At 49.3% G+C, this 287,097-nt stretch overlaps 2 protein-coding genes and 1 pseudogene across 3 annotated transcripts; all 3 read right to left on the reverse strand.

The window, feature by feature from the left end:
* Nucleotides 1–72,196: 72,196 nt before the first annotated feature.
* Nucleotides 72,197–72,285, reverse strand: LOC122113058 (annotated as a pseudogene).
* An 8,200-nt stretch (nucleotides 72,286–80,485) lies between these two features.
* Nucleotides 80,486–85,606, reverse strand: Edn2 (endothelin 2). Of its 2 annotated transcripts, XM_042685086.1 has the most exons (5): nucleotides 85,543–85,606; nucleotides 85,009–85,165; nucleotides 83,379–83,501; nucleotides 82,401–82,499; nucleotides 80,486–80,708 (listed from the first exon to the last, which is right to left on the reverse strand). In XM_042685086.1, exons 1-5 carry the CDS (start codon nucleotides 85,604–85,606, stop codon nucleotides 80,615–80,617), a joined length of 537 nt encoding a protein of 178 aa, XP_042541020.1. In that variant the 3' UTR covers nucleotides 80,486–80,614. The 2 variants fall into 2 exon arrangements, with proteins under 2 accessions (XP_042541020.1, XP_042541022.1); XM_042685088.1 differs by lacking the exon at nucleotides 82,401–82,499.
* A 21,950-nt stretch (nucleotides 85,607–107,556) lies between these two features.
* Hivep3 (HIVEP zinc finger 3) lies at nucleotides 107,557–242,701 on the reverse strand. Its single transcript, XM_042684202.1, has 8 exons — nucleotides 242,622–242,701; nucleotides 181,288–181,481; nucleotides 146,550–152,170; nucleotides 143,541–143,686; nucleotides 122,916–123,091; nucleotides 117,258–117,344; nucleotides 112,679–113,598; nucleotides 107,557–111,393 (listed from the first exon to the last, which is right to left on the reverse strand). The coding sequence occupies exons 3-8, from the start codon at nucleotides 151,599–151,601 to the stop codon at nucleotides 110,596–110,598; spliced, it is 7,179 nt and encodes a 2,392-aa protein (XP_042540136.1). The 5' UTR covers nucleotides 151,602–152,170; nucleotides 181,288–181,481; nucleotides 242,622–242,701; the 3' UTR covers nucleotides 107,557–110,595.
* Nucleotides 242,702–287,097: the final 44,396 nt, after the last annotated feature.

A 287,097-nucleotide genomic window follows, 5' to 3' on the forward strand; every position in this document is an offset into this window, starting at 1 on the left:
CACCCTGCCCAGCTTCAGCGTGAACAAGCTGGGGCTGTCCTGCCGGATGAAGAGAGACACATGGCCTGGTCCCTCTCATCACTCAAATGACAGCCATGCAATCCTCCCAAGCAGAGCCACTTAACTGACTAGCAGCTGACTGCTGATGACTGAGCCTAGCCAAGAACAGAAGAATAGCCCAGGTGCATTGCTAAGCTGGAGAATCCTGAGCGGAACAAATAAGTGGTAGGCATTTTAAGCCATAAGCTTTAGGGCAACTTATTATGCAGCAAGAGCTCACTGATACACTGTCTCAGATCATTGCCATGTGAAGTAATGTAAGTAAACTGGAGAATGTAAATAAAGTAGCAGAGTGCCTGACACAGAGCAGGAGATCAGAAAGTAGAGCTCATATCACTCTTTCTTAGGGTAGAGTCCTGATTTATAAATTGAAGCCTCCTGCATTCAAGAATATTCTCTCATCGGTGCTCACAAGATCACCAGCTGGTGATGGGTATGGTGGTTCACCCCTGGGAGGAGGAGACTCAGAGGATTTGGTTTAAGATCAATCTGGGGAAAAAAAAGAGTCTATGAGACTTCCATCTCAACCAATAAAAAGCTGGGGTGGGGGGCTGGGATGTAGCTGCTGTTCCAGCTATACAGGAAGTGTAAGTAGGAGGATCATAGTCCAGGTTGTCTGGGACCAAAACAAGACCCTATTCAAAAAAAAAAAAAAGCTAAAAGGGCTGTGAGTGTGGCTCAAGTAATATAGCACTTTCCTAGTCAGTGCAAGATCATGAGTTCAGAACCAGTACTGCAACACAAACAATACAAAACAAAGCAAAACAAAACCCATATGTTCATCCAACTCTCCTTGACCCCATCCTCCTCATACCTCCCCTTAAGCTACTAAAGATAATAAGTGACATTGCTAGGTGCTTTTGTGTGTTGGCTCTGGTAGCAGGTATTTTATATGCTTTATCTCACCTAATCTTCACTTGACCTTGGGCATCATTTCAATGACCACATTCACTGCTTTAAGTCCAAGTAAAATGAGGCTTGGAAATTCAAAATCTGACTTGTTTGGTGTCACATAGCTAGTGAGTCTTGAGAGATTTGCCAGTTCTTCTGAAAGCTATTGATTATATTCTACTCTTGTCTGCTTTTCCAATTCAGCCCTGATAGCAGTCCCTGGCCTAGTAGCCCAGTTTCAGGAGATCTGGGTTTTCCTCAAGCTTATTTACCATATGATAGAGGTAGACTGGGTTAGACCCCCACTCCACCCCCTAACCTGGGACTTTTCTTCTAACTTCTCTCATACAGGCAAACTTTGAAGCCTTTTCTCCCTCATCCAGGATGAGGTTTTTATCCTCTGCTCTCACTACATCTTCTTTTAGGGTCCTTAGCACTTCTAGGGTCTTTTAAGGTCCTTGACACTCCACTTCAGCATCTGAATGACACCTGTGCAGTTTTCCAAGTTTTTGCAAATTTTTCCTTGCCTTCATGATTCCCTTCCATTTATTTCTCTGGTCAAGAATTTAATTGGAAAACTTCTTTACCCAGTGAAGAAAGTCAGCCCTTCCTGGGTGGATCTTGTTTCTTTTGTATGTTCTTCCCGCTATGGTATAACCCCAGTTATCACTGTATTTGATTCTGGTGCCCTGCATCTTGTATATACATTTTTCTAATTTGAGGAGGGGAAGGGAAATAACAAAATGCTAAAACAAGGATAGAGGTTGACCCATTGTAACAATGAGATGTACAAGACACTATGTTGAAAAGGAACTTTACAACTTGGGGGGGAGGAGGGAGGAATTGGGGAGGTAGGGAGGGAAAGGATAGTAGGGGAAAAGTAGGGGGAAGTGTATGGAGGGAAGGAATGGTAGGGGGAAAACAAAGGAGGAGGAGGCAACAATGCTTGATAAGAAATGTACTCACAACCTTGCTCATGTAACTGTAACCCCTCTGTACAGTATTTTCACAATAAAAAACTTAAAAAAAAAATAAAAAAGTAGGGGAAAAACAAAGGAGGGGGGTAACAATGCTGGATAAGAAAGGTACTCATGGGCTGGGAAAGTGGCTCAGTAGTAAGAATGCTTGCCTTGCATGCATGAGGCCCTGGGTTCGATTCCTCAGCACCACATAAGCAGAAAAAGCCGGAAGTGGCACTGTGTCTCAAGTGGTAGAACACTAACCTTGAGCTGGAGAGCTCAGGGATGGCGCCCAGACCCACAGTTCAGGCCCCACGACTGACCAAAAAAAAAAAGAAAAAGAAAAAGAAAGGTACTCATTACCTTACTCATGGAACTGTAACCCCTCTGTACAGTATCTTTACAATAAAAAAAGTAAATAAGTAAGCCCAATGGGTTCCATTGTGCAACTCCACATAGAGTATCACTTATTGAAATGGCCAAGGCAAAATTCAGCATTCTTGGTAACAGCTTGTAATTTTTCTCATTTTACTTCTCCTGAATCCATCTTATTATAGTCACAAAATAAACACAATATCATTTAAAAAAAAAGAGTTTAGGTGACCCTTATGCTATGTAAGGGGCACAGGGGCATTATGTGCTCATCTTCCTTCTTTCCCTTCTCATGAGAATCTACACTAGCCTCCATGTAACCAATGTGTTCTTACAGGCCTCCTGTCCCTGCTCAGAGGCCACTGGCCTAAGAGAGGCATACAATTCAAGCCTAGCCAATTAAATGTCTTCTCCGAAGTTTTGGACTGGTAATGGAAGAGAGCCCATTAGGAAGGCGCTCTTAGGCATGTTTTTGTTTGTTTTGATGGTACTGGGCTTGAATTAGGGCCCCATACTTGCCAGGCAGGTGCCTTATCAGTCACACCTTCAGCCCTTTCTTGCCCTGCTTATTTTGACATAAGGTCTTGCTTCTTGCCTGAGCAGGAACCTAGACCACTACTCTCTCAGTCTCAATCTCCTGCCTGGCTAAGATGACAGGTAGGCATGTGCCCAATGGCCATCGATTGGTTGAAAAGAGATCTTGAGACCTTGAACCTGTAAATCCTCCACATCAGCCTCCTAAGTACTTAGGATGACAGTCATAAGTCACTGTGCCTGTCTGGTTGGTTGATTTTGTTGAGACAGTATCTCATTTTATAGTCCAGGCTGTCCTTCATCTCTTAACCTTCCTGTGTCAGCCTCCCCAGTGTTGGGATTACAGGTGTGGGCCACTGTGTCTGGTGATGAATGTACTTTTTTCTTTTTCTTGTTTCAAATTACTTTCATAGATTTTGTATGTGAATAGCTTTTGGAATAATTCTTTTAAAAATGTGCTTCTGGGATAGTCTTTTCCTTCTTCACAAAGTGCGTATTAATCTCATATGTATTTATAAATTTTTTTTTTTTTGTCAGTCGTGGGGCTTGAACTCTGGGCCTGAGCACTGTCCCTCAGCTCTTCAGCTTAAGGCAAGCGATCTACCACTTGAGTCACAGCACCACTTCTGGTTTTCTGGTGGTTTATTGGAGATAAGAGTCTCACAGACTTTCCTGCCCAGGGTGGCTTTGAGCCATTATCCTCAGATCTCAGCCTCCTGAGTAGTTAGGATTACAGGTGTGAGCCACCAGCACCTGGCATATTTATAAAGTTTTAAAAATTTTTATTGCTATTATAAGGTGATGTACGGAGGGGTTACAGGTACACAAGTCAGATAAAAAGTACTTTTCTTTCTGGACAATGTCACCCCTTCCCAGCTTTTCCCTCTCCCATGGGTTTGTTTTTTGTTTTTGAGACAAAGTCTTGCTATGTAGCCAAGTTAGCCTTGAACTCTGGAGAACTTGATTACAGGTGTTCTCAGTTATCTTCGTATACTTAGAACCAAGGTGGCCAAGCAAGCCTTTTTGAAGAGAGACAGAAACAGAGAGACAGAAAGAGGGAGTAAGAGAGAGAGAGAGGGAGAGAGGGGAAAGAGGGGAGAGAGAGAGAGAGAGAGAGAGAGAGAGAGAGAGAGAGAGGTTTTACTTTCCCCAAAAGTCTGGGGAGCTTGGTGGGGAGAGGCCGCTGGCAGGTGGCACAGGTGACTGGCCTAGAGAGGACTCAGAGTGGAGCTGCTCTCGGACATTCGCTTGAGTCAGTGCCTTGGATTCATGAGCCAACAAATCCCTCTCTGTGCCTGCAGATGTCCCAGATATGTCTCTGTCACTTACTCTGTCGCCCAGGTTGCCTGCTAGGTGGCCTTGTCATGTACTTCTTCCAGAGCTGGGAAACCTCCTGGAGACAGTGGAGGGGAAGCTGAAGAGAAGTGCTCATCTTTTTAAAACCATTTTTTGAGGCAGGGTCTTACTATGTATCTCATCAGGTTTATGAGTGCTGGGATTGTAGACATGAACAACCATGCTTGGCTTCACTCTCATCTTTAGAGATGATCCACAGGCCACCTGGACTTCCTGCCGATCCTCTTCATACTAAAGCCAGAGGCCTTGCACTCTCTCCCCTTCCCCTCACCCCCATGTCAAGACGATGAATGAGTCCTAAATGGGCTTACTTCTGTCAGTCTTTATTGCATGCTGCTAGAGTTCAGTCTGCTCTGTACATTTGAATTGACTTCTGTCTGGGCTGGCCCAGAGGTACACACTCTATATGCCAGCTCTCTTCAACAGGCCAATGGTGATCAAGTTACAGTGCTTCCCTTCTTAACACCAAGTCCTCCCGCGTCCCATTGCATGGAGAAGAATCCACCAGCTCTCTCAAGCCCCATTGGCCCAGCTGCAGCCACAGGGGCTGTCCTCCTGCCCCTTCTTTCCTAGGATGCTTGCCCTGCCACCCTGGGGCCTGGAGCAGGACAGCCCAGCTCTTCTGAGGTCACAGCTAAGATGCCCTCTTCTCTCCTCTCTTCCTTCTGAAGTCAGCCCTCGCCCAGGTACTCCACATGCTGTCTCTCATTTGTAGCATCACAACCCCGGTCATTCTAATGGCCTGTGGTCCTGGCTTTTGAGTCTGCCCCTTGCTCTTGAAGGACAGCTGAGGGGTGGGACATTGTGTCCCTAGCACCTAGCCCAGGGGCTGGTATGCAGATGGGCCTGGGAAAGTTTTTATTACGTGACTAAAGTGGATCATTGAATGCAATCAGGGAGGCTGTTTTCTCCCCATCCAGAAAGTCAGGGTTGGCACGTGGCCAGCAGGAGGCAGAAAGGGGGCTGAAGCCCAAGTCAGGGTGATGACAGAGCCTTTGGGGTTTCCACAATAGCCACACTGGTGCCATGCTTCAATTCACAGAACAAGCCCTTGCCCATTCTTTATTGCATCTTTCCCACACAGTTTCTCCCAGTGGGCTAAATGAAGAGTGGGGGGCTTGGAAAGGACACATTCCAGGTCCAAGGGGTGGGAGCCTCTAGGGTCTCATCGGTTTCTGGGTCTTCTAAACCTGCCACAGCCAGAGGGATTCAGACTAAGTGTGCCTCCCTCCACCCCTCAACTCTACAACCCATGCCTGGTCATGATTCCTGCCCACAGGGGCACCACCTCCCTCCACCCCCATGCAGGCTGCCCGCCTGTGTCTGTCACATCAAGTTCAAGTGATTCATGTGGCAGCAGCTCCTGGTCTGCCTGTCGGCACGTCAGCTCATCAGCTCGCTCGTCCTGGTTGCCATGACAACAGGATGCAAGGCACCAGGGCATCAGTGGGCTGTGGCTCTTGGAGGGGCAGTGCCATAGGCAAGGGAGGGGACTTGTTTCTTCCTCCTGTGGGAAGCTTGGCAAGCTGCTGGGGGCTGGTGGCCCCTCCCTGCCTCTAAGTCTTGGCATTTCCTTCCTGCCATCTGTGCTGGGAGCTGGGGGAGGGGTGGAGTGCCATTCCTGGTGGGAGGGGTTTGGGAGCAGAGGAGTGGGAAGAACTGCCCTCCCTTCAAAGCTATGCCCCTCCCCCAGACCTTAGGGCTCTTCTAGGGCCCCTGGCACACCATAGCCCTCCTCTCGCTTCAGCCAGAAACTTGGTCTCTGACTTGGAGTAGAGCCCAGGGAGGGAGGAATTCTTCAGGAAAGGGAGTCCTAAGGGAACTGACCTGCTTTGCATCAGCTCTTGGTTAGGGCTTTGTCTCAATGAAACTTCCCAGCAACCCTATGGACTCGATGTTATCATACCCACTTTACAGGGGGAGAAATCATGGTCTAGAATGACAGCTAGAAAGCAATAGTCTCAGGAATCAAACACAGGCTCAGCTGGCTCCCAACCTTGTTCTTCTCAAAAGCCTTGTAGCTGCCTCTGTGGGAAACAGATTCTTCCTGCCGTAGCCCCTCATTGGCTCAGTTCAGAGAGTGGGGGGCTGGGACTGAGCCCTGGAAGGAGCACCAGTCTGTGAGTTGGGTGGCTTGGGTTGGGTGGGTCTTGGCTCAACAGTGCCATGAGAGCCTTGACCTCTGCCCTGCTTCAGGCCTTGGCCTCCTTGTCCAGGTGCTCAGGAGTGGCCTGAGGGAGGTGCTGTGGAGCAGGCCCAGGACAGGCAGAGGTGGGGCTGTGGCCAAAGGAGTCTAAATTAGCAGGAGGAGCATAACTAGTGTCCAAATGGGGTCTTGCTCCTTTGGGATTAGTTCTTATGCCAAGAGCCCCACTATCCTAAATTGAAACAGAGTTGTCTAGGCTTCGCACGATGATTCCTTCCCCACTGGGGTCATGTACTTTGTCCACCCACCTTTCGGCCACAATAAGGCAGGTGAGTACAGGGGGGTGGGACGGCGAGAGTAGGGAAACTGTAGTGTGAACCCTTTTGAGCAATACATTTTATGTGGGAGGGCAAGGTGCCTCTCATCCACCCGAACTTGGGCCTCAGTAGAACCTCTTGGGAAAACTGCATGCATCCTGTAGAATGCAAGCCTGCCTTGAGAAGGGTCAAGAAGGGCTGAATTGGTGCTGTCTATAGTGGAGGAGCTGCTCTAGCAGAGGTCAGCATACCTATTCCCAGGCTCACCGCACTAAGGGTCTACTTGAAAACCCAGGGAGCCTCTTGGAGTCTGAGTAGAGTGAAGCTTAGTAAGAGCTGAGCCCTAACAGCTGCCAGGCCCAACATCAGGGAAATACTGGGGAAGGGTCCCCGCCTTCCCCAACAATGCTCTGCAGAGAGAACCTCTTGGCCCCATCTTTCTGGTGGACTGGGCCTCACCCCCACCTTTCTCCCATTTCTCATCCAGAGCTAGGCCAAGCCAGAGCAGAAAAAGTCTGTTAAGACCAAATGAGAAGTTGGAGTTTTGATGCTAGATTAGATTGGTCATTTCAACTTATAAAAATGAGATGCATTGTGCCTTGGAGTGTCCAGAAAAATGATGGTCCAGCAGAGGAGGCTATAGAGCAACTTGGGCAAAGGAATCTCAGCTGAGCTGAGAAAGAATCACAGCAACTGCATGGGCCCTACCAGCCAGTGCTAGCCATTCCAGGAAACCGAACTCCTTGGATGGTGTTGGAAGGGGAGGGGTGTGGGACTTAACCCTATTTCTTGCCCCTCTCCCCCTCTGCCCCTGCAGGATTTCTCTCTGCTCCCACTTGGATCCACAGTCTAACTCCTAAAGTAGTGGCCACAGCCCTCTTCTACTGGCCCAGGATTTCTGATCTCTCTTTTCCCCACCCTTTTTGGAGCTGATTTTGGCTTCTTAGGTCTGAATTCACTATTGAATAGGGCTGGCTGTGTCCAGTAGCCTCAGGGGAATTGGTAGATATGTATGTCTCTTTTGCAGAGAGGAAAATTGAGATTCAAGAAGCAAGGGGGACACCTCAGGGCTATCCAGCAGCCCCTGGCAGAGCCAGATGAGGTTTTAGATTTTCAGCTCCTGGCCCAGGGCCTATTGAGTCTCTGGAGCCCCCATGGAGACATGGCTGGGCCAGGACCAGAGTCCCACTTGCCATCCTCAAAGGCTACAGAAGCCCATCTGCAGGGATCACAGAGGACAGGGGCTAGGAAGCACTTACAAATCCCAGAGGACTTGTGTCCCAACTTGGATCACCAGAGAATTCAGCATGTAGGAACCACCCAGCCCTCACACCGGCCCAGAGATTTAGTGGCCATGAAGACACTCAGGAAATGGCTATCAGAACAGCTCCTAGTGAGAACATGTACAATGCCCACTGCTGAAGACAGACTACAGCCAGGTGAGGTTGCAAAAATATAGGTTTTAGAGTTAGACACCTGAGTTCAAGTCCTATTTCTGTGAATCCTTGGGCAAATCATAGTGCCTCTCTGAGCCTCCTCTCTTATGTACAAAGGGAAGAAAGTTTTAGATTCAGCGTGAGGATGCTTTGGCACCCAAGACACGTATCCCAGTGTCTGGCCCTCCAGGCTGCCTCTGGCCCCCTACTGAGAGCTCTGTAATTTCAGATTTCCCTTGCAGCGATGTAGTCCAGGCCTGAGGTGACTAGCCACAGTCATCCATCCATCCATCTATCCATCCATGCATCCATGCATGCATGCATGCATCCATCCATCCATGCATCCATCCATCTTTCCCTCCCGCTCTGCTCGGCCTGCATGGAGCCCCAGGGTCACCCCATCTATTTTTAAACTCTTTTTCTTCCCTCCATCCTGCCGCTTCTATCCTTTCTCTCTTTCTCCCTCTCTTTTTTTTTTCTTTCAGAAATGACATAATTAGAGGGGTTTAATGTTCTGCTGCTGAAATCTTCATTTTCTTGGGTAATTTCCACTATTTCATCAAAGAATAATTAATTGCATTGTCTTTAATCAATTGTTTTACAAATCCAGCAGCGGGAGGAACTCTCCCACCATCTCCACAGCTGCTTTTCCCTCCTGGGTGAGGTGCCAGCTCATGCCAATGGGAAAACACGGCTGCCAGGGTTGGGTGGGGACTGCAAGTGTGGGACCCACGTTTTCCTGGCCTCCACAGGGAGGAGGGCACGGACGGCTGGGAATCCACCTGGCAGCTTTGCAGCGAGTACCACCTGCTGGGGCAGGCCCTAGGGAGGGCTGGTGTTCCCCCATGGGCTTAGGCTTCCCAGCCTGGGCAAGCACAACGGCTTTGGCCCAGGTATCTTAGGTAGAAGCTGAGGGTCAGGGAAGCGGAGAGAGAAGCGGTGGAAAGGTGGATCTCTGGGATGAAAGAGAGGGAGATGAGATCCAGAACTGAGATTTTGGGATATGGGCTTATGGTGACTGTCAGCAGGGGTGGGGGAAGGAGACTTCCCAAGCCAGAGACCCAGGATTAGAATACTAGCTCATGCAGCTATAGTAGTATGTATAGTAGTACCACCAGGCTTGGGACCTGCCTGAAGCACTTCATCATTATAATAATCCTGGGATATAATTACTTTCAACTTAACACACCAGGAAGCCCAGCCTCAGAGAGGTCAAGCGCCTTGTCCAAGGGCAATAGCTGGCTAGTGAGAAGTGAAGTGAGGAGTCTTTGGCCTCAGACAGTCTAGCTTTTGGGACTGTGCATTTATTCATGAGCTATACTACTTCCCTACAACCATCCTAGGACAGCAGACAAGTCCTAGCTCATTAAACAAAAAAGTCCAAGCCTGCTGAGGCCCAGCAAGTGCTCACTGAATGGTGGCTTCTTTGCTGAGTGCTTCTGTTTTTCTTACTCCTGGGTTACTGTTCCCCAGTAGTGGTCTCCATCTGCCCCAGGACATTTGTTCCTTCTGTCCTGCCCTTTCTATGGGATTGCTCCTTGACTTTGTTCACATCTCTGCTCCAATGACACCTTCGCAGAACCTTCTTACTGGGGCTCTGTCATCTAAGTAAGTGACACTTTTCCCTTCTGTGATATGATTGTTTTTCATACCTTCCTCCCCTTGCTTCTTTCCTTCTGGGTTCTAGGTGCCACTGAACTTCCCTGACCTGGTAGGGAGACAACGAGTGAGACCATGTGACTAGCCAGGAGTAGGTAGAATAAGACAAAGGGGTCATGTGTCACCTGCAGGGGTGCTGGGGGCGGATTTTGGAAGTTCTGTATGTGATTCCCTTCTTCCTTTTCCTGGAAGTTGGAGATGGAGTCCCTTTAGCCCAGGTCCCCAAATAAGGGCAACATAGACTTACTTTATTATTGTTGTTGTTGTTGTTATTATTATTATTTTATTCTTTGGTGCCTGTACTGTCCATTAGCTTTTTTACTCAATGTTGGCACTCTACCATTCGAGCCACAGCTCCACTTCTGGCTTTTTGCTGGTTAATTAGAGATAAGAGTCTCACAGATTTTCCCTCCTGGACAGGTTTCATGATCCTCAGATCTCAGCCTCCTTAGTAGCTAGCATTACAGGTGTGGGCCACCAGCACCCATCTTAGATCTGCTTTCTCTGGGTATGCCTCAGGGTCTTGTCTCTGGCTTGGGACTCCAGACCATCTTTATCCCCACTATAACACCATAATGGAGGGAATGCCCCCAGTACAGATTCTGGAACTGACACACAGAGGGGTTGTTGGCTACTCTTGTCATACAGTAGTTAGTGGAGGGCTGGGCCTGGAGTTCATGTCTCCTATCTCATTGCTCCCCTTTCTACCACTATACGTTTGTTCCTGATGCCGCTGCCTGAGCGGCTCCTCTCCCCCTGCCTTGGACCCCTCTTCCTTTGCCTTCCACACACTGGGTCTTTTGCCTCTGACAGGATATATGGAAAGGTAGATCACATACTTCTAGATCCACCCCTTTCTCCTTGCACGTAGATTTACTGGTCTCTGGCTGGCTGGGTCCTTCATGTTATATGGACATCTCACCCCACTAGAACTACGTTATACTTCCTTTTTGTCTAATCAACCTGGATCACTTACCTGGTAGTGGTGGCTCACACCTGAAATCCTAGCTACTCAGGAGGCTGAGATCTGAGACGCTTGGTTCAAAGCCAGTCCAGGCAGGAAAATCTGTTAGACTCTTATCTCCAGTTAACCACCAGAAAACCAGAAGTAGAGCTGTGGCTCAAAGTGGTAGAGTGCTAGCCTTGAGCAAAAAAGCTTAGTGCCCAGGCCCTGAGTTCAAACCCTATGATTGACAAAACAAACAAACAAACAAACAGACAAACAAAAAACCACAGGAAGAAAAACAACAAAAAACAACCCCTGTAGCCCAGCTGAGGGAGGGCAGGAAGTATTCCATGTCCCTATTGGCCAGGTGTTCCCCATTCCAGTCTGTAGTGCTGATCGTTCCTTTCCAGGATAAGAGAGGTACACTGCCAATGCACAGACATGAAAAGTATAAAAACAGACAAACACTCAAAGGACACAGACTCTGGGGCCACTTTAGTGCAGAGGCAAGGCAAGGATTCAAAACCCTTTGGGACAGCAATGAGTGCCACCACACTATAGCCCAGACAGTCATTAAAGTTTATCTCATAAGCTACTTACTTGACTTGAGCAAGTCATTCCAGCTCTCCAGACCTGGAGTCCTTTATCCCCTGGATGATCTCCAAGAAAAACTCTGTGTACGTATTGACACAAGTCTATAGTCAACAAGGTTAAAGCATGTCATATATAAAGGCCAGGGAGTCTATCATATCTTTTAGCAACATATCCAGCCAAAGTGGGTTTTAAGTGCATCAACTTGAACGGCCATGCTGAAGGTCTTCACTGGGAGAAGCTGGCTGGACTCAGGCAGAGCAAGAAACAGAGAGGGAAAGATGCATCTGCTTTTGAGCTCATCTACTTGGACACACAACATGGAAACTGACTGTTGCAATCCAACAAGGTGCCAGGGACCCAAAAGAGCCCAGCCTTTCATGGTCAGAGTGGCTGGGTTTTGACAGGTTAGAAGGAGTTTTCCAGGCAAAGAAGGGGAAGTGATTCCAACTAGAACCCTGTGAGCAGAGGTGCAGAGGCCTGAAACTATTGTGTTCAGAGAACTAGGAATAGCTCCTCCTCTGTGGAGTATTATAGTAGAGACAAAGAAAAGCTAGACAAGGAGGCTTGAGAGGTAACCAAGGGACAAGGATAAAAGGTCTGAAATGTCAGCCCACAGGATTTGGGCCTTATTCAAACAAGGGAGTCACAGAAGGTTATAGAGCAAGAGCACCATGATCAAATCTAAGTTGTGTAAATTCTTTGCCTTCAGTGCCAGCCTGAAGGATGGACTGGGGTGAGGATGGCAAGGATGGCAGCAAGGGCAGGATGCTGTAATAGGTGAGGGGGCGGGCCTGCTCTGGGGCCAGCATGTGGATGGATCAAGAGAAGGAGGAAATCAATTGTGGGCTGGGGATTGGACGGACAGGGCTTTGTTGGTGACTGGATGTGTGAGGTGGGTGAGGAAGGGGCTAAGGTACAGCCATGTTGTGTGTAGGGTTCTGGGGGAAGCAGGTGGCCATGGCCACGTGTGGAAATGGGCGGGTTTTGGCTTACTCCATTTTGTGCTGCTACAACGGAATATCAGGTACTGAGTAATGAATACACAACAAAGGTTTATTTGGCCTATGGTTCTGGAGGTAGGAAGTCCAAGATAGATCAGCGGCATCTGGTGAGGATTTTCTGGTTGTGTCATAACATGGCAGAGGCCACCATTTGGTGAGAAGGGACATGTGCTGGAGGGGAACAAGGGGGCTGAACTTGTCCCCTCCTGGGATAACTGGCTTTTCCTTGTGATAGTGGCCCTGACTCAGTCATAAGGGCCCTGCTGCATATCTTTTTTTTTTTTTTTTTTGTCGGTCGTGGGGCTTGAACTCTGGGCCTGGGCGCTGTCCCTCAGCTCTTCAGCTCAAGGCGAGCGCTCTACCACTTGAGCTACAGCGCCACTTCCGGTTTTCTGGTGGTTTATTGGAGATAGGAGTCTCACGGTCTTTCCTGCCTGGGCTGGCGATCCTCAGATCTCAGCCTCCTGAGTAGCTAGGATTACAGGCGTGAGCCACCGGCGCCCGGCCCTGCTGCATATCTTATAGGTCCCTTGGCAACACTTGCTTTGAGAAAGAAGGTTCCAATAGTAGGTGTATAGTTCAGTAGTAGAACTCTTGCCCGGCATGCCCAGGTCCATGGGTTTGATTCCCAGGGCTGCAAAAGCTGACCCTTGAACACATGAGCTTTGGAGAACTCATCGATGTAGTGTGGGCAGGGAGAGGCAACCTCTGAGTCTGAAAGACCCAATGGGTCAGGCAGGCTTTGGGGTGGACAGGAAGCGATGGATGATGAAAGATGCATCTGTTATATATTTCTGTATAATGTGTTATATATTTCTGTGTAATGTGTCACCCTAAACCTGTGTGTGCATTCACCTCACCAACCTGCCACTATGGATCTAGCTTGATTGACCTGGTGGTTTCAGGCTCAGGGTCTCTCACATAGCCACGACCTCATCCTGGGCTGTGGTTGGCTGTGGGGCTGAAGGACCAGCTCCTCAGGTGACTCACCACACACCCCTAGCTGTGGTGCAAGTTGTTGGCAGAAAATCTTGGTTTGTCTCCATCAGTTGCTAGAGCACCCGACAACATGGAAGCCAGTTCCCTAGAAGAAATGACTGTGTCTCAGGAACGGTTCTCTCATTTCACAACATCCCACAGTTCACACACAGCCCTATCCTGTGGTAACACTGGGCTGTGACTCTCAGGAAGTGATGAGCATTGGGGACCATCTAGGAAGCTGGTAACCATAGAAAGACAAAGACTAGCTTCTTCAGTTTTCTTGATTTTGGATGAAGAGTGAGACCCAGAGATGGCCAGGCACTGGTCCACAGCAAGTTTGGGCTAAGGCAGAAATATACAGTGGAGTCTGCATGGTCCTAGAGACAGAGCTTCTCCCCACATCCCCAGGACACCTAGCAGAAGGAAAAGGGACCCTCCAGAAGCTTTTACCAGGCCATCTGCACCACAGGACCTGGCAGTGGATGGCTGAGGGACTGGCCAGCCCCTCTAAGAGCTGCTCCTGCTAGATGCCAGCAGGGCCTCCACTTCATTCATACAGGGCGGTGGGAGATCCATGGGCTCCTTTATCTCTCCAGCCCTTGATCATTCACTTTTTCAACAAAGTTTTACCCAAAACCTACTATGTGCCTGCCATCTCTTTGGACAATCATGGAGCCATGTGTCTCTTGGCTTCATGCTGGGAACATTAGTAATCAGACCAGGGGGAGGTGGACAGCGCTATAAAGAAATAGAGCTGCATCAATGGTGACGCCTGCCTTGGAGGAGACGTGGAGGGACGATTCTCCAAGGCAGGGGGATTTAGGCTTAGAACTGAAGAGGCAACATTGACAGTGATGGACCAGGAGCATGGGGGTAGGGGATGGGGTGCATGGAGAAAATCCAATAGGAAAGCTTGGGTGGAGAAAGCTGCACTGTGAGAAGTGGATGCAGACTTCACCAGTGGGGAGAGGGTGGTGGTTAGGGCTCGGGCAGCCAGGCGGGCCTGGCATGCATGGATGCCTGAGAAGGTCTTCAAGGATGAACAGGTGGAATCTAGAAAGAATGAAGATAAGGCAGAGACTGTTTCTGGGGAGGCTTAGAGGGAAGGGGTTGGAGGCAACAAGCATAGGAAGGAGACCCATGGGTGGTTGGGGCCATGGGATCTGAGCAGAGCTCAGGCAGGGGGTTGAGGGTGGTGGGAGCAGAGTCCCAGGGTCCAAGGTTCCTCCAGGAAGCTTAGACACTTCCTGTTTTCTGTGGCTAGGCTGGCTCTGCCACTGACCTCCTGTGTAACTTTAGAGAGGCCCTATTTGTCTCTGAGCTTGGTGCCCTTGAGTGTCACAGGAAACTTTCAGGGGCAAAGGGATAATGGACAGGAAAGGGCCTTATTGATTGAGAATCCATCCCAATGCCCCACTAGGATTTAGGGGTCGTTGTTACTAATGAGCCTATTTGGGGACTGGCTTGGAAGGCCAGCTATGGTGCCGCATGTCAGCCGAGAGCAGGCAGGGGCTGCTTTGAGCAGAGCTATGGGTTTTGGTAGGCATGAAGAGGATTAGAGGGGCTTTTTGAGGGGCCATCGTGACCAGCTCCCATTCACCTTGCCTCCAGCCCAGGCTATCTGGGTTCTCAGCTGCTGGGCCCCAGAGTAGAGGAATAAAGAATGACAGAGGCTAAGAGGAGCGGGAAAGGTTTTCTGTGTCCTCCATGTTTGTGCATGTCCATGTGTGTGCCTGCATAAACACACTCACTACACAAAAGTGTCCACACATGTGCACATGGATACGAGTGCACATACACACTTGCACACGTGTCTCTCAAGCAGGCAGTATACACAGTGCACCCTTAAGCACACAGGCACATGCACACATGCACGTACAGTGTACGTGGACATGAACACACACAACTGGCCTGGTTCTACTCCCCAGTGTGTCCTGCAGGCTTCAGCCTTCCTGCCTCATGGGCTGTCACATGCCTCCGTGCTCCTTCAGTCTCCTGACACTTGTGGCCCCGGGACTCATGCAATGTCACTGGTGCTAGACAGTGCCTGAGCCAGGATTTGAATCATGTGGGAGGGTTCCTGGATGGCGGGGCGGGGAGAACAGAGGAAGGTGAGCCCACCAGGCCTCCAGGGTCACAGCCTTGGGAGTGGAAAGTCAGCCCCCACCTGGCACTGACTGCCCAGGCTCATGACAGCCACATGTCCCTTAGCTCACTCCGCTCCTGCCCTCTATTCTCCTTTCAGGCAGGCTTCTAGCAAGGGACAGATGACCTAGGAGAGATCTCAGAATGGCCCAGATCTGTGCCTAGTGTCCTGGGCAGGGCAAAGAAGCTGGCCACTGGAAGAGGATGCTTCTGAGTGTTCTCTGCCTTCTCAGTGCATGCATGCATGGGTGTGAGTGTGTGGTATAAAATATTTTAGAGGGGCTGGGAAGGTGGCTTAGCGGTAGAGTGCTTGCACAGCATGCATGAAGCCCTGGGTTTGATTCCTCAGTACCACAAGGGCAGAAAAAGCCGGAAGTGGTGCTGTGGCTCAAGTGGTAGAGTGCTAGCCTTGAGCAAAAGAAGCTCAGGGACAGTGCCCAGGCCCTGAGTTCAAGTCCCAAGACTGGCACAAAACAAAAAAAGAAAGAAAAATAATTGTTTTAGAGTAGTACTGGAGTTTGAACTCAGGACCTTGAGCCCTACCCTGTTGTTCCTTGAGTTTTTTTTTTTTTTGGGGGGGGGGGTTGTTGTTGTTGTTTTTGTGTTGTTTTGGTAAGGTCTTGTGCTTTTGCCTAAGACCAGCCTCCAAATTCAATGTCAATCCTAGGATTCCAGGCATGTACCCAGAACATTTTTAAGTAAAAGGCTGAGGGATGGCTGGGGTTCATCAGACCAGGGCAAGAAGAGGTTGGTCTTTCCTTCAGCATGTGTCTCCACACCGTCATGGGTCTGGCTTGGAAGGCACAGGTTTGAGTGGCCTGGCACAGCTGGCAGTAGCAGCTCCCACCCCATATACGTCTCTGTTGTCTCTGCGGAGGACCAGGAATGAGCAAATCGACACAAGGTCAGAGGTATTGGGCTCAATGCCCTACGCGTGGCCATGTGTCCTTGGGCTCCAGAAGATACTGGAGGCACCGGGCCTTAGCTTGGGAGGAGGGGGTTCTTAGATCTCCCAAAAGGGCCATGTTAGAGTAAGAGGAGGTTCTTCCCTGAATGCTATGCTCTGAAGATGCCCCCTGCCTCTGGCCTGGGGCCTGGCCGGCCTGCAACGAGAGATTTATGGTGTGCAGAGAGCACCGAATGCTGTGCACACCATAAATCTCATTCCAGCGCGGCCCTGGTTCCCCCTCTGCTTCGCTCAAGGTTCTCATCTCTCTGCGAAGCCAGGCCAAGGCTGGGCCTTGGGGAGGAGCCCTGGGCAACCCTGGCTTTTACTCCGCCTCCCTGTGGGTGTCTCTGGGTTTTATCAGATATGGGAGCTGGAGGTTAAGAGCTGCGGTCTCAAAACTTCCAGCCTCAGCCCAAGTGCCAGCTGCCCCATTCCTCGCATGAGGACCAGGATAGAGGCAGAGTGTGAGCGATGGCTGTCCCTGTGTCATGGGCCCTGTGAAGGTGCAGTGGGTTTGCTTAACATGGTTTGGAGGCAAATTCTCCTACCAGAGGCCCCCAAACAGCATTGAGGATCATGGAAAGCTAGAAATGGGTACCATGTTTGCCTCTCACTGGGTCTGTCTGTGTGTCTGGAGGGGAGGGGTCAGGGCAGGCCTACCCCAGAGATTGCTGTGAGTCAGCGGGCTCCAAGGGGGCTAGGGTAGGGCCACCCAGACAACTGGGGATAGGCAGGGGTGTTGCACCCATGCTTTCTGCGGACAGGGACAGAGTTTGAAGCCAGTCTGCCTTGGTCTCTCCCTCACCATGTCACAATTGTCCTGTTGGACAGCCTGATGTCACAGAGAGGGGACTGAGACTCAAGGGCACAGTGACTTGCCTAAGATCACAGGACTGGTAAAGGGCTGGGTAAGATTTGAACTGGGCCTCTATGCACCTGGAGCCAGGCCCAGAGAAGTTCAGAGATTCTCAAGAGTAGAACAGGCTACAAGGCCTGGGAGAGGACAGGCAAATGGTGGACACTTGTCCCACATGAATTGTCTCCTCCCTACAGAGGTCATGGGGTGCCCGGCAAGGGGCCTGCCTGGGCTGAAGGGCAGGAACTGGGTCCCTCAGATGAATCCCAAGGCCCACCTTGGGGGAGGCTCTGGAGATAGGCTCTGGCTCTGGGATGATATCTCTTAGCAACATGGCTCTAGGGACCATGTCTGTCTGCCTCAGGAGCCCCAGGGAGCTCTGTTCAACTGCCATCCCCAGAGAGGGTGTCTAGCTTGCTGGGGTGGGTGGTAGAACTGAGAGATAGGGGCAAAGCTAGGAAACAAAGCTAGGGCTAAGCACCTCTGCCCTACCCCTGGCTCTCTCCTCTGAGTGGGTCTCCATTCCTCTCTGACTCCCTCCTTCCCTCTTCTGAACCTTTCTTCCACAGTCTTGACTCTCCATCTCTAACCTGTCTCCGTCTTTCCTCCCTCAGATCTCCCTCAGGGTTCTGTTTCTCTGTCCTTCTGTCTGTCTCTTACATCACTCAGATTTCTCTCTCTTCCACGTTCTCCTCTTTTCCTGTGTTGCGTTGTCTCTATCTCTCTGCAAGCCCAGCCTCCTCTCCAGCCCTGTCTCCCCTCCTCCCCGTGGGAGGAGCATGAGCGGTGAGCACAGGAGCTGACTCCTCAGCCTTGCTTGGGAGACATACTATAGGAAGTCTAACGGGAAGTACAAGAAGTCAGTTGGTAGGTTATAGGGAGGCCAGCTTTCACCTCATGGCCTAGGATTGTTTTTTTCTCTTCAGCCTCAGTTTGCCCATCGGTTAATGGGCTTAATGGATCAAATGTAGGCAGGTGTCGTGGTATATGTCTGTAATCCCAGCTATTCAGGAAGCAGAGGATGATGAGGTCAGCCTAGGCAAAGTTACCAAGACTCTACTGGAACACACACACACACACACACACACACACACACACACACACACACTCAAATAGGAGCTCTGGGTGCAATCTCCAGTAGCACAGAAACAAAAGAAAAAAAGAACGAAAAAGAGATGAACAGAATGTCAGGCCAAGGTGTTCTTCTGGAGAAAGGGCTAGCCAGGTAGCTGGGTCTCTTGGTTCTTTGATAAGCTCATGGCTGGCAACTCCCTCTTTGCAGAAAGAGTCTCTGGCTAGGCTGAGTTAGGGAGCCCTTGGTGCCCTTCGGAGGCTTTGGCTGCATCCTGGCGCCCTCTGGTGGCAGCAGGTAAATACTACTGCCTCTTTGCTCTGCTCTCTTGCATTGACTCCAGGACTTTGCAAAGTGACAGTGGGCACCAGGAATGCCAATAGGCACTAAACTCAGCTGAGCCCCAGGTATGCCAGCTCTCTTCTAGGCATTCTTATGTTTGTGCTCACTCATCCTACTGTGATCTCAGGCATACAGCCGAGAGCGGTAAGAGCCAGGCATTGGCCTACGTGGTCATCCCCAGCCAGCATCTGACACCAGTGGGTTTGTGCTCAGGACACCTCAGCCAATGCCTGTGATCCTGTCATCAGTAACTATTCACTCTCTGGGTCTGGTTCTTCATCTAACATATACTGATTTACATTCACAGGAGCTGTCAGAGCTGAGGTGCCTGATTTACAGATGGGGAAGTTCACCTGTGTGTGTGTGTGTGTGTGTGTGTGTGTGTGTGTGTGTGTGTGTGTGTGGTAAAGGGAAGGTTGATCTTCTGGCTTCTTGCTCAATTCAGTATGTCACTGCAATCACTGTGCTGATTGTCAAAGAGCCAACGTCGGGGCAGCTGTGTCCAGACAGACACCCTAGGCAGCGCATGGTCAGCACAGCCTCTCAGTGTGAGGGTGGCCACCTTGGGCATCTGATCCTGAGTCTGAGTCCAGAAGGTGAAGGAAACCACCAGAGGAAGGGTATGGTGTAGGGGCACAGCAGGACGGAGTGGCATGGACCTGTGTATGTGGAAGTGGTAGGGCAGGTGGAATGTTGGAGGGGTTTGTGTGTGTGTGTATGCCTGCCAGGCCAAGGAGCCCAGGCCTCAGGGGAGGCTCTGAGAGCAGAGGCCCACCCTTTAGCCTTCTTGTCCCTCCTATAGGCTTCCCAGTAGCTGCTCTGTGCCAGGAGATGCTAGGGGCAAGATGGGTAAGCTGTCATTCCCATAGAGCTCATTGTGTGCAAAAGATCATCCAGAAATAGGCTCTTCATGTCTGGCCAGAGGTTGACAGAGGTCAGAGAGTAGGGGAGGAGTTGTCCCCAGGACTGTCTGTCCCCTGAGAATACCCTGGAGGAAGGAAGTGTTCTAGAGCTCATTTGGGGTGAGAGCTGCACCACTGAGCTGCTCTTTCCAATCAATGTGCTTCACTGTGTGTAAATTTCATCTCTATCTGAAAGAAGATAGTAGGAGCCAAGAGCCAGGAGCCAGGGTGTAGGGAGGGTGGGTGAGGAGGGAAGGCTGAAAGCCAGGTGCTGTGGCCTCTCCTGGACAGAGCCTTAGTGAGAAGCTGGCAGACAAGTCTGCACAGGATTTACTGATGAGACTGAAAGCTAGGACCAGGCCCTCAGCAGGGGTTCAGTGAAGAACTAGGGATGGAACCTCAAAGATTTGGGGATCCCTGGGCACCTCTGGATAGCAGGAGTGGCAGGAATGCAGAGCTCATTACATCTGCACATGCCCAGGTTCCCAGGCCACTGGGAGGAACCCTTAAATCTCCCTTGGACATATTTCCCGCCATTCTCAAATGGCTGCTGTGAACCAGTGTTAGGAAACTAGAGCCTGCCATTCTCTGGGTCAGGGACTGCTTTCCACTTGCCACCCACTGCCTCTTCTGGGGAGAAAGCCCCAACTAGAAAAACAGCCCCGGCCTCTGATGACTTTGTCATGCCCTAGGAATGCCCAGCTGTTGGCCTCTGCCTGGGGGGGGCGGGGCCTGTGGGCACTGCAGAGAGCCGACTGTGGGTGGCCCCCACCCAGGTGGGCACCACCCTGCCACTCAGGTTTCCTAGGGTTGGTTGAGGGCCATCCAGGGTTGTGGGCTTATGCTCATCTCCTGCATCTATGACCTAAGGAAGACTCAGCCCCTGCTGAAGTGGGAGGGGGGGCGTGTAGGGGGCACTGCTGACTGTGGGGTGGGAGGCAGACCCTGGCTTCACCTGGCCCCAGCAGAGGGAGGGAGGCCTTGCTGAGTGCTGTCACGTGGGAGAGCCTCCCCCTACCCTGTTGGCAGAGCCTCATTAGGATGCCAGTGGCTGTGTGGGCTGAGTGGAGGTCATGGAGAGCAGCGGGAAGGGGAGGGCGCCCACACCAGCCAGTGCTGCGCTCCCTGACCCGCTTGGCACTGGCTTCCTCCCAGGGCAAGCTGCCTGCACCCTGTGGCTGCACCTCTGATACCCATTCCGCCTGCAGCAGCCCTCCCCCTTCCCTTCCTCTCCTGTCTCTCCTCCTTTCTCTATCCTCGAGGCTCTGACTTATTACTCTCCATCCTGACCCCTCAGATTGGGTCTGAACCTTAGTCCTCCTGCTCTGTGGCCTTAGGCAGGTTGCTAAACCTCTCTGAGTCTCAATTTACTGACAGCAAAATGTGGCTAACAGAGCCTATCTCATGAATGGGTGTGAGGCTCTGAACTTCCTCAACTTTACTCAACAAGGTTAAGTACTCACTCTGGTCAGGCACCGTGTCTGTATTTTACATAATTATTTATTTACCCACCAGGGATCCACCCCCCCTTTTATAGCTAGACAAACGGAGACTCAGAGAGACAAGCTTGCTCCTTGTCCAGCTCTAGGCACAGAGCTGGGCTTGCTGGCTCCAGAATCTTTGTATTCTGCATGAAGTAGGGCACTGAGAGAGCTCGGAGGGACCGTGGGCAAGGCAGGGCCCTAGCTACATGTGAGTATAAAAGTTAAAACCCTAGGTCTTAGAGCCAGGTCTCAGTTTCCTCATCTGTACAATGATCCATCTAGTGAGTGTGGTTGTTCATGCCTGTAATTCCAGTACTTGAGAGGCAGAGGCTGGAGTAGCTTGAGGTAGAGGCGGACTTGAGCTATATGGGGAGACCCTATTTGAGAAGGATAGAAATGCTCAAAGGCAGGTGGGAATAGCCAAAAGGCTCCAGAAGTGGAACCCAACCTCTAGCCTGTCCAGAACTGGAAGGAGATCAGCTGCCTGGGGCATGGCGGGGCATGACGGCCTGGTGCAGACTTCACACACAGTGCTCCTCCAGCAGCCACTCTTACAAACCCTGGGCTCCATGCCAGAGTCTCTACCCGAGCACTTGGGCTTACCTGTCTGACTCAAGCATAGTAGCCCTGCCTCCAGATGAAGAGGCTGCAGCCCAAAGTGGGGTTTGAGCTTGCCAGCATCACACAGCCTGGAGAGGCTGCTCTGGTTTCCCGACCCCTCCCCAGGCGTGGGAAGGGCAGGGCTGGCTCTCCCATCCCCAGCTGCTGTTTCCTGAGCCTATCAAAGAGCACCTCCGTGTTGCCACTGGGTTGGGATCCTGGAGATTCAAATCAGTGATGCTAGCTAGCTGGGTGTTAGTGGCTCTCACCTGTAATCCTAGCTACTCAGGAGGCTGAGATCTGAGGATCACGGTTCAAAGCCAGCTCGGGCAGGAAAGTCCGTGAGACTCTTATCTCCAATAAACCATTTAGAAAAATGGAAGTGGCGCTGTGGCTCAAGTGATAGAGCACTCGCCTTGAGCTGAAGAGCTGAGGGACAGCTCCCAGGCCCAGAGTTCAAGCCCCACGACTGACCAAAAAAAAAAAAAAAAAAAAAAAAAAATCAGTGATGCTAATTCACTCTAATTGCCCCTGCAGGAATATTCCAACCCCCTAGGTCTTTAACTTCTGGAAGCTTTATTTTAGAGTTTGAAATGGTGCATTTATGCCAAACACACAAGGTTAAAAACCAAAGCTGTCTGAATGATAAGAGGTGCAGAAAGCCCAGCTGCTGAATGAGGGGCCAGACTGCTGTCCCCCAAACCCATCTTAGAAGTGAGGAAAGGGCAGATGTCTGTAACAAGTAGAAGCCGGTCTCATATTCACTGAGACACCTCCGTGGGATGAGTGCTTTGCTATGTACTACTCTATGTGGTTCATAAAGTTAACCAAGGCCAAGCCACTACTCATCAGCCAAGCCAAAGCTCACCTTGGCTAGGAATAAGTTCCAGGCAGAGCCAGGGGGCTTGTTTTGGTCATAGCAAGTTTGAGATTGTATGTGATATCCAGGAGAGAGAACTTAGCTTTAAGGCTTAGTCACTGTTCCACTTTGAACAAGTCAATCAACCACTCTGTACCACAGAGTCTCATGTCCACCTGCAACATGGGAATGCTTGCAGTACCTGCCTTGTGGGGCTGGGTAGGGGTGGGGAAAGGCTGCTGGAGTTAGCAAGGATCTGTCATATGTTGGGGGGCTAGGGGCTGGCTGCAATGGGTTGGGAAACAGCAGCCATTGAGGCAATAATTTACAACAAAGATTTGAAATGTCTCTGGGAAGGGGGGAGAATAGGTGGATGGCAGCCAGCATGGGCTGATGGGAGAGTTTTAAACCTGGCCTACAGACATAGACTCGTATATTGAGGGAGGGGAAGAAGGGAGAAGGGAGGGGAGGGCTGTCCCTTGATTGGCTCTTTGGAGAATGGGGAGGGACTTTTGAGGGGTCAGGCTGGGTGCCAAGGACATGGCTGCAGAAAGGCTGGACAGGGAAGGAAGAAAACCTATATGACAGATCAATGAAGACCAGGCCATTGGGCAGGGTGGAGGGGGCCAGACCGGAGCCAAGGCTGGAGGCAGGAAATGGGGCTCTGAGTGAGTATGTGTGGCCCAAGAGGAGCTAGTTGGACAGACTGCAGAGGGGGAGACTTATTGGAAATGAGGGACTGAGATGAAGGGTGGGGGGCTGTATGGAGAAGGGGTCCTGGGACGAAGGCGGATTGATTGGTGAGACCTAGGCCAGGCTTGGGGAGGGGGCGGGGCATGAGGAGGTTTGGATGGAGGAGAGGGTTGGGGGAGGAGGGACTAGGGATGGGGCTCCAGCAGAGGCATGTCCTAGCCCTCAGATTGGTGGACTGCTTTATTTCTAACTTCTGGAATCAAGGCTTTTGGGACGACGGCTGCTCAGCTCTTTGGGATCCTGTGTGTACAAGACCCTCACAGCCATGCCTACTCTAACTGGATCCTCTGTGGCCATGTCTGTCCCCATCCCCCAGAGGAAGTCCGGGGGTTGGGCCTGAGGCTAAGTCACCTGGCTGTCCAGGGGAGAGGGTGGGAGACCCCACTGGGTGGGCAGGAAGAGGAAAGTGGCCAGGAGTTTTTCTAAACAGAATGTTTGCCAGGAGCTCAGTAGGAGAGTGGGGGGGGGCGTGGATTGTGAGGCTAAACTGGTGTGACTGGATGCTGGGGCCTCCCTTACAGGGTACTGGGGTGCTAAAGGTGCATGCAGAACAACCCAGGGCTGGGTACACTGAAGGGCCTTGTGATTACTTATGATTATGGTCACACCTTTGTGCTGCTCAAAGCTGGGCTTTATCTCTTCCTAGGTGGTCCAGGATCAGAGCTTTGTCTCTGCTTGGAGGTGGGGGGTGGAGGAGGAATAACCCACACTGCTGACCAGCAGTGACTGGGCAAATCCCGGAGCCTCTCAGAGCTTACCTTCCTGTAAAATACCGACTAATACCGCTGCCTCTTTCCAGTCACTCATCCTGCTGTTTATGAAGCAGATATTTACCAAAACTAGGCAGTATAACCATCAGGAGAATTGGTGCTTTGCCTGGGGACAGGGACAGGTAGCCCCTCCCTTAACCCCCCTTCCCCCCAAGATGCAGCTCCAGCTTAGCCACAGCTGCCTTCCCAGCCCCACCTGGAGGCCCGGTGGCCTCTGTTCCCGGCAGGGTGAGGCTCGGATGCCCTCTTGTGGCCACAGCTCTTCCTGCCCACTCCGTGCTGAGTGCTCCACACCATGATGCCCAGGAACCACTGCCTGGCCACTGCCCCTTGGTTATGCAGAAGAGACCCCTGCCATCATGACCAGCCTGCAACTGGTCCAGAGTCACACTGCAATTTGGAGTGACTCTGCTCACCAGCCTGGTGTCCTCATGTGGAGAGAGGGATGGTGAAAGCTGGCCCTGCCACCCCCTTCTCCCACCCCCACCCCCACATCTCCCCCCAGACCACCCTCCCAGAGGCTGTCTCTTCCTGGCAGGACACTTTTAGGGCCACCTGGGCCCAGCATGCCCGCTAGCTCGTGGGCAGGCCCTGGAAACTAACGGCTGGTGCCAGTGGGCGTTTGGCGGCACTACCAGGCCCAGGCGCTCCCCAGTTGCCAGCTGGCAGCCAGCAGCCCACCACCAACCCTGAAGACCAGCCTCAGGGCTCAGGGCTTCCCCCTGCAGGCTGCTTGTCTGGGATCTGGACCTGACACACTCTTTTTGCCTCAGGTACAAGCTAAGGCAGACTGTGCCAGGGGACGTGGAGGGGACTCCTCAAAGAAGAGGGACCTGCGTTGGGGTTCCTGTCTGATCACCTGCTCGGGCCACCACCCACAGAAAAGGTTGTGTGTGTGTGTGTGTGTGTGTGTGTGTGTGTGTGTGTGTGTGTGTGTGTGTGTGTGTGTGTGTATGTGGTGGTAGGTCTGATTCCGCCTTTCAACCTTGTCCCTACTGATCCATTTGTGGGATTCACACATCATTCACTCATGCATGCACGCATGCATACATTCTTCAAGCACAATACAAGTCCCAGTCCCCATTTGTGAAATGCTACATAGATAAATATAGACATGGCTTCTGAGAACCCAGAAGAAGGACAGCTGGAGGCTGGGAAGGCTGTGGTGCGCAGGTGGCGGGGTTGCAGGGCGCTAGGAGCAGGCAGCCTGGGGGTGCTGGCAGTAAGCTGCACAGCGCCCCTCACTGAGGGCGACTGGCACTGTGTCCCCGTGAGGAAAGAGCCCAGAAGCTGCTGAAACTCCTCCACACACTCACCCAGCAGCCCGCACAGGTCTCAGCCTGTGCTCTGAGATGCTGCGCTCCTTTGGCCCAGTGAAGGGGACAGGTCAAGGCCAGGTGGCCTTTAGGGACAGGTTACTGAGGTTGCTCTGGGGATGGGAGGAAGGGTATAGCCAGGTGAGATTAGAGTTCTGAAAAAAAATCCCCTTTGTGCATACCCTGTGTGTGTATGTGTATATGGACGTGTGTGTGTGTGTGTGTGTGTGTGTGTGTGTGTGAGAGAGAGAGAGAGAGAGAGAGAGAGAGAGAGAGAGAGAGGGAGAGAGAACAGGGGCTATGAAGCAGGGGAACTGGTGGCAAGGACTTGGCAGCAGTCCCAAGGGATGATGACAGTGGCCTGGGCTGGGGAAGATCCATTGGATGGGGAGTTTGGGAGGGGATGTGGGCAGGCTGGGTGGAGGCAAGTATCTGGCATGAGAATGGGGTACAGGATGGTGGCAGTGGCCTGGGCTGGGAGGGCTGAGGAGAGCATGCAGGGAGAGCTGGGAGTTGGCCTTGGACTTGACAGTGCGGGGCAGAGCTTCTCCTTGCTGGGTGTTCCTTGAGCTTCAGAGTAACACACATGTGTGCGTGCACACTCACACAAACACCCCCCCATCTTCCCCCAGGGGAAGCACCCAGCTCAGCTGATGGAGAAGAGTAAGAAAGGACCTGGCAGGCACTGGCGTACCCTGTCCCACCGGAACTCCACCTGGACACCTCATCCCTAAGCCCTGGGCCAGGTCCAGTGTCCCTGGGGTGGCGGGGAGCAGGGGATCCTGACCACCACACCAGGCTTCCCATGTGATGATCTGAGTGTCCCCAACCCCAGCTGTCCTCCCAGCCCCACAGCTCCCAGCCCACAGCCCGACGTCCCTCCTGAGGTCCGGGTTGAGCCCTCTGGTAGGAGCGCTGGTTTCTGGCCTCTGATTTTCTTCCTGTCTGGTTTACTGGGCCCTCTTAGCCCCCTTCGTGGTTAGGTTTCCTCATCTGTAAAGTGGGGTTTGATCCGTGGTGGGGTGGGTCCCCACATTCCTCAGAAGGGGTGGGGGTCTCTTCTCCTATCAGGCTTCTTCCTGCAGTGTGGGGGGCCCGCCTGTTGGGAGGCTCTGGGGGCCCCTCCTCTGGGCCCCTCCCTGGCGGGCTGCCAGCAGCTCTTCCAGGCTAATTAAGTTATTTTGAAGCAGATGTGGAGGGTGGATTAGTGAGCAATTGGCTGTGGAGCTGTGATCTGTGCCAGGCCCCAGCCCCCACCCTGGCGCCGGGCAGCTCCAGAAATGCCAGTGAGCAGGAGCCTCCCTCCCCAGGCTGTGCAAGTACCTGGCCGGGGGCTGTCTGGTGAGGGGAGGCCTTCTGTCCTGACACCTGTCTCGTATCCTGGAGCCCACACCATAGCCCTCCTGGGCAGGCTGGCTGGTGGGGGAAGGGCAGTGGTGGCCTTCCTTGTCAGATCAAGGCTGGGGGCCAGCCTAGAGAGCCGCATGGGGGTCTGAGGCCCATCCTGCCCACCCTGGGTCTCTGCTGGGTGCCTTTCTAACATTCCTGTGAATTGTTAGCAGCAGTAAGAGCTCTGAGCCGTCGGCCGCCAGAGGGCCGTGCCGTGGGCTCTTCCCATTGAACAGATGAGGAACAGAAAGCCGGTCTCGCAGGGAGGTGAGGAAGATACACACCCAGGGGTCCCTTGCTACCCTGCTCCTGGAAGCTGGCTCACAGCCATAGCCATGGTCAGCCCTGCTGTGTGTTGCATCCCATGGCAGCAGAGACCAGCAGGGGCTTGCAAACACACTATGGGGCTCCTCCCCAAAGGGCCATGAGCTTGTTAACAGCAGTGCCCACGCAGCCCATCCCAACCCCTCAGCAGCGCCCGCACAGACCTGTTTTAGTCCCCAGCAGTCAGCTGGTCACAGGGCACTGACATGAGTGTATATGGTCCAGGATACCCAGAGCTCTGCCTCCCATCCCTGGCTTGCATGCCTCTGGCTATGGGCAGCGCACTCCTCCGTTTCCATTGTCACATGACTGGCCTTTTAGGGGGCTTCAAGCTGCCTCTCTGGAGCTGTTTTGTGAGCCACACAGGACAGCCCTGTGTTCACACAACACCCTGTCCATGAACCCATCACGGCTCCATGCTGCGGCTGAGAGTCGCAGATCTGGTTTCTACCCATCTGCCTGGGACCCACAGTCCAGCCTGTTGGCTTCTTACCTGTTCTTCACACACAGCGTGCTCCAGTGCCCTCCTGGCACCTGTGTACAGCCAGTTCCCTGTGCCCTGTCACCCCACCTCACCCCAGATCTATGCACCAGGGTTCCTTGCAGCTGTTCTGTCAAGCCCGGTGGATTTCCTTCACTCACTCAATCTCTGCTCAGTCATTACTTCTTGCATCTCTTCCTTCCTTCCTTCCTTCCTTCCTTCCTTCCTTCCTTCCTTCCTTCCTTCCTTCCTTCCTTCCTTCCTCCCTTCCTCCCTTCCTCCCTCCCTCCCTCCCTCCCTCCCTTCTTTCCTTCTTGCTTGCTTGCTTCTGTTTTTTGTGCCCATACTGGGCCTTGAGCTCAGTGCCTCATGTTCTCACTTGGCTTTTGTTTGCTCAAGCTTGGCACTGCCACTTGAACCATACCTCACATCTAGCTTTTTGCTGGTTAATTGGAGGAGAGTCTCACAAACTTTTCTGACTGGGCTGGCTTCAAACTTCTGAGATCCTCAGATCTCAGCCTCCTGAGTAGCTAAGATTATGAGCCATTGGTGCCAGGCTTCCATCTTCATTTTGAAAGGGTGGTGGTGGTGGTGGTAAACCTCTTGGAGCCTTAATGGGGCCTGGAAGGCAGGGCCTCGTATCTGTCTGCATCCTCATCACCACCACCATTCTCTTCATGCAGAGGCTGGGAGCATCCATAGGGTGGGATTTGACCAGCCCTTTTGCAGGATGGAAGTGGATAGCTCTGAGAACGTTGCTTCTCTTTGTTCCCCAGCATTCAGGACACTTCTCTTCCTTTCTCCATTAAATATAGACTCTCTCCCATCTACAGTTCTCTTCAGGATCTACAAGGGAAAAGAAATCTACATATAATGAGCACCTACTATGCACCGGGTGAATTCGCTGATTCTTTGCAGCAGTTCCCGCTTTAAGAATAATGAACTTCAGGCTCCTCAGAGAAGCCAGTGCACTTATCCAAGGACACACAGCTGGGGGAGAATTTTTTTTAATGCAACTAGCATTCCTTTGGGTGTTCATGACAGCCTAGTGTGGCACCTGGTGAGAACAGGCTTCCTTCTGGCAGCTGGATCCTGGAGAAGAGAAAGATGCTCAGTGACATAATGAGCCATTTCTGAGGGACACGGGACACCTTGGTTAGAAGTGATATACCAGCCTCGCCAACAATTATTTCCAAAGCACTTGAAATCTTTCCTCTGCTGGTGGTGGGAGTGGGCGGGTCTTGGCAGCTCATTGCATTTGTGATTCCTCTATATTCTCTCCACCATGCAAGGCCCTCCTCCATGGAGTGTGCTATTCCCGCAGAGCCTTCCTGCAGGCTGGGAAGGTGGGCTGGGAGCGTGGCCTTTTAGCCAATGCCCTTGCTCATGGGAAGGCCATTCAGTTTACCCAGTGGGCTTGACCAGAAAATAGAATGATCATTTGGGATTCAGGGCTAAGGCCCTTCTAGGATCAGCCTGTGCCTCTGATATTCCGCATGGACAGAGGGACCCAGATGTTTCAGAGAACAGTGAAGAAGCCAGAGCCGCTGGACAACTCCTGCCTCTGGAAGCCCTGTGCTGGGTTCCTTGTGCCTCCCCCTCACGGGCAGCTTGCCTGAGGTCCTGCCTGCAATGGGGCACATCAGGAAGAGGCCTCAGTTGGGCTCCTGGAACCTGAGCCAGACAGAGGCCACACCCTTGCAAGGTGGTGGACCCTCAGTGCACTGCCTTCCACCCGGCTTTGGGGCTCACCTTAGGGTATACTGGAGAGGGGAGCCTGGGCAGCGGCCTCTAGGATAGAATAGCTAGACATAAGGAACAAAAAGGAGCGGGAAATGCCCTATGTCCTATGTTGAAAAACAAACCCCACTTTTGTTTTAAAGAGGAGGGAAACTGAGGCAGGGATAAGAAACTTTCCCAAGAATATCTTGCTCTAAAGCAGAGTTAGAAACGTTACCCAGGCTTCCTGGGATGAGGCTAGCACCCCAGGAGGGTCCCTCACCACTGGGAGTTCCTGTCAAAGTGTTTCTAAAGGCTTTCTGTGATCCCAGATGGGCCAGTTGTAGAGAAAGAAAACCACTCTGCCCTGGGATAGGAAAGAATCACTGGAAAGAAATTTTGCTAGGGAGAGTGGGAGCTCTGCAGTCAGGTGGAGCTGATTTTTCACTGTGTGATCTTGGGCAGACCAGGCAGCCTCTCTGATCCTCTTTTTTTTTTTTTTTCTTTTTCTTCTGTAGTACCAAGGCTAACCTCACAGAGGTAGTTTGAGAGGAAAGGAGGGAAAGAGCCAATCTGTACTAACTCATGAAATCGTTCTTTGTGTTCTCTATTCCTTGGCTTCTCCAACCAGGCCTAAGGGGTTCACTTTCACTCAGGGGAGCCTGAGCCTGAGGGTGGACACGAGTTACCCAAGATCACCAGAGGCTAAATGGCAGCGCTGGCATGTGATGCTGTCTCTCTAGCTCCAGTCTCTCAGTGAGCAGTAGCCTTTGCAAAGGGGACACCAGAAAAATGGGAGCCAGCCTATACCTCCACCTACCAGCTCTGCAACTGTGGCCTTCAACTTGTTGAGTCCTTACCTGTTCGTCTTATCTGTGGCGCTGTTTGGGCCTGTGAGGCCACGTGCTGGGTCAGGCACCAGGAGGCACTCAATCAGTGCACACCTCAAACTGGTGGTGCCAGCCCTTCTCTCATGCAGCCTGCAGGAGACCCCCTGCTTGAGTCTGGAGGACAAGGCTGAGGACTCCTCTCCCAAAAGCCTCCATGCATGGCCCAAAGCCCAGCCTAAAGGCAGGAGTTCGGTGAGTTGTTTGCAGAGCAAATCTTGGCAGGTGGTTAAGGTCTCAGTCCCATTCCAGGGCCCTGTGGGCATCATGGCTATCTCCTTTGCTGAAGACTCGAATCTACCATTAGCCAGGCACCTGTTGTGTGCAAAGGTGGGAGACCCAGGCCAGTGAATGAGGGTGCGGACCTCCACTGTGCTGGTTCTGGCATCGGTGCTCCTCCTCTGACTCTCGTGAAGAACTTGGCCCGCATCTCACGCAGCCCACTACATACTGGGTGCCAACAATACTCCTTGGGACTGAATTGTGTCCCTCTGCCCCCAAGTTCACATGGTAAGGTCTTAATCCCAATGGGACTGCAGGTAAGGGGGGAGCAGTCTTTAGGAAGTAATGGAGGAATGAGGCCTAAGGGTGGGGCCCTAAACACACAGAACTGAGGTCTTATAGGAAAAGAAAAAAAAACCAGCCCTCTGTCTCTGCCTGCCAGCATGCAGCAAGAAGGTGGCTGTCTGCATGTCAGGAGAGGGCCCAGATATGGAACCTGCCAACCTGTCCAGCTCCAGAACTGTGAGAACATGGATTTCTGTTATGTAAACTGCCCAGTCTATGGTATTTTGTTATGATGGCCTGAGTTGACTAAGACTTACCCCAGGCCAAGTAGTAACAAGGATCCAAGCACAAGTGTAGCCTATGAAATGCCCAGCCCATGTTTTTTTTATACCACATGGGGTCTCTTGTGCCAGGCTGCCTTCTGCTCCACAGCATGAAGCCTTGGTAATCTTCACGCCCATCTCAGACTCCCTGCAGACTCCCCACAGGCTGAATATCTGCTGCACCAGCACCCCCTGCTGGCCCAGAACTCTTCTGCCTCCACCAGCTGCTCTCTGATCTCTAGGTCTTGGAGAGCAGATCTGAGATTCTGGATCTACAGTCACATGAGTCCTGTTCTGCACCTTGTGACCTCCCTCCCTCTGGGGCCTCGGACTATAAACTGGCATCCGCAGTACCCTTTCTTGGGTGTGAAGGGCCGCCCATCAGAGAGGACATAGCACAAAGCTGGCATCAGTGCACATTTTTGGACAGAAGGATGGGGTGGGAATCCTGCCCACCTCCCTCTGCCTTCCTTTGCCCCAGTGGGGATCCTGCAAGGAAGGTTCCCATCAAGTGCCCATCCTGACCCAACCGTGTCTGCTCTGGCTCCCTCTGTGGGGTGAGCTCCTGGCTGGGTACCCCTTCCAGATCAGGCCGAGGAGACCTGGGGGCCAGTGAGTGGGGGACATCTGGGTAAAGGGAGGCCAACCTGGTTCCTACCTCCATGGCATCCTTGCCCTAGAATACTAGTCAAACTATTCTTCATTGCCTGAGCCTCAGTTTCCTACTCTGAAGTTGGAATGGTGACACCTGGTCTTGAAAGGGCTCATTGCTTATGCCTGTAATCCAAGCTACTCAAGAGGCTGAGGATTGCAAGCTAAAAGCCAGCCTGGGCAGGAAAGTCCATGAGTCTCTTACCTCTAATTAGCCACCAGAAAACTGAAAGTTGAGATGTGGCTCAAAGTGGTAGAGCACTTAGCCTTGAGCAAAAAGCTCAGGGACAGTGCCCAGCTCCTGAGGTCAAGCCCTGTAACTGACCAGGAAACAACAACAGAAAAAAGGGATATGGAGAAGGTGCAGTTCAGTTAGAGCCTTATCACACAGGCCTGGGCTGCAGCTCACTGCCAATCTGTTCCCAGATCCTCTGAACTGCAGCATCTCAAAAGCTGTCAAAGATCAACTTATCCTTTCTCCCCAGTACCCCTTCATAGCGCCCACACCTAAGTACTTGCTTCCCCTTGCTCGGTGCACACCCCTGACTCCGCCTTGTCAGTTCCTGTCCCATTCCCAACCCTAACCCCATCCACCTCCCCCTTATGCAGACCAAGAGCCCCTGTGGGGGTGTGGCCTCACTGACTCCGCCCTCTTCCCCTCCCCAGTCCCTGCCCCCAATCTTTCCACCTTCCCCTCATTATACAAACCAACTACCTTCATGGGGGCGTGGCTTCTCTGACTGTCCTCTGTTGGCTCCTCACATAGTCCTTCCCCCCCCCCCCCCAGCTTCATACACTGGGTGTCTCCTTTGACAACCCACTAGGCAAGCACAGCAGCCTCCAGGCAGGTCCCACGCCCACCTGGTTCCTTTCCAACTCTTCCCCCCACTGCAGTCAGAGCGCTTAGCCAGACAGCATGCTGTTCCCCTGTGGGAAACCCCATGGTGGAGTCCCCTTGCTTTTAGGATGAAGTGCTGGAGGCCATGCATCTCCTGAGCCTGCAGACTCCCTGTCTGATTTCAAGACCCATTCCCTTCCTGGATCTCCTCGTCTGGCCTCTCCCTCTGCTGGAATGCCCTTCCCTTCTCCACTCATCATCTATTGTCCACCACACTGCGGACCCCAGTCCCAGCACCATGCCATGGTTTGGAAGCATCTCCCAAAGGCTGCTGGGTCCAGGCTGGGTCACCAGCCTGTGGCATGGTTGGGAAGAAGTGAGGTCATTGGAGCTTTACCCTTGAAAAGGATACGGGGACCCTGGCTGCTCCTTCCCCTTCCTCTGTATTTTCCAGCCATGCAGAGAGGAATAGACCTCTGCCTCACACTCCTGCCATGATGTATGTACTGGGCTGCAACAGAATGGAATGCTACCATGAGCTGAAATGTGAGTTCATTGTGAGCCCAAACAAACATTTCTTCCTTGTTAGTGGGTTTTCTACAGCATTTCATCACAGTAACAGAAAGCTGCCTAATGCAGCATGTCTAGAGAGGTCTGTCCTAGACTGAGTTAAATGCTTTTGCTACAAGTTTCTGCTAGACTGGGGGGGGGGGGGCTCTGCTTTGGGTCCTTTCTTGGTTTGTCACTGAACAAGTCTTTGGGTGATCCCATAGAGCGCTGTACCTCACAGACTACTTATTGCAAGCTCCCCAGAATGGGGCAGGACTTGCAGGCTGGCCAGCATCCCTCAGAACCTGCAGTGAAGTGGTGGCCCTTCAGAATACCACCATCTTTTGGGTGGCCTGCATCCTGGATTTTGTTCAAGATGCTCAGGAACTATAGTTCCTAAGGTCTTAGTATGCAAGGAGAGCTTTTGAGAGTCAGGAGCCTTAAGTTCTAATCCTGCCTCTACTGTGTGACCCTTCACAGTATGAAGGAGTTGTGCCGTGCAAAGGTCAGGGCAGCCCCTCCCCACAGGACTGGCCCAGGAAAACGTGGTGGATGAGACAGGGCCCTGCAGGGTCTTGAGGGAAGGGTGGACGAAGTGAGGGGCAGCAGGTGGGGGGAGCAGAGGTGGGGATGAGCATGGGCTGTGACGCGTGTGTGCGTGGGAAAGAGGAAAAGGAAGGGTTAACCACGGAAAAGGAAGGGACCAGTGTAGAGGGAAGGTGGAGGGGCAAGGACTGAACTCTCCCTCCAAAAAATCCTCTGGGGTCCCTACTGAGTAGGATCTTTGTCTCTTTCTTGGCCCCTGAGTCTCTTTGCAGGTCCCTTCATTCCTCTTGCCGCCCAGCTCTTGCTGGCACTGATTTCCAGCTCTTTGGAGCTGTCCTGTCAACAGTGTTGGCTCCTGAAGCTCACAGCTTCTTCTTCATCAGATAGCAGCCAGGACAAGCTCTCTGGGGGAGTCAGAGGCCCCTGCCAATGTCCTCCATGAGTGTGTGTGTGTGTGTGTGTGTGTGTGTGTGTGTGTGTGTGTGTGTGTGTGTGTGGCATCACCACCTAGGAATGCCACACCCGGCCCCTTCCCTGTTCTCAGCAGCTTACCGTGGGCCAAATCTTGTGTTTATCTAGGCCATCTCCTGCTGTGTGCCCTCCTCTGCCACAATGTGGTTCCCCCAGAGCTGTCTCCTTTTGTGTGGTTTGAGAATAATGGGCTTCTAAGATTCGGCCATTTAGGCCCAGGCTGGAAGTTGGTAATTGGGAGGGTTGGCAAGATTCTGCAGGGATGGCCATAGGCTGAGAACATGAACAAGGTGTGGCAGGCTGCAGTCAGAGCTGTGATTGGGGTGGGAGTGGGGGTGCACTTGCTGCCAGAGAGAACCAGGGTTCCTTAAACAGTAGGGCCTGGGGAATAAAGCTAGAGTCTTACCTTGAGCACTCAGCCTGCCTAGGAGCCCATCATCCAAGCACAGGGGTAGGTAAGACTAGCCACGTGAGTACAGAAGGGTGCTCATCTTCAACCTGACAGATACCTCTTTTCCCTTTCTCCCATGCTTCAGCTACTCTGGCGATTTTGTTTCCCTATAATTTTAAGTTTCTACCTCAGGGCCTTTGCAAAGATTGGCTGTTGCCATGGTCAGCTACCTTATTCTCTCAATTTCATAGCAAGCTTCTTTGCATCTCTCAGCTCTGGCTTATATATCAACTCCTTGGAATCCTAACACTGTCCCTTCCGCTCTCCATCAAGTGACCTGATTGACTTCATGTGTAGCCGGTGCACCTACATGAAATGACTGTGCTCACCCTGTGTTTCTTTCTGAGTTGTTTCCCCCACTGGATGGTGAGTTTTTCTTTCCTTTTCTTTTTTATTGGTTGGTTATGGGGCTTGAACTCAGGGCCTGGGTGCTGTCACCAAGCTCTTTTGTTCAAGGATAGTGCTCTGCTACTTTGAGCCACAGTGCCACTTCTGGTTTTCTGGGGTTTACTGGAAATAAGAGTCTCACAGGGTTTGGGAAGGTGGCTCAGTGGTAGAATGCTTGCCTTGCATGCATGACGCCCTGGGTTTGATTCCTCAGCACCACATAAGCAGAAAAAGCCAGAAGTGGCGCTGTGGCTCCAGTGGTAGAGCGCTAGCCTTAAGTTGAAGAACTGAGGAACAGTGCTCAGGCCCAGAGTTCAGGGAGAGTCTCACTGATTTTCTTGCCTGGGCTGGCTTCAAACCCTGATCTTTAGGTCTCAGACTCCTGAGAAGTTAGGATTACAGGCATAAGCCACTGGCAGCTGGCCTCAAACTGGTCACTTTTGTGTGAAGGATGTTTTCTCATTTTGAAGACAAACATTCACCCAGCCACCCAGTGACTCTTTTTCTAAGAGCTCTCAGTGTGCTGGGCCCTGGGGTTATAGGCTGGGGTTATAGGTTGGAAGGCTGTGGGGTAGGAGGGACCGCCCCAGAAGGTCATGGTGCTGTTGGTCAGCACTGAGATGGGTGTGCAGGTGGCAGGGCACCTTGGGCGGCTGAGTCCAGAAAGACTAGAGAACGTTGAACACAGAGAGGAGGGGAATACAAGAAAGGGAAAGAACATCTGAGAACAACAAGGGCGTAATTATTGGAGTAAAACTACCTCCAGCTGGATGAGGTGGCTCACACCTGTAATCACCGGTACTCAGGAGGCAGAGATTAATAGGAGAGAATTAAAGTAGTTAGAAAGTAAGATTCCCCATCTCCCCCAAGCAGCCTGGCATTGTGGTAGTTACTTGTCATCTCAGCTATGTGGGAAGCTGTAGGTTGGAAGATTATCTGAGGCTGGCCCCAGGCAAAAAAATGTGAGATCCTACCCAAAAAATAACTAATGCAAATACAAGCTGGGCTGTGGCTCAACGGTAGTGCCTAGGAAGTTCAAATCCCAAGTACTGCAGGGAAAAAAAATAGTGTCCATATTGTCCAAACATATGTAGTAATAGCAGTAGTTTCCACGGCTTGATTACCCCAACAGTCCTACTTTTACAGATGAGGAAACAGTCCCAGAGAAGGGAAGGCTGGGCCACAGTTGTAGCCTGTTAGGTGCTCTGGCTGCCTGCTCCAGCTCCTCCAAGGTTAGGCCTCTGTTGCCATCTGTCAGATGGGAGGTGGGATGGGGGGGGGGGGGGTTGTGGTCTGTTGGTCGTGAGGCCTGAACTCTGGGCCTGGATACTGTCCCTCAGCTCTTCAGCTCAAAGCTAGTAGTGCTCTACCACTAGAAACACAGTGCCACTTCCAGCATTTTCTGCTTATGTGGTGCTGAGGAATTGAACCCAGGGCCTCATGCATGCAAGGTAAGCACTCTACTACTGAGCCACCTTCCTATCACCGGGAGGTGGGGGGGGGGGGGGGTCTTGTCCCAAGTCAGTGCCCAAACAGTTTTTACTACCTAGAAAAAAGAATTTCATCCTTTATCAGAGCTAAAATGACCCAAACCCAGAGGTCTGGTTTGAGCTATCAGATTGCTTGACTAGATCATCTAGTTAGATTCACAATCTTTACAGGGTTTTTCTGGAAAACTCCAGGAATTATCTAGAAAAGGTAGCACTGAGAATGAGAATGAGCTCAAAAGGATGGTAGACCTAGGGATCTAGATGTCCACAGAGTCACAGTACCAGCCACACTGCTCCCCTCCCCCTGGCCTGTATGAGGCCTCATCCTGCCTGGGTTAAAGCTCCTGGGCTGAGAGGGGACATTTGCTAGGAAAGGAGAGCCTCTCATTGTCCCTCCAGGCTGACAAAAGGACCAAATTCCACCATGTTCCTGGGGACCAATTATGGAGTCAAATTTTGGGAAGAGATGCTTAACTTACTGACAGAATGACAAGACTTTACTAATTTATCTTGGCAAAGTTCTGGCACATACATGTGCAGATAAATTCTCAAGGGGCCCAGCACCAGTGGCTCATGCCTGTAATCCTAGCTACTCAGGAGGCTGAGATTTGAGGACTGGCTTTCAAAGCCAGCCCAGGCAGGAAAGTCTATAGAGACTCTTATCTCTAGTCAACCACCCAAAACAGGAAGGGGTATTGTGGCTCAAAGTGGTAGAGCACTAGTCTTGAATGCAAAAGCTCAGGGATAGCACCTAAGTCCTGGGTTCAAGCCCCAGGACCAGAAAAAAAAAATCTCAGAAGGAATTTCTGGCTTATCTGAGCTTTGATTCAGTGCTCTGGTTTGAGGAGTGGAAAGAGATCTCTTAGCGTAAGGAAACCAGAAGAAAGAAGAGGACCCTCACTTCAAACCCTGACACCTAAGACAGTGCAGGAAATACTCTCTCCACTCAGACTTTAAAAGATATGCTCCTTGACTTGGGTATGATGGCATACACCTGTAATCTCAGCTCCTTAACAGGCTGAGATCAGGGGATTGAAGCTCAAGGACAGCCCTAGATGAAAAGCTCATAGAACACGTTATCAACCAATAAAAAGCTGGGCACAATGAGACAGGCCACTCATCCTACTTATAAAGTATGAATGACGGTTTGCAGTATAGGCTTCTCTGGGAAAAAATGCAAGACCCTATTGGAGAAAAAAACCAAACTAAAGAAAACTAAAACTAGAGAAAACTGAGACCTGAGGACTTCCTTTCAAAGCCAGCCCAGGCAGGAAAGTCCACAAGATTCTTACCTCCAATTAACCAGCAAAAATCCAGACGTGAAGCTGTGGCTCAAGTGGTAGAGCTCCAGCCTTGAGCAAACAACAACAACAACAACAACTAATTAAATGCAGGCTCTGAATTTAATCCTCAGGATTGGCACAAAAGCGCCATTCTGGAGGGGTGGCTTGAGCAAGAGAGCACTTGTCTAACAATCTCAAGCCTCTGAGTTCAAACTCCACTACAGAAAAAACGAAATATCCTTGATGGAAAGAGTGCTTTCCAAAGACTCCTGTGGGGATTGTGCCAAGCAGGAGAGATGTGGGTTCTGAGCAGAGTCCTGATTTCAATGGGGATGGCAGGCTCCTGCGGTGACAGGAGCCATGTGGTAGCACTGAGAGGTCAGAGAGCAGGAGGTGCTGTGGATTGATTGTGGGCCAAGAATGTCCCCCATTGAAGACATGGCAAGGCCGTGGGACCTTTTAAGAGGTGATCTTAGAGGAGATCCCTGAGGAATCATCCTCAGAGGAATTGAAGGAGTTCCTGTGGGACCTGAGTTCTTCTCTTAGGAGAAGTTGGCATCAAAGAGCTAGTCAGGCTTCCCTGCATTCTGATTTCCTGTCCTGAAAGCTGATTTCTTCCTTTAGCATTGCCAGGACGTGATGCCACCATGGAGGTCTTTCCAGATCCTTTGCAGTGATATTCAAATCTTCTGCCTCCAAACTCAAAACTGTGAGTTAAAGAAACCCCTTTTCTTCATTGTTTCACATCCTCGGGCATTTTGTTATAGTAATAGGAAACTCATTAGGCTCCATGGGTATGATGACCATTAGAAGAAGCAGAAGCTCGAAATAACCAGAACAGTACAAACTTCAGAATTTTTTTTGGAATTGGCTAAGTATCATGAGATTAATTCCAGAAGAACTCACTATGATCCAATATTGATTTATGCAATAAAAAGGTGGGCATGCTATAATGGGAAAAATGACTCGAGCCATTACAATAAAAAATGTTTCAGATTCTTCACTCAGCCATAATCCTTTTCTTGAGGGAGGGGAGGGTACCCTTGAGGAAACATGAGACAATTACTATCACACTTCAGTTCCTTGGCATACCTCTTGTCCCTTCCCCAAGGGACCTATGGCTACACTTCAGGGTAATGGTGTATTGGTACAGATCCCAGATCTTTTAATTATTGGATCTTTAATTATTGGATCTAGGCTAGGTGCTGACGGTTCATGCCTATCATCCTAGCTTCCCAGGAGGCTGAGATCTGAGGACTGAAATGTAATCCTCAAATAGACAAATTAGACTTGTCCGGCATACAAATATATGAGACTCCTCCTTCCCTTAACCAGCAAAAAGCTGGAAGTGGACGTGTGGTGCAAACAGTAGAGTGCCAGCCTTAAGTGGAAAAAGCTAAGGAAAAGTGTGAGGCCCTGAGTTCAAGTCCTAGTACTGGGACAGGAAAAAGAAAAAGAGAAAAGAAAAGAAAGAATTACTGGACACTAACTTCAAATGAGTACAAATTCTGAGGAGCCAAATCTACTGCTTAGGGTGGGAGCTGACTTGTGCTGCCCCTGGACAGATGGCAGCATTATCTGTGGCCACTCCCCAGGCTCCCTCAGGATCTGCAGCTTTGTCACAAAGGTCCTCTGACCCCTGAAACAAAGACAAGTCAAAGACAGCTGCTGTATGTTCCAAAACCATATCAAAATTGCATGTCCAGAGAAACAATGCATCTTAGGCAGACCAACAAGATTAATGCTACTGTGGAAGAGAGAAGCAGGAGTGGGAATTCCATTTAACTTTCTGGTTTGAGTCTGAGAAATGAGAATGGATTATTACAATTAATCAGGTGGTGGTCCCAATTATGGTTCCATGTGTTCCAAATGTGGGCTCATGTTTGGAACAAATGAATGCAAACACATGGAATTATTTCCCTCTCCTATTTGCACCAGAGACCATTAGAAGTATTATTTTTGGTCTTTATTTCTTTGGTCCTACTGGGGTTTGAACTCAGAGATTTGAGCTTGCTAGACAAATTCTCTACCACTTGAGCCACACTCTTTACCCTTTTTGCTTTAGTTATTTTTCATATGGTCTAAAACATTTGCCTGGTCTGTGTTGGACTGAGCTCCACCCATTTACACCTCCTATATAGCTAGGATAACAGGCCCAGTTTACTGGTGGAGATGGGTTTTTAAGAAGGTTTTACCTGGACTGGCCTGAAACCACAATCCTCCCAAAGTCAGTCTCCTGCGTAGCTGGACTTATAGATACAAGCCACCATACCCATTCTAGAAGTAGTTGATCTTCATGAGAAGGAAAGCATTGTACCTTCCATCTTGCTCCTGAGCTGTCAACTCTCTAGCTCTATGCACAAGTAGCTCATAGAGACATTGGCCATTCATCATGGCACAAGGTACCATACTTGTATGGATCTGTGGAAATACTATGCATCTTGACAATGGGATAATGGCAAATATCTTGAAGTCAATTGTGTTTCAAAGGAAGGGAAAAAGAGTCTATGGAGAGGTCTGATGCCATCTACCCACCACCAGAAAACATATGTGGCCTTTACTTACCGACCATTTAGCAGGCTCAGGCAGGGAGGTAAGGACAGAAATTAATTGGCACCCACCGAGCAGAAGTTCCAGTTAAGTTTCTGGAGGCGATGGTTCAGGCAACCACCTGAGAAACTGAGCATACATCTTGCAAAGTAAAGAATGGGTTGTTTAACTTTGTTTAACTTTGCATACTAGAGCACTGAGAATGAGATAATACCAATTTGTAGGCTATTTATTTACTTACATTTAATGCTGGCACTGGGGCTTGAACTCAGTCTCATGCTTTTGCTATTTTTTTTTTTGTATGAATGAGGGTGATGCTCTACCACTTGAGAAACACCTCTACTTCTGGCATTTTGCTGGTCAACTGGAGACATGAGTCTTGTGGATGTCTGGCTGGACTGGGATTTAATCTGATCCTCAGATTTCAGTCTCTTGAATATCTAGGATTATAGACATGAGCCACCAATTCCAGGCTATGTGGGCTACTTTAGATTATAGGTGAAATGTGTCCTGTGTTTGTGCATACACCACGCCAAACCATTTCCTGGGTAATTGAAAAAGCTGCTGGCTTCTAATGGGTCATAGCTGGTTAAGACTTCAAGCCAAGTTCTTTTTTTTTTTTTTTTTTCAAGCCAAGTTCTTATGACCCATTAGATCCAACCACGCCTGCCGAGTCTGTGGCAGACGGCAGTACTACCTGCAGCCTTTGGCAAGGCCAGGTGAGAGGATCCCAGCAGAATCTCTTCAGTTTGGGAGCAAAGCCAAGCCTTCTTTGGCAAATAATTTGCCTTTTTAGAAACACTTCCTGGCTTTCTCTTTGGCACCATCACACCTGACCATGGACTATGGTACCTGCCATGTTGTCTGGTCCACCTGGACACTCCAGTGAGCATGCCTGACCCTCCTTCATCAGGTGGGGATGGTGTAGCAGTCTAGACCTGAGCAGCTTCTTGAAAACACAAGTACATTGCATAACAGGCAGCTCCACAGCCAGCCTGATTTATCTTTTTCAGCCTTCATTTGTATTCCCTATAGACATTGCCCAGAGCCAACTCATTGCAAGGAAAAATAATTCTGAGCCTGGCTTACAACTGACTTTTATGCAGAATACTCTGCATTTGGAAGTGACCAGATGTTGCAGTGGACAGCTCTGTGGAAGATCCCTGGAGAATAAACAGGGAAATCCTCCCTTTGGCCAGGGCTTCCAGTGTATCTCACTACCTTGGTCTGGAAGGAAAGGAGGAGGCTGATTCATGGTTAGTAGCTAATGGTCTGACCAGAATGACACTTTGGAATTGATGAGAAGACAGGATTGAGGAGATGGAACCACGAGGAAGAGCCATATGACTGGTGTCTTAGAATGGACCCAGTACTATAAGCTTATTTTGGTGAGAAGTACACTCACGGAAAGCTTGCGCTGTCTTAGAAGGATCTCAGTAAACAGGTGGACAAGATGTGTATGCCAATGTACGCTCTGTGTATGCCAATTAGTGTCTTTCCCTGGCCTCCCTGGGGCTGCTCAGTGGACTCAGTAAACAGAAGAGCTGTGGACGTCACCTAGTGGTAGACAAACATCATCAGATTTCCTGCTCTAGGTTAGGGGAAGTGATTCTGGATTTGGATTTTCTTCCACTACCCACCATGACCTGCAGAGGCAGTGCCATCCAGACAGTGGCAGCATCTGCAGGCTCCTTCGGGCACCGTCCACTGTCAGGGTATCTCGCATGACGTGGCTTTAGACCAAGGAGTTCATTTCTAAGATGTAAGTCAGTAGACTGACACCAATTAGATGCATGGATTTCTATCAGTTTCAGAAGCAGCTGAGAGTGTGGGGTTACAGAATGGCCTCATGACTGGCTAATTCCAGAAGTAGATGGAAAGGGAAGTCCTCTGTGAGATTGCAGGGCCATCCTTGACAACCTTATACACAAGCCATATACACAAACACACCAACTACTACTCCATAAGCAAGAGGAGCAGATCTGTGGTGCAGGGCACACTATCTCCTCTCATTTAGGCATGAATGTAAATGTATTTGAAACTGTGCGTCTCAATGTTTGGTGTGCATTTGGTGTGCAGGGGAGGCAGAGGAGTCTTGCCAAAATGAAGCTTCTGGCTGGATATAGTGGCTCAAGCCTGTAGTCTAATTACTTGGAAGGCTGAGCTGGGGAGGATCTTGTTTTGTGTAAGGGAAAAATAAATTCATGACACTTGATACCAATCAGTTCAGTGGATGGGTGGAGGGAAGAGAGAGAGAGAGAGAGAGAGAGGAGAGAGGAAAGAGAGAGAGAGAGGAGAGGAGAGAGGAGAAAGCATGCAGTTTCTGAGTTGGCAGGTTTGGGTGAGGCTGAGATTCTGTGTTAGCCAACATCCCCTCTTGACTTCCTTATGTGAAGCAGTCTTTCCCAAGCCACTGTCTCTAGCTTCTGCGTCCCTGCCAATAACCCTCCATCGCAGTGATCCTGTCTGAGTGCAGTCATTCATTCATTCACTCACATCCGCACAGTTATATAGTACCACTTATATTACATGTATGTCACTCAAGGACAGAGCCCTTTTATTTCTTCTCTCTCCTAGTATTCTCACATGTCCATAGTGGTCATTCAGTAAATATTTGTGGAATGACTGAACATATATAACTCATGGAATCAGTTGTGTTCACAAGTGTATTTAAAAATACACACATATACACACAGTGCAGGAGAGGTCCTTAAGCCAATTAGAGGGCTACTCAGGTGATTATTGAGAGTCACACGTGTAGAAGCACTCAGGTGTGTGAAGTACCTGTGTATCTACACACACAGACACACAGGCACAGGAGTGCATGCTTCCTCCAGGAAGTTTACACAGCAGAGTCTCAAGTGCCACCTGCCATCCATGCAGTGGCTCATGGAGCCCCTTTTTGTCACTTCTGTATTCTGTTCAGAGGATCAGGAAAAGGGCTTGGAAGTGGGTCTCTCCCATCCTCCCCAGAAGTAGTGTGCAGTGCTCCCTCCCCACAGACCAATAGCTCCTTGGTCTGGCATTGGTAGGGCATAGCTCAGACACAGAGCAGGTTCTCAGACCACGGACAGGAAGCCCGAGGCCTTGCCTATCATCCCTCAGAAATGTGTGGGGCACAGTCTTCTCAGCCACTCTGTACCAGCCTGGCTCCTTCCGTGACTCAGGGCCCTGGTGCCTGCTACTGTGCCCCACCCTGGCCCATCACTACACAAAGAGTTAGTAGCTGCTTCCCAGACACCCCCACCCCCTCCACCTTGTTTAGTTTGTTTGTAATTATTTAGCCAGGAAGCCAGGAAACTGCTCTGAGCAAGTTTTGGCAGACAGACCTAAGTCTCTGCCTAAAGATCCCTGCCCCTGATAATCCCCCAGGAAATCAGGGAGCCGCCTCCTCCTTCTCCTCCTCCTTGGAGCCCTTTCCCCTTCTTAGCTGCCCATTTGGAGCAGCCACTACCCAGGTCTGACAGGTGTTCTGTCCACCTCTAAAGGCCTGTGAATAGGCGTAGTGCAGCCAGAGCTTTTGGTGCCTGCAGGGCCAGGGTACGGAGCACCTGCGGAGCCAGGCATCATTTAGATCCCCCTCCCACTTGTGGGGAAGAGGGCAGGTACCTATTGTCTTTTCTAGACAATGGACCATTCCAACCAATAGGAGATACTATGGTTTTAAGTGACCGGGGGGCGTGTCCTCCAAGGGGATTATGGGTCCCTGGTTTCTTCCTTGCTCTTTGTTTCTCTGCTGCCATAAGGTGAGTGGCTTCTTCTCCCATATCAAGTGATGCCTTGCCACAGTCCCCAAACAGCAGAGTGGGCCAACCCTAGACCAAAACCTATAAAACTATGAGGCAGAATGTCCTTTTCCTCTTCATAAGTTGATTATCTCAGGTACTCCGTTATAGCAATGCAATAATTGAAAGACAGTGGATATGAAGATTCTCTGTGCCTAGTATATTTGCCCTGTGATACTCAGAGGCTGATTCTGAAAATCTAGGTTAGGGAGCCACCATCAGGCCACAACAAGCCCTGCCATAATCTTCCTGAGGACCACATGGGCCTCCTGGCTGTGTATTTGCAGAGCCAAAAGGAGCACGCTTCCCCCATTTTAGATGTACCTGGCAGCCTCTCCACGCCCTCTGACCCTGAGTTAAACTTCTCCTCTCCAGGTGTTTCATACAGGTGCATCTTCTCATTTCCTCCACCCTGGGAAGCAAGAGCTGCTGAGAGGAACGAACGGAATGAGGTGTGATTTGTGCCAAGAAGGCTGTGGCTGCTGGATAAGTGACAGGCGCTGTAGTGATTGTTTGGCTCAGGGCAGCTCCATCCTCCTTCCACACTTGGGCCCTTTTGAAGATTTCCTACGCCCTGCTTTTCTCCACACGGCCTTCTACCCTGTGTGAGGAAAAGAACATATCCTTTTCCTTCTTGAGCCATGATTAAGCCATCCAGGCCCTTCCCTGCAGCCCCCAGCCCCCAGAGCTTGCCCAGTCTCTCCAGATGGACCAACCAGGTTGTTTCCAGGCCCAGGGAGAGGAAAGGCAGCAGGCAGGATGCATCTGGGGTGGGAAGGAGGGCAGGAGCAGAAGCAGCCATCCATCTGGAAGACAGGTGGGCAGGCAGAGCCCCAGGGCTGGGTAAAAGAGAGGCCAGAGAGCTGAGCTGAGCTGGAGAAGGGGTGGCAGGCCTCATCTTGCCTCCCTGGCACTAAGACCTCATCCCCGCAAGGCCCAAGCTGTGTAGGCAGTGAATGTAGCCACAGTTGCCGCCTGCTGGATGGCTGCATGGGATTGTGGTCTGTCCTGCAGTTTTGGCATCAGTGATGGGCACTCCACCCCTGTGCTCTGATTCCCCTCCCCCCAACCCCTCCATGTCCACTTTCATTGTTGCTTCTCCAAGGCCAGCCTTCTGATGAGAACAAATCAGCCCTGCTTCTGGCTTTGTGCTTTGTGGCTTTCAATCACTTTTGCTCTCTTTGCACAGTAGTTTCGGGGAGAGACTGGCCAAGCTGGCTGGGAACTGCCAGCCAAGAGAGCACAGTGAGAATATGTCAAGCAGGATCTTGCCTAAGAAAGCAGATGTGCGTTTGGAGGGAGGGACGGCAGTAATTAGGGTAGCATCACTTTAGGGGGACTTGCCTCCTTAGAGGAGGATGGAGGGCCCATCTGTCAGTAAGTCCTCCTGGGCTCCTTCTCTGGGCAGGGCACTGTGGGGGGTAGAGGCGTGATGGGAGCTCAGAGCTCCTTCCCAGGTCTGGATGCTCCAGTGCACATACAGACACCCCTCCTTAGCCCTCCCCCATTCCCTAGAGCTCAGATCCTGGTAGGAGAGATAAGATTTACATAGACTAAAGTGAGGGAACAATGGGATGATTTGTGCCAAGTGTGTGGTCTATTAGCTCATTAATAAGCACTTATAGAGCCTTCTTGGGACCAGGCACCAGGCTAGGCAGGGAGGTACAGATAAAAAGACCAAGCCTTCCTTTCCTAACACAAGGCCAAAGGAAAGGCAGGCTTCCTAGCCCCTCAGGACCACAGGGAGGGGAAATGCTAGAGGACTTGGTGGCAACCCAGCAAGCACCCAAGCATGAGCTATACACTTCCTGTGGGTTTCTTTATTTAATTGTCAAACATTTACACAGTAAGGGATGTTACTGATCCCATTGTATATGTGAGGGAATGAAGGCTGACTAAGGGTGGTAATGTGTGTGTGTATGTGTGTGTATGTGTATGTGTGCTTACATACATGCCTGTGTGTGCATGTGTGCCAGTACTTAGGGCCTGGTGCTGTCCCTGAGCTTTTTCTGCTCAAAGCTGGCACTCTACCCCTTGAGCAGCACCTCTACTTCCAGCTTTTTGCTGGTTCCTTGGAGAGAAGAGTGTCAAAGATATTTCTGTTCAGGCTAGCTTTAAATCCTGATCCTCATATCTCAGTCTTCTGAGTAGCTAGGATTACAAGCATGAGCCATCAGGGCCTGGCTTGTCTAACTTGTGGCAGCAAAACAAAGACAAGATATGGATCCCAGAGCCATGGTTTATAAAGGCCAGGCTCTCATTCAGTGAACTCAGGAGAGGGCAAACCCCATTCCGGGGGCAAGGAAGGACTTCAGGAAAGAACCTACAGGCTAGTCATGAGGATAAGCCAGAGTGTGTCCAGGAGGCAGAAAGGAATCACATCATAGAGGATTGCACATCGTCAGAGGAGGTAGAAAGTGGTACTGCAAGCGCAGGGTGGAGTGCAATAGTGAAGTGCCCCCCAGCCCTGTGACTTCATCCTGGAGAGAGTGGGGAGTGCTTGCATTGAAGTCAGCAGATGCTCTGAAAATCCCACAGCTGTGAGTTCCAGGGACCAAGGCTTCATGGAGAATAATGTGCACATGTGAGCTGGCTTCTGTTGGGGGAATAGCATCAGAGAGAGGAGGGGTACCTAATGGGAGTAGAGGGAGCAGGTGGGAGGTTCCCCAGTCTAAGAGGAGATATAAAGATTAAAGCCAAGGAACACTGGGAAGGTGGGTAGAGTCCAATCATGGGGTCCTGGATACCAGACTACAGTGTGTCCCTGGGGCAGCCAGTCCTGGATGAAAGGATGGATGGTATTGGTCAGCCGTACCATAGAATAATGTCATATGTCAGACAGAGTGTGGCTGTTGAGTGAGCAAGACAGACATGGCCCCTGGCCTTTATGGAATTTGCAGTCCAGGAGCCCAGACAGACATGAATCAAGCAACCACAGGCACCATGGGTAACTACAGACGACCTGGCAGCTGACAGAACGCTGGGTGCCCTGGGGAAATGTGGGCAGGTAGGACATGTGGGAAGCAGCCCTTGGCCTGATCTCTCAGGGATGGATAAGCTGGGGGGATAAGGACAAGCATTCAAGGCAGAGGAATGAGCAAGAACAAAGCCTCAGAGACTAAGAAACTGGGAAGTTGAAAGCAAAGCCAAAAGACCACAGACGACAGGGAGGGTGGGCACAGATGACACTGAGGATTTGTTGAAGAAGAGTTGGGAGTGGTAAAGAGTTTTAGGCAGGGAAAATGACATAAGAAATATTGACATGTGTTCTAGAAAGACCCCCTCTGGCTTCTGTAAGGAGAAGGGAATGTGGGTAAGTGTGTTTGGGGGAGATCCCTAGGGAGGCTGCTATGGGCACCCAGGGAGAAATAAGGAGGCCTGCATGTGGGTGGTGGTATGCATGTAGGCTGCATGGATGGATCGAGCTGGTGTTGGGCTTGATGACTGGGTATGAGGGTGAGGAAGAAGGAGGAACCAGCTACTCTCAGGGCTTCAAATGGAAGCACACTGTGAATGGTGGGGCTGGTTACCAGGGTGGAAGCTTGGGAGAGGGAGCGGGCCTGGAGAGAATCATGAGCTGGTTCTAGACCTGCTTAAGGTTCCTGAGAGGCTTCTAGTGAATGACCTTAAGTGTCTAGGCCTGGGGCCCAGGATGCAGTCTAGGGAGAGTTCCAGAAATTCAACCCATGGGAATGCCTCTGAGAAAGCATGGGGAGAGGAGCCAGAGAGCTCAGGACAGAACAGAATGACCCTCGATGCTATGCTAGAGGGTGTGTGTGTGTGTGTGTGTGTGTGTGTTTGGGGTTGTAGAAAGGGCTGGTTGGAAGCCCCAGGAGAGAATGGCCAGAAGTGAGGGTGGGAGTGGGGAATGGATCAGACAGGCCAGACAGATTGAAGACTATAACATGCCATGCAGTTTAGCAAGATGGAAGCCATGAGGTCTTGAGTAGAAGCGGTTTGGGTGGAGGTAAAGAAGCTGAGACAGATTCTTGGGTCTGTCTGGAGATGACAGATCACGGCTAGAAATGGGGCTAAAGGAAGAACCGTGAGTTAAAGAGGAAAGGGTGGAAGACTCCATGTGTTTGTTCACTGGTTGGTTGGGAGGAATAGGTTTTGTAGAAGAGTGGGTAGGGTTGATATTCAGGAGGGAGAAGTTCTGATGTCCCTTCACTGGACAATTCTTGAAGAACAAAAATCTAGTAGGGCCCAGGGAGGAAAGGAATTAGCATTTTAGGAAGACAAGTGATTAATTGCCCTTTTGTTGGCCAGGGAAGGTCAGAGAAAGGCCTCCAAGGACAGGGAGGGGAAGGAAGCAGGTGGAGAAAGATCAGGGGGAATGAACTTTGACCAGGAAGAGAAAACACTCTCCAAAGGTACCTAGATCTAAAGAAGAGGAAAGTTAGGTGGGTTAACAGTTCTGGCTTCTGTCCTAGCTTAGTAGGACCTGGACCCTCATCTGTGAGGTGAGTGTCTTCTACGTTTTCATAGAAAGCTGTCGCATGGCCTCTTTGTTATATGACCGGGTGCTCAGGTAGCTTGCTGATTACAGGTACTGGAAGTGAGGGTAAAAATGGTAATTGAGTCACCCTTGGCACTGTGTCAAGAGCTTTGACCTCCCTAGGGAGGAACATTTACAAGGGAGATGATTAAGGCTCAATCTTCCAAACTCACATTGACAAGAAGTGGTAGGGCCAACATTTCCTCTATACAAAGGCACAGGGGACAAGTGCCACTGGCTACCTGTCCTTCAGAGGAAGGTATGTCTGCTGGCTTTGAATCCAAGGCTATGCATGGACAAGGCCTGCTACACTAAACCTAGACTGGGGTAAGCATGCAGGTGAGGAGGTTATTGCAAGACAGATCGGCTCTGGGGCCGTGGAGAGGGAACAGAAGGAATTGAAGTCAAAGATAGAATCATGGAGATGCCAAGTGTCAGGTCAAGGGGCCTGGACTGGACCCACTGCACATGGGGAGTTATGGAAGGTTTGGGAGAAAAGGTCAGCAAACCAATGGCTGGTTCTCCACCAGGCAGTGGGATGAGGCTGGCATCCATCAATGAAGGCAGAAAAGCAATGAACACAGAGAATTTATTGATGGGTTTTGGTTGTGGGAGAAATCAGAAGGATAAGCCAGAGGGAACCATTGGCCCCTCCACGGCAAAGGGTAAGTAGTAGCCTACTTACTTGGGAATGGGCAGGAAATCTGAGCAGGCCCGGCTTTGTGCCCATTGGAGAGATGTTGAGGCATGTCTGGGGGAGCTTGTCTCTGAGGGATTTTGTTATCTGTTTACTAAGTGATCTTCTGCCTTTGGCTGCAGTTGGGAGCTTGCGAAAGTCCTAACCCACAGCTGTCTTGTCCTAGCTGTCTCTCTCTGTCTCACCCTGCTGGGGTAGTTCAATGGGCCGCCTGTCCTCCCCTAACTCTGCTGGGCTTCCAATTCAAGAAGTTGCCTGCTTCCCTTCTACTTGTTCTCCAGACCTGAGGCTATTCAGATGCCATGGGGCTTGTTCTGGCCTCAGCCTTCCTGGATCCCCCAAAGTTACATCTGTGTGTTTCCCCTCTCATCTTCTGCACACCTATGAGACCCCCAGTCTCATTCCACCCTCATTCCTGAGACCCTACCCTCACTGGGAAAGCACCTGAGAATCAGGACACCTGGGTTCCAATTTGGGCTCTGATATTACTCTCACCCTGAACAAGCACTTTGTCCTCTTTGAGAAGGAGATGGGGGAACGCCATGCTTCTCGAGCAGAACCACTATAAGACTGGGCCAAATCATTCATGCAACAATATTCTCTGGCCCTTCCTGTGTACCAGCCTGTGCCAGGGATTGGGACCACGGAGGTAGATCTGACCTCAAGGCAGGTGTAATTGGATGAATGGTCTGGCCCTTGTTATCCAGTAATTGAGCATAGTGGAAGAGGCAGCAACTAGAAAGTCGGAAGCGTGAGTCAAGGGGATCGATCACTTGCCTGAGTCCACCAGTCTCCTCCAGTCTCTTTTTCTCCCCTCCTCAGTTCTCTCATATCCTGCTTGGTCCAGTTCCAAGTCTCTCTTTTCCCCTCCACTCTACCATGCTACAGAACTGTAACTGGTAGATTGATATCTTAGATGTTCCTTGGTTCTTGAGGTACAATGTCTAAGATCAGACCACTGCTCCAGGTGTAGAAAAAGAACCAGTAAGTATAGGAAGGTAGTAGGAGGCAATGCATTATCAAAGCAGAACTATACATTGAGTGATAAGTGGTGGGCAGTTGAATTAAGAGCCAATTTCATCAAAGTTGTTGGGGTTTTCTTATCCAATAGTGTGGGGTTACTAGGCATCAAGAAACTCTCTCCCTGTGGTCCCTCCCCACACGGCTTAGTGACTGCTCACTGGCTGGGTGTGGGAAATCACACACTTAGGCTTTTGAGAAGGTGAGTACAGGTGCTGGTACACTTGGTCCTTTGCCATTCCCAGTACTGTGCAGCCATTGGAAGGTCATTGAGCAGTTATGCCCTCAAAGTGCATGTGTGGCCTCCACTGGGGAGTGGGCTTCTGAAAGATATAGGGTCTTTATCTTAATCTTTGGTCCAGGGTGTAGGCCATCTGGTGTTTTATAATGGAATCTTGTAGCCCAGGGTATTTCTGCATCCTTATTCTTGGCTACCTTCCAACCTACTAACAACATCACTCTTTTAGCCTGGGTGTTTTTCTGTGTACACGATTGGCCAGTGTCTCAGTCTGTTTTCAGTAGCTCTAACAGGATACTGGAGACTGGAATAGTTATAAAGGAGAGAGGTTTATTTTGGCTTACAGTTCTGGAGGTTGGTAAGTCAAGAACATGGGACAGGGCTCTGCTTGGCCTCTGGTGAGGGTTTCATACTGTATCTGTTGGGGGGAGCCAAAACTAACTCCATTTTTAATATACCAGGAGTTTCCCCCTGAGAATCAAAATACTGGTTTCTCACAAGCCCCCAGGGTCAGGAAATATGCTGTTTGTAGAGACCTTAGGAAATATGGAAACTGTTTGGAAAGCCCTTATGATTGCTGTGATAAGGTTTGTGATGTATAGCCCTGTTTGGTTCTCAATAGCCCAGATAGGATCTCACTAGCCCAGACAGAATCTGAGCCCTGTTTAGTTATCAATAGTAAAATAGCCCACCACCTTTGCCCTTCCAGGAAGGAGCAGCCTTATCTCTGCCCTCACGAGTGAGAATATCCACCTGCTTTGTGTGGGGGACCCCCAAATTCACACGCCAATTCAAACCAGAATGGTAGGTTAGTTCAAACAGATACTATGAGACGGACTGTAACCTCCTTGGCCACTGACATAAATACTCAATCTTTGTGTTACAATTCCGTTGGCTACCTGCGTGTGGCCAGGCTTGACCACATGGATTTTGCCTTTAAAAACCTAAGCTTATGGGCCGTTCGGGGTTGCAGTTTCAGCTCCCCAGTTTGTGCTGCGTCCCTGGCAGGTCAACTCTCCAATAAAGTCATCTTTTTACACAAGGCTATCTCTGAGTGGTGGACTCTTCCCCATAACACATCATGGTGAACACAGAAGAGCAACAGCAGGGTGAGTGGGTGGGGGGGGTAAGGAAGAGAGAACTTCCACAATATCTAACCCATTCCTGAAAGAAAAGCATTAATCTAGCTATGGGGACTCCATTCCCATGATCTAACACCTCTCCCCCACCCCCCAACACAACCCAGGCTCCATCTCCCAACACTAAGTCCTGGGCCAACATGTAAATCCTGGGAGGTACACTCCAACCATGCTAGTTGGACATTCATCTAATTTTTTCTGACAACAACGAAGCCAACACACAGCATTCCCCTTGACCCAGATGAGAAACCAAGGCTTAGAGTGGCCAAGTGACTTCTTCAATATCCCAGCCCAATTGTGGCAGTTCTGAGAAGTGGTCTCAGATGTCACATGCCCTGAGTTTTTAACTTCCTTGTAGCTCACAGTTTCCCATTCCCACTTTGGGGTGTGTGGGTGAGAGGCTGTGAACAGGCCTGTCTCTGCTACCTAGTGCTGTGCCCTCTGCAACTCACGCAGCCTCTCTGAGCCTCACGACCTTGGTAAATCAATGCCAGTTTCCTTGGGGAAGGCTGGTTCCACTTCACAAGAGAGGACCGACAAAATTAGTGTTCAGTTTATCTGAAATTGCCTAACTTCTAAGACAAAGGCACATGGGTTGGGTAGAAGGGTAGCTCCAATTATCTACCCTGCTGTAAATATGGATGCAATGAATATCTTTTAGGCTTTCTGGGGTTTTTCCTGTAGATAAAATCTGGATTGATTGCTGCCTGGGGTCAAAGGGCATGGGCATTTCTGTAAGTCAGCAGTTTTTGTTTTTGTTCCAAGCTGGCTTCAGGAGTCAGAGCGGGGTGTGACCCTCCTGGGCCATTTCCTAGTGTGTGGCCTTGGGCAAGTGACTCCACCTCAGCCTCTCATTTCTTATCTGTAAATCAAAGATTATGATATTACCTGTCTCAAGGGATTGTTGCCTCCCAAGAAGAACGTGCACATAAACCTTGCCTTTTAATATGGCTCCCACTTGCTCTGTGGTCCTTCCTCAGTAAATCATGAGGGAAACAGAGGCTGAGAGAGGGGAGGAATCTGTCTGCCAAGGTCACACAGCCTGTATTTGTATTTGGCCTGCATTTGGTTGGGTCTCTCTTCTAAGAGGTCTCCTAGAACTCACCCTACCCCCTTTCTTCTGGGGCCAGAACTGAAGTGGGGTAGAAGTTCAGATGGCCTAAGGCCTCATCCCTGCTACAGAGGTTGGCAGTTTGGGGTGGGAGCAGAATCATGGCATGATTCATATCTTCAGGGGTGCTGGGCTGGCCCTTTGCCATTTTCCCTTTCCCTTTCCATCATCTACTTTTGCTATTCATTTCTAGAATGCTTTCCCTGGCCAGTCAGCCTTGAACTGGTGACCTTCTTACCCCTTGGGTTGGGAGGAGGCACACCCTCCCTCATCCACCTGCTTTGGGCCACAGAATGCCTTAAACAATGTTGATTGAGTAGAACCAACCTGGGAGTTTCAGATCTGGTCTGGAGCAGCTTAGTTTTCTAACAAAGATGGAGAAGCACCAGAGGAGGTGGACCTTGCTGAGGAGCACTCATGGTCTAACCTGTCTCGGCTCCCTGCAAGCCTACCAAGTGCCTAAGTGCTTGGGCTAAGCCCTTGACCGGTAAGGGAAGGGTGGGGCAGAAGGAACCTAGGCTTTGGGAGCAAATGCCCCTCTGCCCCTCCCTCACTGTGACCCTGGGCTTATGGTCTCTCCTTGGTCTCTTACTTGAGAAATAGGGAGGATCCACTCACCTACTTCTTGGGGCTCCTTTGTGTAGGGATTGGAGACACCAAGGAAAATGGGTTCCAACAGGGAAAGGGAGTATCCAGGAGACAGAGGAACAGTCATGTCTGAAGTCAGGAAGGCCAGGGACCAAAGCCCAGCTCCTTTGGTTACCAGCTGTGTGTCCTTGGACAAGTCAGTTCCCTATGCTGAACCTTAGTTTCTTCTCTGTGAACTGCTACCTCTTCTGACCACTTCCTCCAAAGCACCAGTCCTTCCTTCCTCCCCAGCTTAGGTCATCTATCTTGTTCTTTTCTGGTTCTCTCCCTTGAATATACGCTGCCTGAGGGCAGAGATCTGCCAGTTTTGTTTTCCGAAATATCCCCTGGATTTAGTAGATTCTTAATAAATATCTTATTAACGAATGAGTGGATTTATTTGTGAATGTGACCTCCAGAGGACCCTTAGAATGAGAGGAGAGATGTGTACCAGGCCCGGCCCAGCATACAGTAGGTCCAATCCCAGACAGCAGTTTTCCCCAGGAAGCCGGGCCCACGGTATAAGTAGCAAAGCCCAGCAGCTCATGGGGTGGCTTCTGCTTCCTGGCTCAGGCTGAGCTCTCTAATTGCTCCTGTCTCCTTGGCAGCCTCAGCAACTGTCTAATGAGTTTGCACCGGCTGGCCCCTGGGCTTGGCCACACAGCCCAGGCCTGCCTGCCCATCTGCAGGCAGACAAAGGCCCTCTGTCCCTGGGATCTGCTTCCTGTCCGCCCACCACATCTCTGTCAAGCTGAGATCCCTAGCTGTCAGGTGCCTTCTTTTCCCCATCTAGAGAAAGTAGAAAGGGCATTTTCCCTGGGGCATATCTTCAGGTCCAAGTCCCAGGTCTGTCCCAACTACTAGGTGCTTTGAGAGACCATGCCTTGACCAAGAGCTGGCAGGATCACCTGGGTTAGACTCAGGTCTCCACAGCGCCCCCTTGAGGCAAGTCACCTGCTTCTCAACCCTCGGTGCCCTCATCCACGCAGCAGGGAAGGGTATGTGAGCTTCTGGTGTAAAATGCTGGCACAGCTCCTGCCACACAGGAAGAACTGCAGTAATTGCCAGGGATCCTCTTTTGACTAGGGCTACTCAGACTGCTTGGTTCAGTACCACTGGCATTTGGCAGCGACTTTGCTTTGCTGGCGACTGTCTCATGACTGTCAGGATGTGTAATAGCCTCCTTAACATCAGCTTACTCAATTGAGAGGTTTCCTACCAGATTCTCAATTGGCTGATTCACTTTGGGGACCCCAAACCTTTCCTCTATGGTTTGAGTTACTGTAAACTAACCTATAACCATCCCAGAGTCACCCTTCTTCCTTTTGCCTGGGAGCCCCAAGCGCCTCAGCTTGAGGCATTAGGACCAGTCGGAAGATACTGGCTTTTCAGAGAGATGCCAGAGAGGGATCCTGCAGAAGCTATGTGAGAGACCCAGCCTTAGGCAGCTAGGGCCCCAATGGCTCTTTGAAGGGCTCCCTTTGAGCTTTCTTGGAGCCTCTACTGTTTTTGTTTTTTGGTAAGGTCATGGGGCTTGAACTTAGGGCCTGGGCACTGTCCCTGAGCTTTTACTGCTCAAAGCTGGCATTCTACCACTTGATCCACAGCTCTACTTCTGGCTTTTCAGTGGTTAATGGGAGAAAAGAGTCTTATGGACCTTTTCCTGCCTGGGTTTGGCTTTGAACTGTGATGCTCAGATCTTAGCCTCCTGAATGGTTAGGATTACAGGTATAACCCACCAGCAGCTGGCTTGGAGTCTGTGTTTTCCTCTTGAGCATATAGACTATGCCCATTATCCTTGTGTTCTACTCTTCCCTTACACCTCTGGTCACTATCCCAGGGTTGGCTAAGTCTAACTCCAGCACCCAGCATTCACTGCCTGTCCTCCTCCTCCAAACATCCCCTCCCACCACTTCTCTCCTGCAGAGCTCTTGCTGAGCTGCTGCTTCTATCTATGCATTGCTAGTGCTGCTCAGCTACCCCAGTGTCTTTTCTCCACTCTCCCCCTCATTCCAGCAACTGGTCCCCCTACCCTCATTCTCCCAGTGCCCTCCACTAGCATACCACTGCCTTGCTGCAGCTCCAGAGCCAACCCTGAGCTCACAGCACTGCTGGAACACATGTCTGCCCAGCATGGCATCCAGTTTATTTATGAGGCTGACTGTCTGCCCCTGGTCCCGGGAGCCCCAGGGCAGGGCCCTGTCTGATTCATTGCCTGGTGCTGGGTCTGGGCAGCATCAGAGACTGGGTGCTTTGCAGCAGTGATGGTTGCTGGCTCTGGGAGAAGACATGGCAAGGGTTGGCACAGAGCTTGGGCCCAGGGCTGCGGGTGGTGGGGCTGACTGATGCCAGGTTGCTGGAGAAGGCCTACCTTCCCCCTTCTTCCCCAGGCACTAACTGACTCACTCACTCAGCAAATCTCTGGCTCATTCATGTGTCTGCTTGCTGGTTCACATATCCATTCACTAATGGGCTCAGTCATTCATTTACTCCTTTCTTCATTTCTTCACTCCTCTATTCATCCCCCATACATTTCCTGAGCTCTGATCTTCTGCCCAGTCCCACCCTCCTAAGAAACCTTGGAGACATGGAGAAACTGCAACTCTGCCTCTGAAGATCTTCTTTTTAGCGCGGAAGGGCACTGGAGCAGGGCGGGAGTGGGAGTGGGCTCAGACATATAAGCAAGTAACTGCATCCAGAGGGCCAGGACCTGAGTAGGCTCCATCACTTGCAGTCAGATGAGAAAGCCTGGGATATTAAGTGATATTGAGCAAGGCCTGGAGAGGCTGGGAAGAGGAAAGACCACAGAGCTGGGACAGACAGCTTCTGAACCACTTTGTTGGGTGACTGGTGAGGGAGGGGAGGCACAAGAGCTGGTCTCAGCTGCCACCTTGCCTCCAGAAATCCCAAGTACACAGACAATGTCGTAGCGGCTGGGGATACCAGAACAATACAAATGAGACCCCCATCTTCAAAGAGCTTACATGTGAGTGTGGAATACAGACACAGAGGAAACAAGTATGCCTGCCAGAGAACCCTAAAGTTGGGATGGCTTGTTAAGCAGATAGGGGACTTCTCCACAAAGATAGCACCTACGGGTGATGAGCTAGCTCTCGAGGGTGTCCAGGCAAATCTCTGTGGGACTTGCTTCAGGACAGGGAATGATGTAATTCCATCAGCACTGAGTATCCAGACCCAGTGACATGGGCATCACACCCAGCTAGCCCATGGCAGCCATCAGCTGCTTTTATCTGAGCCTCTGTCCATTCCAGCAGGCTACCTTCTACTAGGGTCTCCATTTTTGAACTAAAACATGCTTAGCACAGGCACCTGTGGCCTCCCTGGGGACCAGAAGCAAATGGTGGGGCTGTAGACTGGGCAGTCACTGCCCATCTACGTAGGTGTGAGGGGTGGACAGTCCACTGGGGGGGGGTGTCTCCCAGTAAGGGACATGCTCATAGGAAACCATGAAATAGCACCCCCTCAGGCCTCTCCTTCTAACCTGTCCCACCCCCAAGGCCATGGCAGCACCCGTGGTGGAAGGAGATTGATTGAAGTCCGAGGCTAACCTTTTTGACAGTTGAGATTCTTCCTGTCTCCTCCTATGCTCAACTCTGAGCCCATGTTCTGTAACCCTCACCTGAGGTGTCCATCAGCCCTGGCATTTCTCCTGGGCGATGGCAAATGCTGCTTGCTTCTTCTGCTTAGGATTAGGTTGAGAAAGACCCTGGAGCCAGGGCCTGAGGGAGTCCTAGGGACCCTGGGCAGAGCAGGGTGCTAAGGGGCCCTGGTACCTGGGCCTGTGGCCTCTAGTCTCAGGATTGTGGATTCTTCTGGAGGTCCTAGAGCTCTGGATAAGGTAACAGGGCTCCCACAGGACTGTTAGCAGAGGCTGGGCATCTTTGTTAATGATCTTCAGACTTCACTAGGCAACCTTTAGATTTCAGCCCAGAAACTCTGGGATATGAAGGAAGGAGGAGGCAGGCATCAGACTCCAGAGCTGATCTCCAGGAGTCACTGAAGTTTTGGCACAGCTGTCATTTGGTACGGCTTTAACCAGAGTGACTTTGTTTTTGTTTTGAATTTGATTTTGTTTTCAGTGCTAGAGATGAAACCCAGAGCTATGTGTTTGAGTGAAGTACTCTGCTACCATCCTTATGCCCAGCACTGGAGAATTTTTGTGGCAGGGTATACATTTTTTGGACCAGCAAAGATCATGCCATTTTCAGCTGTTAAAAATCTGAATCCCAATTTTAAAGAAATACTGTTATTATTTTTAATCGTTTCTTTATCTAGCAGATAAACGACCTGGCAAACAAGCACCTGGGGAACTCTATTTGTCTTGGATTACTTTTTAATCCTCAGGATTTTATATTACAAGTGTAATTTATGCTAACAGAAACTTCAAACATGACAGCAAATATCCAACTAGAAAGGGAGATAGATTCCTTTTCCTCAAATTCTCTTCCCCAAAGATGACCACTGTAGTAAACAGTTTCAAAGTCCTTCCCACAGACTTTTATATGCATGTTGATATAACACCAACAACTTCTTTGAGATACAACAATTTATTTTTCCTCTCATATTCCTTGGATATGATTTTTCTTCTATGTAACCAGAGGCACACATTTGCCTCAAGGAGGATTAAAATAAATAGGACAGTAATATAAAAAAGGAATGCAGAAGAACACTTAGTTTAAAATGTGATCTCAGTCTTTTTTTTTTTTTTTGCTGGTTGTGGAGCTTGAACTCTGGGCCTGGGCACTGTTCTGAGTTCTTCAGCTCAAGGCTAGCACTCTACCACTTGAGCCATAGCACACACTTCCAGCTTTTTCTGTGTATGTGGTGCTAAGGAATTGAACCCAGGGCCTCATGCATGCAAGGCAAGAACTCTACCACTGAGCACCTTCCCAACCCCATCTCAAACAGTCTTTTAAAACCCATAATAAGACAACAGTCTAGAAAGGCTGTTTTTGTTGAGTAACATTGTTGGTCAAGATGCTTTGAACTGTAAGTAACACGAGTTGGCTTAGCAAGGGATATATTGACCCTGGGTAGGCTTCTGGACTGGCTTAATCCATTGACTCTGGCCCATCTCTTTATGGTTCCCAAGGCTATGCTTTCTTTTATCTTCATCCTTGGGTTGGTTCCTTTTGGAATTGCCAATGGCTGAGCTGCACATTCATCACCTCAACACTCAGGAAGGGAGAGTTTGGTTCTCTTAACAGCAAGGAAACAACTTTTCCTTAGTTCCCGAAAAACTTCCCTCTATTCCTTGCATCCTGATTAGGGTCAAAGGCCCATTCCCATATCCGTGGGTGCACTTTGTACCGGCGTTTAGGCCTGCATTTCTAGGTCAATCCGTAGGCGGGATAGAATTCCATGATATCAGTTAGAGCTGTCCCTGGACCTGAAGTTGGTCTCACCTTTCTCCGAAATAGATCAGGTAGGGTGGAATAAATTCCAGATTGAAAATTGGGATATTTTCATGAGGAACAGGAAATGAAATATATTAGAAAATCAACACTATGTACTGTAAGAGAGAGAAAGTGGGTTTCTCTGTTCTCAGAGCATTTCTGTAGGTATCAAAAGGCACTAGTGGCTACGCCTGTAAACCAAACTACTCAGGAGACTGAGATCTGAGGATAACAGCTAACCCAGGCAGGAAAATCTTGAGACTCTTGTTTCCAATTAACCAACAGAAAACCAGAAGCAGAGCTATGGCTCAAGTGGTAGAGCATTAGCCTTGAGCAAAATAGCTCAGAGACAGTGAGGCCTTGAGTTTAGGCTCCATTGGTGTATAGCTGTGTGTGTGCGCGCGCACACACACACACACATGCACACGCGCACATGCGCATACACACATGCAAAGCAAAGCAAAGCAAATGTGGAAACATCCATGTGAGTTTTGTCCTAAGCCCAAGATAGAAAGAGAATTTAGAGTATGATATAAGGGAAGTTCCTATTCAACCTAGGAGTAAATGGAGAGTCCTTCCACTTCTCAGTGGAGCACTAAAGATCTGGAAAAACAGAAATAAGGTGACCTAGTGCTACCCTCTTTCCTGTGAGCCCCAGCAACAGGGTGGTGGAAACATAGGAACTTTAGAGCAGGCTTCTAGAATGCTATGACTCTAGGATGCTGTCTTGAAGGGTGCATGGTCCATACCACAGTGGAGGAAGAAAGGCAGCATGGGGTATTTATCAGTTTCCCTGGGCTGCTTAACAAATGACCACATCTTTGTTGATCCAAAATCAGGGTCACTAGGACTGTGTTCTCTCCTAAGGCTCTAGAGGACAATTTGGTTTTTGCTGTTTCTAGCTTCTGGTGGCCTTTGGCTTTCCTCCAGGCCACATCATTCTAATCTCTACCTCAATCTCTCTCTCTCTTTCTCTCTCCTTCCCCCCTCTCTCTGTTGTTTTTTTGAGACAGGGTCCTACGAGATAGCCCAGACTAGCCTGGAACTCACGATCCTCTTGCCTTGAACTCTCAATTACTAGGATTATAGTTGTGAGCTACACGCTTAATTTTGCTTCCTTCACTTGACCTTTTCATTTTGAACTCATCTCCTCTGTGTCCAAATTCCCATTGATGTTCTCTGGTGGGAATACTTGTCACTGTGAGCATTGTGGCCCATTTGAATAATCCAAAACAATTTCATCTCAAGATCTGCAAGTTAACTGTGTACATAAAGACTCTTTTCCAAAATCACATTCACAGATTCCAGGAGTCAGAATGTGGATATACCTTCATTAGTAATATTGGTCTTGGGGACCAGTATTCAACCTCCTATGGAGTAATTAGACAGACAGAGAACCAGGGACAGAATCCTGGACATGCTTATCTCCTGTCTGGACCACAGGCGGTCCCTAAAGACCACTGAGTGTTCTGGCAGGACACTTTCCAGTCAGGACCCTGGACAGGGGCATCATGATCCTATAGTCCCAGGCCTACCTTAAAGAATCTGCCCTTGTAGATCCTGGCCAGCCCTGTAGCTTCTACTAGTTTTTGCTTAAGGAAGGACAAACCATGGCTTCCACCATGGCAAGGAGGACAGAATCTGGGGCTTGGAAGCTTGAATAGGAGGTGACATGAAGTCTAATGTTAGAATACCTGCCACGGTTTGCATATCCCCTCCAAAATGCATTTGAAATTTAATTGTCCTTATGATGATACTGTGGGATGATTAGGTCAGATATTTCTACTAGTGGAGTGATGCTATTATCATGGGACTGGGGTTAGTTATCATGTGTTAGCTGTATTACAAAATTGAGTTCTTCCTGCTGCATCGTCTCTTGCTTGTCTTGTCCTTCTGTGTTCTTTCCACGTGATGCCTTCCACCCCATACAACACAGCAAGGCGGCTTTCACCAGAGGTGGCCTGTGTTACAAGTCTTGTTGCAGTGACAAAATGCCTGCCATAAACAGCATAAGCAAAACTCTTGATTTCAGGGGATTCAATGTGTGGTCATTTGGTCCCCTGAATTTGGGCAGAAAATTGTGGTGGTTGTAATGTGTGGAGGATGAGCAGACAGGAAGCAAAAAGAAACAGACTGAGGACCAGGGATAGCCCTTAGAGCCATGCCTCCAGGGGCCTACTGCCTCCAGGTAAGCCTCAGATCCTGATGTATCCAGAACTTCATCCAAATAACGACACTAGCAAAGACCACACATTTAATGCATTTCAAGCTATAACATGGCCCTATGACCTTGGACTTCACAGAATCTAGAACTAGAGAAATTTATTTCCTTATAAGTTGTCCAATCTGTGAGATTCTCTTATGGCAGCAGCAAACAGACTTAAGACAGAAAATTGGTTCTGGAAAATGAGGCAGTTGATGTAACAAGCTCCCGAAGATGTGCAAGTGGCTTTGAAGCTGAGTGGTAGGGAGAGGATGGAAGAATTTGGAGGAAAAAGCTAGAAAAGGTCTAGATTTCTATGAATGGAACAATAAGGGTGATTCTGGTGAAGGCTCAAAACAAAGGATTAGAGGAAATCTAGAACTTTTTAGAAGTGATTTAAGTGGTCACAATAAGAACACTGGTGGAATATGGACACTAAGGCCATTCTGATGAAGGCTCAGATGGAAAAGAGGAGCATTGGAAACTGGACAAAAGGCTATCTTCATTATATAGTAACCTGTGTTGATTAGTTATTTCCCTCGCTCATCTAAGTGAATAAATAAGTCTCCTGGGTATCACAGGGCTTCCAGGTTTTATCTTTTGAAAATGGACATAGGCAATACCTACTACTTTATTCTGTACATTGCAGTAGTATATATTTCATACTTTACAAATTTTTGTATTGTCAGGATCCATTAGAGAGGCAGAACTAATAGAGTGCATATATAATTGTAAAAGAGGATTTATCAGCTCACACAGTCAGAGGTCCAATAGTCCCATATTGCCTATCTACAGCCTGGACAGCCAAGAAACTGGTAACAACTTATTCCTAGAGGCTTGAAGCCTTAACAGAAGGCCCTAGTGAAGCAGCCTTGCTCTAAAGCTGAAGTCCTGGAAACACCCTGGAGAGTTGCTGCAGTCTTAGGGTTTGATGTCTCTAGGCAAGCTTGACTTCAGAAATCCGTCAGTGCTTATATTCCCAGGTAGATTTCCCCCTTTGTCGGCTGTTTGGTCCATCCCCTGCCCTCAGCTCATTCCATGGTGCTGCCCATCTTTAGGGCAGGCCTTCGCTCTCTATTGCTGACTCACATGCCAATCATCTGGAACTGCCTTCCCCAGCATATGGAAAAAGGTGTTTTACCTATTTGTTAGGCATTTCTCAATCCAGTCAACTTGCCAACTATGATTAAACACCATGTATTTTTACAATAGATTTTAGTGCTACTTTCATTGAAAACCAAACCTTCACATACATACTATATTTAACCAGACCCTTATGGATGGACATGGGGGTTGTCTGTAGAATGTATTTGAATTAATAATTGAATAATGACTATTCATATTGGAGATGCAAAACATGTTTTCTCCTAAATCTATATAGCTCTGGTTTCACTTTTAAATAACCACAGAAATAATAGTTGGATCTGGGTACTGTGGAGCACACCTGTAATTCTAGCCACTGGGAAGCAAAGGCAGGAGTACCAAGAGATTGAGGCAGCCATGGAAACTTAAAAAGACTCTGACTAAAAAAAAAAAAAAGAGATGGTCACTTGTAGCTCACACCTATTATCTTAGCTATTCAGAAAGCTGAGTGATTTAAAGTCAGTCCAGGCAGACAAATCTGACAGACTCTTATTTCCAATTAACCAGCAAAAAGATGAAAGTAGAGGTGAGGTATGGTTCCAGTGGTAAAGCACTAGACTTGAGCTAAAAAGCCATGCAAAAGCATAAGGACCTGAGTTCAAGCCCTAGTACTTCCACACAAAAAAAGAGAGAGAAGAAAAAAAAGTGAGGTTAGGAATGTAGCTCAATTGTATAGCACTTGTTTGGCATGCATGAGGCTTGGGATGCAATCCTCAGCACTTCAAAAGCAAAAAAAAAAAAAAATTGTTGGTCAGAAAATGCACAAAGCCCACCCCACCTTCTAGAACACTCTGGGAAGTGAGGTAGGTGGAGGGCAGCTTGCCAGGGCTGGGCCCTTCTTGTGTGAGTAACATTCTGAACTCTTGAATATCAACTTCTGGCAGCCTTGTTCCACTTTGCATTCCTTCGTTGTACCTTCTCAGAGGGCGGCAGGACATGATCTTTGCCTTCCCACAGCATTCCAGTTGCAATGACCCTTTAAAAAGGAACTCCCTGCAATCTCTGTGCACCTGTGGGACAGGCAAGTGCAGAAAGGGTTTGGCAGGAGGTGTCCTCTTCTACTGCATTCATTCCAACCCTTTAAACTGCAAGGACACAACTGATCAAACACAGAGTAGATCTTCATTGGCTCATCACATAAACAGCAAGTGGAAAGTTCAGACATGACTGCATCCAGCTGTGCTAATAGTATCAATAAGACAACTTTCTCTCCATGTCTCAGCTCTGTCTGCCTGTTCTGGACTTTTATTTCTGGATAGATTTTCATCACATGATTTAAGATGACCACCCATTGCTATAGTCTTATCCTTACAACCGAGGATCTCAAAAGAGTTTCCAGGGACCTCTAGACTCCTATTGGCTAAACTCCAATTGGCCTGGCTTGGGTTACATGTTTACCCTTGGGCAGTGACTGGCCCAAAGGACAGGCGTTCAACTGGCTGGCCAAGCATAAATTGTGTGCATTTACCTGAGCAACCTGGACACAGTCAGGGAAAGGTTGGAAGTCACAGGTGTCCACTGTACCTAGCCCCTGTTGGGTCACACCTCTGTCTGGAGAGAAGGTGATTGTTACTTGGCTACTGAGCTGCATGTGGTTTGGCTCCAAACATAGCTATGTGGAAGCAGACAGACCCTGCTCAGACCTGTCTTAAGTTCTCACTTCCCAGTCTCCCCCAGGCCAAAACAGTGGTAGGAGGGGAATACTGCCCATCCGGGACCACACTCCTGGGCCCAGCCTTTCCCTGACCCTCAGCTCTCATGATGCAGGCTCAGGGATCAGGCCATACTCCATTAGAAATTGAATTAGAGGTTAGAAGGAACACTATCTGACCTAAGGTGGATAAAGCGACTAAATGGCCCCTTTGCAGTGTTTTAGGATGCTTCCTTAGCTTGAGGTTCTTTGGGTCCAGCCCTTGGGATCAGCCTTGACACTTCCCCACCCTACCTTGGCTTGGGCTCTGAGGGAGAGCATAGCGCTGGCTGCCTCTTTTCTTGGCTCTCTGCCAGGGCCTAGGCCTAGTGTAGAGCCCCTCTGCTGGAGAAAAGCTATGTCGCCCAGATGCAAGAGGCTCCTTGGACTTGGTCCTTGCTATACTGGGAGCTGGATGGGGGACTGTCAGAGGATGAAGGGGTCTTGGAAAACAACATTCTGAGATGGACTTAGGGGCAGAATCCTGCCTTGGTTGCTGAGCAGAGAAGCACATAAGTAGGTGCCCTGTCCAGAACCTTTTGACAGGTTGCCTTCACCCATCTGACCTTCACCATGGGGGAGAGGTGAGGCCTGCTTTGGTCTTATATCCATCCATTTTCTCTGTAGCCCCAGGCTAGATATCTGCTTCTTCACCCAGGGCCTTTATCTGACTTCTGGAATGCCCTGAATGCTTGCCACCCCCTACTCCCCACTCTAACAACCCGGATCCCCTTGCCTGGCCACTTCCTGACAGCCAGAAATAGCCACTGAAGAGCCACGAAGCTGGGCTGTAGTGGTGGTTCTGTCACAGCTAGGGCTCTAGCACCTTCTTGGGGTGCCTGTGGATCCTGGGAAGGCTTCACTGCTACAAGGGCCAAGGATTTAACATGACCACCTAACACACACACACGCACACGCACACATGCACACACATGCACAGACATAAATATACAAAAGATGATGCCAATGAAAGCCATAGTGCAATGCTATTTTACACCTTCCTGAATGGCAGAAGGAAAGCTGATCATGTCGCATCCGGTGGGCATATGATACTACCACATACGGTAAATGGTTGTGCAAATGGAAAACAATTTTGGGGTTGAATATGTTGACTCTAAGGCCCAGAAAATTTCTCTTAGCATACACTCAGCAAAAATGAAATATATATTTTATATATAATATAAAAATATTCAGAGGGGCAAAATATTCAGAGCAGCAGTCCTTTTAATACCTGAAAACATCCCAATTTGCAATAAGCAAATTATGGTATATCTATGAAATGGAATACTATACTGCAATGAAATGAACACAGTATATTTTTGGATGACTCTCAAACACAATGCTGTGTGAAAGAAGTAAACATACATTCAGTTTGTGGAATTTGATAGTCTTCACACAGAAATGTGCAAGTCATAAATGCACAGCCCAGTGAATATTCACTAACTATAAATACTCATGTAGCTTGCATCTAAAGAAAAGAATAGGACAAAGCCATGACCTCAGCTGCTCCCCGCTGCCCACTTTTGGTCATTGCCTACCTCATCCTGGACAAGTGCTATCCTGACTTCTAGATAATAGATTAATTTTGCTTACATTAAATTATGCAAATGGAATATTGTTGTAAGTGCTGTTTGGATTTTACTTTGTATTTGTCAGATGAACCATATGATTTTATGCAGTTGAGGTTTGATTTATAATAGCCATTCAATGAGTACTTGACTTAGGGTACTTTTCAGCTTGGGGCTCTCACACATAGTGCTCTTATAAACATTTCAGCACACATTTTCTTCCTCCCTTCTTTCCTCCCTCCCTCCCTCCCCCCTCCCTCCCTCCGTCCCTCCCTCCCTCCCTTCCTTCCTTCCTTCCTTCCTTCCTTCCTTCCTTCCTTCCTTCCTTCCTTCCTTCCTTCCTTCCTTCCTTCCTTCTTCCTTCCTTCCTTCCTTCTTCCTTCCTTCCTTCCTCCTTTCCTTCCTTTCTCTTTCTTCTTTTCTTTTTCTTTCTTTCTTTTTTTGGTGCTGGTACTGGGGCTTGAACTCAGGGCTTCATGTCCTTTATTAGCCTTTCTCTTAAGGCTGGTGCTCTACCACTTGAGCCACACTGCCACATCCATAATTTTGCTTGTTATGGAGATAAGAGTCTCTCAAGATTTATTCATCTGGTTTGGCCCCAAATTGTGACCCTCAGATCTCAGCCTCCTGAATAGTTACAAGCATGAGCTGCCAGCACCTTGCTAGTGAGCATTTCCTTGATGAAAGATGTTTATCTAAGGTGCTTCCTTTAAGGAAACTTCTAGAAGTAGATATGACTGGCTCACTGTTCACTTTGATTCTTTTTGCTTTTTAAACCTCCTTCTTGCCTCTCACCCTCATGGTGTCCGCTCTCTATATCCCATTAGGGTAATCAAGCAAGACTCTGATTCCCTCTCCAGGCAATAATCAGCAGCCCTCTTTTTGTCCCTGTAGCCTTCATGCCTGGGTACCCCAGGTACTGTGAGGTTCCAGGAGCTACTTCAGTGAGTAGATTGTGGTTCGGTCCCTTTAAACTTCCTGGCTCAGTTCCCTACATGCCTGAGGCCAAAGGTAGCCCAAGCCAGGCAGACTCTGAAGCCCAGCCCCAGCTTTTCTATAGGCCATGTTCAGAAAGAAGGCCAGTGGGTAAACCTTGGGTCAGGGCCAGACTAGGCAGGGGAGAGGCTGCACATGAGGGCAGGACATGGACCAGGCTGGGTGGCTGTGCCAAGGGGCCCAGGACTCCCTGGGCAGAGGACAGGTAAATAGAGTGCTGCCTCTCTGAGTGACATCTGAGCTTTGCTCACACCTGATTATTCTTCCCAGGGCCTCCTTGCCTTGCCTCCTCTGCCAGGGGTATTGGAAGTGTTTTTCTGTCTGACTGAGGACTGCAGGAGACTGCAGGTATATGCTGTTGTCCTGAGCCTTGTCTGTATGTCTAATAGCTAGACACAGATGGAGGCGGAGGGTCTTCTCTGAATTCTACAGAATTTAAACCCAAATCCAGCTGGCTCTGGGATTGAGCTCTTCCTGCTGCTGAAGGCTGCCTTCCTCAGGGCTGATGTGATATGATATTAAAGGTAGATAGAAGGCCAACCCCAGCGACAAGCCGTGTATCGTCAGCACCCAAGTTTCCCCTATCACAACCTGGTGCTCTGGGTCAAGATGCCTTCTGAAAGAACGTGAGGACAAGTCACCTGATCCACAACCGGTGTTTTGTGGGCCAGTGACTGCCTGGCAAGCCCCCTGATGAGCTGAGATTCTTCATCTACTTCCTCCTCCCATGAAGGCTCTGATCCGTTTCATTAAAGGGGAACCGAGGCTGGGAGACAAGTGTTGAGCTGTTGAGACCCATCTCCTCAGTCTTCTTGCTTCCCTGGAAGGATGGGGCCAGCTAAAGGCCTGGGCTATTTCTGCAAAGGTTTATGCTGGCTATACTGGGCAGAGGTCATGTGAGGCAGAACTGTGGAGAAGGGAGCGAGGGATGGGTGGGGCTCCAGCTGGGGAGCCTCCCTGGGCTCCTCCCAAGGGCTGTGAGGTGAGCTCAAACCCTCCCCATCCCCCTGCCCTGTGCATGCCTGCAGTCAGGCTGCATCTGACGCTATGGGGAGTCCCTTGGCTGGGGTTTTAGGATTGTCCTTATATCCACAGAGCTACTCTGACCTGGACCAAGTCCCTGTCCTTCCATATTTGTAGCCCTCTCTATCTTGACTGAAGGCCCCCAGAAAGAGTCCAGAACTAGGATTTTTGAGCAAGATGCATATTTGTGAGGTGGTCCAGGAAGCCCCAGGGTTGAGAGACAGGGAAAGAAGCCAATACAAGTGAGCTAATGAGCAGCAGGTAGGCAACTGGGGCCCAAGGAAGGATGTGAGCCAAGCCTTGGGGGTGACCTCCCAAGGAGGGCAGATTTGAGGCCTTGGTCCACCAACTTAACTGATTCATCCATCATCCAGGGCTGCTCATGAGGGCATGAACTCTGAACCCTAGCACTTGGAGGGGTTCCTGGAGTGGAGTCACAGATACTTGCTAAGGGCCAGGAGAAAGGTGTGTGGAGGTGGGGGGAGGGGAAGGGTTGCTCAGAGATAGAGAGTCTGGGACCGAGACCCCAGGAATGATCCTGGATGCCAGGTTCCAATCCCAGCTTTTCAGCTGCCTCTTTTTCTAAGAAGGCTGATTTCTCTAAAATGGGTTGAAAAGGCTGCTTACCCCCAGCAGGGTTGAGATAAAAAATGATAAGGCTCCTCTGGGCCGGGTGGGGATTGATAAGTGGCTCAATGGTGCTTTTGCTCCCCTGTTCGGGCAAGGAGCAAGCTGACTCACCTAGTCTGGAGGCACCCAGCAACCTGCTGTTTGAACCAAACATTGCTACCCTCGCCCTCCTCCTCTTTCCCTCTTTATCTCCAATTTTTAACATCAAATGTTGACTAACATTATACCCTATCAGAGTGGGCTGTGGGGACCCACAAATACTGTGCACTTGTCTTTGCCCTAAGAAGTTCAAAGTTCAAAGTCCACAGATCTGTGGCCAGGCATGGGGATTCAGGAGGGAGGCGAGCTGATTGTATTGGGAGCTCCTGGTAGGTGACAGAAGCCACATGCTACCTGTGAAGCAATGGTGGCTAAAGAACAGGAACCTCACCTGGTGTCCATGCTGTTAGATTCAGGCCTGGCCCATGCTGACTGGTCTCCATGTGCTTATAACCCTGACCTTACTATATCATAGGGACAGAAGTTGGAGCCCAGGGCTGAGAATCCTGGGAACTGAGACAAGGGATCATCTCCATCTCCTCCCTCCCACCTACCCCATCCCTTCCTGGTTCACACCCTGAAGAACTGAGGCAGAGGTGTATGTGTGTGTGTGTGTGTGTGTGTGTGTGTGTGTGTGTGTGTATGTGTATATACACCTCTATTCATGCTTTCCATTCTAATTCCATCTGAATTCTGCATCTATGATATAATCATGTTTGTTTTTAAAATAAATAAGGCTTATAATGACTGGCTAATTACTAAATTAATCTACATGTAAACAAAACAAGATGTTCAGAGTTTATATGGCCCCTTGGTGTGAGTAGGGACATAGGTGTAGGCCAAGTAGGGGCTGGAGGAAATGCCAGGTTTCCCAGAGCCTGAGGGGGGTCCCTCACCTCACCATGGAATGCACATTGGGGTGCATTCACATCTGCTGTTACTGTATGCATCATTTCATGATCTCCCCTCTGCACCTCTGGATCCCTACATCAATATTCACTTCATACACATGTTCTTAACACACACACATGCATGCTCGTGCCATATATAATGGGTTATCATGCACAAGCCACACATGCAACTTGAAACATGCACACCTATGTGCATGTGTATCTACACAGTCCCAACTAGACAGACATGATGCTGAGAGGATTCCCAATCACACACACATATGTGTCAATACGAACATATGCCTCCATGCCACAAGCACATATACCTATGCAGATCATGCATGGGTATCATTCACATGAGACACAAACCCAAATGCCTGCAGATTAGACACACAGAAATATTCCCCTGTTACATGAACAGAAGCATATTTGATGCCCACACATATTCATAGGTGCTTATACATGACTTGTACATGTGCACGTACAATCTCCTCTTAGCTAGGTGGGACTCCAGCTTCCCAATTGGGCTCAGCGTACTGAATCAGAGTTGCAGGGAAAGTCTTAGATTTTGGCCTTGGGTTGGGTGCTGGCCCTTCTCTGCTCTTCAAGCTCCTCAGAGAAGCTCTCTTCTGGCTTCTGAAGGGGCCAATTCTGCAGCTACTCTGTGGGCGAGCTGTTGTCAGGCTTCCAGCCAACATGGGAGCCTGGAGCATAGATGGGACAGTGGTCTGCCTGGGGTCTATACAGCAAGGCCTTAGAGGAGGCAAGACCAGGCTCCAGCCTTCTTTGCAGAGCCTGTTCGGACCATTGATTGAGAGGCAACCAGGCCACTACAGAATCCTTTTTTGAAACAGCTACAGTCCATCATACCTGCTTTCAAGTAAAGGTGTTGTTCCCCTATGTTTCCATTCAAAGGCACAGTCATTGTCGGAGGTGTCAGCTGAAGATCAACCAATCCCTGCATGCCTAGCTCCAGGGTCCAAGCCCTAGAGCAGGACTGAGAGGTGCAGGTAGAAACCAGCTCTGGAGGATGTCGTAGATACCAGGATCAGAAGAGCCTAGAGGGGACCCCCTGTACCCCCTGGGTGGAGGGAGTGGACAGAAGGCTTTTCCATGCTCCTCAATGACTTAAGCCAGATGATAAGCAGGTCTCTGTCTCTGTCTCTCTTTGTGTTTGCTATCCAGGATTTTGGCACAGCTGATCTACTGCCTCAGCTTCCTGATATTGAGTGACTGGGACTTCAGCAGGTTTATCTTTTATATGTCAGAATGCAGATAAATATACCAGTATTGACTTCATGCACACACACTCACACACACGTATACACACACACACAGGCTTTCCCCATTAGATCAACAAACAATGAAAGAGCAATATAACCCAGTGCTAGAAGGGCTGGAGGAAAGGGGCACTGGGCCCAGTGGCAGGAGGAGAGAAAATCTGAACCTCATTTTTAGCAGAATATTTAAAATATGCTTGGTTTTTTGGGGGGTAGGGGTAGGGCCAGTTCTGGGTTTGAACTCAGGGCCTGGGTACTTACTGTCCTTGAGCTCTCAAGACTAGCAACTCTACCACTTGAGCCACAGCACTACTTCCTGGGTTTTTTGGTGGTTAATTCGAGATAAAGCTCTCATGAACCCGCCCAGGCTAGCTTCAAACCACAGTCCTCAGATCTCAGCCTTCTGAGTACCTGGGATTACAAGTGTGAGCCTTCAGTGTCTAGCTCATGCTTATTTTTTGACTCAGCAATTTACCTTCCAACAATGTGTCCTTTGTGGAAAAGATGTATAAATGAGGTGTGTCTATGCATAAATAAGCATGTTTATTCCCGACAGCATCAGTAGGCAAGGGCTAAATAAACAGCGGAGGCCCCTGCAGACCACCATGGAGCTGTTAAACAGAGGCTGAGGTGTGTCCATAGGCACTGGTCTGGGTCAGTACTTTGGTTGTGAAGAACTCAGGTCCTGGAAAACAGCCGGGGTTATGTTTCCATTTGTTATTTCAAAATGTCTCTAAAAAGTTAGAAATAAATACATAGCTTAGTCCAGACTATAAGCAGCACTTTTATACAGTGAGGGAATAGAGAGACTTACTCTTTTTTTTGGGGGGGTGGGGGGTCCGGTCGTGGGGCCTGAACTCTGGGCCTGGGCGCTGTCCCTCAGCTCTTCAGCTCAAGGCTAGAGCTCTACCACTTGAGCCCCAGCGCCACTTCCGGCTTTTTTTTTTCATTTTGCTTATGTGGTGCTGAGGAATCGAACCCAGGGCCTCAGGCATGCAAGGCAAGCACTCTACCACTGAGCCATCTTCCCAGCCCAAGACTTACTCTTTTTTATAGATGTTTCTATGTAAAAAAATTTTGGCAGTAGTGGGGTTCAAACCCAGGACCTTGTTCTTTCTAGGCAGATGCTCTATCACTTGAGCCATAGCCCTAGCCCTTTTTTGCTTAAGGTAGACTCACATTTTTGTCTGGGGTCAGCCTTGGACTATGATCCCCCTAGTTCTGTCTCCTTTGTTGCTGAATTACACATACTACCACACCAGTTTATTTACAGTCTTGTTAACTTTTGCCCAGGTAGCCTCCAGCCATGATCTTCTGATCTTCACCTTTGTAGCAGTTGAGATTATAGGATTGTACCACCAAGTCTTCTTCCTCCTCCTCTTTCTCCTTTCCTTCTTCCCTGTCTTCCTCCTCCTCTCCTTCCTCGTCCTCCTCCTTTTAATTCCTTTTTCTCTTTTTTTCTTCTTCTTCCTCCTCTTTCTTATCTAGTATTGGAACTTGAACTAAGGGTCTATCACTTTGCTTAGTTTTTTAAATTCATACTGGTCCTCTACTGCTTGAGTCATACTTCCACTTCCAGCTTTTTGCTGGTTATTTGGAGATAAGACTTTCCAGGATATGTCTGCCTATGCAGGCTTTGCACTGCAATTCTCAGACAACAGTCCCCTGAGTAGCTAGGATTATACATTTGAGCCATCAGCATCCCTCTCCTATTTTCTTTAAATGATTTTAGAGGTAGCTTTTACCAATACACTGAATCACCTCTACATAGGTAATTAAGATTTCTCATCCCACTATTCAATAGATGGAGGACCTGTGGAGGCAAAGAACTGCTCATAGTCATGTACTGGGTGGTACTGGCCAGCACTGTAGTTCTGCCTTGACCCCACACAAGGAAGGGTCCTTCCTCTGCCACCCAGTGGCCATGTGTTGGCAAGGAGAGGAGCAGCCCACAGCTTCCTGGATGGGGATGGGCCTGGGGCTGCAGGCTGGTCAGATGATACTCTAGAGGGTGCAGGTTCATTTGGGATGGGGCAGTGTCCCTTTCCTGAGGCTGAGGTGGTGGTGCTTCCTCACTGGGTGTCCTAGCTCAGGCCCTGCTTTCAGATACTACACTTGATCTTAGCCAAAAGGCCGAGAAGCGATGGGCCCTGCTTTCAGAAATGCTGATGAAAAGGACCACCCTTTGCTAAGTCTCCCTTGGGCCACAGTGCAATGGCCAGGGCCATCATTCTCCAGTGTTAGCTCCCAGGCCAAGTCCCACACCTGCTACTCAGTGTTTCAGTGCGCTTGAGCGGCTTACTTAAACTCTCTGGACCTCAGTCTCTTTGTGAATTTGGTGATACAAATAACACCGCGTTGGGTCACTATGGGTTAAAGTGCATGGATCAAAAACTATTTTTAAAAAAGCAACACCAGTAGTCCATCAGGGACAAATGAATAAACCAGATATGATCTTTCCCTTTGGTTATCTGTGAAAATGAATGAAATTCTGATCATCGTAAATGAACCTTGAAAATATCATGTTAAGAGAAATACTACAGAAACGAAAGGTCCCATACTATATGATTCCACTCACAATAAATTTCAGAGTAAGAAAACTTACAGAGACTGAAGTACATTGGTGGTTGCCTAGGACTTGGGGGTAGGGAATGACTGCTATTGGGCTAGGAGGTTCCTTTTGGGGTGATCATAATGTTCTGGGATTATAGCAGTGATGATTATAAAACCTTGCAAATATACTAAAATCACTTTAATGGGATAAATTTTATATTGTGTGCATTATATCTTGGGAAAAAAAGAGCAAATGTGAATTAGGACTGAATATAAAAATTTATGTTAGGGGGCTGGGAAGGTGACTCAGTGGTAGAGCGCTTGCCTTGCATGCGTGAGGCCCTGGGTTCGATTCCTCAGCACCACATAAGCAAAAAGAAAAAAGCCAGAAGTGGCGCTGTGGCTCAAGTGGTAGAGTGCTAGCCTTGAGCTGAAGAGCTGAGGGACAGTTCCCAGGCCCAGAGTTCAGGCCTCACGACCAGACCTCTCCCCCCCACCCCCCAAAAAAAAAATTATGTTAGCTGTGTGCTGGTGGCTCACACCTGTAATCCTAGCTGTTCAGGAGACTGAGATCTGAAGATCACAGTTTGAAGCCAGCCTGGGCAGGAAAGTCTGTGAGACTTTTGTTGTTGTTGTTGGTGGTGGTGGTGGTGGTGGGGCTTGAACTCTGGGCCTGGACACTATCCCTGAGCTCTTCTTCAAGGTGAGCACTCTACCACTTGAGCTACAGCACCACTTATGGTTTTCTGGTGGTTTATTGGAGATAAGAGTCTCACAGACTTTCCTGCTCAGTCTGGCTTTGAGCCACAATCTTCAATCTCAGCCTCCTGAGTAGTTAGGATTATAAGCATGAGCCACCTGAGCCCAGCAGTCAATGAGACAATTAACCACCAGAAGACCAAAAGTGGCACTGTGGCTCAAAGTGGTAGAGCGCTACTAGCCTTGAGCAAAAGAGGTCAGGGCAGTGCCTAGGACCCGAGTTCAAACCCCATAGCCAACAAAAAGAAAATTATGTTCAAATGTACCATACATCTTTGTTGTTGTTGTTGTTTGGCAATACTTTGTTTGAAAACCGGGTTTTTTGTATGCTAGGCAGGTACTCTACCACTTGAGCCATATCCTTAGTCTTTTTGTGTGTGTGTGTTAGTTGATTTTTGAACAGAGTGTCTCCTTTAAAGTCAGGCTGGCCTGTTCTGTAATCCCCCTATTTATGCTTCCTGTGTAGGAGGAAAAGAACACAAATATGACTTGATATTATAGTAATCCTTTAATTTTTAAATGCATAGAGGCCTTCTTAGAAAATAAAAGAAAATCAAAAAAGTAATTAGACCCAGGGAGTTACATACCACTTAAACAAAGAAGAATACATTTGTGGAAAAGTAGAGAGAGGACAAAGGGTTTAGTCTTCTGGAGTGGCAAGTTGTGTGGAGGTACACACATTGGGGAACTAATGGAAGACAGGAGTTAGTTCAATAAGGTTTGTCTGTGCAGAGCCATCCTAGTTCTGATGTCCGTCTGAGAGCTAATGCTGCTGTCTTCCTGGTACAGAGGAGAGGAAAAATACCTTCCAAAGGGAAATTTATGTCCTGCATTGAGGTAGATAGGAGAAGAGCAAAGAGCTCTTTGTACATATTTTGTTTCTTTTTCTAATTGCCTTTAGCTCAAAACAATCCTCATGTGAAAGAGGTATATTTTGGGATGGCCTGTTCTAAGTTCCTTTTGAGAGTAACTGGACAAACTTAAAAACACATAATTGCATAATTGGAACAACTTTGTAATGATACAGAATCATGAATAAAATTGAAATAAAAATACTATTATATGAAGTGGTCAGAATACTACCTAGTATATAATAAGTATCACATGTTGGTGTCAGCTGCTGTTAATGAACACCAGAGCTACCCTGTGAGGTTGGGCCTCTCATCCTTATGTGGCAGATGGGGAAATCAAGGCTGAGAGAAGGGATGAGATGTCATTGTATTGCTCTCTTCCTGGCTTGCAGTCTGGCGAGGGTAGAATCTTAATGTCAGGCAGTGAGTTGCCCTTCCTGGCTTTCATTTCCTTTGCAAACCTTTGCTCCAGCCCATCCCACACATTTCTGAGTCATTGTGCCTATGTTGTACTTGGGGAGGGGTCATGGGTTGAGAGGATGCCCTGAGCGTATGTATCCAGCACACAGGGGACCCAGCTGGTGGGCTGTAATTGTGTTTCTGGAACAGGCTTAAGTGGCAGAGCTGGGACCAAATGGGTGGAGACTCCAGAGAGACAGTGCTGTGATTCTGATGAACCCAAAGGCCCGTATGCTGACTTTGGTCCTCAGTCTGTGGCACTATTGGGAGGAGGTAGAAGCTTCAGGAGATGGGATGTAGCAGTTGGAAGTTAGGTCACTGGAGACATGAACTTGAAGGAGCTTCTCTTTTTTGCTTCCTGCCACCATGAGGTAAGCATCTTTCTCTGTCCCACTGTGGTGTTCTGCCTCACCACAGGTCCTAAAACAATGGTGCCAATCCATCAGGGACTGAACCCTCTGAAACCGTGAGCCTCAGTAAAGGAGGTTAGCTTGGGTACATTGTTACAGCAACAGGAAGCTGGCACCCATAGACAGGATCCTGTTCGGAGCTCCAGTGGTGCAATCGGTTAGCGTGCGGTACTTATAAGACAGGATCGTGTTCCATAGTCCAACTTCCCCGGATGTAGTGAGCCACATATCCCTCAGGAGACGGTGCTGACCAGGGGCAGAGTAATCTGGTATGTATGCAGGGGAAGCTCTTCAGAGGAGGCCATACAAGCTGAGGCCAGGGGACATAGCCTGCCCCTGGCAATCCTTCCTGTTTAGCCAATTATCCATGAGAAACACGTCTAAGGCCTCAGTTTCCCTTGCTGAACCAGCTCAGCAGAGTGGTTATTATGAAGAGGCTGTTAGGGCGAGATTGCCTGGGTTCAGTCCCAGTTTCTCTGCTTTTGCTTTCTGACAGTGAGTTGGGAAGTATGCCTCTCTCTACCTTGCTCTCTTCCTCCTCAGAGAAGGAGGTGACAGGACTCTCCTCCCTTGTCCTCAGAACAATTAGATGAGAAATGGTACTCTGGGTGCCAGCAGGGCCTCAAGACCTGTTGCTATTGCTGTCACTCTCATTGTTTTATTAGCTGTGAAGGAGCTAAGGCCTTGTGTGTGTGCCCGGAGGCAAGGGACTAGTCCCTGAGTCCCCATCTCTAAGCTCCCAGCCTGCAGTCCCCCTGGCTTCATCAGTGAGTGATCGACAGGCTGGGCTGATGGCGTCCTGGCAGGCCTGTCCTGGCAGCTGCTCCCACAAGGCGAGGCCCTGATTGCTGCGAGAATTAATTAGGCTGCATTCCTCTTGCAGGGCTGCTGGCGGGCCTGCACATAGCCCCCTTCTGAGCTGCCGAGGGCTCTTGGCTGGGATCCCTGGCAGGCCAAGGCAAGGCCTGCACTGTGCTTACCCTAGAGAGGGGCTGGGAGGCCTCTGTGAGCTGGAAGCCCTGGCCAAGGAAGGGCCAATGATAAGCCAGCAGCCCAAGGCCCACTCCTGTCCTGGTGCTCCCTTGCTTAGCCATCTTTGCCAGCCCCTCATCACTCAACATCAAATTCCTGGCATTGGATGCTATCCCCAGCCTGGCCCCTGCCGCCCAGGCCGGCTGCTGCTCCCTGGACCCTGCCATGTTCTGACACGCTTGCCCATCCCTCCTCCCCACCTTGTAATGCCCTGTCCTTCAATCGCACATTTCTCAGCATCTCTTGTCCCTTCCCATTGTCCGTCATCTTCTTCTGGGAAGTGTGGGAAGTGACAGTTGCTGGTGGTGTACCCCACCTCCAGCACCACCCCATATCAGGAATCTAAGTCTCAATATGTGCTCAGAAAGGCACACCAGCCTTCCCCACAGCCCTCCTTCTTTGATTCTTGAGATTGTGGCTGAGGGTAGCTCCCTTCTTCTGAAGAGGAGAAGGTTCCTGTGCTTGGAACCCTCATCTCTACCATCCTGTGGATCCTGGCCTACATGTCACCTCTTCCAGGAAGCCACCTTGGGTTCCCCTCCCTCAAGGGCTTCCTCAGTGCTTGTTCCTTATCAGAGGGATGGGAGAATATAGAAGCTAAGAGCCTGGGGTTTCAATTCCACCTTAGCCACATCATGGCTGTGTGACTGGACAAGTTATAGAACCACTCTGTGTCTCAGTTACCTATCACAATTTTGTTTTTTGGTGCCAGTCCTAGGGCTTGAACTCAAGGTCTGGGCAATGTCCCTGAGATTATTTTGCTCAAGGCTAGCATTCTACCACTTGAGCTATAGCCCAACTCCAGCTTTTTGGTGTTTAAACCATGATCCTCAGAGCTCAGCCTTCTGAGTTGCTATGATTACAGGTATGAGCCACCAGTGCCCTGCTGAACTTTTATTTACTTATTTATGAATTATCTTTAAGTGGTTGTACAAAGGAGCTGCCATTCGACAAAACAGTATATGAATATAATCCATCTTGACCAAAAGTCTTTGTATGTTGCCGAGGCTGGTTCTGAATTCTGGAGTTCCAATGATCTTCCCGCTTCAGTTTCCTAAGAAGCTGGCACTACAGGTGCATACTACCATACTCAATGTACGCCTCATCTGTGACATGGGAATACTAATGCTAGAACTGGCTGCCTAAGATAGTTATGAGGAATCACAGTTAGTGTGTGCAAAGCACTGGTAAGCCCTTGATAAACAGGAGTCTCTATTTTCCCCAATGCTGAGGCTTGGCCTTTCAGGCAGGGGTAGCTTCTGTCTGTATAGCTCAGATTATCATCACTATTGGATGAATGGATGGCCATATTCCAGGAATTTACTGCCCTGATGATAGGCAAATGACTTATCTGAACCTACCCTGGACTTTCTTTGAAGAGAGAGAGAAAAAAAAGAGGGGGGAGGGGAGAGAGATTTTGAGTTTGTAGCAGGATGGTGGGCGTGTGGAGTCAACTAAGGCCCAGCCTGTAGCCTCCCTGGCCTGGTTGGCACCAGGTGCAGAACTAAGGTACAGCTCTATCTGTTCCCCACCTCAGCTCTCCTGTGTCTGTAACCAGAATAAATCTGGGTCATCCTGTGCCCCCTTCTGGTCTATCTCTGCCTCTAGAGTTCCAGCCAAGGTAACATGTATTTGATTCAGAAAACCTTGGAAAAATCTTACTGTTTACTGGGAAAAATAGAAGTTTTTGTTCTACAAAAATGTAAATTTTCTCAAATGTAGATCCAGTTCTTCCCAGAGGTCAGCCAGATAGTGGCTCCTCATACATCCTCTGCTTTCTGTCATTCCCCACCTACCACCCAGACCCAACTGCCCAGAGTCTAGCAGCACCCACAGACTCTGGGCAGTCTGACCCCTCACTCCCTGGCCCTGCACACTACTTGTCTCTTGGAGAGAAGAGGGACTGGATGAGGGCCAAGATGGGGACGCCAGAAGTCCAAGGCCCAAAGGCTAAGAATCTGAGAGCTCCTGAGCCACTGTTACCCAAATCTATCTCCTTTTCTCCCTCAAACTGCTGCTCAGTCATTTGGGCCACTGACCTCTGACTCTGATCATGGCCCTGTGCAAGGGCAGTGAGCATCTGCTTTCTCCAGAATTCTACTGCCAGGACCTTCAGCCTCTGCCAAGATCCCTCCCTTATGCAGCCCTGTGGCTGCAGGCTTGGTGTATCCAAAGGGGCAGAGCCATTTTCAATGGGTGGCTATGATGCTGGGTCAGAACCAGGTGAAGTCTCAGCAGGAGAGGATGCTGTGCATTGGGCTGGGCAACAAATGACCAGGCTGGCCAGAACCCTGTGGACCCTGCAAAGTGGGTGGTGACTCACCTGAAAAGGCTGTAGTTTCAGGGCCCAGACCTGATATTTCCTGGCTCATAAGAGGAAGTCTAACTTCTCAGCTTGGCCTTCAAGGCCTCTCCAACTTGGTCTTCCATTCTCTCTTGCCTGCTCCAGCCCAAAGAGGCCTTGGTGAAGCCCCCCCCCCATCTCCCCTTGTCTGGACCCTCTCCCTGTTTTCCTCTAACTTATTTGAGTCTGGCTCATGTTTTGAGACAACATGAGCGCCACCTTCATGCAGGATCCTTTCTCTGACCACCTGTGCCCTAGCCAGCTCCAATCTCTCCCTCACACTGGTCTTCCTTTGGCTCTGTCCCCATCCCGTGCATTATGTAATCACCTTTGGCAGCCTGACAAGCAAACTCTGCTTCTTCTCGGGCTCCAGGCTCAGCCTGGCACCAGGGCTCACCTGTCTCGTGCTTGCATCAGCACTTGGATTTGGAGCCCACGACTTCCCATTTTCTGGGTGAAAAAAACTGAGGCTCAGAAAGAGCTTCGTTCAAAGTCATGCTTCAGTGGCGATCCATGGATTCAATCACATGTACACCAATGCTGCGGCTAGCAGGTCGGAGTTCTCACCCTGATGCCATCCCTTCATACTACCGTTACCCCCAAATGGTCACTTGCCTCCTCTGTGCAGCACTGTCCTCATATATACCTGCATCCCAGTGTTGTTGTGATGACCAAATGAGTTAATATGGATGAAGCCTGGGGTATGCCAGTATACAGCGTGAGCTCAATAGATGTCAACATGTTATTCTTCCATGAAGCAGCCAGGGTTGGTTTTGTGGGCAAGGGTTAGAGCACTATGTAAATGATTATTGCTTAGTCTATACATATTTCCTGCGAGCTGGCTCAGGTCACAGCCTGCCACACCCAGCCTAGCCCAGGTGTGGGGAAAGGACTCCACCTGTTCAAAGGGGGATTTGGTGGAAATGGGGACAGTGGATCCAGGTAGCTACCAGCAGGAATGACCTGGGCTGTCCCTGGCCCAAAGGGCTGCATGGGCTCCAGCAGGTTTGGAGCTTGAGCTAGAGTCCCAGCCTTCTTCTGTTAGAGAAGTGCCAAACTCCTTTGCTCTGGGCCTTGTAGTCAGCTCCTGGCAGGACAGGATGGGGCAACTGGGGCAGAAATAGGCCTCTGAACCCTCAAAGTTTTGGCTTCTCCTAAATGCACTCTGGGGCAAGGCCTGCTGCCCGTTGGTTTCTGGGCTATTGGTGGCAACCTAGATCCCAGAATCCCATTTTCACAGCTGCAGATCGCTGCTTCAGTGCACAAGAGGCAAAAGCCCAGAGAAAGTAGGTTAGCAACCTGAAATGGCTAGCAGGAGAGGCAGCGGAAACTGAGGGTCTAGCCAACCACCTTGGGCCCTCCCATTCCTAAGAGAGACTTATCACCGCTGCTCATCTAAGACCAAAAAAAAAAAAAAAAAAAAAAATCCCAGAACACCATGTCATCATTTATTATAAACAGAAGTTTGCAGGTAAACAGTTGAAATTGTTAAAAAAAAATACATTAAAATAAATAATTGAGATTCTCAAAGTTCTCAGAACAAATAAGTTATATACAGATAGGTGAAGCCCGCCAGGGTCTTCTCACCAGCAGTGTCCCCAGGGAAAAAGGGTACAAAGACTCTCAGGGATGGGAAGTTGGAGAGGACAATAGGAGCCAGCCAGGAATTCAGCCCTGGGGGACCTGTCCAGCCTCTAGGTCTGCTTAGGCATGTCTGTGCCCTGGTGCACAGATGCTCTTGGATTGTGGCCAAATAGACAGGACATGGCCTCCAGGTTCATGTCCACCCCACGCAGCTCCTTCAAGCAGGGCCATGGCTGGCAGCCAGTGCTGGGAGGCTGCTCTACCTTGCAGAGGCTGAGGGGTTTCCTGATGGTCTGAGGGTACAAAACAGCCAGGATAGACTTCCTCACCAGAGTGGGGTGACCAGAGCTTGCACTAACCCCAACAGTTGGGTCCAACAGGCAAACACCCAGACCCTGGCCCAGGAGACAGTCAGAGCATCTCCCTTGAGCTGCCCGATCTCTATATGGGCTTCCTTCTCAACCTTCCTCTGGCGCATGGCGCTATCTCTTCCTCCACCTGGAGTGTGCAGGCCTGGGTTTTGTCATCATCTGCTGCTGTTGCTGGGCCAAGTGGACCTTGGAGGCAGAGATGTCCCTGGAAATTGAGAGGGATTGACTTAGCATTTCAGGAGATTGACACTACCCAAGATGAGAGAGAGAAGTTAGAGCTCTTGTTTGGGTCCTGGCTTGTGGACACTTTGGAATAGAAGGTGGGCCACAGCCTGTGAGTAGGGTCTACCCAGCAAAGTCAAGGCCATACGAGGCCTGGAAGCTTCTCTGCCCATGGAGGCTTACAAAGCTCCCACTCTGAAAGAACGATGAATGATACAGCCAAGGATGACCCAGGTATTGCCCATGTCTGCCCTTCCTCTTCTGCATCTCCCTTTTGTGCCCTTCCCAGCTATTTACCTTCCTCTCATCCAAACTGCTCCTTCTCTAATGCCACCATGCTGCTGCTCAAGGTGCTGCATCTCAATCTGGTCCAGTTGACCTTTGAACCCAGCCAGGGTCCTGGAAAGGACACTGACAATTTCTAAGTGTCCAATTCCTGGCTAAAAGGGCCCTGGCTTGCTAGCAAGAAGAATGCCCTTAGACTCTGGCTGTGGGAATGTAGACAAGGGCTCACCTTCTCTGGGACCTTCATAAAATGCAAAACAGGCCTTGTCTACCGAGGGATGAGCACAAAGGGCAAAGGCAGGCAGCTCTGTGCACACTGTAAAGTGCTCTGCACAGGTGAAGCCTTAGCCACTCTGATGTTCTTTTCATCCTCAGGGGTGTGTGTGTGTGTGTGTGTGTGTGTGTGTGTGTGTGTACTAGGGCTTGAACTCAGGGCCTTGTACTCATGGTTAGCTTTTTGTGCCCAAGGCTGTTGCTCTGCCACTTGAACCACAGCTCCACTTCTGGCTTACTGAGGGTTGTTTGGAGATTAGAGTCTCATGGTAACTTATCTGCCTGGAATGGCCTTAAATCTGGATCCTCAGATCTCAGCCTCCCAAGTAGCTAGATTTACAGGTGTCACACTAGCACCTAGGCATGACAGTTCTTAAATATATGCCCACTACACCTTCTTGCCTTTTTCCCTATTTTCCTGCCTCCCCCTCAAAAATGGGAATTCCTAATGGGCCACACTGCCAGTCAGCTCCAAAGAGCCCTCGGTAGCAAGAGTGGATATGTCAAAGACCCTCACAGCTCTATGGGTGCCAGGCCCTGACTGACACACGTCGTGTATGTCAACACCCCTAGGATTTCATGGCCATCCTGTGGGATGGACACTGCTGTTTCCACTTTTTAAAAATCAGAATCTGAATCACAGAGGAGTGGAATGGCAAGTCTGGAGTCACAAAGCTTGTCTGTGGCAGGGCTGGAGTCCTAGTCAGGCCCACTGTCCTGCCCTCTGCTGCATGGCCCCATGTGGATTTCTCTTCTCAAATCAGTTTGGTTGGACAAGTGTTCCTGGGCCCCACCTGAAACCATGTGGGAGATGAGTGTGGGGATGAGGAGGGAGCAGCCGGGGCAGTCAGCCCCTCAGAGTCGTCCACCATGTGAACAACACTTGATTCTCAGTCGTGAACTCCTAGACCTGCTACAAAAAGTCCATACTCAGGCCATGTGCAAACAGAGAGCACAAGGGTTCGGAACAGACTAGACTCAGCCAGATTCCACAGATGCTCTGCAACTTTGGGCAAGTGACTTTACCTCTCGGGGCCTCAGTTCTCTGGTCTCCCATGGAAAAGAAGGGACATGTGCAAGGTATGCAGGAAGTGCTCAGTCAGTGTCAGCCCCTCACCTCAGTCTCTGGAGAAGCTCTCCTGCTGAGGCCCATGTCTTGCCAGTCTGGGGCACCTGTGCAGGGGACTGGCTTCTTGGTACAGACACAGCTTCAGTCCTGAAGGAATGGAACAGCAACAGAACCCAAATGAGGGGCTGCCCAGCACCCTGAAGGCACCTGGCTTCAAGCCCAGCCCAGCCCCCACCCTACCCCACCTGCCCTCCACAGCAGATCCATTTCCACTCTGTGCACCTGGCATCCTTCCTTTCCCAGGCAGGGTGGGGACTAAGGAAAACTGAGCTACTGGGAATGTGTTATTAGCTTTAGAATAAGGCAGCTGTATGGCTGGGCTTCCCGGAACCTGGCCACCTGCAGCTGCCGGGGAAACTGAGGCAGGTTCCCCCCCGCCAGCCTGAACTCATAATGGGGGCTGGATTCAGGAAACCAGTTATTTCTTTTCCAAGGGGAGGAGAAAAGGAACAAAATCTCTCTCCACTTCTTTTACAGACGGGAAAACCAAAGCCAAGAAAGGGAGGAGACATGGTGGCAACCCCTCTGCGCTCCCCCACCCCCTAAATCTCTGACAACCCTGGGATTGTGTCATGGCTTCCCAATTCCAGATGTTATTTCTCTTCCAGACAAGCTCCGAGTCTCAGGTTAGATTCAAAATCCAGTGGGTCTTGAAGGCCTGACACAAGTCCTATTTCCTGTCTCAATTGGCACCTGGGGTGCCTCCCACCTGCCCAGGGGTGGGGACACAAGTATTCTCAAAAGCTCCCAAGGCAGGACAAAGCCCCCAAGGAAGGACTCATGGGTACCTAGCTCTCCATGGGAAAGGATGCTGTACCACCACCCCTGGGTTGCCTGTGGGCACCCACCCCCACCCTCCACCCCACGACCTGACACACTCCTACTAGCCAGCTCCTCTGCTTGCCTCCTAGATGTAGGTTCAGGCTAGCAGGCACCTCTACCCCTGCAGGCTGGGTGCCCACCTACCAGGGGCTTCGATGGCAAAAGGTGGCACAGACAGGGTCGCGGGTGCTGGAGCACTCACAGCGCCTTGGCAGAGAGCGGCGCCGGCGTCTTGGCGGGTTTCCCAGGCCATAAGGAGCTGTCTGTCTGTGGGCGGACAGCCAGCAAGGTAGTGGTGTGGGACAAGGAGAGAGAGAGAGAAAGAGAGAGAGAGAGGATTAGATAAACCCTCATCATTGGCCAGCAGGGACTGTCCATACTACAAACTAAGACAGTCAATCATGTCATCTTTCATGGCAGTGAAAGGTGACCAATCTCTGAACTCTGGCTCTACCGTTGTGCCCGGGAAGCCCTGGGCAGGCTTCCTCTTCTCTTTTAGCCTCTTGGCTCTGGTTCTGCTTTGCTCAGGAAGAGGAATCTGTGGTCCCACCCAAAGCTGTGAGCTGAGAGCCCTTCCAGTCCTTCTCCCCTCCCAAGAGGGAACCTGAGCCCAGGGGGCAAGGCTGGTCCTGTTTTCAAAGAAGGTTCTGAGCTAGCCCTGGAGGAAGGGAGGCCTCTCCGTCTCACAGAACTGAGCACTCCGCTCACAGCTCCAATGCCCCCATCTCCTCCTCTACTTACCCGGGAAAGTCACAAATGTGCCCTAAAACTCTACCTTAAAATTTTTGTTTGTATACAGTGTGTGTGTGTGTGTGTGTGTGTGTGTGTGTGTGTGTGTGTGTGTGTGTGAGAGAGAGAGAGAGAGAGAGAGAGAGAGAGAGAGAGAGAGAGAGAGAGAAAAGAGAAAGATTGAAGACTATCTGGCCAAGGTGGCCTGAGCAGGTAGGGCCCCTGAGGCTGATCATACCAGCATCCTTGGGTGACAGAGCTAATTTTAGATGGTGTGGCAGAATTACAATCACTCCAGGAAGACACAGCACGCAGGGACTGGCAGGGTTCCCGCCCTGAGTGAGTGTTTGGATGCGGATTAGCTCCACACACTTACGTGCCAGGCTTCTCTTGCCTTATGCAATTTAGGGAAGGAATAAAAAAAAATCACAAACACACACAGCAACTCCAAGCTGAGGTATGCAGAGGCCTGGAGGCGGCACGGGCGCGGGCAGAGCGCTCAGCACCCAGCACCTACTGGGGTTAGAGAGGCAGGAGCACAGGCAGGTTGCTTGCCTGTCATCTAGGGACAGAGCAGTGCCTGCTTCTTGGGGAGCTTTGGGGGTGCTCAGGAGACCGTACTGCCCCTGCAGAACTGGGCACAGGGCCTGGCACAGTTAAGATGTGTCTGCTGTCATTGATGATGCTATTCTTTGTGGAAGAAGTGTGGATGAGTAAGTAAGTAAGTATCCACTTACTATCTTCCTATGTGATCTTTGTGAAGTCTCCTAACCTCTCTGAGTCTCAATATCCTGGTCTGGAAAATGGAGCCAACACTTTCCTACCAGGGAGTTGTGAGCATTCTCAGGAACCTTCCCCCTGCATATACCTGGCTCTGGTGGCTTCCACTTGGAGTTGAAACAGAAACTGCTTACTGCTTGTATTAGCACTATGCCCCCATCTGGAGGCCCAAAGGAGAGCCCCACTGCGGCAGATGCTCCCCAGCATGCCAGGGACCCTCCTCATACCCTTGTACCCCCACTAGGTCTCCATGGTGCTCACTCACCCAGCAGTATTCACCCAGATGATGTCCAGGTGGCAAAAGTAGACGCATTCCTTGTCAAGCCAGGAGCTACAGGAGCAACGTCGAGACCGCAGGTGGGCACCACGGGTCTGGGCTGCGAGCTCTGGCTGCTCTGGGTTGTCAGCAGCCTGGCCCTTTCCTGTACACACAGGAGGGGAAGAAAGAGAGGCAGAGAGGTGGTCAGGGTGCCAGCCCTCCTGGGATAGGGGACCTGCCAGGCTCCTCCTCTTGCACAATCAAGGAAGTTGGCACTCTGGCTGCTCAGGAGCTCCTGGCCAGCCTGGGGGGAGCCCCAGCAGCCCGGTGGGAAGGGTTAGCCCCTGCTCCAGGCTGCAGCAGCCTGCACCTGCACAGCACCCCATGCTGCTGCCATGGGCTCCAGTGTTATGCACCCAGTTAATTCGGAGGAGCACTGCATCCCTGGGGCAGGGGTAGGGGGTGGGGGGGATGCTGAAGACCCTGCTATACTGACCCACCTCCCTCCGGGAAGGCAGCACCAAGTGAGACCAGGCTCACCTTCGTGCAGGGCCACGAGCAGAGCCAGAGCCACGGAGTACCAGGCGGTGGGCGTGGAGACCATGGCAGCGGCTGAGTGCACAGCTGGACGGCTAGATGGAGCTGGGAGAGCGCCTGTTGCCAGTGACTTACTGCTAAGCTGAGCAGAGAGAGCTCATTGCAGCGGTGCCCAAGCAGCCTCTTATAACACCAGGCAGGGCCCCGCCCCTGCAGCTCCAGCCCCGCCCTGCTGCACCTTGGGCAGGGAGCCAGGGACACCGCCTCCTCCCAGGGTGCCTGGCCCGCCCTGGCCTCTCAGAAAGGGGTGGGGGGAGGGAGGTGGGAACCAGTGCTCCTCCCTCCAAGCTGGAGCACTTCTGGGAGTCCTGAAGCTCCCCAGCAATCCCCAGCACCCTCCTAGTCCAGGTGACTTCATGAACTTGCCCCTTACTACCCTCCCCACTCCCTCTGTGGCACTCTGTTAAGTTTGGAAGTGGGTGGAAGAGACCCTGCCATCTTCACTCCCTGCCTGCCCTCTGCCTACAGCCTGAGGATGTCTCTCTGTTGTGTGGGAGGTGAAAAGCCCACTCAAGTCCGTGTGGCCTTGGGCGAGTCAGAGCCCCCGCTGGGCTGACTGGCCGCAGCGAAGGGCACAGCTCACCCTGGACCTCTAATTAGGCTGGGGCTGCCTCATTCTCTCCTCATTCAGGAAGTGCCACCACCCACCCCTTTCTGCCCCCCAACCCCCAGAGCCTGGATGGAACAGGCGTTCTAGTGCCTTCCAGAGGTAATTCAACTGTGTAGTCAAGGCCAAGGTTATATCTCTCCTGGGCCTCCCTGTTTGCAAACAAGACTAAAACAAGGGGCTTAAACTGGAGCCTTGAGGCTAAGCAGTTGATTCCAATCCTCTCTAGAAAGAGCTTCCTGAAGGCACGAATGTGCCAGCGGCCCTCAGTGGTCTCCCATCCTGGACATGGCAGGATGTCTTGACCCACCTCTGTGGCTACTGTATGCAAAAGAAAGTAGAAAAGAAATGTGCGGCAAGGCAGGGGCAAGGGCAGGGGCTCCCTGGGACAGGCATGCTGCTCCCTTTGCTGGTGCAGATGCTTTGCTGGGGACAAGCACAGTGCACTGCTGCTGAGCTGAGTACCCTTCCGTGCCTGCCCAGGCCTGGCTCAGAGTCCATTCCCCAGGATTTGCGGGGACCTTGACTCCAGGCAAACAAGAAAGGCCCTCTCAGTTCCTGGAAGTTCCAGGCCTGCCTAACTCATAGCAACAGGCCTGTCTTCCTTCTTGAGATCAAGAGCCCCAGGGAAGGCAGAGCCTTGTTCTCTAAGGAAGAGGGGATGCATTTAGACAGGCCTAGCTTTGAACTGTGGAACTCAGTTACTTGTTCATATAGTCAGCTCTTTTTTGTTGTTGTTGTTGATCGCGGGGCTTGAACTCTGGGCCTAGGTGCTGTCCCTCAGCTCTTCAACTCAAGGCAAGCACTCCACCACTTGAGCCACAGCGCCACTTCCAGTTTTCTGGCGGTTAATTGGAGATAAGAGTCTCACGGACCTTCCTGCCTGGGCTGGCTTTGAACTGCAATCTTCAGATCTCATCCTCTTAAGTAGCTAGGATTACAGGCGTGAGCCACCGGCGCCTGGCCATAGTCACATTTGTAATAACTGTATTCAGTAGATATCCACGAAAGGAAAGTATATGACTGCAAGCAACAGATGATTTTGCTTTTTCCCATCCTCTAGATGCACACATGTGTGGGAGATCTCTTTAAAGTTGGGAAGAACCAATAGAAAGCAAGTTTCTTGGCAAAATCTTCCCTTTCCCAAAGCTGAGATCAGAGATAGGAAACAGGGCAATCATTTTCCTGAGCACCTATTATGTGCTCAGGACACTCTACTGTTTCTTACTCCTTAGCGAGTCTCAGAGAAGACCAGAGCCTCCCTCATCTTCTCTCAGCCACACAGCGGGCACATGCCAGAGCTGGCACTGGAACCCTGATCTTGATCTAAAAAAAAAAAGAAAAAAGAAAAAAAGCCAAAATCAAACTGGCTCCTTGTGGGGTTCACTGCCCGCCCCCACATCATGTCTCTCTAAGAATTTAGAAGAATATTTCTGCAATGAGGTGAGCATTTCTGTGGGTCATTTCTATTAGCCTCTGAAAGAATATGAAGGCAAGACTTAAGCAAGAGAGGGGGTTGGAGAAAATGCAAACTATTGAGCCATGAAGAGAAGAAGGGAAAAGCAGGTCAGCAGGGAGAAGGCAGGGGTCAAGGTGGGGAAGAAAACAATCAAGAGGTAGATAAAGACAGGTAGGGAGAGCAGAGAGAATGAGTTAACAGCATAGTGTGGAGTGAGAAAGAAATAGCTAGGATTTAAGAAAGTGAGGGAGAAAGACCATCAGGAGTCAGAGGCTTGGTTCTAACGTGTCTAATCTTCCCACAAATGTAAAACTGCTCAGGACAATAGAGAACTAGAGGCTCTGAGTCTGAGAAACATAATAGAAGACTTACATGGCCACAGAGACAGGATCCCTCCCTGGTGTGAAAGGAAGATGACGACAGGGCAAGGGCTGCTGCCCGCCTGGCAGGGTCAGCACGGATAGCTGCCCGCAGTGCTGGCTCTGGTTTCCCTGGTTTCCCTCTTTTCCCCTCCTCTCCTTGGCTGGGGCTCTGGCTGGGCAGGTAGCGCTCCTTGTAATGGAGAGGCCTGCCCAGGAACCTGAGCGAGCCTGGTCTTAGGGGATGAAGCCATTCCGGGAACAACACTACCCAGCTCACCAGAGTTGGTTTCCAGGTAGAGAAAATTAAGCTGAGTTAAAAATAGCCAGCTCCAGCCTCCTGGATCTCTTAGCCTGGGCTGTGACAGTTACCTCCGCCACTCCTGATACATATGGCAGTCAGCCTCTGTTCCCTGTGACTATCTAGCTCTGCTGTCTCTGTTCCTTCTAGGCGGTCTGGCTATGTGTTCTTGCTGTTGCTGGCCGGCTTGGCTACATGGTGTCCTGAGCCCATTTCTCTGGTCACCACTGGCCCTGATGTATCCCTACCCACAATCCAACTTGGCCCTGCTATCTGGATACCTGCCTGGGTTTCTATAGGCTGCAGGAGGGGGCAGAAGTTCCTGACCTTTGCCCTGTCAGAATTTCCATGAGTATTGCCACCAGCCTAGTTGGAGAAGAAGGGGATGGAAAGTGATAAAGATGGTTGGGGTGTCTTTCTGAGGGAGACGCTAGGAATTACCCTGTAGAAATCCCCTCCATTCTTTACTCCCATCCTACAGATGAGATAACTGGGGCCCAAGCAACTGGCTCCAGACAGAAGTGGGCCTGGGCATGTTCACTTGGATCCTAATCTAGCTCCACTCTTTCCATATACCCATGAGGCATTCTGAGGGTCCAGCTGGGTCCTGGATCCTGGGTCCTGTTGGGAAATGCTATTAGGAAAACTCCAATAGTAGGAAGGCAATGGCACTGGGATGAACCTGGGCTCTCTCTCTCTCTCTTTCTCTCTCTCTCTGTATGTGTGTATGTGTGCCTCAGTCTGCTCCCATCATCCCTGCGTGAAGTATGAATATGGCAGCATCCATTCACCAGAGACACTGTGCTGGATGCAGAATGCATAGAATGAGGATAAAACATTCTGAGATTAATGTCCAGCAAGGCATGGATGGTCTGGAATGGGCATCTGATCTCATAGATCGGGAGACTTTGTCTCAGCTCTGCTATTTAACACTGTGGCCATGAGCTAGTCTTGTCTGTGCCCTGGCCTCAGTTGTCCCGCCTTCCCACTGATGGTGAGAGGTGCTCTTGGCCTTGACTGGCCTTGACACTTGGAAGCCAGCTGAGCTGAGTTTAAATCTCCCCCAGGGAAGACTATGGCTACATAGCTCTGACTCCCAGCTTGGACCTCCTGATTTCTCACCTCTGGAAACTCAATCATTTCTCCATCACCACCTGGCCCCATTGGGTTTCAGGAGGTTCTGTTTGCAGTCTGGATGGCAGGGACACAGTATTGCAGGTCCATACTGTGCAGGCAGTTAGCAGAGTGAGCCCCTGGGAAGAGGCTGGTCAAGGGCAGATGTCAGGAACCTTTAGGCCAGGGTGAATGGAGAAAGGTTTGCCCTGGAGCTAACCTGGGCTGAGTCTTAGGGACAGGGGTGTTCAGACATTCCCTTTCCCTTTACCATTTGTCCTCCAGGCTGCAGTTTGGGCTGTCTCTACTCAGGCCTGGGGCTACTCAGCTTCAGGGCCTCCTGGTGGATGGTCTGGGCCTCTTGTCATCACCTCCAGATCCCCTGAGCCCCTATGACTTGCCACCACCCACACCATCATGCCCGTTTTGGGTCCCCACAGGGGCAGTGGCAGTCCTGTGGGACCAGCTCCCCTGCCCATGGCCTCCTTAGAGGATCCCTTGTTGCTTCCCCCCCTTCACTCCAGCCCATTTGGGAAGATTTATATCTCCCACATAAACTGTACTTTTAAAGGAATAAGTTATATGCCTTGTTTGTTATTAATCTGAGAGCAATCAGAACAGGGTCATCGAGGCCCATGGAACTGCTGGAATTTCAGCTGAAAGCAGATATTGTTCAGTCAAAGCACTCTGGTCAAGTGGCCATGTGGATCCTGCTGGACTTGTTGAAACAGGAAAACCAACTCAGGCAGTCAGTATTTAGGATGGAAATCTCTAGGTTTCAAGTTTTTGAGTTTCCTCCAAGTGCCACAGACCTAATTTCCCACTTAGCCTTTTAGGGGTATAGGGTAAATGCGCCTTTATTTAGCACTTAATATATTCCAAGCCTTGTAACTTACCCACATTAGTGCCATTAGCTGTCATAACACATACCTGTAGGATATTGTAATTAGTCCCTCTTTTATAAATGAGGTGATATGCTCAGAGAGGGTAACTGACTTGCCCAATGTCAGATTGCCAGGAATTGGCAGAGCTAAATTAGAAAGTTGGTCTGTGTTACTTTAAAGCCCAGACTCTGAACCTTGACTCTCCAGACTTTGGGGAATCCTCCATGGCAATTCTTCTCCAAGGAGACTTCCACGATTCTGCCAGGCAGAAAGCTGATACAGGCTTGGAAAGGAGGAAGCCCAGGAGCACAGACAGGCCTCTCACATGGGTCCCAAGAGACAGAACTCACAAAATCCAAGCCCAAGAGGGCAATGGCTGAGGCCTGGTCACAGTCCTTACACAGACATGACAGTCCATTCATATTTCACTGGATTCCCAAAGACCCAGGAGGCAGACTAGGCTCACGATTTTCACTATAGATGAGGTCCTGGAGGACTCAGGGTCACATGGTGAACAAAAGGCAGGGCTAGAACTTTCTCCCTTATACTGTATTTATCTGCTATCGGGATGATATCTTGTAGCAATGATCAATCATTGCTATCCATCAATGATCCCTTCATCATCCAACATCCATCCATTATCTATCTATCCATCCATCCATTATCGATCTGTTCATCATCTATCCATACATCCATCCTCCAGCTACCCATTATCTAACTTTTCATCTAACCTTCCATCTTTATATCTACCCAGCCAGTCTCCAATCTATCTCCTTCATGAGACACAAGATGGCCATGATTAGAAGAATCAAAGTTTGATGTATGTATGTATTATTTAGTTATTTTCTGTGGGGCTTGAACTCTGGGCCTGGGTGCTGTCCCTTAGCTCTTCAGCTCAAGGCTAGTGCTCTACCACTTGAGCCACGGTGCCACTTCCAGCTTTTTCTGCTAATGTGGTGCTGAGGAATTGAACTCAGGGCCTCATGCATATGAGATAAGCACTCGACCACTGAGCCACCTTCCCAGCCCCTGCTGTATTTATTATTCAGATTTTCTGTTACAATGACAAAAGGCACTGGAGAGACATAGTTTAAAAGGAGAGGAAGGATTTATTTTGCTTCATAGTTCCAGAGGTTTAGGTACAAGGTGGACTGGATCCATTGCTTTGGGCCTGAGGTGAGGCAGAATACCATGGCGGTGAGACTGTGTGGCACAGGAAGCTGCTCCCCTCATGGCAAAGCAGAAAAGAAGAGACAGAGAGAAGGACCACGTATAAAATGTACTCTTCAAAGCTGTAACCCTATTTCCTCCATCCAGGCCCCCACCTTCTAAAGTTCCATCACCTCCCAATAGTCTATTCAGATATTGAATCCACCAATGGATTTGTCCATTGATGAGGACCCAAAGCCCCATCTCCTAACACATTTAGACATTTCATATTTAAACCATAGCATTTGGAGAGCTTGGAATGGCAGATTATACTTTTCCTGAGCCTTAAGTTGGTATCATTTCCTAGGGAGAGATCCATCTCCCTATCAGATGATGAGCTCATTGATACGTAGTCTCTGGAATCCCCATTTGAGGTTCTAGCTCAGGCCTGGCACACGGTTTATGTCAAAGGCTAGGATGAAGTGAAATGCTCCAAGGGGCTTTGTTTCACCAGACAAAGACTAGCTATGCTATCTAATGCCCCCTTTCCTATCTGATACCATCTTTAAAATGCTTTCTAGTGTTGAAGTCTTGAGAACATCTTTAAGAAAAAAACCAGTTATTCAGAAGTGGAAAGGCCTTTGGTTCTATACCTAGATGAAGAAACCGAGGTCCAGAAAGGAGGTGTAGCCATCAGAGGTGCCCCTGTAGAGTCTAAAAAGCCTAGAAACCTGGGTGTTTGGACCCCCATTCTCTCTCTTGGGCCTAGGTCCGTACAATTTGGAGGGGCTGGAACCCCAACATTTTAATCTTCCATCCCACCACCACCAGCCAAGACATGCAGCTGGTATTTCTCACAGCCACACCCACTTGTTGCCTAGAACCCATGTTTTTCGGGCGCACCCAGGGCCCCACCAGGAGGCCGCCTTTCCCCTCTGGGAAGGGGTGAGCCACCGGGAGGCTGGGCTATGCAGAAAGTACAGTACTTCATTCTAGAATTCAGTGTCAGCTAAAAGTAAGTGCCTGGTGCCTAGATCATAACTTGGTGCCCAGCAGGCAGGCAAAGCTGGAGTTCCCACTGAGATTTCGGGTGACATTCCTGGGAAAAGGTGTGCCTGGGATGCCTCCTTGATTGGGCTTTCCCGCCCAGCTCCTAGGAATCCCCAGGAGGAGCAGAGCTGGGCCCTGGAAGGCAGGGTGGTCAGAGGCAAAAACCACTGCCTGGGGCAGACTCAGGGTGTGGGGGTGAGTCAGGGGACAGCACACCCCTGGAACTTCTGAGGCTGGGCAGATTCATGTGCCAGCTTCAAAGCCCTGTGACTCAGGTTTGAGTGTCCCTTACTCTCCCCAACCTGCTATGGATAAGTGCACAGCACTGGACTAGGCCTGATGTTGTGCAGGGCAGGGTTGGTTAGTCTGTTGCTCACTAGTCATGTGACCACGGTTTAACCCTCTCAAGTTCCAAAGGCCACATCTGTCAACAGCATCTAAAGGCAATCCCATCTGACAGCTGCTGAAAAAATCTGGAATAGAATCAATGTGAGCTTTGGTAAGAAGACTCCCACCTGCCTCTGTCCTCCCTTCCTCAGTAAGATGGCACAGAGTGCTCAGGCCTCAGTATGGATGCACTTCTGGAAGGAGTACACATATGCATTGTGTGCATTGCATGTGCATGAATGTGCATGCTTGTATGTATGTGTTGGGGGTATTACGGAAGTTGTGTCATCTTCAGCATGGGGCTAGATTCCTATGAGTGGCCCTTTACCATTGCTGTGCATTTTCAAGTCCTTCAAGGCTGACTGGCTATCATGGTTGGTAATGACACTTAATGACAGCAAGGTCACCTTCTTGTTCCCACTCTGCCCTTACAACAGTAATCCTCCAAGGTATATCAAAGCATCCATTTTTCTTTTTCTTTTCCTTTCCTTTTCTTAGGTCTGGGATCGGGACTAAAACTCAGTACCTGACACTTTAGTTTTTTGGCTAGTGCTCTACCAACTGAGCCACAAAGCATCCATTTTTTATGCTGAGAGGTTGGTTGGAAATTATTATTATTATTATTTTTTGTTGGTCATGGGGCTTGAACTCTGGGGCTGGGCACTGTCCCTCAGCTCTTCAGCCAAGGCTAGCGCTCTACCACTTGAGCTACAGTGCCACTTCTGGTTTTCTGGTGGTTATTGGAGATAAGAGTCTCATGGACTTTCCTGCCAGACTGGCTTTGAACCACAATCCTCAGATCTCAGCCCCCTGAGTAGCTAGGATTACAGGTGTGAGCCAGTGGCACCTAGCATTTTTGGGGCTTTTGAACTCAGGGGATTGAGCTTGCTCAGCTTGCTTGCTTAGCTGGCTGTTGCTGGTTATTTTGGAGATGGAATCGCAAACTTTTCTGACCAGACTAGCCTTGAACCACAATTCTCTAGATTGTGGCCTCTTGGACAGTTAGGTTATAGATGTGATCTGCTATGCCCAGCTCACAGCTTCTGCTTATCACCCTTATATTTTTAGATGGGGAGACAGATACTTTTTCTCCCAAGGTTATGGTATATAGCAAGGCAGAAGCTGGAATTTGAACCCAAGACATCCAGAACTCTTGGCCTGAGCATTCATGCTCAATTGGGATTTTTCTGCCAAGGCCAGAGAGTCTTTGAAAGCAAGTGGAAAGAGTCACCCTCAGGCCCTGAGTCTGGCAGTAGGAGAAGAATACCCACCATGCTTCATTCTGGCTCATGGGCTTTAGCAGTGGGAACCCTGGGAGCTTGAGGGAGAGGAGGAGGCTGTTTTCACACTGTCCTGGGTAGTGAGGTGAGTTGTGACTCAGAGGGAGGCCCTGAGCTGGTGGCAGGCGGTAGGGCAGCCCAGGCCATTGTTGGGGTCCCCTAGGAGGAGGGTAATGTCGGTCTGAGTCATAGTAGCGGGACCAGACAAGGTGCCGGGATGGCCCAATGACATCACACTTTTATCTGGGCCTAGGAAAGAGCCACAGGTTCAGGCGGGCCTGGTGGGCCCAACATGGCGCGACAGGCATAGTTCCTCCTCTGTCAGGGAGTACCTGTGAGACCAGAGGATCTCCTCTCAGGCTCTTTGGAGCCTTGTGTGGCTGGAATCCACAGGCCCTGCCCAGCTGGAAAAGCAGTTGGTATAGGAGCATTGGAGGAAGTATGGGGAATCTATATGGTATGGGGTCTGGGGCTAACAGAAGCTTACTTTACACCTATGTCACATGACCCTTGATGATGCTCAGCCCACCTCTACCACCTAGCAGGTACTAGGAGAGGTGACTGGAGGAGGTGACAGCCACCATCAGCCAGGAAGCCCCTGAGGAATGGAGCACACTAGCCTTAGCTACTCTATACATGCCAGGTATCCTGGCTCTGGCCTGTATGGATGAGAGTCTTCTAATCTCTGGGTCTAATTTTCCCAATGTATCAAATAAAAATAATAACTCTAGGCTCCTGGGGGAAAGGTAGAAGATGATATTTAGAGAGCTGTTGCCATACGGGGGCCAGATGGTGGCAAGAAAGAGAGAACCATTCATTTCTCCCGAGCCAGGGGAAGTGAGCAAAGCCCCCATTATGCCTGTCTAGAAGACAGACCTGGCATTTTTGAGTGGCCAGTGCCTGCCCCCTGCCCTGCCCTCCCCAAGGCTGGCACAGAGAGGGAGAGAGTTGCCAGGGTTAAGCATCAGCTAGTTGAATGGATCCTCCATCCAAGGAGAAAGGGATCTTTATTTCCCTAAGGCCTTCTGGCCTCTGATTTGGATAAACTCTAGAGGTGGGAAGGGCTGAAGAGGGGAGCAGAGGGCTTAGTTGGCCATAAAGCAATGGCTTCTCCTGGGACCTCCTCAGTCTGAGTCAGCCAGGGGCTGCGGCTGCCTCTGAGTTCATCGCCTGCCCGCCTGCCTGCCACCCAGCCTTGAAACCTAGGCCTCAGGCACAGGGCAGCTCTGTAATAATGCCCTGGTGATAATGACAGCTGTGTGGGGAGCTGTGCCCACGTGCCAAGCACTCTCCCTGCCTTCATCCATTTGATCCTCCAAACAGCCTGAGGAAGTGGGCAGGATGGGGCCTGGAGAGTGAGGGTCAGAGAGGCTTCATCAGCTGCCCAAGGCCACTCTGCCAAGAATGGAAGAGATGGATCTCAGGCCTGAGGCTGTGCCTCTGCCATCAGTCAGCAAACATGTGGCGCCCACTGAGGATCAGACCTGGGGAGGGGACTAGGAGCTCTCTGCTCTGGTTGGGATTTTGGAAAACAAACCCCAAGGCATCAATTCTTTGCCTAGGACAGGGAGCTGGGGGTGTGAAGGGCCTGGGGATGAAGGCACTGAGTGTGTATCTGGGTTGACACTGTGTTGGATAAAAGGAAGGACAAACAAAGAACTTTAAAGATCTGGAGGGCTTTCTAACAGAAGGGACATATGCTGGTCACCTCATGCTTCAAGCGCAGGCCAGGGGGTCTCCCAGCGGAAAATCTCAGCTCTAAAGAGCTCCTTGTTCCCTGCAACCAACCCCACTGGGCAAAGTGACTTGATTGGCAGAGGGATGCTGGGCAGGGACCTTCCCAAGGCTTCATTTTCCAGCTCTGACAAGTATGGACCCCATGATCCCCTGACTGCCCTGAGGCCTCTTTCAGCATACCCTCCCTGCCTGTCAGGAGATGTGTGCTTAACCTGGTTCCTCTCTGGATGTGGGTTTTGCTCCGTATAACCACAGGGTTCTGAGGACCAAGGATTGTTGAACCCAATTTTTTTTTTCCATACTAGACAGTAATACCTAAATCCTCACCTGTAATTTCCCTAACAGCCTCTGGAGGGCCCCTTCTGCTGACATGCACTATGGGTAAAGAAAGGAGGGAGGAAGAAGAGGGGGGGGGAAGAAGTAGTAGTGGAGGAAGAAGGAGGAAGAAGAGGGAGGAGGAGGAGGGAGGAAGAGGAGAAGGGGAAAGGAGAAGGGGAAAAGAGGAGGGGAAGGAGAACAGAGAGGAGAAGGAGACAGAGGAAGAGGGAAGAAGAAATGGAAGAAAATGAAAGAAAGGAAGGAAGGAAGGAAGAAGGAAAGAAGGAAGAAAAATAAACTGGGCGCAGGTGGCTGAGATCTGAGGATCATGGTTCAAAGCCAGCCCAGAGTGAAAAGTCCATGAAACTCGTATCTCCAATAAACCATCAGAAAACACGAAGCGGCACTGTGGCTCAAGTGGTAGAGCGCTAGCCTTGAGCTGAAGAGCCGAGAGACAGCACCCAGGCCCAGAGTTCAAGCCTCATGACCGACAAAAAAAGAAAAAGCAAGCAAGCAAGCTGGCAGGCAAGCTGCCAGGGACAAGTGGTCCATCCATCATCCATCCATCCATCTATCCATGGCTCTACTGGGGTCTCAACTCCCACTCCCAGATGGCAAGGGACCCACCCCTGTGCCAAACATATTTACGCCTTAGGGAGTCACAGCGTTGTTCAAACCTTGCAACCTGGGCTCCAGTCCTAGATGTAGCAGATGGAGAAACTGAGGCCGAGAGAGGAGGAGGCGGGGCCTTCCCAGCACCCTGCAGGAATGCATGCACCTCCAGCCTGCCCTTCCCCCATCCTGGAAAGGAGGGGACGCCCCCCTCCCCCTCGTTCTAGTTTACACACACACACACACACACACACACACACACACACACACACACACACACACACACACACACACACACACACGCAGCACTAAGCTGCCGGGTGGCGCGAGTGGGTGGCGGCCCCGCAGGCAGCCGGGCTCGGCCCGCCCTCGCCTCGCGACCAATTTTGGGCAAAGCTGCGCGGCGGCGGCGGCGGCGGCGGCGCTGCTACGTGACGGCGCTGAGTCAGCGCGCAGGAATGCGGAGGACGCTTTGTTCCCCGCTGGCTGCAGAACGAACGTGCCGGGGCCCGGGCGCGGCGGGCCTGACATCACCGCGGGCCGGCCGCGCGGCCACGTGCGCCCCGCTCTCTCCGCGCGGCCGCCTTGGCTCCCCTCCCGGGGACACCCCCGCGCCTCCTACCCGAGCCCCAGCCGGCCAAGGCCCTGCGTGGGTCACGTGGCTCATGGGGACCCCCGCCCCCCTCTCCCCCTTCCCCAGGGAGGAGGGCAGGTGTGCCTCAAGAGCCTTTTATGTGGACTGAGACCTCCAAGGGCCGTCCTATTTAGGAGCTGGGGTCTCTTCTCCACGTGGAGAGGGAAGGCAGCTGGCTCAGTCCGCCCTGCAAGCCCTGCCTTCTGGAGGTGTGGACCCCCAGTCTCTTCTCTGAGCCTGGGCCTGCCCAGCCGGCAATCGGGGCGACAGGACCATCTTGTTCTTTTGGGGCCCTGTGCTGGGTGGAGGTCTTAAGCGTATAGATGTTTTGGAAAGGAGTGTAGGGGTTTTGAGGTTCAGTTTTGTTTGTTTTGCAAACTACACGTGGTTATGCCAAATGCCCTCCCCCCTCCCCCCCCCCCCCCCCCCCCAGTGCGCCTGGCTCTGTTGATCTCCTTAAATGCCACCCGATGACCAGAACAACCCTGAGCGCTTATTGCTCCTGGAAATTGAGCCCCCAGGTGAGAAGCCATATACCCAGGCCACACTCATTCTCCCGGCTGCAGCTAGGTGCCCAGGGCAGTCTGACCCAGTCCCTTCTTCCAGGTGAGTGTGGGCCCTCCTCTGGGTTGGAATATTTCCATGGTTTCCCAAACTTTTGGGAGGTGGTCAGCATGCCACAGAGAGCATGAAGCTTTCATATTCCAATTCTTGCTGTTCTGAGAAAGACCAACTCCTGGAAGCAGAGTATCTGTAGCCCTGTGTGGCACCTGGGCATATCATTTGCTCTTGGGTTCTTGTATGACTGCCCTGTCTTGCCTGTGGGGACTTCCATCTTAGCTTCCCCGTCCCTGGGGGCCACGAAAGAGATGACCATGTCTTTAAGACCTGCAGCAGACAGGCATGGCAGCCAGCTGCCCTGAACAAAAGGTTCTCTGGATGGGAATTTTTCATCCATAGTCTTCCTTCCCATAATGTCCAGGTCCCTGACAGCAGACCATCAAAGCCACAATCCTGCCCAGCAGACAAGCCAAACAGGGGGATCCCAGTTGACCTTAGGCCATTGCAAGAGGCCACCTTTGTCAATCTAGGCCTCAAGGACTCTGAGCAGGTCCTCCTTGGGCCTCTGCCCAGACCATCCTTGGCTCAGTGTGTCTGGGACTCTTTGACTTCTGTCCTTTTAGGCCATGTGTTCTACATGGAGGAGATGGGGTCAATCCCAGGGCTGACCTTGAAGCGGCCTTGTTCATACCTTCATGGCCCACTCTAGATTTCTTCCTTTTCCTTTTCCTTTTTTTTTTTTTGGAGACAGGGTATTGTTATATAGGCCAGGCTGACCTCCAACTTGCCATCTTTTTGCCTCAGTCTCCTAAGCGCTGGGATTATGGGTGTGTACCACAATGCACACTGGCTAGCTTGTTCCTTCCCTTCTCTCCCTCCTCCTCTTCTTCTTCCTCCTCCTCCTCTTCTTCCTCTCTCTCTCTCTCTCTCTCCCCCTGTGGGTTCCCCCCCACCCCCTATGCAAAGCCCTCACTCAGTGCTGGGCACTGGCAGCACAGGCTGAAGCCCTGGTTGGCTCTGGGTCTGGCCCTTCCTTTGTGGTGGTTTTACTCACAGGAGGCACAGGTGCACCTGGGGAAGGTTGATGTCACCATTTAGAGCCAGAGGTCTAGGAATTTGGGATGAAGCCTTTCCTTCTGTCAGCAGCAATGCTGATACCTCACTTAGAACTCTGTGCAAAGAGAGCCTATGCAACCCAAAGGCTAGATGCAGGACATTGAGACTAAAAGCGCTAGGGCTTCTCTGCACCTTGGATTCCACATCCATAAATGGGGAGTGGGCTCTCCTTTATAAGCCGCAAAGAATGTGCACATGCAGATTTCTTGGCATGCAGAAACCAAGTTAGCATTGGCTCCTGCACCAGAGGAGTTACAGTGACTTGCCCTCCACCCTCCGCCCTCATCTCCCTTGACTTGTGTGGTTCTGTCAGTGGCACCAACCCTTGTGCAGATCTGTGTGGTCACAGATTTTCCTAATCCCTTTGTGAGGAAGACTATAAGTATGGCCACAACTTAACAATCTTGTCATGGGGCTGAGCAGGCAGGTGCAACCCGAAATCTACCTCAAGTGAAGGCTGACGGTCTCTGAGTTCCCTTTGACCTCTAAGACCTCGAATCTCTGAGAACACGGGGTGACAGGAGAAACTGGAACAAGAAAGTGTCTGCACGTGCCCCCCCACCCCCAACTACACAATTCCTAGCACTTAGAGCCCCGCCTCAGCCCGGCACGCCTGCCTGGATTCCTGCCCGTGTGGTTTCCCCTCGGCCTCTCCCTCACGTCCGCTGGCAGAGCATCCTCAGCTGTCTGCATTCCTCTGCCATGAAGGCGGCCACCTTGGGGCTGGGCCTGGCTAGGACAGCTGTGTGTGCTGGGTAGGATGTTCCGGGACACACCTGCAGGCACCTGCCTCTCTGTGCCCATGTATGGCTGTTCCCCTGTGAGTGCACAGAATGTGTTTGCACTGGCAGGTATGCACATAGGGGGTATGGACCTCTGTGTGCTTGTGCATGCATGCATGCATGCAATTCAAGGGGGACTTAAATGCAAGTGGGAACGTAGATCCCTAGGGGTCCCATGACCTGTTAGTATGGACTCATGCTCATGCATGGTACATTCTATGCCCACACCAGAGTGCCCTTGTGTGTGGAGATCTGGTACCTAGGTCTTGACCTCTCTAGTAAGTCCTCTCTCAGCCTGAGCTCACATCTACTAGAAGAAGCTGGAGAAATTGAGAGAAGAAGGTCAGGATGAGATCAAACAAGGAGAGCCTATTAGCCCAGTTAGGCTGGCAGCTGGCTGCATGTTCCCTTATTTAACCGTCATCTCCAGGATAGAGAAGAGTTGAAGATGCATTTCTTCTCCAGGTGCAGTGCATTGCACAAGGCCATTTGGTCTGTAAGTGGTGAAGCCAAATTCAAGTGTATGTCTACCTGACTCTAGAAGCTGCCAGTCAGGGTTGGGAGGCAGAGAAATGCAAGGGCCTGAGCACTGTGAAGATAGGGGCATGCAGTGTCTTAGTAGGTGAGGGTCTATGAGCCACTCACCCAAGCCACCTGTACCCCAGGCTCTACCTGCTGCGGCTGGGTAGTAATAGACAGGCATATAGCAGTTTATCTGAGCCTGCCTCTGGTGCAAGTGCAAGTACCTTTTACATGTAGTAACTCATCAAACCCTCTTTAATATCCCAGGAGGCTGTGGTATTATGAAGCTATTATGGTTATATTATATAATGTTTATATAGTAATATGTAATAATTATAACAATTATTATTAATAGGCTATTATTTTTATTGTAAAGATGAGGAAACTGAGGCACAGGTGGATGAAACAACTTCCCAAAATTCTACACAGCTGAAAAATGGCACAGGTAGGATTTCAAATCCTTGGCACATGGCTCCAGGGTCTGAGGGCACAGACCTCCCCTGCCCTTTCCATCCCCCCTCGTGACTGTACTGCTCTGGCTGCATGCGCTAGTGCAGGAGTCCTCAACCTCACTCCCTTGTGGTGGGTGGTTTCCTACCAACTGCATTCTATGTGCAGACCCATCCCCTTCTCAACCTCCCCTTCCCCAGAAGGAGAAACTGAGTCTGTATTAGACTCATGTGTGGGCCTGAAGAAGTGATTCCTATGGTGCAGTCCCAGGCCATTTTTGTCTGCTACTAACTTGCAAGCACTCATTCTCTTGCCTTGTCCCCAGAAGGGCTGCCCTGAAGTTTCCAAGTAGGGAGTCCTGAAAGGAGGCGGGGCAGGCCTGGCAGCTGGCACGGCATGGGCAGGTAGGTGAAGGTGAGGCTGGGCCAGAGCTGAAGTCGTGGCTCAGGAGCCGGTTTTCCCAGGCCACGTCTGAGTAATCCTGTGTCTATATTTATCTCATCTTTTCTTGGGTGCGCAAACAGAACCCAATGCCAGACAGGTCTGCCACCCCCCATGCTGGCTTCCTTCCCTCACCTGTCAGTGGCCCTGCGGAGAGCCGCCCTGTTGGCCCAGGTATAGCTTGGCCCACAAAGATGTTTAAGCCCAGTGGCTTCTGTGACAAGCGTAAGTGTCGGTGGTGGCCCAGGAAGGTCCAAACTTGGTAGCTGCACATGTGGACAGCTATAGCCATAGCCTGGTGCAGTGAGGGCTTTGGCAAGACTTTTGTCACTTAGGAACAAAGGGTCCTCTCTTCTCCGATGGTGCCTTTCAATCCTGCATTCACACTTTGGTCTAAATGGGACCAGGACCTTTTTTTTTTTTTTTTTTTCTTTTTTTCTTTTTGTAGGTCATAGGGCTTGAACTCAGGGCCTGGACACTGTTCCTGAGCTTTTTGCTCAAGAATAGTGCTCCACCACTTTGAGCCACAGTGCTACTTTTGTTTTTTTTTTTTTTTGGTAGTTAGTTGGAGATAAGAGTCTTATAGGGATTTTTCAGCCCAGGCTGGGTTAGTATTATGATTCTCTGATCTAAGCCTCCTGAGTAGCTAAGATTACAGGCGTGAGCCACCAGTGTCCGGTGGTAAAGGACCCAAAAGTTAAAGGAGGGAGGTTTCATGGTGCAGGCTCTAGTTGAGTCCTGATACTTTGACCTAAGTAAAGAATTCATGGTGACTTGGTTTCTCTATTTGTCAGTGGGGCTGTATGCCTTACCTCCTTGAGATCTTGGAAGCATCGTTCTAGAAGCTTAGGAACTCATAGACGGGATAGTCTCTGTGGAGAAGGGGCCACCAACCCCATCTGCTTCTACCATCCCAGGCTCAGGCCCACAGCAGTGGTATTTGGGCACTTGCAGGTACACAAGGGGACAGACACCTGACTCTCAGAACAGGCCCATGCTGTGGGACACACCTAATTCTGACAGGGACATGCAGTCTTAGAAATAGGGTGAATTAAATGCATTAGTGTTTGGCCTCTGGGAAGACCTTCTCCAGGCTCAGAGATGGACAGTGCATTGCCCAAGAAGGTGTGGGGACCCCTACTAACTTTGCTAAGATCCTTTTTCAAAGGCAGAGGACGCAGGACAGGTCAGCAGCCAAGCCAAAGCCATGATGACACAGAAGGGGTATTATCATTCATAAGGAATAACAAGGCCTGACTTCTGCACTCCAGTTCCAGCCAGGATCCATAGATGGCTGGGCCCCTGCCCCAACTCTTGCTTCTGCCCTGGTAATGCCACCTTCCTGACCTTGGAAAGCCCTGGGTCTGGTGCACGTGCACTGCAGCCCTGCCTGCTCCCAGGTTGGATTAGGCAGAATCCGAGGACGTGCCGGGCTGGCAGGCTCAGGGGTGGGGCAGGTGCTGGTGTTGGAGCTGCTCTATGTCGGCTAGGGACTGAGCTGCGGCAAGGCCTTGTATGGCTCTGCCAGAGTAACTCGGCAGCGGCACCCATTGGCTGGGCTGGCACTCCCAGCCAGAGCTGCCTGGGCCCCAAACCACTGGTAACTAGAGCTGCCGGGAGCTGGCGGATTAGCATGCCCGCCTGCCCGCCCGCCTGCCCGCCACCAGGGCTGCTCTTTTCCTTTCCTAAAAAGGCAGAGCTGGGCAAGAGAGTTGGGCAGCAGCACTTGGTCCTGGGGTACAGGTGTGGTGGGTGGAGGTGGTGCAGGTGCCTCCACGGAGGGTTTGGAAATCCTAGCTTTGGGCCTTGAGCCAAGCTCTTCCTGGCTGTGGACATCAATTTTCTCTTAGGAGAAGGGGAGGGTTGGCAATGGGGTCTCCCTGAATTAGATGAAGCCAGGATGGACTTGGGGAATATGTAAGCTGGGGTCTTCTGGTCCAAACCCAAGTTCTGAGGTTGCTCAGTAGTGAAGAGCTAGCCATTTCCCAATGGTGGTAACTCCACCACTCACTCCAATGACCTCAGGGAACAGGACTAATTCTCTGCGCCCAAACTTTTCATGTAAAAGGTGATGTCCCCATCTCCCAGAGTTTCTCAAGAAATATCCGTGCTGATCCTTCTCAGGCTCTTGACCTTCTGCCCTGTCCTTTCTTTGTTCTGTCCACTCATTCTGACCTCCAACTGGATGACCTTTCTCAGGCTATGCTAGCTGTAGTGACATGTCCCCATAACTCCCCAGGTTCTATGGCCAGAGAGGACACAGGCTTAGGAGTAAGGGAAAAACCCTTTTCCAATCCTGTGGAACTAGTGTGGCCCTAGGTGGGGGCTCAGAAGAGCTTGACCAATGCCCTGATACTGGGATAGGCTGGTGGCCCTGCCACTTGGACGGTGGGATTTTGGGCTGCTCCTTTGTAAAATAGGAATACACATCATTTCTGGCCTCCTTCTGAAGGGAAAGGGTTTTGCAACCTCTTAAGAATCTCTGCAGACAGAGGCTTGGTGGCCAAGTGACATGCAGGTGACTGCTAACTGGGTGTTAGGCCAGTCACAGGGTATTAAGTCACAGTCATAGCCAGGAAGGGCAGGTGGCTGATCTGACAGAATTCACATGTCCTCTCCATGTTCTTCAGTCCTGGAAAATGCGGTCAGGCTTGAGACACAGGGACCCAATGTGGCTTGCTGGAGAGAGTCCCAACTGGACTGTGGATGGTAGAAGCTGTGCGATTTGAGACCCAGAATATGCTGGAATTAGGGTGAGGCTGGAGGGTGAGGGAGGATCTCGGCTCTTTGGAAGGTTGCTGTGGAACCAGCCTCAGGTTGTAGTCCTCTTGCTTTCACTGTCTGGAGCTGTATACTCTAAACAATGGGGACAGTAAATCACCTTGTTTAGTTGTAGAAAGGAGTACAAAATTTGGATTCAGGGTCCAGGTACATCCTGTGTTCTTCTACTCTGGGCCTGTGTAACTCCACTGACCTTCTGGCCTGGTTTGAGATTCGGGCTTTCCCCAGGACATGCTTCATTTTGTGACTCAGCATCGTCTATACCCCATGATTCTAAGACTGGCCGTCATCTTTGCAGCCTTCCTATGGCTTTCTCAGGACCATTTCTCAGGACCACTCCTGTAAAAATTTAGTCCTTCTGAGGCTAACACCATCTATCCATCACTGACATCCGCTCATGTCCTGGCCCAATTCTGAGAAGTCCTAACCTTGTATGATTGTCATTCGGGCTGTTTCCAAACACTCCCATTCTCCTCCATTAACTTGCCCGTGTGACTTTCTTTGGGTGGGGTGGAGGTGAAATGTGAATGGAAGGGATATTTGTTCTTGGTGCTGAGCGCTTCTCTCTGCTTCTCCCCTTCTCTCCCTCCCCCGCCCCCTCTCTCTCATAGGTACACAGAAATGGAGCCACTCTCCCTCTAGGTATTCCAGTTCTGGGATGAGAACATGAAAGAACGAAGTTCCCCTGACCTTCAGCTACCCAGTGTGTGGCTTGATTGTTTCTGCAGTTAGCCCTGACTGGTGTGCCAGGTCTCTATCTCCCGCCATCATTGGAGATGACATTACCTGCCATCTGGATGACCTTGTCAGAGATTTGATGCTTTCTTCCTGACCTCTGTATCTCTATCTCTTGCTGTTCAGTCTTCCTTCACAACTGACTGAATCGTGTATGTGTATGTATGTGCGTGTGTGCATGTTTGTGTGTGTATGCTGCTCTCAGGGTTTGAATTCAGGGCCTGGCACTGTCTCTTAGACTTTTTTTGCTTAAGGCTGGTGCTCAACCACTTGAGATATGGCTCCACTTACAGCTTTTGGGAGTTAAGAGCCTCATAAACTTTCCTGCCTGGGCTGGCTTCTAACTTTGATTCTCAGATCTCAGCCTCCTGAGTAGGTAGGATTACAGGCGTGAGCCACAAGCACCTGGTTTGTCTTACTCTTGAGAGAGCTCACAGTCTGCATCCCTGTCCTGTAATCAAGACCTTCCTCCAGCTTCTCAGCCCATAGATACAGCAACCCTCAGCTTCATTCTCTTCATTTACAATATTATCCCTGCTATACCCACTGTCCCTCTGTGCCATGGGCTGGCAGAACCTCCCTCTGGGTGAATCTGACTTGACTGTCTGCCTCTCTGGTCTTGTGGTCTGGATGTTGACCACTGCTAGAGAAACTGTAGAGCAGATGGAGGCTGCAGCCCAAGTGCTAAGCAGGATGCCTGCCTCATCTCCTGGGGGTGGAAGGCGTGCTATTGTTCCCATCATGTCTTCTCTAGTCTCTTCATCGTTCCCTGCATCTCTGGGAGCATCCTTGTCATCAGACATGCTGACTTTGTCTCTCCTACATCCCTCTAATTTAGGGAGATTGACCTTGCCTCTTTGGCCATACCAACCTTAATACTCAGCCTCTGCTCTCCAGTCCTCTCTCCCCAAGACTCCACAGCCCTCCAGCAATTGCCCAGCAGCCCTTCCAGTGCCCTAGGCCTCTAATCCTCAGCTACCACCCTCCACCCACCATTTATCCAGAACTCAGAGATGGCCCTGCTAGGGGAGCCCAGAATGGCACTGGGCTAGCTTACCTTCAGATCCTTAGCACTGAACTTCTGGGATCCCCTTGTGATATCCTCCCTCCTGGGCCAGCATGAGGACCTGGAAGGTCCCTGAGACTCTGACTCCATGTGGACTAGAGTGTTGGTTTTCTCCTGCCAAACCATTTACACTCCTGCAATAGGGTGACAGCTCACGACCTGCTGGGATTGGAGCTCTCAAAGGTGGATGGTGTCTCTTGCTCACTGCTGTAGTGAACCATGGTGCTTAGTAGTGGAGGCCGAAGCTGGGGACCGGTATTTTCTCTATCCCTGCAAACAGCATCCTGTGCAAAGATGGCAGTGGCTGAAACAATTTGCTGAAGGCTCTGTTAGCTTCCCTGTATGCACATCTCATTTAAACTTCGTCATTCCCTTCCAGGTGAGGAAAAAGAGTGGTTAGGTGATCTGCCGAAGGGCACACAGGAACCCGTTTCATCCTACAGTTGTGTTCCGTGGTGACTCTCAAGTTTGTCCTATCATAATCTTCAGAATCTGTGTGTATGACTTTGTGACAGTTTCGAACAGCAGACCTAGCAACTGAATGCAGGCTGTGCTTGCAGGACAATAGAGTGCCAAGCTTCAGGAATTATTGTTGAGAATCCCCATCCGTGTGACTATGGCCTTGTAACTTCCCCTCTCTGGGCCTGATCACATGAAGTTAAAATGAACACTTGGAGTACCAAACTCCCCCCTCTCCCCAATCTGACCTTCTACAATCCTCAAGAAAAACCACAAGCCGGGCAGACAAGACTCTGTTGGGACTTTCAAATTTATTCCAACGTGCTCTTTTTTTTTTAAAAAATATCCTCAGGCTGAACCCTCAGCCAGAGCTGTAATAAAGGCAATTATTATACTTGTAAAAAGCTCTCATTCACAGTACGGATGTAATTTACAACAAAGGTCACACACATCAATACTGAGCATTTTTTTTTTAAACCTTTTGTACATGAGACTCTGTGCTTTAGACCAGCATGGATTTTGTTGTTGTTGTTTTTTTCTTTTATCTTTTGCACTGATATACACCATACCAACATGGCAAGATGCAAGGGTAGGAACTGGAGTTTAAATAAAATTACAGGCAAAACTACCCATCCCAGTGCGGTGGCTGTACACACGTATCTACAGTACGGAGTTTGGAATGTATTGCCATTTAGGAACATAAAAACTTTCTACAGACAATTTCACATACAGAATACATACAACTTTTAGAAAAGAAAAAAAAGGCAAATATTTATCTTACAGAGAGCATGTATCTTACAAATTTCTTTTTACTTCCTTTTCTTTTTCCTTGAGCCCTAGATTTATAAAGTGATCCTAAGTGCTGGAGCAGGTTGTTAATGGAAACAGTGCCTTTGGCAACTTTCTCCCTTGGGCAACACAGATCTGTCTCCAAGGAGGGAGGGCAGCTCAGCCAAGACTTTCACTTAAAAAAAAAAAAAAAAGATTTGTCTGGCTGGGTGCTTGTGGTTCACGCCTGTAATCCCAGTTACTCAGGAGGCTGAGATCTGAGTATCATGGTTCAAAGCCAGCCAGGGCAGAAAAGTCTATGAGACTCTTATCTCCTATCAACCACCAAGAAGCCAGAAGTGGAGCTGTGGCTCAAGTGGTAGAGTGCCAGCCTTGAGTGATAAAGCTAAGGGACAGTGTGCCCAAGCCCTGAATTCAAACACCAGTATCATCCCACAAAGATTTGTCTGGAGCAAGCATTAGAAAGAACATCAACTCAGATAAATTGCTAAATTGCTTGTTCCAAGGAGCCGAGTAGGAATGGAGCAGTGCCCGGGGTGGGGGTGGGGGGGTGAGGGACCTGGAAACACATTTTTATTTCCTGAAATTTTCCAACTGAGGAAGGCAGAAACCTCTGAGCCTGGGAGATGGACTTCTGGCAGTTTGCTCTGTCAGGACCCCGGCAGGTCTTGTGTCTGGGAGCAGCGTGCAAGCTATGATGGGGGACAAGAAGGAGTAAGGGGCTGACAACTGGAATGACTGTGAAGCTGTCCAATACGACAGGAACCTCAAAGGCAGAGCTGGGGAGAAGGGGCTTGGGACCTTCAACAGAAGGCAGGATTTGGCTTGAGGCCTCTGCAAATTGCCAACTGCCAGATCTAAGGACCCAAGCTCCTCTGTGCCAAGGAATGGCTATTTATCCACTGAGCTGGGGTCTACACCCACACGTCAGCCTGGATTCCTATACTTTCACAGGGGTAGGGACCGTAGGATCAGGGTGATTGGGAACAGACTGGAGACCCAGAGGGCATGTGTGAAGTGAGCTGTTCCAAACTGGGAAGGTATGCTGTGGCCTGGGGCCTTGTGTCATCAGATTGGGCAGAGAACTTTAGCAGAGGGGATCAGAGCTAGCCTGGTGTGCCATTGATTTGCTCCCTCTGGGTAGCTGGTTAGAGCAGCACTCTTTGGTACTCCTGTCCCTGTCATGGAGAAACAGGTCTCACCAATAGCTATGCCATGTTACAAGGATAGCAAGGAAGGGGATCTTGGTGGGCGGAGGGCAAAGTCCAGAGGGGTGACATCCAAGAGAGCTAGGAAGGGTTGGAGTCCTATGGGACACCCTGAAGGTTCAGGGCTAGCACAGCAATCTGAGGCAGGAAGATCTTGCCCTGGAAGACTCCACCTGGGTGGAAGTGATACTCTTTATCCAGCTCCACAGCCTCAGCTTTGAAATCTCCAATGTGCGGAGTCTGTGGATTAGGAATGAAAGTCACAAGGGAGCATCCTAGCCTCTGGCCTGGCTATGACCGGGACCGAGGCTCCTATCACTTCCTGCCAGGCCCAAAATGAGCCAGTCTGGTCTAGGCTGGCCTCTAGCTTCTCCCAGGTGGGCAGGAGACCTAAGATTGAGTCAAGCATTAGGAGTGTCTGGCTAGCCTATCCACATCCCCACCCCGCCCCCAGCACCTAGGAGCACAGTGAACTCTGAGAGGCCTTGCCTAACTGAACATGCCCCTACCTTAGCTGGGAGCAAGATAAAGAATGAACTAGGTAGTTTGCTGGCCGGTGGACCAGGTTGGGGTACCCACTCCACGGGGCCTAAGCAGGGAGAGGCTCTAAACTAGCACAAGGTGCTCAAGGTATTTGAATCTTCCCTATGTGACAGCTTGGCTGAGGAGCTTCACCAGCTCAGAAGCCCTTGGCTGAGCCTTCCTTACATACGGTCTAGCTGAGGTCCAGGAGTAGACAGAGAGGTCCCTGCTTTGGATCCAGCCTGGGTGACACATGACCATGAGTCCTGCACTTTTTCCCCTTATAGAAATCAAAGAGAATCATTTCTGAAAGGTGGTTGTAGGGGTGGTGGTAGTGGTAGTGGGGAACCCATCTCTCCTAGGTGGAAAAAGGAACCACAGACATTAGTACACAGCAGTGCCTGCTTTTACATTTAATTATATAGGCTAATATGCCAGAGGTGAAATCAACTTGAAATTTATGTTTCTGGTCATATTACTTTCCTTATAAAGCAAGGTTTTGATCCAGAATGCAGAGAAAAATTCAAATGACTTAGGACAAGCTACAAATCCTTTAGGTTAAGAGTATCTGAAGAGGTTGGAGAAACAACCAAATATAATATTCTATGTTTAGATTTGTGATACATATCTATCTGTGCGTGCATACACACACACACACACACACACACACACACACACACACATACACAATGTATTCCAACCAGGAAAGAAGTAGTATGTCTCTTGTACTCCAGGGCCATGGTGAAGCAACACTCAAACCTCAGGCTCAGCCACTTCAGCCTTGTAGATAGCTTGAGCGTACGGAGTGGCCTGTGGACAGGGCCAGAAGAGAGAGGTGAGAGTCAGGTGTATGGGGACCAGGATATAGAGGTCAGGTCCCTTTGCCAGCCCAGAGGCAGGTGGAGAGTGGACAGGAGGGGCCAGGGTTAGGGTGGCTTGCACACTTATCCTATGCGGGGATGGATTCACAACTCAGACCACCTAGGTATCTGAGAAGTTTGGGCAAACCAACCAGCAACTACCTTCCACGTGCTCCTCTTATTTTTGTACTTGGAAATCCTAGCAAAAGAAATGTTGGTTCTTTTTCTTACAAAGAATAAAAGAAACAGAGAAGGTAATTTGGGGATGGGCATCTGTGTCCCTCTGACTGAGTTCATTGGCCCCTCTGCTAACCAGGGAGACAGTAGCCACTAGTAGAGGGCAGGTCTAATGGCCATACATAGGAACTAGACATCTGTGTATAGGAATGCTTGCTTTTGCATTTAATTGTATATATTTTGAAAGTTTCCTTTATTTTTCTTCTCCCTAAGCAAACAGCTGCCTTTTGCCAGCCTTTACATGGGGAATGGCTGAGGGCTGCTGGCTGCATTGGGGACTGCAAGGAAGCCACCATAGCCTTTCCCCAGGGGACAGATGCTTCACAACCTCAAAATCCTCATGGGTCTCTCTCTCTCTCTTTTAGATGTATGTGTGTGATTTTTCTTTTCAAGCAACAAAAGGTCTAGAAAAAAGGCACAGGTAACTGCATACATGGAAGATATAACAGATGGAGGGCTGAGCAGAAGCCACATAGACGGATGGACAGATGGGAAGGGAGCCCATGGGAGCAAGGTGACTCGAGGAAGTTGGATGGAAAACGTCTGTTGCCAAGCACTGGAAGCAGTTGGAGAGAGGCTAAGTGCTCAGGGGGCCTCTGTCCTCTGGCGGAGGTGGAGGTACCCTGGGCCCCCCACTACCTGGGGGCTCAGGGGAATCTTGCCTGGTCCTGGGTTCCCCAGAGAGGTTTCTCCTCCGGGCTGTGAAGCGAGCAGAGGCATCTGCCAGGCAGCCTATGGAGCTGCTGCGGTCCAGTGGTGGAGAGGCAGAGTCTGCGGGGTTGGCCAATATGGGCAGTGACTCCAAGTGAGGACTCCAAGACTGGGCCACTTGGTGGCCCTGGGGTAGCTGTGGGGTACAGGGGCTGTGTATGGGCATGGGATCTGAGGGTGACTCAGCCCTACGGGGCTCCCAGTCAGGAGGTCTTCCAGGGCCTCTTCCCATCTTCTCCTTCTCCTTGGGGTCATCTCTGCTCTCCAGCTCCAAGGAGAGGGTGAACTTGGAAACCTTAGCCACAGGGGACACGGAGGCTGATGAGCTTCCGGTGGGGCTCCAGCGTCCTCGCTCCTGAGCCTCCCGGGCTCCTGTCAGGTCACTGCCACCTCCTGAGAAGCCACTGACCCAGGCTGTGGAGGGCCCTGGCAGCAGGGCAGGGTGGATCCCTGGGCGGGCCTGCACCATCTGGATCCCACCAATGGGAATCAAGGGGCACGGGGCTCGGGACAGGTGCTGGGAGTGCAGAGGCAGGTGGCTGAAGATGTTCTCTGTCCGAGCTGGGCTGTGCCTGTGGAAGTCATGGGGCACCAAGAAGGGTTGGGAGGAGAAAGGATGAGCAGGACCAGGTGAGCAGGATGCACTTGGAGACTCAGCCTTCTGCTAGGGTCAAAAAACAAGATTAAAAAGGAGAGTGTTACACACCTGCCAGGTGGAGAAGTGAGGTCTAGAAGCATCGAGGCTGGACTAGCCAGAGACCCCTGAATGAAGCTGCTGGAGATGGGCCAGACATCTCTGCTCTCTATGCATGGTACTGCCTGATGCCCATCTTGGGCCATCTGATGACCATGAGCACACTCCAGTCCCATAGTCTTCAAGCCCCCAGCCAGAACATCTGCAGGAGGGGTTCTGGCCCTGGCCTGGCCTTTTATCTTTAATCTGCTGCCTCTCCTATTACTAAAATGGTCTGGACCCAATTTTCCCCTTGTACACCAGTTCCTTCCCATCCAAGGATCCCGACCTTCTTCCACCAAGAATGTCCATGTCACATATTAACCATCAGGAAACATTCCTTAAAGCTGTGTGCCAGTGGCTCATCCTTGTAATCCTAGCTGCTTGGGAGGCTAAAGCCCACCAGGAGGATGGAGATTCCAGGTCAGCCTGGGCAGAAAAATTCATGAGATTCCATCTCAATGGAAAGATGGTGTGTGTGTGTGTGTGTGTGTGTGTGTGTGTGTGTGTGTCTGCTCAGCTATAGTAAGAAGACAAAAATAGGTAGATTGTAGAACAGGGAGGTACCCAGGAAGGAAGTGAGACCTTATCAAAATTAACTAGCGTACAGAAGGGATGAAGGCATGGCTCAGTGGTAGAGCTCCTGCCAACAAGCAGGGTGGGGATGGAAAAGATGGGAACTAGTTCAATTGTTCTGCCCACAGCCAAGGCTGTCCTATTTGTTAGGGGGCAGAGCCCCAAACTCATGAACTAAAGAGACCATGCCTGTTGCTTCAGGGGGTGCAACAAAATGAAATCAGAGCCAGGTGCCAGCGGCTCCAGCTTATAATCCTAGCTACCCAGGAAGCTGAGACTGGAGGATTGTGGTTCAAATCCAACACGGGCAGAAAAGTCTGTCGGACTTCATCTCTAATTAATCAGCAAAATGCCAGAGTAGAGGTGTGGCTCAAGTAGTAGAGTACCAGATGAGCAAGCAAGCTGAGCAAATGTGAGGCTCTGAGTCTAAGCCTTGGTATTGACATTGAAAGAAAAAAAAAGTTGGCTTAAGGCACAGGGTGTGGAGCCTTGCACAGTAGAGTCCCAAGAAATGTTTGTTAGTCGATCAGTGACCACTGGGCTGGCAGAACCCCCTCAGTTTCAGATGTGAAGCTCTTGTGAGAACCTGCAACCCTCTCCACACTCACTCCACCCTGGGAGGGACATGACAGCAACTCACCCACGTGGAGACGCAGGTCTCGGGGCTTCTGCCGAGAAGCTTGTGAGGTAGGAGTGCAGGCTGAAAGAGAGCCCGCGGAGCTGGCCCCAAGCCTGGGCCGCGCCTGCTGGCTGAGGGGCTGCTCGGCACAGACAGAGCCCACTTCTCTGGCAGCGCTGACCATGGTGGTGACTCAGCCTGATCTGGAGACCATCTCCTGGTGGGTGAGTATCTGGGGGTGCCTGGGTCTATGGCACCCTCGAGTCTGGGGGGCAGATGTGCTCGAAGGAAGGGGGGGCGTAGAGTGGGAGAAGACAAATCCAGTCTTGGGGACCCACAAGGAGGAGGGCCCTTGTCCCTTCCTGGGCCCACTGGGGGCCCAGGCGTGCTTGTAACTGAAGTCTGCAGTTCTGGTGAACATCTCTGGGGAGACGAGTCGATTTTGGTGAGTGAGTGTTTGCGAGTGAGCGGTGGGTGGCTGCCTACTTCTTTGCTTGGGGACCACGACCTTGGAGGGGACACAGTCTTGGAGCTCAAAGCCGAGCCTGTATCTTTTCCCCCAGGGCCCAACGGGGCTAGTCCCAGCCGAGAAAGGCCTGGGATGCTCTGGCTGGATGTGGAGCAACTGCTGGCTGTCAAGTTGTCAGCTTCTGAGACGGAGCTGTCTCTGGTGGCCTTGTTATCAGAGGTGGCATCGGAGGCCGGAGGGCCCTGAGCAGGTGAGGAATCTTCCTGCAGTGTGGCTGGCAGGCCCAGTGGGGGAGCCTCTGAGGATGGCCTGGATGACTCTTCCTCACTCTCCTCCTCATCCTCCTCCTCGTCTTCATCCAGATCTGCATCTGAGTCCAAGTCTGAGTCCTCCAGGTCTGAAAACTGGTGCTCCTCCACAGCCTCGGAGCCCTCTCGCCCTTCTGAGTCCTGGAACATGTCGTCACTGGTTCCTGAGGGGAGAATGCAGGACATCCAAGGTCACAGTCCGCCCCTGCGGGGCCGCTCTGACCCCACACTGCCAGTTCCCTTGTCTGCCAATGAGGCAAAATGCCACAGAGATGGCAGATGACCAAGTGACACAAGAGACAGAACATGTTGTACATAATGGTGAGCAACGATTACCTTCTGTTGGGAATGTGTATGTTCAATTTTGAGGGCTTTAGGGCTATTAGTCCACACTGTGCCCAAGGAATCCTGGGAAGGTGGTTATGTTTTTATCTTCATATAATAAATGAGCAAAACAGGTAAGACAAATAAACTAACTTGTCCGGGTAAATTACTCCTACAGCTGGGACTGAACCATAGTAAGTAAGGCACCCTTCTTAGCTACTCAGGAGGCTGAGCAGTTCAAAGTCAGCCTGGGCAGATAAATCTACGAGATTCCTATATTTAATTGATTAGCAAAAGCCAGAAGTGGAGTATGGATTAAATAGAAGAGTTCCAGCTTTGAGCAAAAAAGCCTCGTGAGCATGAGGTTCTGAGTTCAAGCCCTTGAAAGACAGCTTTCTTATTCTTACCAATATGTCAGTCCTTGAGTCATCGTTCTGTGTCTGTCTCCCCTTTTATCAAATGAATGGGAGTCGTAATTCATATGCTAGGAGGAGAAAAGGCAGGTCTGGCACATACTAAGGGCCCAAATAATGATAATTGCTATGTGTCTATGTGGCTGACATCTATTGTTCTAGGACAGAGCACGCTGGCCAGTCTTGCAGACAGAACTGTGGTCAGTTTAAACACACGGCTGCCATGGTGACCAGGCTGCCACTGGCTGGTACAACAGCGTTTGGCAGGTGGCAGAGTCTAGCCTCTGTGGGTGGCATGGCAAAGCTGGCCTCAGGCTACAGGGCAGGGTGCCACCCGTGTACTCTTACCCTGAGGAGTCACTGCCTCTTAAAAGCCTGGGCTACTCCCAGCAAGGAGGGAACAGCTCTGAAATGCCAGCTTTCTGGTCTGGCATTTCATACGGTGGCTTCCACCAGCTGGGTCACCTTTGCCAGTCTTCTTAGGTCATCTCTGAGACTGGTAGCATTTTGGATGTTGGGGAGTGCTCTGCTAATGTCTGGCCCACTTGGCAGGCTCTGAAGGGTTCGGCTACTACATCGTGAGATTGCTGTCATCCCATGTGTCATGCCCACAGACTGTAGGCTGGTGACAGGTGGGTAGAACCATCAGTCAGCCCCATGGAGGGGACACAAAGCAGCACTGTAGGCACTACAGAAGAGCACCACTAGACCTAAGCATCTGGTGTACCCAAGCATCTCCATCACATCCAGCTGCCCTGGGCCCAGCATCAGTGCTTGCTTAGAATAATCACATGCAGCAGCAAGATGTCTAACATGGTCAAAAAACTATGGGGTGGAGCAGGGGCTGGTGGGCAAAGGGGAGGGATACAAGGCCCAGGGCAGGTTCTCGTAGCAGCTGGAGGCAGAAGTACAAGGGGAAAAGTTTTGCAGTCTGGCCACAGGCATTTGATCTCTTGGGCTGGGACTTTGGCTGGAGTCTGTCTGTTGTAGCCCCAAGAAGTCACCGAACCCTCACTCACATAAGGTGAAACCCTGGAACAGAGAAAGATGGAGGACACAACCAAGATCGTCCAGCAAGCCCTTACCTAAGTCAGAGCTAAGCTTCACAACTCTTGTGTTATTACATAGATAGTTTAAAAATGATTCTTATCATTCTAGAAGCAGAAAATGGTCTGGGTTTGAGTCCCTTCTCCTAGTGACAACTCCCTTTTCCTTTGTGCTCCACTTCTTCTCTGTAAATTGGGAGCAGGGGTAAGCCATGGCTATCATCATCTCCAGTCTCCCTCCCCCAGCCCACAGGCAGGTAGCTGTGGGTGGCACTGAGCTTCTTGCAGATAAGGGTTGGTAAGGAACAGTGGAACCAGCACCACCTGATACTCACCAGCCATTAAAATTCTTCTCTAATGATGAGAAAGCTGAGACCTAGAGGGAGTGGTCTGGACATCCAGTATATGAATGACACACCAAGGGTCTTCAGTCTAGGGCATGCTTCATCAGATCCTTCCACCTTCCTGCCCCCATTCCAAGATCCCTGCTGGGATCTAAGAGATTCCCCTGGCTTGTTGGCCACTTCTTATTCCTGATGCCCCACATGGAGCTTCCAGGCAGTTGCTGAGACCAAGGCCAATGCTCAACAAGAGAACTGGCTGCTACAAATACAGGGACCTGGGACCAGGATGGAGAACCTCAGAAGGAAGCATGGCTAGTTGCCATTTCTGGGACTTGCCACACGGTGGCACTGGTGTGCAACCTCATCTCTGCCTGGGTAGGATTGGTGAGGTGTACATGAAGGGGGATGTTTTGGCTGTTCCCTCTGGGCCCCCTTATCTCCCCTCCCCCCCTCATCTTATACACCAGCTCTTGATGTCACAACTTGAGTCTTCCTCAGTGGGGAGTGTCAACATCATCCTTCTAGTCTTTTAGGCCATAAATCTCAGATCATCTTTGGCTTATTTCCCACTCATCCCTTCTCCTCTATGATGTGACAGCAGGGCCCATGGTGCTGCCTCAGAATGGATCTAGAATCTGATCATTTCTCACCTGCACCGTGCCCACGTGGTCTGCATCCACACAGACATGTGCTTGGCCTGGCCTACTGTCTTCCTGCGCCCCCTGCAGGCTGTTCCCTGTGCATGGCCAGAGTCCTGACATCAGAGGATGGCACCTGCACTGCCTGCTTCATGTTTGTGGACAGAGAAGTTTGCCCTTATCCCTCAGGGTCCCAGCTCAGGTGTCACTTTCCTCTGCTTGAAACGCGGCAGGGTCTGTAAATGGCCTGATGTTCGTTTTTGACAAGTATGGCAACCCCTACATTATGGTTTGGGGAAGAGTCATTATATTCTGTTCTAAAAAAGTGACTTAATGGGCATCATGGTTCATGCCTGTAATCCCAGAACTCAGAATTTAACTCTTCTATTAGACTGAAAATGCATTCCTAATCATAAAAAAACAGAAATAGAATAATGTATGTACCATACTACACCATACCAGTCCCCCACCCCACATTTTTTTTTTGTCACATTCTAAGTCCTGAGTCTGATTTCAGAGAATTGTGGTCAAAAGTTTGTCACTACACTTGATGCTGGGGATGGGCAGTGATCAGCCAGATACTTTAGCTTTCCCCCATAGCTTGCCTGCTTTGAGATTGGTTCTAATCTGCCTGTAGTGCAGGGATGGGCCTGTGGGATCTGGATTTGGCTTTCTTGGAACTCTCCCAGAGTCCTATGTGTGAGGCCCATGCCAGAGCAGGGGACCCACAGAGTCTGACACATAGTAGGTACTACGTGTTGTCTGTAATTACACATGGGTTCACTCATTATACATTCTCTGTGCTGCTCTGGCATGGTGGGCTGTGGTGCCCAACAGCCATCCTGCACAGCACAGGGGGCATTCTGGTAGTATAATCTTTGTCTGCCAGTGATTGGGAAAGCTGGAGGGGAGAATGGGGGGAAGGGGAGCAGCAATCGAGAGGAGGGCAGAGGAAAGGAGGAGGAGAAGGGGAAAGGCAGAGGTCAGTGGCCTGGTAAGTGAGGAGGAAGGGAGGGGAAAGGCATGAAGGCAGAGAGAGGAGGCCTAGAGTTTCTTACCTTCTCCGGCTTCCAGCTCCTCCAGCACCCCTGTCTCTTGGCACTTTTTGCTGTGGGCTTTCGACTTCATGTGCTTAGTCAGATTCCCTGGAAAGGAATAAGACCAGACTCAGGCTCAGTGACAGGGCAGGGGCCAGCCAGGGAAGGTGAGAGCTTATGGAGGCAGCACTGGGCTGGAAGCCCATGACTTCTCAGACCAGTCAAGGCACTGCCACCTGCAGGGGCCGGGCAGAGGCCCCAGTAATCAGGCAAAGCCTTGCAGCCAGAGCTGTGGATCAAGGTGGAATGCAGGGGCTGGGGTGGAGAGGCTATGGGACCGTGAGGTGGCGGAAGGTATGACAAGAACATGAGATGCTGGTTAAAAAGCAAAAAATTTAAAAAATCCCCAAACAAAAAACCAAACACCTGTTTCCTGCTTCTGATTTAAGTCTGTGCCAGGTACTGGTGACATGATTCCAGTAGGATTATTGGCCATGCCAAGTGCTGGGGTGACATGAGGCTCTCACTGACCAGTATGGCAGGTAGGGGCTAAGTGACCCTCTGGCTCTAGCTGTTCCTTATGAGGGAGGGAACGCAGGGCTTGGGCACTGTCCCTTCGTTTTTTTGTTTAGGTCTGGCTCCCTACTATTTGAGCCATAGCTCTGCTTCTGCTTTTTTAGTAGTTAATTGGAGATAAGAGTTTCACAGCCTTTCCTGCCAAGGCTGACTTCGAACTAGGATCTTCAGATGTCAGCTTTCTGAGTACCTTGGATTACAGATATGAGCCACTGGTGTCCAGCTGAGGCCACTTCTAAGTAACCCACCGAGCTGAACCTTAGGGTCTGGAAGAAGAACCAGGGCAGTCTTACTCTTAGGAACGAAGGAGACAGAAGGAAATGCTGTTGGTCACACATGGGAGCCAAAGGCTGAGGCTCAAGTCCACCTTCCCCAGACTGTTCAGGATGCTCCTTTGGGCCCAGCAGCCACTCCCAAATTGAGCTCTGAAGACCATTGCCTTTCCATACAGTCAATGACATAATAAGCCGTAAGTTCCCCGAGTCAGGGGCTTTTTGTCTCATGAGTCTTACTAATTGGGAGGTTTGAATGGATGAATGGAGGAGGAAAGAATGGAAAGAAGAAAAGGCTATTGGAATGGATGTATAGACAGATTAGTAGATGGAAGAATGGGTAAGTGAGTAGAAGAAATAGGATGTGGAAGAAGAATAGGAAGATCTATGGCAGTAGATGAGTAGAAAGGCAGATGAATAGACAAATGAGGTATTTGAATAGGTAAGAAAATAAGTGGAGGGAAGGATGGAACGTAAGTCAGTACACGCAGCAGCGCAGGGAGGGCTGCACGAGTAGGAGAATGCTGGTTGATGAGATGAATGGATGCCTTTCTATATAAATGCATGTGAGGCAAGACAAGAGGACAACAAAACAAGAGGCTGCAGGGGAGGATGGATAAGTGGGAGGGTAAGTGGAGACCAGGAGAGGAACAGACAGGGTAAGAGAATCACCAGGAAGAGAAATGACTGGGAAGATGGCTCTATGAGAGGTGGGTGGGGAGGGATGGTGGGTGGGTGAGCAGAGGTGGAGCCCATGGCTGTACCACAGGGTGCTTCTTCCATCATTCTGACCAACATTTGAGACTGACAAACGACTGCTGAGACAGAGGGGGAGCGTAAGCTGGGCTTCTCTATGGCAGGGAGGATGGGAGAGGAGCCATCTCCTTTCCTCTCTCCCAAGCTCCTAGGCTGTGACTCTGTCCTCAGCTTGGTCTTCTCCTGCAACTAGACAGAAACCTGCTGTTCTTTCCCTGGCCAGGGAGGTTATCTCTTTTCCAGCCTGGTGGGCCTCCATCCTCACTGCTCTGAGCAGGCAAAGCCTGAGCAAGCACAGTCAGGAGGTGGGGAATGGAAGACGTCTGAGTTATCCTAGGCCACAGGGGACATGCGCACTGCTCGTTCTGGCAGTTGCTTCATTTGCTACACACATTTTACTTGTGTCTCTATTCGACCATACTAAATACATACAGAGGACGTATGGTAGCCCTGGGGGGAAATGCTATTATGGAAGAGAGAATTGAGGAACCTTGTAGAACTTGTTATTCTGTCTAGAGACAGAGGCACATGTCCTCTGCTACCCTAATTCTGGGCCCAGGGGCTGATGACTCTAGTGGACAAGTTCCCTGGCTGTCCTGGATACTGGTAGCTATCCTATTAGCCATCATGGTGAACCATGGAACCCAGAATCACCATTTAGACCCACGTCTCAGGATCTCAGAGTCTGACTTCTTCAGGTGATGGGAAGATGGAACAGGATGGTTCAGGGGCCTGAGGGCCTCAGTGTAGGCTGGGCTCTGACACTGCCAGCTGGGAAGTCATGAACAAGTTTCTCACCCTACCGAGCTTGTTTCCAGAAGGATAAATCATACTCACCTTAGAGGAACACTGAGAAGATCTGAAGACATTAACATATGTGGTAGCAGGGTGTGGCTGGCACAGGGTGGATCCTCCCCCAGACCCTGTGAAAATCACTCTTTAGGGGCTTAAAGGACTCCGCCACACGTTGTATACTGTGCTGGTATGGATAAGAGAGGTGCCCAGATGATGCCGTGATTGGACGGCTTCACTTTTTAGCCTGGGCTTCAGAGGCTCTCAGAAGAAGGCAGGAGGGGCCCCCCTACTGAAGGCCTGCCCCTCCCCTGAATGACCCCTTAGGGGGCTGTGGGAAGGAGGCAAAGTTGGAGGTGATGTTGCATGTCATAGCAGCAGTAGACACCAGGTAAACCACCCAGCATGTTACCTGGATTCCTCCAAGCCTTCCTCTCCCCAGCCTGTCTCCTCTATAGACAGGGAGAAGCCTAGCAAATTGCCACAGGCCCAACCTGGCCACCATTCCCCTGCCAGCTTACCAAGCAGAGCCCTCTGCTTCTCACTATCACCCACGCCTCTCAATGATAGCCAGACAGCCCTGAAGTGGAGGAAGAGAGGCAAGTGGATGAAAGTGTCTCTGAAAGAAAGTGGGTGCTGTGAAGAGCACCAGTCAAGGGCCCTGTCTCCTCTGGTGTCCTCCCTGTCCCCCCCCTCCCCTACCCCACCCCCACTCCAGCCTGATGGATATGTCTGCTCGCAGATGCCATCTCTGTCCTCCAAGGAGATTGCACAAGGGCCCATACATGACACTGCCTCTCCATGAACCCTGGGAACTATCTGAGAAGAAGAAAAGGACCCTCCTTGGGCTGGCTGCCACATGACCCCCACCCATCACCCACTGAGAACCTCCTCAGGTAGCTCCCAGAGCCTGAACTGCCACCTCCACATCTGACGGAGACAAGACACAGACAGGCAGACAGAGACAGACAGGAAGGGCTCCAGGTCCAACCAGGCTCAGCTTGGGAGCTCACACAGCCTGGTCCAGGCCAGAACTTAAGGGTAGAAGGAGTGATAGGTAGAGATGACCTGGAGGATAGGCAGACAGCCCCTGGGAGGAGAGGAGGGGGCTCATGTTACCAGAGCTGGTGGCCGACAGGTCCCAGAGCTTGCGATAAAACACAGCCCCAGGGAGAGCCAAGGGCTCCAGGTCCTGTCCCCTCGTCACCAGAGGGGCTTCTTTGCTTCCATCTGCTGCCACCCAGCAGCCCCCTCAGTGCTGGGCACAGAGTGAGATGTCACTGGCTCCTGTGATCTTTTGGCAGGTTCAGGCGGCACAGTGGAGGATGAAGTTGGCATGCTTCTAATCACTAGCCGAGAGCAGAGCTCCTCTTTCTTCGGGAGAATCTCCCTTACTCCCCCCACCTTTCTGGAAATGCAGAGAACCCCCTCTCCTAAGCCCCTCTGGGCTCAGATCCTACACTCTGGATCCTCTCAGCTCTGTGGGTGACTCAGAGAGACCGTGACCCTGAGCAGGGACTTCAGGCAGCTGGGCAGGGCTTCTAAGGAAGGCATCCCGGGACAGTAGGTGCTCCACAGGCATCTCTCTGCCTTGGCAGAGGAATTGAGTTGGCAGAAGGACTCGCTGGGATCTCAGTGGGGGGACAGCTTTCCCGTGACACAAGGCAGACTGATTGCTCCCCAGGACTGGGTAGTAGATGTGGTGCCATGCATGGCCAGAGCTAGGAGGTTCCCTTGGGGCTCCTCAGTGGGGTCCCCTGGCCACCCACTGACCTACTCAGAGGTCACCACCTGGCTGTGTTGTGCCACCTCTGAAGAGGAAGGTAAGGGCGCTGGCACCTGGGGACAGGGGTTCCCCAGGTACAGCCTCTTCCGGTGTTCGGTTTCTTCACTTTCAGGAGGCTGTTAGACAAGCAACTTTACCTATGTAGAACTGAAGACTAGTTATCTAAGCAATCCACCAAGGATCCCCTTCTCTCTTCCCCAAAACCTCACCAGGCTGAGAGGGCTCCAGACATGCCCTCCCTCTGACACACGGAGAGAGAAGAGGAGCAGAGAAAGAAGGTAGGTGAGGGACACTCTCATCCCAAAACCTTGGTGGGGAAATTTAAGCTCAGCTTGAAGATGATGGCAAGAGGACACAGGATAAGGGTCACCCAACAGGGTCAGGAGATTGGAAACAGAGACACAGCCAGAGAGGAGGCCGCTGAGCCACACAGGGTGACAAACTGCATCCTGGCCTAGTACTGGAGAAACAGAGGCAACCTTGGGTGGGGAGCTGCACAGGCTCCCCTGCTTTTTGTGATCACTCAGCCTGTTTCACTGGGAACAGCTTCACCAACAGAAAGGAAGGACAGAAAAAAAACAAAAGAGAAAGCATAGTGTGCTGTACAATTCTGTCCCCCGACAGTGTGGCTTCCATGGAGTCACCCAACTTGCTCACAGAAGGCAGACCCTTCACGTGCCCAAACCCTGATCTAGGGATACACGAAGTGCAAAAGAGGCTGAACCCACCAAAGCTGCCAAGACCCTGGCCTCCTTCAGAAGCACCCCCCGTTCTGCCCAGCTCCCGAGTACAGTGATTGTGCTCAGTTAGAACCTCCCTGCAGAGCCTGCTGGGAAAGACACCATCTAGAGCACCAGGGGCCTCACTCTTTTGTCCCACCATGAACCTGGGAGGCTGCATGCCAGGCCACGGTCATCCATCACTGTTCCCTGAGATACAAGTTCTCAACAGCTCCTCCCTCCTCTCAAAGGTGACTGCGGAGCCTGTCCTGACCCTGATGTGGGTGTGGCCGGGGCAGGAACAGAACCTTGCTAGTCTGGATCAGGCGAACATGGCTGGGCCCTGCATTCTGGAGCTGCAGAGAAGCAAGGGGTACGGTGAGGAAGGTGCAGGCAGGGACAGCTGTAGCATGGGGCATGCGACCGTGTTAAGTGACTCTGAGTGGAATGGATCGCTCAGTGTTACCGTGTGGATGTTGGAGGTCATCAGGTCAGTGGATAAACAGCTCTGGGGACATGCAAAAGGAAGGGGTGATGAGATAAATAGAAGACCTGTGGGCTGGTGCTACTGGGAAAGGATCAGGCAGGACGCTGTAGGTGTGGGGAGGGCTGGGGCAGTCACAGGGTGCGTGCTACTGCCCAGTCCTGAACGGTTGGGCTGTGCCACAGGCAGGATATGGGTGTGCGCCAGGTCCCAGGTAAAGAGGTGTGAGCCGGGGCTCCCAGAGGAGAGCGCTCTGCGGCGGGCTGGGCGGTGCCCCAGCTGACTGTCTCTTACCTTTGGTTTTAAAAGCAAAGTGACAGTGCTTGCACACATAGGGCCGGACGTCAGTGTGGGTGCGGATGTGTTTCTTCAGCATGCTGGGCTTCTTGCAGCGAATTCCACACTCCTCACAAACATATTTCCCTCGGCCACGGCCTCGCACATAAACATACTCTTCGTTTGATTTGTACCTATGAGCAACAGGTGTCATGTAAAGGAAAAACAAAACCAAAAAAAAAAAAAAAAAAGGGAGAAGAGGCAGCTTCTCACTCGGGGAAGATGTGCACGCTTCCTGGCTGTCTCCAGCCTGGGAGAGGAGGATGCAGAACCAGAGAGAGCCCTGACAGAGCTGGGAAGGAGCTAGGTTGCCCCAGGGATTCACCGGGAACCCTTGCAGCCCGGCCCCTGCATAGGTAGGGCTGTACCTTCCTTTATTCCCTTTATTCTTCCTCCAGAGAAGTAAAGCCACAGCTTCCCAGATGTTTCCATTCCACAGCCCGCCCTGGCCATAGCACTGCCACAAAGAACAGCCACTGTGGGCCACCAAAGTCACACAGAGTGAAAAGGCCTTGTAGTAATAGCAGAGGCCCTGGCAGCTGCCATTCACCAAGTACACATGCGGACCTGGGGTACTTCACCTGAATGAAACCACTACCACCTCACAAGAACTTGTACGAGCCCGAGGCTCAGAGAGGTCGAGAGACATTCATACATGAACCCACAGCTGGAAAGGAACAGAACTTGGAACAGAACCATTTTGCCCTGAGCCTGTCCATCTCCTTTAAGGAGCAACTAGTGCAAAGGCAGCCTTCACAGGAGGACAACCAGTCCTGCAAGGGAGGCAGGAGGTACAACCATCGTTCCCCAGGGGCCTTACTCTCTTCCTCAACTCATCTCTGCCAAGCTGGAGGCTGTGGGGAAACCGCAGTCTTAGGTGGACTAGGCAGTGCCAGCTGCTCCCAAGGCCTCATAAGCACCCCAGAACCCTGCATCAGAATGAACTGTTCCTACAAGTGCTACAGGCCCCTCTGGGTGCCACTAGCCTCAGGCATACTTGCAGCCAGGGTACATAGATTGTGGACCACAGGCCAGAGGGAGGCCTGGCTAGTCTAGGAGGAAGCATTGGTCATCAGACACCAAAGCCAGCCAAGACCAGGGCAAGAACTGGGCAGGTGCAGGAGGGTGGCTGGAAAGAACAGTAGCAAGGACTCCAGCCTTCTGGCAGGATGGCAGTTCAAGGCCCAGTGGGGTCCCAAGGGTGGGAGCAGAAGAGGGGCACTTGGGGAGGGAGCGCAGGCCGCAGTGCATCACGCCATATCCACACCTCTCATGCCACATAATCACACACCCCACACTCACAACCACAATCACAAATCCCTCCCACTCAGCCACACATTTGCGCTCACTGTCAGATGTTCACAAACCCTCATGCCTTCAATCAACCACACGAACGCACACCCATACACCACTCACGCAGTCACACACAAACACCCCATGCTCTGCCATCTACTCACACACCTCACACCACACATACCTCTAATCGCCACACACCTGACCATCACCCAGTTACATTCTCACCCCATAATCACACGTATTTTCATACCCACACCCCTCCCACACTCATAAACACATTCTAGTGATGTCATCTCCACACCCCCAGTCACCCCCACAAAGCACGCACTTCATACACATTCACAGTCATACTCTAATTCCCACACTCGAGCCCCTACCATCACACTCCTCATACACACCTGCCCCCCCATATCACACTCTTTCACACACTCACATAACTCAGACAGGGTCTAAAGGGTCCTGTCTTCACCTCTTCAGGCTCTGACGCACCTGTATTGGGCACTGACCTCAGGTGTCTTTGGGCAACTTTTATGCTTGATCAGGACAAGCGCCATCTTATGTTCAAGCACAAGTACTGCAGGTCTGGGGGCAGGGCAGTGGGAGAAATGTCTGACAGAGCTTCCTATTCAGGCAAAGCCTGTTGGACCCCATTCCTGCTTCCCTCTATGCCCTGGGTACCCAGTCTTCAGATAAAGTAGACTGAGGCAGGCACCCTTTCCAATCTGCGGCCCTGTTCTCTCTAACTACCAAGTGCCATCTTATCCTTAGACACCGTCCCAGTGTGCCCCACACAGGCCACAACCATGCTGACCTTGGATGTGGACTTTGCTCTGCTCAGCCAGCCTCCAGGCTCTATGCCCATCTCCCTGCCTTCAAAACCCTGCACTCCCCAGGGCAACAAACTTTAACCCACACAGAATCTTTCAGGGGATGGGGAGGCAGCTCCGATCCTTCAGAGTAGCACCTTGATGGGGCACACACAGAACCATGCAGAGCTCTTGTCACTGCCACAGAAGGCAGAAGTCCTGCGTTGGGAGTGGCTAGGGTGGGAGTGGTCAGGCAGAAGTGGGAGGGGCTCCCAGTAGGGACTCCAGGGGAAATGGCACAGGTATTAAATGGCTTGGAATGTGACAGGTGTGAGCAGACAGGGCCAGGTGGGTCAGGTTGGTTCACCATGGGCCTTGAATGCCACCTTGAGTTTAGACTTGCTCCAGCGTGTCTTACAGATCAACACAAAATCTCCCAGAGTGGATACCCCCGGGTGCTGTGAGGCCCAGTCCATGTCCCAGGATAGAGACTTGGAGGACTTCTGGTGTAGCCTTCAGACTTCACAAGCCTTGGGGGCCATGTGGACTGTTGAAGTTGATTCACCTTGGCTCACTCATGTGGCCAGGGGGAAGAAAGGTGATGGAGACCCTTCTTTTAGCTACTGAGTGTAAGATGCAGATAAGAAGGGCATGAAGAGATCTCTAGTGCACTGCTAGGGACTTGTGAGACATAGAACTGTTCTGCAGATTTGTCAGGAGGAAGCTGACCACACGAGCGAGTGAAGAGCTAGCTGAGCATGAACAGTGCTGCAGGCAGAGATCTGAGAGAAAGCAGAAGGGAGCCTCAAATCTGTCCCAAAGAGGAAAAAGGTTAGAGCAGTGGGATGTTAGGAGAAGAGGCTTTAGAGAAGGCATACAAGCAGAGTTGAGTCATGGAGAGCCTGAGGATGCCCAAGACATGGAAAAGGCAGCCCTGGTTGAACACGAGGCCCTGGGATTTTCCTACTCTGTGAGGGCTGGGCCTATGGCTTGTCCAGTTTCATGGCTCCTGAGGGGCCCAGGCCAGGATGGCTTTCCAACAGCGTGGGCTTGCCCCATTCCTGCCCAAGTCTGAGCCCCTGCCCTGTTCAGAGGCCCTTCAGCAGCTACAATCTATTAGTGCTTGGCACCTTCCACCCCACAGATACAGGCTGGGCACTCTCCTACCAGAGCCAACCAGCTCTAAAGTCTCCCAGACACCCTCCCACTCCAGCTCAGGGGCTCCTTGCTTCCTTACATAGTACAAGTGCAGAGAGGGCTGTCCACACACCTGTCCATCTCTCCCACCTCTCTATACTCCTGCAGGCCAACCATCCTCACTGAGGCCATGGGGTGCCCCAAACAAAGGATGTTTGCCTTGTTCTGCCTGCCTCTCACCCACCTTTTGCCCTGCTTGACTTGGGTGATCCCATTCTCTTATGCATCTCCTCCTTTGCCCAACCTTGCTTATGCTGACATTTCTCCCCTTACTCCTTTCCCAGGTGGTTTTCCATCTGAGCATTGATGGCTCCCCTCCTCTCCCTACTTCTGGATGTTTTTTCCAACCATCCCCTTGGCATCAGCCTGGGGGCTTCAGGTACCTCTAGTGGGAGGCAGCCAGCAGGAGGAGGTTTGTGTCTGGGAATGAAGAGGCTATGGAGATCCCAGTCCTTTCTCTCTTTGCTCCTGGGACACCCCAAGGTGAGCAGCCTCCTCAGCACATGACCCCACATGCCGTGAGACTGTGTGGCATGGCTAAGTGAGCACAGACGGGACTCTGAGACTGTCAGTTCCTACACCCACCGCATGTCCTCTGGGACCCAGTCACAGTCATGTGGTTGGCCAGACCAGCATCCTGGGCATCGTCCTGGGCAGCTCACTTTTCTTCCTTCCCGACATGTAAGTCCATCATGGCTGGCCACACTTCATCCAACACTGGTTCCAAATGTCCACCTTGGCCCCTAAGCCAGACCACTATCCCTTCTCCCATGCCATGGACTTCTTTCTTGACAAAAGAGCCTGTGGTGGTAGGGTTCTGAGATATGCAGCCCTTGCTCTAAAGGCCTTCACTCTAAAGGCCCCATTTGTGGTCCTCCCACGGTCCTCAGAGCAAGCCCACCTCCTCCACTTGGCCAGTAGGTCCAGGCACTATGTGGTTATGGCTACTGCTCTAGCTCATCCTTCCTGTTCTCATGGTCCCTTCCACTCCTGTGCTCTCTCCAGCCATGCTAACCAACCCTGTCCTCTGGCCTAACAGCCCACAAACAGCCAGCACAGGTCTGCGCAGCCCCTCTACTACTTCAGGGCTCTGTCAAGTGCGATCGCCCATTCTTCCCATCTACTGCATTCTCTGGTGCATTCCCACTCTAGTACGGTGCCTGAGAGTCAGCAAGTGCTCAATCAATAGGCTGCACATTGGAAATTCAACCAAGGCCTTCTCTGCTCAGTCGCTGTGCTCCACTGCCTTGCCTGTCTTCTGTTGCCCTGACAAGTGGAGCCATCAGCCAGTCCAGTTGCTCCAATCCTTTCTCTGGATTGGGAAATCTTAGTGTAGAGACTTGAGAGGCCTTGAGATCAGACATCCTGACTGATTAGGGCCATGTAGCGGGGCTCCATCCTCAGAGGAGGGGTTCCACGGCTGTAGTTTCAGGGTCCCTGAGTCTCTCCCAGAAGCAGCTTTGTGTGCTGCTGCCTAGGGTGGGAAGATGAAGAGGCAGCGGGTGGGGTGTGCAGATGCAGCCCTTCCTGCTGACAGGGTGGCAGCATGGAGACTTAACTCCAAGGAAAAGAAAAAGGCCTCTCAAACAGCACCTTAGTCAGGAGGGACTTACTACCTACCCAGATGTGCCCAGGAACAAGAGGGCAAGTTAGCAGGCAGCCAAAGAGTGTGAAGCAGCATGAAAACCCAACTCTGACTCCAGCGCTGTTAGGTGATGGGTGGGCCTTGGTCTGGGGCCCCTTCCTGCCTGCTGGTGCCTGCTAGAATCCGCGCATGCATGACACCAGCCTTGTGGCTCTGAACTCTTTGGAGGCGGGCCTAAGAGCAGTGGCTTCCTCTAAGTGGCTGGGAGCTTGGCACATAGCCCCAGAGTGACGCACATGGCTCTGCCCCACCCAGGTTTGGGAAGGGGGTGTGGTGGCCATCGAGTGGCATTGCAGGCAAAGTGCTGAGTGAGGTGCTGTTTTCAGGCTCTGGATACACCCCAGGCCCAGGAACAAAGCTGCTCTGGAAGGTAGCAAAGCTTGCCCCCTGAGGGGGTTCCATGAACAACAGAGGTCCTCCAGCTGGAGGGCTGGTGACTGCTGTGCATTGGGCGTGCTGGACAGTGTGGGTGATGGAAGGGGCCGCAGTGAGGAGGGTCCACTCCTGGGACAGCGTTGAGTGGATGTGCTTATCTCATCCCATCCCCAGTTACTCTGGAGACCCAGAGGAGGTTCAGTAAGGAGACAAAGGAGAGGAGGCCCGGGGAGGGGGGAGAGGGTGGGGCCTGAGGGAACTGCAGGGTTGGGCACACACCCCCTCTGGAAGGTCAGGGCTGCTCTCATCCAGCCCCGTGTGGCATGGATTGTCACATCTTCATTTTTTTTTTTCCCTAGAAAACCAAAATCCAGATTTTTTTTATACTGAAAATATTAGTAAACACTTGTACTGGGCACCGAAAGATTTTTAAGTGCACTGAATACATTGCCTCATTCAAATCACATGACTGCCCTGTGGGAAAGAGCTCTACTCACCCTCATTTTCACAGGAGGAAACAGTCACAGAAAGGTTAAGTAGCTTACCTAAGGTCACTCAGTCAGTTACTTAATGGATTGAGAACTTGAACCGAGGCTATTTGCCTAGTTGAGTTCAGGTGCTTAACTTCTGTACAATTCTCTTTAAACACACACACACACACACACACACACACACACACACACACACACACACACACACACACACACACACACACACACACACACACAAATATAGAAGGAGAAGCATACCTATCTAGCCTGAAGCTAAACATGCAACTCAAGGTGATTTTCCCAAGGCCACACAGCTAAGTAAATAAGAGCATGTCTGACCTTCAAGTTCATGAGTTTTCTATCAAGCTGGGTTATTTTCTTCAAAGCGGGTATGAACTCAATGGCCTCCAAGTCACCTTTCTAATCTGCGATTCTAAGAGGCTATTCTGCATTTGTACTATTGACTTTTTCAATATGTTCTTAATATTGAATCATAAAACCCTTGCCTCTCCAAATTAGGATATTTTTAAAGCTTGTCAACATTGTGATTTTATTACAATATTCTTGCCAAATATGCCTCTTCATCCCTGGGCATGAAACCTGGGTATAATCAAACAAATTGAGAGGAAGTCATGATTAGGGGTGCCTACACTGTCATTTTGATGTTCACTTTTCAGGGTAGCCTGTGGCCTGTGTGAGAGGTTCAGGACCAGGTCCTTGCAGTTTGAGCTGTGTATCTGATAGAACTATTCAGCTGCAAAAGTAGGAGATAGGGCAGATTTTCCTGTGGTTAGGGTTCCATAGAAATGACATCATATCTGGGTGGAGGGCACCATCTAAGCTGAGGCCTGCTCAGCCAGGACTTCCCAGGCATATTTAAGACATGCACAGGCCCAGAGACCAGCAGTGGGGTTGATTCCATACAGCAGTGGGAACCAAAGTCGACTTCTCTGTATTTAACATCACCTTCAGACCTGCTCTGAGCCTGGGCCTAGGCCAAGCCAAAATATAACTCTGATTCTGATGTTGGGCCCATGAATGACCAATGGATACCTAAAAAAACCATTAAAAAAAGAGACAGGAACGGCGGTACAGATGATGGACACTGGGCTGGGGCTGGCGTGTTGGATCTCAGGAGATGCAGCCTTTATGCAGAGCTGACCCCCAATACTTGTGACTCATGAGCCTGGGTCTGGGTGCAGTGAAGAGGACACAGTGGGTAGGCGGCCAGGCAGCCAAGGAGTGGCAGAGCCGGTGAGGATGGGAGAAACAAGAGCAGAGCCCAAGGAGAGGGCAGGTCAAGGACATCTGTAACACCTCTAGAAGGATTCTCACCTCAAGGGCAAGCCCTTGTCTGTCTAGGACTTAAACCTAGGAGTAGGGTGCTTACCATTCCTAGATTCATCTTAGGATACCAGTTCTCAGCCTCAGCTACTGGGAAGACAGAGCCCATTATGCCCCAGAACTAGGCAGAGAGCTGGAGACACCCGACGAGTAACTTCCTAATAACCAAGTTCAATTAGGAGCCACCAGGCTAGCACCAAGCCTGGCCAGAAGCCAGATGAAGTCTGTGGAAGGCAGCTGCCACCATTTCCGCCCAGACAGTGATACCAGGGGGGAGGCGGGAAGGCAGCCAGAAGTCAGGGAGCAGGGTTCAGAGAAGTGAAACTTCCAGAAAGAGAGGTAAGCTCCTCACAGTGGACCCAGCCTGTAGCTGCCCTAGCCTGTGGTTGGCTCTAGAAGGGTGACTTCCCAGCTAGCTGCTCAGGTCCATAGGAGTGGGGGTATGGGGTGGGACTAGGGAGAGGGGGCATTGGGGTTCTGGGGTCCCTTCTAATCACTGCAACTCCATATCCAGCTGTTTTTCAGAGTGAGTATCTGTGTAAACTGAACTTTGTAATGAAAGAACCTGAGACTATGAAGGCGATTTGACAATTACTGCGCAAGGGAGCGTTTGGGTTTGGAAGGTGGTTTTTATCTTGGAGGCAGAGGAGCCCTTGTGTCCTTGGATCTGGACATGTTCAGACCCCCTAGCCCATGCCTTCCCAGGTGTATGTGTCTCTAGCCTCTGGGGACTCACAGTGTCCCCATGCAGCTTCTGACTCTCCTGGGAGGGGACTTTAACTCTAGGCCTGGGATTCCACCCATAGACTGGGCTTTCAAGTGGTGCAAAAGGCATGACTTCCCCTGAGACTTGTATACCGCTCAGCACTGACCACGATCTCAAGGGACATGGAGTCTTCCTCATCCTCTCACCATCTCCTGGAACCCCGCAGGCTAGTTTCTCCCCCTCCCCCATACAAAGTAGGCATTGAGCCAGGGTCCTGAGCTCCCAGGCAGGCACTCTAACATCTGAGCCACATCCAAGTCTAGTTATTTATTGGTTTTTATTTTTGAGATTTGGTCTCCAACTGTGAAAGGAAAACCAAAGAAATATTGGGGCTTAAACTCAAGGACTTCTGCTCTTGTTCTGTTCTTTTTGGACTGTTGTTGTTCACAGCTGGTGCTCTACCACTTGAGCCATGCCTCTAAATAGGCACTTTATTGGAGCTGCATGGGCTTTTCTGTCTGGCTTTGAATCTTAATCCTCTAGGTCTCAGCCTCCTGAGTAGGTAAGGTTACAGGTGTGAGTCCCTGGCACCTGGCTGACCCCCAGTTTTTGACAGGTTGAAAAGTGTGTCCTTGTTGGGTGGAGATGTCTTGTTACCCAACCAAAAAGGGAATCTGGCTTGGTGCTGAGAGGTGGGTTCACAGTCTTGTCCTATACACTGAGCTCAGCTAATGGAATATGACAAATATGATTAGGGGAGATTCTCTATAATTTCTTCTTCCCCAGCCATAGCCTAACTTGTCAGAGAAACCACAGCATGCTGAGGAGGAGAGAAAAGCCTTTGGAAATCCTCCAAGGTCACAGCCAAAGAGACCAGGACTCCTGGGGACCCCACCCCAGGAGCATCATGTTGGGTCCCATCCAAGAAGGAGGAAGCGCCTTACAGAGCAGATTCTTTGTGCCCATCTCCAACAGGACCTTGTCCCCCAGGTCATTGCATCGAAAGGGGAGGAGGAAGAAGGAAGAGATGAAGATGATGGTACAGAGGCAAGTGGAGGAGGAATAAAAGGATAATGATGATGATGAGAAAGAGGTGGAGGTAGAAGAGGGGGAAGAGGAGGAGGAGGAGGAGGAAGAAGAGGAGGAAGATGGCATTAGAGGCTGGGAGGAATGGCAGGAGGTGGAGAGAAAATCCCAGCCATGAAGACAGAGCATCAGATACTTCAGCATCCAGACCATAACACATAACTGCAGCTCTAGAGCTTCAGTGACCCCCTCGGACACCTGACACATACCATGTACCACAGAAGTCTGTGCCACTCACTTTTTTTCCCCTTGTTGGTTGTGGGGCTTGAACTCTGGGCTTGAGTGCTGTCCCTGAGCTCTTCAGCTCAAGGCAAGTGTTCTACCACTTGAGCCACAGTGCCATTTCTGGTTTTCTGGTGGTTAATTAGAAATAAGAGTCTCATGGACTTTCCTGTCCGGGCTGGCTTTGAACCACAATCCTTAGACTTCAGCCTCTTAAGTTGCTAGGTTTACAGGTGTGAGCAACTGGTACCTAGCTTCATTCTTACACTTTTGAAGTGGAGATCAGTAGGAGAAAGGATCAAAGCCTGGATTTAAAAAAATATAAAAGGACAATAAAAGCTTCATCAAGGTTCCCCTCACTTAGATTTGTAGCAGGATGTCAGGGGCGTCACGTGGGTGATGGTGTCAGGAGTTCCAGTGTGAAGAAAGGGAAAGGGATTGGATGGAGCCCATGTGAAAGGCATGCCACAGGCTCCTCGGAGACTCGCTGGGCTGGGTGAGCTGGGGGTCCTCAGATGTAAGTGGGTGGGAGTAAAGAACATATATTTTTTGTTTGTTGTTGTTGTATGACAGAATTGTGCTATATAGGCTGGACCTCTCAAATTTCCTGTCTGCCTCCCAAGTCTTGAGATTACAAGCATACACCATCATACCAAGCCTAGAGAAACCTTCTAAATGTGGGGGAAAGTCTTTTAGTCACTAGGGATAGCAGCTTATACTGTGGTCCAGTTTCATACTGGCCCCATCTTCCTGCCTTGCTCCCTCATGCTCTGGCCTCTCAGGGCCCTTCCTAGCCTTCATCTCAGGAGCTGTCTTACTTTGGTACATTCTATCAACAAGGACCTACCCTGGAGCCACTAGCCACACAAGCTATCACAGCTGCCGCTGCTGCCGCCGCCACCTCCTCCTCCTCCTCCTACTTCTTCCTCCTCCTTCTCCTCCTCCTTCTTCTTCTCCTTCTCCTTCTTCTTCTTTTTTGTGTTAGTTGTGGGCTTGAACTCAGGGCCTGGGCACTGTTCCCGAGCCTCTTTGTATTCAAGGCTAGCGCTCTGCCACTTGGGCCACAGTGCCACTTCCAGTTTTTGAGTGGTTAACTGGAGATAAGAGTCTCATGGAGACTTTTCTGACAGGGCTGGCTTTGAACCATGATCCTCAGATCTCAGCCTCTGAGTAGCTAGGATTACAGGTGTGAGTCCCTGGAACCGGCTCCTCAAACCTCTTTATTGTTTTGTTGATCATCACTGGCTGTCACCTTGATAATCAAGATGCTGCTGGCTCTTGCCTATAATGCTAGTTTCTCAGGAGGTGAGATCTGAGGATCTCTGTTTGGGGCCAGCCAAGCACCAAAGACACATCTCCTTCATCTTCAAGGCCCCATGCCAGTGCTGCCTTCCCTGAGGGGGGACCTGCATGCCATTTCTGCCCTTCGCTGTCTTTGGAAATCTAACTTAGCCCTGTTGGGCCACTAGCTGGCCCTAGTCTGCCAGCCACACTGACCAAGTCAAAAAGCCTTTGAACATAGCCTGGCGTCTCCCTGGATGCCTTTAGGCTCTTGGATGGATCCATGTCAGCTGTCACCATATATTCTTAGAAACCTGTGTGCCCAGCACAGCAGTCCTCTTCCAGCCTACTCCAGACTCAGCTTGTCTGCCGATGGTTGTGTCCCAGCTTACACTCCCCAGCCCTGCAGCCACTGTGGCCTGCCCAGCTTCTGTTGCAAACCACCCATAGTGACAGATGATATCTGTCCACAGCACAGATCCAAAATTCTGCTTGGATCTCAGGCCCTGTTTCCAGCTTTGTTCTGATGCCTTGAACTTCCTTCTTGGCTTGACTTGCTGAACTTGTTCAGAAATCTGCCTGGAGCTCCCTATAATCTCTGACCGCTTTAAACTCTACTCTTGAATTCTGATTCCCTCACCACCCCCTTTCCACCTATCTGGATTGTTCCTTCTCCTTTTAAAGTTTTATTCTGAAAGAACCACAATACAGAGTTAAGGCTGAAAGTGGCCTGTAAATAGATCCTTTTCTGCTGAACTGTTTGTGAACAATATTTCACCACCTGAAATTTTCAGTGTTGGTCTCCTACAGCTAAGTAGGAGCTTTGTAAAGATGACCTTCAACATAAAAACATCAGGACATTAGTGTAGTGAGGTTGGGTCTGCAACCTTTCTTCTGATTCCTAAGAGGCTCTCCCAGGGGACATACAATCCAGCCATTAGCCAAGCATGGTGGTACATGGTTGTCACCCCAGCACTCATGAGGTTGGAGGTGACCACAAGTTCGGGGCCAGTTTGAGCTATGTTGTGAAACCTTGTTTTAAAAAGAAGAGGAAAGAAAAGAAAAAGTAAGAGAGAGTGAAAGCTGACTGTTTCCCTGGGAAACCCAAGTCATGGATGGGAAACAGATAAAGGAGACATAATAAGTGAACTGAAACAGAAGACATATGGTTGGCAAGCAGGAGGCCTGGTGGGGAAGACCACCCTGCATCCAGTTCACATTTAAAGGACTGTCCATTTCATACCACAGGCTCTGCTAGGGTTCATAGGTTGCACCCAGGGTAGCCATGTGGCTCTGCACCTGCTGCTGTAGGAGGCTCCAGCAACCTGTGGCTGCATAGTCACCTGAGACAGGTCTTCCTATTGAACAATGGCTAGCCTCTACCCTGTGCTGCTTTGGGAAGTTTATCTTCTATCACACCACCAGCTGGCAGCCCTCCTCCAAGAGACTCCAACCATGGAGAGAGATCCACTTCTTCCTCATTTCCCTAAGCCTTTGGGGCCAGGCTCCCCCTTGCCTTCCTCCTCCCTTTGGCTATGTGTGTTCAGGCCAACCAGTATCTAACTCTGGTCTCTGAAAGGACCCCCAGACTCCCAAGGTGCCTCATCTCGGGCTGGGTACACTGTCAAAACTCCTGCCCAGGAAGGAACACCTACGGAGGAGCTCTATTGGATTCTCTGACCTTTGCAGAAGGGCAGCTGTTCCTCAGGGAGATCAGGGCTGGAAATGGCCGTTCCTACAGGCTCTCTCTGAGCACCTGTCAGTATTCAGTGCCGAACTCTGTGGTTCTCAGTGCTGAGGCAGCCGAAAAGGTCACCTGTCACACTGTGGTTGCTGGAAGTGGTTTAATCCAAACCATGTGGCCATTGCTCGTAGCTCCCTGGGAAAACTGAGGTGCACAAGAGCCAAGGTGCAGCCAAAGACCACAGAGCCAGTGATGGCACGCAGGACTCAAACCCTGGTGTCCAGACTCCAGAGCCCAAGCCCTTCGTCTACATTTTTCCAATGACAAACTCAGGGAAACTGAGACCCAGTATGTACACAAGGACAGCTGAGAGGCCTCAACTCCACAGCCCACAGCACAGGCCTCCCTCCTTGGAGAAAAACTCATTTCAAACAAGGCCCAATAATAGGAAAGGTAAATGTTTCCTGTAATCAAGGCTAAGAAAATCCAGAGGGACCCATGCTAACCCTCCTGCCAGACACTCCATCTGTCCAACAATCCACTTGTCATTTTTCTTGTTTGTTTACATTGTCACTGCCCACGTAAGCAACATAGCTATAGAACTGGAGCAGAATTTTCTCTCTCTGCTGCTGGGCAGTGCCTACAGGACCACAAAACATAGGCCTGGGCTTCTGGCCTCCAGCAGCTCCATGCTAGGCAGAAAGACCACCTAAGCCTGGAAAGTCAGACCAGGCTGGTGGAGGGAGGGAGGGAGAAAAGGAGAGAAGGAAAGCAGGAAGAGGAAAGAAGGAAGGAAGGAAGGAAGGAAGGAAGGAAGGAAGGAAGGAAGGAAGGAAGGAAGGAAGGAAGGAAGGAAGGAAGAAGTAAGTGGGAGGAAAGGGCCACTTTTGCTGAGCATTTCCTGTGTGCTAATCTAAGTACCGAGGGGCATTAGAACTGACTCTGGCTTTCCAGACGATTGGCTGTCCCCTATGTGTCTTCCAAATGTGGGAGCTCGGGGTAGTGGCACAGCCTAATACCTGTGAGAATGCCTGCACGTGAGAGAAGACCCCCAAATCCTCCAGATACCCAGAAAATGACCTAACAGACATTATAACCAATGGGAACTGGAAAGAAATAGAAGCCATAAAGGAAAAACAACAACAACAACAAGAAAAAAACTCTGATTACTGGCCTTGCAAAGATATTAAATTTTATCAAACAAGAACAGGATACTAGTAAGAGAAACATTTGGGTTAGTGGTATAGCATCTGCTTAGCAAGCACGAGGCTTTGAGTTCAAATTCCAGCACTATCCCCCCCAAAAAAAGAAAAAAAGAAAGAAAGAAATTTTTCTGGGACAGGAAAAGAGCTCTAGAAAACTAAAAATGGAAAAAGAAGAAATGAAAAACCCCAATAGAATAGTTGGAAGACATAGTGCAAGGCAGTACCGAGACTGTGGTAAAGATATCAAGTAATAGAAAATCTGCAGATCTGTGTGGAAACGGAGAGAGCAAGCCAGGAGGGCCAACCTCCTGAAGCTCAAGAGCTTCAAAGAGAGGAGATACAGTCAGAGAAAGGAAAATAATCAAAGAAATTATTCACAAAAACCATCAGCTGTGGTCATCAGCTAGTGAAATTTGACATCTCTGTGCAGTTTCCTATCTAGGGATGAACAGACCCCAGGATGAACTGAAACTCTTCCTGAGTTGTTCCAAGAGCAACAGAAAAATATAATGACATCTTGACTTCCAGCCTAGAACTCCACATGTCAGACAATGTGCCAACATTATTTTTACCTCTCACACACCCTCTGGATACCTTGCCTTGAAGGATGGCCTTTGTGGAAAGCAAAATGCAAACCCAGATCATTTTCTGCTTTTAGAATCATAAGATCACATTTAAACTGTCAGTGAAATAACTTAAGAGTTGTGAAGCTTAGTTCTGACGTAGAAAGAGAGGGTTTTGTCTCTTTCCCAGACCAGAGTTCAGTTGGTAATGTCCAGCAGGCACAGGGCCACAAGAACTGCCCTGACTGGACCCAGCACCAGAGCTAAAACGTGGACTCACCTTTACATGTGAACTGGATGCAGAGAGGTGTTTCCCATTAGGCCTTCTGTCTGACAACCAGTGTTTCCCTCCCTCCCTCCCTCCCTCCCTCCCTCCCTCCCTTCCTCCCTCCCTTCTTTCCTTGCCTCCCTCCCTCCCTCCCTCCCTCCCTCCCTTCTTTCCTTGCCTCCCTCCCTCCCTCCCTCCCTCCCTTCCTTCCCTCCCTCCTCCTTCCCTTCCTTCCTTCCTTCCTTCCTTCCTTCCTTCCTTCCTTCCTTCCTTCCTTCCTTCCTTCCTCTTTCACAATTTTGTATATATTTCCTTTTTCTACCTATAACTTGGGATTTGTTGGGAAATAGCTTTCTCTCTCTTATGTTTCTCTCTTTTCATTTATTTGAGACCAAAGCGTACTTTATAGCTCAGGCTGGCTTTACACTCCCCCTCCTCAGTCTCAAGAGTGCTGACATGACAGGTGTGTGCTAGCAAACCCGGTTAATGGCTGGAGTATGTCCCCTGGGACAGCCTTTGAGGAATCAGAAGAAAGGTTTCAGAACCAACCTAACTACACTAATGTCTGGATATTTTTATTTGGGTATCATCTTTATAAAGGAATAACTCTTCCAAGCATCTAAGTGGTTTCCTGGAAACAGAAATTTCTTTCTTGCTTTCAATCCAGCTGTTTACATCTGCACTGTAGACCTTGAGCTCACAGAGATGGTCCAGGATGGGGTGGATGCTTGGGCTGGAGCTAGGAGCCCTCCCATTCCCCAACTAAGACCTCAGATTATGGGAGCATTTATGCTAGCGTCTTCCATTCTGCCTATTGCTACCCCTTCTTGCTCATGCTTTGGACCAATCCTCACACTGTTTCTACCCTCTCCTCCCCTCCCTCACCAGCATCCTCACCTGCCCCTTATTACCAGTCTCTCAACACACATGCTGTGGGCACCTCAGGTTCAAACACAAGCTGGCCAGCCCTTCTCACCCTTCATGCAGGCCCTCCCCATCTTCACTGTTTCCCTCCATAGCCGGCATCTTAGGACAGGGTATACACACTGATTCAACTGCACATCAGCCTGCACCATGGAAACCACTCCCATCAAGGCCATCAGTAACCCCAGCACTGCTCTATCCAACAGACACTGGTTCCCATGGTCCAGAGCTCCCAGGCAACTCACAGCTCAGCTTAGCCCCACCGTGCATGCCCTGCTCTTGGTTTCTAGGACTTTATACTTGGCTGGGTGTCCTCCTGCCTTTCTCTTGGTCCCTTTTTAAACTCCTTGCTGCTGTGTCTCCACTTGCTTTTTCCATGCTGGTGCATCTGAGCTTGGTCCTGAATGCCCTTTCCTTTCCTTCCTTCTCCATCACCCCAGGTGACACCATCTAGTTCCAGAGTCCCAAATTAAACCTGCATGTCCACATTTCCTGTTCCTGAGGCCAGCCCCCCCCCCCCCCCCGTGTACTAATCATAACACAGCTCATTCAACATCCTCACTTAGATCACGGGTCCCTCAAAGTTAGAGGCCCACGATGCTCTGATCTCCAATCCCCCAGCGTGGTTCTCATGCTCCTCTCCTGCCCTTTCTATCTAAGCCAAAGTGTGGTAGCCATCCTCAATTCCTGCCTTACCCTCCTTGCTCTTACACTCACTAGCTGAAGTGAAGGAGACACCAGCAGGAAAAAATGGATGGAAAAAATGAAGTGAGGGATGGGGAGGTATCACACATGCCAGAAGAAGGTGTAAGTTCACAGTAGTTGGTCTGGGAATTTGTGATGGAAGGGTGGCTTAAGAGGGTGAGGGAGCCACTCTGGAAAAAAACTAAAGCTCTCAAGGCAGAGGCCAGAGCAAGTACAAAGTCCCTGAGGCAGAAGCATGTCTCACACAGAGAGAAGAGACCACTGGCTAGAGCATGGGAGCAGGGGTAGGGCAGTAAGCTCAGATCAGGGAGGAGACGGGGCCACAGGCCTGCTTCAGAAGGCACAGGGCATGAGTGACAGGGGTTGCGATGGATACCCCATGGTCAAAGGACTGTTTGTAAGGTGGAAAATTAACTCCGGGAATGCTCATTTGGATGCAGCAAGGTGTGGATGCGTTGTGAGGGATGGGACCTGGCTGTCCCAGGGGAGCACACTTGAGCTTTCCCTGCAGAACCCCTGGGCCAGCTGACATGTCACTGCCCAGCACTACAGCTCCAAGCCCACATGGCTGCCACTCCCTCCAAACCCATGCTTTCTGAGGGTGCGACCCCAGAAGGCCCTGGCCTTCCTGGGTCTCACCAGGCGAGTTCATCACTCCCTTCAGATCCCAGTGTCAAGGGCTCACCCTGGCTGCCACTGCTGGCAGTCAGGTACTTCGTATCAATTCCAGGCACTTCCTCTTTTAGATTGGCTTGCTGGGCTGGGCTCCCAGCTCTCCTTGCAGCAAGAGAAGTTGAGTCAGGACAACGTCAGAAAAATCATCACTCTCTACAAACAATGTAACTTTGTATGTATGAAATCACTGCTTCTCAGGAGAGTCCTTCTACATGACCAGACTGGGCGGGGGCCAACACATTCCCCATGCCACTCCCAGAAAGCTGTCTGGAAAACACAGGCTTTGTTCAGGTATGAAAGTGACCAGCAATGTTGGTTGTATACTAGGAAACCAGGACAACTAAATAGGGGCTGACACATAGTGTGGACAAAACATTGTCCCAGGAACAAGTCAAGAAGAGACTTGAGGGAGACAAATAGAGTTTTAGTATCAGTGTTGGACAGAAGTAACACAAAGAACTATGGTGTGTGGAGGGGTCTGAGAGGTTTGCCAGAGGTGGGTATCACCAGCCTATGAGGACCACGTGGATTTGCCAATGGGCAGAGCCAGGTAGACAGTAGAGGTGAAGTACAAGGAACAGGCTGAGCGGTGGGACCAGGGGTAATGCAGCCAAAGAAAGCTCTGGAACCCAAGCACAGTACAGGCAAAACCACACCGAATGGAGCCCAAAGAGACCAACATTGCTGCTGGTAGAATGGCTGGCCAGAGCAGTAGGAGAGGGTGAAAAGAAGCCATACTGAGCCTTTGATAACTTTGTGTGGACACCAGAATTTGGGGACAAATTAAAGCTGGGCATGGTGGTACATGCTTGTGGTCCCAGCTATTTGGGAGGTGGAGAGTTGTGGCTCCAGGTCACCTTAGACAGAGACCCTATCTGATAAGGAAAAACAAAACAGATGAAAAGAAAAAAGGACAGGGATTGTGGCTCAAGTGATAGCGCACTCACCTAACAAGCAGGAGGCTCTGAGTTCGAATTCCAACACTGAAAAAAGAAGAAAACATTTAGGGACTAATTGGAAGGGGAAGAGAGGAGTTTAAGGTGACACTGAATGAGAGGGTCAGGTGTGTTGCTCCAAGTTTGGATGTGGATGAAGATGTGGGTGAGAGGTAGAGGGTTTGGGCTTGAGGAGTTGTTGATCTCCCAAGCAAAGAGGGCAGGAGGTAGCCAAAGCAAGAATCTACAATTCAGGAGTGTAGGCTCAGCTCTGCGATGAGGTTTGAAGGGAAGGAAGTAGATGTTTGGGGAGACATTGAGGACAAGAAGAAATGAATCTTGCTGGCCAGCTATGTGGGCCTCCATCACTTCTAGACTGTTGAAGAGACTCCTTCACTACCCAGCTCTTCGCTCTTACTACCCTGTCAGGCCTGGTCCCACACTCTTTTAGCTGATCCAGCCCCCAGGCAGTTTTCTCCTCAGCCCCCACTGCCCCCACCTCAGCACAGGGCCCTGCATATTAACTTTGGTTGGGTTGCCAAACACTTTAAGGATTGGACGATCAGCCCAGAGCACCTCTAAGGCATTGACTAATTAGGTCCTCCATGAAGGCTGAAAGACTGACTCCTTGATTCACTGCTGGACTGGAGGTCAAGAAAGAGTAAGGGGGAGGCTGGTTAGCAATGGAACAACTTGAGGATACTGTACACCCAGCATCTGCTCTTCCTTGCCTGGCTTATTAGCACATCATCATAACTGGATCTTTATACAGCAATGTGGACACATTTAGAAACACCTGTGGAAAACTAACCAGTCACAGACAGATGGCAAACAGACTGGTGTTATCACCAGCACTAGCTACAGAATGTTTCAGGTTCTTCCAAGCACAGGTAGAACTGTATGATCCCACTTTGAGGGCCTTGTTGAGGCCATGTGACTTTCTCTGGCCAAATGGACAGGAGCAAAGACCTTAAACTTCCAGAAGGGGAAAAGTTTAAAACTGGCACATGATAGACTATACTTTGTTTCCTCCTTTTGGGGGCTGCATTGGCCTAGATCCGTTGGTGGACTTAGTGACCAGGCCCCATTTACAAACCCTTCTCTAACAGGTACTGGAGTGAAAAACATTGTATTAAAAAAAGGAAAAGAAAGAAAATGAATAAGGAAGAACCCAGTCTAAGTAATATTACACTGTGATACCAATGGAGGGCCCAAGGCATTCTGGGTTGTTCTGGGATGGAATTCCATTAGTGGCTTGTAGGTTGGTCAAATAGATGGTCTGCATCCCTGGACCCATTTATGAGACTCCAAGCATGTGTTCCATTCTCTCTCACACTTGAAAATACTCCCGAGGGTGACATCAGCCTCATAAAACCCAAGCTGTAAGAATGAAGATGACATTTCCCACAGCAGACAGCAGAGTGAGGTGGAGTTAAGAAACGAGGCACACTGGGTCTGGACCCGCCATGTCTGTCCAGATGCTCAGCTCCTGTGTACCTTGCCCTTATCACAGGCCTCCTGGGACCTCCATACCATGGTTGTGTTACTGTCCCCTTCACAAATAGGAACACCGAATTAGAGAGTCAGAGCATGGCAAGGGTTGGACAGGGACAGTTGGGACCACTGCATGGCAGCAGAGGTGATAATCCTCTTCTCTAAAGAGATTCTGAATAGCAGGTGTGACTTGTGAAAAAACTTGCGTGGGACAAGGAGGAGGGGGAGACTATTCAGGCTGCAAGGAGAGCGGCAGACTCTGGTGTGGCTTCTTACCTTTCACAGGAAGGCAGAGGTGTGTGGCAGGGAGCTGTTTGGAGAGAGGACTTCGCTAGTACCTTGCCCAGAGGAACACAAGCAGCTTGGGGGATAGAGGGGTTGGGAACTGGGCCTCTACTTGGAAGGCCACTGGCACAAATGTCAACTACTCCTGGCCTGCGGCCTGCAAACATCACCATGTGGCTTCTCAAGAGCCCCACAGGGCGACTTCTCTGCAACCTGATGCGTGCATGAATCCTGGGATCCTAAGGACTCAGTGGTAGGAGAATCCAGAGACACAAGAGGGCGCTTTAACCAAATGGCATGAGCAGAAAACCAAGTAGAGAGAGGGTCAGCGTTCAGAAACACCTTTGGTTCTGTGTTCCTCCATGGAACCATGACTGGTATTGAAGTAGTGTGCTTCAGTGACATTTGTGCCCCTTGACCTGTTCCCATCATTGGGATAACCAGTCCCTCCCTCCCCCCTCTGAGAGACCCTCAGACTAGTGCCACCAGAGGATGCCAACTGGGGATCTTGGGGAGTGTGGCAGTCTCTGTTTTCTTCTTTTTCAACTGTCTGGAGGGCTTTTGTGCCTGTTGCTTGAGGCACCTGTCATTTTGATCTCCTGTTGGTCCCAAGTGCTGGAGTATCACAGGCCCCCAGTGACAGCTCATGTTGACCAAGGTTTGGAGGTCAGTTTTCCTACACACTGTTGTCCTTCCAGACCACGTAGGACTGGGACCAACCACCTCGATCACAAGAGGGACACAGACACAAGACCCTGAGACAGACACCAAGGCACCTGCTCACAGACACCACACCTTGGAAGCAGACACGCAGCCACAAAGAACACAGCTGGCACGAGGAATTTTTGCAAAGCACATCTAAAGCAAGGTGCACTACTAGAGCCCAGAAGGTTCCCAGAGTGGCAAGTTCTGAAACACATAGCTCATCAGGTTTCCAAAGGTGAGCACAGAAGGTTAATAACCAGGGCTGCAATCAGTCAGCCTCAAGCCCAGCCAGTCTGAAGGAGTGGCAGCCTCATGCGCAGGGCCTGAGTGAGTACCCATGGAAAACTGGGCATGTGGGGATGACCTGGGCAGACAGAAGTGACTTCTGAGAAACACATTTCCAAGGAATTGGTAGTCCAGACAGCAGCCACAGGAGACCCACCATCTCGGCCAGCAGCCGAGGATTCAAGGATGGAGAAAGGACTGGACTCCCAGGTCCTCAGCAAACACCAAACATCTCAGCAAGGACCCTCCCTCCCACCAAATGTTCTCAAATGGGAAGCTCATGAGTCCCCCAATGCAGAGAGGCATTGCAGGAACCATGGGCACCCGGGGGCACTGCCCTGCATGGGCAGCACGGCCTCTTATTATATACCTAGGAAGCAGACTGAAATCCAGGTGAGTGTCTTACCCTCCTTCGAAGATTTTGATCCTCGCCGGCTCCCCTCTCTTGGAGGCAGGAGCATCCTCTTCCGGCTTCCCTCGCTTCTCCTCTTCTTTCTCCACTCTAGTTATGTCTTTCTGGCCTTCTGGGGAAACCAGTGACGAGAGGTGCACCTGCCCACCGCAGGGACGACAAATCACTGCTGGTTAAATTTGTACTCTGGGCTAGAAGTGTCCCAATATTGTCTTGAATGGCATTGAAGACATGCACAGAGACTCCCCTGATCCTCCCCCTTCCTGCTGGAGCAGTGCCAAGTACTCAATAGAATCAAAGAACTGATCCACTGAGGTGCAGCCTCCCCTCTATCCAGGACTCTCAGTTAACGTTCGTTCTTACTTTTTTTGGGGTTAGTTATGGGGCTTGAACTCTGGGCTTGGGTGCTGTCCTTGTGCTCTTCAGCTCAAGGCAAGCGCTCTACCGCCTGAGCCACATCACCACTTCTGGTTTTCCAGTGGTTCATTGGAGATAAGAGTCTCTCGGACTTTCCTGCCTGGGCTGGCTTTGAACCACGATCCTCAGATCTCAGCCTCGAGTAGCTAGGATTACAGGCGTGAGCCACTGGCGCCCGGCCTCAGTTAACGTTCTTATGGGAGTTGCTTTTCTCTTGTTCTTTTGTATGAATCTGGGAGCTCCTGGGAACAGGTCTTTATCCGTATCCTGTTTTCCTCAATCACCTTGGCACCCAAAACAGGTCTACTTCAGTGAAGAGGCCCAAAGGATACTGAACAAATAAAGACTATACTCTATCTTTGGAATTAACTGGTCCAATTCTCGTTAATAGATCAGAAAGCCAAAGCCACACGGCTGGTTAAGGACAAAGCTGGGAGTAGAGTCCAGCCTTTCCAGGATCCTGACCCTCCTGAACTAGGACCAAAGCCCAGGGGCAAGCTAACTGACCATAGCCCACAGAAGCTGTAAAAGTTTTGGGCTACTGCATTCTCTTGACAAAGTATTGAGCCTCAGTGATCTGGCTCTATAAGGAGGGCTAGCATTGACCACTTCCACTATTCCTAGAACATGTTCTTTGAACCCACCATAGGTGTAGGGAGCACAGGTGCCAGGCTGAGGGCTGGGACAAAAAGCACCTGCCTGGCAAACAGGGAATCTGAGTTCTAGCAAAAATCTACACTGCCACTGTGGCAGAACAGCACCTGTGGATTTCCAAGCATATGGTTTCTATTCCTCATCTGGCCTGTGATTCAAGAGGGACCAAAGGGTCTAGCAGACAGATGGTACCTTCTCCCTTATACTCTGTGGTGATGCCTGAATCAAGCTGGAGGATGTTGGTTTCAGTGGCACGATCCTTGGTACCAAGAAACACAGTGTTAGCACTGAATAGGAGACCTAGGATTTATTTTAGCTTTGTGTGTGTGTGTGTGTGTGTGTGTGTGCGCACGCGCGTGCGCGCGCGCGCATACATGTGTGCATGTGCGCGCACGCACACATGCATGCACTGGTACTGGGACTTGAACTCAGGGTCTAGGTACTGTCCCTTGGCTTTTTTGTTCAAGAGGTGCTCTATCACTTGAGCCACAGATCCACTTCCAGCTTTTTGCTGGTTACTTGGAGATAAGAGTCTCATGGACTTTCTTGCTTAATTAGCCTGGCTTTCAAACCACAATCCACATCCTCAGATTTCAGTCTCATAAGAAGCTAGGATTATAGGAGTGAACCACCAGTGCCTAGTTTCATTTTAGCTTTTAATGGTAATCTGAATTAGTATAGATAAAAACATTTACTGGGTATCAATGGGCCATCTACTGTTTTATGCACACTTTGTATACTTTAACTCATTTATTTATCCTCCATAGTCCTGTAAGATAAGTATTATTGTTATGTGTGTGTGTGTGTGTGTGTGTGTGTGTGTATGTGTGTGTGTGCGTGTGTGTGTGTGTGTGAGTCTTGAGGCCTGAACTCAGGCACTGTCCCTGAGCTTTTTTTTTCTCCAGGCTAGCACTCTATCACTTGAGCCACAGTCCCATTTTTGGCTTTTTTGCTATTTAATTGGAGATAAGAGTCTCATGGACTTTCTTTCCTGAGCTGGCTTCAAACCACGATCCTCAGACCTCAGCCTCCTGAGTAGCTAGAATTATAGGCATGAGCCACTAGTACCCAGCTGTTATCCCTGTTTTAAAGTGAAGAAACCACAGCACAGAGGAGAAGTAACTAGTCCCAGGTCACACAGGAAGTAGGTGGGCTAGTGAGATTCAAACCATGGCAATTTGACACTGGAGTGCTCATTGATAATTTCCTTGTTCTGGGCTTGTCAAAATGAACAAGGAGAAAAACAAAAGAAGGAGCACGTGGCAGCAAAGTGGACTCCCACACAACTTGGGTTTCTCTAGGGCTGAGACACAGAGAAAAGTAAAAAGTCAAACGCAAATGTGCTAGGATGGCCTAGACCTGTAAGAAGATGGTTGGAAAAATCTTTGAGGTGCTTAGATTAAGTAAAGGATGTTTTCAGAACAATTAACAAAGAATGGAAGCCACAGAATGACAACTGCCAGCTCCGTGTAACAGAGAATTTTCTTAAAGCATTATTCAACGATGGGTTGGGTTGAACCAGGAGGTGATGAGCTCTCTGGAACCGGAGATATGCAAGCAGAGGCCAGAGAAAGTATAACTGTAGAAAGGCCTCAACTTGTTAACCATGAAGTTAAAGTAATGTATTAGCCCGGTATACTTTTGGAAGGAAATGTGGAAAAGTTAGAAGATTTTAGCTCATTTTATGAAAGTAGCATTATAAACCATCACTTTATTGGCCACAATTGCAATGTTATCTATTCCAATAAATCAAAGGACACACTGGTAAAGAAACCCAAAAAGTATGCTTCCTTGCAGTCACAGTTGTCAGGGCGAAAATTTGTCTCCTTCGGCTGGTTCTAGTTCTACAAATGTAACCTGAAGACCATGTGGCCTTAAAAGCCCATCAAGAGCTTTGGCATTCAGTGATAAGAAGAACAAAGCTGAACTCACCTCTGTCATGCGTGGCTTGTGAGAGCTGGCTGGCACGAGCCTTCCTGACTCAGGATGTGGAGCTGTGGCCATGGTGTATGTCTCTTTGCTCACCTTCTGCTTAGACCTCAGGAGGGACAAAGCAGCTTTAGTGGAAACCCCTGGAAGGTTGGGGTTGTACAAACTTATGCACCAACCAGCGTAAACAGAGGACCTCCTATCTGCATGCTGGATGTGATTTGGCTTAATATAGTTTAGATAGCACCAACTGACATTAGTGGTCGTGTGGAGGCTGGGGAACTGAAGTACCTTCTTTGAGTCCGTACCTTCTTGTGACTTGGCTGTTCTGGAGGATATTTCTGACAGAGACAGAGAGCTGGGAGGTGCCAAGGGCGGGAGGTCAAGCTGTTCCTTGGAATCTTCTTGCTTCATGCTTAGTGGACAAAGCCCTCTTCGGTGAGGTTTTCCAGATGACTGGGCATAGTCCTTCAAAGCTTCTGAGCTTGAGGCTGTCCCATGGGGCAACGTGGGATGATGAGAGAGAGGAGGAACTTCTGGGTCTGATGGATCAGAGGACAGGCTGGACAATGCTTCTGGCTCTCTCCTGCCCAGGCCCTGGCTGACTTGGTGGGATTTCTCTGGCCTCTTGCCATCCTCAGGGCTGGTCAGCACTACACTGCATGGTTTCACCAGCTCTAGTTTCTCGTGGACCTTGGAAGCCTCCTCTTCCTTTACCCTTTTCTGCTGCTGGGTTTCCATGGTGAGCTCAAGGCTGCCAGCTGGGGAGAGAACACGCTTGCTTCCCCCAGCTGTTGATGAGCTTCCCTCCAGGCTCAAGACCCCCTCCGAGGAGGAGGAGGTGCCTTTTCTTTCAGGGAATGCCGCAGGTACTCTCAGGTATGGAGTCTGGAAACTTCTGCTTTGCTCTTCGCTTAGCCCAGATGGTCTGAGCCTGGTGTCGTACACGTCTGTTCCGCACACAGCCGTCCCTGCGGCTGGCAGCTCCTCACACTTGGGAAGACCCACGCTTACTGAGCTGCCTGGGGACTGGGTCACTAAGGTCTGAGAAAGAGTGGTATACATTGCACTCCCATAGGACGGCATGTTGGTCTGGATTCGGACAGGCACCACCAGGGATGCCCCGGAGTCCCCACAAGCAGGCAGAGCAGGTGGAAGGGCCGCGGTGGGCTCTGGGGAGCTGGTCAGAGGAGCCACAGGGGGCAGCCGGATGTTGCTGCTGAACTCAGTGCTGCTGGAGGGGCCAGAAGGTCCTGTTGCCAGTGGGGCCAGGCTAGTTTTGATTGGGGGCAGATGGCTTTCCACCTCCCCAGGGAGCTGCAGTGCAAACTGGGATGGCACAGGCAGGTAAAACCCGGAAGAGAGTGCTGAGGAAGCAGGGTGTGGCATGGGGAGGAATGAGGGGGGCTGTCGGAAGGGGATACTGGCAGGGTGAGGCAGAAGCTGGGGAAGATGGAGCTGGCTGGGGTGCAGGACAGTAGGTTGAAGAGGAAGCGGTGGGGCTTGAAATACAGAAGGAGGGAGTGGGGGCATGGAGTATGGGGAGGAGAGGAGGCCTGCCATGGCCTGGGTGGCCATGAAGTCTGAAGACTGTCCCGGTTCATGCTGCAAGAGATGCTGGAAGGAGAAGAGGGAGACGGGTGGGGGCAAGTATGGCTTCTCCTGCAGGGGCAGCTGGGCGACAGGGGTGTGGAACACCTGCAGGGCTTCTGTGTAGGGTGGGGTGGACCCCAGTGGGGGCCTGTCCTGCACCTGGCTCTTGCTTCCTGGGTGCCCAGTGTGCGAGGTGACTGCCAAGGAGATCTGGGGCACTGAGCTTTTGGCCGAAGGTTTGGAGGAAGAGGGCTGTGGCTCCTCGCTTTCCTGCCTTCCCTTTGGGGTGGCCTCTAGCTCAGCTTCTGGAGGCCGGCTCAGAGACGCCTGCCTCACCAAAAAGCATTTTCTCCTCTCTGGTGGGGCTGCTGGGGTTGGTGGGGCAGCTGGCGCTGCTGCAGCCGGGCCTGCCAAAGACAAGCTGCCGTAGTCAAAGGATTTGCTGCGTGCCTCAGTCATTTGTGTAGAATGGGACACGTTGGGGCTCTGCTCTGAGGCTGACCTCCGCATCTCTCGGGCATGCGGGTGGTGGCTGGGGACAGTCAGCATGTGGGTGCCCGTGGGTTTGGAGCGGACTTCGGATGAGGGCCCAGGGACCTCAACTTTCCCATGGTCCTCCCTGTCAAACGAGGCTGAGCGGCTGGAGCCACTCAGAGAGATACTGCTTTCCTGGCTGGGACTGCGAGACAGAGGCACAGATGACTCAAAGCTAGACTCCCCCGATGACTGGGCCATCTCTGCTAGGCGCAGCCTCTTCTTCTTGGGAGGCAGCTTCTCGGCAGGGAGCTGGGCGAGTGTCTGGCTGCGCTGGGGCCACTGAAACTCCTCTGTCTTTTCAGGTTCCTTTGGGGGTGGCTCGGGCTCTGTGTCTGGTCGGTCAGGCTCCTCACTCACCAGGATCTCAGGGACTTGAATATTGGGCTGGCGTACTAACCTAGGCTGCAGGGAGTGAGCTGGACGGCCTGGCGGGGCAGGTGGCAGGGTTGAGAACTGGGCCAAGGGCTTGTCTTCCCCTTCTAGGCCACTGGACTGCTCGTGAGGGTCAGACTTCTCAAAGGAGCTGGTATGCTGGATGACAGAAATCTCTTTGGATGTTGTTCTCCTTTCCTTCCCTGATTCTGACCCAGATCCTGGCTTGGGAGTCCTTGGCTGGAAGCTTGTGGTTCCCTCCAGTGATTTACTTGGCTCTGCTGGTGACTTGGTGGGCTCCTGGGGGAGGTTCCGAGCAGTGTCAGATGGTCCAGGGCTGCTAAACTGACTTTTGGTCAACTCAAACGCGGGTGGTTCTTCCTCATCCCCAAGGCTCTTCTCTTTTCTTCTCTTCCTCAGTGGGGTGAGTTCCAAGGTGGCCCCCAGTTTATAATGCATCATCTGGGACCACGGCTCATGCTCTGCTTGGCCCTTTTCAGCTTCTGGAGAGGCACGGGCACCTGCAGAGAGAGGCTTTGTGATCTGGAGCTCCGAGCAGTAGTACTTTTTATGGGCTTCGTAATTGTCCTTCTTCTTGTACCGAGCGCCACAGATGGTGCATTCATAGGTCATCCCTTTTGGCTTTGATCCCTTCTTGGTCTTTTTGGTCAGTTCACTTTCCTTGGGTTCTGGTTCCTCTGAGGGCTTGGAGGCTGCATCTTTGCTGCTTGGTCCGGGCTCCTCTGAACTGTACTCACCTCCCAAAGGTAGTTCAATGGCCGGCTGGCGCTTCAGCATCCGGGGATGGGAGGTAAACACCGGACTGCTGTGGCTTGGAGCCTGGGAATCGGTGATGTGGTCATCAAAGGAGTAGCTACCGCGGAAAGTGTGATGGGGGGTGCTGATGGTACAGGCGGCGGAAGGCATTGAGTGGCTTCTAAGCAGAGGCACAGGGGGGGTGGTGCTGGGTGGGTGCTGGAGGCTTAGTAGTGATTGTTCCGGCTTTGTCTTCTCACCGTGGGATGACAGGGGGTCCCGGTAGAGACTGGACTTGGGGGACTCCATGCTACTGCGCCTGGTCAGAGAGCTCCTCCTGGGCTTCACACTGTCAATCTCACTGGTGTCCACCACAGCCTCATTGATGGTGATGAGTTTTGTGATGTGCTCAATCACCTGGGTCCGGGGCACAGACAAAGGCACCAGGCTGGGCTTATCTTCTGCAGACAGGGGCAGCAGAGGCTGGGTGGAAGTAGCTGTCAGCATGGTGGTTCGCTGCCCGATCCTCCCACACTTGCCAAAAATGATCTCCGCATAGGACTTAGCATTGGTGTTTGGGGGACTGACTTGTTGTTCAGCACTCTCAGAGCGGGAGAAGTACCCAGATTCAGTACTGCCTTTGCTGCCCGGGCTCAGAAATGCTTGCTCATCAATTACTTTCTTCCTTTCACTCAGACGCAGGGCCAGCTTCTGCTTAATTGTGTGGGTGTCTTCGGGTTTATGGCTCAGAGGATGCTCGGATGAGGGTTCCACAAATGGGGTGGGGTCCTCCAATGATGTTGCCGTGCTGGACTGGGACAGGGAGCAGCGTTCATGACTGGAACTGTGACTCCCAGAGCTGTACAAGCTGCTGGATAGAAGAGGGTGCTTAGGTCTGGGGGAGGCCTCTGTAGGGGGGCCAGATGTGGTGGCAGTTTCTTCATCAGAGTCTGTGCTTTCTCCCTCGGTGGGTTCCTCAAATTCCTCCCCAGGGATCCTCTCCATCTCCAACCCCGGAGGATACAGCTCACTGCCAGTACCTGACGCCAGGCCCGCTTTGATGCGATGGGCATGAGACTTCCTGTGCTTGTAGAGGTTGCTCTTGGTCTTAAAGGAGAAGCCGCAGGGGCCGCAGGGGTAGGGCCTCTCGCCTGTGTGTGAGCGGATGTGTTTCTGTAGCACACTGGGCTTGGCGCAGGGCCGGCTGCAGTACTGGCAGATGTACTTGCCTGGTTTCTGGGGTTTCCTCTCTTTCTTGTGGGCTTCTTCTGTAGTCTTCAGGGTGACCTGGGAAGGTCGGGGTACAAAGACCTTGGGGATGCCAGGTAGTTCCTCAGGGGGAAGGATGGAGGCATGGGAAGGGAGGAGCTGGCTCTGTGGATGGAGCCCAGGGGTCACAAAGGAACCTGAAGGTCCAGGTCTCATGGGGTCGACCAGTTGCCACGTAGACCCTTCTAGGAGATGCTCAGGTTTTCCGGGTGACAGGAACGCTGGTGTCAGGGGGTGCTGTGGAAGCTGTGAGATGTGGACAGAGGTCTCGATGGAGGGCCTTCTGGGGGGCTTTTGCTGTTGGCCCATTTTCTCCTGAGAGCCTTCTCTAAGAACTGATGAGGGGCCTGGAAAGGGCTGCGGGGCTAGGAGCTCTTGGGAGGTGCTCTCCTGGGTGGCAGATGTGCTACTGCTTGCGTAGGGGGTGCTGGAGGAGACACTGGTCTGAACAGCTTCTCCTTTAGTCAGCCGCTTCCGGGGACTTCCCTCCACCTTCTTGGTACCCTTGACACTTTGTTCAGGATCCATGACCTTCCTGGAGACTTCAGATGCTATTTAGGGAGGGTTGGGGCAGGCTGCATTTATGAAGAATCTGAGTGTCCCAAGGAGCTGTCCAGCTTTGACCACATGGGTCAAGAGCTGTGGAAGCCGACCCCAAGACGGCTTTTGGATTTTTCTTTTTCTTTCTTCTTCTTCTTCTTTTTTTTTTTTTTTGCAAGTGTCACTGGCTGAAAGTAGATTCAGAGCAGGTCATCAGGGCCCAAGCCATTTGTAATCAGTGAGGCATGGCCCTTGACTTCACAGACAGAAAGCATGACAGTGCTTCCTGCCCATATGTCTGTCATGAAAACAGCATGGAGGATGTCAGTAGTGCCATTGTATCATGTCCTTTGGCAGTGACAAGTGGCCCCCACAAGTCCCCTGTGTACTATGCAAATGGCTGAAGGTTGGGGACCTCTGTGTCCATGGCCCAGGCATCCCTTGGCCCAGCTCAGGAGATGTCACACTGGATGCTGGTGGAGGCTCCGTCCTGGCCTCTTCACTTTAGTTCCACATTGGAGATCAACGAATGGCCCAGAAGGAGAAATCACACTCTTCTATAAGACAAGAACATACACAAAGACACATACATATAAGACAGAGAGGGCAGTTACTATGACACATCATCCATGGTCTGGTCAGCTGGGACTCAGAATCAAAGCTGAATGAGACACCCCCCCCACAAATGGTTACCAAGAGAAAGCTGTGGTATCCCTAGCTCCTCACGCCCAAGCATTGCTCATTCTGCCCTCACCCACCTAACAATGAGTGCTTGTGTGTGTATGTGTGAGTATGTGCTAGTCCTATTTGAACTCAGGATCTGGATGATGTCCTTGAGCTTTTTTGTTCAAGGCTATGCTCTACCACTTAAGCCACACCTCCAAATCTGGCTTTCTGGTGGCTACCTGGAGACCAGAGTCTCATGGATTTTTCTACTCGGGCTTCTTTGAACCATGATCCTCAGATCTCAGCCTCCTGAGGAGGATTACAAGTATGAGCTACAGGTGCCCGGTATGTGCTTGTGTTTCTGACACTGGCTGTATGGGGTATTGGGAGCTGGAGGCAGGGCAGGCTCTGGGACTGCAGGACAATTAAGTCAGGAGGTCTAAGCTCTCCTTCCTACTCTGTAACCCATTCTGTGGGAGTTCTAGCTCATCTAGCCTCTACTACCTTGCCTGTAAAATGAGTAATAGCAATTTTAGCCTCCCCTGCACTTGGTGGCCACATTGGTGTTGGACAAGGTAATGAATGTGGATGTGGTGGATGAACTACAGTTGGGTCTGGTCCAGAGCAGGAGAAATGTTCGTGAGTGTTCAGGATGAGCTCAAGGGGTATATTATTCTCCATTGATCTTTCTCATTGTGGATTTTAAAGTGCCACAAGGGACGTGGTTCATCTTGTGTCCCCCTTGCTAACTCGGTCCTCAGCCTGTGTTTCAGGGAAAGCTGCAAACTATGCCATAGCCTTGGAGGACTCACACTCCAACCTGGCTGCGACCATCACACTGATCCAACAGTTCTTCAGGAAGATCCTTCCAGAGGGTTCCTCCAGCTTTGCAGATTTTTCTTGCTCCGTTAGGGCTCCAGGGAGGTATTGGAAAGTGCTCAGGAGATGGCACCTTGCCAAGAGTGGGGAACAAAGCTGGTCTGCTGGTCGGAGTGGACCCTCTCTGCAGATGCATGCACTGCATTCTCTTTGGGTGGCCTGGACTTTCTAGGCTGGAGGCTTTTTCGGGGCCTTTCTCCCCAGGGGCAGGATCAAATTTCAAATTTGTACGTCACTATGATTGACTTCCTAGTTCAGGCCTACAGACAGAAAATGACCAACCTGACCCAAGCCTCTAAGTTAATTTGTCCCTCTGCCCTTTCTCCAGTGTCTTTCCCACCCCAGGTGAGGTCCTGAAGGACTTGGCCAGTGTTTCTGGGTTTCTCTCTTCTGTGTTTCCCAACCCTGATATTTTGACTCCTGGCTCCATTTCTATCCTTGTCTTGCTTTTCAATGGTTTTCTGGCACAGACTTGAACAGTTTGCTCATTTCACTTCTAGGGTCTTGGAAAATGAACAAGTCTGTAAGAGTCAAAGGGCAGGATCTCAGACCTCATGATATGCTGTGGAAGAACAGATGATTCCATCTTTTAGCTAAAAATTATACCCTGCAAGTTCATTCCTTTTTGTTTTTGTAAATCTGGGTTCACAAAGAATTCAAGATAATTATAACATAAATAAAATCAGGAAAGCACCTTCTGTTTCCAAAGTTGGGCCCACATGGCTGGAACCTAAAAGCAGACACCCAGAGGACATTCCCAGGGGATATGGGAGCTGGCCTCCATTGGGCAGGCAATGCCACTAGTCCTGGCAGGGAGCCAGCTGCAATCTGTCTCAGACTCCAGGCTGAGGATCCTGGGATACCGGCCAAGTGAGATAAGGCCAAGACAAGACGGGGATTGGGGCCCTGTGGCCAGGTTGCTTCTATGTCAATGTAACCCCAGATTTGTGGGGCTTAACACAGTTCTTTGCTTATAATTTGTGTAGTTACACATATGCCCCATAGCTCAAGGCCAGTCGAAAACCTGACTGACTATAATAACACACTGATCTCAAAATGCCAAGGAAGTAAACTTGCTTCCAGCTTCAGTAGCTGGGGACCTAGGGCTCAAGGCCATAGGCTATATGGTGAGATAAGAAGAACAGATGATAGTATGATTGAAGCACAGACTCCTGTCATCAGGAGAGAAATATACTGGCTTCTGTTGAAGCCATAGTTTATTAGCCTATTTTGGAACAAATACACCAGCTCACACTGGGGGCCATTCCTGGAGGACTGAAAATGGTTTGATTGTCTGCTTATCACACCCTACTCCCCTCCCTCAATCCATACTGGTGTTTGAACTAAGGGCCTCACCTAAGCAACAGTTTCGGCCCTTCCTTTATTTTTTGTAGGGTCTTGTGCTTTTGCCTGTAGCTGGCCTGGGAGTGAGTCTCTAACCTCCACTGCCAGGGTAGCTTGGATTACATATATGAACCACTAGGCTAGCTTATTTGTTAATGAGATAGTGTCTTGCTAATTTTTTGCCCAGACTGGCCTCAAACCATAATTCTTTTATCTTTGCCTCCTAAGTAGCTGGGACTGTAGGTATGAGCCACTGTACCTGGCTAACATCTTTATTTCTTGATTCTAGTAAATCTTATCAGTTTCTCATAACTGTATTAAACAACTATTTCATTCAGGGGATTATTTTTTTATATATTTTGTTTATGTTTCTAAACAAAAAATGTAATGGATTAAATTTTTTATTGCCTTATGTAAACTTTTCATATTGGGTATATCAATATTTTTTATCTAGGCTCCCAATATTTTCTCAGTATCTCTCATTAGCATATTGGCTATACAGAATGATTTTTATTTCAACTGGACTACCATTCTTCCCTTTTATAACTATAGATTTAATGGCCAAGTTTATGCTCTAGCATGCCACCCAAATGTCCTTAATGATTCATTTTGTCTGGCTCTTCCTTTGTGAAGAACTGTCTATAGCTCCACACTGCAGAGATAGTTGGCATTTTAGTTTTGTCATAACAGCCCACCCATCTCTCAGTTTTTCCACAATAGCTCTGTTCCCAAACAGCCTAATTGTATGAAAGACTCTGGGAAGAATACTCTAATAGGGGCTTGAATGACGACACACACATTGAAAGTTAGATTTGTAAGAATGAGACTCAGTCTGGGCTGGAGTCTGTGTGCAAAGCACGGGGAGTGGGAGCTTTTTGGGGCCTTGGCCTCCAGAGTATCTAGGTGGGGCCTCCACGCCACACTGGGGTGGAGTTATACTCAGCCCCACTCAGTGAAGGCTCAGTCATGTCAAGCAGATTCTCTAACAGCTAAGGTTGGCAACCAACCTTCAGGAAAGACACTACCCTGTCCCCATGGGTTAAGTAGAGGGTCATGTTGTTTGGCTAGACTGGGCTTTGGGGGTGATTGTCCCTCATACCCTCTGGTCAGGATGCATTCATGACAAAGAGGACTAACCTAAAGTGCATGGCCACCTTGTGTTGGACAACACACTTTCCCATTCAAAGGCTAGACAACACAGCTTCCTGGAGCATCCCCAGATAATCTGCTCTGGGTCAGGCCAACATTTAATCAGTTCATCAGCATCTTTCCCAGGAAATTTTCTCTCCTGGGCTGGGCACAGCTTAAGCCTATTCTTCCATGATATGGGGCTCAGTACTAAGAAAACTACTATAGTATTTCTTAAATACTTGACCAAGAACCTACCATGGGCCTTGATTGTGCTCGCCATTAGCTTACTCAGATTAGATAGGATCTGAACCTGAGATATAGGCCAATACTTAGGAATCACCTGCAGTGCTGGTATTGGTATGAGTAGCCTTGGTACATTTTGTCTGTCTCCCAGTCCTCCCTGTTCCTTTGGGGGAGGGGGGGAGGCTCCTCTGGTACAGCCATCTTGCACTTGCACTAGACCTGCTCTCAGTATGTCAATCACAGTGTAACCACGGTAATGGCTACAGGTTGGCCCTGAATGTCTCCCAACGACTCATATGTTGAAGGCTGGTTCCTGCTTGGGGCACTGTTTCAAAGTGGTGGTCTAGTCGGAAGTCTTAGGTCATTGAGGGTATATACTCAAGGGGAATTGTGGAACCTAAGTTTCTGTTGCTATCTTCTCTCTTTTGCTTCCCAGCCTTCAGAAGAGAGTGGCTTACTTCACCTTACACTTCTGCCAAGAAGAAAAGTGTCACCAGAGAATCCAAAGCAATAGGGCCAATGGAATATAGACGTAAACCTTTAAAACAGTAAATCCAAAGGTTAGTCACTGTCTGGAAATCTCTTAAATAATGTTTATTCGAATGATTGACCTTTGTGTTCCTCCCCTTCCTCTTCACCTCCCACCTAAGTCCTAAGAACCTACCTTAGGATTTCTACAGACTGGTCAAAAAGTACATTCTGTTTATACAAAGAGAAATCCAGGCAGTCCTAAGTGTTACATCTGGTTGGGTGTCTGTCTTCTTGTCAGAGAGACTACAGGCCATCACCAGGGAGGAAACAATCATGGGGGAAAGGAGGAATACGTTCCATAGTTGGGGCCAAGCAATGACACATCACAACTCTACTCTGCCCAACCTTCAGAAGCTACCCTTTTGGTCTGTGCTTGTGATAGCTCAGGCGATGGTGGGGTAAGGCCAGGATCGATGTCAAGATTAAACACTGAATGCTTACTATGTTATGTGTTCTTGTATAAAGCAACTCACTCATTTATTCTTTACAATAACAACTTCAGGCAGGTACCATGAGGTCATCCTCATTTTATAGATAAGGAAACTGAGGCACAAAAGAATCAAGCTGTGAAATAGCAGGCCCAGAGCCTGAGCCCAGGCCACCATGCCAACATTGCAGACAGGACTCTGTGGGTTACCAAACACTGCTCCAAGTAGCCGTCCTTCCTGTCACATGGACTGAACTGGCAAGAGTTTTTCCTTCTATCTGGAGAACTATCTGTAGCACTTAAGTCTTGCTCCCAGTGAGACTGAAAATGAAGTGAGATCAGGACCACAAGCCTCTTCTCAACAGGGTCCTGGAGAAGCCTGGATGCAAGAGTTTAATTCATCTACTGAGGAATCTATTACTGTATATCTAGTTATCTTCCCACCTGCCTAGTGAGTCATTTATTTATATCTGCCTTCCCCATAAGGATTAAAAGAAGCTTCTGGCCTCTCATGAGAACTTGGTGGGCATCTATGACCCTGTGTTGACCTGATTTATCGTCAGCAGTGCAGGAAGTGCTTGCAGGTAAAAGAGCTTAGGAAAGAACAGAGCCTGAATGAGAGTTGGCTAGGTCAGGCATCTGTCTTCTGAGCACTTGTGTTCTGCCAGTGTCTCATCAATGTTGCCAAAGGAAGACCTGGATTCCACAGTGTCCTGCTGGCTTGTCAGTATCCAGCAGCCTGTTCCTTTGATGGCCCTTTGTTTCTATACAAGCAACAGCACAAAAGACCCACCAGCTGACAGGCTTCCTGAATAGTTAGGATCTTCTGTCTACTTTGAAGGGTAATATATAAAACACACTATCTCTCTCTCTCTCTCTCTCACACACACACACACACACTCCATATAATAAATTATAGAAAGATAATGATCAGATTCATGGGTGACCTATACTGTGTATTCTGGCCGTGGACCCAAAGATGATCTATGGTCTCTATAACTCTTGCTCACATAACAGAAAAGATATAACTGTTCTAATAATGACATAGCAGTTATAATCATCATTCAGCACCTCCTTTCTCTATTTACTCACTCGGTCTGCAAGTACTTCATAGGCCTTCTCAATGCCAGGCCTGCCATTTGGAAATAGATAAAAATTATAGACAATCCAATTATGAACAGCAAAAGTTTTCTTAAAATGGATCAAAGAACTAAAACTGTGAAACCTTTAGAAGAAAACTTATAGGAAAAACTTCCTGATGTTAGATTTAGTAATGATCTCTTAGACAGGATACCAAAAACATAAGCAACAAGTGTAAAAAATAATAGGTAAATTGGACCACCTCAAAACCAGCAACTTCTTTTTTTTTGGGGGGGGGGGGGGTCAGGTCGTGGGACCTGAACTTTGGGCCTGGGTGCTGTCCCTCAGCTATTCAGCTCAAGGCTAGTGCTCTACCACTTGAGCCACAGCACCACTTCTGGCTTTTTTCTTTTTTCTTTTTTGCTTATGTGGTGCTGAGGAATCGAACCCAGAGCCTCATGCATGCAAGGCAAACACTCTACCACTGAGCCACCTTCCCAGCCCCAAAACCAGCAACTTCTATTTGATGTTAAAAAGCTGCCCACAGAATGAGAGCAAATATTTACGAATAATATGTCTGATAAAAATTAATGCCCAAAATATATAAAAACTCCTATAATTCAATAACAAAAAACAAGCAACTCAAATGTAAAATAAGCATGGACACTTATAAGTGGACACTTATCTGAAGATCTTCAAAAAGCTAAAAATCACTCAAAAATATCCAACAGAAATCTGAGGATCATTGTTCAAAGACAGCCAGCATGAAAGTCTGTGAGACTCTTATCTCCAATTAATGACCAGAAACCTGGACGTGGAGCTGTAAGTAAAGTGATAGAGTACTAACCTTGTGCAAAAGAGCTCAGGAACAGTGCCCAGGCCCTAAGTTCAAGCCCCAAGACTCCTTCCCCGCAAAAAAAACCCCAAACCCCAACATTGCTCAACTATTAGGAAAAAAGATTAATACCATGATAGAATAAAAGTACACACACACACACACACACACACACACACACACGGGTGCATGAAGGGCTACTATCAAAAAAGGAAAGAAAAGAAGTGTTGGCAAGGACGTAGATGATTTCCCCCCCCCCCCCCCATCCTTGTGTACTACTGGTAGGAATCTAAAATGTTTTGGCCAATGTGGGAAACAAGGTGGTTCCTCAAAGATTTAAAAATAAAAATAGAATCACCGTATGATTCAACCATTCCACTCATGGGTGTACTCTCAAAAGAACTGAAAGTAGAGACTCAAAAAGAATCTTTGAGGGGTAAGCAGTACTGGGGCTTGGCCTCAGCATGAGGTGCTGTCCCTTATTTTTTTGCTCAAGCTAGTACCTCTACCATTTGAACCACACCTCCACTCCTGGCTTTTTGGTAGCTATTGAAGATGAAATCTCATGAACCTTCCTGCCAAGGCTGGCGTCAAGCCACAAGCCTCAGATCTCAGCCTGCAGAGTAGCTAGGATTATAGGAATCAAAGATATATTTATATAAGCATATTCATAACAATATTATTCAAAAAAGCCAAAAGGTAGAAGCAATCCAGATAGCCATCAATTGATAAACAAAATAAGTCTATGTTTATACACACATGTAGGTATGTATGTTATTCAGCCTTAAGAAGGAAAGAAACTTGGACATAGGCCACAATATGAATGAGAACTCTGTGCTAAGTGGAATGCCAAGTCAGGAAACCATAGACACTGTCCTTATGAGAAAGGCCTAGAACAATCAAATCTAGAAACAGGAAGTAGAATGGAGTCTGGGAGAGAGGACCAGATTTTTACTTAATGGGAACAAAGTTTCAGTTTTGAAAATGAAAAGAATTCTGAAAACTGGCCACACAACAATGGAAATATTTAACACAAATGATTTAATAGGATGGTGAAATGGTAAGTTTTTCATTATATGTATTTTTACCACCATTTTAAATGACAAATGATTTTAACAGGCATTTTACAAAAGGGGTTAACAAAATGGTCAATAAGAATGTCAGAAAGCTTTTCCCTCCATTTTCTTTTAGGAGATACAGCTTCAAGTTTTATGTTTTGTCTTTAATCCATTTTGAGCTGATTTTTATGTTGGTAGGGATTCAGTTTCATTCTTTCACATGTAGATATCCAGTTTTCCTGGATATTTCATTTGTTGAAAAAACCGTCCTTTCTCTATTATGTATTCTTGGCACCAGTCTTGAAAATAGTTGACTGGAAATGCAGAGATTTACTACTGGAATAGCTGTTCTGTGTTACTGGTCTATCTGCCTGTCTTTCTGCCTATGTTGTAGCTTTGTATTGTATTTGAAACCAGGAACTGTGCTGCCTATAATTTTGTTATTTTATCTCAGGATTGATTTGGCTATGCATAGATTTTTGTGATTCCTTATGAATTATAAAATCAGTTTACTATTTCTATAAAAATGTCATTGTATTGCATCTGTAGATGGTAAGTGGTATGGACATTTTAACCTTAGTCCTTCCCAACCTTGAATACAGGATATCTTTTACATTTGGTTCTCTCTTAATTTCTTTCCACGGTAATTCATAGTTTTCAGTATACAAGTCTTTATCTACTTACTTAACTTCATACATATTTTGTTCTTTTTGGTATGACTGTAAAAGGCCTCATCTTATTTTCATTTTGGATAGTTCATTTCTGTGTTTAGAAATGCAGCTGTATATTTATTTGATTTGCAACTTTATGAACATTGTTTACCTGTTCATTTTGTAATGGAGCATATTTCTTAAGGGAGTCTTTATGGTTTTCTCCATACAACAACACACTGTCTTCAATCAGGGACAATTTTATGTCCTCATTGCAATATGGCTTTCAAGCATTTCTCCTTGTCTACTTGCTCTGGCTAGGACTTCTGATAAGTTTAATGGAAGTAACAGGAGTGGGCAACCTTGCCTTGTTCATAATCTTAGATAAGAAATTCTGTTTTGTACCATAGCATATGACCTTCAAGCCTTTACTCTGTTCAAGTACTTTTCTTCTAGTCCTAAATTGTTAAAAGTCTACCCTGCTGAGGTAGGGGATTGAACTCAGAGCCTTGTTCATGCTAGGCAAGTGCTCTACCATGGAGCTACATCCTCCCCCCTGCCCTTGTTTTTTTGAGATAGGGTTATGTTATGTACTCTAGGTCTAAGATCAAACTTGTGATCTTCCTGTGTCTGCCTTCTGAGTGCTGGGATTACTAGTGTGTGCTACTACAGCTAGCTAAGATATATTTTCCTTTAAATCATCAAATGGTGTTGATTTTTGTCATGTTTTTCTTGTATCTGTGAAGATGACTGTATAATGATTAGTCTTTATTCTGTTAATGTAGTATACAATACTTATTGATTTTAATATGTTAAACTACCTTTCCATCCAGGAATAAATATTATTTGAACATGATATGACCCTTTTAATATGTTGTTGGATTTGGTTTGTTATTGGCTTACTGAGAATTTTTGCATCTATATTCATGAGGGTTATTGATGTATATGTGTGTGTGTGTGTGTGTGTGTGTGTGTGTGTGTGTGTATAAAATGGAGAAGGAAATGAAGGAGGAAGAGGGAAAAAAAGGAGAGGGAGAAGGAGAGGGAAAGGGAGACAGAGAATTTTGCTTGGTTTAGGTATCAGATTAATGATGGCCTCTTAAAATGAGTTTGGATATTAAAAAAAAGCAGAAGAAACAAGGTTTAGAATGGATTTTAAAATGATTTTGGAAATACTCCCTCTTTTTCAACTTTTTAGGAAAAGATCCAGCAAAACTGATGTTAAATCTTTTAAAAAAATCTTTCATAAAATTCACCAGGGAAGATGTCTGGTCCTGGATTCTTCTTTCCTGGGAAGTTTTTGATTCCTGATTCAAGATCTATGTTAATGTTAAAGGCATCTTCAGATTATTTCTACATGATTTAGTCAGGAAAGGTTGCTTTTATCCAGGAGTTTATCCATTTCTTTTCCTTTTTTTTTTTTCTTTTCCTTTTGTCAGTCCTGGGGCTTGAATTCTGGGCCTGAGCAGTGTCTTTGAGCTTTTGTGTTCAAGGCGAGTGCTCTACCACTGGATACAAGTCTGTTTGACTTTCCTGCCCAGATTGGCTTTGAACCACGATCCTCAGATCTCAGTCTCCTAAGTAGCTAGGATTACAGATATGAGCCAACAGCACCTGGCTATTCATTTCTTTTAAGTTATCTAGTTTATTACCATCTAATTGTTCATAGTGGAATGTCAACTTTCAAAAAAACTGAGTCATCATTTGTAATGCCTCTTCTTTAATTTCCAATTTTAATTATTTTAATCTTATTCTTTTGTTGTTAGTTGGTTTCACAAAGTGTTTTGTTAATTTTGTCTTTTCAAAAAAACAATTCTTTGTTTTGTTTTTCCCACTATTTTTCTGTTTCCTATTCTATTTCTTTTTATAACTGTTATTTTTTCCTTTGTGTTGGCATTTGGTTTAGTTTGTTCTTTTTATAGCTCCTTCAGGTATAGAGTTAGGTTATTTAAGATCTTTCTTTTTTTTAAATGCAGGAGTTTGTGTCTGAATTTCCCTTTTGGCACAGCCCTTGTAGAATTCCCAAAGGTATGAGGTATTTTCTAGTTCCATTTCTGACTTCTACTTTCAATCAATAGTTGAATTTGTATTTAATTTGTGAATTTTCCAGTTTTCCTGCTGCTAGTGATATCTAGTTTCCTTCTGTTGTGGCCAGAAAAGAGATTTGGTATGACATAAGTCTTCTTAATTTTGTTGTCTTGTTTTGTAATCTTACATATGCTCTGTCTTGAAGAAGATCATGTGTGCTTGACAGAATGAATGAACTTTTGGGTGGAGTATTTTGTAGTCAGGACTATTGGACTAACAGTATCATTTAAATTGTTTTTCTATAGATCTCTTGTCTGCCAATTATATCCACTATTGAACATGGAATACTACATTATACACAAGTATGCAAATGGTACAGTTAAATCCATTATTTTGTACAATAAAAAAGCACACAAGCCAAAACTATTTTCTAAAAATAAAGCAAAATCAAGTAAGTCCAAGGAAGGAAGTAAAGAAAGAAAGGAGGTAGGGAGGGATGAAAGGGCACAGAAATGATGGGATAAAGGGTGAACCAATGCAACAGGGATAATCATAGACACTATGTTGGAAATGAACTTTGCAACTTGAAGGGGAGGGAAGTCAAGGGTGGGGAGAAAGTGGGAGAAAATGAGGGAGGGGTAACACTGTTCAAATAGAAATGTACTCAGTACCTTACTTGTGAACTGTAACCCCTCTGTACATCACCTTTACAATAATATTTTTAAAAAAGAAAACAAGTGAACATGGGGTACTAAAACGTGTAAAGGGATGCCTAATCTGACTACTTATTAAGGAGACATAAACAAAACCCAGAAAGCATTCACCAGAACAGCTAACAGCAAGCAAGCAAACGTCACTAAAGATGACAAGGCTATAGAACAACTGGACTTCTTCTTGTGCATTGTTAATGGAAAGATAAATGGACACACTCATTTGGGGACATTTCACTGGCAAAATTTAATGCCAAACGCACATTTACCCCAATCCACAACATTTACTCCTAAGAGTATACTCTAGAGTAATGCATCTGTTTGTCTGCCAAATAATGCTAATGAGAGTGTTTATAGCAGATTTCTTCACAATTACAAAAAAGCTAGAAACAACTGAAATGTCTACAACAACTATAATGTGGTATGGTTATATAAGAATCTTTGTATAGTAATAGAAGAGGACAAAGGAGGAGTGTTTCAGGTTAAAAAAAAAAAACATAGGTCTTACAGATACAATAATAGGCAAAGGAATTCAGATCCAATTGACCTTGTGCTGTGTTGAGTTCATTTAACTGGTTAGTGTGTAAGCAAATCCTATCTTATTACCTTAGAATCCAGAATAATGGTTAGGTCCTGAGGGGCAAGTGGGAGTTTACTAGATGTATATATATGCATATACATATAAAAACCAGTGCAAGTATTCACTTCTACTTCATGTACATAAGTGTAAATCTGGTGTGTGTCAATTTTAAAGAAGATAGAGACTTTACACCTGAAAGATAACAAGGCCTCTGAAGAGAGAAATACAAACAAAAATCAGGATAATAGCTGTAGTACTGCCATGCTGAGTCTGAGTTCCAAACATAGGCTGGGAGGCTGAATACTGGGGGTCAGGAGGGATTCACTAGGTAGCTTTAGAGACATCTATACTGGGGTGTGAAGAACAAGAGGATTGCTCCAAGCAGAAAGGGGACTAATGTAGGCAAGATGGAAGATGTTGGGAACCCCTAAGTATTAGAGAAGATAGAGTCAAGTGTGCTGGACTCAGGAGTAGAAAGTAACCCTTGCCACACGGACACTATCCCTGCTCCCCCCTCCCCCGTCCCTGGCCAAGGCAGCAGCAGTTGACCCTGCTCTCCTGGGTAGCCCACTGGTCCACAGATAGCATCAGAAACCAGAATGCTCACCCTTTGAATGGGCAGCTGGCAGGCTGTGTCTCCTGCTCTCTGCCCCTGGGGAGGGTCTTTGGAAGGAACTAATTAGCCAGCTCTCTGTCCTCCCTTCCCCGCCCCCCCCCCCCCCAGCCATAGGAGCAGAACATGCTGTCTGCACTGAGTGTGCCAGAAGGAAGGGATTCTGCAGCTGTCCAGAGAAGCCCCCAATCCACAATGGGTTCCTTGCTGAAGACCCTCCAGGCTTCCCACTGGCACAGACCCTATGGCCATGGCTCCCCAATTCTCCACCACAGGTTACCACCTGATTCTTTAGTCCTAGTCTATGGGAGCTGAAGAATTCTTAGAAGATGCGCCATTCATTGCCCCACACACCTGCTGTCATCGACACAGGTGGCAAACTCTTCAATATCCTTCAAACCCACCTGCAGTGGTTCATCTTAGGTGTCAACTTAGCTAGACCATAGGCCTAGCTATTTGGTCAAAAACTATTCTAGAAGGTTTGGTGAAGATGAACATAACCATTTTAGCAGGGCATCAATGGTCTGTCTCGTGCCTGTAATTGTAGTTGCATGGGAGGTAGAGATTAGAAAGATTGAGGTTCTAGGGCTGGGAAGGTGGCTCAGTGGTAGAGCACTTGCCTTGCATGCCTGAGGCCCTGGGTTCGATTCCTCACCACCACATAAACAAAAAGAAAAAAGCTGGAAGTGGCCCTGTGGCTCAAGTGGTAGAGCACTAGCCTTGAGCTGAAGAGCTGAGGGACAGCGCCCAGGCCGAGTTCAGGCCCCACGACTGGAACCCCCCACCCCCAAAAAAAAAAAGATTGAGGTTCTATGCCATTTTTTCCCGGGGTTGGGGGAATCACATGGTTTCATCTCACTAAAAAGGCCTGGGTATATTGCTGGGCACCAGTAGATCATGCCTGTAATCCTAGCTAATCTTAGCTACTCAGGAGGCCGAGATCTGAGAATTGTGGTTCAGAGCCAGTCCAGGTAGAAGTCCATGAGACATTTATCTCCAATTAACTACCAAAGAGCCTGAAGTGGAGCTATGGCTCAAGTGGTAGAGCACTAGCCTTGAATAGCACCCAGGCCCTGAGTTCAAGTCCCAGGACTGGCATAAAAACAAACAAAAAGTTGAGTATAGTAGCATGTGACAGTTGTTAAGCTATGGTGGGAAGTGGTAAGTAGGAGGATCACAGTCCAGGCCAAGCATAGCTCAAAAATAACCAGAGCAAAAAGAGCTGGAGGCAAGGCTGAAACAGCAGAATGCCTGCATAGTAAGTATAAACCTCTGAATTCAAAACCCAACACCACCAAAACAAATTATACCCTCTATGATATAAGGAGGCCTCATCCAATCAGATGTCAGCTTTAACAGAAAAAGACTGGCTTTTTTAGAGAAGGAGGTAATTCTGCTGGCCAATTTCCTTTAGTCTTTAGACCCTGGAGGAGTTGGCCTATCTTGCAGAGTTTGAGCTTTCTATTCTTCCACAATGGCTATGGCTTAAGCCAATTCCTTAAAGCCAACCTTTTCCTCCCTCTCTCTCTCTCCCTCCTTTCTAGGATTGGTTTAAGAGCACAGTGCCAGGCTCAAAAAGGTCAGGACCTTAGTCATTTTGGCTTCTCTTTGTCAAAGCTGCAATTTACTTTCCTTAAGCTGCCAGACCCTTTGCCATTGTCTAGCATGGGTTTGCCTATCTGGGTGTATGTGTATCTGTATGTAGCTATCTCCTGTTAGTTCTGTCTCCCTGGAGAACACCAGCTGATACACCACTGTTTTCTCCATTGAGTGAGTATCCTCTGATCCCTCCAGATGCCTGCACTCTGCACTCATGTCTGCATGTCATTTCTATTACCTGCCTCATGCCACAGAACTTTATTCCCTAAGGGATGGAGGTTCTTGTGGGGTAACAGGCCTGTCTAATTCACCACCATGTCTTTAGTACTCAGCAGAGGCAGGCATATAGAAAATTAGTGTTTGTTAAAAGCATGTGTGTGTGTGTGTGTGTGTGTGTGTGTGTGTGTAAATCTATGAGAACAAGGCTGAGGGCCTAAGGGAGTTTGCCTAGGAAGAGGCCAAAGGAGATCTTATAGGGAGAGGCAAGAGAAGGACAGGATGCTCCGCTCTTGAAAACCAGGTACATGGTACCATCCTGGATAGGGACGCTGATAATGGGGCAGACATCTTAATGCTGTCACTGGAACATCCCATATAGCAGAGGACCCCATGGGCTAGGGCACAGCCAGACCAGGGTGTCTACCACCACTGAGGCCTGCTCATCACAGCAGGCCTCACTCTGGTCCTGACTGGCCTGGTTAGATTTATGGAGATGTGGGAAATCCCTTTCTGACATGCCAGGATCTGTCTACACAATATGAATGCATCTTATCTTCCTGTCCCCTGTTCCCTAAAGACCTCCCCTTTCTGCCCTGCTGGCCAAGCAAGGTTCAAGCTCCCCCCCCCCCCCCCCCCAGCTCTGCTCACTCCCCTTCTTTTCTCCCTCCTTTATCAGATAAATCCTACTTGTTACCTCTGCTGACTTCTCCTCATGGCCTCCACTGCCCCCAAACTGCCCTCCTTCACTGTGTGTGGGCTTCCAGCTCCATTTCAGACGACACTGATAATAATGAGGATAACGCCGCTTTGTGTTGGTGCAGTGATTGTAGCTCCCCCAATGCTAATTCCCTCTCATTTCTTTCCAACGAAGTTCACCCCTGCAGAGAACCTGGTTCTACTGACTCCATCTGCACATTGTCTGGCTATCCTTTCACCAGTGAGGAGGCCCTCAGAACAGCCCTCTAAGAAGGGTCTTGTCACCCCTCAGTGCAGTTGAGGGACCAGAGGTGTGGCAAGACAGAAGCAGCCAAGCTAGATCAACAGCCAGACCTTTTGTTGTTCTCAGTTCTCAGTTCTATGCTTCCTAAGGACATCCCGTGTCCCTGGGTCCTGCCCAGGGTCTGACTCATCTCTGAAGTCCTCACCCATCTCAGCTAGGACAAATAGAGTCAGTGTCCAAGACTGGGGGACCAGAAGAGCTGTTGATATGAAAACTGACCTCTCAAGCCCTGCATCATCCTCGTCTGGACCTACCCACAGAGCACTGGCCTCTTCCCTCACTGCTGCACTGCAAAGCTGGGCTCTGGGGTGCCTTGAGATCCCAGGACCTTTTCCCTTCACTCAGAACCACAAGAAAATCAGAAATCATGTTTCATGTTTGCCGAGCTGGTTGCCATCCCAGCCAGGCTGGCAGGGTTAAGGCAGTAACCCTCCCAGGAAGTGGCCCAGGGAATCACTTGGACTGAAGAACACAGGGATGCCCTGGGGAGGGGGTGGTAAGGGCTAGGCGCTGAGTTAGCCACCTAGCGAGTGTGCACTAATCCTCGCAGGCCATGAAGGGCCCAGCCCTGCTTCTCACCTTCAGGGACTCGCCCCCTCCCTTCCCCAGACCCTCAGACATTCCCATCATGCCTCATTCCTCTGCATAGGTTTCCCTACAGGTTTGGGGTCTAGTGTATGAGATTTTTTTTTTTCCTTCCCAAACAGGATGACACTCTTCCTTCCTACCTGATAACAATTGATACCTTCTAATTCTTATCCTTTTTGTTTAATCTAAATTTTCTTTTATATTTAGTTGGCATGTAATAATTGTGTATATGTGCACACACATACACATATACACATATTGTTTTGAGCCACTTGAGATAGATTAGCAGAGGAAAACACATTTGTGAAAGGGATCCTAGAGCTATGTTTGCATTTAACTCATATATATATATATATATATATATATATATATATATATATATATATATAATTGTTTAAAGTATTTCAGCCCAACAACAAAATAGATGATAATATAATGAACACCAGAGACCTTACAACCCATCCTGTTTTTAAAAAGACGTAAGAAATACAGTGGAAGTTCCAGCTCAGTGCTCCACAATCATGGGTCCTCTTCTTTTCCCAGAAGTTGCAGCCCTGAACTTGATCTTACCACCTCACAGTTGTTTTCTGGCACCTACTCTGTGCTAGGTGCTGCATTTCACTGGCTTCATATGATTACTGGGTATGTGTGTGTGTGGGGGGTGTAAGACCCAAACCCACTCTGCTAACAATTCCTTCCTGTTCAAATCTTCAGTTCTACTTTTTTGGTCCTGTCTAACTGTCCACCTGTCATGTGTGAGGGCAGCAATGCAGTGCTCCCAGAACCTGCCCCATCACTAGCTTTGTGCTCAAGACCCTTTTCTTCTCTAGGTCAGAGCATCATCTGGAATATATGGGCTTTAACCCAGATAATGCCAAGGGCCTTGAGCTCAACCTCTGTACAATGTGAATGGGGCTGCTGGCCAGATGCCAGAGGTGGGATGAGCCCTCCTCTCAGGGTCTTTGGGGGATGACTTCCCAAGCACAGGTTAGAGGAAGACATGGAGTGATTTTAGGGAAAGGTGAGTGAGAGTCTTTTTTAATAGTACTTTATTTCATTCAATGGAAGGAGAGGATTGGCAGAGAGACCTTGGGATCCTTACTGCTTATGATAAGGCTGTATTTAAGCCAACACAATTCAAGTCAGGGTGAATTAAAGTATTCGATATGTAACCATGTGGTAGGAGCGTATATATTCTCCAAAATGGGAGACAGTGACCTAAGGGCAGGCCTACTGGGCATGCCTTATCCCTGAGAGAGCAGAATGTCAATCCCAGAATTGGCATATCAGAGCCCAGAACTATTGGGGTGTAGGGGGCGTTGATGATGGTTGAACACTTTCCCGCTTAAAACAGCTCTTCTTTTTCCAAAAGAAGAGCTTTGTTGCCAGACACTAATGGCTCATACTTACAATCCTAGGTACTCAGAAGACTGAGATCTAGAGGACAGAGGTTTGAAGCCAGCTCAGGCAGAAAAGTCTGCAAGACTCCATCTCTAATTAACCAGCAAAAAGTCAGGCTGGAGGCATGGTTTAAGTGGTAGGGTGCTGGCTATGAGCAAGCAAACTGAGCTTTGCTGGTTTTCAGAAGTGGTCTGTCTGGTAGGGACACTGAGAGTATACAGCAAGCTGAGCTGCCTTTCTTTACCTGCCAGGGGCTGCTTACTGAATCCAAGGCCTCCAGAGAACCACCATGTGGGACTCACTAGCCCAGCTATCCAGCTTCTTCTCCCCCTCTAGTCTGAATCTTAGGTCTTCTGCTTCCCCTGGGTTGGAGGTTCCTCTCTGGAGTAAAACTAGTTAAAAAACTTTAAAAATCCCAAAGAGAAACCACTAATTAATTAATCAGTGCTTACACAATATCACATGACCAAGGCATTCTTGGCTGTTAGGTCTGTTCCTGTTAAGGGTTTTCTCCAAAGCCATTCCCTTGCTAGGGGAGATTCCTGGGTTAGAAAGCTCAGGATGCTGAGCTATTTAGGTGGTCACTGTCTGTCTACACACTTACATCTGAACCACCCAAGTCCTGGGGCCCTCCTATTGAGAGCATCTGAGAACCAGGAATCTCCCTTCATGCCCATTATGGCAGGTCTCAGAGCTGGTGACCTTTGACTTCCCCCTTTACTCACCTGAAAGTTGGGTTTGCGGTCAGTTCCTTAGGGTCCCAGCACCCAAAGAACATTCAAAATACAGTTCCATGAATCTTTGCTTCCCAGCATCAGTCATCCTTCTCCTGGCTCCAAATTGCCCATGTTGAGACCACACTCTTCCACCTGACTCCTACACTGGCCAGTCCCACCTACATGCTGCCAGACAGACCCCACGCTGTCCACATGACCCACAGTGGCTGGCTCCATCCCTCATGAGCTCACAGCCTATGACCTCAGAACCACAGGGGTCAAGGCACTCTAAGACACACCACAAAACACCCGTGTTCTTAAAGCAAATGACTAATGCCATTACACTGAGTGAAAGAAGCCAGACAAAAAGGCTGGATAATTGTATTTATGTGAAATGTCCAGAGAAGGCAAATTCAGAGAGACAGAAAGTAGATAAATTAGTGAGTGCCAGAGGCTGCAGGAAGGGAAACGCAGAGGGAGGTAGATGGAGAGGAGTTTCTTTGGGAAGTAAATAAGAACGTTCTGGAATTAGACAATGGTGATGATTGTACAACCTTGTGAATATACTAGAAATCACTGAAGTGTACATGTTTTCAGGGTGTATACTTGTAAAGGGTGAATTATATCTTGATTTTTTTTTATTAGTATAAGTGGAAGAAGTAGCTTTGATTTCCATTACAGTTACTCTCCAGCTGGCGGCTTTACCAGCTGTCCTTCTATGTCTAGAGCCTATGATACCCAGGGATGAATCTATGCCACCATGGTGAAGACTGTATCAGATGGAGCTGTGGCATGGCTGCAGATGGGGCTACACTGGTTAAGCTAGGCCTCGGGGAGGGGGGAGGAACTCTTGGGAAACCCCTACTGGAGTCCTGTGGTCCCACTGATGAATCCCATACCAGGGCGATGAGCATTTCTGTAAAGCTAGCCACCAACCAATGCCTTTGTTCTCTAAGGATAGACCTTGGCATGTAAATCTTATAAACCACAGGCGATTCCATTCAGATCCAGATAGGACATTGAGATTGCAGTGACAGGCCCACAAAGTCACACAGCCTCAAGGTCCATCGGGAACAGCAAGGGCTCAGACCCGACCTCATTATGAGAGTCAAACCTTATCTGAACAATGGTGGTTTATACTTACCATCTCCCTCAGGAAACTGAGACTTGGAAGATTGGGGTTTAAAATCAGCTCGGGCAGAAAAGTCTGTGAAACTTCATTTTCAATGAACCAGAAAAATGCTGGACTGGAGGTTTGACTCAATTGGCTGAGTATTACCTAGGAGCAAAAAAGCCAAGCAAGAGCACCAGGCCCTGAGTTCAAGTCCTGGTACCAACACAAAAAGAAAAACATAATTGCCCTTCCTCAAGCAGGAGCCACAAGTATGAGGGCAGCAGCCACTGATCTTTCTTTCTTTCCCTTTCTTTTCTTTTTCCTTTCTTTGTGTGTCAGGGGTTAGGATTTGGGAGACTTTTTTTTTCATAGAAAATGGTGCTGGGCACAGTGACTCATGTCTGTAATCCCAGATACTCAGGGGACTGAGGCCAACTTTCAAAGCCAGCCCAGGCAGGAAAGTCCATGAGACTCTAATCTCCAATTAACCACCAAAAAGCTGGAAGTGGAGGTACGGCTCAAATTGTAGAGCATTAGACAAGTGAAACAGCTAAGTTGGAGTATGAGGTATTGAATTAGAGCTCCAGAACCAGAGTGCGTGTGCGCACAGACAGACAGACAGACAGACAGACAGACAGACAGACAGACAGAGCTATTCCCCTATAATATATTTTTCTGCTCCTGGATTTTCTCATAGACAATCTTTCTAGTCAAAGGCTAACTTTTTTTTTTTAGCATATACTAGGCACAGTTATAAGAATATAACATGCATCGATTCAGTTAGTCCCCTTAACAAGCCTATAGGAAAATCATTATAATCCCTACTTCATTGAAGAGGAAACTGACCGTCAGAGAAGTTGTGCAAGTGGTGGGATCTAGAACCGTGGCAGACTGTCTTCAGACCCTGGATTCCCAGCTAGCATACCACGTTGCCTTTCTAAACAGACACAGGATGTGCTTCATCATCTTTGCTAATCACTAAATGATGTACCACAATTTGGACACAGCACCTTTGAACTTGCCCTACTGTTGAGTTTTTCAAAAACATTTTTTTTTTGCCACTAGAATTTTGTAATAAACATCCTTTGTACACATATCTTTACAGACTGGCACTATTGTTCCATAAACCAGACTCCCAGAAGTAGGACCAAGGGTCAAAGATTGTGCTGAGTTATGATAGCTATGGGGACCTTTGTTTGGGGCACCTTCTTATTTACAAGGCATGCTGTTTTTGCTTCCTGGGTTTGAGCCTGTCTCAAGGAACACAGAACACACATCTCTGTGCCTTTATCTCCAGGGGAGTGGAGGACAGGTGGTTGCTTCTCCATTTTCCTCAGTGTTCCTCTGAACACGTGTTGTGTCTTTCCTAGGACTGGTCCAGAGACCTCTCCGAGTGAGACACCCTCAGTGGAAGCTGATCTGTGTGTTCCTTCCTCTCACTGACAGATACACTCAGAGGGGTGGGGTGTTTCCTGACACCAGCTAGGCAGTGAGAGGTTCAGGGAAGGCATGATTCAGCTCCCCCAAATCTCATACATGTGCTTGCCCAAGGAAGAGACCCTGAGGGAGATAATAGCTTCCATCCCCATTGTACCTCCACCATACCATAGGTACAGGGGCTCGTTCTATTCAGGAACCCCTAATGATTTTAGTTCTGATTTGTAGCACCTTGTAGCTCACTATTCTTTACAATAGAGCCCTGATGGGCAATGATGGAGCCAGGTTTACACACGGGGTGCATGGCACATTATTCCAACCTGGGAGCCCAGCAGCAACGTTGTCATGGTGGGACTTCTCCAGCTCTCTCTGCCTGCTGGCTCCTAGGAACCATCTTACTAGAAAGGCACAGTGTAAATATTTTGCTAAGCTGCCAAGAGAGGAAACTTACCCAGGCTGAGCTGCCCGGTGCTGGGCGCTGGCCATGGACACAATGCTCAATGAGGGCCATTATCTGGGAAGGGAGGACTGTTTGTTTCATTGCAGGATGGTGCCAGAGCCCACAGCCACCAGGCTTGCTACTCTGGATGCCACACAGAAGAGTCTCCTTGCACTCAGCAGACTCTGCGGTTACGCAAGGCCAGGCCAGGAGGTGGACTCTCCCCGGCCTGGAGCCAGGCCTTGTTCCTTCCTGCCTGAGCATGTCCGTTTGAAAGTGTTCAAAATTGAGGGCCTCAGTGTTTGCAAAATATGCTTGGGCCCTGAACCTGCTGGTCTATTCCAAAGGGTGGAGTGTTAAGGAGCAAGGGTGCCCATCCCTATAGCTCCTGGCCCCCACCTGCCGGCCCACTGCTCCCAAGTCTCACCACACTCTGCTGGGCTGCTTTTTCCTTTCTCTCTGTCTGTGTCTCTGCCTCTGTCTCCCTCTCCCTCTCTCTCTCCTTTTCTCGGCTATACCTGCTCTAAGTTCTTCCTAAGCAGATGGTCCACTCTTTTCTCAAAGCTTTCCTTATGTGACTCCCCAGGCCTCCGGTGACCCAAACCAAAAGAATGCATTTCCAAGCCAAAAGCAATCTTGCAAGTATCTATTCCAATGCCCATTTTCCAGATGAACAAACAACAGCTTGGAGTTGGGCAGCCTGAGAAGAGTGAGTCTGTGTGAACGCCAATGTGATCTCCTTGTGAAAGTGTTTTTGCCTTGTGTCTCTTAGGCCTTGTGTTCCTTCTCTCAGTGAATTGAGCATGGCTAGACTTCAGAAATACAGCCGAGTCTAGTCACTTGCCTTGACCTCTGGAGCTGCTGTTCTCGTCTGGGGCTCCGTCACCCCCGATGGGCTCTTGATGCTGCCCTGACCTGCAGGTGGTCTCCACATGGCAGCCAGGGTTCTCTCCTCCTCTCAGACTTCCTAGGCTTCTCAACAGTCCATCCCCAAATTCCAGCCCTCTTTCCCTCCTCCTCTGTGCCCCACCCTACCCTCCAGATGCACTAGCCTCCTAGTTATTTACCACCAAACAGGATCTAGCATCTTCCCAAGTGCCCTGTGTAGATTGCCACAGGCCCTCTGGTCCCCTCTCATCTCCTTTCCTCTCCTCTCCTCTCCTCTCCATTCCTCTCTTCTCTACAATCCCCTCCCTCCTTCCCCTCCTCTCCCCTCCCCTCTTACAGCATCTCACTTAGACTCATCCTCCCAGCTGTCCTGAATTCAACCTCATTACCTCCTGATGCCACTTTGTCACTATATTGTACTAGGAAGATATCTTAAAAAAAAACCCAGAATATTGTGTTTGTGTGAGTGCACATGTGTGTATCTGTTCATAAACACAGAAAAGGTAATTTGTCTATTTTCCTGTAATAGTTGTCTATTTTCCTAGGTTCTCAAGAGGCAGGTATTGTGTTTCATCACCTGGTATGGTGCTTGGCACCTTTTATCTAAACAGGGCAGATTTTTTTTTTCAGTGCTGGGAATTAAACGTAGGGCCTAGTACTTGGTAGGCAGGAGCTCACATACTTGAGCCACGCCTCAAATCCTTTCAGCTTGTTTTTCACATAGGGTTTGGCAGTTTTTCTCTGGGCTGGCTTCAGACCATACCCACAATCACACCTGACTGGCAGGGCCAATTTAGGGATGGTCCACTTCCCTGGCATCACTGTTGTCTCCCTGCACCCCCCAACACAGGCTTAGCCTCTCCAAAAGAGCACAATCACACAGGTAGCCACCGAGAGTCACTCAGCCGTGAGGACCCAGGTCTGGCTGGCCACTCTCTCTCATGGGCATCTTGAGTTTGCAGGTGCAGGAAGCTTCTCCTGCACTTTAAAAATTCTCCATGGGGTGACTCTGGGCCCCTCTGGGATTGGGACAAATGTCAGTCAAATGAAAAAAAGAGAGGGGCGGTAAAGAAAGAGGACGGTGAGGCTGACCCAGGAGAGGAGGATGGAGGCATGGAAGCCACAGATGATCCCAAGGGTGCTAGTCAACAGTGATGAACCAAGGCAAGATGGCAGAGCTTGTCCTGACAGGTGGGTCATGTGGTTTTCACTCTCTGCCTTCATTGGCTCAACAATTACCCACTGAGCAACCACTATGCACCAGACTGACTAGGACCAGGGGCCTGTCCCTCCTCCAGGACTGTCCCCACCCTCAGACTGAGAGGGAGATTCTTCCAGTACTATTCACCTCCATATCTGTAGTAGCCCCAGTGTAAACCCAAGTCATCCGCCTGGTCTGAGCTTGGGGATCCTCTCCTGCTCCCCGGAAGGATCCTTCATTTCTGCCTCATTTTGCCCCCTGCCTCCACATCTGGCAGAAAAAGGCTCAGCAAGTAACCTGCTTCCTATAAGTGGTGCTGGTCAGTACAGGACTAGGGATGCCATACATGTCTACACTGCGGCCTCGTTCCTCCTACAGACCACAGTCTCCACCCCTGGCTGCTCTGGCCTCCTGGCTTCCAGTCTGCCACAGGGCTTCTGAACCCGTATGTAAAAGAAACACCCCACATAATTCTGTTTTAGAGTCTGTGTCTATGAACCATGGCAAAACATGAACTCCCTCGCCACCTCACTCACTGATGTACCTCTTCCCTGTCTGTCTCGGGCAGAGGCTCACAGCTGTAGCAGCCGGCTGGTCTGCCCACTCAACACCCTCAGCCCAGGGCAGGGTCTGCTCTTCCCTGGCCTTTTCCCTAACATGGAGAGCCCACCTGAGCCCCTTCTCTCCACAAGTCTTTCTCCTATCTTACAATGGCTGGATCAACTATCTCCAGAAGGCTCTGAAACATCCCATGGCATGTACACAAATACATGCCATCACTCCCTTTCTGGGTTGCTGGCTGGCTCACACCCCATCTTCCTATTCTGACCATGGGCACCATGAAGCAGCACCTCATCTTCAGATCTTCACATTTTTGTTATCTGGTCAACCATAATCGCTTACTGAGCACCCTCGGAATCCCAGGGTTTGCCTGGGGATGTAGAGAAGGAAAGCAGAAGTGGGGATGTACAATAAGAAACTGCCCTCACCTGGACAGAGACAACATTATCACACATTTGGTCAGAGTAGAACTAGACAGTGTCCCTCAGAACCCTAGAGAAAGGGATCTTAATGCCTTGGAGGGGGGTCACATAGGGACAAGGATGGAAAATCCAGAAAGAAAATCCAGCAAGTATACAGGATCCAAATGTAAGATGTCACAGAGGGTTGGAGAAGCAGGGAGAAGAGGCTGGGCTGGACGGGAATGCTGATTCTGGATTTTGGATTCTTCCTGTAGGTCAGGGCTGGACATGTCCAGCTACTGCCTGGTTTTGCACATAATGTTTTCCTGGAACACAGCTTGTTCATTTTTATATACTATCTATGACTCTTCACCCAGCTCCAACAAAGTAGGTATTAGAGGCAATGCATGGATTTCCAGCTGGGGATGGCATAGTCAGATTTGTGCCTTACCTTGTCATTCAAAAAGGATTCAGGGAGGGGCTGGAGCAGACTGACTGGTAGAAGGACAGTGGTTGGAAAGTTGTTATGATTGGATGAATTAGAGATAGATACTCAATAACACTGATGATTTTTATTAAAAAGTATATGAAAAGCCAGGCACTAGTGGCTCATGTCTATAATCCTAGCTACTGGAAGTCAGCCTAGGCAGGACTGTCCATGAGACTCTCATCTCCAACTAACCACCAAAAAGTTGGAAGTGAAGCTGTGGCTCAAGTGGTAGAGTGTCAGCCTTGATTGAAAAAGCTAAGAGACAGTGCTCAAGCCCTGAGTTCAAGTACTGGCACATACACATAAACACAAAGTATATTAAAAATTGCTATGTACCCAGACTGAGCTAAGCCTCTATATGTATTTCTTCATTCAGTCTGCACAGGAAATGCTCAATGTAGCTAGAGCTGTTATCCCTGATTTGCAGAAGCAGCCCAGAGAGGTTAGGTAGCTTGCCCAATGGCATACAGCTAGCATTTAGTTGAACCAGAATGTAAACCCAATGGTCCACACCCAAGTTGAGGCCATCTATGCCAAGCTGAAGGTCTTCAGGGTCAAGCATGTTTGTTACTAGATCCCTTGGAGAAGACATAGAACTCGAGTCCTCAGAAGGAGAAAATCCAGCCTGGGTCGAGCCAGGCAGGAAGTGGGAGGCAGGAGTGTGGCTATTTTAGAAAAGCGACATGAAAAACCACGAAACTTCCTACCTGTCCTGTTTTGCTCCCATCTGTTCTCAGGAACAAGGCTGCCCCTCTGATAAAAAGGCGTTTCTCCCCACACAGCGGCTCTTCCACTGGTGCTGGGGAGCGGGCACTAAGCTTAGCACATGTTAGCTATTTTTAAGGAACTATATAAACAAACAGGGCTATGTAAATAAGAAAAAAAATGAGGTCATCCCTTCACAATCTAAAAATGTCCCTTTTCTATGGAGTGAGCAGAAAACCTAAGAAAGGATCAGGGCTTTTTTATTCCCCTGAGTCCCTCCCTCTCAATCCCACAGTATTCCAAGTCACCAGGCCTGGTCCTTCCTTCCTCACACGGGTGGACGGAGGAACAGGTAGCCTGGGAGCTGGAACACCTGGTTTCACGCCTAGCTCTGTAGGCTTTGCCTAGAATACCTAAAGCCACCTCCTTAGGCCCTGACACCTGGTTGGATCCAGGTCACTCTGGATCCAGCTGCCCATGTTCATGGCTCTCCAGTATGAGCCATGGCCTGGTCTACCAACCAGCCTGTCCCCTTGACTGTCCTGCTCTCTCTGCTTGCCCTATACTTTGATCTATTAGAAGAAATGTAGGAACACTTATTAGGAGAGACTTCTATGCCTCCTCTTCCTATTTTTATGCATATGAGGATAATCAAACAAGGCTTGCTGGGTCCTGCTGTTTGACTTGGGTTTGTACTAAGAAGAATTTTGAACCTTTGTTGGATACTGTCAGAGATACAAACCAGAACTCCCTTCCATCTTTCCCCAGTAAACAGTCATACAGAGCTGAAGACCACTTTGTGGCTGACAGATTCACCTTTGAAAATCTGTAATCATCACATCACTGTATGGAGGTGATTCAGAATCCTTTAATACTGAGAAGCCAGGCCAACAAAGACAAACAAGAGAAAGGACCATTAGAGGTTTCAGCCCATATAGCAACAAAAGGATCATCTAGGATGGAGGTCAGTAAAAGGCCAAATAGCAAATAATTCTAGCTTTGAGGGAAGATGGTCTCAAGCAGCCAGAGATAAGTATAAGCAAATAGCACTGCTACGTTCCAATAAAATTTTGCGTATGAAAACCAAGTGGCAGTCTGGATTAGGCCTACAAGCTATCATTTGTAGATTCCTGATCTAGAACTTCAGGTGTTGATTTTTTTTTTCTACAGCAAAGCAGATTATTACTCTATGAACTTTCATAATAAACAAATATTTAAAGTTAAAAATCAATGAGCATTAGTGAGCTACCACTTCAACCTGCTTATAGGCATTACACTCAAGCTTTGATATTTAAAAATGTCTTCTAAGACAATAAATATTCACTGCTGAGAAAATGCTTCTTTCTCCGTTTTCAGATGAGCTTTGTGGTAACCATTCATTCAACAATCATGTAATTCTGGAGAAAGCTCTAGTACAAGCCTCTCCTGAAGGAGAGCTGTGACTTCCTGGTTCCCTGCCCTCAAATGACTCAAGCTGGGAAGAGAGGCTTCCCGAAATCTCAGCTGTGCTAATGGACTCCACTATCTCTGGCATGGGAGGGGGGAGGGAGGAAGTCTACCAGATCACACACATGCTGTCTTAATCCGAAACGCTGCACCTCCTGGATGCCACACTCTCCAGCAGCCTACCTGGTGGGCCAGACATTCTCAAGATCACCTGAACCACTTACCAGCCCTGAGTCAGCACCCCATTAATCACACTACTCTCTACCCCCGGGGAGAACAAGGAAAAGGCCAGGGCCAAGTTTCTGGTTGGAACTGACAACTCATTTCCTGCAGGGCCAGTCTCTTCTTCCATAGATTATCCTTGCAGCTGGCAGCACCCGCGTGATCAAAGGAGAGTTTGAGTATGCAGTAGGAGAGGGAAAATGCTAGCCAGGCCCATGGGAGGGAATCCCTGAGGCAGTGCTCTCCCCTTTCCAGCTCTGCCTGCGTCCCACAGGGGGTTGTGTTCCTATTAGTTCAAGAACTTATTGTAGACCTTGTAGAATAAATCCAGTTCCTGTCTATGACTACTAGTGGACAAGAACCATACACGGTTAACTGCAGGATTCACAGAAGGGAACACATGCTAAGTCAAGGTACCTGGGGGTGGAGGTACTCTAGGATGACAAGAAGGGACTCCATTCATTAGAGCACCACTGATTCCTATTAAAATGCAGCTCTTCCTAGGGAAGGGTCATCCTGGAAGCCATAACTGCCTTTCTTCAGGTAGAAAAAGGAAAAGAAAGTGCTAGGTCTGCTATAGCCAGAGGTTCTGCCCCTTACTAGCTGTGACTGTCTTTGTATTACTCCGTGCCCAATTTCTTATATGTACAAATAAGTCCATAGGATCAGCCTTACTAGAGTTTTTGCAGGGCTCAGTGTGTGCCAGGCCCTGTGTCCTGCAAGGGCTGATCCCTTGACTCTAGAATCCTGCATTGGGATCAGGTGGTTGAGTTTAGCAGTTGGTGTGGCCAAGCTGCCTGCATGGTGGCAGAGAATGGGGGGAAGGCTACTCACAGGTAGGGAGTCCTTGTCATGGGTGGCCAGATTAACAAGGACTCTTTGAGGCAGACATCATCCTATGCTCACTTTGAAGGTAAAAGTAATACTTCTTGCCTGTGAAACCAGTAATTGCTATAAAAAAAAAAAAACCCCAGAGACTACCAGAGGTGGGCCCTAAACTCAGGAAGAATTATGCTCCTCAGGGTCACTGCAAATGTCCCTCAAAATGGGTCTCAGTGCCCATATTTTCTTAGGCACTTGGAAATTTTTTCCATCTTGCATAAGAACCCTGGTGAGGCCAAGTCTGTGGGCCTGGGTGTGCCATCCAGCTGTGGGCATATGGTGACACTGCCTCTGTGAGATGGCCTGCAACCCTGGCCCCCTCTGCACAAGGCAAAAATATCTTCTGCTCATAGCAGACCCCTTGAACATCATGGCTGAGTCCCCTGGCCCCCAAAACAAGATATTGAGCCCCAGAAGAGGCCCTGAGGTTCTGAACCTTGATTGTGTCAGAACCCAAATATAACAAATGCTTGTAATCCTAGCACTTGGGCAGAAGGATTGTGAGTTCTCAGCCAGACTAGGCTACTAGTGAGCTCATGACCAGCTTGAGCTATCGAGTGAAGTCCTATTTCAAAAGAGAAGAAAAATAACACAAATGCAGATTTCTGTCCCCAGAGAAAGGATACAGGATCAGTCCCTTGGCTTAGTCACAGAGTGTCTGATCCAGAGGGTCTGAGTGTGCCCAAGAATCCTCCTCCTTTGCTTCCTCGACCACATCACCTCTTCCTCCTCCTTATACTCTTCCTCCTTCTTTTCAGCCAAGCACAACCTCTCTCCACCCTGCCAGCTGCGCCAGGTGATCTCAGCACATTCTGTACCAGACAAAACACTCAGGGACTTGATCTTGATCTTGATCCAAATTACTACCAACACCGTGCATCTAACTCTAGCCACAGTCTGAACATCTAGCTTGAGCCCCTAAGATGTATCCAAGGAGCCACAAACAGGTGCACATGCATGCGCGTGCACATGTGTACACACACACACACACACACACACACACATACACACACACACACACACACACACACACACACATATATTGGGTTGGAACCCTCCCAGGCCAATCTAAATCTGCATCACTGGAACTAGGGTCCAATTTCAAGCCTCCAATCCTAATTTTGAGAACTCCTGCCAAAACCTGACATCTTTCCAATTCTACCCACAGGGGTCCTGAAGACTACTGTTGCCCCTGAAAGCCACCAGAAAGCTTAGCTGCACAGTAGGTGGGTGGGCAAGCATGTGAGGAGGGGGTCCTGGAAAGCAGGGATGCCCTCTGGATAGGCAATGAGGATGCCATGTTAGGGTTCCTTGAGAGCTATCACTGGGTTCTTTGCCAGGGACAGGTTGGAAACTAAGTAACAGCAACACATTTTAGGGAGATAGCACAGGGAGCAGTGGCAGATCGCTGACACCCAAAAATCACCCCAACCAAAGCATGGCAAGAACTTCCAGAACTGGCCTCATCGAGGCTAAGGAAGGCCATAACCATCATGATAGCAATGATACATTTTAAGAGAATGAAATGGCAAGCTCATGCGTGGTCAAAATAGTATCCAGCAAGCCTGCCCAGCAACAGCTATGTCCTACCTGTGCTGAAGGCACCACTTCCGATGACCGAAACTGAAGCGCAGATCTTTCTGAAAGCCAGAGTTCATGTCCACGCCTGCCACCACTGTCTCTATGCACTGCTCTTCCCTCTGGAGGGCAGAGCTGGCCCAGCCTGAGGCTCTTGCAGCTTCTCCATGAGCTACTGTGAGGTGGCTGAGTTTGTGCCTCCAATCCTGCATGGGGAAGGCCATGGGTAGAAAACCATAGTTAGAGTCTTCTTGGTCAGTTTTGGGCATAGAGCAATTTCTGTCTGATCTCAGGAGATCAACCCCTCCCAACATGCTTTTCTTGGTGAGGACCCAGCCCCCATCTCCCTGTGGGAGACAGTGGGGTGGGGTAGTCCTGGAACCCATCATACACTCCCTTGCACCCAACACTGAGTTTGTCTGAGTTTCTCATTCTTCCCCAGTATGGCAGGCAGAGTTCAAGACAGCCCAGAAGTTGACCTGTTCAGAATAACGGTCTTACATGGTCCCAGCAACAGGGTAGCTTATTAGGCTTTGCCATATGACATAAGTAACCTTCAAATAGGCAGAGTATTCAGGACTGAGCAAATCAGGAAAACCATTCATTCACTCACTCACTCACTCATTCATTGTGTTAAGTCTTGTGTCAGAACTCAGGGCTTAAGCATCATCTCTGAGTTTTTTAGCTCAAGGTCAGCACTCTACTACTGGAGCCACAGCTCCATGTCCAGCTTTTTGGTGGTTAACTGGAAAAAAGAGTCTCATGGACTTTCCTGCCTGGGCTAGCTTCCAGTTGTGATCCTCAGATCCCAGCCTCCTGAATAGTTGGGATTATGGGTATGAGCCACCAGTTCCCCATTTTTATTTTTATGTTTATGTTTTACATATAAAATATACTTTATATAATATTGTTATATTTTAATTTTTGGTGCCCAATTATTTTCCTATATATATTTTTTGGTCGGTCATGGGGCTTGAACTCTGGGCTTGGGCTCTGTCCATGTGCTCTTCAGCTCAAGATGAGTGCTCTACTGCTTGAGCCACAGCACCACTTCCGGTTTTCTAGTGGTTTACTGGAGATAAGAGTCTCACAGAGTTTCTTGCCTGGGCTGGTTTGAACCATGATCCTCAGATCTCAGCCTCCTGAGTAGCTAGGATTACAGGCATGAGCCTGCCCAGCTTCATATTTATATTTTTATCTTTCAGTACTGTGGTTTAAACTCAGTACATCATACTCTCACTTGGCTTTTTCTGCTCAGAGCTGGCATTCTACCACTTAAGACACAGCTCCACTTCTGATTAATTGTAGATATGACTCTCACAAACTTTTCTGCCCTAGCTGGCTTCAAGTTGCAATCCTCAGATCTTACTCTCCTGAGTAGCTAGGATTACAGGTGTGAGTCACCAGCACACAGCTAGGAAAATCTTTTATAAATGGAGTTTTCTCTGCTAGGTACAGAGAAGTCACAGACTGGAATCTTTAGGATTCCTTGGGCTGAAAGGCAGACAGACCACATGGGAAGGCCCTAGAAGCAGCCACTGGGAGCTAGGAATGATTGAGTGGCTGAATACCAGAAGGGAAGAGAACCCACAGTCTTAACACCAGCAGCAAACTGGGTTACATTGACAGGAATGAGCGAGAAACTTCAGAATGCTCCTCAGAGCCTCCAGCCCTCAGTTACCAATGCCCCCTGTCTGCCTGAGCAGAGCTCAGACCCTCTACAGACTTTGGACCCATATGGCACTGAGCTAATAGTTAGGTATGGGACTTAGTCACCAAAGTGGAGGGCATTTGCTAAACAGAAAACCCATACAGTCTGTAAAAGTGACTGGTATCTGGGCACAGGCAAGGATTACCTACAATAATAGACATAGGAACACACTGTCTTCCTGAAACCACTAAACAAAACAGAGTGTTCAGGCCAAGGGAAAGCTGGATCAGGGCAGGTACTCAGCAGTGCTTAACTGGGTGAACAAACGAATGTGAGTGCATCAGTTTTGGTTTTGCGGTACTGAGGTTTGTACCCTGGCTTGCTAGGCTGGAGCTGTACCACTTGTACAATACCTACAGCCCTGATTTTTGCTGGTTACTTCTAGGACAGGGTCTTGCTTTCTGCACTGGGGCTGCAATCCATCTATATTAGGCTTCCCATTTTAGCTGGGATCACTGGCATGCACTACCACATCCAGCTTCCCCCTGTGGAGATGGAATCTCATGGACTTTTCTGCCCAGGCTGGCCTGGCACCAGAATCCTCCCAATCTCAGCCTCCTGTGTACCTTAGGATGACAAGCACACTCATAGCACCAAGCCTTGGGTTGTGAAGGGATCTCACAAAGGTCTCTGCCCAGGCTGGCCTCAAATTATAGTCCTCCGTTTCTCAGCTTCCTAAATATTCAGGATTCTAGGCATGAGCTATTGGTACCAGATTGCCAATTGGTACCAATTTTTAGTAACCCATTTAGCAAGCTGTTGTAAGAATCAAGTAAGACAATCCAGAGAAAAGTGCTTCTTAAAGCAGAAAGCCCAAGTTTTAGCTGTGTATAACTTGGCCTGTGCAGCCAAATGGTTGTCTTTAGAGTCTTTGTGGCTTGTCTGTTCCAGGTAGGATGGTGTTGTAATGGCTGAGAAGGTGGTTTCTAGAGCCAAGACACTTTGCTTCAAATCCAGTCCTTTTCCTTATCATCTCTACAGCTTTGGAAAGTTGCTGTGTGAGCCTGAAAACAGAACTAAAAATGGCGAACACTTCCCAAAGTTTTCATGAGTCAGTGCATACAAGACCTGGAACAATGTCTGGCACGGTCAAATACACATAGTTACTATGGACTTTGTCAGAGTGGAGCTCAATGGTGAGAGTCTGGAGTAACCTGGGCCCAGGCCTGGGGTATTGTCCCTTGCTCCTCCTAGGCACTGGGCTTTAGATTAATCCTGCTTTAGAATAGCTAGTACTTGACAAGCCTATGGTACTGTTGATTGCTGCAACAGAGCATGCAGGTCACCCAAGGTCCTCCACTGTCTCCTCCAGCCATAGCTGCCACTGTTAAACCCAGCTATCCCTGTCCTGTGCACACCTAGAATCATATCATACCACCACCTCATGGTGCCGAGGTTGGACTTGATGTGTGGTTCCCTTCTATCACTTCCTGATTCCATAATCTGACTATCCAAACTATTCTTAGCTCATTTCCCATCACTCCCAAGTCAGACCTTACACCCTCCAATAGACTGTCATTAGTAAGAAAAAAATTAGATGGTCTATTCCTTCTGCTGATTTCCACATAGTTCCTTCTGCTTAGAATGTACTCCCCTCCCCCATAGCTAAGTCCACCTGGCCTGATCCTACCCATCTTCCCTCCATCCCATGGCTCAGCCAGCTCCCACAAAACTGGACATGAGTTCTTCCTCCCAGGATGCTCACAGCATCGTTGCAATGCTTCTCTTGAGACCAATGATATTGCCCAATGCATGAAGTCCAAATTGTTCAAATCCCCTGGAGGTGCCTTGCACAGAACCAAGGGCAACAATTCTCACTAGAACCTTCTTTAGTTGTTCATTCATTGAACTGATGTGCATCTCTGGTGGTGGGTGGTGAGTTCTGAATAAACTTTCAAGGGTAACACAGTAGACTTGCAGTTCTGATGGGATATGAATGTGAGAAAGACAGGCTATTGCAAACAGAGGGTCTCCAAATGGCTAGAATGTTTAAGAAGTCACAGGCTATCCCAGTGACTGGGGAAAGGTAGCAATGACCCTGGAGGGAGAAATCAGTGGCAGAACATGAAAGTTGTAACGGAAGAAGCTGGACCTGCATTGGAAGAGGAGTGAGGTCATGGAATGGTTTTGATCTGTGAGGTAATGCCCTGCAGATGAGGGGTGTGGCATGAGGAGGAGATGCATGGGCAGAAGCAGGAGAGACTTCACAGGGAGCCACAGGAGTAAGACCAGCACGACCCATCCATCACCTACCACCCTTGTCTCCACTTCAGTGCAGGTCAGAGGACTGCCCCAGCCACACCTGTATCCTGGTCATCTGAAAATATCACACACACTTCTGAGGTTCTAGCTGGCAAGTAGCACTGGCAAGTAGCACTTCTCTACCACTTCTCTAAATGCCATGGGAATAATAATAGTAATAGAAATATACAAATAAGAACAGAGCCTCACTGGCTGGCCAGAAAGTATGAGGCAACAGGAGTAGAGGGAAAATCTAATTGGAGCTACACTGGCCTCTCTTAGCCCATGCAAGGAAGTCTATCTGCCAATCTCCAGAAGGCCACTGAGGCAGGTACTGAAATCCAAGGATAAAAGAATCTTCCAGCTGGACACTGATGGCTCATGCCTTCAATCCTAGCTACTCACAAGGCTGAGATCTGTGGTTTGAAGCCAGCCTGGGCAAGTAAGTCTACGAGATTTTCATCTCTAACTAATCACCAGAAAGTACATATTTGGCTCAAGTGGCAGAGTGGTAATCTTGAGGGGAAAACACCAAGGGACAGTGTCCCATCCCTGAGTTCAAGTCCTAGTACTAGTACACACACACACACACACACACACACACACACACACTACTGTAAGTCTCCAAAAAGACTTAAGTAGAGAGGAAGGAACTGAGACCACCTTTTCTCTTTCACCTTCCAGTCCCACGATTTTGCTGATCTAGGAGCCTTTGCTGATCCAGGATGGCTTGACTGTGCATTACAGATACTTCCTGAGTATCTCTCTATTCTTCATCAACATCCTGGGCCCTAAGATCTTTTGGCATACCCCCTCCCCTTCCCCAGCCCACTGTCTTACCTTGCCTTAAAATTTAACTCATTGCTTCCAACTATCCTGATGGCTGTAATGTGCTTCACAGGTCCTGAGCTAGCTCCCACACTGGGAAGTTTCCCACCTAAGGGACACTTCCAATCCTGGGCAAAGCCCTTGCCTCCTCCTCCTAGACATACCAGGCATTACAGAGGTGCTCTTCTCTTTTCCTGTGTAATTGACAGCCACTATTTGATCTAACCAACATGTTGTCTTGATAAGAGGGGAGCTGACATTTGAGAGTCCCTACAGAAATGTTGAGAAACAGGCTGACATTGGACTTGATGCCCACATCATTGACTACTATCGGGTGGCAAGGCAAGATCTCAGTTGGTGCTTTAGGGAAAAGTTCGAAATCCTGAGATCCATTGGCTAGCCAAGACTCAAATCAAAAGAGAGAAGTATTAAAATAGGCTACCACCCACGTATCCATTCTGAAAAAGTTACTCCAGAAATTAGTTAAACAAAATTAAAGCTGCACAAGAACAAGCAATTCAAGAAAGGGCACACAAGAAATGGTGAAGAATATAGAAGAAAAGCAGAAAATGCATAAGGTTCTCTAAACAAATATCTGCAATGATATTATCTTGTTGGGGATTAGCTATCATTCAATTCTCAACACAAATAGGAAAATACCTACTTCTGGAAGAAAATTGAGATGCGGACCTTCTAAACTACTGAGAGAGAAGGTAAAGGGAAAAAATATAATAAATAGAAGGAAAGACATATAATAAAGGCATAAAGATGGCAAACATTAATGACAATGATATGAACAAATTAAATTACCCTGTTCTAAGTTAAAAGACCAGGATGGGCAAAAGAAAAAAAAATACAACTATATGTCATTTGGGAATAATACACTTAAATTGAGAGGGCTATGAATGTAGCTTAATGGTACAGCACAATTGATTCAATCAATTTCAAACATAACACACACAGACACAGACACAGACACACACACACACACACACACGCACACACACACACACACACACACAGAGAAAAGTTGAAATCAAAGAAACAAAAATATCTAACGGACAAAGTGTTAATAAAAAGAATGTCAGAAAGTTGGTATTAATCTTGGACTACTTTACAAAATGTTAAATAAAGTGGAATGCTTTATTTTTCTAAAGGGCCCGTTTCCACAAGGAGATGATATATTGTGAAGCTTTGTCCTCACTCTGACAGCAGGACCAAAAATCAAGGAGATGGTACATCCTCAGACCACAGGGAGAAGAGGTAGAGAAGCAACCAGTGTCTATAGGACTAGTCATCAGTTTTGGTAGGACATGTCACCTCCCAAGAGCCGCAAGGAAGATGTAAAGATGTAATTTATAGGCCTAGCTTCATAAAACCCAAGAAACAGACCAGATACCTTTTCTCCAATATCCCCTGTATTAGACTGCATGAAAACCTCATGTTCCTCTTCCCAGCCAACTTGATGTTCCCATTTGCCATATAGAAAGGCTAGAGGCCTAGAGAACAGGTGCATCTCTGTCTGAACCCAGAGCCTGCACACTCAGCAGCTACCTACAGATCCTTTCAGAGAGACAGTTAAGAAAACAGACATGTGCCTGCTTGGCCTAGGGATCTAGAAAGTTCCAGGGGCTAAACCCTCAGTGGTCAACATGTTCTTGGTTAGCAAGGTGGGTGTGGGTAGGGTATGAAGCATGCATTTCCTCTGGGTGCATTTCTATACTGTTCCTTGTAATTTGTGTGTGTGTGTGTGTGTGTGTGTGTGTGTGTGTGTTGGTCATGGTGCCTGAACTCTGGGCACTGTCCCTCAGCTCTTCAGCTCAAAGCTAGCACTCTACCACTTGAGCCACAGTGCCACTTTCGGCTTTTTCTGCTTACGTGGTGCTGAGGAATCAAACCCAGGGCCTCATGCATGCAAGGCAAGCGCTCTACCACTGAGCCACCTTCCCAGCCCCTGTTCCTAGTATTTTTAAGTAAGCATTGTTTTAAAGCACTTTTACAGTTGCTTTTTTAAATTAAGTTTTTATTGTGAAAATATTGTACAAAGGGGTTACAGTTACATGCGCAAGGTAATGCGTACATTTCTTATCCAGCATTTTTTTTAAAGGAGATCAGGTTGTAGAGATCAAGTGGAGTGGTGTGCATGTGAGGTGGGGTGCAGGGAATTGAGGTGCAGAGGAACTGGAGTTAGGGCAATCAGCATGATTGCTGTGTGAGTACACAGCTCCTATTTTATGGAAAGAAAGAGGCTCTGGTGGGAGGTGGACTGTGGGGCACAGCAGTATGATGCTATTTAACATCCCTGAGCTGGACAAATAAAAAATGGATAAGATGATTAATGTAAGCTGGGTGCAGTAGTTCATGCCGATAATCCTAGCTGCCCAGAAAGCTGAGGTACAGAGGATTGCAATTTGAATCCACCCCAAGAGAAAAGTTCCGGAGACTCCATCTCCAAAATAGCCAATGAAAAGCTGGACCTGAGGTGTGGCTCAAGTGGTAGAGCACCTGCCCTAAGTTCAAACCCAAGTGCCACCCACCCACCCACACACACACACACACAAAAGATGGTAAACCTAATGTCCTATATACTTTGACACCATAAAAAATTAAAAGAAATGACATTAAAGTGTCTTCTTTGTAGAAAACAATTGAGCAGGGAAGGGCTGCTGGAAAAAGGGGATCAAGGGGAACTCACCCAGCACAAGGACCAGGGCCAGTTCTGCACAGGCCCCCTGTTGTCATGATGGGACCTAGGTCTACCCTCTTACTCCCTCATGGCATCACAGCAGGGCCTGAGCTGGGAGATGTGGGCCTACAGCCTGCCTGGCACTAGATGGAGATCTCTGAAGCTAATGAAGGTGCTACATGTAAACCACAGCACACAGAGGAGCCACCCCCGTGGGTCAGGTGCAGCTGGGGAGGCGGCCGGTGGCTTTGAGCTGGGCACTGGCCTTCACACCTGACCTCAGAGGAGGTGGAGAGGGCTGGCTCCAAGGCCCACTGCTGCCCTCCTAGCATGGGCCACCCCTCTGAATGGACAACTGCTGCCAGCACACAGCAAAGCTGAATTTGATGTGTACAGGGATGAGACCTGTGGAGCAAATCTGTTTTCCTTTCTTTTATTCCTGCTGTTGTGGTCTATGGATCAGTAACAAACTAAGAAAATCCAACACATGGGGGCCATCCGAGGCAGGATCACTCAGAATAGTCCAGGTGAATAGTGCCAGGAGACGGGCAACTGGGAGAGGAAATGAAGAATTACTGGCATGCCTCATTTCCTCAATACCACTGAAGAAGCCCAGAAACCCAAAGTTCACATCATTAGGTCTTGAGTTCAGACTCTGGTTTCAGCCATTAATAGCTGTGTGACCTCAGCTGAAATGTTTAACCTCCCCCTCCTCCACATCAGAGCCTCACTTTCCTTATGAGTCAGATGGGAAAAGCCCTACCTCTCCTTGGACTTGTGTGGAACAGGTGAGACAGGAGGATTCAACAATACCCGGTGCCCTTCTTCACCTGTGGGGGAAGACCTTCCAAGTCTCCTTCTCACTGTCTCTCTCTTCCTCTGGCTGCTGTTTGGGGCTTGGGCTCAACTCTACAAGACTCTTGCCTTCGTCCCTGTGTTCAGACTCCAGGCTCTGCCTTTCCTGGGTGCTCATTTTTCCTCTGTAAGCCCATGTGACAGCCAGAGCACCGTCATCACATGCATCTGACCACACAGGGGCAGTTTGGGATCCTTGCTGCTCCCTGGCAGAGTTTTTCCCACCTGTGTGGCAGCCAAGTCAGGGATGAGCAGGATAACCCACAAGGAGCCAGAGTGCCGAGCCCCCTGTGTGGGGTTCAGGCAGGAATCTATAGCCCTCCCCCAACTCCTCATTGGAACTAGACAGAAGAAAGATTTGGGGTTTCCAGGCCTTACAGGGATAGGAAGGGGTGGTGTCCATGTTGAATGGGTGGTAGAGAGGCAGGAGGCTGCCCAGGTAAAGCCTGGACTACAGAGATATCAGCCCTTATAAGACAGTGGGGACCGGGGTTATTTCCTTCTCTCTGTCACAGTGACCGGAAGTGGCACTCATCACAGAGGTGGAGAGGACTCCTCCCCTCCTTGGGTTCAGCTGGAGCCCGCAGAACACTCCATGTAATTGACCCCGCTGATCCAGTGGAGAGGCTTCCACAAGACCCTGCTGCCACAGGGCTGGACCCCAGGGTGCAAAGGTGAAGGAAGGGTGGCCCCAAGAGGGGAAGCTCCAGAAGAAAATCAGTGACTCAAGACCCTCTTCCCTTTTCCTAGGAACCCATGCCTGAGCCACTTCCTCCTCCTCACATTTCCCTGGGTGCAGAGGGACAGGTGTTCTCACTGTCACCCTGATGTTACAGACTCCACTGTCAGCTGCCCGAGGGGGAAACAGACTTAAGTGTGGAGGTGTGAACAGGTTCACCCTGTCAAGGGAGAGCTCAGGGCTTTGCCTCAAATAAAACTGGACTCGCTGCTCTGCCTCAGCATGGTCTTATTTACCACTCGAGAGTCTCAGTTTGCTCAACTCTAAGATGGGAGCAACAGCACACACCGGTTTGGTATGAGATTTAAATAGCACAGTCACCTTTCCAAACACTGAGACCTTTCCTCCCTTCCTCTTCTGGCTATTTTTGAGCTTTCTGATCTTCTATCTACAATAACTATACCTAAAATAACACATGATTCCATACAAGATCCCTGTGATACTAAAAAAAAATGTAGGTGGAGATCCTGGGGGACACTGGGGGGCTGAGATACTCACCAAGGCTTTGGAGGGTGGGATGACCAGGGTTCACTATGGGGGTTGCAAAATGGGGTACTTGCTTTGTCAGGGAGAATGGCTTTCTGCACCCACAACCACCACCTCCTTATCTCAGATGGGAAGTCTGGTGACGGGAACTTCCAGTCCCAGTTAAGACACTGATCCAGGACCCACCCTGACCCCTCTCTAGTTCTTCCCTGCCCCCACTGCTCAGGGTTTAACAGGGAGAAGAGGCAGCCTCAAAGGAAACCATGTGTCACATGGAGTGCTTCATTTCAACTCTCTCCTGACTCTTTATTCCTTTTTTTTTTGGCAGGGGGGAGGGAGGGGGGCATGCTATTCCTGGGGCTTAAACTCAGAGCCTAGATGCTATCCCTGAACATTTTCGTTCAGGGCTAGTACTCTACCACTTGAGTCACAGCTTCATTTCTGGCTTCTTGGTTGTTAACTGGAGATAAGGAGTCTCATGGACTTTTCTGCCAGGCTCAGTTCAAACCACAATGCTCAGATTTCAGCCTCCTGAGTAACTAGGATTATAAATGCAGCCACCAGCACCTGGCTCCAGCACCCTTTTCTACACAGTTTCCATTGCTTCAGCTGTTTGCATGCTCACTACCTAGATGTGAGCACTGGTACCAAATCAGTAAGCCAGAGCAGCCTCGTGGGACCCCCGTACAACTTACAGGGAGTAATAGAGCCTGTGGCCATGATCTGGAGAGCTGCAGCCCTGGAGGAGCCCTCTGAGTGAACCCCAACTCTATAGTCTTCATTTAGAAGCACATCCAGCCTGGGGTCCTGGATTCGAATCCTGTGTCCTCTATTTCCTAGCTGTGTGACCACGGGTTGGTAAGTTATTTCCTTACCCTCTCCAGGGAGCTACTCTGTAGAAGTGGAGAAAGAGTCACAGCTACCTGGCTGGGTGTGGGGAGGGTTCTATGGGTGAATGTATGGAATGCTATCTAGCAACCCATCTCAGCATGTCAGTTCATATGGACAGAGTCCTCTTTTCCACCAGCCTGGCTCACAGATCCCCGTTCCCACTACTCCTTGGGACCAATGCACAGCAGCCCTGAAGTCTCTCCCTCCCAGCTCACCCTCCACACAGCCAGGCAGGTTGTCCTGACACCCAGCTCTGATCACATGGTCCCTAACCCATAGTACCTCAGTGCACAGCCAGGTCTGTCCCATTAGCACTCCAGTAAACCACAGGTCTCATCTCTGTTCCTCTCACAGTTAGGAATGTTTCTCTCCATTTAACTGCCAACAAATCCTCATGAGTCTGGGCGATCCCAGCTCCGATGCCACCTCCTCCACGCAGCCCCCATGATCCCCCAGTGAGAGGTCATGGTCTGCTGACTGTGATGTTAACCTCCTCTGCCCCGTGTGTGGAACACAACCACATTAACACTTGCCGGCCACATGGCAGACACAGCACACGATCTTGGAGGGCAGGACGGGGATGTGTGTGACTCATCTCTGCCTCACGCACAGAGCCTTGAACGTAACTGGTGACAGTTAGGAAGTGAATAGACACTGAGTTCTCTCAGTTTACTACCCCTGGGTGACAAGGGAAAATATCTGTGGGGAGTGAGGATGGATCAGCAGCCTGTGGCCCACATTCCTCCTGAGCGAGTTGCAGAGTGGGATGGGACCCCCCAACCCCGCCCCCAGGGCCCACAGCCCCATCAGAACTGGCTCCACTGAGATCCATGGTCCAGAGCCACAGAGGCCTGTCCAGGATCAGAATCTTCAGGTCAGCCTGGGGCCCTGGAGGCCTCAGCATCTCCAGCCTCCTCCTGCCTTCCCCACATGACCCCCACCCCCAAACACTGTCTAGATGGTGTATCTGCTGCAAGTCGTAACAAACCCTCATGTTTCTTGGCTACTTCTGATGCCTGTTGCCCACCATGGAAGGTACTAGAGTTTCTCCCTTCTCCAGTGTTCCAACATTCTGCTGAGAGTAGAGCTGCTCCACTGGCCACCCAGGACTGGGCATTTGTCTTTGCAGGCAGTGGGCATGTGGGACAGGCACCATGAGACAGACATGCCACTCCTGTGCCCAACACTGTGTTTGGCATGTGGCTGCTCAGTGAAAGCTTCTGGGTGGGGCCACGTGAGTATCAGAGCCCCCTCCTTTTCCCTCCCCCACTGACCCACCTTCCATCACCTCATTCAGCCCTCACTTTTTCCAGACTCCAGCAACAGGGGGATGGACTGACCTGCCATGCCCGGTTTCTCAGGGCATCTATCCTGCACTGCAGGTCTTAGAACCCTTGGTGGCCAGAAGGCAGCAGGGCAGGTGGACCTTTGTGTTGACTCTGATGCTGGGAACTGGAAGACAGGCAGATCTTTGGGGAGCCTTTCCAGATATGGGAAACAATGTAAAGGGGTGCTCCCCGCTCTGAGACTCTCCCCTTCTCTCTGCTCACCAGACTGTGCCCATCCTTCCCCAGGGCCACCCTGATCAGGCTGTCTACATTGCTAAACGTATGGAACTAAGGGGTGGTACATAGGTGGGGATGGATGAGAGGGACCTGGCTCTTACTACCAAGCTGCCATGTGACCAAGAATAAATCAAGTTCATCTGTAGACTTCAGTTTCTTCTTCTGACCACTGAAAGGCCTGGACAGGCCTATCTCCAAGGCCCCCTTCAGGCCTAACTCCCTGCAGTGGCTAATTTTTTTTTTTTATTATTAATCAGACTAATTCTAAGTAAAGAAAAAAAAATAAGCAAAGACAATACCCCCTCCCTCCTCCATGATGGGTCTCTAACTCTGGGAATATAAACGAGATCTCCTTTTGCTCCTTAAAAGACTGTCCCATAGAACCTTACTACATTGTTGGTGGGAATGTAAACTTGTTCAACCACTTTGGAAAGCAGTATGGAGGTTCCTCAAAAGACTCCACATAGAGCTCCCCTATGACCAGCAATCCCACTTTTGTGCATTTACCCAAGCAATCACAAACAAGACCATACTAAAGCTACTAGCACAACTATGTTTATTGCAGCATTATTTACCATAGCTAAGATATGGAACCAACCCAGATGCCCCTCAGTAGAGGAATGGATAAAGAAAATGTGGTATATATGCACAATGGAATTCTATGCCTCCATCAGAATGACATTGCCTCACTTGTTAGGAAATGGAAAGACTTGGAAAAAATTATATTAAGTGAAGTAAGCCAGGCCCAAAGAAACACAGGTCCCACGGTTTCCCTTATTTGCAATAACTAGTATATGTCTGAGTCAAGCAGAAAAGGTCAGATAAGTTGATGTTAGGGGAATGAACCCCAAGATAAGTATTCAAATGTTTTTTTTTTCTTTCATGCAATTGTTTCTAGTGTATTTAAAAGATGATTTCTATGTTGCTTTGTATGTCTCTACCCCACGGTATAACCCCTGCTTTCACTGTATTTGATGTTGGTATAATTTGTAGAGGGGAAGGGCAAATACAAATCTTTTAACTAGGGATACAGGTGGACTCATTGCAACAATGAGATGTACAAGTCGTTATGTCGAAAAACGAACTTTACAACTTTGGTGGGGGGTAGGAGGATCGGGTGGGGGGAGGTGGGAGGAGTATGAGAAGGAATGGGAAGGGGAAACAAAGGAGGAGGCAACAATGCCTGATAAGAAATATACTCGTTATCTTGCCCATGTAATTGTAACTCCTCTGTACGGTATTTTCACAATTAAAAAAAAAAAAAGATTATACCATGGTGGGGGGAGAAAGCCCAAACTGGATCACTTAAAAAAAAAAAAAGACTGTCCCATATGGGGTTACAATAGGTAACATATGCTCACATATACAAGAGGTCTAAAACATATTTGTGGTTGGGTGCTGGTAGCTCATGCTGGCGATACTTGCTATTCAAGGAGGCTGAGATCTGGAAGATCTCCGTTGAAATCTAGTCTGAGCAAGAAAGTCCATGAGATCCTAATCTCCAATTAACCACCCCCAAAAGCCAGAAATGGATGAGCGACTCAAAAGGTAGAGTGACAGCTTTGAGTAAAAAAAACTAAGGGACAATGCCCAGGCCCTGAATGCAAGCCTCAGTAATGGTGCATACGTGCGTGTACATACGCACACCCACACATACACACACTTGTGTACATGTTCTATCTTTTGAGTTTAACAGTCATGTGAAATAGGTCTGAGTCACTCACATTACAGAGAAAGTGAGGCTCTAGGAGGGAGGGCCTTGTCCACAGCACCTCAGTTGAGATGTGGGACCAGCCCCCAGATACTGAACCATAGCCATCCAGGTACTCAGCCAAGCACTGGCCTCAGCTGAGCAGTAAGCAGAATGCTTTCCTCCAGGAATGACTACCTCTTTCTGTGCTTCCTCTAGGCCTAGCACCCCTAACACCCAGGACTAGACTTTGTCCAAGAGCCAAGCCTTCATGTCTGAAGATGCCATTTGCTTCCAACATCACTGGCCTCTGAACCCAAACCAGGGCAACAGAAGCTCTGCTATCCAAGACAGGAGAATGCCCTCATTCCTCCAGAGCCCCCAGTCCTGCAGCTTTATAACTCCTCCTCTGAGGCTCCCAGAAAAAGGCTGACTGCAAGTGATCAACCACTGAACAGGGAGGAAGAAGAGGCGAGGGCCAAGAATCCCAGGAGAAAAGGAAGAGTTGTAATCCTGGACTCTTGCCAGCCTGGCTTTCCCAGTTTGCTGCCCATGGTCATGTACTGTTACCTTAAAGATATACTGATCTGTCTTCAAGTCATACTGTATATAACCCTAATGGATGCCTCCTCTACACTTAAGCAATGCACAGACTGCACAACCACTTCCACCCCTGCATAGCGTTTATCACCACTGTAATTAAATAACTAATTGCATAATTGCTTATTCTCTCCACACAGAACACAAGCTCTTAGGGGAGAATCAGGCCCTGTTTGCCTCATTCCCAAGCTATAGCCCAGCCCCTTACATAGTGTTAGAGAATAGGCACCTGTTGGCTTAGTAAAAATCACGCAGCCATTCATGAATTGAATATACTGAACTCATACATTGAATCTGAAGGACCAGACCTGCCCTGGAATGAAGCGCTCTAGTCTCCGCTTTCCTCAAGGCGTTTTGGCTTAGGGTCTCAGTTTTCTCATCTGTAAAGTGAGTACACATGGGCTGGACATTATGATCCAGATATACACACCTCTTTTAAGTTTTGCACTGGTGGTCATGTTTCTCAGGTTCTGCCCAGACCTTGTGTCTGAGCAAGGCCAGCACAGAAGGGTCTGGGCTGCCCAGGTAACGCAGAGCACGGGGCGGTGGGGGGGAGGGGGGAGGGAGGGAATTATTACTGCTCCTTGACTGTGTCTCCAGGAGAGAATCGTATCTGACAGCGATGCCTCCCTGGGGATCGGTGTCTCCAGCTGCTATGGCAACCGCTTCACCTCCAGTCTTGGAAAAGGAAGGCACAAGGGACTTGCTCAGATGGTTACTTAGCATCAGGGCCAGAGCCAAGCCTATGAGTCTTGGGTGCAAGTCTAGCCCCTGTGGCCCACAGTGCAGACTATGGCTCTCATGTGGGGCCTGACCTGAGTCACCTGTAAGTGGCACATGTGATGTCATAGGCAGTGACAGAAGCCAGGACCCTTCTGTCCTCAGGACCTCCTTCAGTGTCTTGGGAGGATGGGGGCAGGACACGGAGGGGGCATCTGGCCAATGGATGGCATTGACACAGCGTGCCTGCAGGAGACTCAGGAGCTCAGGGCTTGGAAGATGCGCATGCTTACTGAGCAGATGGTCAGTTTCCTCCTTGTGGGGCAGCCTGGACAGCAGGGACCTGGGCACAAGAGTGAGGCACCAGACCTCCCCCAGAGAAGACAGCACATCACACACTCCAAAGTACAGCGTTCCCCTCCTTGTGCGGCTCTCAGTCCCCCATCACCTGGCCCTTATGAGTTCCTCTGTGACAAATCCCACCTGCTTAATAGGCTAGAGCAAAATCAGTTCATTCTCTGAGAGTTTGGAAGATTGGAAGTCCAAAATGAGTCTCGTGGGACTAAAATCAAGGTGTCAACAGAGCTGCATCCTCTCTGGGGATCCAGGGGAAAGACTAGTTTCCTTTCCTCTTTTGGCTTCTAGAAGCTTCTTCATGCTTTGCCTATGGTCAGCCTCCAAAGTCATCAGTGGCTGTTCCCACTTTCTATCACCCTGTTCCTTCCTCTCCTGCCTCAGTTTATCACACTTGCACCATCACATAGCACTCCATACATCTGTAACATGAAGATAATAATTTAAGATAGATTTAAAGGCCTCGTGATTCCATTGGGCATGTGTAGGTAATCCAGACTGATCACTGTTCCATGGCCAGCTGATTCACAATCTTAATTCCACTTGCCACCTTAATGCCCCTTTGCCACGGAACCCACACAGGAATTAGGATGTTCTCACCTTTTTATGTGCAAGGGGTATCGCTACTACCACCCTGCACGATGGCAGGCAGTCCAGAATGCAGAAGGAGGTATGATGGGTCAGAGGAAGGGAGACAGTGCATGCATGCATGCACAGACACAGACACAGACACACACATACACACAACACACCAGTGACCTCCCAGTCTCCTGCTCAGCATACATCGCCCTTTAAATGCTCATATTTCCATGTCAAGCTGGGCTCAGGCAGTTTCCATTGCCACTGCAAGAGTCAGATGGATCCAGAAATAAACCCACTGACGTGGAAAATATCCTCTGTCCCATGCTCGTTGCTCGTACCCCTCTGTCTTCTGGGATGGAGGGACCCTTGGAGACTTTGGGTGCAGTCCTGCAGCTTGACTCTGGAGAAGGGATGCAGGTACTTGGAGGGCCTGCAAGGATATGACTGCAGAGCGGGGAGGGCTCCCTCATCTCCATGCCACTGTGGTGAGTGTGGAGTCTCCTCCTCCCTAGCCATTTGTTGCTTCTCTAACCTCTCATCACCAGATACCAGGATCCACTGGATAGAAACCCATGGTCCTCTGAGCCTGCTCCCACCCCTCGGCTCTGAAGATGAGGCTGGACTCCCACTCAGGGGAGCTGGGGATGCCACAGGGGGAAATGGCCAGAGGTCAGATCTCACAAGCCCAGTGGGTCCCCAGGCCTGCCTAGACACCAGCACTGCCTCCCCACCTGGGAATCCCATCTGGGGGGCTTAAATGGACTCTACCCTTCCCCCTTTAAAACTCTTCTTCACCTGGGCACTGGTGGCTCACGCCTGTAATCCTAGTTACTCAGGAGGCTGAGATCTGAAGATCACAGTTCAAAGCCAGCCTGGGTAGAGAAGTCCGTGAGACTCTTATTACCAATAAAGTACTCAGAAGAAACTTGAAATTGCACTGTGGTGCAAGTGGTAGAGTGACAGCTTTGAACAAAAGAAGCTCAGGGACAGTGCTCAGGCCCCAAGTTCAATCCCTACGATCGGTGCGTGCATGCACGCATCCTCTCTCTCTCTCTCTCTCTCTCTCTCTCTCTCTCTCTCTCCCTCTCTCTCTCTCTCACACACACACACACACACACAAACCACCCCCAAGCCCGAGCCCAAACCCAAACAAACAAAAGCCTCCTCCTCCTAGGAGTTCCTGAGAACAAGGCAGCTGCCTGTGGGGACTGGATGACTTGGTGAGCTATGACTGTCCAAGTCTCACCATGTATTCACATGGCACTGTTCTCTACTGCCCCAGAATCAAATCCTCCAGGATTGTTTAATTTCTTAAGTCTCACATCCTATTCTGTCAAAAGAAAATAAGAGCAAATACATACACCACCTCCTTCATGCCAGGTCCAAGCTGAGCATTCTCTACACAGTGGCTCATTCAGGCCTCACCTCAACTCTCACCATCTCCACTTCAGAGAAAAGGAACTGAGACTCAGAGAAGGGAAACAACAAGCCCAAGGCCACACAGCCAAGATGTAGCAAAGCTCAGGCTGCAGCCACCACATCACAGTACCCGCAGGAGGTCCCAGAGAGATGGCCCACTGTCAGTGATCAATGACCAAGAAAATGTTTCCAATTTACATTCTGAGAAGCCCCCAGGCCACTAAATATATCTCCAGTTTTGTCTATTGAGAACTCAGTGTAAGGCTTTATTGAGGTGAAAAGAAAATTAGAACTCTGAGGTTAGGGAGGGGAAGTGGAGGTTCTACTACTTAAAATGTTTGTAGATGGCTCCGCTAACCCCAGCCTTGTACTGATAACAAGACCAAGGTTGAGAAATGACAGAGATGTGTGCAAAGGCAAAGCCTCCCTCTCCCACAGACCTCTCATCAGGCGTGAGAGGTTTGCCCGTATCTCCTTCCTACTCCTGGTATCCTCCATTCAGTCCTTGAGTTGCTTGGTGCAGAGTTTAGGACCAGTGCCACATACTTGGTGACTCTATAGCTCACAGGCTTAGGGGTCAAGGTCTCCTTGACTTTATTGACTCAATTAGGACATCTGGGTGGGGCAGCGGGTGCATCTGGGTGGACAGATGAACTTGCTTATACAGATTTGCTGGGATCAGTCAGGAGCAGAGATGCTGCGATCCTGGATGGCTATGCAGGCCGCAGAGTTGCTGCTTCTGTGGAGCTGAAAAGGGCCCTTTATTTAGAATCAAAAGCCTCAGGCTGAGTCCCACTTCTGAGGCTCACCACTTTGTGGCCTTGAACCGCCCACCTGACTTCTTTGAGTCTTACTTGGGGCTAAAAATGTCTCCCATAAGGAGTTGGTAGGAGTTGAAATGAGGTAACACAAGTGGAGATTTGGGAGGCGTATGAATGGTCTGTGCTGCCAAATCCCAAGCTCCACCAGATCCCACAGTCTGAGTGTGAGGCTATGGGGCAGGGCCCAGGAAATCAGTACCCCCTTCCATCACCATAATTGTATTACAGGTCATCAGAGCTCCGTACTTGGAGAAATCCTTCTAGAAAGCACTCAGTGAGTGTCTGCTAAGTAGATGACTCCAGGAACATCTGCTGAGCTGCACGTGGTGGCAGGAAAACATGGGCTGGAGGAAATAAGCAATTTTCTCCAAATACATTTCCTGTGAAGTCCAAATGCTGGGAACTGACTGGGTTGGGGCTTCTAGAATGGGGAGGGTGATGCAATGGCAGCGCTTTTCTTCAAGAAGATCTTCATTGGCTCTGGGACAAAACTGGCTAAAGGACCACACCCTATGACCCAAGGCGGAAAGCAGGAGAGATGCTCCAAAGAGGTAGTCACAGAAGGGTAGGGTGTGTGGATGAGCTGCAGAGTCCAGTCCCTTCAATGTCTTCATGAAGACAGAAAAGAAAGAACTGAAAATATGCTCATTAAATCTGCATCTGGCACCCGATTTGGCAGGGTTGCCAAAATTCTGTAAGTCTAGAATTAAATTAGCAAATTGGAAGTAGAATGATTTTAAGCAGGCATCATAGACTTCATCAGGGCCAGGTGGAAGCTGTGGGGGAAGGGGACCAGGAAAACCCACATCTCCAGGAGGTGAGAAAGCCTGGCAGCAAATGAATGGAAGTGGGAAAAAAGAAAAAGCAAGCCAGCCAGTGAGCAGATATGACCAAGGTTTACCCTAGGGATATGGGGGTGGCAGGGGCCAGAGTTGAAGGTAGCCAGAGGCTCTGAGGAGACAGGAGATGTGTTTGGGCAACACCCATGAGGAGAAGTAGTCCTCTCTTCACAAACTCCAGGCAAAAAAAACTTGAGGGCTACTTGGGAGTGAGACCAAGCAGGTTCTCTAGATTGATGTTCTATGGAGTACATACTTGGGGGGCTGGTGACATAGCATCACAGTAGTTGACACAGCTATATGTCTACTGAGTCTGGGAAAAAATTTGGGTAGATATTGTGAGAATAGGGAACGGCATAGATTCTATGGAGGAAGTAAGAAGTGTGGGATACATTTGCCAAGTACTAAGTGCCAAGTACTGGTGTGTCTGCCAGGCACTACGGTGTCCAGTGTGTCTACACTAGAAGTCTGTCAATTATTATCTCATTTAATGGTACCTTAGAGATTTTTCTTCTTCTTTTTCACTTTCCTAGGATTTCTTGTTTCCTTTTTTAAAAAATGTTTTCATTTTACTTTTTCTTTTTTTTTTCAGTGCAGGTGATTGAACCCAGGGCCTTGTGTTTATGCGTTCCTGCTTGAAGCACACCTTCAAACCTTTTGCTTGTACTTCAGCTTTTGCGATAAAGGTGCTGACAATTTTGCTCAGGCTGGCCTTGAACTCATAATCCTCCTCTATCTTCCTAGTAGCTGGGATTACAGGTGTGTACCACCACTTCTGCCATGTTTATTTATATAGCATTGCCACTACACCCTTCCAAATCCTTCTTCCACTCACAGTTTCCTGGGCATTCTCTGCACTGAGCCTTGACAAGCAGCAGCAGCAGCCCATGTCTAAAGTCAGTTGCCAGGCTGGCTTTGAATTTCAATCCTCAGATCTCAGCCTCCTGAGTAGTGATGATTATAGGTGAAAGCCTCTAGTGACCACTTCATTTTGTCTCTAGTGGTTTTTTTTTTTTCTTTTTGCTTATGTGGTGCTGAGGAATCGAACCCAGGGCCTCAGGCATGCAAGGCAAGCACTCTACCACTGAGCCACCTTCCCAGCCCTCTAGTGGTTTTAAATGAGGTTCTTCCAGAGCTCTGAAAACACCTATGTCACGCGTGGATTTCTGGGCTGTAAATCTACCACTAGTCTCTCTGTTACATGAGTTGGTTACCCTTTCTGTGATGGACACATGCAGCACAACGCTCTGCCTCCCAGGAGCACCACACAGGGGTGAGGGTGTAGGGGGAGGAGCACCAGCATGCCATGTGCCACTTTTCTTCTGAGAAAAAAAGAAATTAAGTTAACAAAATAAGAAAAATGTGAGAAACCGACAATTAGAAACTAGCAAGCAGAAACAAGTTTCAGAGTTACTGTGTCTTCACATTAATTTTTAGCTTTGACCTCAGATAGCTTTATCACATCTCAAAACGCTTTTCTGCAAAACTCTAACCAACTGTGTACATGCTTATACACATGTGAGCCCAAGGGTACTTGCCATATAATCTGAACAATCCACTTCAGAAAGTTGCCTACAATACACACCTTGTACACACATGCACCACAATACACACCTTTTTGCAGACTTCCCCTATCTGTTTGCAACTTAAAGGCTCTGAGAAGTCCAGCAGAATTAGGGCCTTTAAAATTTCCAAAAGGTTACTTGGGTATAGGACTTTAATTTTCTACCAAGAATTCATCATTTCACTCTGCAACACTTGTATTCTATGAATTTACCATACGAAATATGGGACTTCATTATTTCACAAGACTAAAGCTTGCTTAAAATAAACAGCCATCTTGGAAAAAAAATCTCCTATCCTTTTGAACTCTTTAAGTGCTATCTGATAGGTCCATGCCTATGGATTCCTGCAGGTCTGAGTATCCTTTGCGTCTCTTACTTTCCCAGGAGACACCAAATACCTACATCATAACACTGGGGAACTCGTGGGGACATGTGGTTGCTGTGACAAGCTAAGCTGTGTGGCCTAGCATCACAGGGAGTGGACCAGTCACTGTTCACTTGTTTTGTGAGTGAAGTATCAGGCCCCAAACTTCAGAATCTCTTGGTCCAAGTCTCTTCCATTTGTTCCATGGCACTTCCCACCTTGGCCCTAAATGTTTTCTGGGAAAACCAGATTATCCATTTGTTGTCCTGCCTACCAGGATCTTGTGTTGCAGTTAGCCACAGCAGTTCTCACAGTCATGTGCTTCCTCCTCTGTGACAGTGGCAAGTGGAAATGGGTTGGGAACTTACACCCAATGTGGCAGGCATACTTGGGACCGCTTAAAGTGCAGGTTCTCTGATATACTTAACTTCCCTACCACGGTGGATGGTTACTGTACTGGTTTATAAAATTGCTTCTCACACAGGCTAGGGAGGTGGCATACTTGGAGTTGCCAGTAGGAGTAGAGATTTGAAGACCAATGGCCCTATAGCTTTCCTAAATGATGCTGAGAAGGGAAGATAGTACAAATGTGCACGGATACCTTCTTCTTTGTTTTGGGCAGTACTGGGTTTGAACTCAAGAGCTCATACTTGTCCAGTTGCTCGGCTGTTACTCTGACTCTTGAGCCTTGCCTCCAACCCTGATTTTAGCTGGATATTTTGAAGTCTCGTAGACTTATCTGTCCAAGATGGCTTCAAACTTTAATTCTCCAGATCTCAGCCTCCTGAGCCACGGGCACCCAGCTCAGTTATTCTTCTCTCTGTCTCTGTCTCTGTCTCTCTCTTCCTTCTCCTCCTCCTTTTTTTTTTTTTTGTGCCGGTCCTGAAGCTTGAACTCACAAGCGTCTATGCCCTGTCCCTGGTTTTTGTGCTTAAGGCTAGTGCTCTACTACTTAAGCCAAGCTCTACTTCTGACTTTTTGCTGGTTAATTGGAAATCAGAGTGTTATGGACTTTCCTGCCCAAGCAGGTTTATAAACCATGATCCTCAGATCTCAGTCTCTTGAGTAGGTAGGATTATATAGGCTTGGGCCACAACTGATCAACACAGGCATCCTTTTTTTTTTTGTCAGTTGTGCGGCTTGAACTCTGGACCTGGGTGTTGTCCCTGAGCTCTTCAGCTCAAGGCAAGCATGCTACCACTTGAGCCACAACACCACTTCCAGGCATTCATTTTTAAATAACCTTTTCATTTTAGAGTGGTTTTAAATCAGTAGAAAACTTGCACAGACAGAAAAGACTTGTATACCACCCCTCCACTGTCCTATAACCTTCACATCTTACAGGGTATATTTGTCAAAATGCAGACTTTTACATTGGCGCACAGCCAGTGACTAACCTGTACATTTTGTCTTCCACATTTTCCCGCAAATGACCTTTTTCTATCCCAGGATCCAATGCAGGACATCACATGGTTTTTAGTTGTCATGCTCCTTTAGTGTCTGCATGTATTGTTGTTTTCAAGAAATAGGCACCACTGAGAACTATGTGTCTTCCAAGTGGCATGTGGGGTGCTAGGGAGGGTCCCATCCACCCTGCAGGGAGAAACAGTTTCCCATGCACAGCAGGTTTGGGTGTGGGGCCCTCTGTCCTCGCTGTGGTATGTTCCTGGGCTCGTCCCTCTGCATATACTGTCAGATCCCTCACCCACTGATGGCAATGGCCCTTCTACCTATCTGGAGGGCTGAAGTAGAATCTATGGACAGGTGTAGGCAGGCTCTCAGCTCTGTCCAGAAGCTACTTAGTTATTACTATTAATGCTGTTATAATGATCACCCTAAGTGGATTTTGTGTCCTGAACTGTCTGGCTGAACTGACCAGATCAACCCCAAATGAGACCTTTCGACAGACCAGTATGGACCCCAGAGAGAAAGGGCTCCACCTTGAGATGCTCTATCTAGCTCTAACGTGACAATGGGCCCATACCATGGCATCCACACTACCTTCCCTGCCTGTCCTCCTGGGCACACCTTGCCCTTGGCTTTCTCCATCTTCGTTCCACTTCCTGTTGTTCCATTCCTTTACCTTGTTTGACCTACTATGTCTTCCTGTGTTCCTTTGGTCATGTGTACCTCTTTCTCTTGGGTTGGAGTATAAGTCCCATGGATATTGCTGCACCCCAGTGTTTAGCACAGTGCCTGATGTTTCAGAAGTGTGGCAGATCTTTGCTCCTTGAAAGACCAGTCAGCCTCTGGCCTCCACTCTGCTGACCTGAACACATGCTCTCCCTTCATCTAAATGCACTGGTGAACTCGAATAAGAGACACCCTATTTGGGAATCAGGTGGCTCCAAGTCTTTTGGGTTTTCCTTAAGAAAAAGGGAAGAGGAGTAATCATGTCTTCCTTTTAATTGAATTTGGTGCCATTAATGTCCCTTCTGCCTCCTCTCTCATGAGCCGCTCTGCCAATTAGAAACCACAGTCTCCTTCTAGTCCAGAACTTGTCTGCTGGCCTTGCTCACAGTCAGTTGCAACAGAGTCCATGCCACAATGGACTGGTAAGCTCTCCACATGCAGCCCACCTGGTCCCTAGACCCACTGAGCTTCTGGTACATCAAAGGCCCACAGACTTCTCAAAGCAGGAAGAAACCCAGGACAATGAATTTCAGAGAGGGGAACCAGCAACTGCATGGCTGATCTACAAAGAGCCCAGGGTGTTCAGCTCTGCATCCTGGTCTGGATTCTTCCACAGACTAGAACCTTTGCCCCCAGGTCCATCTGCCACCAAGGAACATGGGTTCTAATCCGACTCTCTGTCTATACCTGGCTGATCCTGGGTATTTGAGTTGGGTAGAAATGAATGAGATTCATTCTCCCAAAACAACATCATGTAAGAGAACAGAGCTCACAGGTAGACAGAGGGAAAGAGGTTGGCCTGGTTGAGAATCACTATTTTATATTATCATGCCTAGCCCTTCTAGGTCCCTGTGTGAGGGTGTTATACTCATGCAGGTAAGAAAAAGAAACACAGTGAAAATGCAGCAAATCTCCTAACAAGTAAGTGGCAGAGTCAGATTCCTCCTGGTAGGGAAACCCTTGCTCTCTCAGCCTGGCCTATGAGAGCCCCAACAACTCAGAGAAACCTAGGATGTTAGAACAATGAAAAATTCTTCTAATGAAGTCACCAGAGAGAACTCATTATCAGGGTAAGCAAACTGAGGCCCAAAGTAGAAATGTAGCTTGCCCATAGCCCTGGGGCTCATGGATACTTGGATTCACTGGATTCTGAGCTGTTGAGGATATAGATTCTCTGCTAGCACTTAGCCAAGACCTGAGGTTGTGAAGGACTGAATCTAAACTGATGAGAGAAGGAGGTGGGGAGTGCTACCTCCTGAGACCGCCCCCTGCCCGCCCGCCCCACCTCCTCCCAGCCAGAGTTCACCCACATTGGCCTCAGGAGCAGGAGACCAAGATAATGTGATTGAGCACAAGCCCAAACTCAACACTGAACCCCATGCCTTCTACCCTATGCCTGAGCCACGGATGGCTCTGAGGGCGGGGAAGTAAGCTGGGCTTGTATTTGGCCCTCAGCTCTGTAGGGAAGAGGTGGAGGAAGATACAGAGCTGGCATCTTTGTCCCAAGGACTGGGGATCAGACATAAAATGTATCTTCCTCCCCAAATGCCAGTGCTTAGCACCAACTGATCCATTTTTAGAGGCAGCCAACTGACAAATACGGCTGTTTTTATTATTATCATTTATTTTTCATAATAAGAGCTAAAACATTCTGGGCTACCTACTCTGTGCCAGACAAGGGAATGGAATAAGATATCTGACAGTGGGTCTTCTGTACGATCACAGCACCCTGCAGATCAGTGTGAGTATTCACAATTTACAGACAGGAAACCCAGTTTCAGAAGAGTGAAGTCAAGGTCCCTGGCTATATGGCAGGTAATACAAAACAAAACCCCAAAAACAAAACTCCAGCTCAAGCCACAGTTAAGAATAGTTATAAATGGAAGGCAGACAGACAGTCCAACTGAATTCCTGGGCACCTAGCTCTCTGGGCTTCTCATCCTTGGCAGGCAGACATGGAGCCACCAGGGCCCTGCTCCATAGAGCCAGATAGCATGTTCAGAGTCTGCGAACCAGAATTCATTTACTCAGAAGGTAAAGAGGAGAATCCGGGTCTGAGGCTTACCCTGGGAAAGAAATGTGAAACCCTATCTGAAAAACAACTACAGCAGACAAAGAAAGGTCTGGGAGCATGGCCTAACAATACAAGGTCCTGAGTTCAAACCCTAGTACTTCCAAAACAAATAAATGTCCTAAAGTGAAAGTGACAGGCTACACTGGTTAAGAACCAGCTCCCAATGGACATTTTCTCACAACTACACCCTCTTCTGGAAGATTCCAAAATGCTTCCTAGGAATATTATACCTCAGAACCCCTGAGAGCTTCCAACTCTAGGATTCTTAACAAAGCAACAGTAATTCTAACGATCCATCAAGAAAGCATGACACCTCTGTTATTTTTTTTATTTTGTTTTTATCCACTGTGGCAATTATTCTCACAGTGTAAGGTTTATGGAAGACTTTGGCACCCAAAGTCTTGGGTTTGAATCCCATCTCTGCACAGTACTAGCTGTACAACCTGACATGATAGTTATTAAAAGCCGACTATGTACCCAGAGCTCTGGAGAGGGCAAAGAAGTGAATAGGAGTTCTACCTATAAGATGGGAATCAATAGTTATTAATTACAGTTACTAAGCACCTACTCCATGCCAAGCCTTTGGTGTGTGTGCACATTCTTACCTTACCCTGCATAGAAGCTGGCCTTGCAGCCTGAAGAGGCTACAGGGACCCTAAGCCATGAGATGGTGTAAAACCACACACATATGACAGTGTCTGAGCTCCCTCTACTCCATCTCTCCCTCCCCGCTTCCTTGGCAGATCAGTACACAGAGTGAAGGGGATAATAGGAGAGAGTGCTCTGAGCCAGGCAGGAGCTTGCACAGATGTATGACATCATGGTTATTAATAATGGAAGTAGCACAAGCAACTCACCATCCCTCCAGATGGACCACCTGAACTGTCTGCTGTGAAAGGAACCCAAGATTCTATAGGAGAAGAGCTGGGAGGAGCCCTGGGAATGCATCCTCTCCTCATGAGGACAGAGGTGGCCCCTGAGACAGGAGAGGCCAATGGGAGCCTCCAAAATTGAGCAGGATTAGGTCCCAAAGCCCACCCCCCCCCCTCTCTCTCATACACACACAAGTTACCCAGGTTATTTGCAGAGGTCCAAGGGAGGGGCAGTCTCTTGGTGTTTACTTATCCAGCTCCCTCCTCCCGCAGGGCCTTTGTACCTGCTGCTCCTCTGCCTGGAAGAGTCTTTCCCTACAGCTTTGCACACTGTCAAGTTTTCATTAATCTTAGGACAAAGATCAACTTCTGGAGGACCCTGGGTTCTCCAGCCATTTTCCTGCCCTCCTCCTGGGTCTCCAGCCCTCTGGCTCATAGAGCCCATAGGGCCAGAAGCTTTATCTGGCCTCTTCTTGTCTATTCTCTCTTCCCATAAGAATGTCTGCTCTGCTCATTGAACAAAGGGATCACTGCCTAGGGCAGAGCATTTCCCAGGGCCCCAGCAAGACCTCTGCCAGCACCTCAGCACCCACGCTGACTGGAGTGGGAACTGTCCCAGAAGCCTCTTCTAGGCCACTGTCCCACTCTCACTCAGTAAGTGCTTATGGCCCCTCTATGTTCATTACTCCGCCAGGTGCTGCAGGCCTTTCTTCTCTAGGTGATTGACAGTTGATCAAAACAAACAGGACCCCAGAGCTGCAACTGCCTCTTCTTAAGCAGCCAAACAGCAGGTGACCAACTTAGGCAACTATAGCAGAAAATGGCAAAAAGTGGGAAACACTGAGGACATGTGGCATTGTGTTGGCCCTGCAAGGGCTTTCCACCTGCTTAGTGTGCATCTCAGAGGGCTAATGTAGGCACCCCTCCAACTCAGGGGGCATGAGGACAAGGGGATCTCTGATGAGTGATTCCTGGCCATAGTCTGCAAGAGATTAGGATGGAGGTGTGTGTGAGAGAGGATGCAGGAAGAGAGGAGTGTAGACCAGTGCACAGGATGGAGTGTGTGCATGGTTAGGGTGCATGTACAAATGACTGGACAGGACAAGGGTGTAGGTATGTGTGAGTATGTGAAGGTGTGTGCAGAGAGGAGGAAGTATGTGTGTGTAGGGAAACTATGGTGCCATCTCCTAGCTATTCACCACAGGATGAACTTCTGTTTGAACTTTACACACTAAAATCCCACAAACAAATGGGATCTGATCACCACTTAATTCATCCAACAAATGTTTAAGTTTATCCCAAGATAAAGCAAAGTTTATCCCAATAAAGCAACGAGGTTAGTCCAGAGGACAATTTTTGTCAACCTCTGTAATTCTCAATTCAGGGAGGTCAGAGCACTGGATGGGGAGTCTAGTTTTACCAGTAACTCTTGGGTCAGCTTAGGCTGTCATCCAGTTGTATGGTATCAGATGGCCACATAATGCTCTGGGCTTCTGCTTACACTCCATTTAAAAAGGGCAGTTAGAATCGCCTCCCTGGGTAGCCCCAAAGCACTGTCTCTTCCCAAAACAAGCCTATGTAACATGCAAAGGGCCCCAAGCCAAGAGAAGAAATGCTGGGTTTAACAAAATTAAACAGGTCCTTTTTATTGTGGGACTTCCCAGAGCCTTTAATTTGCCAATATGGATTGTGATTGGCTAGATGGATGATAAAGAGCTTGCAGAAATTGCCAGACTTACTCAAACAGGGAAACCTTTACTCATGGAGCGGCCTTCCAAACTAAACTGACATTCAATGGAACACACACTGGGAAATCCACTAATAGGCACAAAGGACACTTGTGAATGCCTCCTTTCCTGCAGATGATGGCACAGAAATGGTGTTCTAAGTCACAGAGCAGAGCCATGACAAATGCCAGCCCAGGAATCACCCAAACCACAGTAACTGGCCTGTGCACAGGGCTTTACAGTCACCAGACAGTTTTACTTAAATGATCTCAATTCTCCCTGACAACATACCATTGAGGGTGCTCATCCCCATTTTTCAGACGATAAAAACAATACAAGAGAGATTAAAGTCATTCACATCTGCCCAGAGCCACAAGTGATGGACCCATCACTTGACTCTACCAGTTTCCTCCTATGTCTTGGACCTGACTGCCCATGGATATATTTTTATAGATAAAGCAATTATGGCTGCTAGCAAGATACCCCCTACAAAGAGGCCAAGGCTGATATCACCTGCACCTGTTCTGCAGCCACCACTAGTCCTGCCTGAAGCCCACGCTCCTAAGCTCCCAGGGAGGTTAGGGTTAAATGCTCCCCCAAATGCCATGGAGCAAGAGCTGCTCTGAGAACACCAGAATAGCTCCCTGCCAGTCACCACAGCTCCGTACCATGGCAGGTACGGCCCCCTAAAGCTGCCCTCCATACCAGCACCAGATGCTATTCTGCTAGGCGGGAGGGGAGAGCAAGAGCAAGGCTACTTCAACTCATTCCCAGTGAGCCCACAGCCCAAGGTTGTTGGCCTGGCAGTCTGACACTGACCAGGCCTCCAGGGGGAGGTGCGGGGCTGGGGATGTCAGACACACGAGGCAGTTCCATGCTGGGTGTTCCCGCTCTGCTGGGGATGAGCCTGGGGGTCCTGAGGGTCTTCGCAGGACCGGGAAGGCTGCGCCAGCCCAAGGCGAATGGGGCTGTGCCCGAGAACTGTGTGAACGCGGGAACAAGGCTTGTGCCACCCTCGGCTGGTGACAAGTAGCGTCTGGGAGACGCTAGCGCAGAGCATGTGCAGGCACAGCCCCGACCCTTCGGCGGGGGGTCCGGGGAGGGGGCGCCACGCGCCCACCCTTTCCCACCCGCCCCTCCGCTGCTTGCCAGCGCCGTGCTGGGGCGCTCCGGGGCGGCCAGGCCGCGGCGGCACGCGAGACACGGGGTGCGTGGGGCGCTCGCGGCTTACCTGCGGGCGTCCAGGGCTCTGCGCCTCGGGGCTGCGCTGGGCTGCGCCTGCTGGGCTGCGCTGCGCTGGACTGGGCTGCGCGCCCGGGCTCCGCGCGGCTCGGCAGCGCCCGCGCGCTCGGCTCCGCCCGGCTCGGCTCCGCCCGGCGGTGCCCGGGGCGCTCGCAGGCGGCCCACGCGGCGCGGGGTGGGCGCGGGGCGGGCGCCGGCGGCGGGCGCGGCTCCGGGCCGCCCCGCGGCCGCTTGGAAGCTCCTTATTTGGGCAGTGATGTCAGGGGAAGTCGCCGGGCGCCGGACCACCCACTTCTTTCCATTCACTCCCCAGAGTTTCCTGTCGCCGAGCCCCGGGGACCCCACCGTCCGCCCGGGCGCCTCTCTGGCCGGATCGGCCTCCGCGCGCGCGCGCCCGGCTTGGGCCCGGGATCCCCTGGCAGCCGAGGTCACGGTGGGGCGGAGCGCGGCCGGCGGCGGCGGGGACGGGGGCTCCTGCGCCGGGGAATCCCCGCTCCCGGGCCCCGGGGAGGGTCGCCGGGCGGCGGCGTCGGGGACAGGCCGTGTCACTCCACGAGCTGCCCCTCCCACCGCGCTGTCATTTCCTCTCGGGCCCTACGGGGAGGACAGTCAGGGAAACCCCGGCGGCCGCCGCCGGGGCTCTGCCACCAGGCGCCACGCCTAGGACGCCCCGGGGCCCTGCAGGCGTCCATCCCAGTCCCCAAAGTGCGTGGTCCCCACGGCTTTCCTCCCAGGCGCTGCTCTGCTCCGGGAAGCCAGCGCCTTCCCAGGCGGGAATCCGCTTTAATGAGGACTGGGCGGGGCGAGTGGCTGGGCCTCCCCGGGCTCCCGCTGGTAGGGTAGGGAGGGGAGGGGGGGGATCATGCTAGCGCTTTTACCAGAAGCTGCTGGATCCTAGGAATCCAGCCTGAGTCACTCTGGGCTGTGCTCTGTCCAGCAAAGCACCAACATGAGCCAGCCCCCCCAACCAGCCCCCATCGGCCAGCACAATGGCCAAGACTGTGAGACCCCAGGACCATCTGCAGTTTTATGGGTGTTTCCCATGGCTCAGAAACCTCAGGGGATTTATAGCAACTCACCACCACCGCTGCCACAGACCCAGTAGGCCACTGGGTCTGACTGCTGGCCAGGCCTACTTGTCAGAGAATAGTAGCCTCAGGAGGAGGTCACTGGGGGCCAGGGATGCCTGCACTAGAGGGAGGCAGGTGCCTGCCCAGCAGAATTGAAGGGAGGTACTCTCCAGGGTCACAAAAATTCAGGGGCCCAGGAGACATTGTACCCTGTGTTGGTTGCTCAGCACCTCCAAGAAGGCTCCTTGGAGACTTCTGTCTTTCTCGGGCTCCAAAGTGATGACATCAAACTCACCTGAGCCCAAGGAACAAGACTAGGTGGCTCTAGGGATTTCTGTGCCTTTACTACAACAGCCTCTGCCAGAGTCACGCAGCCCCTCAGCTCAGAGCCAAGAGAACTGTCCCAGGCCACCAGCTTTAACAGAGGGAGGCCTTTCTCAGTGGCAGCACACTCCTGGAGGAGGAAGCAAGAGCCCCAGAGCTGCCAGGAAGAGAAGGCAAGTGTATCCACAGCTGTACTCTCACACAACTGAGCCCCTGCTAACCAGATTGCCATGCTTTCCAGCCATTCTGTGAATCACCACCACCCTTCCTGCCACGCACAACTGCCATCAGATCTAAGAGTCCAAGTCCATTTTGAACAGGGACCATCGTTTCTGGACAAAACCCCAGAAGAAGACCATTGCTCCCTGATGTGACTCTCGAGGCCTTACTCCCAGCCCATTATCCCCCAAACATATACCACTCTTACTCCTTAGGGCCTTTGCATGGACTTTCCAGGTAACTAAATATCCTCTCTACCCTTTTGGTGTCCTTCACATAGCCAGTCAAGCCTGCCCTCAAACTAGATGGGTCCTTTCCTCGAGTGGGCAAATGGTTGGTATGACCCTTAATTAGATCTCTTCCCCCATGTCCAATTTTCTGCTTTAGACAGAGGAGGTGAGTGCTTCCAGACCTGACTCTGTCATTCATACAGGCTGAGTTGCTGGCCTGGTTCCTGTCCCAGGGGGAGGGGGGCTGTCCTCTGCCCCTTCAGTGATGGTCCTGCCCCCATTCAGGACTCTCCTGTGCTGCCATTGGCAAACTACAAGGAACTTTCTACCTTGATTCATCTCTTCTCCTAGGATTGCTTTTTGCAAATATTTGTTAGGTGAATGAAAAATCTTGAGAGGCAAATCAAAGACAGACTAGACTAATCAAATGTAGAGTAGAATTGCCTAACAAACTTACAACTGTGGCTGGGGTGCCAGTCCTAACAGACTGGGAGCTGGGCTCTCAATTAGAGTAGCATAGATGCTTAGGAGATGGGACCACAGGGCTGCCCTGCCCTGAGAAGGCTCTTCCCCCTGACTACTCCTTGGTTCTCCTTTCAGTGGCTTGGGATTTATCTCCCTCCCTTCCCTTGGCAAAACTCCTCTACAGGACACTACAGCCCAAGACATTCCTACAGCAAAGAGAAAAGAAAGTAAAACTCACAAGAACATCTTCATTAAAAAGACATGGCCCTACTCAATTTCTTCAACCTCTCCCCTCTCCCAGCCACACAGGCTCCTCCAATTGTGGTCATCTCTCCCAGGAGTGTCAGCTGGGGAGCCTTCCCATGTCCCTCCCACAATCAGAGCCACCAGAAACCAGCCCCCACTTGAGTTCTGGCACCATGTCTCACTGAAGGCCAACTCTTTAGGATTCTGGCCTCAGAGCTCAGGTACATGGGCTGGGGACAGACAGGCAGGCCTGCTTTGAGGCTAGCAGCCTGAGACCCGCTCCCCTCTGTGAGCCACCACCCCAACCCTGGAGTTAGTGGCTAGATGAAACACAACTGGGAAGGTGGATAGTGTCACGGGTGCCATTTCATTCCTCTCAGCCCCTGAGAGTAACTCTCAGCACTCAGCCCCAGGGGCCTTCCCACATTCCTTCATTCCTCAAATGTGAATAAAGCACCTTCCCTGTGCAGAGAATATGGCACCCATAAGCCTGTGTTCTGGGAGCTCCATCCAAGAATGGAGACTGACAGGTAAATAGATACCTAAGCCTGCTTGCTCAGTGATATTCTATTGCTTGGCAATAGGTGGGAAGGAGATAGTGTTCAAGATGTCAGCATGTGTGTGTGTGTGGGGGGGAGGGAAGGTGCCTTCTACTTCTAAGGGATACAAATCAAGTGTACTGTGCTCTAGGTGTCCCAAGCTAGAATGCCAAGCACTTGTTTCCATGGAGATGCTACACACACACACACACACACACACACACACACACACACACACACACACACACACAAGACTTGGTTCTGCTGTAAAGCCTTCATCTCACTGTAGAGACTTCACAGGCTAAAAGCACTCAGGGCAGGGCTGGCATCTGATCTGCCATCTCAAAGGCTGTGCCTATGTGAAATGTTTTCAGCTCTTAACAACAGAATTACAGATGCACTTCTGGAATTTACTGTTGTTCCTAAGGAGCCAGGGACTGCCTTAGTGTTCTTAGGAACATTTTTAAGGTAGGACTGAGCATCTGGCCCTGTGAGCCCTCAGGGTTATGTTTAGGACTTATTCCTACAAACGAAACCCTCTCCACCTCTCACTGTCTGTGCCTACCATTTCTTGGATTCAAATGCTCTGTGCTATTTTACCTGTACGTATGTGTGTGTGTGTGTGTGCACACGCATGCGTGTGTACATGTATGCATACATTTATGCTTATGTGCTGCATAAAGGCCAGCACGTGCATATGTGTTCAATACTGTATATCCTCTCTTATGTAGAGACCTAACTGTCTATGGACAGCACCATCCAGGATTCTGCTAGACTCAGTCCCCTGCATTTCCAGCTTCCTGACTCAGGCCTTAACCCGATGCTGTGGGTGATAGCCTAGTCCTTGAGCTCTAGGGTTCAGACTCCACTCTGTGTTGCCTTGGGGATGGAACTTCTTCTTGTTGAGATCAAGGTAGGGGAGGGGCTGTTCAGATAAACAGGCCAAATCAAGAGCAGGCCTGCTAGTGCCTTTAATAAGAGCCTCAGACTGCTCATGTAGGCGTGGCTTTCTGCATCTTTCTCATCCAGACTGAGATCTAGCCCTAGAGTATGGCTCAGTTTCTGAGCCAGATTCACTTTGCAAATATGACTCCCTGTACTGTTCCCCACACCCACAGTGGCACTGCTGGCTCCTCACTCAGTTTCCAGGCCCTAGTGAAGGCATCTCAGGTCTCCCCCTGACTGCTTCCTTCTCTGTGAGTGGCCAACACTTGGCACAGACTGCCCTGGCTCCTAATCCTTTGGACTTGTTGCTTGTTTAAGACACCACCTGGCTGTGTCCAACCACATCTCAGCTCCAGGAACATCACAGATATAACAGAGTACCCCTCTGAGCATCCTGTCCAGTAAATAGCAATCACAAGAGGCCAGTCAGACTCAAGCTCATTTACGGGCTTTCCCTACATAACAAAAGGATCTCTTCAGAAAGACACTGGGAATAACTAGAGTCTTGGAATATCTTACCCTGGCTTCTCATGGAAGTTTCTGGGGACTTCCTTTGAGCACAGAAGGCCCCAGGTGGGGAAGGCGGGGCTTTTGGTTCCAGGAAATCAGGAGATTAGTCAAAGCCACATTTCCCTGGCAGCTGTAAGAACAGGTTTGCCCAAGCCAAGAGAGTTGCAATATCATTAATAACAACAAATGCTTGCTCTGCACGTGGTATTGTGCTCATGTACAGCACAGTATCAGCCTCTGTGGCTTAGGCTCATACCGGCCCCGGATGTGGGTCCTGCTCCAACACTTATTACTGCTTGGTTCCCTGCACCCACTTTCCTTAGCTGTGAGAGGAGGAATGCTAACACATCTCAGGGAAAAATGATGAGGATTAAATGAGAGCTCAAAATGTAAAGGAAAGGCAGGCACTTAATTGATGCTCAATAAAGGAAATCCCTCCCACACCTCAAATTCTTTGGCAGGGGGACCTTCTAATGAATAAGGCTAAGTTTACAAAGTGAGCAGAATGAGATTTCAATCAGACCTCATAAACATTCACCTGAGGTAACAAGTATAAGTGGAAAGAATTCTAGCAGCAGCAAGAGAGGTCAGTGAAATTCTGGAATGGTTTTAAAGCTACACTCTCCACCACCACTTAGGTGACCTTCATCCATCAGTGATTGAGATAGTCTAAGTGGCCAGCCCTGGCCAGCCCTGTATGGACAAGGGCTAGGCAAGAATAAGTCCCAAAGCAAGACAAATCCTGTGCTCAGACATTAATAGGTTCCAGAAAGGCCTTGCACACTATGGAAAATAACTATGACAACAATGAATAAAAGCTGTGAATGATGCCTGAGACTGGGAGGAAGAGAGGAGTATGGTAGGGATTGGGACTGGCTACTTCCAGGAACCCTTATTGAATAACAATGAAGGGATGTAGAGGTGTCTGGCTCCACCCCTGATCAGGCCCCACACCCACAGCAGCCTTGAAAAACTCTAATCCTCCATCCTTCTTCAGCCTCAGATCTCCCCAGATGAGTCTTTACTCCCTAGTGAAGGGCTTGGCCTGGACAAGAACACTCATGAGTCCCCAAACACAATGTGACTCTTTACCTCATATCTTCACTTGTGCTGTCCTCCTCTGGAATGTCTTCCCTTTTACTCCTATTCTCCCTTGCTCCTTTGCAGTCCCCTCCCCCCCATCAACTGTCATTAACTGTTTAGTAAACTCACCCAACAGGTGTCCTTCAAACATTCTGTTTTTCTGGCTTTTTCTTCACTATCTCTTTCCCTCACCCTGCCTCAGCAGAAGTTAAAGCTTCCTATTCCATGTTCTGCTAACTTCTCTGCACATACCAGCAAAGGATTTATGTCTGATGCCCCACTAGATGAGAGAGTTTTAAGGGGCTCTGCTTGGCATATAGTAGGTGTTCAATGAAAAAGCCACCCAGAGACATTCTCTTCATGCTGCACCCATGGCCAAACAGAATGTGCCAACCTATGTCATGCTACCTAGGAGAGCACTCAGGGGCCTAAGGCTTCTACACTAGTCATCTGTGAGCTTTCAGCCCGAAAACAAGTCCTCTCAGGCTGCCTTCCCCATGCTTTCTGGCTGATATCCTGCAACCTGGCCTTGGAAGGGGGAAGCAGCCACATGGATGTGGTGTGAAGTAAGAGATCACAAGGGATTGGTGTTAGGAAGAGGGTGTGAGGGGTGAGGGTTCATTTTAGATGTGATCGTGATGAGCCAGCCCTAGGCCAGTTAAGGATGGCCCAGGTATGTCTCAGAGGTTTATCTCTGGTGAGATAAACACATGAACCAGAAGACTGAGGCAAGCAGAGCTCTTTGAGAGTGGGTGGGTTTCACTCAGTCACCTGAAAGTGTCTCTTTGTAGATAAGCACATAACTGTGAGTGCCCCTGTGGGCCATAGCACTGAATATGGAACGGAGCACCCAGCAGGTGCTCAGCGATGCTGACTGAGCATGTGTATACTTCATTATTGAGGGAGTTCTTTATAGATTGGCCACCATCACACCCATCCCTGAGGCTCAGGAAGAGGCAGCACAGGGACTCTCTGCTGTAGTTACCAGAGAAAATCTTGGCAGGCATGGCATCTTTAGGGCATGGAATTCCTCTGGAGGGGTCATAACTAAGGTTTAGCAAAGGCTTCCCTGAACCCAGGTGACTCTCTCTCCTCTGAATTCATTCATTCAGTAACATGTACTCAGGTGCTCCGGGCCAGGCTCTGTTCTAAGGATTTAGAGCACATCAGTAAGCAAAATGGACAGAAGTCCAGCCTCTATAGAGCTTATGTTCCAGAGGCAAGAGACAGACAACAACCAGAATCAGAATAAACATGTGTGTTATATAACTTAGCAGCGGGAGTTTTGTACCATGGAAAGGAGATAGGAGAGAGTGAGGGGATGAGGAGGGCATGGGTGTGAGGCAATCACACAATCGCACAGGGTAGTTAGAGCAGGAGGCATCAGAGCAAAGACTCCAAGTCCTATGGGATAGGGAGAGCCTTTATGAGCAAAGGGAACTGCTGGTGCCAAGGCCCTGAGGTAGCAGAGTGTCAGTCAGATTGCCCTGCCTTGTGCCACTGTGAGAACATCAACTTTAGAATTTTTTCTAGATGAGGTATCTAAAGTAATCCTACCATGAATTCTACTGGTTCCTAAGAACAGAGGTTCCAAATGCCTACCAACGTCAGCCACGAGTTTCCAAGTCTGAAAACAAGCCTTCTCAGGCTGTGTTCCGCAGGCCTTCCCACAGATATCCTGCAACCTGTCCCTCAAACCATCCTGGACTCTGACTGGATGGACGAGGACCCCAGCAAGCCACCGGGGCACCCAGCGGGGTATCTGTGAGAAAGGACTGAGTGGAAGCTTGGAGACAAGGGCTTAGCCTGAGCACTCAGTGAGAGCCATCAGGTTCCCCAATAGAGTCCGAGCAGAAGATGCAAATTAGAAGTGGAGAGCAGTTTTCCCTCAGTACCATTCCTCAGCTTTAAACATGAGCCCGAGCTGTTACTTGCATCACTCCTGTGTTTGGAGTTGGGCTCCAGGCCTGTCTGGCTCCTCTCTCATAGGATGACATTAGACAGCTCATTTAAGCTCCTAGGGAGGGGCACTCAATACGAACATCAGAGAGGCAGATCCTGAGCTGGAGCTGTAGGCTCCCTACCCAGAGCCTCCCATGCTTCTCTCTAGGGTCTTTGTGAGGAATTCACAGGTCAAGAGCAAGAGAGAGAGAGAGAGAGCAGCACAGGGAGATTGTAGGACGGTGGATGTCATCCTTGCTTCTTGGCCTCGACAAGGAGCAGGGACTAAGTACACTTCACCACACACTGACAGCTGGAAGAAGCAGATTCACTCCCGAAGCCTCCCGAAGTTGTAGTCAGCAGCCTAATTTTAGATTGAGCATCTGCTCTTCCGTTCCAGAGAGGCTGCTCTGTCTGGGATTCACTCCTTCTGGAACTGCCAGAGAAATGAATCCAGTTCTATGGATACAAACATGGATGGTGTTCAGATCAGAGCTAGCCAACAGACCCCCCTTATCCCCGCCGCCCCTGCCTGGGGAAGCCCCCAGAAGCTGCACTCTATCCAGACGTCCTGTCTTCCTCCTTATCTGTCATTTCATACCCAATGGCCAGAATCCTATGAACATCATCTTTGATACCCATCTGACCTTCTTAAAAGGTTAGGGACCATAAGGATCTGCCTCAAGCAGAACAAGGGATCTTCTAGACAGTGGTGGCTTCTGTCCATCCCTACTCCCCCTAGATCCCAATCCAGGTCTTGAAGCCTTGATCCCAGACAAGCCCAGACAAGGAAGCCAATATATTCACAGAAAATCTTCTCAGAGGAGGAGCTTGTAGATTGGATTTTTACCATCAGACAAGTCTGGAAAAGCCTTCAAGGTACATCCTTGATGAAAAAGCATACAAGCAGGTTGACTGTTTCTGATTGGCTCCAGGGGAGGGGGAAGAGAAAGTGGAGACACTGGTGGGAAGGGGCTAGGGAGTTGGATATAATGGGATGAGCCACATTTCAGGGTAAGGAGGGGATTTCTATCTTCAGGTAGGGTGAGAGGACTGAGGGTGTGAGCTTTCTTTCAGCAATGGGTGACTTAACTTACATTCTTCTCACCTGCAAGTACACCTTCCTTGTCTGTTTCCTTCATAGTCTTTGGGATTATTTAGAGCCTTCCCCCATACCCATACACATGGGGCAGGTCCCAAGTGTAGGATATACAAGGGGTTCCCACTGGTCTCCCACATCCCCACCTTAGCTCTGGCCATGCATCACCTGACTGTGTCTTGGTGCTCACGTTAGCGGCCAGTGCCCATGGAATGCTTCCTTCTGCTGCTCCGGACCCAGCTTCTCCTCTACATGGGCACAGCCATCTCAGGACTCCTCAGGAATGAGTCTGTGGCCCCAGGCCTCTACCTGCCTTAGTTCTGCCCCACAGCATGGTGAAGCCAAACAAACAGGCTGGGTCAAGCCCTGGGCTCAAGGCTAAGGGCTTCCTGTTTAATTCATCCCTGTTGCTAGGCAAGTAAAGGAGCTAAGGGTGGCCACACTGCCGGGAAGTGGTGGGTCTGCAGCAGAGCCCCATCTGTCCATCTCCCTCCTCCCACCTGGCTCCCTCTAGCCCCAGTGGGGCCCGAGCAGTTGGGGCCCAGAGTACCCATCTGGCCATTCAGTGGAAAGTGAGGAAAAGGAGCACCTGCCTCCCCTGCCCCTCCCCCACCCTTTCCAGGATCCTGCCTCCGACCCTTTGTGACAGAATGAGTTAAAATCTTATGTAAAGAGATTTGCAAATATATCCTACAAAACAACATTTGGATGGCTTAAGTGTTAAGGAATCAGAACCATATGGATTAAATGTCCCTGACGTTACGTATGGCTTGAAAAAATTAGAAGGAAATGTACTGAGATCACACACACACACACACACACACACATATACACACACACACACACACACACTCACTCACTATGAAAGGCCAGACCACATTTTTAGTTTTGTGCACATAATTATTTGAAAAAATACGAATCAACACCCATCCGGTTTCTCCCAAGCTAGCTTTCTCTTGCCTGCTTTTGGGTGTTGTCTTCTCCCCACCTGATCAGACTTGGCTCATCTCCCTGCCCCTCCTCACTTCAGGCCTGAGAAAGGGACTTCCCAGAATGGCAGGCTCAGTGCTTTAACCACAGAACAGTTGGAACGCAACAGCTGGGATCTCCCAAAGACCAGATGGGTGATCTCAGGTGCCAGGGGGCAGTAGTCAAGGTTCCCTGGCAGAGAGGACACTCAGCAGCCTGGGGGAAGCACTTTCTGAGACCATTATTTCCTCCACTCATTGAAGCACCCACTTCCCTTACCTCTCCCAGAACCCTTGGAGGAGGTCAGGCATTATGAAAGCCTCCCCAAATCCTACCTTCACAGGAGGGAAGCTAGGCTTTGCTCACCAGCAGCCAGTGAACTGACAGATTATAGATTTACTGGTCTCCCCATCAAACTTTGTTGTGTGAAGCAAACCAGAACGGTGAGCTGGTTCTATCCTATCCCTCCAGGCACTTGATCTAGTGCCAGAACTGGTGCTTGAACTCAGGGCCTAGGTGCTGTCCCTGAGCTGTATCATTCAAGGCTAGTGCTTTACCACTAAAGCCACAGCTCCACTTCTGGCTTTTGGGGATTAGAGTCTCAGGATTTTCCTGGACAGGCTGGCTTTGAATTTCAATCCTCAGATCTCAGCCTCCTGAGTAGCTAGGATTACAAGTGTGAACCACCAGTGCCTGGCTGGGTAGGTGCTTTTGAGGACAGTGTCCATGTGAATAAATCAGGTTTGTTTCTAAGTCTAGACTGTATACAGCATTGCGCTAGAGGAGAGAGGGGATACAAAGCTTAGTTTGCAAAAACAAGACAATCAAAATGCCTCTTCCTGGTGAGAAGATTGAGAATGAGAAGCAAAAACCACAGCATGCAAAGTACTAGTCTGGATGCCAGGCTCAGGGCACAGCCTGCAGGCATGGTTGGCTACTTTCCTTCTACATAGTAGGAAACACAAGTACAGTGACCAGATTTCATGCCTGGACCCTCCAACAGCCGGGCCACTCTCTGTCTCCAAACCCAGCTAGGTAGAGCTGACATTTCCCAGAGGAGCCCAGGATGAAGACAGAACAGGTGGTCAGTAGCATTAAATGCCGCATAGATGCAAGGCTAGCCCACCATCAAGACATCAGGCCCCAGCAAGCAGGCCAGAGCTTAAGACTTGCTAGGTGCTTATGAAACAAATCAAAGACTATGTAGAAGGAGCCATTAAGGAGCCATTACTTCAGTCCCCCTCTTGACGCCCCTCACCACTTGCTGGTTATTCTGGGGACTTTCTGTCCAGATGGTTCTGGGTATTCCCGGAACATGGAATTTCAAAGGAACCCAAGAGCAAAGGGGAAAGAATGGAAGCTGAAATGATGAGACACTCCACATCCAGTGTCTGCACCCTGGCCTGGACACCAGGCTTCTCCACGGTTTGTTGCAGATCATGAAGTTTACAGGCCATCTGATCCCTCAAGGCCTCATAATGGTTATTTTCTCTATGTCTATTCTCACCCCAGGCTGACCTGGCCACAGGCCATAAAGACAGAACCCTCCAATTTGGGTCAGCTATGGGAGCACCTTTGCCCCATCTAATATTCTGGGGAAACCCTATGGGTCACATAGTCTGCACCAATACACCATGCATGTAGCAGGCAGGAAGTGGTGAGGGGCAGGTACACTCACTGGCACTATACAAGATGCCTTTCCCTTGGCCCTATCCTCTGCACCCCATTTTCAAGCTCACAGATGTTGGCTCAAATAGCTAGAGGCCCCCTCTGGGGATTTCTGATGGCTTTTCACTTATAGATCTCATCTTCCCCTAGGGGTCCTTGGCTCCAAAATGTCCTTTCCTCCAGGATTTACTCCATGCCCTTGTGGGCCCCAGGCCTGTCCTGCTGATAGACTCTAAACAGCTTCCTTGTTACTGAGACAAAGCAAGTTGTTTTATAAGGTCTTCTACTTCCTGCTTCAGTGGCCATGCCACCCCTCCTGCTTCATCTGTCTCTCATTCCACCTGATATATAATGTCTTTTTCAGATCTTTGTCTCAGGGCCTTTGCATGTGCTATGTCCTTCCCCTAGGGATGTCTCTGCATCCCTTCCTTAGCCTGTTGACTCTTCCTTCAGAACCAAGTCTTCCACTTCCCCTAGCATGTCACCTTATGGAGCCCTCCCAGATCCCTTGTACCCTTCCCCGTATTGTGTTTCCTTTGACATTTGTAGCTTCTTTTTCAGTGTGTAATGTCGTGGCTATGGTCAGTTCCATGATTAGGAGAGCAGGTATGTGGTACTCAACTCTGTATCCCTCAAAGCTGCCAGGGGTTCCTAGCCAAAGTAGGCGTTTGTTCTCAGTGTCAAACTCCAGAAGCAGAGACCTAATTCTGCAGCAATGTCACTCCTGAGGAGTTGTGTGCTTCAGAGCCTGCAGACCCTGGAAAGCCAGGGAGAGGGTGTCATTGTCCCCTCAACTTCCTGTGCCTGGTGTGGATGGGCTCAAACTTACCCTCAGGACTAGCCTAGAAGAAGCCAACATGTGCAGGCATGATGGGTGAAAGCACCCAGCAAGGCCTGGTATTCTGCTGGTGAGTGTGATAATGACTGAAAGCTGAAGTAACGTTGTTCTTGGGGCTTGGAGACAGCCCCATCCCAGGCTTTGCTCACTGCTTCCTGAAGGGCCCAGGGTAAGGCTAGAGATGCTGGGGGTGGGTGTCCCTCTGAGCTGGAGAGGAGGACAGGGGGCAGGGACTCTAGACACAGGTGTCTGGGGAGCTTATTATAAGAATATAACAAAGTCACACCACACAACCTCCCCCATGCACACACATATAGTATATAGTGTATATATATATATATATATACACTATATACTATATATATTATATGTATGCTATATATACTATATGTGTATGTTTTCTAATCTGTAAGATTGAAAGGATGAACCCATATAGGGTCTCACACATATGTATATAATATATACATGCATACATGTTATGTATGTTACATATATACATATTATACATACATGCACACACACATATATGGTGTGTGTGTGTGTGTGTGTGTGTGTGTGTGTGTGTGTGTGTGTTCTGTGCTTGAACTTAGGGCCTGGTACTGTTCCTGTTCTTTCTTGCTCAAGGCTACTGCTATACCACTTGAGCCATAGCTCCACTTCTGGCTTTTTTTGGTGCATAATTGGAGATAAGAGTCTCATGGAATCTTCTGTATGGGTTAGCTTTGAATCACAGATCTCCTGAATAGCTAGAATTATAGGCGTGAGCCACCAATGGCCAGCAGGGTAAACATATTTCTCTATCATAACTCTTCTGTCTAAGTGCAAGCTAATGGGTGGCACAGCATCCTCTCTCTCCTTTTTCTGGCAAGAGCTCCTAACTCAAGTGGGGGTCTCCTTGCACAGAACCCTATCCTCCTGCCTTAGCCAGAAGCAGACTACTCATGATAGCCCATTGGTCCAGGAGTGGCCATGTGACCCAGGCTAGGCCAATCACATTGCTTCTATGGGATTCTTCACACGAACAGAAGGGAAGATAGGCAGCTTTTCTATCTGGAGTCTCAGGCCAAGAAGGTGAGGGTCAGTAGTTAGCAGGGACCCACAGCCCATCTCCACCCTTGTAGTCATTGTGTCATGCTCTGTAAGAGGATGAAGTCCAAAGACAGAATATGAGACTGAGGTCAAGAAAAAGAGGAGTAGCGGTAAGAAGTGTAGAGAAAATAGGAATTTGAAGACCCAGTAATATCCCATCAGTTCCTGGATCTAGCTATGCCTGAATTCCACTTACCTATGCATATCAGTAAAATGAGACAATCTCTCTTCTCCCACTTCCACGATCTCTTTCCTTCATCCCTGGGAGACCAGTGGTAATGAAAATGAGCTTGCCTGCAAAGTAGCATACTAATGTTCCTTGTATGTATCTTCCCATCTAATCTGTGTGACAAGCTTATATGGCAACAGAGATGAGGGTGTATAGGAAGAAAAGGGACACTAGAACATAACCGTAAAGACCCAAACTCTAATCTTGGCTCTACCACACATCAGCTGTGTGACACTAAGTCAGTTTTAACTTCTCTGGAAGTATCTTCACTTTTGTATAAAATGGGGCAGAAACACCTGCCTCAAAGACTGACGTGTGGAATGTAACATGAAAAATGTTAGCTGAGCAGCACAGTCCAGAAATCCCTTGAAGAAAGTTCTTTATTTTGCTCCTAAGAAGTAGGAGTGGACGTGGATAAAAGAAGAGAGACATAGGGGCAAATCTGGCTGACGTTCAATGGCCAGTGGTGTTAAGTCCCTAGCAACATGAGGTTGACTGATAGTTCAGCTTTCTGCCAAGCTGGCCAATCCTGAGGTCCCCAGGACTGGCATTTTCTGAGATGGCTGATAGGCCTCAGTGGCTGAACTTGAATCCAAGCCTGTATCTGGTGGGTTAGTGGCCATACTGGGATCAAGCAGGGCTTGATCTGTGTGCCATTCTGTTCTGGGCTGTTTGAGAGACTAGATAGTGGTGTGTCTTTTGTGTGTGTGTGTGTGTGTGTGTGTGTGTGTGTGTGTGTGTGAGAGAGAGAGAGAGAGAGAGAGAGAGAGAGAGAGAGTCTTCCAAAGAGCAATTCAGAAGGCTGCTGCTCTGAATTAATATGGTTCCACCGTGTGGTGATGTGGCTGTGGGGGAGATTTCCAGGGAGGATGGCTTGCAAGGCGACTCTCCTCGTTGTTTACCCTCAGCAATCCCCACAGCCTGTTCCTGGCAGGCAGCTGCATCTGCTGCACTCCTGGGCTTCGGGGACCTGGATGCTGTGGATGCTTTGCTCCAGAGAGGCTGAGCTGGCCAGCATTTTGCTGAGAGCCTGATGGGGGCCGTGCATTAGGCAGCTGGCCATGGGACCCACAGGACCTCCTCTCCCAGCTCAGCCTTGCCCTCTTTTGCCAGCCTGGGCCTACTTGAGGAGATTGTAACCACAGTGTGGGGAAACTCCCGGAGGCCTTCAGAAACCACTTTGTCCTTTCCTCTTCCCAGGGCTGGCTGCTCTTCATCCCTGTCCTCTCATTGCCTTTTGCCTAGAACCACAAGCCCCCAGCAGCAGGCAAATCCAACCTAAGCAGGACCCAGCTGCCTCCCGCCCATCCCCCACCCATCTTTCATCTTCCTCAGATACCCCATCCTCACAGGGCCAAGCATACCCTGCCTTCTGGTCACAGTGACCTTGATAACTGCCTCCCCCCCCCCCCCCCTCCACACACTTTGGTACCACTTCCCTGGGCTACCAAGGCCCAGCAGGTCCAGCTTGGTGTCTGCTCAGACCACAGCAGCTATCTAGCCAATTGTTGCAATGTAATCTCATAATATAAAAGAATAGTGGCTAGAGGTGTCAGCCAGCCTAACACTCACATCCAAGCCAGCTCCTCTGAATCTAGAGATTTCCTGGGAGAGAAACAAACTTCATGGGATTAGAGTTTGGCAAGCAAGACAAAGAAACAGCAAGCAAGGGGTAGTAGGGGAATTTCTAGGTACAGGGGTTAGGACTCATGACCTCCAGACAAGACCACTGCATAGGTCTCTAGAATCTAGGCCTAGAATAGCTCACATCAAAACTGGATATTTGTAGTGTTACACCCTCCACTGGAGGCTGAGGCTGGACAGAAGTTCTCCACCTCTTACCTCCTTTGTTAACCTCCCCAACTCCTAACTCCTTTTTTTTTTTTTTTGGGTCTAGTCGTGGGGCCTGAACTCTGGGCCTGGGTACTGTCCCTCAGCTCTTCAGCTCAAGGCTAGCGCTCTATCATTTGAGCCATAGAGCCACTTCCGGCTTTTTTCTTTTTGCTTATGTGGTGCTAGGGAATCGAACCCAGGGCCTCAGGCATACAAGGCAAGCACTCTACCACTGAACCACCTTCCCAGCCCGCCAACTCCTTTTTTTTTTTTTGGTGCCAGTTCTAGGGCTTGAACTCAGGGCCTGGGCACTATCCCTGAGCTTCTGTGCTCAAGGCTAGTGGTCTATCACCTTGAGCTATGGCTTCATTCCTGGCTTTTTAGTAGTTAATTGGAGATAAGAGTCTCACAGACTTTCTTGCTTGGACTGGCTTTGAACTGTGATCCTCAGATCTCAGCCTCCTGAGTAGCTGATGCCCAGCTACCCCAACTCCTTTTGACACCAGTTCTGGTATGTTCTAGCATCGCTATGATACAGGCCTTCTGAGACCCTATCTTGTATGTGATGGAGCTGAACCTCTTAAAGGCCAAAGGTCATAGGGCAGAGAGAGGCTGAACCTGGCTTTGGACGAATTTATCAGATTCCCAAGTCTTGTGCAAATTAACAGCATCAAGGCTACTTTTGAACAAGGAAAGGATGGTTTCTATCACCCCAACTGCATGCAGAGGCTCTTTGTCTCAATGAAAAGTGCCACCCCCTCCACCCTCTCAGGGACCACCCACATGCATTTAGGGAGGGCCTGGAAGACCTCCCTTGGAATAGAGGGAGTTGACCAGCAAAAAGCTCTATAGCCAGCGAGGGTCCACTAGTCTTGTGCAGGCTTGTGTTCCTCTCCTCTTCAGTTCCTCCTGGCTCAGCTAGAAGCAAAGGTGCAGCCCCACCCTCTGCTGAGTTCATTCTGCTGGGCCTGGGAAGATGTGAGGAATTAAGCTCCATTTAAGGCCAGAGTGAATTTTCTCACCATCAGCCACATACCCTATAGGTTCCCTGGGCTGGCCTCCGCTGACCTGCTATAGCCTTCTTGTGCCCTTGCAGGGATGGGCATCTATCTGGGTATCTGACTTCTGATAGGTCCTGCTGTGCTAACCAGAACCTAGCTCTGTCTCCGTCTGCTAAGAGTCTGGCCCCGTGGCTCTACCCCACAGACCATATTCTGTCTTCATTTAGCAACCAAATCTGGATCCTGTCTGCAGAGGAGACAGGCCAGGACTGCTGAGTCCCTTCTGACTTACACCAGCTGTCACATCCAGAGCATACACTGTCCCTTGGATGATCATGCAGGCCTAGACCACCATGGATGTGACTCAGCCATTACTCTGCGGGCCAGCATAGGGATGATGCTTAGTTGCTGAAACACCCCTCTCCCCAGTTGGGTCTGACTTGAACATATGGCAAGGTGACCAAAGGGTGCCTGTGATCTTCGCCTACCCTGGAAAGGCGTCACAAATGCTAAGCCAACGGATAGGACCAGGGCATGAAGCTGCCCCTAGTTCTTAGCCTAGTCAGGGAAGCTGGTTTGGCAGGGCTCAGCCCATTCACCCTGTGCCCTATTCCAACCTGCTTCTCCTTGAGCTGACAGATGGCTGGTTCTGTCCCCTCTGGGGGAAGGGATGGTGGGAGAGGCCATACTTCCACACAGGAACTTCCCTGTGCCCCTGATTCACCTGCTGATCACTTGCTCCCTGGACAGAATTCCAAACCTTCACAACAATATGCAGGGCTACTAATCAATGGATATAAAGTTTCTGTCAGGCCAGAGGAATGAACCCTGGAGATCTGCTCTGTACAGAGAGTCAGCAAAGTGCACTGTTAACATTTGGTTAAGAGGGTAGATCGCAAGTCTTCTTATAGTAATAAACTGAAATGTAAAAACCCTAACAGTATGTGGAATATAAATTGAAAAGGCCAAGTTCCTTGTAGAAGCTTACCTTTTATGAAGTAATCCCAGCTCCTAATTACAGAGCATTTACAATAAATACACCACGTCTGGGCTGAGCACTTGGTGTCTATTTAATCTCCACAGCAAGAATCTGAGGCAGGCATACTATGATTCCCACTTTACAGATGAGGAAACTGAGGCTTAAGGTGTCTTACTGTAAAGTCCCTCACATCTCCTAGTAGATAAGAACCAGCCTGTGTATGTTTTTTACCAATGGGTCTCAGGAGAAGTCTCTCAGGAGTCTCGGGTTAACTTGTGGTTGAACTTAAATCTGAGATTTGCTGTCTTCTGGCAGCAGCCACAGTGCCCACAGGTATTCACCTGGCTCAGACCTCTGCCCACCTGACACCATGGGTAGTTTATGTGCTTTAGAAGATGAGGGACCAGAGCACTAGACACAAGTTCCCCAGCATACATCCTCTAGGCCAGCATGGTGTGGAGGTGACCTGTCCCTTCATCTCCTTCCCTAGAGGCAATCCTAACAGGATGGGCAGACATTCAGCTGCCTGGCAGTAAGAGGGAGATGCTGAGAGAGAGACTTTGTGCAGGACTGAATTCCATTATTACAACTCTGTGACTGATGTCTGCTCCTCCTGACAGGGACCAGCTGCCCCAGCTTGGATATTCTTTCTGACTATCTATTTGTAAATCTGCTCCCAGTTTACCTCTGGGAATATGGCAGCTCTGTTTGAATGCACCCCCTTCCTCTGACCCTTCCCAGATGACATTTCCCTGGCTATTATGACTATTATATAATCCAGGGAGCCCGGCCTTCCAGGCCTTTAATTGGACAGCTCTTTCCCAAGGGGTAAAGCTGGTGCCAGCCCTCCTACCCATCAGCCCTGTGGCTCTGCTCCTTCTCCTCTCTCTCCCCCTCCCCCCCCACCCTACACAGAGACTTCTGCATGACTGACATACATTCCAGCACCCTGAAACACATCTAGCCACACCAGTGGCTCACATATCCTGAGCTTGCTTACTGTTACCTCTGCCCTCAGAAGTTCTGACCAAAGCTGTCCCTGGCTCCTGTGGCACCGTGTTGCTGTGGATGTCTGTTTCTTCACTAGGTAACAAGATCTAGAAGACAGACACCAGTGTGTCTGTCCCTGTGGCTCCAGCACATGAACAGGCTTGGCCTTGAGTGGATTCTGGGAGGTATGACAGAGCAGGCCAGGCCCCACCAAGCACACTGGAGCAGGCTGATCCACTCTGCAAGTCAGCTTGGGGACTCGCCAGACACACTGCCAAAGGTCAGCTCCAGGAAGAACTTAGAAAACCCCCTCCCCCTTTATTTTTTCAGAATGGAAAGTGAAGCCCAGCCAGGGACAGAGGTGCCAGATGTATGACTTTAGTGGCAGAGATCTCAAGGGGACTAAAGCTAATCCCTCAGGTCTCTCTCCACTGTCCTGCCACCCAGGGTCTCAGTGACAGGCTGTGGAAACCCACGGTTGCCTGAGGACCATCTTTCCCTTCCTTCCTGCAGACACTGATGGGCTAACCACCACCTTCCAGGCCCTGGGCCCAGCCCAGATGCAGCTCTGTAACTCAGCGAGCTGTGCAGATGAACACTTTAACAGCTCTCAGGTAAGAAGAAAGTGACACATCAGAATTGTGTACTGAGATAACACTAAAGGGAAAAGGAGGGATCTGGGGAGACATCTTGGAAGAGGCCACATGCCAACTTGGTCTTGAAGGAGAATTAATCAGAAGAACTGAGCTGGAGATGAGTGAAGAGAGAATATGATGGACCAGTTAAAGAGAAATATTTATGACATAGGAGCAGGAAATGATTCAGCGAGATGGAGATGCACTTACACCAACTGGAGCGGCTGTAGACAGGTACAGGAGGGTATCTGTCTCTGGAGTGAGAGCAGGGGGCAAGGCCACATCAGAAAAGGTAAAGTCAGCTGCCCAGGCTGGTGGCTCATGCCTTCAATCTTACCGACTCAGAAGGCTGAGATCTGAGGATCACAATTCAAAGCCAGCCTGGGCAGAAAAGTTCTGTGAGACTCATCTCCAATTAACCAGCAAAAAGCCAGAAGTGAGATGTGATTCACCAGTCTTGAGTGAAAAAGCCAGGCAAGAGCAAGAGGCTCTGAGTTCAAGCCCAGAAAGAAAAGGAGGGATGGGGGAGGGAAGGAGGAAGGAAGGGAGAGAGGAAAGAAGGAAGGAAGGAAGGACAGAAGAGGCTAAAATCATAGGAAGCCAACCAGACCTTGGCTTATGGGAAATCTTACCATTGCAGTCCATGTGCCCATTCTGTCTAGTGTGTTCACCCGCATAGTGCCTTAACCTAGCTCTATCAGTCACACAGACAACTCCAGGCCAGAACTATTTCCTCTGATCTCACAGGATTGCATAGTTGTCCTCGAAGGTCGGGGTATAAAATGCCAGAGGTATAAAGTGCAGAATTCTCAGTAACTTTCAGCACATGAACTCACCAGGCAGATGCCTTCTAAACATATATGGAACTCTCTATCTCTATCAAATGTGGCTTAGTGGTAGAGTGCTTGCCTTATATGCATGAAGACCTGGGTTCGATTCCTCAGTACCACATACACAGAAAAAGCTGGAAGTGGTGCCGTGGCTCAAGTGGTAGAGCGCTAGCCTTGAGCAAAAGAAGCTCAGGGACAGTGCCCAGGCTCAGAGTTCAAGCCCAAGGATTGGCAAAAAAAAAGAAAGAAAAAAGAAAGCCAGCTTCCTTTGGGTCTGGGTAAATGACAGGGTGGTTTCCTGGCCTGGGGGTGGGCAGGATCACTGCTGGGTGCTGAAGAAGGCCCTGTTGGCCCTGTGCCTCCCCCCAGGACCACACCTGTCCTAAGAAGCCTGGAGTATCTTGTCAGACTCTTGCCTACCCAGGACTCAGTAGAAACTCAGCAATATAGATGAGAGGAGGTGGCTGGGTATGGCGCTACACTGGAAGACGTGGCCTCTGTCATTATGCCAGTACCCTCGACAGCTTTTCTGGTCACACCACTATTGTAGAAGATCTAAGCAGTTTCAAGGGAATATAGGAGTGTTTAAGTGGTTGCTGAGGCCTATAATGTCCCTAATGGTAACCAGTCAAGTGACATTTTGTCCTAACCTGTCTTCAGAGGACACTACTCCTGTCCACCTCCCACCAGTCCCGTTGTTTGACTTCCTGGAGGGCTAGGCAGGCTGCTTGCTTGACAGACATGGAAACTGAACCCCAGCAAGGGGAAGTGGCTAGCCTAGGGTCACGAGGTGAGGTGGGGACAGAGATGCATGAGCCAGGTCTCCCCGCTCTTTGCCTCACCACCCTAACTTCCTGCAGGTGACTCAGTGCGGCAGTCAGCACAGGAAGGAAGTGGGAAAGGGAAGCCCAGCCTGCAGGATTCCAGGTCACCACTGTTCATCCAAAGCCACCAACCACCTTGGCCATGTGGCTCTGCCCACTGCCTGTGACCTCCCAGCCCTTCCTCCCTGAGGCCACAGCTGCTGGCCATTTCCTCCAAGGTCAGCTGCAGTGGCCTCTCCAGGGCCACCCTGCTGTGCTTCACTTTCCATCTCAGGGCCAGTGGTCACCTGCTTGGATTTGGTGAGTGCCTAGGTCTGTGCATCCCAGGTGCGTCAGTGAAATGAGACCAGATGAGATGTGACTAGATCTCAGGTGTAATTCACCTCCTGCTTAACCACCAAACCAGTTTTTGTTATATGGGGGTCGTGATTATCTCCTGGACTCAGTTTCTTTCCTCCTTAAAATGAGGTGACAGAATCTATTTGCAGGGCATGTGGAAGATTAAATGAGCTAAGAGTCTGCCTTGTATGGACCCACTCCATGACAGCCTCTGTCATTGGTTACCTGATAGATGTACTTCCTTCTTTCTCATTTAATTTCTACGGCAATATTGTATTTGATATCACTGTTTTCACATTAGTCCTGAGCTGGCTGGTGGAGGTCGGATTTGAACCTGGTTCAGATATGATTCCAGCCCCTAAGTGTTCTTCTTTATCTGCTTTTTGAGTTGTGTAGGCAGGGCCTCATCCCCCTCTCCCTGGACTCTCATCCTGGGGACTCTCATTTCCCAGGGTGAGGCTTGGCACCTCTGAGCCTCTGTTGTCCCATCTAGACACTGGGAAGTCACCCTCTTACCCGCCGCCTTCCTGGGGAAAGACAAATGAGAGGATGCCCATGGCAGTGTTCCACCATTGTAACTTGCTGTTTGCATGGGAGCTGTGAATCCTGGGACCACAGGCAGTCTTGGACTGTTTGTTTTACAGCCTGAAGCCATGCAGGATGACCATGGCCTACAGGAAATGCTGGGGGGTGGGGGGGCTCTGTCTTCTGGGGCTTTCCATGTGTTGAGTGAGGAGGGAGGGTGGTAGACTTGTGCCAATTTGGCCTACTTGTCTGCTTCATTGGAAGTTACTGGGGGGGGGGGGGAGGATAGGGGGACAGGCATTGGCTCCCAGCATGTGGGTGGATGGTTAGCGGCTCACATTCCTGCTACTCAGGGCCCCCAGAGAGTTCGCCATGTGGGCCATGCTGTTTCACACCTATGTCCCTCCCATTCAGCCCCGTGGGGAGAAGGGGCCAGCCTTCCTATGACAGCACTAGCTGTCAATATTCTGGCTTCTATTTTGGATCTTTGCGGGTGGGTAGGGGGTGGCCTACACAGGAACACTTGGAGGTATTGGTTGTCTGTCTTGTTTGGCTGGATTGTTAAGTTCCCTAAAGTTACGTTCTTTGTGATACTCATCTTTGTAAGTATAACTGGTGCTGGCCACCCCCAGAGGCTGTCCCCTCCTGCCTTGGAGGCTGGGGGTGGGGTGCGGGTGTTAAACAGGGAGCATGGGCGAGGTGCTGACGGATTCCACTACAAGCAAATGTCCTGACTTCTGTGAGTGGGGTTGCCTCACGTCATGGCCATCTCGAGGTATTCTGTGTGTAAACCTGTCTTCTTTTCTCCTTTATTTGCTTCTGACCATTTATGTGCCCGATCGCTCCCAGGGCATATCTCATCTGGACAGAGAGGTGTTGGGAGACTTTGGTGTGTACTTGCAAGTACAGAGGGATTATAAGCTGTTATCTGGCTCACAGGGCCCTGTGGAGGCTCGGAGCCATTGGAGAGTAGGGACAGTGGGCATAAAGCAGAGATTCTGAGACTCCCAGGGCCTGGAAAGAGGTTCTAGCTGCTGTGAGTCTCTGGTTCTCACCTAAAGAGGGGCCTGCAGAGTTATGACAGGATCAGTTCGAGGTTGTAGTATGTAGAGACAATGTGTGTCAATTGTGGCAGGGCAAGGATTGACTCATTCATTCCATAGAGAGCCATATAACACCTGCTATGAGCCAGGCATGGATCTAGGCACTGGGAAGACAGAGGCCAGATCTATCTAGAAAAACAACCAGAAAAAGAGAAGGACAAGTAGGAGTACTGGCAGTAGAAGGGGCCTCTCTTAACGGAAAGAGGAAGTAAGGGGTTGGCTTTATGCATCTGTTTCTGCAGCAGTGGACACAGCAGGTGCAAAGGCCCTGAGTCTTTACAGAGTTTGTGGAACAAACACATGGGGAATAAGAAGTCATTGATGTGAAGGTATTTAGAGACTTCTGAGTTTTATTTTATTCGTGCCAGCATTAGGTCTTGAACTCAAGGCCTGGACCCTGTCCCTTAGCTTTTTAGCTCAAGGCTAGAGTGCTAGTACTTGAGCCACAGCACCATTTCTGGCTTTTTTGATACCTAGTTGGAGATTAAGTCTCATGGAACTGTTCCTGTCAAGGCCAACTTCAAACGGTGATCTTCAGATCTCAACTTCCTGAGTAGCTAGGATATAGGCATGAGCCAGTAGCACCCAGCAGACTTCTGGGTTTTACTTAAAGACAGTTGATCAATAAATTTTAGCCTCCTTCATTTCACAGACCTTTAATCCTCCAGCCTGTTTGTTCTCTCCTTTTTCAGATATCTTCCAGTTTTCTAAATCTACATGAGCCAGGAGGGCCTCCCCCCTTCCTAACAAGAACTGGCTGGCTAGAGGCCTCACAGAGATTGACTGGGGACAGAGAAACAAAGGCATATCTTAGGTCAAGGATCGTGCTCTCTCCTCAGTGCTCACAGGGCTTCTAGCCTGACTCACTGTGACATGTGCACCCTCTAGGTGCACAGCAGTGCTGGGGTAGAGTCCCTGGTGCCAGTTTGTCATGTGAGACAGCTCTGTGCAGAATACACTGGGAATTTCACTTGACTCTCCATCCCTCTGCCTCTCAACCAAATGCTGAAATTAACACATTAAAATAAAACAATTCCCCTCTCCATCAGGAGATTTAACCTTTTTAATACATTCACTCCCTTTGAGCTGTCTCTGCAGAAATCGAATGAGGAGCTTACACTCGTTTCTTAGCATTATAGGAGTTTCACAAATCCTTGGAAATCCAGGAAAGAAATCATTAGTTATACCTATATCATCCCAGCTGTAGATCTGGTCGACTAGTTGAATGAATAAATGAATGAATGAATGAATGATGCATTCATAGGAATGAGAGGAGCAGAACAGAAAGCTGAAGGGCCTCTGGGCCCTGATGCTCTTGCTGATGATCCTGAAGCCTTCAGAGAACTCACCTAGGAAGTACCAAGTAGCCGGGTCCTACTGGACTAAAGTCCTCCAGACAGCCAGGTTCATCTGCCCACATGCCTGCCACCTGCCATTCTCGTCCTACTCTTTTGAGTAGCTATGATCTCAAGGAAATCAAAGCATATTTCCCTGCCTTTCTCAGGATGTCTCGGGCAAGTAGGGAAGCACAGAACAAAAGGGAATCTAGACAGGACTGAAGCAAGCAGTTGTCTTCTCTTGTCTTAGGCTGAGGCCCAGGGCTGCCCCTGTTCCTCCTCGTGCCTCTTCCCCCATGCCAGCCCTCCTGTTGGGACCTCGGTACAGGCCTCCCTGTTTATTTAGCTATTGTCCAGGCTTCTCCCCAGAAGCTGGAGCAAACTCTCACTGACTCTTAGAGTCACACCTCCCATGCAAAGCTTTCAACGTTCTGTTCTCCATCATTAGACAGTAGTATAGAGGGACCGGGGGCGGGGGAGGGAGGAAGGCTGTGCCCAGACAGCTCTCTTGACAGCACAGCCACCAAAGGCCCAGGGACAGGGATCCAAGGACAGCTCACCTCTGCTCAGGTCATTCTTCCTCCTCCTTAGGACCACATACCACCTTCCCCGAGATCCAGCCCCTCTTACATGTGCTCGTAGAGTTTAAATATACTTCTAGATCTCTGTTGCTATTTCATGAATAAATCTTAGTTATCTTTATTTCTGATCAGACAACATAGGGTGCATATTTATTTTCAGCACTGGGATTTGAACTCAGGGCCTTGAATTTACTAGGCAGGGTCTAACACTCAAGCTACAACTCTAGCTATTTTTTGCTTTAGCTATCATCATTATCATCATCATTATTATTATATTATGTTAAATGATCTGTGTTTTGGCTCAGGGCTAGCTCAGACCTCCATCCTCCTATCTGCTCCCTCAAAGCTGGGGTTGCAGGTATTCATATCACACCCAGCCCCACAGCACATCTTGATGTTTTGTACATATTTATTAATAACTAGTTCCTTCATAGAGTTATTCTTACTCTACCCTTATAGCTGGGAGGTAGTGTGACCCTGGCCTCCTGATATTAGGTCACCTCATTTGTTTGTCCTCCAGCCTCCACTCCTAGCCTGCTGGGAACCTGCTAGTACTGTGTAAAACCAGAGGAGCTGAGCACTGAGGTAGTGAACTGGGAAACAGAGATGGAGCTTGTTGCAAGTCCTTTGTGCCCTGGTGAGTCTGTGCTTGCTGGGATGGGGAGGGTAAGGTCATCGGAGGGGATGGGAAACCTCACCAGCAGTTGTCATAGTAACCTTGACTTTCAGTTTCACATAAGCAAGTTCCTGAGAGGGAGCACACTGGAACACTCAGAGGGAGGGTGGGGGAAGAGTGGAGGAGCCACGGAAAGCACATTGTCCTCTCTTACCCTTGCTTTGCTTCTCACTGGTTTACATACCCAAGGTAGATGCCATTATGTGTGGGCATCTGAGTAGAAGCTGCTTAAAATAGCCACCTGACTATTTCAGGGAGCAGTTGAATATGCATGAAGCTATTTTAGAAAAGATGTCCCTGGCCCAGCCAATCCCAACCCCATCCTTTCTCCTGAAACAGCCAAGAGGAGTTGAACAGGTCCTTTCTTAGTCTCCCTCGTTGGGTGGGAGTCTTCAGAATCTGCAGGAACAACACCCTGCTACTGTTGGTCCTGCTGCCCCGCTAGCTCTGCTGCTCCATTCTGTGGTCACAGCCGCTGTAGTCAGGCAGCTTATCCCTCCCAAGTTCCTGGAACCAGGGCAGATTCCACAGCTTTTGCTACAGTCCAGTTTGCCTGTGTCTCATTTCCCTATGTGTTGTTGTTCATTCATTCAATACACTTTTACCAACAGACCACAGGTATGAGGAATGTGCTGGTCTTGGGGTTACAAAGATGTCTGATACAAGCTCACAGGGAGGTGAACAGGAAAGCAGAGAGAGGAGGGTATAAAGTTATGAGAGAGAGAAAAGTCAGAATGCTGGGGGTGTTGGGGAAGGAGCTCTAGAGATTCTCAAAGCTGAGAAGATGGGTTTGGGGAGGAGCCTCAGGGGATGAGCAGAAGCCCCTCCCCCCAAGAAAGAATGACAGGCTGTTGTAGTGGCTGGGTGTGGCTGGGTATGACGTGTGGCTAGACATGGCTAGTCTGAATGAACAGCTGGGGGGAGAAAATGCTGCAAGGAGGTAAAAAAGCAAATCAGTTCTAATTCATGTGGATATGAGTGCTGTCTGGCAATGCCTTCTCTGAGCTCCAGGGTAGGCTGTAAGGCCTCTTCTTCCATGAGACTGGTAGGCCTGGTGGACCTGAGCTGCCCACAAATCAGACTGGAAGTCTCAGAGGCAGGGGCTAGTCATACTCTCCTGGGCATCCATCTCCAGAGCCAGTGCCAGGTTAAGGACTAAGCAGACACTTACTGAACATATGTTGGACCAGACTGCCTGGGTTTAAACCTGGGTGCTGCTGCTTACTGTGACCCTAGGGCAAGATGTCTGACTTCTGTTGGCCTCATTTATCTTACCTAGATAATGGGCATAATAATTGAATCTCCTATTTCCTGAAGCTTTATGGTAAGAGGTACATGATTGATATGAGTAAAGAAAGCACAGCACTATAGAGCACTGTATTCCCAACTACTCCAGAGGTTGAAGCAGGAGCCTTATCACTTAGCCTAGATGTATGAAGCTAGTTTAGGCAACATAGTGAAACACAAATATATTTGCATGTTATATAAATATTCATATGTATATAAAAAGGGTTTAGAAAGTCTATGTGGCACATGGTAAGCAATAAATAAAAGTGTCTACTATTTATTGTTCTGAGGTATTTTTCCCCCCCAGTGTTGGTACTGGAGAATTGGATCTCACACATGTTAGGCAAGTGCTTTGCTGCTCAACTCCACCCCCAGCCCTATTATTCTGAATTCTGAGTTTTACCTTGAGAATAGAGTGCCATCAATGACAAGACTTCTTTCCAAAATAGCTCTATTGCTTTAACTGCTCTCATTGAAAAAAAAAAAAAGCTCAAGCATTATACAAAAAAAAAACAAAAAGGTCATCTTAAATCCTGGCTTTCAGAAAACTACCATAAACATGACCACTTTCCACAGTGTGAGTATGTAAGTCCCTCTTCAAGATCTTTATGCTCAATCTGATGATAGCATGAGAAGATGGGAAATGACCAAGTCTTGGTGAGAATGCTTGCAAATGGGATTAGTGCCTTTAGGAAGGTTTGAGAAAGACTCTTTTCTTCTGCCACCTAGGAATAGGCAGGGAGCCCTCATCAGACCCTGAGTCTGCCTTGACCTTGGATGTCCAGCCTCCAGAACTGTGGCTAATCAATTTCAATTGCTTATAATGTACCCAGTTAATGTTATAGCAGTCCAGACATTTAAGATACAGTTGATGCTCATTATTCAGACTCCTATTTGTCAATTTACCTACTTGATAAAGCTTAGTTGTAGTCCCAAATCAGTCCTTTCTTTATAATCATTTGCAATTTGCAACATGGGAACATTTTTTTTTTGAGTTGTCTGAGCTGCATGTTCCCATATAAGTTCAAACAAGAAACCATTCTCCTACTGTTATCAGCACCCATATGGTAAACAAGAGTCCTTCCTGGGCACTGTTGGGTGCCACCTCTTCTGTATTTCTTTGCTCCTTTTATTCAGTGATTTTGTGTTTTAGATTGGCCCTTGAGTATTCTGCTGAAGTGCTGTCTAGTGCTCCTGAGCGCCAGAGAGCTGTCAAGTGCCTTCTGGAAAACACACAAGTTAGGCCAGCTTCACTGGGCTTGAGTTACATGCTAAAGGAAGACCCTGGGTTTAGTGGCAATGAATCAGCAAGTAACTCAAGGTGTGTGTGAATAGGAACACATATAATCAAAGGTATAAGGTTTTATATATTGATGAGGTGACAAATCTGAGACTCACAGGGCCACATGCTGGAGAGCTCCTCTGAGCAATGGCTCAGTGTTTGCTAATTCATGTTAGGGACCTTTTAGAACAGAACAACTTACATGATGAGGGATCGAATCTTCATTCTTACACAGGCAGACACATATGCCTATGTGACTGGAATATACCTCCCATAGTCTTGGCTCTTACTTTTATCCTATATTTATAAGTATGTCAAAGGCATCTTTCTATATCCATAAAAAAGGCTCTCCTCTCCCCATGACAATATTCAGAGCATCTGAGGCTGAGAGGCTGAGGGGCTGTGGCCTTGAGGGTCCAGTGTACAGCGAGGGTCCAAGCCCTCACTAAGTCAGGATAGTCCCTAGAAAACTCTTTTCTCCAGAGCAGCTGTGTTGCTGCTGCTGTGAATTGTTCCTGAAAGGCATCAGCCAGAGTCAAAGAGCCACTGTCAGGCAGGGAATGTGTTACACAGGCTGTATTGTGACCATGAGGCTGGGAAGGGGACGAGGAAGATGGACGGTCTGTCCTGGAAAGGGGGGAGGGTAGGGGCTGGTCTTTAGCAGGCATCTGGGGAGTTCCCCTCCCAGCTTCCTCAGGTAGAGGCTTTCTGACTTGCCCTGCAGCCACCTCCTGGACCTGAGGCCCAGCAACCTCTTTATTTCCCACTGGCTGCCAGCTTCCAACAAGTCTTGGCCAATTGAAGCTCCAGCTTATGAAAGACCATGGATTAGGGGCCAATACACACACTGTCCAGCCCAGTGCAGGCCCAGGGATCTGTAGGTGAGTAGTCCAAGAATCTTCCTCCTTGTGGAAGTCCATCTGGGCAAAGAGGCAGCTCATAAGGAAAGCCTCCATGCCCCAACCCCCACCCCCTGCAAATGTCAAGATAAAGACATCTAAGCACTGGAGAACTCAGGGTTGGGGTGTCCACAGACAGTTTACATTCAGGGGGCAAAGGGAAATCTTTCTGTATACAGTATAAAGTAAGAATTCTCCATGATTCAGTGTGTGTTTTATTTATCTTTGGTACTTGGTTGTGATCTTAGGGTCTTGTGCTCTAGCTTGGCTTTCTGCTTAGGAATAGTGCTATACCACTTAAACCACAGTTCTACTTTTGCTAGTTAAAAATTGGAGATGAGACTCTCATGGACTTTTCTGCCTCAGCTGGCTTTACGTTGTGATCCTCAGACCTCAGCCCCCTGAGCATCTAGGACTACAAATGTGAGCTACCACCACCTGGCTCAACTTGTGTTTTAAAACAGACCAGTTGGGTATAGTTATTTTCAATAAATTTGTGCCTTTTTTTCCTACTAGCTGTGGCTCAAACACAAGGTTTCACACATGCTAGACCAGTGCTCTGCTGCATGGTTGCATTCCTATCCCAAACATGAATTATTTGGGGTGAAAATTAAAGCATCCTCATTTTGGATGAAAAAATACAGACCAGAAATGAATGGCTCTATACCTGGCTAAGCTGCTTTCCTACAGGGTGCTGGAGAGAATCAGAGAATTCTAATGAGAGATACAGGTTGACGGTTCCCACTCAAATCTCCCTGTCACTGACTTGCTTTGTAACCAGAAGCAAGTGACTTTCTCCTCCCAAGCCTCTCTCCTCTCACCTATAAAACAGGAACACTGTCACCAAATACACAGGGCCTTGCCGGAACAAAGTGAAACATCTAGAAGCACTGTTCCTTTGTACATACTTGATAAATGTAAAGCATTTGGTTCCAGAAGCACGAGGTTCCAGAATGTTCCACACCCACTCATGAGGATAGTCCAGGCCTCCGTACCCCCCAGCCACATCTGGAGAAGTCTCTCCCAGCTATTTCAGCTCAAGCCAAAGCCTGTCCTGTACAAACACAGCCCCATCCAGAGACGCAGCCCCCATGTGCATTGGGTGGGCCGCCTGCTCCGGGTGCAGCTTGCTGGGCCATGAGTGCAAATAACCACCCCTTCCTGGGGTGAAAAGGAACAGGGAACTGGCTTGTTCTCCGAGAGCAGAGTGCTGGCTGGCCACGAGGAACATTTTAAGGTGGGACGCTTCTTCCTGTACCGTTGGCAGCTGTCTACATAAGGCGTCCATTATGTTTGGGCCCCAAGGCCAGAGGACCCCAGAGGCCAAGCTAAAATTAGTGTCCACTTGTGCACTGGCCAGAGACACGAACATCCGAAGGTCAGATGCTTCCAACCAGCCGACCTGGCAGGAGGGGAGCTGCACAGCTGCGGCCTCCTGCTCTCCCAGACTCAGGGACAGACAGCCCTGCCCTGCGCCCTGCCCTGCCTAGCAGCCTGACTCAACAGCCCAGCCTGGGGTAAAAATTAGACTGCAGACCATAATTCCAAGCATGCGTGCACGCGCGCGCGCGTACACACACACACACACACACACACATACTTTAAAAACATTGCATATACATCCACAGGAATAAAGGGAAGAGAGAAGTTCACTGTCTCAATCATGACTGTGCAATATTAGGCAAATTAGTTTCTTTTTCCTGTATTTTCATTTTCCCTTTCTTCCTTCCTTCCTTCCTTCCTTCCTTCCTTCCTTCCTTCCTTCCTTCCTTCCTTCCTTCCTTCCTTCCTTCTTTCCTCCCTTCTCTCCCTCTCTTACTTTTTTGCCTCCCTTTCTTCTCTTCCCCCACCTTCCTTTCCTGAACTAGGATTTGTGTTTAGGGCCTTGTGTTTCCTAGGTTGGTACTCTACCACTTGAGTGACTCGTCCAGCCCTATGTTTTCACTGGTTATTTTTGAGATGAAGTCTTTTGAACTTTTCTGCGGAAGCTTGGCCTCAAATGCTGATCCTTCTGTTCCCAGCCTCCTGAGTAACTCAGAGTACAGGCACAAATTATTGGTGCTTGGTCAAATTTTTCTTAATATGTATTACTTGTGTACTCAGAAGAAAACACAAGAAACCATAAATTATATATTTACATTAAATATACAAAAATGATTAAATTGTGAATGCCTTCAGGCATGGAGTGACTTTGGCTAGCTGGCTAGCAGCATACTGCCCCCGGCTCCTAGCTGTTATTCAGTAGGGTGTGTGTGTGTGTGTGTGTGTGTGTGTGTGTGTGTGTGTGTGTGTGTGTGTGTGTGTGTGTGTGTGCGCATGCATAAGCTGGTACTGGGGCTAGAACTAAGGTCAGGTTCTGGGGCATTATCCTTAGCTTTTTCAATCAAAGCTGGTGCTTTACCATTTGAGCCATAGCTCAACTTCTGGCTTTTTTGGTCATTAATCATAAATAAGAGTCTCATAGCCTTTTCTGCGTAGGCTGGCTTAGAGCCATGATTCTCAGATCCCAGCCTCCTGGGTTACAGGTGTCTGGCTTCAGTAGGTTCTAAGACGAGGCACCTGCTCTTAGCTTTCAGCTTGTCCTGTAGTCAGAGGCCCTTTTCAGAATCAAGGAGCTGATTGATGACTTTCAAGCAAGATCTAATCCCAACTCCCTAGCACATCACTCAGTCTTCCACCCTTTTCCAGCCTTTACTGTCTTGTGTTAACCACTGAAACTTTGCACTTGATGTCCTTTCAGCCCATGGGGCTTTCTTTCTTGGAGAGAAGTACCTGATAAACTTCTATTCATCCTTCAAAGCCCAGTTCAAGTATCACCTTTAAATTGTCTCTTCCAGATCATTTTCACAATCAATCCAGACAGAACAGATCTAATCACAAGTTCACAGAGGGAGGAATTTGCCTTCCTTCTAGAAAATTCTGCTTAAAGTTAACCTTAGACATAGGTAACCACTTTACCTCCATGAATACCCTATTCTGCTTCACAGATTTTTGCTGTTCTATAGCAATTTACGGATGGAATGGAAGTTTCTAGAAGGCAATGTCATGACTCATTTGCACTATGTCTCAGTGCATAGCACAGAACAGAGCCCAGAAGGCAATAAAAGATGTCTAGAGGAGAGGCTATGAGAGGGCAGGTATGGGGCTGGTGGTTGTCTTCAAGCAGGGTTTTCTAGAATGCACGTCCTTCAAGGAAGCACATGTACACTCATAAGCACACACTGGAACTTATGTACATACACAGTGCACATCCAGCCCAGTGTGGGGCTCTCTGTGGGCGGGAGGCCCATGGAGTGATTAAGTAGGAGGCTGAGTCCTGGGGCAGAGTCAGCTGGCTGTAGTGCTGACCACTGCCCTCCCTCTCTTCCAGAAGCTGGAGCTTCCATTAGCTGCTTTAATGCCTGCCCCATTCTCTGAGTCTCACTGTCTCTGCCTACAAACTGAGAAGGAGACACAGAGAGGCAGGTGCTTGCTGGGAATTTTCCTGACAGGGAAAGTTATCTCTGGGGTCAGAGCCAGCTCCCTAGACCCTGCTCCAGGATTCTGCAATCCTTATATGCAGCTATTAGCAAAATCACCAGCTATAGGATGATGGATGTCTGAGTAATTTTTTCCCCCTCAAGTCTGGGGGAGCCTGGGCTTCCTTTCTCTTAACTAAGGCTGCATCCATCTTTATCTCAAGGCCTGGCCACAAGACATGGCCTGGTGGTTTTGGGGCTGTATCTATGGTAGTGGTGAGGAGCTGGGAGGAACTTACCTGTCAGAAGGCAGCCGTGATCTCATGGTTGACATGTGCAAGAGATGTCTAAGAGCTTCGAAGACTGTGTTGGGGAAGGCCTGTGGGAAGTGGAGAAGTGAGAATATTATACCTCCACCATCTGTCAACTTCCCCTGGAGTGTGAAAAATGCATTGGAGAAATTGGGAAGCGCAGCCTTGTTGAGAGCAAAGCCCAGCCACCACCCTTGCCCACCAAAGCCATGCTTCTCTCTCCCTGGCCATATGACCACAGCCTTGTCACCCTTGGCACAGAGTGGGACATCATGGGCCCCCACCCTGTGGACCCACAGACATCCCCAGGTCTGCTGTAGGCCTGGATTCTCACTTTCATGTCCTCCATAGGAAAACGCCTCAACTAGCTATTTTAATCACTCACTCTTTCTCCCATTATTTATTCCTTCCTTTGAGCACCCAGTGACCATCTGGGAAGCCGTTAAATGCTAATTTCATGTCTTATGGAGTCATTGAAAGTGACAGCTCAATTCTAGTCAGAGAGGCAGGTTAGACTCTGCTCCAGCTTCCACACACCCAGCTTGGAGAGTGGCCCACTTAGCTGGACACAGGATGAAGGGTTTTGAACCTGTTGTATAGGGTGCTGCCAATACTGTCAGCACATAGGTCTCTTTGTTTTCATGCACATGTGGGTGCGCACCCATGTGTGTGCGTGTGTGCGTGCACGTGTGTGTATGTGTGTGTGTGTGGGGGGGGTTGGTCCTAGGGCTTGAACTAAGGGTCTGGCACTGTCCCGAGCTTTTTTTGTTCAAGGGTAGTGTTCTACCACTTCAACCACAGCTCCATTTCTGGCTTTTTGGTAGTTATTGGAAATAAGAATCTCCCAGAATTTCCTGTCTAGGCTGGCTTTGAATCTCAACCTTCAGAACTTAGCCTTCTGAGTAGCTAGGATTATAGGAGTGAGCCACTGGCATGCAGCATATGGGCCTCTTTTAAGTGAAAATATTTCTCAAATCATCTCTGAATGGTAACTGCATACTTAGGAAGAAACAATACAAAAGCTGCAATGAACATAATGTTTTACAATTAACTTGTATTTTAGTAATCACAGCATCTACCACACTCATTCAGGGTGTTACTTATGTCTCTTGGGCTTGAGGCTGTGTGCCCTGGAGGATCTATCAATTCAATATTCATTTAACAGGTATTTATGGGGCCTCTGTGAGGTGCCAGCCCTGCAGGACTCCTGAAACAGGAGGAGCGGCAGCTCTTTGGTAAGGCCTGCTGAAGCTTGTGCCTGGTTCAATCAGGGCATGAGCTCTGGAGTGGGCCATTCAGTGTTCTCAGGAGTAAAATGGAGAATAATCCTGAACACAGGAAGATGTTATAGGGATAAAATGAGAACGTAGAAAGCACCCAAGGTTAGGATTTGGCCCAAAGCAGATACTTAGCCAAGAGGCACCAAATGATTGTCATAAACATAATCACAACCATCATATCATCTCATCATTAGACCTATCACCTACCTCCTCATTATCATCTCATCTCCATCACTACCACCACCATCACCATCATTATGAATGCCATCATCAACACTGTGAGTAGGACCAACAATGGCAGCATCCCCATCCCCATCATTACCCTCTTTCCACCTTTCTGGCCCCCAAGAGGCCTGTCCTTGGCCCTCTTGAGGATGTATAGTATTTCTTCTATTGTAAGAGTCATATGCATCTACATCTTCTTTCTCAAATTCATGCTTAGCTCTGTAACTTCTGAGTTGTGTGAAGTTGGGGTGACTTACTTAACCAAACTAAATCTATTTCCCTGTATGTAAAATGATTCACAGAACTTTTAGTGATTCGCACAATTGTGATGATGAAATAAAATGATAGACATAAAATCTCAATAGAATACCTGACCTGTGGCTGGTACTTAGTCATTGCTGGCCATTATTGCCTATGCTGTTATTATCAATACTGTGGCTTTTCATACCTTATGTGGCCTGGAGGGCAGAGATCATTCCAGATTCATTCTCATTTCCCCATGGTCAAGCATAGGTTTGCCTCTCAAATGAATGATTGATAAAGCAGTATTGGAAGCACAACTCAAGGGACAGTAGCATGGGCATTGGCAAGCAGAAAGAGACTTGCTGTGGTTCCAATAAACACCAACAGATGACCAAAGGGCCACTTGTCACTCACAGAGCTAATCTGCACAGCTGCTAGGACCATTCATTCATTCATGAAGTGGACATTAAGTTTTTACATGACTCCGAGAACAACCCCTTACTTGGTGTTTTTTTCTACTTTGAAATCTTGTCCCTATTGCCACTTCATTTAGCCACCACAAAAAGGGAGATAGAATAGGTGCCGATGACTCATTTTGTGAAAAAAAAAACAGAGGCTCAGCAAAGTGAGAGGCCTTGCCAAAGGCACTCAGAAGTCAAAGCTATAGTATAACATGGACCCATTGCACACAACAAGGTCATTCCACTGTGACTTTGACCCTTTCCTGCTGGCCCCGTGATACCAAGCACTTTTCAATCATTTTCATTGCCCAGTTGCTTCATAGCAAATAAAATGGCATTAAGTTGTTGTGTTATTTTAACGTGCATTTTTAAAAGAAAGAAGCCAAGTTCCATGAAGGTAGGAAATATGAGAGCCACAAAAGCACTGAAACAGTTAGACAATATGAATTCTGATCTCAGACTGCCTGAGTTCAAGTTCTAGTTTTGACATTTAATAACTATGGGAACTTGGGCAGACTATTTAAACTTTCTGGTCCTACGTTTCTTCGTCTATAATAAGATGGTACTACAGGGGTGCTATAAGGATTAAATGAGCAATCTATTTACAGTGCCTTGAACAGTAGCTTGTACCGAGTAAGGCTTGGGTGTAATGATTATTCTTCACAATACATTAGTTGCTTAGCATAAGGCCTGACTCATGCAAGAGTTCCAATAAACATTTATTAGGTGGCTGAATGAGTACAGTTCTCCCCTGGAGAGAGGTGAGCTAGAACCTGGCTCCTGGCAATTCAGGGTCCCCAGCTCCTCATTCCCAGCAGCTCCAGGTGAAGGGAGACATCTTTCCAGGCCTCATAGCCCTTCCTGCTCCTCCAAGCTGCTTTTTGTCCACGGCCTGGTTATATTTATGGCAAGAGGTGAGGATTTCAGGTTCCAGAGTCAGACTCGGTCATCTGTCACACACTAGCTGTGCACTTGCCTCAGCTTTCTGCTCTGCAAAATGGGAACACCCACACCTACTCAAAATGCCATATATGGGATATGTCAAAAGTGACAATGAGCTTAATAAGGACCCCAGCCACTGACCCCAGTGCAACTCATTAGATGGTCAGCTCATTTTACGCTACCGTGTTGCTTCTCATGGGCTTTGGGTTCTTCTCCAGGGAAACTGTTAGGTAGCTCAGTCTCTGCCCTCTAGGGCCACAGACTGCTATGAAAAGGCAAAGTTTCCATTTATCCCCAGTGTGGGCTCTCCTCTCAGAGGAGAGGCGGCTGCTGGGGAAACAGCCCTCTCCCTTAGGGGCAGGGAGGTCCTCAGAATGTACGTACACAGGAGTTCCTCCTAAGTGCCTGGGCCAGGAGCCAGCTGGCATGCAGCTGCCTGTAGGCCACCCAGTCCCTATGGTGGCTACAGACCCTTCCTGCTCTCAGCTGCCCCTACCAAGCCTTGAGGCTGGTGGACTGTTGTGCTGATTGGAAGGAGTGAACATTCACTAAGCCAGAAGCCTCATATCCTTGCCTAATTTTATCTTTACCAGAGCCTGTAAGGGCCAGAGGGTACCCTGACCTCCATAGGAGGTCTGCAGTGCTGAGACCCTGGACACACTAGCCTTCCTTGCCTCAGTTTCTTCATCTGTGAGCCCCAGTAGATAGCGCTGCTCATTCAATCCTTTGCAGAGAAAGAAGATGAACCATAGAGACAGAATTGAATTAAGATCACTTAACTAACAAGTGCAAAGCTGAAGCTGTGGACTTCAAATTTCCATCCATCCATCCATCCATCCATCCATCCACCCACCCACTCACCTATTAATCTATCTATTCACCCACTCATTGCTTTTAGGACCCATCATACAGTAGCAATGATACATATATTAATCACTCTTTCAAAATATCTACATTATCTATTTCCCATTACTCCGAAAACCCTAGCATTCACAGCAATTCAACTTAACAAAGTCACATGAAGTGCTTCTGCATGCCAGGCACTGTGCAAGGTTCCAGTATGAAGGAGCCTTTTTGACCATCCTGTGCACTTAACCTCTGTTCTTCCTTTTAGAGATGACAAACTGGACAGTTTGAAAAGACAAGAGGGGCCGGGAAGGTGGCTCAGTGATAGAGCACTTGCCTTGCATGCATGAGGCCCTGGGTTCGATCCCTCAGCACCACATAAGCAGAAAGAAAAAAGCCAGAAGTGGCGCTGTGGCTCAAGTGGTAGAGCGCTACCCTTGAGCTGGAGAGCTGAGGGACAGCGCCCAGGCCCAGAGTTCAGGCCCCACGACCGGACCAAAAAAAAAAAAAAAGACAAGAAAACTTGCCTAAGCTAATACACTTGGATCCTGGATGAAAACTTACATCCACATCACATCACTTCTAGCTTTCCTAGGAAGAAGTCAAAGAAAGAAAACTCTAAGCAAATTCCATGAGATATCATTTATAGTCATGGAACATTAAATGTTAAAAGCACATGCAAGCTGGTTCCTGCTTCCCTTAGGGTGTGTACCCTCACACCCCAAGCACGCTCACTGCCCCTGGGACATCATGGCAGCTGGCATTTGGTTACCGAGCATCTGGTTGCTGCCAGGGACTAGGCTAAGAATGTTGCATGGATGGTGGCACTGAACCTCTGCAGAGTACTGCATACTCCCACTTTACAGCTAGGAAGGCTAAGTCCAAGAGATTAGCCAGCTTCTCAAATATTACACAACTGGCAAGAAGAGGTGCCTGGGTGGCGACCTAGCTAGCTCTTTTCTTTGGATTCTGCTCGGCCACCCCCAGGCTGATCTCCTAGTGACTGTCCTGTGATAGGCATGGCTGGTCTCAAGTTTCTAGCTTCCTCTCCTTTATAGCACTTGAGGCACTGAAGACGTCATGCCCTTCAAAGAGAAGGTAGGAGCTGACAAGATCAGGAGAATAGGCACACAGGAATGGGGATACCCACAAAGCCAGATGGTTTGCAAATGTAGACCCATAATACCTACAAGCATGGTTCCACTCTTGCTCACTTGCCGGCAGTTGGGGCTATGGCTCCATGGGCAAATGATGATCGACCATCACCACTGCACAGGGAATGTGAAGAGGATCGGTGTTCAGATCCAAGCTCTTTCCCTCAGAAGCTCTATAACCTCAAGGTAAGTCCATAGGAAGATGAGATCTTTGAACTTAGGCTTCCCAGCTATAAAACAGGTCTAATAACATGGCCTCTAATAATAATGGCCTTGGTGGGGATACATGAGAGTAAAGGCTGACTCCCTCCCATCCTGCTCCTCACCAGTTCTTGCTGCCCCTTAGGGATGGCTGCTTCTAAAGCCAGACATGGTCCCTGCAGCCTAAGCAGTTCCAATGATGCCCACCACATGGCTCGCCTGGGCCTGAACACACGTGGCACGCTGGAGATAAATACAGGGTCCAAGCACCTGATTCTCAACAATGGGCTATTCTGAGTCTTTAATTGCTCATCAAGGGGGAAGGCAGGCTCTGGGCAGTGACCAACCTTGGAAGTTGGGACGAGCAGTGGGTGGCAAACAGCAGAATACACACATCAAGTGCAGGTGCAGAATCACCAACCAGCAAGCCACAAATCCCGGGACATCACCAAGGGAGGGTATTGAATAAGCCTTGATTGTGAGCAGCCTTCCCATGTATAGATCAAGGAAACTGAGGTGTAAGGGAGGTGAGTTTTAATCCCTGCTTCAACATTCAGCCCAGTCTCCTCTGTGCTGTACCACAGGGACCTCAACAGTGTATGTGGGAGACAGATTTGACACACGCAATTACTGCACCCAGTGACAAGTGATGGTGCTCACTTGTGCCAGGCACAGTCTCCTCTCTGCCTTCATGGGGTTTAGTCTCATGGCAGGGAAAGGCAGTGACAGGTACATTACAGGTGCAGAACACAACTTCAGAATGTAAGTGTTCTAAAGAAAAATAACGCAGGGTCAGGGGGTGGTGGGTACCCGGGGCTAGCTGACGTTTTAGGCCGATGGTCAGGGCCTATACTAAGGATGACAAGTTAATGTTGGTATGAGAGATAGATAAGAGACAGGCAGGAGAACGGATGTTGTGTCCTCTGAGTGAGAAAGGAAACAAGTTCAGGCGCTGGGCTGATTTGCCTCAGAGTCCCAGAGAACCAATAATGAAGTCAGGTCCTGCCCCAGCTCTGGCTTTACAGGTTCTCCTCTGAGCATGATTTGCTTCCCCCAACCCCCAGCCTCTGTCTGCCTTTAAGGAGGAAAGCACTAGGGAACTCTGCTGGGCTGGGTGCCAGAGCTAGGACCCTCAACTGTTACCTCGTAGCTGGACTGACATTGGGACTGCATGGAGACTGGACTGATGCCCCAGAATCTGGACACTGTAGGGTAGTCTTCTCTCCTTCTGCCGGCTTCTCCTCTGTGGCAGTCTTGGTGTTAAGTCACAGGAGGGCCCTCCACTGCCAAGCTGTATGACCTTGACCACCGCCCCCCCCCCCCAGCACAGTATTTGTCAAAAGTGGACACAGAGCCATTCCTGAAGAGGATTTAATAATTTAAGACATGACATGTCCACAGAAGCCCATGTCCCACAGTGGGTCTGACTATGCAGGCACCTACCCATCCTTCATCAGCTTTTCCCCTTCCCTACCCGGACACCAACTTAGAGTAGTCTTTCCTCTTCCTTGCAATTCTACAAGACTGTCAGCTTCCAGACATCAGCGTTGGCCTTCAGCAGGTCTCTGAGCATGGAGCTAGGGGGACTTAGTCGCTGCTTAATAATCCTATGCCTCTTCCACCGGAAAAATTGAACGTAAAGAACAGAGTATTCAGAGTCAGCTTCATAGTGATCCCGGACAACTTAACTGATTTTTTTTTTTGGTACATGAGGATAATAATTGGTACTCAGGGTTCTGCAAAATTATATGGTGACTTCAGTATGACTGTTTCCATTACAGAATGATAGGCTGAGATGAGCGCTTACTCAATTTGTCACCGATAATCCTTCCCACAACATCCCGGCCCCTGGAGGGTCTATCTCTAGTTGAACCCTCCAGTGAGAAGAACTCACAACTGGCTGGGCAGCTCAGGACATGTTCTCAAGGGCTTCTGAGCATCAGAAACTTTCCTGTGTGTCATTTTGAGGCCCACCATGCTAAGCTCTGGGATGCAGAGAAATGAGTGGGTGATGAGCAAGGTGGAGGGGGTGGGCAAAGTCTGGGGAGAAGTGTAGGATGATGGTGGGAGGGTGCTGGGCAGCTGAGTGCACTGGAAACAATGCCGCCAGTCCCTAGACAGGGAGTGCTCCCTGACAGGGCTTGGGGGGGGGCGGTGCCTACAGGCTGTCACATCAGCTGCCCTCCCCAAATACACTCCCACTTAATGCTGCCTACTCTGCTCATGGCTTCAGAGCCAGTCAGTCCGAACAGCTGCCTCCTGCTTGAGCAGTTCAGGCGCTGGACCACAGGGCCTGGGTTCTCAAGCCGTGATGTATGATTTATGACTGTGATGAGCTCATCGACTCAGGGAGAGAGGGAGGGTGATCCGAGGGGAGACTGAAGGGAGGCTGGTTATGGATTTTAACCCTCTGATGTTACTGGCTGGGAATTTACCATCAATAATTCAAGACAGTAGGGAGGAGGGGAAGAGAAAGAGGTAAAAGGGAGAAGGAGGTGAGGAAGAAAGGAAGAGAAGGTACAGAGGAGGGGGAGCAGAAAGGAGGGAGGCGGAGAGGCATCTGTGGCATTGCCCACGGGCACCATGCCCTCTTTGCCTCCTTCTGCTCCTCAGCGTCTGCGCAGCAGATACTATCTTCCCCAGGACCTGACAAAGAGACTCAAGCTCAGAGAGGAAATGTGAGCTTCCAGGCCTGGGAAGAGATGTGGACCCAGGGCTCAGTTCTGCCTACTACATCTTGGTTCTAAAGGGTGGCCATGACAGGGAACACAGAAGGTCCTTAGGCAGCTTCACGACAACCAGCCTCAGCTCACACTTTGGGACTGACCTGTGGGGAGACAGGCTTGAAGGGCTTTTCCCACCCCTTCTGGAGCGAAAGCAGCCCTGGGCCTTCTGGACAGCACCAGAACTTTGTTGCTGAAACTGAAAAAAAAAAAATTAACTGCTATATTTAAAAAGCATTGTTCAGTTGCTATGGCAACAGAGGGGCTAAGAATAATATAAAAAGAAGATGATATGCCAGGTTGTCACTGGCAACCCAATTTTAAGTGTGTGTGTGTGTGTGTGTGTGTGTGTGTGTGTGTGTGTGTGTGTGTGTTTTAAAAGGAGTTGGGGGTGGCAAGGAAGGTTCAGACCATCTTCCCTGCTCTCTCTGGCACTTTTCCCCCTGAGATATGGCCAAGCAAAAGCCAACCTTCCATCCCTTGGGTGTACCATGAGTCTAAAGGTAAAGGTAAATCTTAGTTCCCTGATTATTGCCCCTTCCCGGCACTCCCCTGTCACCTAGGATGGTCCCCTCAGCTGTGGAACCCCAGCTGGATGCACCTTCTGAAACAGATGGCCCCCACATAGCTTCTTCTCTTCAACCTGAGTGCTTTCAGCCAGCCTGGCAGACTCCCTGGGGATCACCAGGGAAAACAGATGGCCAAGAGAGAGGGGAAGGATATGGGCTTATTGATCTGTAGCCTGGATGTCAGGGGCGGCAGTCAGTTTGGCAGCCCTAGGCATGTGGGGAGCCCTCCTCCCCACAGGATCCTGGAGAGAAATGCATATGAGGTTGAGCCCCAGGTGACTTGAAAGGGATCCATGCTAGGCCTGGGAAGGGACAGGGGAGAACCATAGGCCTTTAGACACCAGCCAGCTATTTGCCAGGACTGAGATGGTAGCACCTATAGGAGATAGGGGAAATCCGAGGTGGCAAAAAGACAAACAAATGCCCTAGGTGGCTCATTGCCAGCCAGGATTTAGAATGCTATCTGCTATTTTTGCCTCTGTTACACATTGTGGTAGAAAGCTTTGAAATCAGCCAGAGCAGGGTCCCCATACCAGCCTTGTCACATACTGCTATATGGTTCCAACAAGAACCGTAGCATTTCTGGGCCTTGGTCTCATTATAGAGGAAACAACAGACTCTTGAAACTGTGGCTGGGCTTCCATAAACAGAAGCTTATATGGTACCAGGCCTGCCACATGGCATGTTCTATACTCAGTGCATCCCCAGGGAGAAAACTTAACTGTAGAATTTCTCCATGCCAAGCAAGTCAAAAACCACAAGGGCACCACATAAATAAACAAGAAGTGGCAGAAGTGAGCACATCTATTGCCAGCACATGGCAATAGACAGCAAGGGCCTCTGACTCCTGGTCACACCTGAGGGCTCTGGGGAGCCCAAAGGGAGAGATGCCATTGGTGCTGGAAGTATAAGGATGAGAAGGAAACAGAAAGGATTGGCAGAGGGAATAGCCTGAGTGAGGCAGGAAAGCCTGGGTAGAGTCTAGGAAAGATCACAGACTTGTGGGATGGACTATATCCAACATGGAGGACCCATTGGAGAGGAGATCTTCCAGACCTGTGGGAAGCTCAATGAGGTGGCAGGTGCCCATGGGGTCAGGGCTGGCACAAGAGTCTGGGCCAGAGGGAAAAGAGCTTGGCTAAGGCAGGATAGTTCACGTTGCATCCTTATCATCACTGTCCTTGGCCCTCCCAGAACCAACATAGAGGGAACGTTGGACCACCCTGTCTATACTCTCGCATGCCTGCTTACAAGAACATCCCTCAGGCTAGGGGTGCCCATTGTGTGTTGATTCTTAAGCACTCTCTGGAAGTAGGAGAGATGGGCTGGGAGAGTTGGCAGGGCCCAGACCAGAAGTGGTGGCATGGCCTTGTGAACAGATAGCCTGGTACCCTCACCTGTGAGGGAATGGGTCATGGTGCACCAGGAAACAGTAGGCTGGAGAGGTCAGAGATCTGGGCAAGGCTGAAGAAGCACATGAATTCCAGGCTGGGGAGGGGGGTATATTCTCTTATGGGAAGCCAGCGGTGGGGTGGGGGGAGCTGGACAGGACCGGGGGACATGCAAAGCAGTTTTCAGAATCCTGGACTGGTCAGACAGACAATGCCAACCTCTTCCTGTCCCAGGTAGGATTCTCCTTCCCTAGCTGCCTACAACTGCAGCACTTGGGGGGCAAACTGTGAAACTTACATTGTACCTCCTCTTTTCCCTTCTCTTGCCTTCAACTAATATTGACTAAGTACCTTCTCTGGACCAGACACTGTTCTAAAGCATTGAATCAGACATTCAAAATGCTGTCCTCATAAAACTTCAATTATAAGCCAAAGAAACAGACAGCAGTTGAATAAAGAAATATTGTCAGGTAGTAGAACACTGGGAGAGAAAAGAGAAAGCAAGGAAGAGAATGTGTGTAGAGATGGGGTTAGGAGGAACTTTGTAGCTGGGGTAGGGATAGGGTTTCTGCAGGATGGCATTTGAACAAAGGTCCCAGGACATTGAGGGAGGTATGTAAGAGCATTTCAGGTGGAGAGAGAGGGCAATGCTAAGGCTCTGAGAGAGGAATGAGCCTGGTGAGTTTCTGAGTCTGACTGTAGGGATCTTGGAGAGCAGAGAGGTTAAAATTGGGTGGGAGGCTTAGCAGGAGTCATGGGCAAGCAAGGCCACAGGGAGATTTGTCTGCCTGTTGGCCCAGGACTCCTCCACTACTGCATGGCTGCTGGACATTGCAGGTTCAAGGCCCTAGAACCATCAAAATGATGTCACATGACAGTTGGCAGGGCCTTGGAAATATCTAGTTGGTCCATTTTAAAGCAAGAGAAACAGGCCTAGGGCTATGAATGTCCCTATATGACATAGTGGTGGGACTGGGACTTTCTACCCAGGAGTGCAGGCTCCTGGTCTAGCTGGCCTTACAGAAGGGGAGTAGAGGTGAGCATAGGCCTGGGGCCAGACAAACTGTCTGTGGGCCTGCACTCATGCATATTAGGTCCTGAGATCTTTCTGTAAAATGGGCCTGATAGGGCATCTACCACTAATGGTTGTTAAGAGTTAAGGCAACTCATACAGAATACTTAGCAAATGTTTGTCCCAAGCACTTGCAGTTGTAAATATTTGTGGGCCCTCAAGGTTCCTGTATTCTCTTTTGTAGATGACAGAATTGAGATATGTTGGGATCTGATCAGCTAACCTGGCCCCACTAGTAGGCTGAGCATCAATAAGGGGTCACTGGGACAGGTCAGTGGGTAAGAATGAGGGCTGTTCTCAGATGCTTTGGGATATCAGCAGGGTGTGAAGAGCCTGCGTGAGCCCTCTTCTCTCCACTTCCCTTCCTCTACCCCTTTGCTCTTCCTTGTCCTTTTGTCTATCTCTCTGTCTCTGTCTTTCTCTTTGTCTTTGTCTCTGTTCCCCTCTCTGACACACACACACACGCACACACACACAATTATAGCCGTGAGACCTTGAACCTAGCACACAAGGGCACTAGCAATCCTAGTGTACTAGGAGCCAAGACTTAACAGGGAAGGAGAGAAGGCCCTAAGGATTTGGGCTAGGGGTCAGGGTTTGTATCTAACCCTCTCTCTTGGCTGGGAAAAAACTAGCCTTGATGGACCAGGACCTGTTGGGAGACTGGAAAGCAAGAGTCATGCCAGGTGGAAGTGATAAACACACTCTTGATAGAATGAGAGGCAGAGGTCAGACAGCTGGAAGTATATTCCAGCACATGCTGTGTGGCCCTGGTCACCACAAAGGGTAATCAGGTGCCTGAGGACTTCCTGGCAGTGGGGAAGCAGGAGGAGCTTGGAAGGATGGGGAGGACTTGGCTAAGCTGGTTTGGTTCCTCTATATGGAACAGAAAGAGAAGTCAAGGGCTGGGAAGGTGGCTCAGTGGTAGAGCGCTTGCCTTGCATGCCTGAGGCCCTGGGTTCGATTCCTCAGCACCACATAAGCAAAGAGAAAAAAGCCAGAAGTGGCGCTGTGGCTCAAGTGGTAGAGCGCTAGCCTTGAGCTGAAGAGCTGAGGGAGAGCGTCCAGGCCCAGAGTTCAGGCCCCACGACCGGACCCAAAAAAAAAAAAACAAAACAAAACAGAAAGAGAAGTCAAGTACTGAGCAAGGCCTAGGGGCCTGGACGTCTGGGTGCTAAACAACAGGGCGGCTCTATGCACAGATAGGCCTCTCTGCTGGAAGTAAGATGGAGCAGGGCAGTAGGGCAAGAAGTTTTTCTGTGTCCACACTTCATATTTACCTTGTACCAACAGTCATTCCTTCATTCACAGGAATAACTCACCTGTCTAAAAAAAGCTGAGGCAGCCCAAGTGCGTCATTTTTTCCTTCCTGTGACTCAGTTTTTCCCCTCATGAGGGGCGTGTCCCTGATATGGAAGGGGCCTGCTTGAGTTGTCATGCAAAGTGAATCCTACCAACCACAGAAAGACAGGTGCTTGCATGATGCTCCTGAGCTCCACTGCTCTGGGGGTCCCTGGTCCTGCAGGAGGCCCAGGCTCAGTGGATACCTTTGGGATTCTGGAGATGTTTGTTCTGGGGGAAGGGAGAAAAACCATAATAACAGAGAGAGATCATGTGGAGACCAGGCGTGGAGACAGACACACAGAGTTCCTCCCCAGTCTCACCTGTCTCATAGCAGTGCCAGCAGGGTACATGATTCACACCAGCATCAACATGGGGATGGGGATCACCAAGAGGTTTCTTGCCAAGCTGGGCATGATGGCTCATGCCTGTAATCCCAGCTACTCAAGAGGCTGACATTGGGAAGATTAAAGTTCAAAGCCAAGTTCTTGAGACCCTCATCTCAACCAATAAAAATCTAGGCTTGGTAGTGTGTACCTGTCCTCCCAGCTACCCAGGGGGTATAGGTAAAATGATTGTGGTCCAGGCCAGCCAAAACAAACACAAGACCCTATTTGAAGAATAAAAGGACTGGGGGCATGGTTCAACTAATATGGTACTGACTTGTAAACAGGAAGCCTTGTATTCAAACTTCAAAGAAGAAGGAGGAAGAAGAAGAGGAGGAGGAGGAAGAGGAGGAGGAGGAAGAAAAAAGAGAAGGAAAGAGGAAGAGGGAGGAGGAGGAGGAGAAAATAGGAGAATAAGAAAAAAGGTTTTATGTAGTATATCTATATTATATTATATCTAGTTAAACATCAGAGTGTGTTATGATTTGACTAGTTGCCTGCCACTCCCAGCACTCCTGTCCTTTCCAGAAAGCCAGGATGTCTCTTACCCTAAGTCATACAGGCCAAGAATAGAAGTGATTTATTCCTAGCCACACAAGGACTCACACTGTGGAGGGTGCCTGGGCACTGCCACACCATACTCCAGAGGCTAATCCTCAGTAGCTGCAGTTCTAGCCATTTTAAGCCACTGGGCTTTCCTGGGTCCTATTCCTACCCATGGCCACTCTCAAACATCCTGCTGGACCTCCACCTCAGACCTGGAGGTTGAGAGGTTGGTCAGAGTGGCCAGGGAATTCTCTGAATTTAACAAACTCAAGACACCAGGGGTGGTGTCTGGGCCCCTTGAACAACACTTAAAGGGACAAAAGAAGGAGGGAGAGGCTGTGGTTTTCATGATTGAGTCATTTCACAAATAGGGTACATATGTGTGTATACATAATTTATATCTGTAATGAAATACTTTTTAGCCTCTAAATCCATGTGATGTGGATAAATGTAGATGACACATACAAATGGAAATAAAGCAATCATAGAAGGACAGATACTTGCACAAGTCCAGTTGTATGAGCTGTCTAAAGCAGAATCAGAGAAGCAGAGGTCAGAACGTGGGTGCCAGAAGCTGAGGGGAGAGAGCAGTATGGGAGCTGGGATTCGGAAAGTGTGAATTTTCAGTGAAGCAAGCTGAGTAAATTCTAGCCATCTTCATTATGACACCGTGCATATGGCATTAGATGTTGAAAAGTTTGTTAAAAGGGTTGATCATATATTAAATACTGGCACCACAATTCTGGAAAAGCTCATAAGCAGCTGAACTGGTTAATTACCAGTACAAGTAGCAAATGTACTAGGCTCTATTGAGAGCTTTTACTTACATAAACTCATCTAATACTTGCAGTAATAGTACAAAGGAATAGGTGAGAAACTGAAGCACCCATGATTACTCTGCTGTTCATGGGACCACAGCTGGGTTGGGAACCTGGGCAGGCAGCTTCAGCCTGTTTCTCATGCCCCTCTTGTGCTGCCTCTGGGGAAAGAGGACTCTGTTCCCTAACAGAGGGATACATCCATCTATTCCAGAGCAAGGACCCAGAGCAAGACGCTGAAATCTGAGGATCGTGGTTCCAAGCCAGCCTGGGCGCAATGGTCCATGAGACTCTTGTCTCCAATAAACTACTCCCCCCCTCCCAAAAAAAGCCAGAAGTAAAGCTGTAGCTCAACTGGTAGAACACTTGCCTTGAGTAAAAGAAATTCAGGGACAGTGCCTAGGTGGAGTGTGAACGCTAAGACCAGCATCCCACCCCCAAAACAAAAACAGAAACAAAGAAGTGGGAAGTGTAAAATGGGTCTGGGTGAGGGAAAACAGGATGGGGAAGGATGATAGGAGGGTGACTGATCAAGAAGCACTGGACACCTAGGTATACGTGCATTAAATTGCAACCCTCTTGTACAACCTTTCAAAATTTAGGGAAAATAAAATAAAATAAAAACATCAAAAATTTGAGTAAGTTTTCTAATTGCCATCACCTTTTGGGTAATATGGGGATGAAGGCAAAAGCATTAGGTACTGAGTTCGCGTTCTGGTCTCTGACCTTAAAATAAACAGAAAGAAAAGAAATTTTGTATAATGAGGGGAAAACCAACAAATCACAGGTTTCTGGGTAGAGGGAGACACATTTACAAAGAAGCTGGAGACGGAAGCAGCAGCAGCTAGGCAGGGTGTCTGGCTGTGAGATCACTGCAGAGAGGAAAGAGTGAAAGGAAGATCTAAGGGCCCTAAGAGAATCCAGTATTTGATCTTGGAAGCCATGGGGAGCATGTAGAGGATGAGAGGGTCCAGATTTATTTTCTAGATAGATCCCTCTGGTTCACCATGGGGCCCATGTTGGAAGGGTGTGGCAGAAGCAACCTTCTCTGAAGAGGAAAGAAGGATGACCAATAGACACATGAAGAAATGTTCAACCTCTCTAGCCATAAAAGAAATGCAAATCAAAACAACATTGAGATACCACCTACCCCAGTTAGAATGGCTATAATCAAGAACTCTAACAACAACAGATGTTGGAGAGGATGTGGACAGAAGGGAACCCTACTGCATTGTTGGTGGGAGTGTAAACTTGTTCAACCACTTTGGAAAGTAGTATGGAGGTTCCTCAAAAGACTCCACATAGAGCTCCCCTATCCCTAATCCCACTTTTGGGCATTTAGCCAAATGATCACAAACAAGAGCATACTAAAGCTACCAGCATAACTATGTTTATTGCAGCATTATTTACCAGCTAAGATATGGAACCAACCCAGATGCCCCTCAGTAGATGAATGGATCAAGAAAATGTGGTATATACACACAATGGAATTCTATGCCTCCATCAGAAAGAATGACATTGCCCCATTTGTTAGGAAATGGAAAGATTTGGAAAAAATTATATTAAGTGAAGTAAGCCAGGCCCAAAGAAACATAGGTCCCATGGTTTCCCTTATTTGCAATAACTAGTAATATGTCTGAGACAAGCAGAAAAGGTCAGATAAGTTGATGTTAGGCGAAATGAACCCCAAGATAAGGACTAAAATGGTTTTGCTTTCTTGCTATTGCTTCTAACATATTTGTAACGTGATTTTTTTTGTTGTTTTGTATGTCCCTCCCCATGGTATAACCCCTATTTTCACTGTATTTGATGTTGGTATAATTTGGAGAGGGGAAGGGAAAAAACAAATTGTTTAAATAGGGATACAGGTGGACCCATTTCAACAATGAGATGTACAGGATGCTATGTCAAAAAATGAACTTTATAACTTTGGCAGGTGGTGGGATGGGGTGGAGATGGGAGGGCAGGGATGGGAAGGGGAAACAAAGGAGGAGGCAACAATGCTTGATAAGAAATGTACTCATTACCTTGCTCTGTAGTTGTAACCCCTCTGTATGGTATTTTCACAATAAAAAAAACTTATTAATAAGGAGAAGGATTAATTCCCTAAAAAAAAAGAAAGAAAGAAAAAACAGCTATAAAAATCCAGGTGAAGTGCAGCTGTTGGAAGTGGGAATGGAAGGAAAGATATACCTGCCAGATGTGGAGCAGACAGGACTTATCATTTGGGAGCAGGAGAGGAAGCAAGGCCAAAAGTGTCAGTGAGAATGCTTGAGTTTAGGGTATCATCCCTTCCAGGAACCCCCCTGCTGTGCCATGTACCCAGGCTCATTGCACTGTGGTAATTGGAAAGCATGGAATTCTTGGGGGAGCTTCCTGAAACACAGAGCTTCTGAGTTTTGATGAAACCTGGGAAGGGGGAATTTCACCAGCAGAAAATGCAGCATAGCCTAGAGCTGTAGCCACACACATGCACGAGCACGTGCATGTGCACACACCATAAAAAAGTGCCTGAAACTCTGCAGAATTGGCTGATTCGGATCCATCTCGTTAGATTTGTTTGCCTCTTACCGCACTTCATTTTAGCGTCTGCGAGCACTCGTTAGTACTCAAGAAAGAGCAGGTGCCAAGAACTTGAGCAGAGCCAAGGGGAGGAAAACATGAAATCAAGATAATTATAAGTAATAACGTTGTTCTTTGCTGCCAATTGGGAAGAGAGGTTGAACTTAGCCATGGAGCATCTCCTTGAAGCTTTTAGGGCCCAGAGTGAGGGCTAGGGGATCAGATGAGCCCTCCTGTAGGTTTCTTTGGTCAAGTTTGGAGAGTAACATGATTAATCAGATTATGCTAAAGACTGGTGGACCAGTGATGGAATTGGTGACTTGGCTTCAGAGAGAGAGAGAGCAAATAGGTTTCCCAACTTCCTTCGCATGTCATCACCTCTCACAGCCTTTGGTTCTTCTGGGATCGCAGCATCTTGTCCTCAGGGGGGTGGTCTAAATAGGAGTCTTCTCTTCAGGTTTGTTGGGTTAACATGAGGTAGCAGTGGCCTGGGAGTGGAATGGAGTGTGTGCTAACAAGGCCTTCTAGCACCATTTCACCTTCCAAGCCACTGCAAATCAACAAGCTTATCTCTACATTAAGTACGTGCTCACTCTGCAAATACAGCTTCCACACATGTCTTCTTGGTGCTCTCCTTTTGGTTGGTGCCCCCTGGCACCCCCTCTGAGAATGGTTGATAAGGCTGATCCCCAGGAGAGCATGGAAGGGCTGGCTGGGCATCAAGGAGCTTTTCTTTCTTACTGCTGCTGCCAACTGAAGTGAGTAGAAATGCCCACCAGAGAATACCACTGTCAGCCTAGAAAACAGAGGGCCAGGGAACAGAGCCTAGCCTCGATCTTACATTAAGGAGGCTCAGTGCACATCTGGCCACACCTAATCTCTTAAAGGCCCCTTGGTGGAGGTTGGAAGCTTCCTGCTCCTAGCTGATGAGTAAGTCTGGGGGCTAGGGGTGGGCGAGAGGGTGACCTAGGGACACCTATGACACATTAGGCATCTGACGGCTGATAAAGAATCCAGGGGCCTAGGTACACACCCCCACCCCCACCCTGTGCCCCTATCACTGTAAGTCTGCTGGATTCTGTCTGAGGTCATGAGCTCAAGGCTCAGTGGGTAGCTCTGCTCCTTTGCCAGGACAGCACCAAGGCTTGGATCAGGCTAAGATAGGAATCAGGCTCAGGGCTTAGCAGAAGGCTGTGAATAACTGCAGATGAGCACTAAGGCCATAACAAAGACGATTCCCTGTGTCTCCACCACTGTTTTTCTCAGGGATGTCCTCTGAGCTGTTCCCACTAGCAATCTGACCCCAACCCAGGAAAGGGTGGGCCAGCTGCTTGTTTCAGTAGTTTAGAGGAGGAAACTGAGGTTCAGAGAGATCAAGTGACTTGCCCGAAGATCCACAGCAAGTAAATGCAAAAGGCAGAACTGAAACCTGGGACTCAACACTTTTTACCATCTCGGAAACCCAGACGCACATATATGAAGACACCGCTCCCACCCCCCAGACCGGAGGATTGGCACTAGTAGCCTCAGACCATCAAGGTTTCCAGACAGGCTGAAGCCACTGCCTATGGCCCTCTCTCCAGTCATTGTCTCCTGTTGCCTGTCACAAACCTCCTCCAGTGACAAAGTCAAGAGAAAGATAGTTCTTCACAAAGAAGAGCTGCCAAGAGGTGGGAGAGCAGGGCCATCTCTTCCTCCTGAATTGCCCTGTGGCCCCAAAGGACAATCCAGCTTCACAAGATATATGTGTGACCTGCCTAACAATACTGAGGGGAGAGCTGGGAATTCTCCAGAACCATCCAAGCCCCAACTGCTGCCTGCCACTCACAACCCCTGTTCCTTCCAGCAGCCTGCATCCAGGAATGAAAGAACAAAGACACACAGCACAGATACGCAAGCCAGCATATAGTATCCCCCAGGAACCCCCAGAGAAACTGAGAGACAGCCACCGTCTCTGTTCTTTCCCCTCAACGATCCTGAAGACAGGAAGACACTACAAGAGTTCCAGGCTATGCTCAACAACCCTGAAAAATGGGTGACTGTCCCTTAGTCTGCCTGGGCAGAGGTCTAGATTCTACCCAGATCCCTCCCTGAGTTGAAACATGTCCTTTCCACATGAATGACCTGGGGACAGGAAGAGAAGGAGGAAGGAAGGGAGGAAAGGAGGGAAGAAGGGAAGGAGAGAGGGCAGGAGGGTCCTGACATCCCCCTGAAGGCCCATGGAAAAGAGGTAAATCCCAATGGGAAGACCAGGCACCTTATTCTGTAGATGCTTTTCCTTAGGTTAACACCGCTTCCCCACCCCAGGCTCCCACGCCTTGCACTGCTCTGCAGAATCAGGTTGGGTTCGAGTTCCCCTTAAACTGAGAGAACCAGAGACATAGAAGCCGCAACTAGGAGGTCCCAAGATCCACAGCATTCAGGACAGTTTTTGGTCTCAAACTCAGGCCTGCTGCATTTAAACCCAGTGACCCTGCTCAAGTCCCTTCTTCTGCCTCTCTTCTTTTTTCCTTCTGTAAAATGGGTGGAACACTGGGAATGAGGGGCTTAGAATTCCTCTATGAATCATCCAGCCTTGAAGTGTTTGGATGCTTGTTCAGACTCAGAGCTCAATGACTGATATCAGGTCTGTTCCTAAGAGTGACTTTGGGAAGACGGTTCGAGCCTGGGATGGCGGTACCGTAAGGCAGAATGAAGGGATGAGGCAGCCAGGTTGAGCTGAGCCACCCGTGGGCCATGCTTTGTTTCTTCCTCCTTCTGCAGATGGGTAATTGATGTCCAGGGTTCTGGTGAGTTCTCCTTCACAAGCAATGCAGAAGTAGATAGGATAGGAGGAGGGGTGCTAGTCTTCACCGCATTTCATCCTCACACCCACCAGGGAGGCAATGGCAAGTCACCCCCATTTTACGGAGGGCACTCATACTTGAGCCAGTACAGGAAAGCCCTGAGTGAATGGGGCTGGAGACTTGATTTGTGGTTGTGCAGAAGAGAGAGGCACATGGCTGAGAACTGAGTAGCCCACAGCCACTGCAGGGTCATGACTGAGAGGGTGACTATAGCCACATGAAGGCCAGCAGCAGCGAGCGGCCCATGAGCCACAGCTGCTTCCTATGCAAATGAGCCCCGAGTAGCCAGTGAGTGGGTCACAGCCTCTCTGAGGCCCAGCTGGCCTTAGTGACACCTTCACCCCCGCAGCTGCCATTGCTGGAATCCCAGACCAGACCCGCTCACAGGAAACGAGCCCCCTGCAAGGGACTTCCCCACGTTGGTCTGCTGACAGTGGCTGCCCCAGTGGATGTGGACATGTGGCTGCAGAAGGGTTGACCCTGCACTGTCAGTGAGGCCTTAGAGTAAAGATGACATGTCAGCCTCATCTACCACCCGTTGTGCCCTGCCCCCTTTGCCTTTGCTCCTGCTGTCCCTGTACCCTTGTTCTGACATTTGGCGGGGCTAAGCACTGCCCTCCCCCATTCATCCAGCACTAAGAGGCTGAGACTTACTGCTCTAAGTCACCTGCTTGGGGTCACACAGCTACCATGGGAGAGCTGGGTAAAAAAGCAGGGAATGTATGCAGCATCTAACTGGGAACAAGACCAGTCCTTACTTAACTCGACTCAAAAATCAACAACACAGAGAGTGGCCAGGGACCAGGAAAAGTTGGGTAAATGTTTGTCTAAGCAGTTGGTCAGTGGATTCCCCCATCCTGGAGCCCCAGACAAGTACATTGTCACAGCAAACAGACCCAAAAGTTCTGTGGGTTCAGAGCAGTGAGACCCATTTTACAGATAGGAAACTGAGGTCTAGCAAGGACCAATAAGTATGCCACAAAAAGGATTGCAGCCAGGGCTCAGGCCTGTGTTGTTCCCCTACCTACCCCCACCCCAGGCCTTCCTGGGCTGGGGGTGGGGTGGGTGGGGGATGAGGTCCTCCTATCAAAATCTGCCAGGCTGCTCTGTGCCCTGGTCTAAGGTGACCAGGGAGCAGTTGGTCAGGTGACCAGGGAGCAGTTGGTCAGCTGACCTCTCACCTCCCCTGTTCTCTGAGAGGAGAGGAAACTCTGGTCTGTGGGGGATTCCTCCAGGGGTACCGTGCCTGGTGGCTACTTCCTCTACACACTCTCGTTTTCTTTGTCACTTGTTTAGTTTCTGCTTTTCTTCCCTCGTTCCTTTTTCTCAAAGCTGCTTTCATTTCCTCTGGCAGTGTCTCCCGACCCCCTCTCCACCCCCCCCCCCCCCCAGCCCTCACTCCATCTTCTCTGTTCCTTCCAGGTCTCTCCCCCTGCCTTGGGATCCCCCAGGCTGTCTGGGCCGCAGTTCTCAGCTTGGGGGGGGGGGGCGGGGCTGCGGATGGTCAGGGACAGGAAGGGGCTGTCATCTGTCATCCTGCCTCTTCTCCAATGGTGGGAAGGCAGACATGGTTTTCAGAATGGGTCTGAGAGCCCAACCAGCCCTAGACATCTGCTCAGCCCCCTAGGCCTCAGGATCCTCCTTATCTGTGAGGTGGACAAGGAAGCCAGCCTCACAGGATGTCAGGAGAAAATGAAATGACACATTTAAAACACCCTAGTTAGAAATGTACACGCATATACAAACCAATTTTGTGCCCTCAGGCCCTGCCTGTATGTCAGACTCCTCTGCCTGCAGTCTCTCCTTCAGGACTGGGCCTCATACCTGGCCAGAGACAGGTATTTGTCTGTGCTTCCTATATAGAACTATCTGGGCCACATAAAGGTTGTTCTGGATAGGCAGAGAAAGTGCTCAGTTCTGCCTCTGCAGTCAAGTCACTACAGGCCTCTACAGGATCAGGAGCTGGCCTCTCCTTCAACTCCTACCAGGACTCCATGTTTCCCTGCAGATTGCCAGTGACCAGAGCAGTGGACCGCTCTGCTTGTTAGAAGGTTTCAGTCAGCTCAGACCTGGTGACCTTCACTCTCACCCTCTACCTTTGATCGTCCCTTAATGGCCCCATCTCTTCTCCTTCATTGCTCTGGGCACTTGTGCAGTGCACTGGCCACCCCCTCCCCCCCTACACTTGCCCTAATCCTTCTGCCTTCCAGGGAGGTAGCTTAGCAAGATGCCTAGAAGCCTCACTCTCCCTGTTCAAATCCCCTTGTGGCCTCTTGCTACCTCTGTGCCATTAGGAGTCTTCCTGATCCCTTTATGCCCAAGGAGAGGTAGCTGGGGAACAAAGATAAGCAGGTGTGTCATAGGCTGGAGCATCGTAAGCACCTCATAAATGCCACCTACTGCCACAGTGCTGGAGAGTGACATCCAAGCCCCTCAAGGACATTGTCCACAGACCCCTTCCAAGCCAGTTGTCTGCTAGATTCTGTCTGGGAATTTCCTTCTTACAATGGGCAGAAGGTCTTGATTCCAGAGCAGCTGGCATGGAGCAAGGAGCCCTGGCTCTAGAATCCGATCTGTGTGCAAGTCTCAGCTCCATCCCAGGTCTGCCTTCCACCTCAGTCTCCACGGGCTCACGGGCCTACAAAAACGTTTGAAGTATGAAAGAAAATGGTTTCTCTCCAAATATAAAAACTGTTGACTAAAATTGATATTTGGTTCATATGTTCAAACAATCAATCGACCTGATTTGTTACTTCCCACTCAGGTCACTGTGCTTGTTCTGCCAAGATTCCTGAACACAGTGATCACTGACAAATCACAGCTGGTCCTTATTCTTACAAGTTGCTCACTGTACATAATTTTAAAAACAAAATTATATTTTAAATATATCATTTTTCCCCAGTAAAAGGATGTATTTGGAAGCCAGTAGTAGTAGAGCTTGCCTATAATACCAGCTACTAAGAGGGCAGAAGGAGGAGGATCAAGATAGGAGACTGGCCAACCTAGATAAAAGTTTAAGACTCTATCTGAAATACAAACTAAAAATAAAAGTACAGGAGTCCAGCGCCAGGGATAGAGCATTTGTCCAGCAAGCATGATCCTGGAGTTCAAGCCCCAGTACTGCCAAAGTCAAAGGAGAAGAAAAGGAAAAAGTATAAACTCAGAAAGAGCACGTTTGGTATACTGTGGGAGTGGTATAAGTAGGTCTTCAAATGGGCCCTTTGACAGGTCTCCTACCTCTGTCCCTTGGGAGACAATCTCTTCCCCTGCAGAGGCAAGAGGTAACTGCCTCCCTCCCAAGGCTAGGTGGTCCTGAGCCCAGTGCCATGCAGCCAGCTTCCAGGCAACACTGAGGACTGAGGTAGAGCTGGGCTTGACCTTGCTGGGGTAGGGGCAGGGGCATGAGCAGACCCAGAGGAGGCTTCACTGGCCACCAGGGGAACCCTACAGGTGCTACAAACTAATGCACAGGACGGCAGGGGTCTTATGCTCTCTGCATGTTAATAATGCATAGGCAGCCGGTGCAGGGCCATCTCAGGCCCGAGGTCAGGTGGCATTAGCAGCCCTCTAATGGTCCTAATTACCCGGGGAGGGATCCCAAGTGAGATGTGGGCGGCATGGCGGGAAGCCAGGATTCCGGGCACTTAAACTCCACAGGTGGGAGATTGGGGGTGGGGCGTGAGACAAAGGCAAGGAGAAAGTCTCTGTAGGTCTGAGCCCCATTCATGAGAACAGAGATGAACTGAGGCTTCCCGGCAAGAGCCTGAGGATGTTCATGGAGCCCAGCAGGGGCCCAACTCCTGCAGGTGGAACATCTTAGAAACAGTGCTGTCCACTGGAGGGAGAAAGTGAGCAAATACAGTCATTATATTCAACAGACATTAAGTAAAAATGGATGATATAACTTGAGAGTAGGGCTGGGCTGGGGCAAGATGGGGGAGAATGACGGAAGGGGTGACGGTGACATTACAGTCATAACATGACTTCTGGAATTGAAGCCCCTTTGTACAGCTAATTAATTTCTTTAAAAAAAGTAAATAGTAAGATAAAAAGGAACAAAATGAACATGGTACTGGTGCAAAAATAAAAATAAAAACAAAAACCAACATAACCAAACCAACAAACAAAACCACCAGGAGAAGCAGTGCTGTCTACCTTTCTCCTCTGTGAGGTGCACAGCCTGGACTGGTTTCAAACTGCAGTCCTCAGATCTCAGCTGGGATTATAGGCATGAGCCACCAATGCCTAATTTGCTTTTGAATTCTTGATGCATAGAAATGGTTCATGTTTGAAACCACTGTTTAGGAGTCACTTGTTAGAAGTAATAAATGATGAAAACATGCCCAATAAATAGTGGCAGACGAAGGTTCCTATTGCTAGGACAATTTCTCTATGGAACAGGTTCAACACAAAGCAAGGCCCAGAAGAGTCTTCAGGACATACAGAATCAACAAGAGAGGAGGGGCCTGGTGCTCCAGAAGGTCTGAGCACATGGAAAAGTCTGACAGCCACACGCAGCTGGGCCACTGGGTGAGCCCAGGTAGGAAAATGAAGGATCCTGGATTTAGACTCAAGAAAGCAAGGAGGGCAGAATTAACTAGCAGAGGTAGTATTTTGCTAGGAGGGGTTGAGGTTAACTAGCAAAGAGAGGCACTAACTACCAGAGAGTAGTGTTAACTAGTGTTAATGTAGTGTTAATGAGACCTAGGGCGACACATCCACCCAGCCATGGAATATGGAAGGCAGAGGTGCCAGGGAAGGTGGCTAAGTAAAGGTCACTAGGGCTAGTCTAGGGGCACAGAAAGGCAGGGGAGGGCTGTCCTATGTGGGGGTAGAGGTGCCCCAGGACACCCTCACCTGGTCAGATGATATCTGCCATTGTTCTTGTTGCTCCCTGCCTCAACTGACCCATCCCCTCACACAGCTCTGCCTGATTCTCCTCACACAGCACCAGCATCAGGAAGCTCTGCTCAGTAGGTCCCAACCCTTCCCATCCAGGCCTGTGCCCTTCAATAGATTTCCCCCGCCAAGCACCCCAAGTTATATTTTCCCCAAACTTCTCTTTTTCACAGGTCCCTGTTGGGGTTAGGCAGGGCTGAGGTGAGTAGGAGATGACAGGACACCCAGGTTTCCTACCCTCCACAGAGTCGGGGGCACCCCCAGAATCAGGCTTCCTGGCCTCTAGTATCTGATTCACACACATCTCTACATCTCAGCCCTGGGCCTGGTACACAGCAGGTGCTAAATACATAACAGGATAAATGACCTGGAAGAAGTTCCATTTCACAAACAGAGCAGTTCACAGCATGCTGAGAAGTCACAGAGAGGAAATTTGGTGTCAGTAAATTTGCAGGGTGATCTCTGGTCATCTTTTCTGTCATTGCCCCTGGGGCCTGCTGGTCTCTTCCTGGCTGCTCTGGGCAGCAGGCCACATGGGCTGTGCTGAGAACACCAGTGGAGGGGATGGGTAATAGGACAATGTACTTGGACACTCCAACGAAATGCTGATAGCCAGTGTCCCAACTCCCAGGCACTAAGTGGCAATTGCTGTAAGGAGCAAGAGCCTATGAGGTAGCAGATTCCACCCAAGGCCATGCTGTCCCTGCCTTCTCATATATCACAGGCTTCACTGCCTATGGAGAGAACCCTCAGTGTCTACCCCCCATATCCAGGAGGAAACTGAGACCTCAGCAGAAGAGACTTGAAAGTCCTTGAGAGCTGAGGGTGGGGTCAACACTCACTGGAGACAGGCCTGAGCCAGAGAGCCTGGACTATGTGGTGGAGTGACTGAGCAAGATCCATCTTGCCTATGGAGAGGGCTGGAGAGCCTGAGGTACCCAGGAAGGGTCTAGCAGGACCGGATGCCACCAGCAGGGAAGTGGCAACTGAGGGCTCCTGTCAGGGGACTCAGAGAAGCAAGATGCTTTGGGTAGGCCTCCAGCTCTGGCTGCCTTTGGTCCCTCTCACCCTTCCACAGCAGCCTGGGGCTCCTAGGGCTCCTGGTATTTGATGCTCATCGCCACAGGGTTAAATGGATAGTAGCTTTTGGCCTTAGATGTCACTGCATCAGAATCGAGGTCCCCATCATGTACACTAGCTGTGCAGCCTTGGCTGGCTAGTTAACCTCTCCGGGCTTTAGTTTTCTCACATCTGGAAAGTGGAATTGTGACACTCCAACACAGGCAGGATGAAGGCACCAGCTGGTATGTATGCAGCATGGCCCTTGTTCTAGAGAAGGTAGATCTAAATCTTCATTCAGTGAATATTTAAGAAGTGGATTCTAGGTAGATGTTTCTAGCACCCTCTGTTGAGCTCAGAGTTTAGACTGATGTGGGTGCAATTGATGGTCACTAAATATTTCGCTGACTCACCACTTACTGCCACAGGGGAGCTGTGGGTCACATCTGTGATTTAGAAAGATCCTCAGGCTACCAGGGTATAGGGAAGCTGGAGAAGAAGGCCAAAGCTAAAAGACCAGGGAAAAGGAGGTCATAATTATCCAGGGAGAAGGAAGGTAAGTCTGGCGTGGCTGAGCCAGGCCAGTGGCTAGAGGGCCCATCGCCAGCGATATACAGGGGCAGAAGCAATAGTAGCCAGATCCCTAGTCATGGAGGGAGGCTGGGGGTAGATAGAACAGGAGAAAATACTCATCTAGTATTCTGCACTGTGTAGGAAAAGCAACTTGAAGGCTGTGGACTGTGGCGGGATAAAGACCCACCAAGTGAGGCACATGGCCCTGGGTATTTTAAGAAGAGACTTAGAGAGCATTCAAAGTGAGTTGTTGTCTGTAGAGTACAGTGTTTGTGACACCAAATGTACCCTGCATTTGGGATCAAGACATGGCCCGCCATCTTGCTCTAACAATAACCATCTTCTGATGAGTTTTAGCACCTGATCCTCTCTCAAGCATTCCGTTTGCTGCAAGATATCTACAATCTTTTGCAGATGTTTCTATTGCACCTCCATCTGACAGAGGAAGAACCTGATGCCCAGAAGCTCAGTCATCTTGCCCACTGAGTTAGTAGCAAAGCACAGACCAGGATCAAGCATAGGGAATTCCCATGGAGCACTCACTATTCAGGAGATCATCTCCTTCCTCTGAGCACACAAGATGTGTCTGGTACACAGTGACAATACATCAGCGTGTGCTGGGCTGCTGATGCTGATGGAGGCATTGAAGAGGACTATGGTGATAGGGAGGAGGCGAGGACTCCTGTCCTGTGTTTGATTCAATCTGTTTGACATTAGGAGGAAGGGATTAGCATTCCTTAGTTGCAAGGTGGGGATGTTTGGAGTTGAGTCATGCATACATATACCTTCAGCCTCTGCCTGAAGCCCAGTCACCATCATCTGAAGGATCCAGACTCCACTCATGCCCCTCTTTCACTTCTCACCACTCTGCCACTCCTTCCCCATGGGGCTGACATGCTAGAGTTCTCTGAAGCCCCATGATCTGGGAGCCAGGCATCGCTGGAGAATTCAACCCATCTCTCTCCTTCACCGCCAACACAGGAGCTCCGTGACAGGCGGATGAAGGAAGTCTGCACTATTCCCCAGCCACCCACATGCTATCTAAATTCACCGCCAGACAAAGCCAGCTCTTTGTCTTGGCGCCTCCCTCCCTCCCTGCCATTCATGGGCTGAGAGATTTTGCTTCCAGTAAGTGGAAGCTAGAGAGAGGGGGGGAGTGACAGAGAGAGAGAGAGAGAGAGAGAGAGAGAGAGAGAGAGAGAGAGAGAGAGAGAGAGAGAGAGAGCAGAAGAGGTTGAGAAAGAATGGAGGGAGAGGTAGCAATATTGAATCAGAACTAACTTAGCCCCATTGTCAAAGTGACAACTCATTTAAGAAAAATCATTTGTAGGCTGCTACACAGGGAGACACTGCCTCTGAAGAGCCACTTTTCTGTGTTCAGGTACCTGCAGCTATGCCACCCATGGGAGTATCACACAGCCTTCCATGTGCCCACTCAGGAGACCACCTGGACAATGGTTCTAAATTCTGATCTCTCCATGCTGAGAAGCAAGCAGAGCCCAGGTTCCCATCTTTTCCCTTGGGCAAACAAGATAAGTGTCCAAAGTCCAGTGTTTGGCTGGGTCCCTACAGATCTCTGGCTCTGCAGTACTATGACAGGTAAGAGACCAAGTCCCCTTTGAGAAACCACAGGTGCTCTGCTCACCCTAGAGAGACCAATGAGCCAAGAAGACTTAGGGTCTTGGAGTGGCAAAGCTGCCTGGTTTTAGGAAAAGGGGAGAAGGTCTGAGGTGTCTCCAGCCCTTCTTGTTTCCTGGGAACCTGGTAACACTATTCCAGGGGTCATAGTGGCACTCAAGGAGGTGTCCTGAAAACACAGAGCCCTGGCTTCTCATCTGTGGCCTGAGAGGACTGGACCTCATTCATGTCACTTCACACCCTGAGTCCAGGATTAGTACTTAGTGCAGAAGCAGTATGAGGCAGCAGGGCATACGCTGATGGCTTCCTCTAGCAAACATCCATGGACTCTTTGACTCTGCATGGGTCATTCAGGGATAAGATGCTGAGAGGTCCATGTGTTCTGGAGCAGCCAAAGCAAGAAGCAGGTAAAGCAGAGGTCATGACGTTAGGAAGCTAGACAACCCTCCAGAGCCTCTGGGGGAGGTGTGGGAAAACCAGAGGAATTCTGGCTTGTTCTCCACCCAGATGTTGGGTCGCTGAGATCCTCTGACATTTCTAAGGCTAACTTCTTCAGGTTACTATGCCCTTCTCAGACCTTGTGCCCAACCCTGCCAGCTTCAGGCACCATCCAAACAAAGCAAGGCCTTACTTACTAAGCCTTTGCCTTGGAAAAGGCAAGACCTTTGCTCTGGCTCACTGTTGAGGATGCCCATTTAAACAGACTTTGGGGCCTCATTAGCCTGTGTGTGAAGCATATTGGAATCACTTACAAGCTATATGGCTGTAGGTTTTCCCTTCTACCTGATGTGGGCGAACCACATCAGGTAGGGGGGGATAGATAAAGACAATGAGTTGATGCTCAGCATGGCGCCATGACCTGATCCTGCCATCTCCTGCAGCCCTTGGAGTGTGGCTGATACCATTATCCTTCAAATCTCAGGTAAGACCTTATTGCTGCCAAGACCATGATGGGTCCTTCACTCTTCAAAGCTTGAGTTAGAAGCATCTGTGTGTCTCCAAGAGGCCTGCGACATACCGCTGTCATTGGCCACAGAGTCCCAAGCTAAATGTCACATGAAGCAGTCTATGGTCTCACTAACCTCTGAAAAATCAGGAAGTCTTATTCACAAGCACTCATCTGGTCCCCGGCACCTTGCCTCACAGGTGAAGAGACAGAGTCAGGATGAAAGATGACCTGCCAGGGTCCTGTGGTTGTTTACACAGAAGTGGGGTGTGTGACACAGCCAGGGATTTATGTTAATAATTGCATTTTGTTTTATTATTACTGTTTTTGGCAGTTCTGGGGTTTGAACTGAGGACTTCATACTTGGGAGACAGGCGCTCTATCACTTGAGCCATGCATCCAGTCTATAGCTACATTTTAATAAGTTTTTTTGTTGTAAAAATACTGTACAGAGGGGTTACAGTTACATGAGCAAGGTAACGAGTCCATTTCCTATCAAGCATTGTTGCCTACAACTGCATTTTAAATAAGGATCAACAGTGCCTTTAACCAAGGCCTTTGTGACCTTGAGGATCTCAAGCCCCTGGCGAACTTAAAAGGAAGAGATTTTTGGAAAAGGAGATTTAATGAATGAATTAATTTAATTATTTTATTTTATTTTATTTGGGGCTTGAACTCAGGGGCCTGCGTGTTGTCCCTTCACTTTTTGGCTCAAAGCCACAACTCTGGTTCCAGATTTTTGGTAATTAGACATAAAAGTCTCATGGATGCTTTTGCCCAGGCTGGCTTCAAACTTCGGTCCTCAGACCTCAACCTCCTGAGTATAATAGGTGTGATATAATAGGATAATAGGTGTGAGCCATTGGCACTCAGTTCAAAGGGACTTTAAATGGGAAGATGTTTTACAGACTTGTGAGGCTCTACAGTTCTAAAAATAAAGCAGATATCACAAACCTATCCTGGTACAAGAGACCCTTTCATGCCAGATCATATATCGGGATCATTCTTTCCCTGTTCTGTAAGCTGTGATGGAGTTGGATCCTCCCCTCCCCCCAATCTGCAGCAAACTGTCTGACTCGGACATGTAGCTTGCCCAAGGTCACAGCTCCTACCACTGAAGCTCGAGTTCAGCACCTTTTTGGAGGGCAGCTATTCTACTGCCCTGGCCAGGCCTGATTGCCTATGGAGACAGATGCCTATGGAGCAGACCCACCCCAAGTCTGGGCAAGACAGACTAAGTTCTGTACCTATTTGAAAGTGGGAACAGGAGAAACCTTCTGGGGTAGCTAGAGTATCCCCAAGGACAACATAAATAGCCTTGGCCTCAGAGGCCCAGGCCAAGACCTCAGAAAACAACCCAGAAACACAGCCAGTCCTCAGGAGTCGCTAAGCCAGTGGGGATCCCGGGCATCAAGCCATGAGGAAGCGTGCTTTTCCTCAGGTGCCAGTTCTACTTGGAGATGTGGGGGCTGGTGTTTGTTTGTTTGTTTGTTTGTTCTTAACAAATCTTAGCTGGGCACTGGTGACTCACATTGAGCTACTACTCAGGAAGCTGAAATCTGAGACTCACAGTTCAAAGCAAAGCCAGCCTGAACAGAAAACTCTACAAGACTCTTATTTCCTATTGACCACCAAAAGGCCAGAAGTGGAATTGCGGTTCAAGCAGTAGGACACTAATTAGCCTTGAGAGAAAAAGCTAAGAGATAGCGCCCAGCTCCTGAGTTCACCCCCCAGTACTGGCACAAACAAACAAAACTCAATCCTGATATATTATGAGAAAGAATGCGAAATATCTGAACACGTTAAAAGGAGACTTAAATTCCAAAGAAACTCATTTGCTCTTCCCTGTACAAAGTTTAAGAGGTTCTGAACTAGTCTAGCCTTCTCATAAAATGAAGAAAGAAGCTGCAGCACAAGGTATTAAGTGATTTGCTTGAGGTCAGTTTGTTTACTGAATCTCAACTCGGGCCCAAAAGAGAGCACTCCTATGCCCAGTCTGGGACCAGTTCAGCCTTGCTGCTTATATCTATACTGCTTTGGGCTGGTTAATTATCTTCCTAGAACCTTAGTTTCCTCATCCGTAAAATGGGACAATAGTCTTAAGGGAATGGATTCATGAACCAGCACAGCACACAGAATTAGTCTCCCTGCCCTCTTGCCTTTTCAATCAGGTAAAGACAGAAAGACCCACATCAGCTCTTAGTCTCCAAGACTGTAGATTCCAGCAATAGCCCACCATTTTATTTTATTTTATCTTTAACTTAGCCTCACACTTGCAAGGCTGGCACTCTGCTGCTGAGCCCCACCCCCAGCCCATTGTCTCACCATTTGTAATGAACCCTGGTACCCGTTAGACCACAGCATTTCACAAAGTTCCTCTACTCCATCATCCATAGGAAGATGTGGTGCTTGGAATACTCTCACAACCACCGGAAGGCTGAATTCCCTGGGCCACCCACTGCTACTTGCAGAGGAAACAGAAATCTCTGAAAATAGAATCTGAATCGATGCTCAGGACTCGAAGCCACAAAGTGTAGCAATGCCCCAGGGGCCCGTACCAGTCCGGCCCTGAGCAGCCTCAGCTGTCCTGCTGGCCCTGGGGGGGTTTCCGGGCAGCCTGGAGTCAGATTGCGACATCTCCAGCAAGCTAGAGGTCATGTGTCTTCCCAGGGCAGCCCGAACAAATGGGGAACTCCAGGAAACCAGGCTAGTGGGGAGAAGGGCTGGAGCCAAGAGCTGGAGCCCTGAGGTTAAAGAGGCAATGTGTCTTAGATTTCATCCAGGCCGCAGCCCACACGCCCAAAGAGGGAGGCCCAGACTTGAAGGGAATAGCATAGCAGTGTGACAGCACTAGTGACCTCCTGAGCACTGGGAACACTGAGGCTCAGAAGGTGAGTAAGGGTCCCTCAATAGTTACCTAGCTACCAGAGGAGTCAAGGGGAAGCCCCCATACCTTTTATTCCTTCTGGAAGAAAGTGTGGGCTCCCTCACTGGATCCAACTGTCCCCAGACCCATCCAATATTTACATAGCACTTCTCTCCAGACACTCCCAAGACTGTTTCACATTCTTACAGTGAATCCTGGAAGGCAATGGGGGAATCACACCCACTTTACAGATGAGAAAAAGCAAGGCTCGCAGAGACCCAGGCTGTCTGCTCCACCTCTCCAACATCAGCCCAGCCTAGCACCACTGCCTTCCCAAGTGACAACAACTCAGTGTTTCCAGAATGTCTCCACAGCCACCACTGGCCAGCCATGGGCAGTCCTTTCCCATCTACCACCACAGTGCATTGTTCATTCCCATTTGAGAAGAGAAAATAGGACCAAGAGGTTAAGTAACTTGCTGCAGTCACATAGCTAAAAAGTGGTAGATCTGGGATTCAAATAGTTCTCATCCCCGGCCTGTAGTTCACCAAGTCATATAGCTGGCTGCTAACAGAATGGGGATCTAGACACTGGTGACAGTGTGATGGCCACCTCCCCCAGCTCTGATGACCATTCTGCCTCCAGGGGCATTCGAAGGAGCTCAATGCATGGTCTGCTTGTGTGTGTGTGTGTGTGTGTGTGTGTGTGTGCAAGTGTGCAAGTGTGTATGTGTGTGGGTGCATGCACACGTACACATTCATAGGTGAGTCACACCATCCAGGACACCTCTGGGCCCTCAGCTTGCTGGGTTATCTTAAAAATTACATGGCAGCACCTGTGAAAATACTTGGTGAAGGCTGGCATATGTGGGTACCCCTGCAATGGCTCCCCTGCCTTCCTCCACCCTCCTGGCTGAGTCTGTTGAGAATGCTGAGAAGCACTCCAGCCTCCAGCTAGGCACCGCTGGAATGGAACCCTCCATCCTGCCAGAACCCAGGGAGGCTGGGAGAGGAGGGAGCAGACCTGGGGAGCCCAGGATGGTTCTGGAATGAGACTGTCCACTTCTTTCCCTGGCCTTGGCAAGGCGAGCCTGTGAACGCATTGTGGGTACCAAGAGTGGGACAGAGAACTGATGTGCACTGAGGCTAGTCAGGCAAGGTGTCCCTTGGAAGCCATTCTGAGCGGGCCTGACAAATGCCCCTCACTGTCTAGGCTCTGCTCAAAGCTCTCACCCTTCTCCCCGCCCTGGATCTGACAACCAGTCTTTGGGAGGCTCCCATTCTACCCTGCCACACAGATGAGGAGGCAGCTGGGAAGCCCGGTCCCCAGTCCCCAGTGTTAATCTTGGACCATTCATTAGTCCCCAGCAGAGTAAACCTGAAGAGGCCTTGCCTTCCCTGGGCCTCGAGCTCTCCACTTCTGGGGGTCCCTCTCAACATCCATGACTGGGGGTCCTAGTCCTGGAATGGGCAAGAGGGAGGCGGCAGGGTGGCTGGAGAGAGAGGGATCAGTTCATGTGTCCAAGTAGAGGCTAGAGCTCTCTATGTTCTCTACAGACCCAGCCAGGGAGGGCAGGGGAGGTCTGGGAGCCATTGCTGCGGAACCCACCGTGTACCTGCCCTCACCAAGCATATTCACATATGTCATCCCATCTAATTTCTAAGATAACCCTGTGAAGCAAAATTTAGAGCTCAGAGAAGGAAAAGAGCCTTACTGTAGATGCACAGCTAGGAGCAAAGGAACTGTGGCAGGAAGGAAGGACTGTTTGCCTTTAAGGAAGGAAGGAACACATCCTTTTTCTTCCTTGTCCCTGCATCTTCCCTTCTTTGCCCTCCTCTCTCCTCTTCCCCCAGCGCAGCATGTCAGCTAGAACTATAGCAGAAGCGAGGCAAGGATCATGGGCAGAGGGCAGCCTCACCCCTGCCCAGTCCCACTTCTGTCTAGCTGGTGTCCTAGCCAGTTAGGTAGCACGCCTAGCTGTCTTTCCATGGGGGGTAGTTGGTGCCTCCCCCTGCCCTGCCCCATCTCCGTGCTCCCGCCCACCCAGGAGTCAATGACTAATGGTACCGTGGCTGACTAAACTGCCTTTGTGGGCCCCAATGGCGGAAACCTGTCTAGGTTCCTTCCTCATCAATCTTCAGTTTCATCTCCTGGGCTTGGGGTCTCTCATCTGGCCCTAGCTTGCTCAGAGAGAGCCCACCACACAGGCGAGTCACACAGCTACATGGCTCATACATAGCCCTCTTGTGCTGCTTGCCAGGGGCTGAGTTGGGGCTGTAGGGATGGACGGCACTGGCGTGGATTTGCAACGGTGTAACATGTCCCTGACTTCACTTCTCTCAGCAGCCTGAACTCCCTGATTCATTCAATCCAGGGCTACTTTGAAAACTAAAAGGATGCCAAGCATATAGTAGGTACTCAACAAATCTTAGCTTTTCCTTTTAATAGTCTAAAAGGTACTAAAAAATCAAGGGCCAAGGTACTTGATTGGCCAACAAAACAATAAGAAGTGCTTTTTTCTTGGCTTGTGGTGAGATAAGCACATGCTTTTTAGAATTAAATTTGACTGGGCTTCAGCCCTTCACACTCACACTATTCCATTATGAAGTGGACCCTACACATCCAGTTTCTGCAACCAGAAGTTTTGTGGGAAGCTGGTACCAAACCTTTTTTTTGCCAGTCTTAGGGCTTGAACTCAGGGCCTGGGCACTGTTCCTAAGCCTCTCTGTGCTCAAGGCTAGCACTCTATCACTTGAACCACAGCGCCACTACTAGCTTTTTCTTCATCCACCCATCCATTTTTGTCAATCTATTCATCACCTTTTTATCTATTTTTCCATCCTCCATCCCTTCATCTATCCATACTTTTGGGGGTACTGGTAATTGAACCTAGGACTTTACACATGCTAGGCAAGTGTAAGCCACAGTCCTAACCCCATCTATCCATCCTTCCAACCCTCTAGCTAATCTTCCTCCCATCTACCCACTTGTCTTCCTTCATTCCTTCCATCTATCCTTCTATGTTGATCTACATCCTTCTATATCCATCTGTCTATTCATTATCTATCCATCCATCTATCCATTATATCCATCCATCCTTCCACATATTCTATGTTGAATATCTACCAGCCCAGGAACTCTAAACACAAGGAACAAAGTAAAGCCCTTCATACTTCAGTGTTGGCTCAGGCACCATATAGGTGGCCAATCTCCTTTTCCACTGATTGGAGATGGAGAAAAAGATTTCTCCCTTCTCCAGTGTCTGCCTTGCTGACATTGTCTTTCCTTCCTTCCACATGCATGTCTCCTAGCTAGTGACTTCCACATGCATGGTGATTTTGCACTAAGAGAGTTGTCTCCTACAAGGATGCAGGTTTTCTCTAGAGCACACATCACCAAGTGCACAAACACACTCTCCTCCTGCCAGGTGTGTTCCCAGTATTGTGCATGGCCCACAGTTGCCTGTACTCTCTTTTCTCTGCAAGGATCAACACAATGCTTTACACACAGGATGAATTTCCTCCTTCAGCTGATCCCCCTTTATCAAATCACTGATTTATTTTCAGCATGGCACCCTTGCTGCTTAGAACTTCCTGTGGTTGGGTTTATTTAGAAGGTTGCATGGGGGAGCAGTGAAGAGTGAAGTCTTGGAAGCCATGTCTAGATTCCAAGTTCATTGCCTCCGCTGTCTGACCTTGAACAAGTAGTGAGCACGACCTCAGTTTTACTGTCTGTAAGATGGAGACTAGTATTAGAAACAATTTTTTAGAGCTGTGGCAAGGAATCAATGGGATTAAGTCATGTCCCTGATGAAGGCAGTACTGCATTCTCTAAGTAGATGTTTGGAGATGGTTCCCCATCTCTGGGGTAGGGCATGGGAAGGATGCCACTGATGGTAGGGTATAGGAACCAGAGATGAGAAATGTTGCAACATACAACATGTCCTGAGAAAATAAGCACTGCCCATCAGGGTACCACTGTATTCCCATGGAGAAACTATGACAAGGGCTTTAGTGAGCTTGGTACATGGCAGATGCCCACCGAATGTGAGCTATGACTTCTTTACTGTCCCCCCAGCCATGTAAGCTCTGTAAGAGCAGGAAAGGGCCCATCTGTCTTGCACAGGGCTGCTAAGTCCTCAGGAATTCAGAAATGGCCTAGTATACGGCAGATATTGGATGAATGAATGAATGAATAAATGAATGAACATAGAACAAATGCATTGCTAATAAGAGCTTGATTAAATGGCTCTTTGGTCAAACATCAATTCTGGTCTCAATTAATGAGGCAGTAGGGGAAACAGCTGCCCCCTTCTGGGTGCCCAGGACCACCCTTCCTTCCAGGTCTGTGCAGATTAAAGGACACCCAGGGGCTAGTCACTTGTTCCTCACTGGGATATACTATCTGACTCATAGGAGCTTCTTGTATTTCCCAACAGCTAGTGGGATGGAATCCATTTGGCTTCCTTCTTTGATCCTGAGCATGGGGGATCTGGTCCTGGGGAGGGCTCAGCGAACACTCAAGTGTTTCATTATTTTCTTCTTCTCTCTTTGTTCATGTGTGCAATCAAGCACCTTCAACTCTGATTGTGTAGTACCCTTGGGGCACAGAGGGAAAGGTAAGGCCAGGACTCCAGAGGGACAGTTCTTGCCAGAAGTCTCTATGTCAGTCCTGATCAGACATTCTCTCTCCTCTCATCTTCCACCTTGGTAACATAGAGCTCTGTCCTACTTTCTAGTCAGCCTTGTAAAACTTGTCCTGGAACCTTTGCTAAGCATCGACTGTGCAGAGGAAGAGCTGAGGGAAACCAGTTCCTTGAGGCTAGTGAGTCGACTCCTGTGTTGAGGGAGACAGCCATGAGCAGAGGTGCTGGTGAGACAGGCCAGATGTGGAAGCTTTAGGAGATCATGTCAAATGGAGCTGAGTTCCTAACACTCCATAGAAGCTATGTTGAATTCAGCTGGATTTTCTTAATGGTTTTAGTTTTGTTTTTCTAAAAGTTCTGCTTGGTAAGTTCTGCTTGGTCAGGAAGGTGAAGCCTTGTTTTATGGGATCTGTTCAGCTGAGGAGTGAAAGAGAGATAATTTGTGTGGCACTTACAGTCCAACACATCCACACAGACCTGACACGTCAGTCACTGCCAAATGCTGGAGAACAGCCCTATTGTGTCAGGTGACCAGGTGAGGTAGAAGGAGAAAGGGTAGCTTTGGAATTCTCTCAGGTCCAGGGGCCAATGGAGCAGAGGACTAAGGAAACAAAGAAGTCTCCAGCAGGGATATCAGAAACAGTCACTATCAGCCAGAGTGAGGACTTGTGGTGGTTCTAGAAGGTTCTGAGCTCTAGCCATAGATGGGAGCCCCAGCACCACCATTGAAGGAGTATGTCTCATTTTCCTCAGTATCCCCTCCCTGTGGACTTTGATGGGGATACTCAGATGGTGATTTTCTTCTCACTAACTCTCACAACTCCTACAGTCAAGAAGCCTTCCTTTAGTCTAACTGAAGGGTAGCATGGTCAGTTCAGCTCCTTCATTCTAATGCATGCCACTGAGGACGTGGCACACAGTGGACAGCCAACAGTAGTGATTGCAAAGTTGGTTAAGTTCTCAAACTCTCCCACCACAGCAGCTCTAAGTGAGATGGACATCCCTCTAGGAGTCCCAGTGAGAGGCCTCAAAACAGTCCCCACAAACCCAAGTGGCTTTCGTCAGAATCCATGCCTGTATGGAACCCCATTCCAACGAAGGCATCTGAGATAAATGTGGGAGATAAATCAGTATTCAACTCAGTTGTTGAGCTAAAAGACAATGGGTTGAGTTGATGTGTGACTGGGCTCATTCCACTCCCTGCCCTCAGCACACTGCCTGTATACTGGAGAGCTGTATACTATATACTGGAGCCTGGCACCTATACTTGAGAAGCACAAGAAGAAGAAACTTCTAGAACAGGGTTTTAATCAGGATTGGTATGGACATAGCCAATGCCTTTCCTTGAACAAAGGAAGAAGCCACTCTGCCTCCTGGTCCCATCTTTCCAGGGCACTGATGTCTCTGATGTCCCCAGAAGAAGGGAGAATGATGTGCAGAGATAAAAGCCAATGCTGAGCAGGAGGAGCACAGGGACATAGGAAGAATATTCTGGACAGAGTTTCTCTGAGAAGGGGACATGGCAGCTACTCACAGGCCTTCTAGCCAGGGCTGTAGGAGTGGCCAGGAGCGCCCAGCAGCCCCTGGCCTGGCCTGGTGTACAACACCTGATAATCCTACGTGGGTGTTTGTTGAATGAATGAGTGAATAAATTGCAGCTGGATAAATGGCTCAGCTACAACATGATTGATGGTCCCTGGCCTTGATGATTCTAAGTCCTTTATGGCCCTAACTAGCATATTTGAGGTGAGGTACTCTACTAGTCTGTTCCCACTTTGAATAAATAACTCAATATGCAGCCTGCTGGCCTCATGTTTTCTTTCTGTGGCTAATACAGTAAAAAGAACCATAGATTATAAACCACTAATTATATTTAAACCAAAAAAAAATCTTCCATGAGAACAACAGTAATAATGGGTAATAATGGGTACCAAATGCCCAAACTTCCTACTAAGTAACTCTCATTTATTATCCTCGCATGTTCATGCCAACTTTCCATCAATACAGTTGCCGAGGAATTACAGCCTGGGACTGAAGCCCTCTTTCCCTCTGCTTGGCACAAGAGAAAAGGACAGAAGGGACCTGCTATCCCCTTATGCCTCCCTCCCACCTGGTCATGTCCTTCCCATAAGAAGGATCTAAGGCACTTGGTACCATTTATGTCTATGGACTTGGCCATGAGCCTTCTGTTCAGGGCTCTTAGTCAATGCCACACACCTTCTGTCACGCATCAGCTGGATCCTCTGGGCTGCTATTTAGTCTTTGTGAGGTCTGAGTTGCCTTGTCTATAAAGTGGGGGTCCTATTGTCCATTTCATTGTGCTTTGAGGAAACGCAGAAGCTCAATGCACACTGGAAGAGCTGACATGTGTGCAGAGCTCAGCTGGGCTCCAGCAATCCAGTTCTGTCTGAGAGGAGTTGAGATGAGAGCATTACTGGAGGGTGGCCTGCTCTCAGCCATGGTGTACATGCAGAGATGGCAGGCTCTCGGCTCCCTCACACCCACCCTCTCTTCTACTCGGGGTCTCTGCATTGTCACAACAGGGATGCATGCGGATGCCTTTTATAGATCCTTTGATGAGCTATAGGCAGGGATGGAGCTAATGGAATGTATGCATGGGTGTGCATATAGGGGTAAAAAGAGGCTCCTTTGAAATGTGTGACTTGGGTGGATCACTGGTTCACATCATTTCCCAGACCCCACCTGAGCCATTCACTGCTCCAGGAGGATTTAGGAAAAGGCCAAAATGCCAATCTCTGACCTGAGGGATGGACTTGCAAGCTCTATAACCTCTGAGACTTAGAGACAGTAAGTATGTGTGACTATGACTGGTGTGTGAGGTGCAGGGCAGGGGTTGGGCCGGGGCGGGGGGAGATAGAGACAGACACCTGGGTGAGGACAAGCTGTCTACATGATCTCCCTGGGGCTCCTGGTTCCTAAGAGAAGGGGTTTTCCCCACAGAACATTATTACAGAATTTAACAATAGACGAGAGCCCTTTGGGTCAGGCCTGTTTATGTTTGGAGCTCACTTAGCCCCATGCAGCTAAGACTAATTTAGTCTTTATTAGCCATGTGATCTTGGACAGGACATCTCACCTCTCCAGTCTGCCTCGCCCCTGTCCCTGCCCCCCCCCCAAATCAAAGATGTAGGCCTTGGGTGTATTTTCAGCTGTGCTCCACAGAGCTCCCAGAGGGCACAGGAAGTGGTGGCTTGGGGTGGGGCAGCCCTCACTGATCATGCTTAAAGTATTCCTTGAATAAGGGGCTATGTTGCATAAAGTCCAAATAACACAACACTCTGGTCCTTTGTGGCATGTGAGGTCTGAGGTCAGATTCCTCTTTGGTCCAAGGAGGCAGCATAGCCATCTGGTAAGGAGTGGACCCCTGGGTGGAACCCCAGAACTGCCACTGATACAGTGCCAAGACCATTAGTGTATTGCTCAAACTCTGCCTGCTGCCTCTTCTGAAGAAGACATGATCCTACCTCATAGGGTCTTTGTGCCAATTCAACAAATAGATAAATCTATACTCCACCAGACACCCAGAAAGTGCTTAGAGACCTTAGTAGCTATTTTCTGTCCTAGCTTCTAGCATGAAGCTGCAAATGTGGATGGTAAGCAACAATAAGTGGCAGCTGAATAAGCAAGAGAGTAACGAATGAGCGTCCAGAACCTATGCTCCATTAACTGGCTTTGTAAGTAATCCACTCAGAGCACAAGGGCTGCATGCACACAGGCACCACCTGGGAATGGGGTCAAAAATGCAGATTCTGCAGAGCTGGTGTGGGGCCTGGCCTGCACAGTTCTAAGCTCCCAGGTGAAGCCCACGGTACTGGGCTGAGTGGCTTTGGTTCCATTCTTTGGCTTGTAGGCTTTATATCTACACTTAGCAAACCCTTCAGGACCCTTGAAAACCTCCATAGACATTGTGAGCTCACGGCTCACCGGGCCAACAAGCCCAGAGAACTCTCACATTGGCTTCATAAGACTGGAAGAAACAGGAGCTGAGTTATGTCTATGTGGGCCTGGGCAAGTCACTAAGCCTCTCAAGGGCTCAGTGTCTTCATTTGCAAATCGAGAGCATCAGTTCCCTCCACACTCACCCCACAGAACTGCTATGAAGATTAAAAAATGACAACAGATGACTAGATGGGACTGTTCAGGGGCCAGGGAACATGACTAACCAATGGCCCTTCATTTCTAAGTTCAAGATCTCTTCACCCCTTGAATTCTCACTGTCCCTTCCCACCCTTGGGGAAACTGATTTTTTTTTTTTTTGGCATAAGGGCATGAAGGGGAGGGAAGAGGAAGTCAAGCCTTCTAAATTTAGCAGGCGCCCGCCCCCTCACCCAGTACTGTGCCCACGCAATTCAGTAGGTACCTTTCTATATTTAACTTCTGCCTGCACCTCCCCTTCCCCAGCCTGACCCAGAAAGCCCCAAGAGGATGTGGTGAGCGGAGGAAAGCACAAAGACACGAGCAGGGGTTGACATCACAGGAGGGGCCACCTGCTCCTTCAGGTGTGCATTCTTCCCGGAAGAAACTAGAAAAGGGTTTCACTCCTTTCCTCCTCTTGCATTTGAGACTCCCCTGGACCATGCTGTCCTTTGGGGCACAGACACAGAGTCCACAGTACTACTGGGACATCCATCAGTAGCCCGGTGCTGGCTCATTCATACATACGGCCAGATTCTGTCCACATGGCAGAATCATGTGTCTAGCTGGTCTCATGCTCAGGTAATAGGTGCCAAGAGGAAGCTGGAGAGGTTGACATTGTCCAAAGCCTCTGATGGGTGGAGACCTGAGCCAAGCTAGCCCCCAAGTCTATGTTCCCGTCCATCCAATGATCCTCCCACTCTGCCTCCTTTGCAAAAGGGTGACAAGGAAGCCATGGGTTCAAGTCTCACCCATATCATTGCTCAGGGATATGACTGGAAATAAATCTATTTCCTGAACTATAAACAAACCTAGGGAGCTGGTTTTCTCATTCATTCTCAGTGACTTTTAGATGATATCAAACACGATGGTCAGGAGATGAGGATGACTCCCAGGGGTGGTACTCAGACGCTAAAGCATAGGAGGCTTCTGCCTGGTGTTCCACGGCTGGTTGGCTCCCATACAACAGTGGCACTGAGAGGAACCAGGGCTTATATCGGGGTCCATCCAAAGATGGGAGAGCTGGCATCCCTAGGAAGAGCTCAGAGCCACAGGCAGGAAGTCCAGTGCCCAACCCAGCCTGAAGGGGCTGGGAGAAGTGTCCAACAGGAAAACCTAGACAACATCTCTGCTCCAGACTGACAGGTTTTGAAATCTGGAAACTGGTCTTGCTGTTCTGGAGACTACCTTTCAAAGGCCTTATAAGCTGTAATCCCCTCAACCTAGCAATTCCCTTTAGAAATACATGCTAAGGATGTATTGATTTCAAGGGCATTCACACAGACACTGACACAAAAATCTGAAGTAATAGATACATTTAAAGGGAAGAGTTGAACATCAGGTGCTCATAATCCTATCTACTCAGGAGGCTGATGCCCAGGCACTAAAGTTGATGTCCCATGCTTATCTCCAATTAACCAGTAAATAAGCAAAAGAAACAAAAAAGCCAGAAGTGAAGTGTGGCTCAAAGTGGTAGAGTGCCTTGAGCACAAAAGCTCAGATACACAGTACCTAGACCTTGAATTCAAGCCCCAGGACCAATACCCATCACCACAAAAAAACAAACAAACAAACAAAAAAAAACAAGGAGAAGAAGAAGGAGTTGAATACTGAGTGCCAGGCTCGTGCCTACAATCCTAGCTACAAAGGAGGCTGAGATCCTAGGATCATATTTTGAAGCTAGTCAGGACAGAAAAGTCCACAAGACTCTGACCTCCAATTAACTACCCACAAGCTAAAAGTAGAGCCATGGCTAAAGTGGTAGAGTGCCAGTCTTAAGTGAAAAAGCTAAGGGACAGGGATTGGGAAGGTGGCTCAGTGGTAGAGCACTTGCCTTGCATGCATGAGGCCCTGGGCTCAATTCCTCAGCACCACATAGGCAGAAGTGGTAGAGCGCTAGCCTTGAGCTGAAGAGCTGAGGAACAGCACCTAGGCCCTGAGTTCAAGCCAAAAAAAAGGACTTTGTTACTAGATGCTTGTTATTCTTAGGCTATTCTTTGAGCAGTCAGGCAGGGTACTGGATGGCAGGAGGGTAGGTAATGAGCACATCTCGCCTCCTGGAGACAACCAGGTTACAAAGGGCCACATAAAACATACATGTCATGTCCATTGGTGTCAGAGTTGTAGCTGCAATGGGGGGTGTCACACCATGGGCTTTGATATACAACTGGAAGAAGGCAGGATGTGAACAAGATAGACATTTAGGGAGACGGGCCTGTCTTGCAGATAAAAGGACCCAGAACAGACCAAGAGCCCTCAGCTTCTGGATGTGCTTTTGGAGTCTCAGGACACGGTGCGAATTGCTGTCACTCTGGAAGAGGAGGGAAGCTGAGAGGGGACCTAACTAGTGTTGTTATTATTTATTATTATTATCAGTGCTGGTACTGGAACTTGAACTGTCCATTAGCTTTTTTTGATCAGGCCAGTACTCTAAGGCTTGAGCCAGAATTCTACTTCCCACTTTCTGGTGAGTGGTTAATTGGAGATAAGAAGCTTTCACTGAACCTTGATCCTGAGTAGCTAGGGTTTCAGGCATGAGCCATTGGCTCCTGCTGTGACTTGTATTTCTGATGCAGCTTTCTGGCTTCTGGCCTGAAAAGAGACCCTAGGCATCAATTCTGTTGGGAGGCAACTGCAATAGCAATGGTTACACCAAGGTTGGCAGGTAGAGATGAGGAAGGGTGAGAAGCACGGACTTTGGAGTGCACTGTGAGTACACTTGGGCTCTTCTGCAAACACAGTGCCTGCTTGGTCCGTCTGTGGCTCTGTGAACAGGACATTTCATCTCCAGAAGCTGAGCTGAGTGAGAGGGAGCAAGGAAAAAAGTGTGCAAGGCCATGGGGTAGGGGTGGACTTAGTGGTGGGTGCTGCAAGCCCCTGCCTGCCTTCTCTGCAGGACATTTCTGAAATGTAAAATGCAAAGCTTTGCATCACTAAGCGCCACATTTTTTGCCCTGCAGATCTGAAGCCACTGACTGGGCTGCTTAGATTCAAGTGCAATGTGAATTAAATATGGGATAGGATTTTTTTGGTTATCAGAGTGGCAAAGCTTTTTAAAAAGAAACCTAAGCCAAGTGCTGGTGGCTCATGCCTGTAATCCTAACTACTCAGGAGGCTTAGGATCTAGGTTCAAAGCTAGCCGGAGCAAGAAAGTCCGTGAGACTCTTATTTCCAATAAACCACTAGAAAACCGGAAGTGGCGCTGTGGCTCAAGTGGTAGAGTGCTTGCCTTGAGCTGAAGAGCGCAGGGACAGCACCCAAGCCCAGAGTTCAAGCCCAAAACCAACAACAACAACAAAAAAGAAAGCTAACAGGCAGTGGTCAGGTGGGTGGATGGCAAAGTTGAAGTTTAAAGGAGAGCTACCTTTCAGGAGCAGTTTGGTAGTTGCCTGTCACAAGCCTTTAAATAGCACTACCGGAGGAACTAGTACCACTGAGGCTGCTTTGAAAGGGAAAAATGAGGTGATAGAAATCACTCTATCAGGTTTCAAGATGTATATGTTTATATATATATATATATATATATGTATATGTATATGTATATGTATATGTATATGTATATGTATATGTATATGTATATGTATATGTATATATATAAACCTTTTGAAGCTCAATAGTTTTTTTAATTTAAAAAAAAAGCACACTAGTATAGGCAAAAACCAAAAAGCAACTTCTCCTTGAAAGGATACAGAGATAGTAAATAAGCACATGAAAAGCGGTTCCATGCCGCTAGCATCAGGGAAATGCAATGTGAAGCCTCAGTGCGGATGAAGGTACAGAGAAGCTGTGGTGTCAGACCTGACTGGCTGGAATGCAAAATACCACTGCCAGACTGAAAAATAAATTAGCAGCTTCTGGAAAACACTAAATGAACATCCAAATATCAAACCCAACAGTAACAGTCCTAAGTATCAATCTCAAACAAATGGAAACTTCTATCCACATAATCCACACCTAAATGCTCACTCCAGCCTTAATAAAAGATGATCACAAGTGGGTGCCAGTGGCTCACGCCTGTAATCCTAGCTGCTCTGGAGGCTGAGATCTGAGGATCACGTTTCAAAGCCAGCCCGGGCA

This window comes from Dipodomys spectabilis, unplaced genomic scaffold (genome assembly GCF_019054845.1).
Source record: "Dipodomys spectabilis isolate Male_0828 unplaced genomic scaffold, ASM1905484v1 ptg000002l, whole genome shotgun sequence".
Classification (NCBI taxonomy): Eukaryota; Metazoa; Chordata; class Mammalia; order Rodentia; family Heteromyidae; genus Dipodomys; species Dipodomys spectabilis.

Excerpts from the sequence above, each read along its gene's own strand:
- Edn2 (XM_042685086.1), bottom strand. The coding sequence starts at position 85,606 with ATGGTCTCCACGCCCACCGCCTGGTACTCCGTGGCTCTGGCTCTGCTC. Across the intron at positions 83,502-85,008 it reads ATCTGGGTGAATACTGCTGG|ACAGACAGCTCCTTATGGCC; the intron begins GTGAGTGAGCAC and ends GTCCGCCCACAG. Across the intron at positions 80,709-82,400 it reads GAGCTTCTCCAGAGACTGAG|GGACATCTCTGCCTCCAAGG; the intron begins GTGAGGGGCTGA and ends CTCAATTTCCAG.
- Hivep3 (XM_042684202.1), bottom strand. The coding sequence starts at position 151,601 with ATGGATCCTGAACAAAGTGTCAAGGGTACCAAGAAGGTGGAGGGAAGT. Across the intron at positions 123,092-143,540 it reads ATCAAAATCTTCGAAGGAGG|GTACAAATCAAACGAAGAGT; the intron begins GTAAGACACTCA and ends TGTTGCTCATAG. Across the intron at positions 111,394-112,678 it reads AGACCTGCGTCTCCACGTGG|CAGAAGGCTGAGTCTCCAAG; the intron begins GTGAGTTGCTGT and ends TTTTGACCCTAG.